General features: G+C 41.6%; 1 protein-coding gene across 1 annotated transcript; it reads right to left on the bottom strand.

The window, feature by feature from the left end:
- Positions 1 to 77,414: 77,414 nt before the first annotated feature.
- FAT4 (FAT atypical cadherin 4) lies at positions 77,415 to 216,284 on the bottom strand. The gene is made up of 17 exons (XM_082236843.1): positions 209,941 to 216,284; positions 141,549 to 141,680; positions 139,369 to 139,630; positions 137,410 to 137,760; positions 130,689 to 131,611; positions 129,675 to 129,849; positions 118,962 to 119,142; positions 114,250 to 114,500; positions 108,748 to 113,097; positions 103,403 to 103,507; positions 98,210 to 98,517; positions 95,069 to 95,154; positions 92,568 to 92,747; positions 88,225 to 88,349; positions 87,106 to 87,326; positions 84,470 to 84,731; positions 77,415 to 81,075 (listed from the first exon to the last, which is right to left on the bottom strand). The coding sequence occupies exons 1-17, from the start codon at positions 215,218 to 215,220 to the stop codon at positions 79,208 to 79,210; spliced, it is 15,060 nt and encodes a 5,019-aa protein (XP_082092969.1). The 5' UTR covers positions 215,221 to 216,284; the 3' UTR covers positions 77,415 to 79,207.
- Positions 216,285 to 288,358: the final 72,074 nt, after the last annotated feature.

Genomic DNA, 288,358 nt, shown 5'->3' with positions numbered 1-288,358 from the left:
TAGTTCTAATTATTGAATTGCATGAAGATAAATAGCAGCCTCAAAGGCGTCTTGCAATCAGCTAGCAGGAATAACTGAATAGGCACAAAGTTTTATTTATCATGAGAAGAATGATATAGCGCAAATATTTTTCAAGGGCTCCAAAAACACTGCCATGTCTCAATGGCTTGCAGAAAGGAAGAATTCGCAAAACAATCTATTCATTTTATGTTGAAACGTAAACACTTCTGTAATAAATACAGATAAGTCAGTGAGTTCATCACTTGGCAAATGCACAACTGTTCCAAGTCTATTGGAGGGAAAAGTTAAAATTTCAGCCCTGAAAATGAGCACAAGCACAATTTTGAGAAAGTCTCACACTTAAATCCCATTGACGCCAACAGTATTTAAATGCTTAACTGTACACTGAAGCCTAATTGAGTTCAATTAACATTCTTTGGATGGCAGCAGTGCTATTCAAATTACAAGTGATGCATTGGAAACAATCCAGATTATTGCAAGCAGAATAAATAAAAATTCCATGGGTATACGAGTCACACACACTACTGGTTGTAGAACAAATTCTATGGCCGTTGCTTCATTTTTCTTACATAGAGCTGCTTTGCATATGGAAGAGAATTTCTGAATTGTGATTGCCTGAGACCCTCACCTTAAGATCCATGAAAAAATGGTGAAGGGGGAAATGTCAGCAGTGCATTAAGGCATGGGGTTAAGATTCAGAGCAAGGTTGAACAGTACAAGAAAGCTGTCCATCATTATTTTAGAGCATTTGTTATGGTTCAATGTTAAGCAGTGCTTCTGAGGCAGGGGTCGCCTACAAGGCACCCTCCAAATGGTTGGACTCCAACTCCCATCATCCCTAATGATTGACCGTACTGGCTAGCGTGGGTACCTTACAGATGTTTTTGACTGCTACTCCCATCAGTCCCAGGAAGTCTGACCAAAGATCAGGGATGATGGGAGTTGGAGTCCAAAATATCTGGATGGCACTATGCTGACTATCCATATTGTAAGGAAGAATTACATACGGCATTACACATGGTGTGGTAGCTCAGGTGGTCTTTGTTGAGTGAAAACCTAGCATCAGCATCATCTAATCATCCTTAGGAGTTACAATGCAAGTGCCATTAATATAGGGACAATATATAGAGAGCAGTCACCTTAACCTGGTGCCCTCCAGTTGTTTTGGACCACAACGCCCATCAGCCATGACTTTTGGTCATGCTGGCTGGGCTGATGGGAGTTGTAATCTAAAGCATCTGCAGGACAATGGGTTAAGAAAGGCTAGTCTGGAGTATCCATACTAGAAATATAAATTATGGATCCTTTGGGGGGGGGTCTTTCCTTTTCAAATAAGCATGCAGAGACTTTGGTTCTTTAAAACAAAGTTTTATCCTTATCCTATTTTCATTTGGAAATGAACTGGCACTGAGTTGGCTTAGTTGGTAGAGCATGAGTTTCTTAATCTCAGGGTTTTTGCCCCACATTGGACAAAAAAATTCCTGCACTGCAGGGGGTGCAGATTTTGGACCAGATAATCCTTACGGTTCCTTCCAACTCTACAATGCTATGAAAACCTTTGGAACGACATGAATAATCATCCTGAAAATGAACACAGTTACCAACCACAATAATAAAAACAGTAGTCACCCATTAATGAGATGAGCAAATATTTCAATCATAGATGCTGCTAAATGGCTTTTGTTCTGAAACTGGTTGTGATTGAACACTAAAATAATGAGATTCTTTATCATTTAAAGGGCTCAATTACACCCACAGCTCTGAAGTCCAGACCTTAAATAAATTTAATCATGAGCATCACTTGTCAGGCACTTAGCAAAAGGAGAGCCATCTTTTTGGAGTATATCAGTTTTTCTTGCCTTCAGCCTGATGCTGCAATCCAGTATACACTCATGAGTTAATTCCATTGAAACTGATATGATTTATTCATTGATGAGTAAGTGTCATACTCGCAGTACTAGGGGCTGTTATGGTTTTAGGGAGAAAGAGACAAAAGGACTATAGATTAGCAGGCCAGAACAAAATCCTCAGACAAGTAATTAGCAAGGGCAAAGAGAGCCTCATTAGCAGTTCAAGCTACAACTCTGGCTTTTCTCTTCTCACTAAAAGCTTTTGAAAATGGATTGCCATATTCAAAAATAAAGAACAGAATGCTGGAACACACTTCCAACAAATGAGACACAAGTGTGAAAATATTAAAATATGGAAAAACAAGCTTCTATGCTGTACTTTATAGAGGGTGATAAATATATCTCCAAGCTAACAGAGCTAGGGGGAAATACACAAACATTTAAATTGCATATAATGTAATGTTATAGAAGAATACTAAGTAGGAGACGTAAGTCATAGAGGGGAAGAAAAACATGCACTGATTATTGAAATGTGGTAGGTCCATGTTTCTTTTTAGCAAATCCCAGTGTTTAATAATGTGACATTTCTGGGATTTTTTCAAGGATGCTAAAAATTGGGTTTAATATATAATAAAGTCTGCAGCAATTTTTCTTTCTTTCTGGAACAGGCATTGATCTGACTTGAGAAATAGCAGTTAACTAATGAGTCTTGGTCTGGTCTTGCTTTCTATTACTCTTGTCCTCATGCACAGGCCAATGGGTGTTTATATGCACGTGAGCTGTCCCAGCTCCAGAAATGCCAAGGGATGCATACCCAGGACTATCATTTTCAGTGAAATAAATGGGACTGTTCTGACTACAGGAGTGGGAAACCTATGGTCTCCAAAATTTGCTAGACTACAACTTCCCTCATCCCTGCCCATTGGCCATGCTGGCTGGGGCTGATGGGAGTTGGAATCCAACAATATCTGAGCAGGCCACAGATTCCCCAGTCCAGCCTTACTTGTTGGGCAGCTGCAAACATGTGCACAAAAGGTTACTCTTGTTTGCAGCAAATTGCAGGCCCAAGGCATGTTCTAACAGCACTATTTTAGAACCATGCAAGCTCTAAATGACTTGGAACCCAAGTTCCTAAAATACTGCCTTAACCATTTTGGGCTCTAATATGGGCAGGACTGCAAGAAGATCAAACCTGTCCATTCTTAAGGAAATCAGCCCTGAGTGCTCACTGGAAGGACAGATCCTGAAGCTGAGGTTCCAATACTTTGGCCACCTCATGAGAAGAGAAGACTCCCTGGAAAGACCCTGGTGTTGGGAAAGATGGAGGGCACAAGGAGAAGGGGACGACAGAGGACGAGATGGTTGGACAGTGTTCTCGAAGCTACCAGCATAAACAGAGTGCAACACTAAGAAGGCCCTCTCTCCACTCACCACCTGCCTCTTTGAATTCTGCTCAGAAATGGACCAGGAGATGGTAGAGGTCTTTAAATCCTGGCAGGATATGTTCCAAGCAACTGGTCCCAGTTAGGAACCTTGCCGCCGTTTTGATCATAGTTACCAAGCATATCTCAAAGGCAGCACTTCATATAATCCATTGCAGTTGCCAACTCTGGAGGTAACTAGAGCGTGCTGAAGACCATATCCAGGCTACCATCCCATTTTATCCTATCCTATCTGGTCAGGAGTAATGCCATGGGGAAATTCTCCATACCATTGCTGCAGGTACTACATGTGATCAGTTCCCCAGGCTTAATGTTCACTTACTCTTTGTTTAATGTTCACTTAAAGGTAAAAGTAAATATTCACTTACTGCTTGGCAAATGTTGCTCAGGTTTGTCATAGTGCATGACCTCAAGCCAATAACCAGGAAACAAGTCTTCATTCTAGTATCCATTAATCCCTAGATGTTGACAAGGGTGTATTAATTTATCACAAACTCGCTGTGCTTCACATTTAGGCGTCTACATTTCTGGGAGTATTGCTCTTCATAGATAAAAACAAAAGGCAAACTTAGTTAAAAACACAGTGTAATTAAGAGACTTTATGTGTCTGAAAGCATGTCAAAGTGCTAGTAGATAAGTAGGTACTGCTCCAGGGGGAAGGTAAATGGCGTTTCCATGCATTGCTCTGGTTTCGCCAGAAGTGGCTTAGTCATGCTGGCCACATGACCCAGAAAAAACTGTCTGCAGACAAACGTCTGCTCCCTTGGCCAGTAAAGCGAGATGAGCGTCACAACCCCAGAGACTTAACTGTAAGGGGTCCTTTACCTTTACCTTTTTATGTGTTTTGATATGGAACGCCAAGTTAAAAAAAGACCACAACCTCTGTATCTGTCTAAATTTTACATGAGTCAAACGATCTTGAGTAGGTTATGCCCGAGACTTCAGTTTTCAATCATTTCCAAGTATACTCAGGCTGGTGAGGAAATATATATTCTGCTTATCATAACAAAGTTATTTTAGTATTATGGCTCTTGTGCTGAAAAAAAGAAAATGGCAGACTATCATTCCACAAAGGTAATGAGACATACACTGTGCATGTACAGCTTTTTAGTTTTTCTGTTGTCATTTGTCTATTGCCTGAAACAAGACCTTCAGTAAATCATATCTGTCCTAACACTTGAACTTGCCACACAAAACTGAATCCTAATCTAACCTATCTGTGAGCCAACTTGAAGGGCCATTTTTCACCCCTCCTGTTCTTTTCAGGATGAAAAAGTCTAATATGCCATAGAATGATCCAGATGTAATATAAATGGATTCTTAAATGGTACCTCCAGCACTCTCCTCCAACTTTGCAAACCACAAGTATTTGTAATGGGCTTCAGGAGCTTATTTCTTGAGTCAAGTTCTGCTATACACTTTATGTTTAGCATTACCCTTTCCACCCCTCCCAACTCTCTCCCCCTCCTCCACCCACAACAACATCATGGAAAAATAAGCTGCTAAGCTTATGCAGGAATGTAAATTGTTGCTGGGCCATGCAAAACACTGCCCTAAAAGGTAGTTGCAGATCTCAACTGGCCAAGATAGGAGATCTTGCACTACTGTGCTTTTTATGATTCCGTTTACATTGCAATCTCCATAGGGCTATAGCTCAGTGGTAGAGCATCTGTTTTGCATACAGAAGGCCCCAAGTTCAATTCCCAGTATCTCCAGGTAGAGCTGGCATAGTACTATCTGTCTGCAATAATGGAGAACGTTATCAGTCAGCTTGAAGAACCAATGTTCTCACTCAGTATAAGGCAACTTCCTACATTTCCTGTGTTTCTTCCTAGAAATGACCTACAAATCCTAGCAGCTATGAGGCCATTGAGGTTAGGGTACAGCACAAATGTGCTGCTTCTGCCTCTCTCACAACTCTGCCCAGTTCTAGCAGGCGGTGCATTCTGGGTTGTGCAATGGCAGGGGGGTATGGAGGCTGGGGACCCACGGGAACCCACAGCAAAATAACTTGTGGGTCCCCAGGCCCTGGGAGCCCCCTGGAGATGGAACCAGTGCTTCAGACCACTGGTGGAGGAAGAGGAGGGAGGGTGAGCACACCACCCCCAGCAGCGCGATCCCGGTGGGGTGCCATCGCGGCTGCCCCCCTGCTCGTGCTGGGCGCCATGCCCTTGCAGGCAGCACGCCATGCCCCCAGGACAAATGCCATGCCCACTGCAGATGGCGTGCCATGCCCCAGAACACACATCACACTCCTGTGGGCAGTGTGCCACACCCCCAGGATGCATGCCAGCCACACCCCGCCTGCTCTCCACCCCCACCCCCCGGCGCCAGAGCATGAAGCTCCACCATTGCTTCAGACTCTCCCTAGCCAATGACTTCTTCCCACACTTCTCATTGGCCCTGCTCCACACCTTCCTTGAGTACTTTTGCCTGAGTGGAATGTGTCTTTGAATAATGATAACGCCTATTCCCTGCCTGAAGGGATGACCAAAAATATGTACATGTGTAGAAACATCTGAGAGCCCGTGTGGTGTAGTGGTTAAGAGTGGTAGACTGGTAATCTGGTGAACCGGGTTCACATCCCCGCTCCTCCACATGCAGCTGCTGGGTGACCTTGGGCTAGTCACACTTCTTTGAAGTCTCTCAGCCACACTCACCTCACAGGGTGTTTGTTGTGGGGGAGAAAGAGAAGGAGATTGTTAGCCGCTTTGAGACTTCTTTGGGTAGTGATAAAGCTATCAAATCCAAACTCTTCATCATCTTCTTCTTATCTGCGGATTGAATGTAGCCTAGTGTATGAAGTTAAGACTCACATCCATTGCTCCACCCAGTTTTGCCTCTCATCCACCAGAAGGTTCCCCACTGAAAACGTTCCCCACCCATGACACTAAGGGACTGAACTGAACTGGGGGTAGGGCCCACGGACCTCTTAAAAAGTGAAGAGGCTCTAAGCTTCCTGCTTTCCTTCAAGGAATATAGAGTCTATAGGCCTATTGTTGTGAGAGATGAAGCAAGCCTGTGAAAAAATACAATAAAGGAAGCATATATATATGTGTGTGTGTGTGTTAGATGCAGTTACAATACTTTTTAATAAAGTAGCATTGACATCAGCCTTATTCTTTCCAGAAGAACATGAACAGATCTAAGAACTTGTAGAAAGGTAAATACATATCGGAAGCCTCAGTTGAAGACTTCAAGGTTTCTATCTGGTTTCACAACACCCTAAACATCTATAGAAAGGGTCTCCTTTGAAGATTTCAGCCCCCTATTTCTTTCTCCCTTATCTGTGCAACCAACATCTTCATTCAGCTTTGGCTGGCTATTTTGTGAATTTCTAATCACAGCCTTTCTTTGTGGGCAAAGCTTAATCTTTTGAACTTGAGGAATAATTGTTATTGCAAGGAAAGTGTGTGTGGAGGTTATTGTGTGTGGCGGGGAGGGGAAAGAGTTGACCAAGGGGAAAGTAGCTACGGGGTCATTCACTGCTTCCAGTCTCTCTGGGTAGCAGAACAAGAACCTATTTGTTAGTGTTGGAATGTGGTCAATTTTACCGGAGATTGACACTCCATCTACCCAGGTTAACCATATTGCAGTGTATCATAAGAAGTGCATTAAGAAAGATTTACATCCACTGTTGCTGTTTTTAGATTCAAGGAACCCATTTTTAAATCTTCAGTGGTTATTGTCACATCACACAATTTCCTGAAAGTGTAAGTGGCATTTGCCTTTTTTAAAAATGAGGACTTTCAAGGTTGCTAACTTGCATAGGGAGTTTGAAAGAGGGGACACACACCTGACCTTTTCCTGTTCTTTTCAAACAGGGATTTGATATGCAGAAAGCATCAAGTTTCACTTGTAATCCAATTCAGTGTTGAGTTACATGATCATGCACTAATTGCTTAAATCAAACTGCTGCTAAGAGGGCGCCACGGGGCCTAATTGCCAACCCTGTGGCTTATGTGTTTTATTATTCAGCATGACAGATTGATATCAGTGAGACTTCTAGGTCTTGATGAACTGAACTCCCATGGATTTCAATGGAGTCTGCCCTAAATAGGACAAGGTCTGGATCCAACCCAATATTGTTCTGATCAAAAGCCATCATGAACTTCCTTTGGATTTGTCGTGGCAACTTATTTTATTTTAGTTATATTTATCTATATATTTATAGATTTATTTTTATCTGTCTGTCTATACTATATATATTTATATTTATCCATTCCTAGTATTTCTAAGTTGCCTTTCAGACCAAAAACCTAAGGTGCCTTACATTTAGAACTGGTGCAAGTGGCCTCTCAAAATTCTTCACCCTCTTTGTGGGCAGGAAACAGGGAGCCATGTCATCCAGTTTGCCTAGGGAGAAGAGCAATTCTCCAGCAGTTTCTTGGGAGTGGCACTCACTATTAGCTGTGGCAACAGCACATCCTCTTTTTTCATAAGTTTTTATTTCTTTCTGTTGCTGCAGCTACTGCTGTACAGGAACATTTGGGTGAGTGGGGAAGCGGGAGATTGTGGCCTTCACAAAAAAAATGGAGGGGAAGGACGAGAAAATTAAAAATAAAGAAGTCTTTGGGGCTGAGATTTTTGGCACTAGCCCTGGCAAAGCATACAAAGTGAAAACATAAAATACAAAATTAAAGCAGCAGGTTCTTTTTTAAAAAAAGAAAATAAAGCAAGAAAACTATAAAATAAAAGCTCTGACATGCTGCCTTTAACTAAATGCAGAGTGAAACAGAAGAGTTTTCAATGCCCTTGAAAAACTGATCAAGAAGAGGCAACATATATCCCTTGAGAGAGAGTTCTACAAGACTGAGGCCACCATCGAGAAGGCCCTGTTTTTAGTGCAATACAAAGCACAGTATGCAGTCTGAAGCATGATATGCTGTGCCTTTTTACAGCTGGAATTGCATGTTTTCACATAAGGTAGCATTAAAAAATGTTATGCCCTCACCTGCAGTCTCAGGTGGTACATGTAGTTTCAGCACAGCAGGACTCTAGCCTCTCATTACCACCACTGCTGTTGCCTATGTTGATCTAGTCTCAGGTGAGAATAGATGGGGATGCTTCATATAATATTGGTTGAACTGATGGAGTTTAGTTAAACTGCCCAGCAGGTTAGGCCTAATATTATCATATCATAGCTGTAAATAGCCAGCAGGGTGATAATTTTTCAGTGCACAGCAATGAAACCTAAAGAGTTTGGGGAAGTTAGAAGCTCACTGATAGGTGTAAAGCAAGATAACAGATCATGATCTTGGTAGCAAAATACTATTTTGACCATGAAGATGAACAAATCTCCACCGAGGTTCAACAAATCATGGGAACAGATAGAACTGGTGAAGTTGGGACTGCTATATCTAAAGGACAAGAGGAGGGCTTTTTTTCAGTGCTGCCTGGATTTTGAATATGTCTCTTAAAAACCATTTTTTACTGGAGCACAAAGTCACTAACATGACCGATGCCACATATGGCCTTGATTAAATTGTTTTGTTGCTGACTCACATTTTGGGCTATTATGGTGATGCATACAGATTTGCATGTCTGTAAACTTGTAAAAGTAGAACCCCAAGTCACAGGGGAGGTAAGATCCAGTGTGTGCAAAAGATAACAGTTTCTTGGCATCCCTCCCTCCTTTATTCAATCATGTGCTCATGTGCATGATTGCATCAACATTCCTTTCAGTAAGAGTGATTCATTTTACCGAACTTAACTCATGGCTGTCTTGTATGCTTTAACAAACTTCAGTTAAAACAAAAGTTCCAGCTGATCTAACAAGCACCTGACAGCTGATCCACTCCACCCATAAAATTATCCTAGCGCTTTTTCCTAGGTGGATCCCAATTAAGAGATATTTGAAATAATATATTTTATGAAGATTTGTACGCTTGAGTCCCTGAGCTGAGGAATGCCTGTTATAAACGATAAAAGTCAGTTGTATAAGCTGGGAAGGTATTAAGAGTTCTCTGACTCTGGAGGAACTATGGGAATAGCAGAGCAGCAGTCTCGTTCCTGTAGGACCCAGAGTGCCTTTTGGAGACAATAGTAATGACAATGCTAAATTTTGAAGTGTAGGAGCTCATCGTGGGCAGCTGCCACCCCCATCCCCCAGGAGAGTCCAAAAATGCAACCAGTTACGTTGATCCATATTGCACAAACCCCCGTTGAAGGATTTGTAGTGCTGCAACACAGTCCTGAATTTGCAGGAAGTTGGGGTTCGGGGGTGGGGATAGGGAAGCAAATGAGAAGGTAGCTTACACAGCAGCAGCACCCATGGTAATGACAGTGAGAATGGAGGGACACTGACAAGGGGAAAGTGGTGGTTTAAAACAACAGCAGAAGGTTTAGGTAAAAGTTAAGAGATGGAGAGAACTGAGAGGAAAATGGAGGCTTTAAACAACGACAGAGCTTTGAATAAAGCAGAGATGTAGGGACACAGAGGAAAATCATGGCTTTAATCAACATGTAACTCAGGTGTTTCCGTGCACTGCTCTGGTTCGCCAGAAGTGGCTTAGTCATGCTGGCCACATGACTCAGAAGCTGTCTGCGGACAAATGCCAGGTCCCTCGGCCTATAGAGCGAGATGAGCGCCGCAACCCCAGAGTCGTCCGCGACTGGACCTAACGGTCAGGGGTACCTTTACCTTTTTAACTCAGGAAATTGCCACTCATATATTCACTGAATATGTGAGGGGCAAGTGGAGCCACCCAACTCGCTCTTCCTCCAGTGGCGACACCTGCTGACGTCTGTATGCACATCATCAGTATGCAAGGGCCCTAGTTATGGATAGATGTACGCACATAGAGACCTTTCAGACTAATGCTGTATGCACAGCTGAGGTGCATGCAGGCTTTGTGGAGGGACATGCTTTGAGAACGTGGCTGAGCATGGTCACACCAAATGCATGAGAGAGATTCTGACTGAGGAGCCATATGCACATATCTGAAACAATCTTGAAACACAGCTGCATGGGACAGTCACATCTTCATGGACTCTTGTCTAGATCAAGATGTTGCCCTTAAGATATTGTTCAGCTCTTATTCCCATTAGCCTTTGCCAGCATGGTTCTAATGGAATCATAGAGTTTTAGGGGCCTTGTAGATAATCTAGTCCAATCCATCATTGATGCAAGAAATCTACAGCTACAGCATCAAGTGATGGCTGGCCTGTCTCTGCCTGAAGACCTCTAGCAAAAGAGGGTCCACCATTCCACTAGTTTCAGCGGATTTGGTGAAGAAATGTATTTTATTACATAGTGGCTAGCCAAATTCAGTCTTTCCCCTACCTCCCAAGATTCATATGCAGTTTGTCTTTGCACATTAAGATTTGTACTTATAATTAGGATCCAGGAAAATAAAAATATGCCTTTGTCTTTGCACATTAAGATTTGTACTTATAATTAGGATCCAGGAAAATAAAAACCCTCAGGATAGTAGTGCCCGTGCTCGCTTTTATTGCTGTTTTCATTAGAAGAATCACTCCACAGAGAAGTCATCTGTGAGAGATTTCATTGGCTCAGAGCTTCCACTGGCAGCATAATATAGCTAATGACATAGTTATTCCCTAAGATTATTCATACTGGCACACCACTTCGGCACTTTTGATCTCCGCTAAATAATTTTGCTTTCTCTTCTTTCAATTTCTTCCTAAGTGGAAAGTAGAAAGCTACTGGTGTGCCCTCGAAAAGTTAACAGCAGTTTCATTTCCTAGTTAAACTATATTATAAATATATGACAGCATGGACCAGTCTTTGTCATTCATTCTAGAACGCTTGCTTTCAGTTTTTCAGTTTTTGGAGTATAATTAAATGTGAGTCATGGGAGCACATGTGATCTAAAGAACGGAAAATAAAAATCACGCAAGCACAGGTGGCACGGGAGTAGAATTGCCGATACAGCTACAGCATCGAACTCAGTGCCAGCCAAGGTCCAAGGTTTACAAAATGTGCAGTGGCCAATTGAACAAACATTAAATAGCTAGATGAATGGTTTACTTAATGGTAGAATGGGGAAGGAACTAGTGGTCGTCAGCTGACAAAAAAAGAAAAAAGAAAATTTTCAAAGGCTGGAATCCTATTGGTGTGCTTTTAATCCAGCCAATGGAAGGGGTGAGGAGACCATTTTTAGCAGTTTGCCCTTCTTCTCCCATAAGCCACCACCACTTCACACACTGTTGAGTCTTCCAACTCTTTGGAGCCAATTGGTGAGGGGGGGCACTGAGGCTTCAGAGGTGAAAAAGAATCAGCAAATATCACTTCCTCTCTCCTTCCATTAGTGAAGGCATCTGGTGGATTAAAAGCCCTTCTTTGAGCACAAGGGCACCCAACTAGATTCCACCCAAAGACTACAAAACCTCCAAAATTTATCACTCCTAACCCTGAAGGTTTTATATAGCTTTTATGGTTTTAATCCATGTGGATCTGCATCCTTTGAGATATCCGGTATGAATCTAGCTCCTAGGCTGCCTGGCAATATAGCAAGTTCTCTCTTTCGTCTACCGTCTTCTTCCAAGACTCATCCTGCTGCCAAAGCAAATCATGTCTTCTCACCCTGTCTCATTGTCACACTGGAGTGAAGCAATCCTCTTCTCATAGAAAAAAAACTAGTAAACTAGTAAAATAGCATGATTGTTTCCTTCTTATAGCTGTTCCCATCTCGTTATATACTTTATCAAACAAGGATATTTGGATTAAAACTGATAAGATGATGAAAATAGAGGGAAAGAAAAGAAAAGGCAGCAACAAGAATTTTTGATCCATGCCTCAAATACATTTGGTTGATTTTATTGACAGCTATTCACCCCACTCCAACCATCTGCTTTAGGGGCAGAACTTACCCTTATGTGTGAGCCAATGAAACCAGACATAAAAGGAAGAAAAACAGTTTGTAGCGCAGCTATTTTGATGCAAAGTTGTTTTTATTAAATTTCTATACTGCCTTTCATCTGAACATCTCAAAGCAGCTCACAGCATAAAAAGACAAGATAGAAACACAAAATACATAATAAAAACAAGAACAGGACAAAACAATATCCCTGATCTTCCACAAATACGTTTAAAATGCTGGCCTCACACAGGGCGGCAAAGGTCCACTAGACTGAGCCTTTACAGTTAGATGCTTCTGAAAACCAGTTGCTGGATGGGAGAGAGCTCTTGTGGTCAGATTCTGCTTGCCAGTTTCTCATAGGTATCTGGCTAGCTGCTGGGAGAACAGGATGCTAAAATAGATGGACCACTGGCCTGATCCAGCAAGCTCTTCTTGTGTTCTTTAACCTGTTCCTTTCTTCTATGCAAAGATAATACCACCCTAATATTCAGAGTGAGAAACAAAGCAATGATTGCGGATTAAGCCCAGTGAACGAGGCACTGTGTTCCTGGCAGCAGTGCTGCTGGTCTGCCTCTGTAAATAATACACTGATTGTTCCTTCATAGAAATAACTTTCTTTTCCTGTTAGCCTTGCCTGTTTAAAAATAACATATCCCAGAAATGAAGGAGGGGAAACTGCAAGCAACAGGACACATGAAAAATGCCAAAGGGACTGATACTTCCTGGCATTCAAGACAGGAAGGCACAACATCAGTGGGGCTTGTAGAATATGATATACACACATTGTTTTAAAGGGTCTAAAACACAGCTGAGCTGCCAAGTTTTATATCAGGCCAAACTCATTTGATATACATAAAAAACCTAAAGCTGGACATTAGAAAAGGGTTTTGCCAAGTTACGTTGTAATTAACCTTTCTCCAGTTTTCAAAACAAAACATTAAAATTTAATTTATCCCCCCCCCCCGAAATAGTAAAGGTCTGCATGCATAGAACAGTGTCCCTATTTCCCCTGATTTTGAGAAGTCATCCTGGTTTCTGATTTGATCCTGGAATGTCACACTTTTCTTTAGGATGTCCCTATTTTCACTGGAGAAATGTTAGAGGGTATGGAGTTATCCGACCCCTAAACCATCTGAAGGCAATCCTGTATAGGGAAGGGTTTTTTTTTTAATGTTTATTGTTTTATTATTATTTTTATATATGTTGAAAGCTGCCCAGAGTGGCTGGGGCAACCCAGTAAGGTGTGTGGGGTATAAAGAGTAAAATTATCATTATGGAATGGGACGTCCCTATCTTCTTCAGAGTAATGTTGGAGGCTATGCAACCTTCTATAGGCACTATAAGCAAGGGAGGAGAATTCTTCTCCCAGTCACAAATCCCAATGGTATATGCAGTAGCAATGGAGGAGAAAAATGCTCAGTCCGTATTTTAAAGCTAAATGGCCATATTTGCAGCCATGAATTTGCAGTCATAGCAGCATGTAACAATTGGTTGTTTGTGACTATGTCATGTTCAGATTGCACGTATTGAGCCAGCTGTTCCGCTAGGAGAAGCCACGACAAGGACTCCTAGTAGCGCAAAAGAATTTTCTCCCCCCACCCTCCTTCCCCATGTGCCCCTGTACCTCCCCCAGATTTTATCTGGAGGGTCAGGAGAACCCCCGGAACAGCACATGGGGGAGGAAAGGGGTAATTGTTTCATCAGCTGAGCAGAAATGCAAGCATTGACTGTGTTCCACAGCATCTCCTTAGAGCTGTGTTGAACTCCACCCACTGAAATCAAGTAACACAACTTACTTAAGTCCATTAATTTTACTGGGTCTACTCTCAGTATGACTTAGTTCACAGGTGGCCAATCTCTGGCCCATAGGCCTAATTAGGAAACGCTGCCCAACTTTGCAAACTGAATGTGGTCGTAATGGTCATGTGATCTCACTGATGTCAGTAGGTTGCCCAGTGTCAAACTTGGCCGGTAAATGTTTGTGGAAGTAAGGGTCCAGCCCAGCAGCTGGATCCATTTCCCCACTTCTGACTTAGTTGGATCAAGCCCATTATCTTGATTTAGAAGCTTCAGGCTGCAATCCTATATACACTTAGACTATATACACTTACCTGGGAGTAAGGCCTGCTGAACTCAATAGCTGTTACTTTTAAGTAGACATGGTCGAGATTCCACTCTTACCTAGAAGTAAGCCCCATTAAATGCAGCAGGCCTTACTTCTGAGGAAGCATGCAATGAGCTTGGAGCCTCAGAGGTACAAACAAACTTGATGTTGGGATATTTAATTCAGATGGTGCTAATGAGATGTAGGAAACCCGCTTCTCATTTTGTGTAAACAAAATGGGGCTCGAACTGTATTTGTTTTGCCATTTCTTCAGATTCCTGCTGTCATTTTTAGGAAAATATTTAAACACAATATAGCATAGTAAACTCAGTTTTTCCAAGGTTATAGCTTGTTGACATTGAAACTCATGCAGTTTTACACTGTCTGCTCAGGCTGCCACAGCGCTCTTAGATCAACAGCGCCAGCTGCTCTCCTAATTCCTTTGGGAGCCAACATTTAAGTGCAGCTAAATATTAGGTCTAGGCCTAAATCTATTTTGTAAATATTGTCATTAATGGAGAGGAGATCCTTTTTAACATTTCTTGCTTTGTTGACAACTCCAGCTTTCCATATATATAACTTTTAAGGATCCCCATAAGAAGTGTTTATTTCAGCTAGTTAGGTTCCGCAATCTATTTATTTTTTTGCAATGTGTCATTTCTTCCTTCCTAGTAATAAAAGCAGTTGGTCACTTAGCAAAGAATGTCATGATGACATGATGTCAGGTCATACTGTGTATGTGCGTGGTGGGGGGACATTTCAAAGGAAAACAACAATAAAAGACTGGGCCTTAAGTCTGGAACACAGCATATGCATTTGCAACTGCATTGAATTGAACTCAACATAAAGAAATGGTCATCAGTTCTGATGTGGAAGCTTCGATGAAGAAGGTCAAGCAATGCAACATGGCTGATAAGTGTGATGCTATTTGCCTCTTTCCGCTGCCCTTTGGATATTGCTGCTGACTTGAATTCCTTGAATCTCGACCATGACTTGAAGCGGACACGGAAACATTAGGAAGAACTTCCTGACAGTAAGAGCTGTTTGACAGTGGAATTTGCTGCCAAGGAGTGTGGTGGAGTCTCCTTCTTTGGAGGTCTTTAAGCAGAGGCTTGACAACCATATGTCAGGAGTGCTCTGATGGTGTTTCCTGCTTGGCAGGGAGTTGGACTCGATGGCCCTTGTGGTCTATTCCAACTCTATGATTCTATGATTCTATTCTATGATCCTTTTAATTATTACATTTCTATCCCTCCTTTCCTCAAAGGAGCTCAAGAAGACATAAAATGGCCCCCATTTTACCCTCATAAGAACAGGGTGTGATAGGTTGAGTTGAGTGACAGTGACTGGCTCAAAGTGACCCAATGCGCCTCACAGCAGAGTGGGGACCAGAATCCCAGTCTCCCAGGTCTCGGTCCAGGTTTAATGATAATTCTGCAGAACTGTAGAGTTTCATTAAGTTTATACAGTGGTACCTCTGGATGCGAACGGGATCTGTTCCGTAGCCCCGTTTGCATCCTGAAGCGAACGTGACATGTGACTGTGCATCTGCGCATGCGCGGGTCGCGTTCCACCACTTCCGTGCATGCGCGTGACATCCTTTTGAGCGTCTGCGTATGCGTGAGCAGCGAAACCCTGAAGTAACGCATTCCATTACTTTCGGGTCGCTGCAGAGCGCAACCCGAAAACGCTGAACCTGAAGCATATTCATCCCGAGGTATGACTGTATAGGAACAGCCATTTGGATAACTAATTCCTTTGTACATTTGCTGGCATCTTCTCAATATATTTTCTTCTCTTATCATATTACATTGGAATCGTCCCATGCAACTGAGCAGAAAAAAGCTCCTGTTGCGTTGTCAACTGTTTGTCCGTCACCTGACAGGAGGCAGACTGCTTTAAGGGGTGGAGGTATTTAAACAGAGAAGGAAATATATCTGGGAAGGTACAGTTTTCTCCTGCCCTATAGATCTTGCATTCTGCAGAAGGTTGAACTAGACATTCTCTGGGATAACTTTCAAATCTATGATTCTATGAATTTACAAAAGATAAAACCCATACTGGGCATAAACTATCCATTTAAAATACGATAGGCTAACAACTCAACCTTTTTTTTAAAAAAACCCCCCACTACATTTTGCAACCCGCCTTTCCCCCAATGAGCTCATGGAGACCCCTCTCTCCATATTATTCATATTATCAACCTTGTGATTTAGATTTGACTGAGAGTTGGTGACTGACCCAAGGTTACCCAGTGTGAGCCAGTGTGGTGTAGTGGTTAAGAGCGGTAGTCTCGTAATCTGGGGAACCGGGTTTGCGTCTCTGCTCTTCCACATGCAGCTTCCACCTTGGGCTAGTCAAACTACTTTGAAGTCTCTCAGCCCCACTCACCTCACAGAGTGTTTGTTGTGGGGGAGGAAGGGAAAGGAGAATGTTAGCCGCTTTGAGACTCCTGAAGGGGAGTGATAAAACGGGATATCAAATCCAAACTCTTCTTGTTGTTGTTCTTGTTCTTGTTGTTATTCGTCTTCTTCTTTCTCCTCCTCCTCCTCCTCCTCCTCCTCCTCCTCCTCTTCTTCTTCTTCTTCTTCTTCTTCTTCTTCCCAATGAGTTTCATGGCCAAGTAGGAACTTGAACCCTGGTCTGTCAGGTCCTAGTCTGACACTTTAACAACTATACCACACTGGCTCTCATCTAAATTAAGGATAACATGTACATGAGAACATCAACAACAAATGTTTCAGTAATACTGTATGGTGACTGGTTACTGAGGACAGGGTCTGTTGAGTGGTGGTGACCCTGGCTTTGGAAATCGCTCCCCAGAGAGGCTTGCTTATTACTAAAAGGTTATCAGAGCAGGCACCACTCTCTTTTTTATCTGTTTTATTCTGGCTTGGGCATTAATTTGATGATGCTTTATTTCCCCATGCTTTTAGAGCATGTGAATGTATATATTTTACTATGTTTGACAGATTTTATATTTTGGATAACTGGTCTGGCTGGTGGTTTCAGATCTTAATAATAAATAGGGGATTGATTGACAGTGTGTTTAGTTACAGCTAGCCCTAATGAAGCTAAAGTTACCTGATGCTGAAATTACACTTTTGTAATGTTCTCCTTTGATCATGTAGTCAGCAATTTCACGGTCCATTTTATGAAGTTTTATGGAGGAGGCTGAATGGCATAGCACTGAATTAAAATGCTTTTCATTACAACACTCGTAAGCACTGAAATCTAAATCTTGTAGTTTGTATTATGCTCTATGTTTAGCGAAAGGGTATTTGGCCTTAAGCAACACTGTGCATTTTGGCCTATAGAAGATGAACTCACATTGAAACTGCTTCTGTTATTATGGTGAATTTTTTTTCAATGAAAAACGGGGGAAAGAACAGCACTTTCCAAGTCCACTTATGGTGAATATAATTTTTATATTCTTGCATAGTTTTCTGCCCGTGGAAATAATTTCCAAGTGATTTAAAAAGCTGGTTGCTCTTCACGTTTTCATTCTTTGCATTTGAATGCATCTGGCTTATCAAACTTTTCAAGGAAATGTAAGCCTCAAAGCACAGGAGCCGTACATAATTTGTCTTGTGTAGTCCCGGAGGCAGCCTCTGCATTCTTGAAACCATTTTATAGTGTTAGGGCAGATGTTTCTTTGTAGGTCAGGTCAGTTAGTGTAATGGGGAATTGAGAAATCTAGGGGAGAAATTGTATTTAATGTCACAGTAAGTCTAAAAATAATTTCTTTTACTCTAAGATTGCATTGCCTCGAGCGCAAAACAGCTCACTCCATATAGTAAGTATTAAGTATCTGACTGACTCGTATTCAGAACCGTGGCAACTGGTTTGCGGATACTCAGAACTGATCTGAATTATTGGGTCATTCCATATAAGGGGGTTTCCTGCCATTCCCCTGAAGGTTATCCAAAGCAAGTAGGTATGAATGGTAAATCTATTTGGAGAATACAGACTAAGATACTGCTGAGAAGGCATACTGATGCATCTAGCAGATGTTTGATTCAGCAAAGTGCTGCAAACCTTCCATCCTGAAAAGTCTAGTGCTTAATGGGCTGAATCTCAGTGGAGGGCTGTATGCCTAACTGATGATCTTATGACACCTGTGGTGGCATTTCTTCTTGTTGTTGCTAATGGTTCAAGAAAGGAAAATGCAGCATTTCTTGTTTCACAGTGGCTGCACATTTTGCAGCACTACAACTCTAGAAGACTCTGCATTCAACCTAAATTATGATAGCACACATAGGTAAATGACGGCTTCTTTAAGGTGTTAGAGAAATTTCCATTCCAGAAGTAGCATTTGGGATGTTTGCTTTAAAGGCTCGCTTACCAGGAGAGGCAGATGGACTTCACAAAAGTCTACCTGTCCCTACATTGTCCGTCACCTAGCAAAATGCTGAGGAATGTGGCCCAAATCCAAGGGAAGTCAGTCATTCTAAAGTCCTGTTGAAATTCACAGGGCATAAATTGGTTGCAAGAAACCTGTCCTACTGATTTCAATGGGACGTTGGGCCTATTTCTCAGGATGCAACTGGCATTTTTATGCACTTATCTGATCAAAATGATACTTGAGTGCAGAGTTCTTCACTTTTGGGCTCCATATGCTGTTGGATTCCAACTGCCATAAACCTCAGCCAGTTTCACCAATGACCAGTAGTGGTGAGAGTTGTAGTCCAACAACATCTAGACCCAAAGTTGAAGAAAGTTGCTTTAGTGTAAATGTGTACTGATAAGTAAGACCTACAGAGCTCAAAAGGCACCTGGGCATAGAATAATAATAATAATAATAATAATAATAATAATAATAATAATAATGTGATAAAACTTCAAGCACTAAAAGCTTCTCTAAACAGGGTAATAATAATAATAATAATAATAATAATAATAATCTATACCATGCCCATCTGGCTGGGATTCCCCAGCCACTCTGGGCGGCTTCCAACAAAATATTAAAATACAATAGTCCTTCAGATATTAAAAGCTTCCCTAAACAGGGCTGCCTTCAGATGTCTTCTAAAAGTCTGGTAGTTGTTTTTTCCTGTGACATCTGGCGGGAGGTTGTTCCACAGGGCGGGCGCCACTACCAAGAAGGCCCTCTGCCTGGTTCCCTGTAGCTTCACTTCTCGCAGTGAGGGAACCTCCAGAAGGCCCTCAGAGCTGGAACTCAGTGTCTGCGCTGAACAATGGGGGTGGAGATGCTCCTTCAGGTATACTGGGTCAAGGCCATTTAGGGCTTTGAAGGTCAGCGCCAACACTTTGAATTGTGCTCGGAAACGTAATTCTATGCAAGAATAATTTAGATAAACAATTGGCAAATGTTCAAATTATTCCACACCCTTCGTCAAGGAATTGCAAGGAACAAGTTAATGATATGTCCTATTTAATCACGCTTATTCTCAAACTGTTTTAAAATCATCTAAAGTGGTGACTGCTTATTTTCATTACAAGTGCGTTAGAGGCAGACTTGCTTCATACAGACATAACTCATGTTTTCTTTGCTACCTGCACATTCTGCTTCTGAACATCTGCTCTTGATCTTCTCTTATGAATACTTACACCTTGAATGTAAAATGATCCCTTCAGACTTTTTGGTAGGCCACCCTTGCTCTTATTCTTGTTTCAGAAAATGGAAAACATTCAACAACTGAAGCCACCTCTTACTTCAATTACATGGTCCCTCATAGGATCTTTGAGACTTGAAATTCTGGTGTTGTTTTGGAGATGTGGATAGCACAGCTTATTTATATTGAACCAGTATTACGGTGCACAAAACACAGCATTATTTTTAACTGCATTTTTATTCTGATATCAAGTCGATTTTTATTTTATGTTACAATATTTACTTGTGATGATAAGCTCCACAAGGCATTTAAAAGAGCACTGGCCTGCAGTCCCCAAACATTTGCTCATGAAGGGATGTGGTCCTTAGGGTGAAGGTTTTTCACCCGTAAAAGGTGCTCAAGTTCAGTATAGCAGTGTTTCTGTAAGAAGAGAAGAATACTGTAAACAATATGAACTGTTCTTCATATAAAATTGAAGGGGAGGCTTAATGATCTCCTTCTGTGATGCAGCAAAAAGAGGACTGTAAATGGCAAGGAGAGTGCATCTCATTTACAAAATTGGAAAATTACAGTTTCTTGCTAAGTTTCAACTAATATATGTGCTTTTTTATACTGTACAGCTGTTTTCATGATGGTGTTGATATCCCAGTCCAATTTCCAACCTAAAAATGTGCAGAACTAGGATTGAGTGAAACTATCAATTTTGTTTTCTCTCAGTTTCTCATTTTTTCTCATCTAAAATTCAGTTCTCCGAATTTCCACACCATTTAGTTGTTTTTTAAAAGTTTTCATGAAAATTAATCAGCATTTTGCATAAATTTCTCCAAATATAGATGCTTTACCCCAGTACATGCATTTCTGTGCACATTACTTAGCTGGAGAAATGTACTGCAAAATTCAGAGAATTGCAAATTTCAAAGGAAGGCTATGTTTGGGATTACATATTGTTTCAGAAAGTGCATATTAGGTAAGCTCATCGCTCATCTTTAACTAATAACTGTATCAAATACCTCCCACAGCCATGGTCAGAACGTATAGTCTGCTTATTTCATTTGCGCATTTTATACTGAACATACTGAATATATCTTTTTCATATTTCGTGCATGAAAGACGACAGTGCAATTTTGTAAGGATGCCACAGGAAGCACATATATAAGAAAAATCTGTGGCATTTGCCATCCTGCTTCCTGAATTACAGAAATAAATGGAGGGCGCTGGTGACATGTCCTGAGGTTTAGTAGGACTTCTCTTTACAGTTTGCTGATTCTTTTGGCACTCACAAATCAGCATGACAGCTCCACAAAGCTCCGGGTCTTCAAACTAGACACGTCAAAAGAACTATAAAGAGTAAGTTAGTGAAATGTCCAGTTCAATATCTTTTTCTTTCAGCATTTGCTATCTCCATTGTTCTGTGACATTGGGCTAAGAAATGAGTATGATTATTTCTACCATAAATCCACAATCTTTACCCAATAAATTGTGAACAACAAATGAATTCTCCCCTACCAACTCAATTTACTTAGGAGGGATACATTTATTTATTTTTAATAAACAATATTTTAATACTGCCTTTTGGTCCTAACGAGAACCCTCAAGGTGGTATACAAGAAAGGGAAATGCCAGAAAACCATAAGAGAATTAAAACAAAGTCTTAGAAAACAAGAACAAAGTTTGAATCTAAGCCACTCTATGAATTGTAGCTCTGTTAGAGGGACAGGGGTTTCCCAACAAACTCTTAGAATACTTAACAAACCCCATCTCCCAGAATTCTGTGGGGGAAGTCATGACTGTGGCCATGTTGAACCAGAAGAGACAAAGTGGTAATCAAACCCTTCTCTCATTCCCAAAACAGGATTCACACACACACACACACACACACACACACACATGCTACTTCTACTGAATTTAAACCATAATGTTTGAAAGTTTTGAAAATTATAGAAATATTATTTTAATATATGCAACACAAATGTCTGAAGCACGCAAAAAAGCTAAATGAGTAATCTTTCAACATAAATGTCAAATCAGAGCATTTTCTCTGAATCTCGATGTTTTTTACAATGGAAGATAATGCATCTCTCTCCCCCTCCCCCACTTCAGACAGACCATTAGTATATTTGCTATCAGAGCTGTTACATATTATATTCTCAATCCTGACAACAGGAAATAACTGGAAAGCAACAAGGGACAAGGTAAAATGGAGTTCAAGGACCCTTTCAGCATACTTTGAGTCTTTGAAGTTCATATGACTAACTGGGGTTGTAGACTATGCATCCACTGGATAGCAAATGACTTGCCATGGATTTATCACTATAGGAAAGCTTGTGCTTTGTTACATATTTCAAATCAAGAGACCACATTCGTTTTCATTTGTTATGTTTGTATCCCACATTTACTCTAAGGAGTGGAGAGCGTGATTTTCAAAACCTTATCTTTATTGGACTTGATGAGAGACATATCACATATAAATTACTTTGCATACAGCAGTGGCTTCTATATATTTATGTCAAGAACATAAGAAGAGCCAGCAGGATCAGGCCAAAGTCCCATCTAGTCCAGCATCCTCTTCCTATAAAGGCCAACTGGATGCTTATGGGAAGCTCAAAACCAGGACCTGAGTTCTGTTAGGATTCTTGCTCCGTGCTTGCAGTCATGGGATTGTTGTCTGTCACATGACAGTGTATGTTTTCATTCCACAGTGTGGGAAATGATGGAGACAGGGTGATGTTTGGTATTATTGTGTTTCCGTGATGTGGGACTATTGTCCTTTGTTCTTTCTCTTTGCTGTCTGATGAGAAAGAGGAAGGAGCTAAGTCAGGATGCTCCAAGTGTATTATATGTAAATAAAGTAGATCAGCCAAAATGTTGTGCTACTGAGTTCTCTTATGCAAACTGCTAACACTCTGCTGGATCCTAAGCATGCTAATGCCTTTTGGTATCAGTCGCTGTGATGTTTGGGCTGGAGAAAGCTTTTGAAGCTTCCGAACGACCAACCAGGAGGGAGAGAACATGCCAATCGGGTATGTGTCTCTGCCAGGGTTCTACATGCGAGTAGGACGATCCTAACAAGTGCAACAGAACTCTGCCCATTTGTAAATCTCAGCTACTGGCACTGGAAGTAGAACATAGCTGTCCCGACTAGTAACCATGGTATTGTGTCATGTTAACTTGATCTGAAGCTCATGCTTTAATTTGAGTAATGAATGGAACTCCCTCAGATCAGCCTTACGGAGTAGTTCAGTCTTCTTTAGAGTGACTCACAGAGTGTCCATGGTCAGTCAAATGGAATTTGGACATGGGTTTCTTATACCCAGCCTCAGATATTAGGCACCACATCCCACAGGTTAAAGGTATAATAACAATAAGTTGAATATGTGATTGTGAGGAGTATCCCAATTTTATTTAATTCTTCAAAGCTACTTTGGTTTTTCACACAGGACTTAAAAATCTGCCTCTCACTGTGACATTTTCCAACATCCTCTACAGTTGGCTAGTGAACTTTAGCACATTGGGAGTTAACAATTTATTGAAATTAATTGGACTCAGTTTCAAGAACATACACTCAGGCAAAATAAAAAAATTCCTTCCTGTAGCACCTTAAAGACCAACTAAGTTAGTTCTTGGTATAAGCTTTCGTGTGCATGCACACTTCTTCAGATACACACAGAGTATGTGTGTATCTGAAGAAGTGTGCATGCACACGAAAGCTTATACCAAGAACTAACTTAGTTGGTCTTTAAGGTGCTACAGGAAGGAATTTTTTTATTTTGACTATGGCAGACCAACACGGCTACCCATCTGTAACTGATACACTCAGGCAATTTGGGAATACAGTGGTACCTCGGGTTACACACGCTTCAGCTTACAGATGCTTCAGCTTACAGACTCCACTAACCCAGAAATAGTACCTCAGGTTAAGAACTTTGCTTCAGGGTGAGAACAGAAATCACATGGCGGTGGCAGGGAGGCAGCAGGAGGCCCCATTAGCGAAACTGGTACCTCAGGTTAAGAACATTTTCAGGTTAAGAACAGACCTCCAGAATGAAATAAGCTCTTAACCCGAGGTACCACTGTAATGGAATTAGTGCAGGTTTCTTCTTCTCCCAGAACTGGCTGTCTCACTCAATCAAACACCCTTTATTCAGTATAGTAAAACTGTACGATTGCTGCCACCCTGCCTTATGGGGTGTTTTTAATGTTTGAGGTTTTAGTATGTTTTTATATGTACTGTAGTCCACCCTACAGTATAACAATACTACTAATAATAGAAATCTCCATGATGAAACAAGGGTGATCTATTTACAGAGCTTTCTGTAAAGTCAAGTAGGAATTGTGTTTGAGCCATGGCCCCAGTCTCAAGCGCAGAGTTGGAGGAGTCCAGGGCTGCTCTACTACCAGATGGGAAACTGGGCAGGTTCCTGATGCTGATCTTGATGCTCCTGGTCAAGAACCTGTAGAACCCAAACTTTCATGGCTCCCTTTCCCTGGACACTCACTTTCAGGCCAGAGAGTTGGCTTTTCAAGCTTTCGTACTTTTCAGGCAACAGAAGTACAGTGATACCTCGGGTTAAGTACTTAATTCATTCCGGAGGTCCGTACTTAACCTGAAACTGTTCTTAACCTGAAGCACCACTTTAGTTAATGGGGCCTCCTGCTGCCGCCGCACCGCCGGAGCCCGATTTCTGTTCTTATCCTGAAGCAAAGTTCTTAACCTGAAGCACTATTTCTGGGTTAGCAGAGATTGTAACCTGAAGCGTATGTAACCTGAAGCATATGTAACCTGAAGCATATGTAACCCGAGGTACCACTGTAGTCTAGATGGAGGGACTCAAGCGGCTTTGGTTCAATTCTAGCCTTCATCAGTTCCAGTTGTCCTTTTGGAGCTGTCCATGGTGCTACAACTCCTGCCTTTCCTTGCTGCCTTGTCTCCAGGGCACCTACACTGCAGTGGACAACAGTGCTGGTCTGTGACTGTTTTCCAGTGCTCGAAGGGGAAGGCCAAGAGCACGTGCAGAAGGCCTGAGGTTCAATCCATGTCATCTCCACGTATGGCTTGGAAAAATGCCATGTCTGAAACCCCGAAGAGCAGCTTCCAGTCAGTGTAGACAATACTGGGCTAGGTGGACCAATGCCCTGACTTGGGCAGCTTTCTATGCTCCTTTACACTATACCCAGAAGTGGCATAGCATATGAAAGAGAGAGCTGCTCTGCTCTGTTAGCTTCCTGGCATGTGGCTCGCTGGGAGAGAATGGGGAGGGGCAAAAGAGCACCAAGGAAGTCAGCTCAGTGCAAATGCATGGGCAGAGCACATCCAGCGCTCCTGGTGTGGGAGTTGGTATAAAAATGCCCAGTTGTTGCTGTTGTTTAAGTTTGTTTACTGCCCTGTACCCATAGATCTCAGGGCAGTTTACAACATAATATAATATAGAAAACAGAAAACACATAATGAAAACAACCCAATAATCTCCCCTTCCACAACACATTTTAAAAGGGCATCGGATGTCAATCAGCCAAAGGCCTAAAACAGTGGTGTCCAAACTTTTTTCAAAGAGGGCAGATTTGATGAAGTGAAGGGCTGTGGGGGCCAACCAAAAGCCAACCAAAGTTGTTGACCTTTTATTAGGATTGACATTATTGAGCTTTTTTTAAGGTAGGAGTTGTTGAGGGTTTTTGGGGGGATTTTACTCTAGGAAATAAACTGCCGCAGGGGCCAGATTAAACCGACCAACAGGCCGGATTGGGCCCCCGAAACAGACTTTGGACATGCCTGGCCTAAGTAAATAAATATTCATATTGCCCTTGTTGCCCTTGTCACACTGCATCTATCAGCTTTGCGAAGTTCATTTTAACCTGTTTGTTTGTTTGTTTGTTTACCACTTAATCCCCAGATAGGCTTCCAAGCAGTTTACATAGTATATAAACCGATTGCACAAACAATAAAATATAAAACATTGATAATTAAAATGTGCAATAAGACAATCCCATAAAACAGCACAGCAATTTAAAACACAGATGTCAGACAAGTAGCAGTAGAAGCAATTAAGCCAATGCAAGACTTTTCAAGCTAAAAGTTTAGTGGGGTTTCACCTCTTTTGGAAACCTCATCAAAAATGACCTAGTTGTGGGTCTGACAACTTTTATTCTAGAAAAGAAACATATCTGTTCCTAAGAAATGTACTTGGGCTGCAACTCTATACACCCTTACCTGGAAGTAAGCCCCACTGAAAACAATGAGCAGCCATACATAGAAATACACTGTTAGTATATTGCAGTACAAAGACAGCGTTCTCTCCAAATTAAAAAACCGTTTGATAAATGTCATCTCAGCAACTTCTATAAAGGTTTCTTGTGTTATCAAAACTGGCAGACATTAAACAGAACATTTTTCAGAATAATGGCTGTGGATGAAAGAATAAGCATTTAGACTCCCAGTAGCCCAGCCACCTGTGCAAACAGCAATCCAGCTTCAGTCTGAATGGCTGGATTCTGAAAAGCAAATTATTGGAGGCTTTGTGGAGAACATACTGCAGAAAATATTATCCAGACACGTTTGGATATTCTTATTAAATGGGACTTTCACAGTGCACTTTCACAGTGCCCCACCCCCCACTCCCTGTAAAGTTACTTTTGTTTCGGTTTTGTGAGATCAGTTCTGCTGCAACTTTGGTGTATTTGCCGTCACACCTTCTAACAGACATGCCTTTCAGCAATTTAAAATAAACTGATTTTTGAGTTTACTGGCATCGTAAAAGATGGAAGCATTTTTAAAAGCGTGCCATTAATGGCTGTAGGAGCACAGGAAATGCACTTGGTCCATCTAGCTTGTTATTGTCACCACTGATTGCAAGTGGCTCTATTTAAGGCAGAAGTCTCTCATAGATACAGATAGGTAGCTGTGTTGGTCTGCCATAGTCAAAATAAAAAAATTCCTTCCAGTAGCACCTTAAAGACCAACTAAGTTAGTTCTTGGTATGAGCTTTCGTGTGCATGCACACTTCTTCAGATACCAATATTCTTCAGGTATCTGAAGAAGTGTGCATGCACACGAAAGCTCATACCAAGAACTAACTTAGTTGGTCTTTAAGGTGCTACTGGAAGGAATTTTTTTTATTTTGCACTCTTATACAAGGCAGATGCTCTAGGTAAAGGTAAAGGGACCCCTGACAATTAGGTCCAGTCGTGACCGACTCTGGTGTTGCGGCGCTCATCTCGCTTTACTGGCCGAGGGAGCCGGTGTACAGCTTCCGGGTCATGTGGCCAGCAAGACTAAGCCGCTTCTGGCAAACCAGAGCAGCTCACGGAGACGCCGTTTACCTTCCCGCCGGAGCAGTACCTATTTATCTACTTGCACTTTGACATGCTTTCGAACTGCTAGGTTGGCAGGAGCAGGGACCAAGCAATGGGAGCTCACCCCGTCGTACCACCGACCTTCTGATCGGCAAGTCCTAGGCTCCGTGGTTTAACCCACAGTGCCACCCGCGTCCCAACCACTGGCCTATAAATTCCCTCCACATGCTGAGGCAGCATGCCTCTGAATACCATTCCTGGGGAATAGCAGCAGGAGAGGGCTATATTGCCCTCCTGTCCTGCTCATGGACTTGCCTGGTGGCATGTTGATCAGAGTGAATGTCTTGGGGTGTTGTGGGTGAATGTCACCCCTGCCCCTGTCCACAGTTTGCCCTTGAGTGTTTTCTTAGAAAGGTAGATAAAAGAAAAGGTATAGAGAAAAGGACAGAGAAATATTATTTGGGAGTGTATTGTCAATACCTGGCATCCATTCAGCAGCAGCTGATCATTAAAAAGTTAGGCTGCCTTCAATCTGCTTTGAAAAAATCAATCTGAATGGGTTGCTGCCAGGTGTCACTCCAACAGCATCTCTGCTGTAGAAAGTAAGTACAGTATTCACTGATGCAGCCCAGTCAAAGTGTGTCCTTAGAATGTCAAAGCATGTGGAATCACCATCTTGCAAATCGCCTGTGCACAGTATTTAGTTTCATTGCAAATTTGTCCTTCCCCTGTTTACTAATATCTCTGCTCATAAAAAGAGGAATATTTATGTGGCTTCATGTCAGATAATGCTATCATGTTTTTTGGTGTGTCCCCCTGTTTCTTTCACCTCCCCCCCTTTTGAATTAGTAAACCAGGACCTCTGTTTCCCTTGGCCCCCTGGCAATGTGCTTAAGTGCTTTTTTATGTGTTGATATACATTGTAAACCAAACAGCGGCTGGCCAACTTTGGATTCCCATTTTCAAAACTGTATATATTTGGCTCGGAGGCTGCAAATGACATGAATGGCCTGTCACAAAATACAGCTCTAGGAAGGCTTTCATCTTGCCCTCTCCGTTCCTTTGCAGTTATGAACTGAGCAAGAATAGTTGAAGGGGGAGGCGGGGAAACAAGACAAACAGAAACTCCAAAAAATCCCACCCCTTTCCTTTCCAGCTGAAAGGCTCCAGGTTGCACACTCTTAACTGAAACAAATGCTCAAAAACGCATCATTCAATTTAGGCCACAATTTCAGCCCCTTCTTTGCTGAATGTGGGCAAATTGGCTTTTTCACCTTGAATAGCCATGGTGTCTGGGGTAGATGAGAAATGTAGTCCAAAACTTCTGGAGGGCACCCGGTTGAGGAAAACTGTTCTTGAAGGATTGAACGCTTAGGCACCTCTGGGGGGTCCATATGCCAGTGGTGTGTGTGGCCAAAAGTGTTTGTGGCCACCCCACCTCATTGCATGTGCACCTTCTCATGTACACACAGAGGACATGGCTGCTAGTCATGATGGCTTGTTCTACCTCCACTATCAAAAGTTCTATGCCTCTGAATCTCAGTTGCTGGGAATCACAAGTCGGGAGATGTCAGGGACTGGACTGGACTGGACTTAAGAAGAATAGTGGGAGCCCTCCCCTCTTTTCTGAACCTTCCCAAGAGCAGGAGGATAGTATTGATTTAGAACAGTGGTTTGCAGAGGGACATAGTCCAGAGGGGGAAATAAGGGAAATACTGAGTGAGGAACAGCTAGAAGAGGAAACACCAGGAAAGAGACAGCGGGCAGATTCACTGTCTTTAGAAAGCATTCCTGACCCCCTTCACCTAAGACTAGACGGGCTATGAGAGTGATAGAACAGAAAGCGCAGTGGCAACAAACTCAGATTACCTGACATAGGAGTAACATAGATTAATGGGGACGGAGGGGGTGAACCTTTACTGGGAGCAACACCATTTTTTAGAGAGATATGCATTCCTTTGTCACTCGCTGTGATTATTAAAGAACTTATCTGGTAAGAACGCTCCTTTCGTTGGATCTGCTTATTTACTGCCACCAGGGGAGGGATCTGATTCCACGAAACCTGACAGGAGAGTAGTGCTGGTCCTGGCTTTGGTCTTCCCACAGGCATCTGGTTGGCCACGATGAAAACAAGAGGCTGGACCAGATGGGCCATTGGCCAGATCCAGCAAGGCTCTTTTATTTTTTAGGTTCATAATGTAGCTTGTATCTTCACCGATGAATCTGAAGAGCCCTGGAGAGTGGCACAAATACTTGTTTCTTTTTTAAAGCTTTTTAAATGATTTCTTTTAAAGGAAAAAGCAGAGTTAAGAGAAAGAAAAGCAAAACATTTCTTAAAGTGAGCCACCAGTGTGTGCAAGATCTACCCCCCCCATTTTGTTTCTCTGTTCAACTTTGTTTTTATAGAGCACATTTGTTTCATTATTCGTTCAGTAATGCAAATCACATTCATTTTGTTCTTCATTTGTTGCAGTCACATTAATTTTCATTGCTCACATTTGTGGTCTGTGTGCAGCTACTGTGTTTGTGTAACGGAAGCAGAAGTCTCCTTGCCTTCCCATGGCTTCCTAGTGGGCTCCATTTTAATTACCCACCATATTATGTACTCTTTTCTATATTTCTATTTTTAAAAACCACCCATGTCTTCTGTTAGTGTTTTCTAGGCTTTCTAGCTTGCATGCTAGGCCCCTACTACTTCATTCACACATTGCGTTTGCTTCCTTCCTCGAGGAAGGGGCATAGTGTAGCTAGCCAACAGTGTAGCTAGCCACTTAGGCGCCCAGAGCGGTGCACGCATCCTGCACCTGGGAGCAGAGAGAGCGCAAAGCCTCTCCGCCGCCTCCCCCTCAACTGTAGGGCAGCTGAGGGAGAGGTGGAAGGCAGATGCAAGCCCCACGCTGCCAGGAGAGACGCTTGGCTTGGGCATGCTGCAGGCCCCACGGTAAGTGCCGGCCTCCACAGTTTATCACCCAGTGCCAGCTGCATTTCATTGTTTGTTGACTGAACTAAAAAGTTTGTGAGCCCCCCCCAATGTTTTTATTTTTTTAAAAAACCCCCTCATATTTTTGTCATTTTGTCAACCCCCTCAGTGATGACACCTGGGGCGGACCGCACTCATCGCATCCCCCTTCCTACGCCACTGAGTAGAGTGTAAGAACACAAGAAGAGCCTGCTGGTTCCCATGTAGTCCATCATCCTATTCCCACAGTAGATAACCACATGCCTGTGGGAAACCTGCAAGCAGGATCCAAGCACAAAATCACTCTCCGCTCCTGTGACTTCTAGCAACTGGTACTTACACAAGTAGCCAAAATTGTGGAAACCTTTTGGGGAAAGTGTATTTCTGAGGTTTGATGGCTCATAACACCACTTTTTTTGGAGTAATACCATAAAATTATATGATGATGGAAAGATAATCTAATGAAGAATGTAATGCAACAAAGTTTGTTCAGTTATCTATATTCTGTCAAAAGTTATAGTCAAATAACCAGATAGGTTGATATGCAGTAGCTTTGAATGTAGCCAGTGAGCATGAGTGTTTAGAGAGCCAATCAGGTGTTATGAGCCATCAGACTTTGGAAATACAGTGGTACCTCGGGTTACATACGCTTCAGGTTACAGACTCCGCTAACCCAGAAATAGTACCTCAGGTTAAATACTTTGCTTCAGGATGAGAATAGAAAATGTGAGGTGGCGGCGCAGCGGCAGCAGTGGGAGGCCCCACTAGCTAAAGTGATACCTCAGGTTAAGAAGAAGAAGAAGAAGAAGAAGAAGAAGAAGAAGAAGAGGAGTTTGGATTTGATATCCCGCCTTTCACTCCCCTTCAGGAGTCTCAAAGCGGCTAACATTCTCCTTTCCCTTCCTCCCCCTCAACAGACACTCTGTGAGGTGAGTGGGGCTGAGAGACTTCACAGAAGTGTGACTAGCCCAAGGTCACCCAGCAGCTGCATGTGGAGGAGCGGAGACACAAACCCGGTTTCCCAGATTACGTGACTACCACTCTTAACCACTACACCACACGGTTTCAGGTTAAGAATGGACCTCCGGAATGAATTAAGTTCTTAACCCGAGGTACCACTGTACACTTTTTCATAAAGGTTTCCACAATTTTGGCCGCTAGCCCAGAAGGATTACTGTCCCCAACTCTGGAGCCACGGCATAGCCGTCATGGCTAGTAGCCATTGACAACCTTAAACTCAGTTCATCTGCCCAATCCTCCTTTAAAGCCATCCGAGTTGATGGCTATCACTATTTCCTGTAGAAGTGAGTTCCACAGTTAAATATGCACTGCACAAAGAAGTACTTTCTTTTATTTGTCCTGAATCGTCCAACCTTCAGATTCCTTGGATGTCTATGAGTTGTAGAGTTCTGTGTGTGAGTGTGTGTGTGTGTGTGTGTGAGAGAGAGAGAGAGAGAGAGAGCTTTTCATTCACCTTTGCCACACCATAATGTTATCTGCTTTACATACACAGCATTTTGCTTTGCATACAGAAGGTCCCAGTCCTCAGCATCTCCAGGAAGGGCTCGAAAATACTCCCTGCTGGAAACCCTGGAGAGATGCTGCCGGTCCGTGCAGACAACATTGCACTAGAGGGAGCAGGGGTCTGACTCAATATGAAACAGCCTCCTGTGTTCCTACACTCCACAGTGCTGGCGTATTATTTTGTTATCCTGGCTGTTTTACGGCATATAAATAACATCCACTTATGACAATATTAATTCTAATAATTATACACTTATTCCCAGCTGTAATAGTGGCTTGAGACAGCTGCCTTCTGCAGACTCTACTGTGGAGTAGTGCATAAGTGGGATAACAGCCAGGGGAAAGCCTAGTAATAAAGATTAGTTACCTATAATCTTATTTTCTCCCATGAGAAGAAATAAAAGGATAGAGCTTAACAAATGGAGGGATATTCTGGCAAGGAAACTGAAAAGTACAGTAATATATAGAGAGGGGTTTTAAAAAATTAATTAAAAACATTTCATCTTCTCTGTCAGAAGTTATGTCTTCCTATCTACTGTAATAAAAAATATGCCTAAGTGATTTTTTTTTTAAAGGACTAACATTTGTTGATGGCTTTAAAAACAAAAAGAAACTCGCTTTGCAGAACTCTGTTGAAACAAAACAAAACAGACAATTACTTTCAACAAGTTTGGAGGAAGGTCATTAGCACATCAACTCAAATCTTTGTCAGCCACGGCTTCTGTGATATATAAGGATCACAAAGCAGTTTTGGAACCTCTGAGCATGGCCTCCATTTTCTCATGACTTCAAACCTATGGGCTTGTTTTCAGAATCAGTTATTCTGGGATAATGAGGAGATGGATCGATCTGTCCAATTTAAGTTTCTCACTTTTGCAACCTTAAGTTCAGCTTGGTTTTTTTCTCATTGAAAATTCATTCAAATTTCTGCTAATGTATGCATTTTTTTGGAAACAGTTTCCCCAAATTTAGCTTTGCATGTTATTCTGTCATGGGGTTCTCCAACCCCAAAAGTGTGCACACTATTGGGGTTGGAGAACGGCACCACAAAATTCAGAGAAGTGCAAATTTTGGAGGATAGCTGTGTTCTAGTTTACTTATTTGTTAGGGAAGTTCAAATTAGGTAGGTACTTATTAAAATGTGAATATGACACTTTTCTCACTCCTTAACACTTCAGCCCATGATTTCTTCATAAATCCACACAGCTGCTAACAATTTGAAGTTAACTAAAGTGGAGGAAAGCAATTCCAGTTAAAACAGGGGCTCTTCTTCACATTGAGATAAGTGATGGTGTAAAACAAGAATAGAGAAGTTACCTTGGAAATTTACAGTTAGTTGGGATGTTGAACTTCCTGAACAGTCATAAGGATTTAGGAATAACCTCGGAAAGTAAATGAGTCACAATCCTATGCAGTTTTACCTGCAGAAAAGAGAAAACCAAAATGATCAGAGAACTGAAATAACTCCCCTGCAACAAAAAGGTACAACATTTGAGGCTATTTGGTTTAGAAACAAGGCAAATAAGAGTGAACATGATGGAGGGATATAAAATAATCAATGGTGTGGAGAAGTCAATACAGAGATGTTTGTCTGCCCGTCTTGTAATACTAGAAACCTGAGGTCATCCAATGAAACTAAATGTTGGAAGATTCAAGACAGGCAAAACTAAGTACCCCCCCCCCCCAGTACATAGTTAAGCTACTGTATGTAATTTACTTCCACAAGAGGTAGTGATGACAACCAACTAAGGCAGTTTAAAAATGGGATTCAACATTTTATTTTATTTTAAAGAGAAGGCTATCAAGGGCTACTATTTGTCCCTGGCCATTGGCCATGCTGATTAAGGCTGATGAAAGTCTGGAGGGCCACAAGTTCCCCATCCCTGAACCTCAGCAACCCACAGATGGAGCTCCAAGAAAGTCAAATGCCCCCTTGACACTTTCTGTGAATTAACCGAGGTGAAATTTGAGCAGGATGCAACTTAAACAACTTGTGTCTGTCATCTGAAACAGTGGCGAAGAAAATCTTTTACTATACTTATGCACCTGATCACCAATCCAGGGAAGGTGGGAATGGTACCGCTATTTTCACCGGTTGACAGAACAGCAGTGGGCAAGTGTCCCTTGGCAAGTGTCAACATGCACATTGTGGCAAGTTACCGCTGAGTAAGTGCTCATCTGTATTCGTCCCATGCATTCCCAGTGTGCAAGTATGATTTATGTCCTTTTCCTCACTAACGTTGAGTTTCTACATTTGTTCTGTACAAATTAGTGCAGCGCAGTGTTGCCAGATGAGGTCATATTTGGCTATAGTATATTTTTGGTGACCGCTACTTGTAACCATAGCAGCTGTTTTCTCTGCTTCTTTCTCTCTAGTGCAGAGGGAGGGAACCTCACTTTTTTTTAAGCCCTCAGGCCTCATTCCCACATGGGCAACCTTCCAGGGACTACATGCCAGTGGTGGGTGGACCGTGAGGCAAAAGTGGCCAGAGTAACAGATATGACTCTTGCCTTTGTACAGTAGGCTTCATTCCAGCCATGTAAACATATATACTATGTTTGTATACAGCTCCACTTGCACATGTATTCCATTAAGGCAAGCAAGAGGCATCACCATAGCATAAGAGCCTAAGAAGAACCCTGCTAGATCAGTCAATGGCCCATTGTCTCCAGCAGACTGTTCTCATGGTGGCTAACAAAATGCCTGTGGGAAAGCCACAAAAAGGAGCTGAGCACAATAAGACTCTCCCCTCCTGTAGTTTCCAGTTACTAGTATTCAACAACATTACTGCCTCCAACCATGAAGGCAGAGTGTAGCCATCATGGCTAGTAGCTATTGGTAACTTTGTTCTCCATTAATTTGCTTAATTCTCTTTGAGAGCCATCCAAGTTAGTGTCCATCACAGCCTCCGGTGGGAGTGAGTTCATGCACTACGTAAAGAAGTATCTTGTCCTGGTCTTCCAGTATTCAGCTTCATTGGATTTCCATGCACTCTAGTGCTGTGAGACAGGGAGAAAAATCTCTATTCACATTCTCCACGACACACATCATTTTATAGACTTATATCCTGTCACAGGATGGAATGGACAGGTGGGCGGAGACACTGAGCACCTCTGGTGTGACAGCCCCACTGGCCAAGAAGAAGAAAGTCAAGGAGGCCGAGTGAGTAGGGACAGCGAGACACTAGGGGGAGCGGCTGTGCAAGCTGTCCCCCACACACACACTCTCCAGCTCTCCCCTGCTCTTTTCGCGCCGCTTTTGCGGCATTTCCTGCTTCAACCAATTTATTTATTTATTTGACACAAACACAGTCATGCATAAGTGGAAGGTGCTTAAGGGGGGCGTGTCTGTAATTTATTTATTTTAAAGCATTTTGTGCATTGGCTGGTTGGTTATAATATATGGATATAAAGTATTCAAAATGGAGGGTTTGGGAGTGATTTAAGTCCTGAGAAATGGGATCTAAGGGAGATCCTCGGAAGATATAACTGTTTGGTAGGGCCTTGGATAAACATCAAATTCTGAGGTTAGCCCACCAACCTGCTTTGAGATGTTATAACCACACTTTTGTTGTTTCTGAGACTGCAAATAATGTGAAAAGTAGGGGAAACCACCTCTAATGAAGTTCACAGCCCTTCGGCTTGAATTCAGACAGCACTAGGTATTCAGTTTTAGAAGGATGGGGAAGCTTGTTCTCAGAAAACAGAACAGACTATTCTTTATATTCCTAAAGGCATACAATGCATGTATTCTTTGCTTTTACAATAATTGCTGGTGATTTAATTGCATGGGAACTACCATATATTTACAGAGAAAATACATGGATATTTTTGTTCTCTAAATCACAGTGCAGATTATATCATACAATAATTATCCTTTGGACTCTCAATAAGCAGTCGTGAAGTTTGAGAGAACAAAAGTGCTCTAAAAAGACAAATCTTCAAGGCTGGCTGGGTGACTGAACATTTCTTCCATCTCTTCCATTAACCTGCTCAACCAGCTATAAGACCTTCCCCCCTTTTTTTCTTTTGCTCTCCAGTCTTCAGTCTTCAGTCTTCAGTCATGAACCACTGATATGGCATGTCAGTTGTATGAGGCAAAGGTGGAGGTGGGCAACCTGAATGAAGCACCCACTAACAGAGGTTATCCCAGCAACTAGGACCTAACATTTAGTTTATCACATGCCTTATGCTAGGGATGCTATGAAGGTGTCCATCTTCTACATATGGCATGCCTATTGGGTAATGTTCAGTGGCAAGCTCTTATTTATTGTATTTGCTTGCATTTTTATCTTGCCTTTCTTCCATCATGGAGCGCAAAGTGTCATGCATGTGGTTCCTAGGCAGTCACCCATCCAGACACTGACTTGAACCTCCTTAATTTGCCAGGTGGTGGCCTCATGTGTCATCAGATCATAGTCAGGGGCATGGAACCCCATAGCTCTTGTGAACACAGCATAAGGTTGAGTACAGGAGAAACGTACCAGGGAGTTATCTTTCCTTTGATAATGTGGGGTAATAGTGTAATTCCATATGCCATCTTTCCTCTTTTGTTTTCAGTTATTCAGCAGGAGGGAGTGGACTGTGGTTCTGTATAATTTTGGTAATGCAGATGGAATTTTATTTAAAGCAAAAACAATCAAACTTAAAAGTACTATTTCTTTTTTTTAAGGTGTAAGATTTGGCAGCTTGGCACTATGGAAAATGTAGAAATAGTGAAGGGACCTGGAAGGAATAGAAGCTACGTTGGTGTGTCAGTCAATCATTTAACACTTATGTCCATTCGTATTACTCATATATTATAAATGGCATAGCACTAAATAGACAGGTAGTATTATGGTGCCACTGGTACGGTTACTGCAATTGGCTTTTGCCATCTACGAACATCATATAACTGCCAAAGTTGCTGTTGCATTAAAAAAAGTGACTTGTAGGAAACTGAAGAATAATAATATTTAGCTGATTCCACTCTAAGGACAAGATTTACAGTGTTTTATTTCTCAAATTGTCAAAGAAAATGATTTAAATACACATTTAATATGCAGAACAAATATTGTAAATATTAAACCCATTGTATTTTAAGGACCTTCAGATCTCAGAGAACAGAAAATGCTTTCATTGACCACCTACCTACGTTCTGTCCTTTAGTAGTTTTGCTTCTTCAGGATGCATAACTATGAACTCAAGTATTTATTAGTTTATTTATGATGGTAATGACCACCTGTTTAAGGCAGTCTGAGATGGCTGGCTTTGAGGTTTTGACTCTAGGCTAGCCAAATCTCTATGTCTAGGAGGATTATTGAAGTGAGCTGAGTTGTTAGATACTTCTGCCATGTTTATGGTATTAACTTTATATTATACAGTGCATATTTGAGCATGTAAAACTAATTCACCAAGTGATTGTGCCATATGAAATGAACCCACTTGAGTATCCATTACCGGATTCTGGAAATTATATGTGTGCAAGAAAATGCAACTGTGGAAATATTTACACCTTATTGTTGACAATATTATAAACAATATGCCTGGATCCTCTGTTCAAGGTTCTGCTGTTGCTGATCCTTCAGCAGCACAGATATTTGCCTCCTGGAAGATATATGAAATAATAACAGTGTTATGCAATATTAAAAGCCAAACCACCATTACCCAACCATTTTTATCTTTTGAGAACCATTTCCTTTGAACTTTAGTCTCTACCCCCACCCCCACTTTGCTTTTTTATTATTGGACTGCTTTTTAATTTATTTTACTAGACTACATAGAGATGTATATTGTTATCAATAAAACATTTTTCCACCACTAGTAACAATACATAGATAGTTTTACAGATGAGAAACTAGTGTCAGGCTTTGGGGAAAATCAGCTCCCTCCCATGGGGGCAGCCTAGAATCAGAGAAACACTAACAGTTCTTACCAAGTTATTTATTCAATTATTCACAGAGAACGATGAAGGAATGCAGCCTTCCTAAAAATGGAGTTGTCCCCAATTGAGCTCTTCCCCCCTCCCTTCCTAGCAACAGCACTTACCCTTAAGGTGGCCGCCAGGGGCTAATATGTCTCTGAGTCCTTTGCTCTTCCACTTTCAATGCATGCCAGGTTCTGGGAGAAGGGGGGTCAGAAATGCTCTCCAGCGATAACGTGTCAGCTGGCTGCTCTGTCTCTGTCTCCCCCTTCTCTTCTCCCAACGCCTCCCAACTCGTCTGTTCTCCTGTCTCTGAGGTGTGACCTTCCGCAAACCACTGCTGTAATTCGATACTGCCTTCCTCTTCTCTGGGAAGTTGAGGAGGAGGTGGGACGGTCTCCACCATTCCTCAGTCTCGTTCCCCTCAGTCCAGTCCCTGGCAACTAGACACAAAGGGCCCCTTTGCATATTACATTGGCAGCAAGACATCGCAGTATGGCTTCCTGATAGCATGTGTGGCAGGAAAGCATGTATTTGATGACATTTGAAGTTCCACATCATTTCCCTGGCAGTGCAGGATGAAGCAGTGATGCTGAGAAGGGAATGAAGGGACTCTGTTGATCATCATACCCTTTCCTAGGATGTTCACATTTACAATGCCATTAATGAGCAATCTGCTTGGAAGGCTACAAACTGTACAGGTTCTCCAGTAATACTGCTCCTGGAGAAAATAGCTCTGATAAATCTAACCAAATGTAAACAAGGCACAGAATGTATGCAAAAAAAAGGGGGGGGATGTGACCTGACTCTTTTAAGTAAACACACTGCAGACCACCAGGGTGACAGTCATCAGTGTGACCACAGGACACAGTATTAAGCAATGTAATGTGTTCTTCAGTAGCTTTTACTTTTTATATTTGAAGAAAGTAAGGTTTGGTAGGCCAGAGTTTGCTGTCCCTTAGATGTTTTTTAAAAATCCACTCCATCTCTATGAGAAGTGACGCCCTTGAGTGTGAGTGTTCACAGAAGAAGATGCCTGGCATTGGATATTTTCTCTGCCTACTCTCAGACAATAAAAGATCATAAAGGGCTGAGTGTGTGGTAGCAATTCCAACACTTTATAGTACTTTATACATCACAAATGGAGCAGAAATTGTATGTTTAATTGTATAACACCTTGTTTATTTCTATTGAAACCCTATTTGGGGTAGTGTGGTAGTGATTTAGGCTTTCTCAACCTCGGCCCTCCGGATGTTTTGAGACTACAATTCCCATCATCCCTGACCACCGGTCCTGCTAGCTAGGGATCATGGGAGTTGTAGGCCAAAAACATCTGGAGGGCCAAGGTTGAGGACGCCTGTTTTATGGGCATACACATAACAAATGGAGCAGAAAGAATATATATTTAGTTTAGAACATCTTATTTATTTCTGTTCAAACCTCAGCTCAGGATAGCTTAGAAACCAGCTAATAATCTATTACAATAAAATCATAAGAATATCTACAATAAAGTCCTTGTAAAATCTATAATACATTCAAGCAGGCACCCAATTAGTCACAGTACATCAATAATCTGTTTCCACATCCTTTTGCTACTGATGTCTTCTTAGGAAATCTTTGAAACTCCTAGTTCTTCCCTAGGTATAGGAACTCCTTCCCCAGGGGGCAAACCATTAAACAGGCAGAAGATCAGAGCTCATATCTCCTATGACAGCAGTTGTGTAACATGATTGTATTTGAATGCTTCACTGGCAGATTAAAAGCACCGTGTGCTTCCATTAATGGTGCATTTTAGCGAGAATTTAGATACATATCCACAAATTAATGAAAGTAGGTTAATCCTTTCAGTTCAGATAAATCACCAGAATGCCCTGAAGTGCTAGTCATGTTCAGATACCAGTTAATATACAGGATTGGCATTTGTGTTCTCTAACCTAAAGTTGTCAGTCTTCATATCCAATCTTCTCTTAATCAACCAGGTTAACCTCAGTGCAAGTTTATTTCAGTTTTCTTTATAATTGCAGTTGGGGTTGGACAAATCTTTCAGTTTCTCACTTTTCCTGTCTTAAGTTCCTGTTACTCCATTCCTGCATCAGTTTGAAATTTTGGAGGGGGAAGAAAAGTGTGCATGAAAGTTCACACACATTGTGCTTCTCTCCTGATATACTCATTTTTTGCAAGCAATTTCTAATATAATGCATTTTATACACTTCTTCACTAATATACAATTTGTGTGTGTGCATGTTTCCCTTGCAAATGCTTTCCTGTACACTTCTTTTAAAAAGTTTCACAAAATTAAGAGAATTCTGTAAAATTCTGTTGACATTCAGCGCAAACTGAGGAAAACTATGCTCTCCCTTTTATCCTATATACTAACAATGAACTATAATGAACTCATTCTCTGTGCCTATCCTTATGTTGCCAAAATGGCACCATCAATGCACAGCAGGAAGGAACAGGAGGCATGGGGAATCTCCAAGGTTTGTGGAAGTAACCTTGTGGGGGGGGGAATCTTCATGGGAGAAAATCTCTATAAAGTGTACACTTCATGTTATAAATCAGTTGGAATGCTGAGAATGAAATCATGTTTTCCTTTAGTGATACATAACTTCTAGGAAAATACTCACACTCCATTAGAAAACCATATGTAATGTAATTAAGAGCTTACCCTATAACTTTCAAGTATATAGAAATAAAAATCTATTTAATTTTTATTTGCATTTTTATGCTTTTTTAAATAGTTTACAGTATTCATAATGACCTTTGCCTTTGACATTTCCTTAAAGTTAATGCCTTGTTAAATTAAGTATGAGCAGGTTTGCTTTCAACTTTCAGCCAGTCAACCATCCAATACCAGGAAATGCCTTCTCTATTGGTTGTTACCTCTGACTTACATTTATTAATTCTACCTTTTAAAACATAATGAGAGTGAGTGTACCCCTCATATTTTTGCTTCTCTCGTCCCCCACCCCCACTACTACGTACATAAATATGTCAAAAGACTTTCTATTATATAATCAAATTCATTTCCAAGGTTTATAAATATGAAATGAAAAAGTGATCCTCTCTGTCCTGCCATAAACATTACCAGTGTTATGCACTGACACAACTGATCATTTGTTGTGTGGAGGGCAGACAGACCCCGCAGGCCGGTAATTTATATTTGCCCTGGGCAGGGGGCCAAGCATCACCATTGGTCAGTTGGTCCCAAGCCCAGGGGAATGCCCTCTGATTCCTGCCGTCAAATCTGGGGGCAGGAGGATGATCCAGCCTGCAATAGGCCGGTTCACAGAGGAGGCCTGGGGCCTGCCCGCAAAGCCATCCACCCAAGAACGGACTTCCTGGATGAGTTCTACCACAGATTCAAAGCCTTTTGCTTCATTCAAAGTTTTGCGGAATGAGAAAGTATTGTGAACTAACATAAGAAGAGTTCTTCTGGATCACACCAAGAGTTCATGTAGTCCACCATCCTGTTTCATACCGTAGCTAACCAGGTGCCTTTGGAAAGCCCACAAATAACACAATAGCCATGTCCCATGGTTGTTCCATACCAACTGGCATTTAGTGGCATTGAAATTATTACTTCTCAGCCATTAGGATTATGTGAAGTATGTTTAGAAACTACTATTGAAAAAGCATTTCCACCAGAGACTATGGATCTGTTTTATTTCATACAATTACATCCTACCATTCTTCCATCAAGGAACTCAATGTGGCGTATGTAGAGGCACTGACCAGACCCAGACCTCCTTCACTGCAGCAAGTTGGTTGTGCAAAGTGCCCTCAGGCCATGCCCTGATGTTTGGCAAAGAAAATTAACTTGGGAGATCAAACTCTAAAGAACCTGACACGATTCCAGTTGAAGTTGATTTACAAATCTCAGCTTGACTTAAGTACGTCAGAAATGGTTCAGTATGTGCTGGAAAGCAAGCCAGGAATGCTTCTGTCTCTTCTTAAAGTTAGGCAACTCAACATTCCAGTAATGTCAGAGACACTGCTGTTGAAATCATTTGCCTCTGGAATTCAATTCCCCCTTCTCCCCAAACCCAAGAAATTGGTTCAAATGTTATAGGTCTATAGCTTCTTAAACCTGATCTGAACATTTTGAGGCCCATCCACCATGATTTCAAATGGCTTATGAGTCATACTTGCAAGAACAAGGATTATGCATTCTCACAGTGTTTCAGTTTTGTTATGCCAAGCCATCTGTTCTAGGTTTTACATTTGATTTTTTAAAAAATAATTCCTATATATCCTTAACTCATGGAATAGTATAGGACAAAAAACTCAGTGAATGAATGGGAAGGGATTCTCCAGGATCTGTGGAAAAGGTCAGGGCTATACTCTTGTAGATCTCTCATTCATTTGAATGAGGCTTGAACATCAGAACTTCCTCATAGCTTGTCCCCCATCTCTGCATGTTATCACCATCAGTCTTGCCAGAATCCTGCTTCTCAACTAATCTATTGAAATTATAGAGTGTGTTTAAAATATTTCAAGTTTGAACTTGGCTCTCTTAGGACCTAATCATGAATGCAGTTTCTTGGAGGAAATGATCATGAAAGAAAAGGGGGGGGGGCATTGTGTAAGCATGCAATCACAGTTTCCCAGAGTTACCTGTCAAGAACATGAATGAATGTATGTGTTGAAATTATGCAGGTTCTTCTTCAGTACTTGGAAACTTTTTTTTTTAATGAATGGCTGTTTCATATTATTCCTCCAGTGGCAAACACCACAATTTCTAAAAGGGAAGATGCCATGCTTGAAGCCTGACTGGATTCCACAATAACACTGCCAATCCCAAGTGTGAACCATGCTGTAAATATTTAGTGGTAAGGGAAATGCACTTTGAACAGGCCTAGGTGCTCTTTTTAACGCAGCACATGTTGCAAGATTAACAAGCTCCTGAGCTGAGCACTGGGTTATAATGAACCCCAACAAATGGCTCCCCACATCCTAGGAATGATTCCTGCTACCCCATTCAAAATATTCTACCAAATCCATACATATATTCTGTGTATAACCTTCGGAAGAAAATCTGTTTATGTGTGAAATGATTATTAGCAGGCTTTGGCTAACCTATACAGCCTATAAATAAAGGGGTAGAAAGAATCTAATTTGTGCCATTGAAAAAAAAGCCTTTCTTTTAGCCAATCTACACCTGGTGATCAGACAAATGCATGACATAGGAGAACACATAGGTAGGGATCATGCAAAAATCCAACTCCGTTTACATTCAAAGCTGAACCTACCAAATCCACATATTCCCTAATAATATACAAACTGAAATATAGTCATCCTTCTAATTTCACACCTCCAAATTGTGCAGTGTAGTTCTTTGGCAACGTGAAATGAAAGGCAAGAGTAAAGATTGCATATAAATGCTTATATTATTGGGAGCAGGAAACAAAAATGCACTATATAGTCCTCTATAGTCATATCTTGGAAGTCGAACAGCCTAGTTCTTGAATGTTTTGGCTTCTGAACGATCAAAATGCGGAAGTGACTGTTTTGGTTTTCGAACATTCTTTTGGAAGCTGAATGTCTGATTCTGCAGCTTCCGACTGGCTGCATGAGCTTCCTGCAGCCAATCAGAAGCCGTGCTTTGGTTTCCTTATGTTTTGGAAGTTGAACGGACTCCTGGAATGGATTCTTTTCAACTTCCAAGGTATGACTGTATACGGGTAAATTGTATTGGGAAAATGTGTATGTTGGACAAAACTGCAAACACAAATGTGCATACAGTGGTACCTTGGGTTACATACGCTTCAGGTTATAGGCGCTTCAGGTTACAGAATCCACTAACCCAGAAATAGTACTTCGGGTTAAGAATTTTGCTTCAGGATGAGAACAGAAATTGTGCTCCGGCGGTGCGGCAGCAGCAGGAGGCCCCATTAGCTAAAGTGGTGCTTCAGGTTAAGAACAGTTTCAGGTTAAGAATGGACCTCCGGAACGAATTAAGTACTTAACCCGAGGTACCACTGTATTAGCACACTAAAATGTTGGTGAATTTCCATGAGGATGTTATTTTAAATCTCAAGCTGATGTGGAAATGTGGAGAACTGAACTAAAGGAAAAACTTAATAGTGATGGAGCAACATGCACAGGGCCTGAATTCAGATCCCTGTGCAGCGGCTCTTCTGGAGTGGTTGAGAACGCCTCATTGCACTGTTGGAACGCCTCATCGCACTGTATCTTCCCACTGGCCCAATGGATGCTTAAAAGGGCTGGAGATCAGTACAAAGCTATATACAAAGGGGAAAGGGGAGTAAAGAAAGAACACACAAGTCAGGTACCTTTCAACAGTTGCTAAGCTACATGGACCCCAGCACCCCACAAGGGAAAAGAATGCTAAAGATTTCACACTTCCTATGAAAGCAGCAGAAAAATACACCTTGCTTTTGCAGGAGGTCAGATAATAATTTTTTTTAAGTGCTAAGAAGGGACCCAGCTAAGAGGGGACCAAGGAATTTGTGTGTGAACTAGATTCCATTTCTTTCCATTGGATTCTGAGCATGTTAAAATCTCTTGACTTTTGATGTGTGTTTTTCTGTTTTATGAACAGTTGCATAATTGGTGTATCAAAACTCCCAGGATTCTTCATGGCCCCTAAAACTCCAATTCCACTATAACAAAGAAATGAACTTGTTAAACAGTTTCCCCCTCATCAGCTTTGGTATGTGATGGGTGAAAGTCCATTAAATTAATTGGAATCAGTTGGTTGAGTTCAGTGGGCTTTGGCTCAAGCCCACTGTGAATTATATCATCAGAAAAATATTCTTGGATTTCTTGTCATGCAAAACAAATGAGCAATGAATTTATATATGGAATACTGAAGCAAGGGAAGTGTGGACTGAAGTAAGGACTACACTGGCGTGAGATTTTCAACCTCAGATAATAAGCACCATCTCAGGTGAGTGGTAATAAAACCTTTTAGGCTTTACGTCCTTACCTGGGTGTAAGCACTATTGAACTTACTGTTGCTTACTTTTGAGTAGAAGTACATTAGGTGAAGTACCTTTTAGGCCTTTATGATATGCAACATCCACTGCATAGAAAACTGTTGAGCAGTGGTACATGTTCTAGGTGAATTAAAACAAGCAATAAATAATCATCCCAATTAACCTTTCTTGCTAATAACATAGAGCAGATTTAAGCACCAGTGCAAAATATTATCTTACAGACATTTGAATCACACAAATTATAAGAAGAAAATGAAGAAGTTTTCTCTTTGCTTTTCCATGGGAGCAAAAACATGGTCTGGAAAAAGAACTTTATCCACAGTTATTCAAACAAATAACCATGATCTGATTATTTTGAAGAACTAATCATCTGTTAAAACATTTCTATTGCATACTGCCAGCTCATCAGTTTCATATGCACCTTGTATCTTCCTTTCTGATTTCTAGGAGAAATGTAAAACTCAAAAGTCATTCCTTCAACATCATTTTATGTTGACACTGCAATTTTGCCAGAAACAATCCTGCACTAAACCTACAGAGTATGAGCCTGTTTTCAATATGGCCTGTAGCTGTAGGGGAAACACTCTTCAATTACACAGGCCTTTTGGTGCTGGCAGAAATTCAGAGCAGCTGCAGAAATTACTAACATAAACTAGGACATCACTTGTGAGTTCTTCTTGTCTTCAATTTAGGGTTAAACAGCAAAATCTAGGAAACACATCTTTTATGAGCTCTTTTAAAATGATTTTTTCCTACTGTGAAATTAATTTAATCTAATGCTCTTCTAGTCTACTGGTGGCTCTTTTCAACAGAACAGTGACAGTGTCAGCTATCCATGTCCTCAATGTTGGCTCAGTCCTCCTGTCCACCTCCCCCCCCCCCATGCTTTCATATTCAGCTGAATGCATAAAAGTGGCCCTTATGTTCTGTCATTTGTTGAACTGAAAAAAATGGACATCAGGGGTGTGGTCAATGTGCTGTCATGGAGTTACAGGAGTGTGGTTAGCTGGTTTGGTTCTACTCTCTATACACATTCAGGCAACATGTGGACAGATCTTCTGAAAATGCTTTATGTTACCCTGTTATTTTGCCCAGGGGTCAACACAACCCAGTTAGCATGCTGAGAATGTGGATTTTATGAATTACACTTAAGAACATAGGTGGGAGAACTGTAAGCAGGATTCAGCACAAGATGGGGACTGCAGGGTGGGGGCCGGCCTAGTAAGGGGCACACGGCACAGGTTGATAGTGAATGTGCTTTGTCGAAGTCTTCCTTCCAACCTGGGGGATTGTGGTTGTCCTGTCACCCAGCCCTTGGGTCTCCGGCTGCTGCTGCTGACTGCCAGGTCAGCTATCAATAAGACCCCCCTCATCCATGATCTGACTGTGGATAAGGAAGCCGATCTGGTCTGTATTACTGAAACCTGTGTGGGTGAGCAGAGTGGAGTTGGTCTCACCAAGCTGTGCCCACCTGAGTACTCAGGGCAGCATCAGGGCAGACTTGAGGGTTCAGGAGGGGAGACATTGATGTAGTCTATGAGGATTTCATCTCTCTCCCCAGGCTCTCTGTCCAGTTGAGTGGGCACCCAGAGTGCTTGTTCCTGGAATTGGGCAATTGGGAGAGAGTAGGGATCCACCTGGTTTACCACTCACCTCACTGCCCAGCAGTTTCCCTGCCTAAGTTGGCATAACTGGTTTTAGGGGTGGTGTTGAGGTCTTCCAGACTGCTTGTTTTGGGGGACTTCAGCATCCATGCTGAAGCAGTTAGCTCTGGAGTGGCTCAAGGCCTTTTACAACTCTGAAGGAAGTGGCAGAACTGACAGGAGCTCACTGTGATTTGTTTGCGAAACATTTTGAGGACAAAATCGCTTGCAACCACCAGGATCTTGACTCCAGTATTACAACAGATGAATCTCAAGGAGTGTCCAGAACACTGTCTAGTCCTGTAGTGTTGGATGAGTTTCAGTTGGTAAGTCTTGAGGATGTGATCAAGGGGCTTGGATTTTTTAAAATTAGTTTTACATAAAGGTTATACACAACAAACATAACAATTCAAAAAAGAAAAGAAAAAGGTTATCTTGAATCTTTGAACCTCCCTCCCTCCATGTATTCCATTTCTACATTTTATTCTTGCATCTTTTACTGTAATCTATCTATTATAACCTAGCAGTTCAAAAGCACGTCAAAGTGCAAGTAGATAAATAGGTACCACTCTGGCGGGAAGGTAAACGGTGTTTCTGTGCGCTGCTCTGGTTTCGCCAGAAGCGGCTTAGTTATGCTGGCCACATGACCCAGAAAAACTGTCTGTGGACAAACGCCGTCTCCCTCAGCCAGTAAAGCGAGATGAGCGCTGCAACCCCAGAGTCGTTTGCAACTGGACTTAACTGTCAGGGGTCCTTTACATTTACCTTTTTATCTATTATATAACTTTACAACTGTCATTGTATTCCTGCTAACTATTTCAACTGTTTACTGTGGTCTCAGATATGTTAAGAAATTGTTCCAGGCTTTCAGACATAATTGGTTTTCCTGGTTTCTGATCTTTCCCGTCAATCTTGCCATTTCCACATATTCCATCAGCTTGGTCTGCCACTCTTCTCTGGTCAGTACTTTTTCTTCTTACCATCTCTAGCCTAAGAGCATCCTTGCTGCTGTCCTTGCAAACATAAATAGTTTTTGTTTTCTTTTGGTAGTTCCGCATCTATAATTCCTAACAAAAAAGCCTCTGTTTTTTTTTGACAAAGGTTATCTCAAACATTTTTTTAACTCATTGTATATCATTTCCCAGAATGCTTTTACCACGCCACCAAAGGGCTTTGATTGGTCAGGGTGACTGCTTGCACACTGGACCCTTGCCCCTTTTGGCTGATAAAAACAAGCAACTGATACTCAGAACCATTACTCTTGCTACTTCTCTTGCCATTGCCACCCACTCATCTGGTCCAGAGGGAGGCCACCAACAAGCAATGAGAAGGAGCAGTAGTTGCCATTGCCTGTTCAGTCATCTTTTCTTTCTATTTTGGAAGAGGTGGAGACTGGGCCTAGAAGTAGTGGAAGAGCAAGTGGGTGATTGCAGGGTGAAGAAGGGGGTCCCCAAAAGGAGCTCTTGCCTATCACTCCCTCCCCCCATATATGCACACACCAAAAACTCCTAGAGCCAACATTAGTTGAAAGGGTGAGTCTAAGGGTTTTTCCAAATGGAAATTCTGAGGATGATGTAGGCAGTAATGAAAACTATTTGGAAGGCACTGACCCACTTAATCTTACATTTTCAAAATGAGAAATTAAACAGTGAACTATAATCAAAGTGCATTTCAAAGAAACAGAATGGATATAATGGTTAAAAGAAGCAGAGAAAATTTAAAGGGATAAGGTCTGCTACACATAATATAATTCCGTTTAGATTAACGGGATGTTTCACCGTTTGGTCCTGAGAATGACTGTCATATATTTTATACAACTAATCAGTTTTGACTTGGTGAAAAAAGTTTTATTTGCAATAATGCTATTAAAGTCTTAACACTTACTGTGTTGTAATTAACGTGTGTATTTCTTTCCCTTTCACTCGGCTAGTTACAACTTCTCAATATATATATCTCTCTCTTCAGCAAGGGGCCTCTCTTGCCTTTTTTATTGCTTTATACAAGAGGGTTATTTATTTTAAAACCTAAACCAAACGTGGGATCGAAAAGCAGACATTCAGAATAAAAAAATGAACAAAAAGAAAACAAACCTTCACCTTTCATTATGCCTGTCATAAGAGTCTCCTTTATTAAATTTGCCTGATGTTTAAACCCTCTTATTTATTTATTTTAAAAAAGTCAGGTACGTTTGGTTTTTACTATTTTGAACAGGCTGTGCTGAATGTAGTGATTATTCTAAGCTAAACAAAGAAGTAATTTGCTCTTTGAAAATTAAAGAAAAATGCTTCAAGACATCTGTATGCAAAACGTGATTCATAACGTTCATATAATTTAACAGATGTCATGGCATACGTTGATTTTGCAGAACAGAAAATCTAAATGGACTTGTCCCACATAGTGATATGGGCATGCATTAAAGTTGCACTTTGACTTGTACTTTGAAATACTTGGAACGAATAAAACTCAGACCTCCTTAAGAGGCACTTTCCACACCAGAAGAGCAACTTCCTTATTTTGCAAATACACCTGTCATTGTATCACACTGCTCCTTGATTCCTCTCATCTATGTAGCTCTCAAATGAGGACTTGCCCTTAAACCAGGGTAAAGCCAGCTTTGCTTTGCTTACTGTTTCATCTAAAGCTGTTCCCACAACCAAAGTCTTTTCTGCCATGGAATCTGCTTGTCCATAACCAAAAAAGTTCTAGTTGAATTCATAGCTGTCACCTATGCATAGCACAGCTTTTGGATCCCTGCTTATATATCCTCACTGCTGAAGGGTGCTAGGGAAGTAAGGTTTTACTTAAGGAGATGGTTTTTAAATGAAAGTTGGATCAGGGCACTACACAGATTCTTTCCTTCAATTGTTTTTTTAGGCAAACAATATCACAAGCTAGTTCACAGGTGTAGCTAGGAACTAGTACAACAAAGATATCCAAGAACAATGCTCCATTGGAAGGCAAAATCAACATAGATTTTACAGGGAAGAGTCAGAACATAATCAGTCAACAATCCATCTGTTTTCAAGATGAACTTTGCAAAGCAGTGTGACATTTATTCTTTCATATTCTGGTCCATACATATTTCTCCATACATATTTCTATTTTCATATTCTGGTCCATACATATTACGTATAAGCTTGTTTAGCTTATACGTAAATCTGGCAGTGTCCCTTAGCCTGAAGTGAGATGAGCCCCGTAGTCACCTTTGATGGGGCTTAACCATCCTGGGGTCCTTTACCTTCTTCTTTTTTTAACCTACTAATGTGATGTAGGCCCAGTGTGGAGGACTGAGGGTGGATGTTAGATAAGGATAACAAACTATGGCTAACATTATTTGAAAAGTATTCTAATTCATTCACTGACAGGCTGTGGATGATCAGTCTCTACTGTTTACTTTTATGTTTCACATCTGACCCTAGAATATAGTGCTCTAAGTTTACATTTTGGCACCAGTGTGTTTTTATTGTGTTTGCATTTTTCCTCACAGTTTCTTTTGATTTTATCCTATAGAGTCATATGAGGAATTGGCACTTGGCTGCCAGACTAAGAACAGGTGCTACCCATTTTAGGGAGACCAGGAAGGATTTTGTAAATTATCTTCATATTACATATAGATGTGCAATGTCTGCATTTATTTTTTGATTTTTTTAAAGCATTTGCTAGAGTGGGGAATCACTAAAAAGACCAAAAACACTAAATAAGAATATTCAGTTTCACCCTCCAGTTTCACCCTCCAGTGCCAGATATAGGAATAAACATTATCAGATGTACCACAGAAAGCTTTTTATTGACTGCTTGTTGGGATAACACCATTTTGTTATCCCAACAAGTAGTCAATAAAAAGCTTTCTGTGGTACAGTCTTGCTCCCCTCACATTTCAGTTCCTGTGACTTTCGGCAGGAGAGTCTGATGGGTGTGAGGGGTTTTTTTTCAAATAGCCTGGCCACTTTAAAAGAAGGAAAAATACCACCATGTGGCATTATACCTACTTTGGTCTGTCCACTTCCAACATTTTGATGTGCAACTAAGTTCATCACTGAACCAATTTATAAAAGTCAAAATATCTTTACGTTTGTGCTTATTTCTCTGGCCTAAGAGAACTCCCAGATATAAAAAGCTGATGCTGATATGAGTTCCATGTTTCTGACTGAGCAGTCCATTACATACTTTAAATTAAAATGCTATATCTAAGCATCTTTTCCCGACTATTTGCTTCCCTTTATTCTTTTTTCATGATGTCAGAGAAAGTCTGTTTGTGGATTACATGAGCTTTGGGTAGTACAAGAAAGGAGAAGGGCCATTAAAACTGAAAACTACAAATTATATATGTCTAAAGAAAGAGAATAAGAATAGAGAAAGACCATTCTCGGACCTCACACACACAGCTTTCAACAATAGGAAGAAAAACTCTCGGGAATTCATACCCAAAAGTAATGGAAGAATTCTAGAATAATGACTGCTGGCTCAACACCACCACCAGACCTTGTCTGCGTGCAGCATAAACAGTCATTACATCAGCCTCTACAACTGAGAACAGACAATAAAAACTGTCAATTTCCATACTCCAGATTTCATAGCTACAGTGTTACTTTTGTGCGTGTGTAGCTAATAATTCATTTCCCTTTTTATATGGATCATAATGTCATTAGGTTGCAGTATTGGTTTTCTCTCTTCTCACGAGCTAATTCTTTCTTTATGGAAGGCCAGCGATTCATTCTGAAATATATATGTATCAGTGTTCTGTTTCCAATGAACTTACTCAAAGCATTATGCAGAAATGTGGTAAGTCCACAAAAATCCCTTTTAAAAATGATTTGATTGGCTACAGCTGAAGAGAAAATAAAGCCACAAATTATAATTTGTTTACTGGGAACCTTTCTGTTGAACTTTGGCTAGCACTGAATTGCTGGACCAATCTGTTCTTTGGAAAGTTACAAAGAAGACAATGTCCATTAGTGGACTTTAACAAGGAGCACATCAAATACAGCAGTTCTCAGCATGTTTTAACTGCATGTTTGTTTTTAAGCCACACGCTTCTTTTTGCTCAGCAAATTGTTTTCGAATAACGAAATAAAGAAGAAAATAAAGTCAACTAGCAACATAACTCCTAACTCAGTCTTGTTTACCAGTGATTGCTGGTGCCCATTGGGACTGGTAGGGCAGAAAGCACGGAGGCCAAACGGCAGGTGGAGCCAGAGCCAACGACAGACAAAACCAAGAAATTCCAGTTTTCTAACTCCCTGGGGAGTTCTACAAGGAACAACACTGAGACTAAGGAAAAGGAAGTGACTGCCCGTGTGTTCCAATGGACCACCCTCCACTGAATTTCTGTTCTGAATTGCTTGTGTGGTACTTTCTTCTTGGACTGTCGGTGCTTTAATATGCCAACATTATAACGCCAGGCCTTGGGAGTGAAAACAGATCCCAAGACTAAGCTCTGGGTGCATTATTTATATCATTAATTTTGCATCATTTACATCATCCTTTGAAGGTATTGTGAGTCCACAAAGTGCTTCCAGATAGTTACTGTGCCTAACCAACAAGTAAGACTTATGGAATAGTCATTAGCTCCATTGGCTTGAATCACTGTAAACTACCTCAGTTAAAGCAAAGTGCTCCACACACGTTTTACTGGCCTCCTTTGAGTAGGCAAGTAGCTAGTATTGGAAGAATTTGCCAGACCTGTCCCTTGCCCTGTTCAATGCCAGGGAAGTTCAACCTCCCCTTAGATATTTTTTCTGGGAGGCGAGAGATGCATCAGGATAGAGAATTATGCAACCATACCTCTCATATAGTTTATCCTCCCACGACTGCCTTTGTTTTGTTCTTCTCTGTTTGGGTGAGTAGAAAACTTCCTCCTTTCCTGTTCTCAAATGTGTGCAAGCTTACCCAAACTTTCTTTTTTTTTCATTTGCCATGGTAAGCAAAACATAATATACTGACAAACATTGAAACTATTAAATATTTTCCCTTATCTCTTCCTCATGCATATTGCATGCCCTGACTAATTGGGTTGTGGATTACAGTTACTAAGTCAGCAGTTTCACAACTAAAAAGAGCCCCTCCAGAATATTTTCTTTCCCCTAAAATGCTTACGACACTCCATTAGGATGCAAATGAATTTGAAGGGGGAGTCTATTGGCTTTTCTCTAGCATCCACTATCCCTGCACCCACAAAGGACAGTTTAAAATGTGGCTTTTGCCTGTCCAATGCAGCACTGGCCAGCCAACAGCAACCTGCCTGTGATAGCTGCCAATGAAAAGGACACTCTTTGAATTGAGGAGTCATGCTGCCTTGAAATCCTGAGGGTGCAGTACAAAACCATTTTTCAGAATCAGTGCTGCTGCACCTTTTCCAGGTTGTCAAAATTTGCTCCTTGCTGAAGAAGTGGTGCTTAAGCTGAAAAAACAAACAAACCCTAAAATAGCATTTAATAGTCAATCACACTAGGCCTGACATATTAACACGCAGCCACCTGACACAGGAAAGTGTGCTCTTTTCCCTCGAGTCAGTGAAAAGAAGAGACAGTTGTTGTAATCAGCTCTCAGTGTTTCATCCAAAACCAAAATCCTTTCAGTCTAAAAGAGCTTTTCACTGAGAGAAGATGACAGGAGTGGGGCATTCCAACAGGAGCATGCTTATCTCTAAATCTACCAGTCGGGAGCTTACGGTTCTGTTTTATGGCTTTTAATTTCTACTTGTAAGCTGCCCAGAGAACCTTTGCTACTATGAGGTATGCAAATAAGTGGAGGGTTAAAAAAATAATTAATTTAGGGTAGTGTTCCAGTATTGGAAGACCTGTGAGACAATACTCTTCAGGTGTCAGGATGCTGTCAGCAGCTCCCGGCTGGTTGCCCAGGAAAGTATAAAGACAATGAAAAGTTTCTTACAGTCCTTTTTTATTTCAAACTTTACAGAGAGAGGCCATAGAACCCTCTTGGATAATGGTGTTGTGATGAGTATGGGATAAAAGTTAAGATATAGTGTTGAGAGAGGATTTTGCCGTTTTCTATCTCTTTTTATGATTCAGTGTGGTGTAGTGGTTAAGAGCGGTAGTCACGTAATCTGGGAAACCGGGTTCGTGTCTCCGCTGCTCCACATGCAGCTGCTGGGTGACCTTGGGCCAGTCACACTTCTGTGAAGTCTCTCAGCCCCACTCACCTCACAGAGTGTTTGTTGTGGGGGAGGAAGGGAAAGGAGAATGTTAGCCGCTTTGAGACTCCTGAAGGGGAGTGAAAGGCGGGATATCAAATCCAAACTCTTCTTCTTCTTCTAGATTTGTTCATTTTTAATTATATCATGAAAAACTTAAAACTTTTCAAAAGAGAGAGAGAGAGAGAAAGACAATAAGTTGGCAAAACAACAACAACCCAAAACCCTCTGTTAAAGAAGCCAAGGTTCTAAGAACAATCGTTCCTCTAAAGAATGATAGTGATAAAGTTAAGAAGACCTTGGCTGTTTCAATATGGTTGAAGGGCCCCAAGCTCTTGCATTCTGCTTGAACCCTCTTACACTCTGGGTTGCTTTACATTTACACCTTGCCTTGCTCACTTTATCCCAATAACACCCAAACTATCAATGCAGACATTCTGGAGAACATTGGGCTGAGGGAACCTTTGCCTTGCCATGGGACATGAGTTTAATTTGAGCGGCGACACAGCAGAGCTCTTTTGAATGCCAGGGTTCACCCCTTGGGACGCACAAAGTAATAATAAAAAGGTGATGCCTATGACGTATGTTGTGCACTTTTACCACTGAATAACCACGGCCAGCTCCCAAACATCTGGGATTAGGGGAAGGGAGCCAGAAGGCAATGAGGGAAGCTTGAAATCATGACCATTTGAACACTTCCATCATGCAGTGGTTATGATAGCACTTGAACAGTACATTGTAGCTAACTGCTACTAAATACATTGAATGAGCATAGACTTGGCTGTAAGAAGGGAATTAGCAAAAGCAAAGAATAAAGAAAAAGGACATCATTGAGTTGGGGAGGGGGATGACTTGAAGCATTTTGGGGGCTGCTAACATGGTATATGGACAAATGAATTCCCAGTTTCAGATGCATTGCTCTCTGGAGACAGTAGTGTGGAATGAGAAAAAGAAACGATACAATTGTTCAGAAGCCCATGAAGTTTGCACACTTTTCCAAGAGAAAGTCTACTCCACATTGAATGAATAATGTGCTTGAGACGATGGATGCCAAACGATGATGTCAAGTAGTAGTTGCTAATACCCTTGGGCACGGGTCTCATGTCATATACTGTACTCATTCAAACATTATAGCCAATGATGTAATGAGTGTAAAAGATGCTTTGCCACGTTATTTCCTGCTGCACAGCTCTATCAAACAGACGTGGCTATGTACTCCCAAGTTAGTTTGCTGATATTCTCACTTTTCTGTATGCTGCATGATGACAACGCTCATTCAGTCTCAGGGAATAGATTGCAAGATATCCACAACAGAACATGCTACTCCCATTGAATGGAATAGGACTTACTCCCAGGCAACTAGTTATAGGATTGCAACCTTTATTGGCTTAAATCTGAGTTCTAGCTCAGATGGCTTTTAAAAGGGGATAGATCTGTTAATGATTATTGGCCATTCTGGCCACAGAGAAATATTTTTGGTCAGTGTCCTTGATGCTGCGGCATGGCACTACAAATATAGATTCTCTTAAAGACATAATGTTCTTGAGTGGTGTTTTCTGTGAGTGCTGCTGACATACCAGTATGTGCACACATGAAATCCCACTTTAAAACGCATTGCTCTTAGGATACATTTAAATGGCAGATTAAAAATATAGAATATATTAAAATAGGTATATCTTATCCATGGCCCCCAAGTGCCACATGATGATAATAAAATCCAGGAAATTAGGAAAGAATTATGACTTGAAAGAGTTTTTTAAAATAATTATTTGTTTTATTTTAATTCTTTTTCCCACTAGCCAGTTCTCTTCCTGCATGCACTGAATGCTAGAACAAATACAAGTGCAACAAAAAATTTTAAATGTTTTTTTTTTTGGGGGGGGGGGTTTCAATAAGTAAATTTAAATCATTCAAAGCATTAAATGAAGGCTAACATCACCCAGTCATGATGATGGGAGTTGTGGTCCTGGAACATCTGGAGACACACAGGTTAGCCACTACTGCATTAGATGATCAGTGGCTTATATAGGTAGGATTGCTATAATTCTAATCAATTGGAAAGTTTGGCTGTGTGTGCTAGTCATTTGTAGCCAGAAGAAGAGGGAGGGATCAGCTAGTTTGGGCAAGTTTGCAAAAATGGGGGGGGGCACCTAGAGGTTCCCTCTTCTGCAAAAATGTGTGTGATTTCATGGAGGAAGGATGAGTTTGAGGAAAAGAGCAAAATTCCAGGCTGTTCAACCAAGCCCCCTGAGTGGATTCAATCTGTAGAGATAAAGTATGTCTGTCTAATGGAGGGGAAAGAAGGAGAAAAGGAAGGACATAAAAAGAGGGCAGAAGACACCAAGGAAGCGAGGGGCTTGTGGGTGGCACAAAAACCTTGTGGAAAAGTTTTGACAATCCACTGGGGAAAATATTGAAAACTGAGTGGCGGGAGAGGAATCGCATATCCAGCTGGAGGGCAGTGATGCTGAGGAATCCCTCCTTCCTACTGGGGATTCCAAATATGCACAGCACAGAATATTCTCTTAAGTGTATATGCTGCACTTGAACTCAAAATAAGGCCAAAACAACTTGTGACTCATCGAGCTGACAGCCTACCTGCCACGTATATAGAATCATGGAATTGTAGAGTTGGAAGGGATGCCAAGGGTCTCCTAGTCCAACCTGTGACCTGCCAGGTTCTTGGCCCAACTATCCCTCTGTTACCTCCGAGGATGTGGACAGGCTGCTTGGACGAGTGAAACCAACCACCTGTCTCCTGGATCCTTGCCCATCCTGGCTTATAAAAGCTAGCCGGGAAGGACTGGGCGATGGGCTTCATGGGGTGGTGAATGCTTCCCTCCGTGAGGGAGCCTTCCCAGACCCGCTGAAAGAGGCGGTTATTAAACCGCTTCTTAAAAAAACATCTTTAGATGCGGCCACGATGGCCAATTATCGCCCAGTCTCAAATCTTCCATTCCTGGGCAAGGTGATTGAGCGAGCGGTTGCCGAACAACTCCAGGCACGCCTGGAAGAAGCGGACCATTTGGATCCCTTCCAGTCGGGATTCAGGCCTCATCATGGGACTGAAACTGCCTTGGTCGCACTGGTTGATGATCTCCGGCGGGCTAGGGACAAAGGTGAGAGCTGTTTCCTAGTTCTGCTGCATCTCTCAGTGGCGTTTGATACCATTGACCATAGCATCCTTCTGGACCGTCTTGAGGGGCTGGGAGCTGGGGGCACTGTCATACAGTGGTTCCGCTCCTTCCTCCTGGGCCGTGTTCAGAAAGTGGTGGTGGGGGATGAGTGTTCAGACCCCTGGGCTCTCACTTGTGGGGTGCCTCAGGGTTCTGTCCTCTCCCCCATGCTTTTCAACATTTACATGCAGCCGCTGGGAGAGTTCATCAGGAGGTTTGGGCTGGGTGTTCATCAGTATGCCGATGATACCCAGCTCTACCTCTCTTTTAAATCAGAACCAGTGAAGGCGGTGAAGGTCCTGCGTGAGTGTCTGGAGGCGGTTGGAGGATGGATGGCGGCTAACAGATTGAGGTTGAATCCTGACAAGACAGAAGTACTGTTTTGGGGAGACAGGAGGCGGGCAGGTGTGGAGGATTCCCTGGTCCTGAATGGGGTAACTGTGCCCCTGAAGGACCAGGTGCGCAGCCTGGGAGTCATTTTGGACTCACAGCTGTCCATGGAGGCACAGGTCAAATCTGTGTCCAGGGCAGCTGTTTACCAGCTCCATCTGGTACGTAGGCTGAGACCCTATCTGCCTGCGGACTGTCTCGCCAGAGTGGTGCATGCTCTGGTTATCTCCCGCTTGGACTACTGCAATGCACTCTACGTGGGGCTACCTTTAAAGGTGACTTGGAAACTACAACTAATCCAGAATGCGGCAGCTAGACTGGTGACTGGGGGCGGCCGCCGAGACCATATAACACCGGTCTTGAAAGACCTACATTGGCTCCCAGTACGTTTCCGAGCACAATTCAAAGTGTTGGTGCTGACCTTTAAAGCCCTAAACGGCCTCGGTCCAGTATACCTGAAGGAGCGTCTCCACCCCCATCGTTCTGCCCGGACACTGAGGTCCAGCGCCGAGGGCCTTCTGGTGGTTCCCTCATTGCGAGAAGCAAAGCTACAGGGAACCAGGCAGAGGGCCTTCTCGGTAGTGGCGCCCGCCCTGTGGAACGCCCTTCCAGCAGATGTCAAAGCGATAAACAACTACCTGACATTCAGAAGACATCTTAAGGCAGCCCTGTTCAGGGAAGTTTTTAACGTGTGATTTTACTGTATTTTTGGTTTTATGGAAGCCGCCCAGAGTGGCTGGGGAGGCCCAGCCAGATGGGCGGGGTATAAATAATAAATTATTATTATTATTATTATCCCCTTCCAGTCATTCTATGCAGGCAGCAAAAATAAGCGGTTTATTGCCATATGTGCTAAGCGGATGGTGTTTGGTCTGGTGGGTTACTTTCACAAGTCATTCAAACTTTCCTTAAATTAGTTTTTTCCCTCTTCAAATTATGCATTGAGCATTTTTCATCTTTAATATCATTCATTTACCGGTATATGACTGATTTTTTTCTCTGTCTCAAGGCACTTTTAGAGTGTTGCCATTTTGCATGAGGGATTCAATCTCAAACTGGCAAATTCGGGTTGCCCAATTAAAGTGTTTTTGTAGCCCTTGTACAAGAAACCTTTTCGGGGGGGGGGGTTTGAAATAAGGAAAATAATGGGGAAATGCACTGGGACGTGTCGGATAACATTCATAGTGTGTAATATATGATAGTGTTATATTCGTGTTTTAAATGTTTGGTGTGGATGTGGCCCAACTGAGCTTCTGCAAGCTGCCTATCTCCATCACACCAATATCAAGTCTGAAGTGCCTGAAGTGGCGGAATCTAGGAAGTCTCAGGGTGACACAACACAGGGCAATAAGCATTACATGTTTGTGATAGTCAAAATTCTATTTGCAGCTAAAGGACTACCCCTGTAGTCTCACAACTTATTGTCCATGTTCCAGCAAAATGTTACTAGCTGACATGTAAATCAATGATGTTTTGAAAACATCACTGAAGGACAGGCTTAAACTAGATGACCCAGTGTTGGTTATACTGTAAAATACTTATAAATGAATTATTGTGCAGAGGCCCAAGCTGAAGTTTTTATGTAAATACTGTGATCTTAATTTATGGTCTTCTTATTTGTGTAACATTCTAGCTATTGGCATTTGTCCTATGAATATATGGTTTTGGAAATTGTGCACCAAGGTTATAAAACACTCTTGTCCCAATTCACAGCTGTAACAGAGAAAGAAGAAAGAATCACTTCTTTCAAAAGATTTGCCTGGTAAACTGTTTTACATTGAAGAACAGCATCACAGACATACATTTGAGAGAAGTAAAAGCCTAGCCATTGGCAGGTTTAAAGTCAACAAAGGGATTCTTTTATTTTATTTTTTACATGCTGAACAATTGACCTGTGGAAATCATTGTCAAGGAATCAGCTGCCAGGAAATTTTTTGTTTTGTTTTTTTTTTTTTAAATTAGGGACATGAAAATCAGGAAAACGTTTAGGGAGCTGTCTTATGCCATGAGACCATAACATGCTATGAATATCTCTCTCCATTGCAGGCCTCCCCAGTGCAGTGATGGAAAGCTTCTCTGTTGTTGGGCTGCCACTGGTGCTGTGCTGCTGGTGGGGCCAGAAACACGACAGTGTGTGTGTGTGTGTGTGTGTGTGTGTGGTCCTTCTGACAACAAGCATCCTTACACAACTGTAACACAAATTTCTGTTACACAACCAGCAGCCAGGAAACTAGGTGCTGTTTACTTTTTGTGTACACTTTCCCCCCCTAACCACGGTATCTTAAAACCATGCATCACTATATTATTTGTGTGCCTGAATATGCATGTGAAGGTGTGTGCAATTCTACTAATTGTGTCTTTATTGGAAATCACATGAATTTCAGCTAGGCTTGAACCAGGGATTACAGCACAGTTGAGAAAGCATAGTGCAATATTAGCATCTCTTTCTGAAACAGTGACTTCAGCACTTTCCCACTCCTCTTATTCCCACTGGCTGCTCTTGTAAATGCAGCACCTTTGGATAGAGCACGTACAATCCTGAGATGCCAAAACTCCTTCCCCGCTTCTGAATCAGTTGAGAATAGGCGTGCCACTCAGTTCAGCCATGACAGCCTGGGAAAGAAAGGGGGGGAAGTGCTTTATTTGCCTGGTTTGCAGAATCTGGCTGATTAGAAAAGAGAAAGGGGAGATGACACGGTGTCAGCCATCAGGCACAGTTGGGTTTGGTTTAATTGCTCTGCCGAGCAAACTGGAGGCTGAAGTCTGAGCAATTTCAGAGCAAAATCTTTGTGACTTTCTCAGCACTCTTATGGAAATGTGTGGTATTAATGTGCAGTGAAAGTTCATTCCTGCTGGTGTTATGAAGAAAGTTCTGCTTTTTTAAAAAATGAAATTGTTATAGACAATGGGCTATAATAGATGAAGGATTCTCTTGAATTGGTATGCAAAAACAACAAAGCCTACCCCGTAACTACATGTCAGTTTCACCTGAAAAGCCTTTGCCCTAGCATCTTCTTCCATTTCTTCGGTTGGAAGAACCATAGCTTGGTGGTAGAATATATTGTTTACATACAAAAGATCCTGGGTTCAGTCCCAGCTAAATCATCAGGTAGCAGTTGATAGGAAAGAGTTCTGCCAGATTCCATGGAGAGCAGCAACCAGCCTGAGTAGACAGTAAATGGATAAATTGTCTGGCCTGGTATATAAAGGATGTTGCTTTGTTCTTCTCTTCCTTTCCCGATTTCTAAGGGTTTGAACAACTGGTAAACAGGGAGCCAGCAAGCTTTTACAATCCCTATCAAATGATTTTTAAAAAATGTTCTTACCATGGATATGAAATGCACAGGGGCTTTCATCTAGATCAGGGGTAGGGAAGCTCAGGCTTGGTGGTGGAGATGAATACTGTCCTCTAGCCTCTATCTGGCTGTTTCCAGGCATGTCAAACCTGAGGGACATTTAAGGGAGTAATTTAAGAGACATTTAAGGGGTGGGAAGAACCTAATGGGAGAAACAAACCTAGATGTTGCTGGTCAGGATCAGGAATGGTTAGGTCTTCAGATCTCACTTTTGAGAAGCTGCTGTGAAGGTGGACAAGGGGTGAAAGAAGATGTTATTCATAGAATCATAGAATCATAGAGTTGGAAGAGACCACAAGGGCCATCGAGTCCAACCCCCTGCCAAGCAGGAAACACCATCAGAGCACTCCTGACATATGGTTGTCAAGCCTCTGCTTAAAGACCTCCAAAGTAGGAGACTCCACCACACTCCTTGGCAGCAAATTCCACTGTCGAATTCCTAGGATCGCTTTTGCTTGCTTGGAATAGGAACAGAGAATACTGTTGCTTGCTGAGTTGTAACTTGTTACTGCGGTGTATGTATGTTGCATGTGCATTCTGTGCAGTCTCTGTGCATGTGAGAAGAGGAATGTGAGTTATAGCAATGGAGTGTGAATCTACATATCCAATGAGAGTAAGGGCTGCTTTCTGGCCAGTTTAAAATTTGAGTCCCCTGTTGAGAATACTTAAAGCAGAGGCCTCTGCTTTCTGTATCCCAGGTTCTGTTTATTCTTGATGATAGATGAAAAAGAGACTACTGTTAGGATAAGATAGTAGACAGCCAGGTAGTATGTAGAAATGGAATATTGTACGTGGCAATATTGTACAAGGTCAGCAATAGCTGAAGTATCTGTTGATTACACACAAAAGGAGAAAGAAACCATGGCAGGGACCCACTGTGAATCAAGTGAAGAATGAGTCAAAAATTCATCCTCAGTCACCACAGGAAAATGTGCTGAATCATCTGGTCAGCTCTGGGGGTTCCTTTGCTGGAGACAAAGGAGCATCTGTGCAGGTGGGGGAATGTCTGGCTTGGGTTACTTGTGGAATTACAGACAGCTATGGATCTTAGAGTTCTCACCAAGCATTAATGACATCATACACTTGTGTCTATAGTGCTTCGCTTAAGAGTGCAAGCGGGAACTTACATGATGGAAAAACACCTAGAAAACAACCTTCTCAAAGAAAGTTCAGACTCGATTGGTTATAGGGGTGAGAAGGAACGACCAGTTCTCCTTGAGCCCTCAACAACTCAACTGTGCCTCTCTAGCTGATTGTGGGATCAAGGATGCCCTCTCCATAGATTTGACAATGTGTGGCTCTGAGTGGAATATTTAATAAGGAATAAACTGCTAAAACCCATCCTACTATGGACATTTGTTTGTTCCATGTATTTATACATTGCTTAATATCTAGAATTTCTAATTTAACATCACCGAAAAACCTCTTCATAAATTCCCTTAACAGACCCCAGCAAACACTTCCATTTGGAAGAAGATTGGGAGCTACCAAGAGGCTCTAGCATTCCAGCTGGACAACAGCACCCAAGGACAGCACAGAGCAGGGCTGGTGAGAGGTGAAGCCGGGAGACAAGGTGACCTAGAGAAGAGAAATGGCAACCGGAGAATTCTGAGGACCAGATAGAGAAGCTGTTCCAGCACTAAGGCAATGACAGCCTCTGTCATTATCCTAACCACTCTACCTCCCCTTGATCAAAATGTTAATTTTCAGTTTCTCCTTCTCTCCTCCACATGGCTCCTACTTGACCACAGTCCACCTGCCAACTTGTGACAACAAAGAAATCCAATCAATCCAAGTCAGAAAACATGATTCCACCCCACCTCCAATAAGGACATTGGCCACAAAAACACACCAGCCTGGAGGGGTCCTTGTGCCAGCCCTGAAGTGGAATAGTTTATTATATTGTTACAAACATTGGACACACTCTCTGCCAAGCAGTAGCAAAATTTCAGGCAGGTTCAAGGCACTCACCTGGGATCTGTGTTCCTTTGAGAATCAAGTTGCAGTGGTGACTGCTATAGCTTTAAGAAATATGATTTATTCTCATATTTACACCTGAGTTTGGATGGAGGGAGTCCAGATCTTACAGCATGGTCATCACAAGAGGGTCTTGTTTCACACAGCAGTGTAATACTGGAGTCCAAGGCATCTTTTCCAACCTTCAGCCAGCTTGCCCAAGATGGATCTCTGTCTTTTTGTTCTCCCTTCTTCCCAGCACACCTTGCTAAAAACACTCTTTTCCTGTCACCTCACACCCAGTCACCCTGGCAACCTTCCATACCATCTTTTTGGTCTAAAACTGTTTCTGTGGAATTTAGGTAGATGATGCCTATTCAGCCCTCAGGATGCTGTTATGGAGGAGAAGGTCTTCTTCTTTTGTCATGCAGCAAAGGATGGCATAGCTTATCTCACATCACCTTCAAATGAATGCATTGGGAATGTGAAAAGAGTGAGCAAAGTTTTAATATTTGACCCATTGCTTTAGGAGGATTTTAAAAAATGTATTTTGAGTAAGTTTAAAAAACAAACAAAAAACTTTACAACTTTTTTGACGTTGCCAAATAGTTCTCTCTAGAAACTGTTCCAATCTATAAATGCTAAAGGTTTTATTTTACAGTAATGTTATATATGGTTCTTTTTTTAAAAAAGAAAAAAGTATCAAAAGCCAAATTCTAAATTGAAAGAAAAATCCTTTTAAGGCCTTATCCATCCCTTAAATCCCAGGGAATTGGTGATCAGTGTAAAGTACAGTTTTCATTCTTTACCAGCTACTTATTAGTTCCCTCTGTTACATAAAAACAGTATCTCTCAAAATCTCTGACACCTTTTTTTTCATTGTTTCACATTTTCTGGCAAAAGAAATCAGTGGAGATTATCTAGTTCACTTTCTCGAATCCATGCAGTTTAATCAAAGTCAGTCTGTTTGATTTAACAAACCTCCTGACCTAGTTCTATGTGCTCCTGCAGTGAAGTGATTCTTTATACATCTGGCCACTAGTACATATATTACTGTACATATAGTAATAATGCACAAGTTGCTGTATATTGCTTATTACTGCTGTGCAGACCCGTAGACCTCAGCCAAGATCTCTGAACTCTTAGGCTGTATCTTATAGAAGACTAGTAACAAAGAAGCAGCAAACAGACAAAGTTTGGGGCTTGGGCTTACATCCCTGCCTCCTACAAAATTTGTCAGTGGCCTTAGATAAGCTAGTCTCATCATCATTGTCTGGGCTTTACAGTAGGACAGGCACATCAGACATGCATCATGCTGCTTTTGGGCCAAGCAGTGAGGTGATAGACCAAATTCTCTCTTTCACTGGAAAAATGAGAAATGGAGGACCCTTTCAGTTGTACAATTTGTAACAGTATAGCTGCTGTTTTGCTTCTGCATAATGTTGTTACCATTTCATCTATATTCCGGAATACTGCAGAAATCAAACCACTTTCTTCTAGTGCAAAAAAAATTGACATTTGTGAAAGATTTGGAACAGTTCTGCAATATTTTCATTGTGTGGAAGGTGTTTTTTTACTATTTCCTGCACTTTGCATGGTGTGTGGGGTGTGTGGTTTGGCCAACGTCTATTTCGTGCTTTTAAAAACTGGAACAACAAGTGTTAAATACCACTGCCCCAAGTGAAAGAGCTTTAGAACCCCATGTGCATGCTCATAACTCCAACATTTACTGGCTGGAGGAGCAAGGGAACAGAAGGGGAGTGCCTACAGCTTTTCACAATTTGTCACAATCTAAACTCATCCGTTGTTAGTGCAGATGGGGAAAACACTCTTCCCAAAATGATACATGACTGGTGGTGTGGATGGTCCACTACAGTTCACTACAAGAAAATATTGGAACTAATGTCTGCAAAACAATACATCTGGAGTGGGCCAGAGAGCACCAGAAATGGACAGATTCAGCCATCCCTACCCCTAGATAGACCCATTGCTCAATCCCCTGGACAGACCCACTTATCTACAATCCACAATTCGTACAAGCTGGTTTGTAACCCATGCAGATTGAATCCATAATGTGTTTTTGAATCACAACCTTTAATTTTTAGTTTGAAGAGATCTGGGAGCTCTAGAGTGCCTGCTGCTTTTGTTGAACAGTAGCCTAAAATGTCATGCATCTGGTCTTTTAGCTGTTAAAAATATTTAAAAGCCTGCCCTAGGTACATTAGCCAGGCATCTGATTGCCAGTTGAAACATTTCTTGTTTGTTTTGTATGCAACTTGCTACCGCCAAATGTTCCCAAAATGAGATTAGATTAAGGTACATGCTTTCAAAGAAACATCACAGAAATTAGCCTCCAGTATATCCTTCTCATATATCCTCCCAGCCATTACGTTGCTTTCTTTACTTTCTCTCTCTTTCTCTTTCTCTCTTGCAGCAGCTTTTTCTTTCTTTTTTTAAAAAAAGAATAGTGTCTGGCATATGTGAAGAATTACTGCACGCCCCAAACCCTCTCCTTTACCAGCACTGAGCATACCAGAGAGTACTGACAGGACAGGCAATATTAGAAGGCCTGTGTGTTTCACTGAGCCTCTGAACCCAGATGAAAACCTTTCTTTATGTGAAGTTTAGATGTTCGGCTAAACCATTGCACATGTACTTTACATTACCTATTACATAGGGCAGAAAATATTTGCCTGATTTTAATTAGAGAAGCATTTCTCAAACATCGCTGGGAAACCAGGATTAGCTCAGTCTACCAAAAAGAGAAAGAAGGAGAGAGACATTTAAAGTAGCAGTGAAATGTTGCTGGGGTGTTTTTTTGGGGGGGGGGTGTGTGTGGAGAGGGCCAATGAAACTGCTTTGTGAAGTTTTAGGATTCAGCACACACAGAAACATGCCCAATTTCACCTAAGAATGACTTCTGCCAACTGGTGGCCTTACTAGGAGAGGACAGATGTGACATTCTCCTTGCTGTCTCCTAATGCTAAGCACTTAGGGGAAGTCAAGGATAGCATTAGATGGGTGAGCAAAGGATTGCCTTCGCTTAACTAGCGGCAGATGGACTGGTGAAGCTGCACTGCTCACCTGCTGACCTCCATCTGTCTGGGTCTGGGTTGCTGCAGCATACCAGAAAGAGACAGGGATGAATACAGTGGTGGTGAACTTGCTGCGGAGCAAACATGCGGTTAGAGACCTCCTAACTATCCTCAGCACCCTTCACAACCTGCAGCTCCCAGAATTCTTTGGGGGAACCCATGACTGTAAAAAAAATAACAACACATGGTGTGAATGTAGCCATAGGTTGGCTGCCCTGTTCTCAGGTTGTACTGAGGATGGAACAGAAAGGAAAAGCAATAAAGATAAGTGAGGGCAGTGCCATAATAATAATAATAATAATAATAATAATAATAATATCTGTGAGGAAATGCAGTCCTTAGCTTGAGAGACGGAACAATTTATGACCCCTCATCTGGGGGCAGATGCAGATATTCAGACATGGAAAAGAAAATGCGAGTCCAGTGGTCTCCACTTCTCAGTGGTGTTTTGTTATTGTTTCTGTGTAATGCCTGAAGTGGAAGTTCACACAATATGTCAGTGGTCCTAAACTGGGAACACATGGGTCCATTTTGGAAGTTACAAATATATACAGAATACAGGAAGTCCAAACCATGCATACTTCCTGTCCCCTGCCACCATTTAGAATTTCTGAAGCCACTCAGACCATGTGCAAGAATCCATAGACTTCAGTGAGTACAGAACCAAGCTCCTAATTCACAAATGACTGAAATGTTATAGGTGTTAATAAAACATTCTCCCTGTTCATGCTTACCCCACCAAACATTTCTTGATTGGCTGTTCTTGGGTGGATGCCTGTGACATGTTTTTGTAAAGGTAGATGAGAGTGCTGATATTAAAGCAGCAGATTGCATGTGTGTGGATGTGTATCCTACTCCAACATACATAACTACTTGTAGATCATAAGTGTATCCAATTATGAGCTATTAGAATAAAAGGAAATAAAAGAATAAAATGAAACAAAAAAATATCTTGGAAGCACCATCAATTCGATCACTAAATCTAGAATAATAATCAGGAACCTTTTGAGTTTCCTCTTTCTTTCTTTGCTTTCTTTTTTTGCTGCTTTTTTTAAAAAAGATCAAAGCCACTCTTGTTGAATGGATGTTAATGGTCCATGTGCTCATTTGCGAAAGCTCCGGGCCCCTGAAATTTGCACATTGATTGCCCCCCTCCCTGTCCATTTACAAAGAGCCCAATAGAAAGTGTATCTGACACTATTAGCAGGAATTATGCCTTCCTAACTAAACAAGCCCAATTTACCATGTGTGAAGCAGCAGCTAAACTGTGAGCCATGCAAGCTTTCATCTTCTGTAATAGAATAGGGACACTGAAAGCCTGAGCTGCTGTGGGAGGGTTAATGAGTCTCTTCCTCATGCATATGTACCTTCCTCGCATTGTTTTCACAGAGATATATGGGTGTTCAAGCGAAGGCTAACAGGCTTGGGAAAATGACTGAGGCCACTTTATTGAAATGAAGATGGTAGTATTAATCTCCTAGATCAGCCCTTACTGTTCAAATGCAATGTGTTTCTATGTTTATGTCACTGGACATGCTGCTACTCCCCCCACCATTTTCACACATGCACACTTCTGCTGCCCCATGAAAGCAGAAGGAAAGAACGACATGTTGGTCTACTACCTAAATGTTGTCACTTTATTCCCCCGATATTCTGGGTTAAGAGGGGACTCAGCTACATTGGCAAAGAAAAAGTGCTTCATTTGCGTTGTTTATGCATTCTAACACAGTGGCGCTGTGGAGTTTCGTTTTTGCCAACCTGATTTCTCATGCAAAGTTTGCATCACGTTTAACTAAAACACTTCTTTGATGTGTCGAGAGGGTTGCCAACAGATTGTTTCTGGAAGCAATTAACACAGAAATGAGAGCTAAACTTCCACTATATCTAGAAGTGGCTTTCATGTCACATGAAAGATCAAATAAAATGCAAAAATTACCAGGTGAGGAAATGGCAAGAGAACAGAATGGAACTGTCATTGGAATGCATCCAGTGTGCTCCCGATGACAGCAACCTACCTACAGGGGGTGCAGGGCAGGTTTTCTGAACCACCTACCTCTTTCCTCTGACATTTTGCAGCCGCTACATGACCCCCAGCCCCCTCTCAGTATCAGCTGCTAGAGATGAAAGGGGCAGGCCCTGCTGCCAAGTAAGCCCAGTGGAGGGCACTGAGGCAGAGTCCGTATGCTGAGGGCCCTCAACCCCTCTTTCTTAGATAATGATTTGGTTTATGATTTGGTGCAAGCAACTCTGGATGGAAAGGAAACCTGGTTTTGTGCACACTGCCTCTTGGCTGTGTAGAGCCTGTCTCTGGATTGTGATCGATGGCTGGGATCCTCTGAAAGGAAATGGATTCTAAAGTATCAGTGGGGGGGGGATAGGTGCAATCTGAAGAGTTGGAAAAGGATGTTGATTGGCATCCCATGAAAGAAAATGCACCACTAAAGAGAAGTGTTGCTGAACCAATAGGTAGCTCTGAAACGTGGCAGAGGAAATATCAAAGCTTCCTCATGTTCCATGTTAATACCTCATTGGCAAAATGAGCTTGGAAATAAGCCTGTAACTGCTTGAGAGGCGTTTTGTCCATAGAAGGTATATTGTATTGCTGTATAAATAATAGTGGCAATGCGGGATTTCATCACCGTCATAAACAATTGATCAGCAAGCTGTACTTAAGAGAGACCACATCTTGGTGCCAGCAGAGCTGCTCCTCCTAAACACAGATTAGGTCAGCTAATGAATTTTCCTTCTGTTTCTGAAAAAGACATTTTATATATCTGCTTCTGGCTGAGATGCACTCTGACTCTCGAGTTTCATACGATATTGGCCACCAGATAGTGGTAATTTTATTTTGCTGGATAAGATTATGCCAGCCTCCTTAACTATTAGCTAAGGGCTTTTGAGTCCCGTAAAGATTTTTCAGATAAGAAATGAGAGCCAATTCGCACAGTCTCACATTTGGCTTCTTTCACCATTCTCTCTCTCTCTCTCTCCTTAAAAATTAAAATCCTCATTATTAAATATGCATATGGTGGCAAACTAGTAATGTGAATAAGGTCACCATGGACCTGATGTGGTGGAGGCAATAATTCATGATACTCATCTTAGGTCCTTACCACACTGGGCCACACCTGCACCAGACCTTTAAAGCACTGTTATGCTGCTTCCTCCAAAAAAATCCTGGGAACTCTAGTTGTTAAGGTTGCTAAAAGTTGCCAGGAGACTTGCTATTCCCATCACAAGAGCTACAACTCCGAAAGGTTCCTGGGAATAAGGATTGTTAAACCACACTGGAAAGTGCACCTGTATGAAAGGAGAGGTTTCCTAACAAGCGTCAGTACCCATAATTCTTTGGGACAATCTATGACTGTTAAAGCGGTATAGCAGTGCTTTCAAGGCATGGTGTGGATGTGGCTTTTGTGTTGCATTGCATCACGAGCCCCTCCCTTTAGAAAGTAATCAGCAAAGTCTGCACTGATTGAAGAAAGAACACACACGTCACGTCACATGTGGGCCCATTCTCATGACAGTTTAAGACCCCTGTTTCCAATCGGCAGGTAGTACAGCTCTTTACTATGGGAAAATGGTATACAAATAAACTGGTGGTGTTGGCGATGATTACATCTTTCACTCTCCTACTTTTGAACAGAAAGCTAACTAGAAGTAGACGCATGGGTGTCCATGGCTGCATTCAGACAGCACTTTATTCCCTATTCTGATGTTTCTTTACCCAATAATTTCCACTTTGTATGTGATATTTCGCATGACGTAAAAGCCACTTCTAGTGGAATCTAACAGAAGTTTGGCATTCTTTTCCATGTTATTTGCTTCTGGGGGAAAAAATGTTTGCAGCTCCGTTAAGGCAGAACATTGCTGGAGTATTGCTTTGAAATTTGGGGTGGTGTTTCAGCATACAATTCTTTCCCACCATGGCAGTATATCAAGCAAAAAGCCACAATGCCATAACACGACAGGTAATGCAATATAAAATCTTGGACAGAAGCATGAGCATTATTATCAAGAAAGATTGGAGGATGGATGGAGGATCAAGAAAGGTTGGAGGATGGATGGCGGTTGGAGGATGGATGGCGGCTAATGGATTGAGGTTGAATCCTGACAAGACAGAAGTACTGTTTTTGGGGGACAGGGGGCGGGCTGGTGTGGAGGACTCCCTGGTCCTGAATAGGGTAACTGTGCCCCTGAAGGACCAGGTGCGTAGCCTGGGAGTCATTTTGGACTCACAGCTGTCCATGGAGGCGCAGGTCAATTCTGTATCCAGGGCAGCTGTCTACCAACTCCACCTGGTACGCAGGCTGAGACCCTACCTGCCCGCGGACTGTCTGGCCAGAGTGGTGCATGCTCTAGTTATCTCCCGCTTGGACTACTGCAATGCGCTCTACGTGGGGCTACCTTTGAAGGTGACTCGGAAACTACAGCTAATCCAGAATGCGGCAGCTAGACTGGTGACTGGGGGCGGCCGCCGAGACCACATAACACCGGTCTTGAAAGACCTACATTGGCTCCCAGTACGTTTCCGAGCACAATTCAAAGTGCTGGTGTTGACCTTTAAAGCCCTAAACGGCTTCGGCCCAGTATACCTGAAGGAGCGTCTCCACCCCCATCGTTCTGCCCGGACACTGAGATCCAGCGCCGAGGGCCTTCTGGCGGTTCCCTCATTACGAGAAGCGAATCTACAGGGAACCAGGCAGAGGGCCTTTTCGGTGGTGGCGCCCGCCCTGTGGAATGCCCTCCCATTGGATGTCAAGGTGATGGACAACTACCTGACATTCAGAAGACATCTTAAGGCGGCCCTATTCAGGGAAGCTTTTAATGTATGATATTTTAGTGTTTTTTGGTTTCTGTGGAAGCCGCCCAGAGTGGCTGGGGAAACCCAGCCAGATGGGCGGGGTACAAATAATAAATTATTATTATTATTATTATTATTATTATTATTATTATTATTATTAAACTTATGCAATAACCCCCACATCGGAACGCACCCTACAGGAATATTTTTTTGTGGGGTGAGGAGTAAAACACTGAAAGTGGAGGGCAATGATAATTAGGCTTGTTTATTGGGGATGGGGTTATAAAAATAGTGCCTGTACATTTTGCCTTATGGCCTTGGTTCTACAAATGCTAAAAACTTGCTCTTTTTTAAAAGAAAGAAAGAAAGAAAGAAAGAAAGAAAGAAAGAAAGAAAGAAAGAAAGAAAGAAAGAGGTATCTAGGGATTATGGTTCATCTGTGGGGGAAGCAACTGCCCCCTTTATGGATGCCCATGGTGAAGTATATCGCATCAGATTTTGAAATGCTTACCTTCCATGATGCTTCTATAGCGGGGGTGGTGTGGGAGTGTCAGTGAGAAGGGAGTTTGTAAGAGGAGACAAAATAGTCATGAAACAAGCATTCGGCCACATGTAGTTTAATGGTTTGATTTACTGAGACTTCACTCTGGAATCTGTGTGTGTGGTTCCCCCCCCCCCTCTCGCTGACTGCGTTTGCCATATCAGTTTGCAAGCCTGGCAAACACTGAGGACATTTCTCCTCTAATATAAAAGTAAATTTGCTCAGTAGGCAATTTGCATCTTGCCTCTGTCTAGTCATGAGATCATTATAATCAAAAAACAGAGTCCCTAGAAATCTAGGTCACTCAGAGGCAGGGTTTTTCTTTCTTCCCCTAGCAAAAAAAGAAGAAGAAAAGAATGGCACAGCATCTTTTATTGGAGGCTGCAGCTGTGGAAACGTGGAGCTAGCTAGCTATTCTTTCACACCCTCCATAGCCTGATGCCGCTGCGAAAGCCCCATCCACTTTGCCTCAGAGTGATCTTATGATCACAGCATTACTCAGATTAATTGCCTTGGATGTGAACAAACTTAGCCGTAAACTTGATGAGGGAATCAGGGTGTTTTCTGAAAAAGAAATTGTGTACCGATGTCAATCGCAAGCCAGCTAAAGTGGCCTGTTTGATGCTCCATTTAAACCAAAGAAAGCAGTTAGTTAATCTGGACAAAATCAGATACCATCGATTGTAATGCATGGTTTTTATTCAACTATGTTAAAAACAAAAAACGACCCCCTCCTCACTAAGTTTTACTCAGATTAGACCCACTGAAATGAACAGATCACGGGCCATTAATTGAAATGGGTCTTCTCTGAGTAAAATTTAAATACTATATTTTCTGTTTTTGTCGTGGCAAAGGACAAAAATAAATTATGGCAAAACATACCACTTTTATTTTAAAGGAAATGCAGCTGTGGGGTCCTGATCCAGAATGTGCTCCAGATTCAGATTAGGGCCCTGATTCAATTTCATGCTGAAGCTGTAATTTCCCATTGAAGGTGCTATATGTAATAAATGTCAGGGCCAAATAGCAGCTAGGAGGAAACATAGGCCCTGATCTGAATTGAGAGCACATTCCAGAGTGTGGCTCTGAAGCTGCTTTTTGTTCCGGAGTAAAAATGCCCAGTTCACTCTTGGTTTTTCAAAAACATGTTTAGCATAGACATCACATTTGGCATAAGATGTAGTTTGGCCCAAACACATGCTGCTATCCTGTATCTATTTACCAGGGAATAGGTAAGTACTCAGACTTCTTTATGAGTAGAGATGTGGGAGAAATTCAACTCAGTTCACATTTAAAGGAGAACCTACCTAATTCATACTTTCAAAAGCAGCACACAACCCCCAAACTAGCTGTTGTTGGTTTTTTTTTTTTAAAAAAAAAACCACACCAAAATCACACTTCTCCAAATTTTGCAGTACTGTCTTCCAGCCAAGGAAAGTTTACAAGCATGGATATACTGAAGTGTGCATCCAAAATGCATATGTTAGTAAAAATATATATAGAAAAAATGCATTATATTAGGAGAAACAGCTTTACAAAAATGTCTATATTAGGCTGACTTGCGAACAAACATATATATTAGGATATAGCTACACTAAAATGCTGATGAATTTTAATTAAAATATATATCTCAAAATGATGTGGAAATGTGGAGAACTGAATTTATGATGGGAGGTGGGGAATGAGAAATTGAGTGACCAAAATTGTGAGTAAACATATGTAGGCTTGCACTGATAAACTGTATTGGCTCCGGAATATATAAATATGCAGTATGCGTGTTACCCTTTTGATATGAAGTATGGGGAATGTGTGTGTTTTAAATCTTATGCTTTATTAACATCATTACAAAGCTGCCTGGTCTTGTACCACAAGATTCTGCTTCAAAGAATTTGAGGAAGGATAATGTTCAAGTTCCATCTCATGTGCATGAGAAACAGCCTTTAAAAAGAGAGAGAAGGCAAGGAGTTTTTCGGTGGGGGAGGATCTGTGCTTAAAATGGTGTGTTTTCAAAAGGGGGACAATGGATTCCCTCTTCTGTGTGTGTGTTGCATGGCATTCAGGACTGTGCTGGAGCAGTGTGAAGCTCATCAAACAACTTTTTAAACTCGAGTAAGCAGGAACAAGCAAAACAGAAAGAGGAGACAACATGAGAATTAGAACTCTGTGAGGGGATCTCTAAACAATTTCTCATTCATAAGAGTCTTTGAATCTATTACAACATTTTTTTTCTAAAGCCTTTGGAAGCGTCAATCTCCCTGCTGCTGCTTTCTGCATGTAGCGTTCAGCCGGCAGGTCATCGAAAGAAATATACACATCTCCCTGAATATAATAACCCTGTAACATTTCTCCGTTTGGAAAGCATCTGTAGTACTGAGGACTGGCTTTCCAGGCAGGTGATCCAAGCAGTCTCCCAGAGTGCTGGGCTTGTGGGGTGTTTTGACTCAACTGTTCACTCAAGAGCTGAAACAAATAGTACAAATAGTTCATCACCACTGAGCAAACAGGCGACGCTAACCTGTGAGGCCAGCACAGTGTTAGCATTTTGGGTTGTTGTTGTTTACTTGCAACAGCACATTTCAACAATTAATGTTCACTGTTTTGAATATTGTATTTTTAAATGGTTGTAATAGGGCCTCACTGTGAAGGGAGGGTAAGAAATATAAAGAATAGTAACAACAACACTGGCCTTCAACAAATGGGGGTGTGTGTGAATTATTGGGCACGACTGTCATCAGATCCTTGTGTGTAAACATACTGTCTTTTACCACAGGGATAAAGTGTGTATGTGTGTGTATTCTAGACTGCCTCTTCAGGCACCCCCAAAGCACTTTTTACAACACATTTCAAACCAGTAACGTCAGGCCGTATAAACACTGTAACTTAAAAGCACATTTGAAGTACATTCTTTTCCACAAAGAATTATGAGCAGTGTAGTTTACCCCTCACAGAGTTAGAGTTTGCAGCAATGCTTAACAAACTACAGTGCGCAGAATTCTTTGAGGGAAAGAATGCATTTCAAAGTTGCTCTAAAAGTATAGCACATACACAGCCTAAAAATTGTGAAATGGGATGGAAATACAATTAAAAACACACACAAGGTATTCAATAGTGGAATGGATGCCAAGAACGTTCTTCACCCAGCATTTAAGACAAGGGTGAACATTTTTCACCCTGAGAGCCACATTCCCTCCAGTAAAACTTTATGAGGGCCACATGCCACGGGTGAGCAGAGCTAGAAGCAAAAGTAGAAGGAGCAAAAGATAGGATTCTTTGTATAGTAGCTTACATTCTAGCTGTGTATAAGTTAGAGATTTACACCCCCTCACACCCTTCCATCCTCAGGCAAACAAGTTGGGACAATTACCATGGTTAGTTACTGGCAAAAGCACTGAAGGGCTGATGAATGGCCCAGCGCCACACAGCAAGGCCTTGATGCTTGCATTTGGCCCTCAGACCCTTGCCCCTGATCAAGTTGATCTAAGGCTGGACCTGGTACAATTCTGTGCAGTTGTATATGATTGGAGCGTGGTTTCTCTCTGCAATGCAGTCAAGGAGGTGAAGCCACCAACCTTTCCTGAGAGCAAAGTTAATTAGATGAGAAAACGTGAAGAAGGCCACCTTAAGCTGCTTAAGCTAATGACAGGTGAGTTTCATTGGAAGAAAAAGGAAACATGCAGAACATGCTGTACTAAACCTTTGAAACCCTGAGATAAATGCACGTCCTATTATGTCATGCTTGGAAATAGAAAAGACCCCGCTCTCTGATGCGCCTGCCTTTTTCTTGCTGTTTTTCTTTTGCGTATTGGATGTCACTTGAAACACAACAAATTGCCTGGTTTGTATCCTGTTACAGCTATCCTGGGAAATCACAAAGTCAAAACAGAAGCCGCTAAAATCACGAGGCAAAGGAAACGTCGATGGCACTGCAGGGGAAAAAAGAAACCCTGTCAGACTCAATTTTTCAGGGCCTTGGCCACTGTTGGGAAGGGCTCATTTCACGACAGTCTTGGCACTGCACATGAGGGGAGGAGGATGAGAGGAACAAGGCTTTCTGCTGCACAATACAAAGACATTCAAATAGGTCTTGTATATAACATAGAGTACAAAGAGACACCCAAAGGTTTTTCATATATAACCCTGACTACAAAGGGTGAAGGATTACAATTCACACAGGGTCAAAGTAGAGGTGAAATTCAATGCAACTTTGCATGTGTTGTATTAAAAAATAAAAAAAACCCTAGCTTTTCTCCCAATGTAGACAGCAGCTTCAGAGCAGCTGTTTTCCTCAAGACTGCATCAGAGTTAGAAACGAGTTGGGGACATAGGAAGTCCTTATATACTGAGTCAGATCCATTGGTTCATCTTGTTTAGTATTCCCTACGCTGACTGGCAGCAGTTTTCCATTGTTTCAGGCAGAAGTCTACCTGGAGACATCAGGGATTGAACCTAGGGCCTTCTGAATGTAATGCAGATGTTCTATCACTTAGCTATGGCCTGTCCTCAAAATGAGACAAGTCAGGCAAAAAGCAGGAGGATAGTGAGAGGGACTATGCTTCTTCTGTGGAAGGAGGGTCTTTTATCAGTTTTTGAAAATATTAGTGCTTGCAACATTTTTCAGCCCAACAGCCACATTCCCTCATGAGCAACTTCCTATTAAATATCAGACGGGTGTCAATGTTGTCTTCTCAGCACCAACTGAAGACCTGCCTCTTCTGTCAAGCCTTTTAAGTAGAGCTCATTTCCAGTCTGACATTGTTTTCAGTTGTTTCGGATGCTTTCATGGTTGTGTGTTTGCCACCCTGGACTCCATTGGAAGAGCAGGCTATACATTTAATAAAACAGCAACAGCAACAGCAACAGCAACAACCTTTTAAGGGAGCCACATGCCAATGGGGCCAGAGGCTGATGTGTGTGGAGCAACAGATATGATTCTTACCTACGTACAGTTGGCTACATTCCAGCCAACCAAATGTCTGGGGGGCTCTAAACATGCACATCTTTCCATTAGCTATCTAGGCAAGCAGGAGGCATGACCACAGTTGAAAGACACACTCTAGACAGGACAAAGCACTCAAGAGTAGATGGAACAAGGCCACTGAGGGGCATGGTCTGAGTAGAAGCTGCATCTCCTGCAGGGGAGAGTTGTGAAGGGCAGACACAGTGGCTGGAGGGCATCATCTGCTCCTGGGTTCTTCAACCTTGTTGTAGTGTTCTGAAATAGGCCAAGAACTATTCCTGGGAATAAGCTGTCTTTTGCCCAAGGACCCAGCTTCTGCTAATGGCAAATCAGGGAAAAGAGGACTTGAATGGTCAAATAGGAAGTCTGAAATGCATAGGTCATATTAGGCCCTAAAAGAGGAGTACAAACATCTATTCAGAAAGTCATTGGTACAAGATGAAATATATGTTTTGACTGAGCAAAGAGAAAGAGAAAAATGAGTGTGCTATATAAATGTGAAGGCTTAAAGGAATGTTATCAATTCAGTTTAAGCCAACACAAGGTATAATTTTCCTGTAACAATATAAACCGATAATCTTAAAACAACTTCTTTTTTTTAAAAAAAAAAACAGGCATATTGCAAGCCGTAAGAAGCCTGGTGTTAATTTCAAAAGATTTTCATCATTGAAGCCTCTAACTGGAGTTCAAATCAGAGTTTGGCTTGGGTACAATCAGTATTAAGAGGATAATATCTGACCCAAACAGACAGCTTTTTAACAGATGCTTAATTAGAGCAAGCCCTGAACCCACAGATCAGCTGTAGAGAGCCTGTTATTTCAGATGCAACTACTTAGTTGTAAATGAATACTGTTCTGGCCCACTGTCTTCTGCTCAGCACACTGACAATGGGCAACAATTTGACAACAACAGAAACTTTGCCAGAAAAGATTGGTTCAACTTCCTTGTGCAAATGCAGAAGCAGAAATTTCCAAATTTTGCTCCCTGTGAAGAATAGCTAGAGAGTCTTGCTAAGCATCGCTGCACTTGTAACTCCCATTCAATTTGAAGATTTGACTTAGCATAGTTTACTATGTTGTTTGTTACCATAAGCTAAAGTCATTGTAGTATAATAGAAACCACAATACTCACTTAAATCATTCACAGTTGAAGGAATGAGATGGAGAGAGAGGTTTGCCTGGGAGGGGTCTTGAGGACCATGTAGAGAGTTCTGGAAGGCCACATGGGGCCCACAGGATGGAGTCTATTCACTCCAGATCTAGATGAACCTGTATGGCTGGTTTGCATCTGTCTGTAGAATCACAAAGTTGGAAGACCCAAGAGCCATCTAGTCCAATCCGCTGTAATACAGGACTCTCAACACATGGTCCCCCATCCAATTTGAATATACTTGTGTGAACCTGCCTGAACACAAAGGTTAACTCTGGAGCCCCTGCTGTATATCCTTCCACCACCAAAAAGTCAGGGCCTTTTTTGTTTCTTCAATGTCCAGCCCTTAGGGGCCGGCATGCCTGTTACATATCCAGAGTCACAATGATGGCCAGTTGCATTAGCCCATGGCATGGTGGGTCTGAGCTTGTGTTAAATCCACCACTGTTTTCCCAACGTAACAGCTGGGTGACTGTATTAGCCAAAAGTCTGGATCCTTGCCCTTTGCGCCACCATTCTCTGTGTAAGCTGTAACCAATAAACCTGTGGCCATTTTTAACCTGTTCCCAGTTACAGGGTCATTCATGTTCTCTCACTCTATCCGTGCTCCAAGCTGTAGACCCAACTAAGAATATATTTTCCCTGGAGGGGGAAAACAGCAACAACCTGGCAAAATGAAGAGTGGCAGATCAAGTAGTAGTTGAGGCGTAACTCCTTGTTCCCATCACTGCACACAAGACAGTTTAAATAAATATTTTAATTCTATTATTGGCATTTACACGTAGAAAGCATACGGTATGTTACAATTTTTATCAAAATGTGAAAAATATGGGTGTTACATAAGTAACAAATGTAAAAAAAAGGGGGAGAAAAGAAGAAAAGCATTTTTCTTACTTTCCCTGAAAGTAAGAAAAGTATTCAGTATAGGAAAATATTGATACCAAAAACATAGTTTAGCTAAAACAAAAACGGGTGAGAAAGGGAGAGAAACAGCAACACCTCCCCACGCCCACAGAAAACATTTATTTTTTAATTTTTAAACAGTACTATAGGAGCTGCATGGAAACACAGGGTTTGTTTACACAAAGCAAATTCAAAATGAGGGGGATTTAGAACAGTTACCTACCATGAAATGGAGTTTTTAGGCATTTCTCAGGGTCCCTTCTTATGATACAGTTTGTACTTGGGTATGGGTAGTTGAGCACAGAACACATGCGCATTGTATCAGCAATGCATAGAGCCTGTACGCATGTTTCCTACTTTCCCCTTTAAAGTATATGCACTTGCACCAGCAGAACCCCCTCTTTGCATGCATTTGCAAAAAGAAAAGCAGACTGGTGCCATGTATAACTGATACAATGTGTGCATCTTTCATACTTAAGGACCTGTTAAATACATGCTCCTCTGATCCAAGAGTGCAATGATTTCGCCCCCAATAAATATTTTTATGTCAAACACTTCAGTCGTAGTAAACGTTGTGATGTAGGAAAAGGTCACTCCAGGATCTGGTAGGGAAGGCAGTGCTTACAATAATAGTTAGTGCTTTATGGCTTTTAAACAACGTTTTATAGGCAAGTAGTCCTCACAACGGCCCCCTGTGAGGTAGGTTTGTAATTTTTGAAAGAGCCCCCTCCCATTTTCATAGATGGCAAAAGTGAAACGCTGATATTGAATAGTTGCCAAGACCATACAGAGCTGAGATTCATTTGAAACCAGTGGAGTTCCGTCTACTAACCTCACCTCGCACTGTACCCACTCCCTCTTCTACCGATTCTATTATTTGTTCAATTTGATAACGTCAACTTGGTTTCCATACTAGCTAGAAATACTGTTGCTTGGAGGAAATAAGGACAGAAGATTCAGAAGTTCTCACACAACTTTGTCAAATATAATAATAAAAAACCCTAAAGTGCTGATGAGCTTGAGCTGGTTCTAGCACCCTTTGTATTGAGAAAGATAATATAGCCATCGCTCAAGCTTATCGTTCCTTAAAGTATCCAGATCTGAGCAACTGCGGTTTACAGGAAATAGGTTTTCTGAGAGAACCTGATAGCATTGTTCCTTCACCAGCCTTTGCAGAATTGCTTCAAATATCTCCCAACAAAAACAACATACTTGATATTCTTGCATTTCAGAACAACTTATTAAAATCGGATACAAACACGCTTTCCACAATAAACAGTCTTGGGTCCATATTTAGAACCAATCACTATTAATTTAAAAAATCACAAACCAAACATGGAATACAGAAAATTCTTTCCAAATGCTGCATGCCAGATACCTTGTTTGGAAATATAATGCATGCAGAGAAAAACAAATTCAACTGATCTCAATTAAATTAAACAAAAAAGATGTATTTGTCCTTTTCAGCAGCATAATAATGATTATTTTTTTAAAAAAATGTGTCCTAACTACTGGCCCTGGGTAAAAAAAAAATGTTGTCTTTATTAAAAAATCTGCCCTTCTCTTATCTACAACGATAGAATGGCTTGAAAGTTTCGTGCTTTTGCATTTTGACAATGTCAGTATGGAGTTCTATACATACTGTTCGGCTTCCCCATCTTTGGGTTGTGTTGTACCATTTTTGCTCTCTTCACTTACATTTGTGGTTGCCTTTTCTGGGAGAGATGCCAGATCTTTAAAAACATCCACATAATGCCCAAATCCTGGGCCCCAGTTCAAAAGGTTGTCCCAGTTGAAATTCCCTCCTTGCTGCCCAAGTCTTAAAGGTGACGTACTCTCATGAACACTGGGTGCAGTTGCTTGTGCACCCACAGGCCCACCACCCTCTCCTCTTCGGCCTGGGTATCTCCTGGGCTTCAACCTAGCCCCATAATTGTCTTCATCATCTGCATCTGACTCATTAACTTGAGATAATTTGGGCATTCTGGAGGTGTACACCATGGGCTTTTCCCTGTCATACTCCATCTCAGAACATGTAAAAGAGTCGTGGGAATCACTGTCAGATGATGATTCCGGTGCTGGAATGCCATCAGCTGGATTCCTTGTTCTGGACAGTGGCCTTCTGCAGTCCTCCTCAGAAGAAGACCTTCCATGGTCAGCGCTGCAGATGCTTGGATTTCTAGGACGCGGGGTGTTAAGCCTCTCCACCTCTTCAATGGAAAGTCCCACCGGAGGACCACTCTCCAGCGGAATCTGTCCTATGGGTTGCTTTAAGCGGCTTCCGGGCCTGGAACTATGAGTTACCATCATCTGAGGGCTCTTGCTTCTTCTCCCTAGTCGAGTGGGGTAGTTAAAAATGCCTGTCTGGCAGACATCGTTGTGCATTTCCAAAGAGCTCCCTTCTCTTATGGAAAGATGCATGTCCCTTGCAGGGCTGTTTCTGTAGAAAGTCGATGATTTGGAAAACGGAGCAGGGCTGTGACGAGAAAGGTGGTTGGGTGTCGCACATGCAGAGTGACTTAAGGAACTGGTTCTTAGGCCTTGACCGTACGAAGGCTGGTATGTTAAGCTGCTTGCCCCCAGGGGCATAGGCGACTGCCTTGCAAACCCCAAAGGACTATGCCTTTGGATTGAGAATTTCGGCGTGTGACTCCGGAACTGCTTATAGTGCTGAATGATGTCTGCATCCGAAGGAGCTATGCTGCTTGCGTTGTCAATGTCATAGTGCTCTATCTCAGGCTCAGGAGAAGCTAGAGGAGCACTGGGGATAGTCTCTGTGTTGTGCGGGATATCCGTCTCATCAAAGATGAGGTAAGGGTTTTCCCTCTCAATTATATCAGGCTTCGGGTTTCCTTCAGGCTGCTTCCTGATTGTCATATCATCGCCGTAGGGTGGGATGTTATCGGGGTCATCAAAAGCATCATTCTCACTCCCCTTCTTTTTCTTCTCCTTTGCTTTCTTCTCCTCTTTGGGTGCCTTGGCCTTCTTTCCCTTGCACTGATTGCACAGGATCAAGCTCAACACCAGCAAGGCCAGCACAGTAGCGCAGCTACCAACAATGGCAGGAACAGCCCAGAGGGGCAAGGAGAGCTCAGCTGGGTAAGTCTGTGGGACACAGACATAGGCTCCATTCGCCTCTCCCTTGCACACTTTCCCATGGGCACACATGATGCCAAGGCAAGCCACCACTGTGTCACACGTTCTCCCAGTGTAAGATTCTGGGCAGATGCAGGTAAATCCAGACCTTTCTCCAGGTTCACAGCTGCCACCATTCTGGCAGGGGTTGGAGGCGCAGGCTCCGGGCAGCACACACTTGTATGTATACCACTGGTTAATGCACATTAATTCGCCCCCGCAGGGACTGCTGGCACAGATGTTGGGCCCTCGGCAGCCAATCTTCACAGAGGGGTCCGTTTTAGAGATGGTGGTGAGACTGTGCTTTCCGGTGAAGGGAAGACTTTCGTCCCCATACTTAAAGTAGGCAATGCAGCCATCAAAATCTAGGAAAACAGAAAGAAATAATAATAAGGAAACTGAAGGAGATTAGCTTGTTTAATGGACGTTAACTTCCCCCTCCTCCTTCCCAGTTCTTTTCTTTCTTTCTTTGTGTGACATGTCCTTTTATATTATGACCATCTTAGTACTGATTTTCGAAAGCTGCTGAAGGGCAGGGTATAAATACTGTAAGCAAATAAATACTTTAATCAGAGGGAGCAAGGGAGCAATATAAACCAGGTATGAATCAATGAGTGAATACCACTTGTTCTCTACAACATAGCACCAACAAAAGTACATGGACAGTCCACCAAACATGCCTACTTTAAAGCTTTATTCATGTCAGTGGTGGTTGGGAATAGAGCCCATTGCAGTAAACCAGCAACATGGCTTTTGTAAGAAATGGGTTCATATTTTCAGGGGTTGTATTATTATTATTATTATTATTATTTTCAGTGCTTTGCATCTGCACACACTTGGAGTGTCACCATTATGTTCAAAGCAGCAGTATTCACTACTAAAATATAAGGCCAGTCTTTGCTTCCCTTTTGAGGTTTAAAATTGTCTTTCATTTGGATATGCTGGAATGGAAAGAGGAGGGGAGACTCAAGTGTTTACATGTTGCCTACTGAGTATCTGAGTCACAGCCCACTTGCTTAGAAATTGCTGATAAAATCCACAATTGCTGATAAGTTCACTTATGAAACAATTATTGGACAAAATATCACGGAATGAGAACAGTTTTAAATAAATAACAATTTAATTAGTCTAAGTAACTCTAAGCACTTTGGAAAGTCACATTAATTTCAAAGGCAGAGGTAAGCACACACATGGCTACTTGAATATAGGTTCTGTTGAGTTCAATGTGGCATATTGGGTATAGGACTGTAGCCTCCATCTCTCCCACTGAAGAATCTCCTGTTGGACTCCATCTCTCCCACTCGACTTAAAACTGATACATTTGAATGGCTCACATCTTTACTTTTGCTTTGTTGTACAGTTACACCACGATTCCCCCTTTTGCCCTCTAAAATTCCAGATAAGTTTATTTAGGATTGCATTATTGCCCAGAGTTTCTAAAACTTTTGCTACATTTTGCAACAGATCACCGAGTCTCTTCACGCACATTTTCTGTTTGATGGTTGACTGCCTTCAGAAGCCAGGAAATAAAACTGATGAAAAGAAACCCCCACGGGCTAAAAAAGGGCACTTGCAAATGGGCACATTTCTGTCAGCCAGTGACCAGATTGCATCTGAACTTTGAAATTCAACTGGAGATTTTCATGACAGTAGCCGGAGAACATGAAAATGTATTGTGACCTACCGACCATCCGATGAAATGTATTACTTCCACAACGCACTCTCTCCCCCACCCCCCATATCACTGTTTCTGTGCATAACTGGAAAACAAAGGCATCAGGACTACAGTTCTTAAACCACAAACATGGTGCTGGAGGAGACTCTTGAGAGTCCCATGGACTGCAAGAAGATCAAACCTCTCCATTCTTAAGGAAATCAGCCCTGAGTGCTCACTGGAAGGAGAGATCGTGAAGCTGAGGCTCCAATACTTTGGCCACCTCATGAGAAGAGAGGACTCCCTGGAAAAGACCCTGATGTTGGGAAAGATGGAGGGCACAAGGAGAAGGGGACGACAGAGGACGACATGGCTGGACAGTGTTCTCGAAGCTACCAGCATGAGTTTGACCAAACTGTGGGAGGTAATGGAAGACAGGAGTGCCTGGCGTGCTGTGGTCCATGGGGTCACGAAGAGTTGGACATGACTAAACGACTAAACAAAAACAAGAAGAAACAGTGCAATGCACTTTAATGAGACTGCGGTTGGGTTAATTTTGTAGCCGATGTCATCCTTCCATTGTTTTTTGATTGTCAAGGGGGTTTGTGCGGCTTTGGAGCAGTGTTTTGTATATTGTGGATAGTAGCTGAAGATTATGACACAGACTTTGTTGAATGAATTTATGTTAGAAATGACATCTTCTGCAGACATATAAAAGGGGGAGAAATCTTTCATTTGGAGTTCTTCCTTTGAAGTTGAAAAATCAAGTGTCAGTTGAATTACAAACCATTCTTTCTTTCCTTTCTATGAATAAAATGAAATATTGCATCTCTGCATTTCAGAAGGTATTTCAAATAGCTCCAGGGAGCAGCAGCTTGATATAAAAAATTGGTTACTATAGTATTATGGAGCAGGAAAAATGCCCAGGATATATTTTCATTGGATTGTGTGTTTTGCTCCATTAGTTGTACATCTCTAAAATTTGTTACATATTTATTTTTGCTTTCCTGATTCTTCAGATATCCTGAACATAGGAGTTCACACAGAGTTTTATACCTTCCTTCATAAATCTCTGGCATGTCACAAGCAGTGTAATCCAATATTAAGAAAACACTGTATGAAAAAATGGTTTTGGAGCATGCATCCCTAGTTCAGGCCAGACTCCTGTAACTTGTCAATGTCCACATCAGTCATTTTAGTTAAATGCTCCATTTCCTCCTCTCTTCCCATCACCTTTGGTCCTAGCAGACTTCCTGTCAATACACATACTATGATTTTGACTTCATAATCAATATGCAGCAATAGGTCAGGAGCAGTGAATGCCCTAACTGTGATTTCATTCACACCACATCTCATACCAAACGAGGCAATTTGGGTCTCGTTGTTTTCGTTGGATACGGTGAAAAATGTGAAGTGTGAATTTACAACAGGCAAGGTTATTCTATCTGGTGATAATCCTTTAAGTTAGATTCTTTTTTTTTTATAAAGAGCTCTCTCTGAAACATCGCTCCTTACTGCTGAACTAGTCTGGGTGTCTGTATTTAAAAATCACTTCCATTAAAAAAAGAATAAAAAAAGAATTCCAAGCATGAACACTAACACCCAAACTGCTGATTTAATCCGTAAATGTGACTGTTTCTGTTCATGTGTGGCTCTGATTTAGTTGATATGAACAACAAGAGGTTGCAATCCCTGCAGCAGAGGCCATAACATGCAAACAGCAAGTTGAGTGGAACATTGTGCTACTAGGATTTTAAGTAGGCAGCAATGCCATTACAAGAGGAGTGCCAAGACTAGTGTTATAGCAAGATGCTACCATTGCTCAGAGATTATGTGGGCACTGGGACTGATGCAACTGACCCTATGTGCTCTGGAACTACAGTTGTGCCATATGCATTGTAGAGAACAATGAAAAATTGGATCAATGATATATGGTTTAGGACACAGCTCCTGATCTAACCCTTAAATAGCCTAATCGATCCTGCAATCCTTCTGTGTTGCTAAACTCTGAAGCTTGCCCTGTTGGCTGTGTGTTACAAAATGATGCCTACCTAATGATACCCAACTATTTGTGATACTGCTCATACGTATGTGTTCCTTCTTACCTTGATTGCTGCTTCTAGGGGCATGGTTAGGTGGGATTCCGCCAAGTGAAATCATAAGGACATTTAGTCCTCCAAAATCTTGTGTAACATGCAGGACGTCTCTACTGTAGGTCTTGTCGACTGTTAATATTGTGGAGCTCCCATTCTTCTCAACGAAGAAGGTATGCCAGTGGCCATCAGAAACATAAGCTTCAGGAATGCTGCGTTCCACCTTTCCACCAACTCCAGCATCAGAGATATACTGTACTTTGCCACCTTTGATCTACAAGAAAATATATATATATAAATATATGTATTTAAAAATCACAGAATTATAGAACTGTAGTGTCTGAAGGAACCTCAAGGGTCATCTAGTCCAACCCCCTGCAATGTAGGAATTTCAGCCAAAGAAAATGCCTAAGTCACACGTCACACTAAGTCAAAGGCTTGTGTGGCTCATAGTTTGTATGGAAGGAGCTATACCACAAGGCCAGATTTGGTCAACATACTAAGCAAGCGATGGCTTAGCTTTACATGGTGCATCAGCAAAATGACCAAGAAGGAATGAGGGGGCTATCATCTCCTCCTTTGGAGGCCACATGCTTGTGCTTTTGCACCAAGCTATAGTTGGGCTTCCCGTGATGTGCAAACAAGGTCATAAAGAAATTGCATGTTTTGTGCAGCCTGATAGAAATACAACAGAAACTGCAATGATACAGGTTTAAAAGGCCCCTGTGTATTTCCTTTTATGTTGCACGTTAATCAGCTAAGAAGCACTGGCAAGAACATGCAAGATTTGATGGGATGCAGCTACTCCAACCTTCATAAAGTTTATACATATATAGGTGACAGATAAGAAGCACCCATCTCTTGGGCTGAAAGCGTGATTTCACAGCTTTCACATCCATGCTAGCAGTTTACACAGAGTCACTCTTTACAGACAGCACATGACTCTCAAAAAACTGAACCACACATTTTAAAATTGCCTTCTGTACACAAGGCAACACAAACAAAAATTGCTGAGGATGCAGGACTGTAGCCACATAGACTTTGGGGCTCTCTGGTTACAAACAGCCTGCACAACAGCCTGTGTTGATCAAAGGCTATGGCTTCTTGATGTTTGGCTGAGAGGTGCTGGGGTCCTTGCCTTGCCACCTGACTGAGTGGAAATGCATTCTGCACAGCTGTGGAATAGCAGAGCAGAACTTCATATGTGCACTGTTCCAGGTAGCCAGATAAAGGCCACTGGTGCCTGAGCTTGAATTGCTCCTCATCCACTTGTGATGTCTCCATTTTTTTGCCTCCCATGCCACACTGTGGGAAAAGGTCTGACCTCTGCCCTTGTAGGATTTCTATAGTGATGGTATCCACTGACCAAGAAAATGCAAATAAAAGACCATGTTGCCATTGTCTGCTTAAAGAAAAAAGCAGGTAATTGCAAATTATGTGATAATATCCTGATAACTTGCTAGTGCAAGCTTTTGCATTGGAAAATATGGGTACTGAGAAGCCAGATACAACTGATAAACTAATGCTGGCTGAAGCACAGAATTGTGGTCTTACGCTGGAGAGACTTATAGGCTAGGGAGAAAATGGAAATAATTAAAGGAGTCATGAAAACTTGGAACTTGTAACCATCCAAGAGGTTTGCCAGCACTACGGTTTCACTCATTTAGCGTTAGGGCTAAATTGGCAGAGTCAGCCCTAAGAATTGACTCCACTGCTTTCTCTCGTGCAAAAGATACAGCAGAATACTCTGAAATCCATTTCCCTATATCGTAATAGTGACGTTCACATGCTGCATTAAGAGAATATGCAATCTGTGTACACAAATACTTGAGCTGTACAATTAATTCACATGCACCAGTCAATGTGTGCACAGCTCTAGGCCCATGTACAAAACTGTTGCACAAGCATACACCATTTCACCCAAATACTTGCAAACATGTAGAAATATCTTGTACCTGTTCAGTGCAATGTGGGAACAAGCCCAATGATTCTTCAGCATCCTTGTGGGAGCCAGCTGTAACTGTGGCTTTAATGAAGCCAAAGTGTCTGGTACAAGTAAACGTCACTCAGTTCAATGGCGTATCTGTCAGGAGTGGGGAACCACTAGCCCTTCAAATGGTATTAGACTCCATCTTCCAATACCTCTGACCATTGGTCATGTTGGTTATGGCTAATGGACACTGGAGTCTATAACATTTGGGAGGCCACAGGTTCCTCACCTGTGATCAATAGGATTGTAGCTGGTTAAAACCAAGGACTTTGCCTTAATTGATCTGAGGACTGGGTTGTGTGTGCTACTATGCCTTTAAAAAATCCAAGAGTTCTAAATCTGAGCTTGGTGGTCACATTTTATAGGAGGTCTGAATGAGGAGGGAAAAGTTAATCGGAGAAAAGATTTCACTCTAGCGTGCAATGTTTCATTAAGAACATATGCAACAAACATTCTTCCGGCTGCCATTCAAATAGTCAGTACTTGGAGTCTAGACAAAGCTGATTAGAAGCAAAATCATTCAGCCCTTTTGATAGCTGGAGTAGTGCCCAGCACTAGTCAACACTCTGGTATTTCTAAAGTAAAAGACTGGGGCAAATTCAGGAGAAATGAAGACCACTTCATAGCAAGCTGCCCAATCAAATCCACTCGGCCTTACCTTCACAGTAGTATAATTGCTGCTTTCCTGAATGTGAATTAAAACTCCGCTTTTACTCCTTGTCCTGAATTTGACTTCTATACTCTCCATGCTACTCTGAGGCTCCAAAATGGTGTTGTCAATGCTACGTCTCATCATGTATTCCCATTTCCTTTTCTGGCTTATGTGGTAGTCAAGGCGACCTTTGCCTTCTAATGACAAGGCAGTATCAGCCGTAACATCTAGAATAAAGAAGTAAAGTGTGAAAAAATGTAATAATTCATCATTCACAATTCTGTCTCTTTGTACCACCCACCCACCACAGATAATGAATGAAGAGATCATAAATAAAAAACTAGCAGGTAATGAAGGGAAAAAAATTGTCAGTTTGGTTTCTCAGTTTCTAACTTTTCCAATCTTAAGTTCAGTTATCCAACATTTTAAAATCCCTCATAAAAACCAATTAGCAATTTTCTTCTAATTCTGCACATTTTTGTATGCAAGTTACACTATTGTCCATATTTTTTCAAAGTCCCCCCCCCCCGATATAATGCATTTTAATGCTATTTTCATGAATATATGCATTTGTATGCACACTTTTATATGCATTTTTGCACACCTTATTTGGTTGGAGAATTGCACTGCAAAATGAAGAGTAATGTGAGTTGTATTGTATTGTATTGTATTGTATTGTATTGTAAAGTATGAATTGGGAATAAGAACTGAATTGACCAGCAGACCATGTTGAAAAAATGTGTCTGGTTTTTAATTGGTTATAAAAACTAGTTTCCTTTCCAACAATTTCCCCAATTCCATTCTATTTCATACCCAACAGCCTTCAAGTGAAAACAAAAACAACCCTAGTTGCAATTAAGAATTAAAAAATATATTAAGGCAATAGAAAGTGGCTGGCTGGGTTTAATAGATGGATTCCTACTTTTTAAATGTGTTTCTGTTGCAATTTGCTGGTCCCTTGTGGAGTTGGCCAGCATGATATTTTGCTTCATAATTACTGTTATAATGAATTCAATCATTACATATTTCTTCCATGTGCAAAGCAGAAAACACAAAGATGTTTATGGGAGATGTAAATGTAGGTTAAAAGCAGAAGGGGTGGGGGCAAAGAAACACTCTGTTTACATTTTTCACAGTGTTTTCCAGTCAGTCCTTCTTTGCAGTGACACTGCTGCCAAGACCACTGATCCACACAAGTGCCACCATGTTGGCAAGGGTTAATAGCACAAGTTCCTTCCAGCCTAGGACACCTGAACAAGCAAAAATAAAATACAATAAAATAAATAACGATAGTTTCATTGCTTCCCACACCAGAGACCAAGACTCCACACGCGATCTCCCCTTTCTTTCTCCATAATAGCCCTGTGAGACCAGTGGGTCACTCAAGCTGACCCACTGAGCTTCCTTGCTGAGAAGGAGTTAGAACCAGAAATGATAAACACTTATTTTTTTCATTTCATGTGTCTAGCAGCATCAAACGTGATGAGGTAGAGCCATCCTCTCAATACTAATATCTCTGCTCCTTACCTGGACTGAGCTTGGGTGAGGCAATGGCAACGTTGGAGCTACATAGTTGTACTGTCAGGGATGTCAAATTGGCAATGTTCCTCCTGTTGGTGAAGTCCAGCTCCATTGTCACCCTACCCCATTCAGGCGAGCAGCAGAAACACTGCTGTCAGAAGAGCAGCTCCATTGCTCTATCCAACAGGTAAATGTAAGGTAAAGGACCCCTGGACGGTTAGGTCCTGTCAAAGGCAAGGGAGCTTCCAGGCCAAGGGAGCTGGTGTTTGTCCACAGAAAGTTTTCTGGGTCAAATGATGAGCATGACTAAACAGCTTCTGGCTTAACAAAACACCATGATGGAAAGCAGAATGCACAGAAACTCCATTTACCTTCCTGCCGCAACGATACCTATTTATCTACTTGAACTGGCATGCTTTCAAACTGCTAGGTTGGCAGAAGCTGGGACAGAGCTATGGGAGCTCATTCCATCACAGGGATTCAAACTACCAAGCTTCTGATCGGCAAGCCCAAGAGGCTCAGTGGTTTAGACCACAGAGCCACTCGCGTCCCACCTTTGCCAGCAGTTTTATTCCATTGACACCCAGGATGCTTCATTGATATGCCACATATCTTTTGGATGAACCTGCTGTCCCTGAGAGCAAGCTGTGCCAAGGGGAGAAGATAGCTCAGTGATGATATGCTGGAAACTGCATTAGGGGAGAGGTCTCTTGTGTTCGGATCCTGCTTGCAAGCTTCGCATAGGCAGCTGGTTGGCTGCTGTGAGAACTGGATGCTGGATTAGAGGGGCCATGGGCCTGATCCTGCAGGCTCTTATGTTTTCACACAAAGGGAGGGAGGAAGGAAGGGTAACAAAGCACCAGGGGCCAAGCACTGGGGCTGAGCAACAATGTCAGGATGTTGAGAGAGGCTGTGCCTCATGCAGTCTATTTCTGTCTTATGCCACAAGTGCATGCTCTTCATGGAGATTGTGGCGGACAGTGGCTTGTCACCTTAATGTAGGGCAAGGAAGAATGACTTCCTATTGGCCATTCTTGTGTTTTTGTCAAGTCTTTACTACTTCATTTTCTCTCTCTCTTCCAAACAAGCTGGTTAGGAATATAAGCTAGGAAGGGACGTATTTGGATTGATGCCTATATTTTAATTTGAAATTTAATTTCAGGATAAATTCATGGGTTTATAAAATGCAACCCTGCTTCAAAAACCAACTCCCCCCCCCCACATTCCTCACACCCTCAAGCAGGAATGGGCACAGCTACTTGAAGAAACATAAACCCTTTAACTCAAGTCACACCGTCTCAACCATACATCATCCCAACACCTTTCTCTGAAGTGTGAAGTTAAAATGCTGCAAAATGTTCGCTGCTTCCTGCCTTTAATATTCCAAGTATGAGGAAGGTGCTTTCCATTGAGGGATTGTTGACTTACACCCATGAGACTGGTCATTTACAGCCTCAGCGGAAGTAAGTCCCACTGTATATTCAATGAAGTGTGCGCCCAAGTGAAAAGTGCACAGAATGGTAACCTTAAATGTTATCCCTGAACAAGAGGCACTCAGAGTAAAACAGTTTCCAAGTAACTACCCTAATGCATAAAGGAAACCAGGCTAAAACTTTTCAAAATGAAAAATGTAGCCCTGTTTTTTCCTTTTTCTTAAAAAAAGATAAACTCCACTCCCGACATAACTTAATTTTAAAATAGTACTCCTTCATTTTAATGATGAAATACACATTTCATCATAGAGATTACTATATTCTACCTATGTTTTAGTGTGTAGCAGGGTAGCCACGCTAGGGCTCATCCCCTTGTTCTGTATTTTGATTATATTGTGTCTTCTCATTGTTCCACAGCTATGCCTTGTGAAACCCTGATCTTACCAGCTGAATTGGATCTTATCAGATGCTCAGAAAATCTCAACAGAGGTTTTGCTTACTGAGCTTCCAATTCAGTGGGTAAGAAGATCAGATGATCCCAAGGCACGGCCAGGGAAAAACAAGAAAAGCTCTAGAGATTGTGGGAATGAATCAGTACACAATCCAATGTAAATAGATAGCAAGCAAAAGTGTGAAGAAGCCCTTAGTGTGTTTCAGCCAAAGACTCTGATGGCACCTTATGTCATGATAAATCTGCGAGTCTTTAAAGGTGCCATGAAACTGTGTTGTTTTCAAACCAGCTTTTAGTTATTCATTAAATATCACATTTACCAACATCCACCTGGCAGGATGTGACTGTTCCTGAATGTTTCTCTTATGCTGCTTAAAATCAAGTAAAATTGCCTCATGAGAATATTATGCTTGATTATCCAGATAGACCAAATGACTGACACACACACCCCCACACCCCCCCACACACACCCCCACACATAATCTTCAGTTTTATAGCTTCATACTAGACACTGTCCACTTGTGAACCTCTGGGTCCCAGCAGCACATGTTAACACTGAGACACAAAAGAGATTCCAGAGCCATTTAGTTGCAATAACCGCATTTCACACAGCCTGAAAATATAATGCGGAAAGTAACCAGAGTGGAATAAACTTGAGCTGTCCATTGAATTTAGAGCAGTATGATTTTTACTTTACTGTTTGCCAAGTCAATCTGAAAGGAAGCCTGAAACCACTTTTCTCTGTGCAACTGTCCAAGACATTAAATAAAGAATCCTGGTGGACAAGAGATAAAAAACAACAACAATATACACATCTATCCTTCACTGGTGAAGGTCCAATGTTTGGCTGTCTGTGAAATTGTAATTGATGTTGATCTCTGTGCTGCAGAGCTTCAGGAAATCTTATGCCACAAGCTGAGACCATGAAAAGCAGAGAGATGAGCTAACCACTCAGGACATCCTCTTATTCCACCCCTAAGTTCAAACAGTGGGATGGAAGAAACAACAGGTTCAGTTAATCAATCATTTTGAAGCAGTGTTCACAGGGGGAGATGGTACGGGGAACTGCCTTGACATCTGAGAGGAAAAGTGAGATAACAGACACTTGGACCATACGGAGGGCGTTTAAGGCACTGGATATAACAATGCAGACAAATGTTAAAGAATGGTGCTTTTCTAGATCTAGAACATCTGCTGGTGGACTTTATAGCATACTGTTGCTGATACAGGTCTGTTCATAGGAAAGGTGCCTTCTTATGAGTTGTGAGAACATTAAGAAGAGTCCTGTTGGATCAGACCAAAGGCCTATCCAGTCCAGCATTTTCACAGTGACCAACTGGAGGTCTATGGGAAGCGCAGAAGCATAGAATGAACATGATAGCCCTCTCCCCAGCAAGCAGTATACAGAAGCACACCGCATGCGATGCCAGAGGAAGTGTAGCCACCATCATGACTACCCATTGATGGCCTTCTATTCAGCCCATTGGTCCACCTAGCTTAGGATTATCTGCACTGATTAGCAGTGGCTCATCAAGTTTTCATGTGGGGGCCATTTTCAGCTCTACCTAGAGGTATCAAGAATGGAACCTGGGACCTTCTGCATGCAAACATGTGCTCTGCTGCTGAGTGCACGCCCTTCAACTCTTTCACCATCTTTGTGTATGCCAGACTTCATTGACTTCTCTTCCTAGTGGTGCTTACGAACAAGCAACAACATGACGGGCCCCCTTACATCATGCATAACAATACATATAAAATCTTGGGGAGTGGCATTCGCATAAACTTTGTAATATGGGTGGAGAATTATCCATGCAGTGTGGTGCAAATAAAGAGAACCCTCAGGTTCCTCTAGTCAAATGCACATTTCAACAGAGAAGGAGCGTTTGGTCTACGACACGATTTGCAACCCAGCAAGAGAATCGGCATGTAGGCGCTGTCTCCTCGCGCACGTTTCCCTTGCTGTATCAGAGCATTCATGGGTAACGTACGTGAATTTTCAGACACGCGAGGCTCACAAAACAGAGTTAGTCAATTGTTATTCTGACATTACGTAAAACACGTACTGATCCAAGATTCCTTCCGCTGCCAAGGACTGGCTGGGTTCTAAGGGACGTCCGTTGACTGCAAATTCCATTATGCAACCCACAAAATCGTGACTTTCCAGCTGCCCCTTCCTTTGAAGTATTGGCTCCAGGGCTCTGATACCGCCAATGGTGACTCTGTTTGGCTGCACGTCTAAAGTCCTGAGGGTGGGGGAGACAAAGAACAAACAATGAACTCAGAGGGGCTTACTTAACAATAGGATCCTAGTATAAGGCTGCAATCCTCAGTTAACTCTGTGGAACTTACTTCCGAGTAGGCATGTTTTAGATAGCACAATTACTTTGTTACAATCAGAAGTCTCATTTTGACAACTCCACATGTTGTACTGCTGCAAAGCCCTTAGCATGCCTTATACAGAAAGCACCATATATGATGCACATAGAGCAGATTATTGTTCCTGAGGGTGTGGTGGGGGCAGGAAAAGACCTTGTAATGACATCTGGGTCTGGGCAATATGAACTAAGCCAGTCAAAGGCAAACTTGGCCCTCCAGATGTTTCAGGACTACAACTCCCATCATCCCTGACCACTGGTCCTGTTAGCTATGGATGATGGGAGTTGTAGTCCCGAAACATCTGGAGGGCCGAGTTTGCCTATGCCTCAGCTAAGCAATATGCAGAGTGTAACTAAACATGAGGATGCCATTGCATCCTGTTTTTTTTTATAAGATGTAGTTCCACCATAAGTGGCTATTGGCCTGACCATACTGCATGTGATGTAAAAGTCTAGTGCGGCTTATAGCTAAGTCATTGGACCTCTTTACATGTTGCTCAGAATGAAAAGGTTATGGATGGTTAAGGGGTATGGAACTGTGTGTTTTGCTCTGCTCCCCTAGTTTGTCTTAACCTGCCATGCTCACCATAATATATGTAGCAGTGGACCAATTCCACACATGGATTCCCTGGTTCTGAATGGGGTAACTGTGCCCCTGAAGGACCAGGTGCGCAGCCTGGGAGTCATTTTGGACTCACAGCTGTCCATGGAGGCGCAGGTTAATTCTGTGTCCAGGGCGGCTGTCTACCAGCTCCACCTGGTAGGCAGGTTAAGTCCCTACTTGCCTGCAGACTGTCTCACAAGAGTGGTGCATGCTCTGGTTATCTCCTGCTTGGACTACTGCAATGTGCTCTATGTGGGGCTACCTTTGAAGGTGACCCGAAAACTGCAATTAATCCAGAATGCGGCAGCTAGACTGGTGACTGGGAGTGGCCGCCAGGACCACATAACACTGGTCCTGAGAGATCTGCATTGGCTCCCAGTATGTTTCCAAGCACAATTCAAAGTGTTGGTGCTGACCTTTAAAGCCCTAAATGGCCTGTATACCTGTAGGAGCGTCTCCACCCCCATCGTTTAGCCCGGACACTGAGATCCAGCGCCGAGGGCCTTCTGGCGGTTCCTTCATTGTGAGAAGTGAGGTTACAGGGAACCAGACAGAGGGCCTTTTCGGTAGTGGCGCCCACCCTGTGGAATGCCCTCCCTTCAGATGTGAAGGAAATAAGCAGCTATCCTATCTTTAAAAGACATCTGAAGGCAGCCTGTTTAGGGAAGTTTTTAATATTTAATGCTGTATTGTTTTTAACACTCGATTAGGAGCTGCCCAGAGTGGCTGGGGAAACTCAGCCAGATGGGCGGGGTATAAATAATAAATTATTATTATTATTATTATTATTATTATTATTATTATTATTATTATTAAGGCTCCCAGAGTGATGGAGAACCCTGTTCTGAAATCATGTGGCAAGCCTTCATGGACAGAGCAGGCTCCCCGCTGCATAAGTCATGGGGGAAATGATGGGGGTGTGCCATGCAATTTAGGATTGGGGCTAAATACATTGCCCAAAAGCTCTTGTCAACACAAGTGTAGTTTCGTGAGGCTTTGCTTTTGAATGAAACCATTAACTTTTCTTCTTTTCTTTTTTACCATTTTTGGATCAGAGTCTAGTAGGGCACTGGAGGTACAGACTAATTTGACTTGATTATTTCTCATATAGGGCATTTTTGAAAACTGACAAAACCTCCATCACCAAAAGCATGAATCTCTCTTTGTTCTTAGATCAAAGTGTTCACCTGAAAGTTAGTGAGTCATACATCCATTTCATCTCTTTAATATAATGGTGTGTTTTGCTAGTAAACCTCGTAACGGCTTACTGAAATTTGATAGCTTGTTTTACATTGTCGGTAGCTGCATAACATGGATGCTGATGTCATCACAGCCAATTTCTCACTGAATGCTTCTTCTAATTATTCTCTTTTATATTCAGAAACTAGGGAGGTAGTAAAGATCGCAGTGATATCTCTTCAGTAGCTTAATTGACTCAGCTGAGGCCCAGTCTGTGAACTAAAGATACATTAAATCCCATAGAATCAATAGGCCTCCTTCTGCAGAAAGGCTTCTTTTATTCTTTGGGGGCCAGACGGTGTCTATTGAGCATAATCACCAAAGGATAAAATGAAAGGTTCTTTACCAGTCGCTAGATGAAGCCACATTGCTAACAGTGCAGTAGCCAGGTTCCTGTTCCTCTGAGCAGGAGTCCACGGTCAAGGACGCTGCCTGAAAAAATCGCACTAAGATGATCATTTACGCATACCAACCCATCAAGTTTAGATTACATGGAGTACTAAAAATATTTAGGGGTGAAACAATTATATTGTGGCTTAGGTTTCCATGTATATCTTTATGCACTGGAGGGGGACGGATACTTATAGGTAAATGAACTCTAATTGTCAGTTGCAACTTTCATATTACAGACATAAGCACAGCTTTGCTCCTAGAAAACTAAGGCAAAATTTGGAAGAAGGGGAAAACCATGGCACTTAAATCTGTGTATGTTGGCAGTATAGATACCACGGTGCTGTCAGATAAAGTTGTGCTCCTGGAGCACTGAAGTCAGTTTTGGAGGTTTGTAAGTTTTAACTCAGAAGATGTGAAAATGATGCCCATATCTTGCCCTGTCTGTGGCTAATAGTAGCTTGCTGTGGGGAGGGTGAGATTTATGTCAGGGACTTGGATTAGGTTCAGTGGTTTCATGTTCTTCCCCCACTCCATGACTGAAATGCAAAATGGATGGTTCCAGGCTCTAGTATTTTGAGAGAATGAAAAGAAACATTTCTCTCACCACTCTCTCCACAGTATGGATAATTTTACACACCTCTATCCTGTACTCACCTTTTTTCAAAATGGAAAAGCCACAGAAGTACAGGAATTTCTATCAATTTATAGATTGCTATATATTCTGAGATGGCAGAGCCATCTGAAGGAAGAGTTATTTCAAACAGTATTTTACTTGGATCTGATTTCATACAATTCAACTTTCTAATGATAGTCAAATGTTCCTGCTTGGTGACTTTAGCAGTTAATTTGCTACTGTTACCTCTTTAGTTATGAGAGTTTCTACTGTGTCACTTTGCTATATCTCAAACCTGACAAGTTAATGCTTTTACCAGCTTTCCATAAAAATTCTGAAGTCCTGTAGGAAACGACAGATTTTAAATCCAGTAGAGTTATTTTATAACCTTTTGACATGCAGAATGCTCCCCCACACCCTCCAGCAGAAATACTTCAATAAAGGTAGTTCCTCCTTCACATTTTAGGTTTGTAAACACAGGGAGAAGGAAAAGTCTAGAGATGGAATTTTTGTAGAGGCCTATTAAATAGTCCATCACGTCTTTTATGAAGTCTCCTTTGCTGATTTAAAGACATTTCAACTTGAATATTATCACAACTTTGCTTAATTGAAAAATGGATTCAATGGGCGGTGCCCAGCTGAATAGTTACATTAGTGAAATGATGTTTTGCTGCACTATGTAACTCCCACACCTTCTCCTACCCCCACCCCCTAAATCTGTTCCAGAGGTTCCATAAGCCTCTGCAGCAGATTCAGTAGGCAAATGTGCATGTATATGTGGTAAGTAGAAAGGATAGGGCAGGGAAATTTCATTGCACAGCTAGACGTTGCTGTGCTATCTAATGAATTCACCCAATGAATTCACATTTAATTAATTCCAACTGTGTGACTGTGGGAAAAGCAAATTCATTAATATTTGCCTTGATTTCCCCACCAGTAAAATAGGACAGATAGTTTCTACTAAAATACTAAAAAAAAAAAAAAAATTGTCGGCTTGTTGAGGTCTGCTTTGAATTTTCCAGATAATCTCAACAGTTATTGGCAGGTACTAACACTGCAACAGCATCCTGTACTGGAACTCATGGAGTCCTCAAAGAATCTGTTGCTGGAGAAAAATATTTCCTCCTTAGAGAACTGTTTTTCTTATGCTGCTTGACATTTAATCTCTCTACTCCTCAATCAGACCATCTGGGAGATGCTACAAATCTTTGGCGGTATGAATCACTATGCAGCATGGGAAATATATTTCAATGGGTTAAAAATAAAGCCAAAAATGTGTCTCAGTCACTGAACAGGGCATTTTTGTTGAAGATAAAAAGTACTCAGTGATTTGAAAACAGAAATGATGGTCGCTTCTTTCTTGATGACTAAATTACCAAAGGTGTTTTGTGGGAATTATACTGTATCAGCATATATAAGGTAGCATGGAGTCATTCCATTTCACAGTTCCTTTAGTGTTGTTCATACTTGCTTTCCTCTCCATCTGTCTCCTGTATTTTATATTGAAAATGTTGCTACTTAATTTAGGAAATAATACTTGTGTAGTTTGCTCTTGCCATGTGTATGAATGATGGTGCACATTGACAAACAGGCAATCTTTTTAATTTGTTCCACCCTTCATGTGTTACGGAGTGAGAAACTGCACTAACATATTTGACTGAGAGATCCTGACTTGGCTGTTTGCATTTAGCAAATCTAATTTTTCATTTGCTCCCATTCCTTCCAGTTAATGGAAAACTCTGGAATGCTTAGTTGCAAAATCACAGTGACCATTGCTTCCCTTAATTTAAAATCAGAGATCTTTCTTTCTTTCTTTTTAAAGTAAATGCATCTGCTCACAATCTTCCCCTTAATAATACATAGTAGCCCATTAAAACACAAACCTGTCCACTGGTGCTTAGCAATGGAGAGGGTAAGGTGGTGGCACCAAAAGATTTGGAGGGAGGTACATTGTCTAATATAAGGCAATTTTCTATATAGCAGAACTGGTTAGTTATCATCCACAAAGAAAACTCTGTTTCACATTTTTCAATAATTTCAGAACATTTAACAAAATTTTATCATCTCTGTTCAAAAATAACATGCATGGCAATTACATAGCCTTCAGTTACAAAGGGTTTTGTTCTTGCATCATTCCAAACATTGAATCTGCCTCTTAATTAGTCTTCAGTGCTTATTCTTCCTATAGTCTGCACCAATTAATTAGATCTGGATAGTCATTAATTCCCTTCATTAATCAACCTCACATTTAGAGAGCGTCCTTTGAAGAAGCCATTTAAAATGCTTCAGGGTAATTTTTATGGAACAAAAAAGCTTTTGTGTTTTTTAAAAAAGAAGTTTTTGCAAAAAAACCCCAAAAAACCCCAACCCCAACAACCATCCATTTGTACTTTCTTAAAAGCTGATGTGACTTGGAACTGAGTGAAGCTTTATTATTATTATTATTATTATTATTATTATTATCTGTAAAGCAATGCTTACCATTCCAGCTCTCCGGGCAATAACAGTGTGAAACTGTCCATCAGACACCTTCTTTGCTGTGGTGAGTTTGTAAGTGCCACTGCCAAGATTGTATGAGAATCTCAGCCTCTCTTCTGTTATTTCCAGGGCCAGGAATTCTGCCCGATCTCCAGTCTGGTTGTCATAATTATATAACAGAAGGGCATTGCTTTGGATGGTGGCAAACTTGATGTAGATATAATTGTTGTTCGGATCCATACTGGGGAATTCCATGTAAGACAATTCTTCAAATCCGTAGCTATTTACTTCACAATGCTTTCCGAAAACTCCTGCGAAAATAAAAATGTAACAATGATCAAGAACTGCAGAAGCACTCTAAAATATAATTCTTTTAGGGGGTGGCAATCCTGTTGCAAGATCTGTTAGGATGAAAAGCTCATGGTGCAACAGATCTTCGGTTCAACCAGCTGATTTGTGGCTCAGCCAGTGCTAAGTACACAACGCCGGTTTAGCCAGAGATATCTTCAGACTGGCTTAGCCAGGGCTCAGCCAGCTGAACTGAGGCCAGTGTAAATTCACCCAAAGGGGTGGGACAGGGTGTGGCCAGAGAAGGGGAACTTAGACTGGCTACTGTGACCAGGCAACCTGGCATAAAACATTATTTTAAAGGCTTGCTTTCCCTCTGCCCAGCTTAGGCCAAGCAGCAGAAGCAACCCCACTGCTGAGTAGGGTTTGGATCTGGTATAACTTTATGCCATCTTAATTGACACCAGCTTGCTTTTTGCCACATTCTTGTATGACTGCTCTCTTGTTGAAGAAGCTGTCAAAAATGAAGATACTGGGTACGAGCCAGCCAAGTTAGCACATTTAGATGCCATCTATTTCAATGGATAAATCATGCATTTATATATATTCTAATAGGACTAAAAGTGGCAAATTTTTGCATCATCGCCATCATTTTTAAGAGAACCACTATTTGTGTGGCATAAATATACATTGGGAGTGATCATTTATGTGTTAAAGACATGTGGTCTACATATTTTTTTACCTCCAACAATTTGATTAAGACCTGTTTACACAGACTTTTTATTAGCACTCTGGTTCACGTTAACACTAATGTATGTGTCACTTTTCTGCTTTCTTTTTTTAAAAAGTATTGTTATTTTATGGCATTTTTTTAAAAAAAGGTTTCTGTTGTTAGTAGCCTTGGGTGCTATATCTTTAGCACAGGATATAATTATTCAAATATAATGTAAAAAATAAAATTCTAAATCAAAATATTTGCAGTAGCTTCAATTGTTTTAAGCACCAATAAAATATTTTGGATTGTAGCCAATGAAGTTGTCTAGTGGGTTTAAGGATTTCAATTTGAGCATGCCAGATCTGCTGAAGAATGTTGGGGTAACCCCCAGAACAGATTTTGGGGGAAAGCAGGTGGATGAGAGGCAAATAGGAATCCTTGTGATCACGGGGTGACTTTGATGGACATAACACTTCCCTTCCAAATGTGTTAAAATATCTCTTCATGTGTTACAAAAGTGGAAATGGTCTTTGTGACCTGTACTAACACATACATAATATCATTTAGATAAACAGTACCATATTATCTTGCCCTTTGACATTCCATACGCCTATGAATTTTGCATACTACGTGTTCCATGTTATATATTATTTACTTTCAAAACCAAATTTAGTCAATCAGTCAATACATCTGAATGCATTTCCCTCCTTCTGCCTACTTTTGCTTCCTTTTTTTTATTTGTGCTGCTTCTGTTTCCCTTGTTTTAAATCATATTTCATTTCAAAACTAGCCACTAAATCCACCCCCTTTGCTATCAGCATTTTCTAGCTATGCCAAACAATATGGAATAAAAATAAAATCCAATATGGAACCAATGACAGATGCATTCCTCCTTGACTTTGGCAGCACACCATCTAGTATTCTTTAGATCAAGTCAACATACAATGCATTTTGAAGAGTACATACAGTATGTTTCTTTGTTGTTAACTGCTTTCAAACATGCAGGCGCTACATTCCATCCATATTGTATTTCTTCGAAATATGAATGCTTTTATAATAATATTTTTATAAAATACTTGCCTGCAGTCTTTTAAGAGTTTTAACATGTTATGATGTTAACTATATTTTTGTAAAATGGCAAAGACCTTTTTTGCATCCCGCTTCTGACTGGCTCATTAATTTCTGAAGTTAGAAAAGAATGTAGGCAAGTAGGAAACAAAGAAAAAGGGAAAGAACTAGATTGCAGGACAGGATGGGATTGGGTGGGATTTGAGATGGAGAGGGAGGCAGAAAGAGCAGAATTAGGATCAGGAAGAAATCAGAACTGAAGTAAGGGTTGGGAGAAGTAGAATTGGAATATAGGAATGGGTTGGATTACGGATGGTCAAATATGTCAATTTTGATTTCTCATTTTTCCAGTTTTAAATTCAGTTCTCTACATTACTTTGCAAAATTCAACATCACTATAGTGACCCCCCCAATATGCACATTTTCGTATGCAATTTTGCCTAATATACACATTTTGCAAGGCATTTCCCTAATATAATGAATGCATTTGTGAATGTTGTTTTCACCAATGTATGCATTTATGGACGTTTTTCACCTAACATATGCATTTTTGCTCATATTACTTGCAATAGTGGTGTTGATGCTTCCACTGCTGCTTCTGCTCTTCAGTACCCACTGCCTTGGCCCTCTTGGTAACTGGCAGTGGCGCTTGGCACTGGGAAGCCAGATGAGGAAAATTGCTTCATCCATGGCACATTGTTAAATGTTAGGCCGGAGGACAACATTGCAAAATTCGCAAAAGTGTGAATTTTGAAGGATTACTACATTTCAGTCCACATATTGTTTCAGGAAGTGTAGATTAGATTTATCTTGAAGGATGAACTGAACAACATTACTCCTCCATTCCTAGCTTAGGGTTGGGAGAATTGGAATTGGACATTAGAATGGAATAGGACTGAGGAGCATCAGGGTAGAAGAATGAGCTCCTTCATTGTCCCAGCTCCTTCCTGTAAAGAAGTATCACCTCTTTCTTTCCTTCCTAGAATGCTTCCTTTAGCAATGAAGAAGGGAATCCTTTGGAAGACATCATCTGTGATAACAGAATAGGTGAGTTGAACCTAATTTCCCCTTCTCCCCATAATGATTATTTGGGAGAAAGGTGATGGGAAGCTGCGCCAGCCGAAACTTACAAACAGATATAGATGCAACAGCTCTATTTTATATGATCAGTGGTAATTTAACATGGATTTTAAGTTCATGCAAGACTTGTATGTGATTGTAGCCAGATGCTGTATCTCCTCTTACATTTTCTATACACAGCAGGCTCACGGTCTAAGCTAGTGATTTCCAAGTTATTCTATAATTGCTACCATATATTGGTCCTTCAAAAAAAGAGAGAAGTCTTTCTGGCTTCATCCATAAATTTCTTGTGAATACTGCTTGGCAATGATTGCAGGAATAAGGCACAATTGCTGCAAATATAATGTAGTTTGATTTTGACATACCTTTACATATGTTTAAGAGAAGCTTTAATAATTATAACATTGTAAGTAATTGTGCTATACTGGGATGTCTGGTACTTCTGAGGCACTGGGGCATGATCTCTACCAGCTCTTTAATGTTTTGTGGTTCAAATGCCCTCACTTATCCTGTGCTTTTACAGCTGTTCCTTGTCACAGGGTTTTCAAAGTACCAAAGCCCCATTCAGGAATTACATGTGATCTGCCATGGACCAGGTGCAGATGTCAAACAAAAACACAGTGTGGAGATTTGGAGTGGGATGCAAGATTTCCTTAACCTTCACACACCCCTTCCATCCAGTGCGTGAATTTCCTTTGCCTACCTTTAATCAATTTCTGTGTTACATATGTGACCATTGATGAATAAAGCTGAAATGGAACTGTGTATGCTACTAACTTTGAGAACTCCAGTTTAACGAAGGCTCCCAAGGCTTATGGAAATTAAGAGTTTCTTCAAATCTCATCAAGATGTCTTCAGCAGATGCCCTGCTTTGATGTCTCCATCTTCAGAGGCAGGGTAGCTAATCTTATTTGTGGAACTTCTTTAGCTGTGGATCTCCCTCACCACATCTCTTCAACAGGTATCTACTCTACTGATGTTCTGTCTCCAGATAAATACTATACTTTTTGCCCAGGCTTTTAATGGTCTTCTTTGAAGACAATATTGTAGAATGGAGAAAGGTAAAGAAAAGTGCCATCTTTCTCCTTCTAGAATATTATCTTCAAACTGGGGATGAAGGGGGGTGACTTCGGGCCTAGGTGGGGGTCACCTGTCCTCACCTCCTTCAGGGACTGGTGGAGGAAGGCAAGAAATAGGAGAGATAATAGAGTTTTATAAAATTATGCATGGTGTGGACGAAATAAGGAGAGTGTAGATTATCTCTCACATTATGCAGAACCTGAGGTAACATCCCAATAAATTAAATGGTGGGAAATTCAGCAGAGACCAATGATGTACTTCTTCACTCACTAGCGGTGTGTAGGGTGTACAATGCATGAGGCTCTATGGAAGGCCACCAAGCCCAGCAGAAGCGAGAGAACCAATGGTCCTCATGTCCTATTGTAGACTTCCCATAGGTATCTGGTTGGTTACCATGAGCAACACAACATGGAACAAGATAGGTTTTCAGTCTGATTCAGTATGCATTCTTCTTATCTCTGTAATGGCAATTGACAGAAAAAGGAGGAAAAGAAACTCTAGGCCCTGCAAAATATCATTTATTGTGAGTCCAAAGGGTTTTAGAATTTTATTTTGTTATTTTTTTAAGCAACAATTCTAACACACTAATCTACAGATACTGTAATTATTTCCTGTGAATACTGCAACATCTCTGGTGTGTCAGGATTGTTGCTAAGATGCATGCCATTAATAAAATATTTGTTGCAAAACTTGTTGGGCTCACAACAGATGAAATTTTGTAGCACTTGGAGATCCTGCCTCACCTTTTTTTGACTACTCCAGTTCTTTGTTTGGCTTCCTGCCAGATGGTAACTGACCAACCAAGTCACATTGCTTTGCTTTATTCTGATTAAAACAATATTATCAAATAAAAAAAATTAAGCAGTAAGCTATAAACTCCATAGGTGGTTGGATTTGGGGGGCTAGGGTCAAAAGGATTAGGGTTCTGCAAGAGAATCTGAATAAAGTACCAAATTTCTACTCACCAAATGGACAATGACAGTAATATCCCTCCACTCCATTTTGACAGGATCCTCCATGGAAACAGGGGTTGCATTCACAGTAATTGACAGTGGAGTCACACATTTTTCCTGCAATAGTAGAAGACAGTACCATATGGAAACTGAGTTGCACTTAGGCAATTTGCATTATGAACAAAGTGGGATAATTTTCATAAATTGTAACTGGAGCCCAGAAATAATTTGTTTAATTTAAAAGTGAGTTTCATTCTCTATATTCTGGAGTGAGTTTTTATTATTATATTTTTTTAATGTAGAAACACTGAACATCATACTAATGTGGAATTAACTTGTAATACTTTCATGGAGAGTAATTGCCATGACTAGGGATGGTGCAGAAATTCGATTCAGTTTGCGTTTGAAGTAAACCTGCGCTTTCTGAAACAGCACCTGAACTGAGAAACAGCCATTCTTTAAAAATCACAATGCAGTTCTCCAGCCAAGTAATGTGTATAAAAATGCTTGTGCTGGGGTATATGCATATCTTTCTCATATGTATTGTATTAAGGGGAGATGCTTTGCAAATGTGTGTATTAGGAGAAATGTGAATTAAAATGCTGATAATTTCCATGAGGATAATTTTTATATATTTTTAAAAAACTCATACTGATGTAGATATATGGAGAACTGAATTTAAGATTGGGAAAAATGAGAAACTGGGACAAACTAAAACTGACAAACTTGTCCAGCCCTAGTCATAACTTCCTAAAATTGACGTGCAACAATAAGTTATTTCAATAAGAACTGGCCACTGTTCAGAGCATGGAAGTTCTCTACATGCTAACACAAAGAGAGTTGAGCCTCAAACTGCGTTCTAAAATGCTGCTACTTCTATTTTGAAAGAAAGGAAGCCAACTGAGATCTTGATTTGAATCCTGCACAGATTTGCCTCTGAAAATTTCCCATGGCTGCTATTTTCCCCTGAAGGTGATGTTTTCAATAGTAGTAGTAGTAGTAGTAGAAGAAGAAGAAGCTGGTAGACTGTTATTTTGTAGAGAAACCTGCATGGGACTGTATTCCAAAACAGGGCCTCGCACAGCTGCTTCAAACTGTTTTAAAAATGTGACTAACGTAATGTGTAGCTTTGCCCTAACCTTCAATCGTTGCATTCTCATTTTTTGTCACTTCATGATAGAACTTACTTGGACGCCGTTCATCACTGCAAGGGTTCGCTGCATGGTGCAAGCTGCACAGTTTTATTGCCTTTTGTAAAGATTTCTCCACTGAATTTAATTAAATTTGCAAGCCTGAAGATGGGTTGGTTTTTTAAAATACATTCCTCGGGCTATTTTTTCCCCTCCAAAACATTTCACAGCTCTATAATTAATTGCATATGGTTCAAATAATAATGTTTTGATGAGAGAAACTGGTGATTTGCTTGGGTAAATTATGCCCTGAAGTTAAACAAATCACCAAATACTGGATTCATGAACTCTGAAGGTCTACAAGAGGCTCATCTACAAGTTTCAATTTCACGGATTTTGAGCACTTTGCCCATTTTGAACCAAACTGGGCAATGACTAATTTTGATAGGTTACTAGCTATTCTGTACATGCATGCCCAAAGATAAACTGGGAGGATCTGGAATAGGAGCCACATATTGTTTATCTTTTTTAACAGGAAAACTCAGAAAGAAAAGCCCAAAGCTGCAGTTCTGTACATGTCTCCTCAGATATAAGCCCCACTGAGTTATATACAACTTACCCACAGGTATTACTATACATAGATTGAAGGCTGGGGGGAATTCAACATTGTGATAATATGATTGTTCTATCAGCACATGCACCCCCCACTTGCTCTGGTGCTTCCCCCAATCCCTAGAGATGACTGAGGAGGGTGCCCAGGGGAGCAGTGGGAAGTAGCCCCATTGCATTAACAGGACTCCTGCTAGCTCTACTGTTAAGTCAAATCTGGTTCTAAGTTAGCTTGCTTGGAAGTAAACTACTTCTGAGTTATTGGCTTGGCTCACACATCATGCTAAACCAAAACAGGGCTTAGAACAGATGCTCAAGTGTGTGGGCTTCTGGAGAAGAGATCACAGGTGTTTTGCTCCTTCCCAGGTGTCCTGTTGCTGCACTGAACTAAGCCATGGTTTGGGTAGGGGTGCCATATTTTGAAGAGCAAAAAAGAGGGCACATTTGCCGACTTCTACTTTTAACTATGGATCGCTATGATGACTCTAACCATGAAAAAGAGGGCAGTACGTTTCCGAGCACAATTCAAATTGTTGGTGCTGACCTTCAAAGCCCTAAACAGCCTCGGCCCAGTATACTTGAAGAAGCGTCTCCACCCCCATCGTTCTACCCGGACACTGAGGTCCAGTGCCGAAGGCCTTCTGGTGGGTCCCTCACTGTGAGAAGCCAAATTACAGGGAACCAGGCAGAGGGCCTTCTTCGTAGTGGCACCCACCCTGTGGAATGCCCTCCCACCAGATGTCAAAGAGAACAACTACCAGAATTTTAGGCGACATCTGAAGGCAGCCCTGTTTAGGGAAGCTTTTAATGTTTGATGCATTACTTTATTTTAATATTGTGTTGGAAGCCGTCCAGAGAGGACATATGGCAACCAGGCTCATGGTTTAGCATGCCACCAGCTGTAAACCAGAAGAAAAAAACTTGCTTACAGCTGATGGTTAGTCTGGAAAAAGATAAGCCCCAGGTTTGGACAATACACTAAGCCAACCATGGCATAGCTCAGCATAGCAGCAACAGAATGACAGGGAGGGGGAAATGGGATATGATCCTCTCTTTGGAAGCCTACATACTCTAAGCCATGATTTGGTTTAGCACGAAGAGAGAACCAGTTCTCTGCCTTCCTGGTAAATAATGACAGTTGGATAATATGCAACTGAATCTCCAGTCAGCTAGCATGTCCCAGCAAGGATGGGGAGAAATGAGCAGTTAAGTTTCTGCTTTTTTGATTCACTGGCAACAGTGTGAAAAGCCTTTTAGTTATCATTGCTTTATATGGAGTATTGGCATATAGTTGTTGGGAAGAACTGATTTAAGACAACGTTCGACTTTTTCTAAGATGGCAGTATCTTTCAGATCAACTTCTTGCTTAAAAAATTGAATTGATTCCACAAAACTCATCCTAAAAAGGTCCAGAAAAGAGGAACTGAGGGGTTCATAGAAAGGGCAGACAACACACTACTGTATGTCATCTGATATATCCCATCTTGCAACTGATTCGTTCCAAAACAAAATATGATCGTCATTAATAGACATAATTATAACAGATTGCTTAAACCTCAGTGTTACACTGATGTAATCTTTCATTATGGTTGCGCTCACTGCAATGAGCCTAATTGCTTCTATAGAGTGATGAAGTGAGATGCAGCTGGCCAAACATAATAAATCAGTGAAAAAACCTGTGTACCCCCCTCAGCAAGGTAAGGGAAGCCATTCTAGTGGTCTATAATTGATGAACTCAGACTTACAGTGAAAAGAAGGAAAGCTTGCTTTAGAAAACAACAGAAGCTACAAAGAAGAGCAGCTGCCTTGATCCAGTCAGGGATGACCCCATACATACATATAGGATGATATTCTACTAAGTCACTCAGAGTAGACCCACTGAAATTAATGAACACATAGAATCATAGAGTTGGAAGAGACCACAAGGGACATCAAGTCCAACCCCCTGCCAACACGATTAAGTGTATTTCATTAATTTCAAAAGGTCTACTCTTTTGGTTCCTAAGGATTCCCGAGCAATACTGGGAATGAGGCTGCTAGTAATATATATTTTAGTTTTTTGTTATGAACAGGATGAAAAGGTCTCTGCCTTCAGTATTCCTTTTGTATTGTTTTCATACCTACTTTGGGCTGTTTTGTGATATATTTGTAAATCGTCAATTCAATCAATGAGTTACACTGATTTTCCTCTTTTACAATTATTTCCTCCTAGGAAAAAACACTGCCACTTTACATTTCTAACATGGGTGTATTGTGTCTGCTACCATATTGCCTTTTTTATTTTTGGAGAGGGAAGGCAAGAGCATAACCCACACTATGGGAACACTTAATTCTCCCTCCTCCCCCCCTCTCTCTCACACACACACACATTACTTTTCAGATTTCTTCCATGACATATTTCTGCTTTCAGCATATGGGGGGAAAATTAATGTGTTACAATGTGGGGAAATACTGTATATGACAAGCGTCAGGCATGACAGTCACCTCAGCAAATCACTGTAGTTTCATTAACCCCAATTACAAGCTACAGGACTGATGTGACTGCATTGTGTGCTATTGTGAAAATGAGTGTTCTGCTGAGGTGTCCCAGTGAGCTGGCAAGTACATGCCTATTTAACCTCTGATGCTAATGACTTAAAAGGTTACCCGCAATTGTGGCATGGAATTGTTCTGCTACGCTGCTGGCCAAATAATTTGATGTGATGATTCACTGCAAAACACAATCTCAGATCATTAGGTTAATTAGAACAGCCATTCAATTACGAATAATTACTTGTGACCTGAGGCTCAGCAGGCTACACTGATGGAGCATACATAGAAAGATCCCATCAGTGTCTATTATGTCAAGGCGGCTCTAACAGTGAACATGTGTCAGTTGCCACATATGCTATTTAAATGGAGATGCATTTGATGGCTCTCGATACTTTCCTGGCAGAAAGCTAAGAGGCATCACTCTATATCTAACTGATATGTTTAATAGAAAGGCTGAAAATCCTGATTATGATTTTTACACAAGGCTCTATCTGGAAGATAAGTAGGATAGAACCATGCAAGCTTTGATGCTTGGCTAATTTCTGTCAAAAAGCATTAAAAAAAATTCCACTGTTTAATTTTAGACCTAGGCTACTTCCACATGTACATTTAAAGCACTATTATACCAATTTAATAGTCATGGCTTCCCCCAAAGAATTCTGGGAAAACAGTTCCCATGCTTCTTTGGTGGAGGATGCCATGACTGTTTAAAGTGGTATAATAATGTTTTGAATGCATGGTGCAAGTGGGATCCTTGTTTTCACAAACAGCAGATGATGGGATGATAAACTTGGGGCGTGAGTTAACTGAAGACACACAGTGTGATCACCTTATGGAAGCAAAGCAGATCCAGATCTGATCAGTTCCTGTAGGGATTGGGGGGGGGGGCGACTGGAAGCCCCACATAAGCCACCTTGAGTTCCATGATGGAAAAATGCAGAATACACATGCGCTAAATGAATCATACATCTGGGTTTGAATTGCCAGCAAGAACGCCTATGATTAAATGCTCCTTCATAGGTAATACCATTAGTTCATCTCTGTGTTGCATTCAGTACAATCACACACGTAGAAGAAAAAAAATACCTGTATATCCAGTTTTGCAGACACAGTTGAAGCTTCCTGGGAAGTTCTGGCAGAGAGCACCATTTTTACAAGGGCCCGAGAGGCACTCGTTGAGATCTCTCTCACAGGCCATTCCAGTAAAACCACTGGGACAACTGCAAGAGAATCCACCCACCAGGTTGTGGCAAGTCCCTCCATTGTGGCAAGGTGATGGGAGACATTCATCTATGTCTGTTTCACACAGTGTGCCATCATATCCTGGCATACACCTACATGTAAAAGGCCGGAGAGGTTCATTTGCCACAACAATGACTGGGATACTCTCGTGGCTCTGTAGCTTAGGGCTCACACCCAGTTTTTTCAAGCAGCTGCCGCCATTTTGACAAGGATTTTGTAAACACGAGTCATGATCCACAGACTCTATTCGAACTCCGCTTTGACGGAAAAGGATTTCTTTGATGCTTTCAAAGAAGGTAGTCACACCACCTGGATTCACATACTGATAGCTGTTCCGTTTCACAGCTGCCATCAAGAAAGTCCGATTGCTCTCCTGATAAGCCCCATAGAGTTGCACAGCAGTCCCTAATCCGGTTAACTGTGAATTGGCAATTCGCAGAAAATGAAGGTAGTGGTTGGTCAAAAATTCTCTCACGGATTGCACACTGAGACGAAGGAGAATGCTGTTATCAAGTGTGGCGTTACTGAATCCTGAAAAGAAAACTCGGATACTGCTAGTGACTGAGTTGTGTAGCCCATCATTGCTCAGGACTGTGAGATCAAATGTCCCATCGGTAGACCTTGCCAGGGAATTTAAATCACAAGTGCCTGCTGGAATATGGAAGAGGCTTGTAACTCCCGATGTAAGAGAGCACTGGAAACTGTCTAAAATATCTGGATCCTGAGGTTTTACATTGCCTAATGTTCCACCAGGGAACAGGTTGCCAAAATAATGGACAAAGATCTCTACTGTTCTGGGTTGTGATGGGTTATCATTTTGATCTATTACCTTTACGTGCACGGTTCCTGTGGAAGACATCTGAGGAATGCCTGAGTCTCTTGTAATCACTGACAAGTAGAAATTACAAATTTGTTCTCTGTCAATCTCTCTAGTTGTGGTCAGAACTCCAGCAGTGCTGAGACTGAAATAACTGGTTCCTGTGCCAGTACTAAGCAAGTAATAAGAAAAGGGGCCTTGATTTGGAGGAAGATCAGGATCGGACGACTGAAGATTCAACACAAGTGTCCCTGCCCGACTATTTTCCATTATCTCTCCCTCTGTGGTGGAAAGGGTGGGTCCATTGTCATTGATATCTTCCAAAGCCACCAATAAAGAGGCACTTCCTGTTGCTGACGGTGATCCTGAGTCAATGGCTAACACAGATAGGTTGTACACTGGTAAAGTTTCTCTATCCAGTTCTGCAGTCACCGTAACCTGTCCTGTCTGCGGGTTAATAGAAAAGGCACCGTTGTTGTTTCCATTGCCAATAAAATAAGAAAACCTGTTCCAGCTTGGCAGTGAGTCAGAGTCGAAGGCACTTACAAATGTCACGTGGGTCCCAACAGGAACGCCTTCACTGATTTGTACGTTGTATACCATGAAGCTGAAAACAGGGGGGTCGTTGGCATCTAATATCGTGATATTCACAACCACTTCATCAATATCTGCTCCACGAATGCTCCCGGCATTTTTTGCAAGCACTTTCAGAGAGATCCGTTCTTCCTTTTCCCTGTCGAGAGGTCCTGTGACATAAATCTGCCCGCTGCTGTCATCAATCTGGAAACCCTTTTTTCTGCTATTGCCGAAGATCAGATAGTGGACTTCTCCGTCAGTTCCCATATCGCGGTCGCTTGCAAAGACTTCTCCCACAATGGTGCCTTTAGAAGCTGCTTCGGAAACCTCAAAATAGTAAAGCTTGGACACGAATCGTGGAACATACTCGTTTGCTCCTTTTAAATGGATGTTGACATTCGCAAAGCTGCACCTTTCTTCATCGGGAACGTTAAAGGCCTTTATGGTGAGATGGTAGCTCTGCTTTGTTTCATAATCTAAAAAGCCTTGGGTGGTGATGATTCCAGTATTAGGATCAATAACAAACAGATCACTGTCTGAAGACTGAACCGCATATGCAATTACAGCATTAGATCCGGAATCAGCATCAGTTGCAGAGAGACGAATGACAGTTGTTCCACTAGGGGCATTTTCTAAAACACTCGGAAAATACTCTTCTGGGCTAAAAGCTGGAGAATTATCATTCACATCAATAACATCTATGGTAATGCTACAGTAGCCTGTTCTAGCAACCCATCCGCCATCTGCAGCACTCACAGTAATCTCATGTTTTTGGCAAAGCTCATAATCAAGGGGTTTGGCAAGCCTTAATTCACCAGTAGATGCGTTAATTGCAAACTTCCCAGCCTCATTTCCAGAAGAAATGTTGTATTTGATAAGTCCATTCATAGCTGTATCTTTGTCCCTTGCCGACACAGTCCTGAGAATAGTTCCAACAGCATTACTCTCGGGGACAGTTATACTTATATGGCTTTGAGAGAACTCTGGCGTGTGATAGTTTTCCTCTGTTACAACTATTTGCACAGACACTTCTGATGAGAGAGGAGGGTTACCTTTGTCCTTTGCTTTTACTTTGATTAGAAAGTTTTTATTCATATCATTCCTCAGTGGCGATGCTACTGAAATCCAGCCTGTGTTACTGTCCAGTTCAAATTTACCTGTTAGGTTGTCATTTGAGAGAATGTATTGCACTTCTGAATTTAGACCAAAGTCTTTCGCATCAATGGCAGTTACCTTAATTAGTTTGGTACCAACAGCTACGTTTTTAGTGACAGGTGTAAAATATTGACTGAAGAGAAACTGGGGTGCGTTGTCATTGCTATCCACGATGTTGATTGTGACTGTTGTTTCGCTCAGCAAGGGGGGGCTGCCTCGATCTGAGGAGGTAACGATGAAACTGTGCCTGTTTAGATTGACATTACTGGGGCCACTGGAGTTTTGGAACTTTAAAGGCTGCTTATTGAAAATCTCTCCCGTAGAAGCATTAATTCGGAAAAACTCTGACTGAGATTTGATGAAGTAGAAGACTTGCCCGTTGGATCCTTCATCTGGATCTGTTGCAGATATCTGGATGACTCGTGACCCAACTTCATTATGCTCAGGGCAATCCAAGTAATAGGATGGTTTTGTAAATCGTGGGGAATTGTCATTGATGTCTGTTACAAATATGGTCACATCTGTGCTTACCGTCCACCCAGAGTCATGTGCTGAAACTCGGATTCTGTAGCGATCTGTATCTTCCCTATTCAGAAGTCTGCTGATTGTTATATCTCCTGTATTGGGATTTATGACAAAGGGTATACTTGTATCCCTTATTGAATATTTACTGACAGCATTTGCTCCAATATCTTCATCTGATGTTGTGACTCGTGTTACAGTGTAACCCAAAGGTGCATTTTCAGGTACAAGAGCGCTGAATATCTGAGAAAATTTGGGTGCATTATCATTTTCATCCAACACATTAATAAGCACCCGGACGGTGGTACTCTGAACAGGTACACCTCTGTCTGAAGCTTTGATAGTAAGTGTATAATGGGCCACATTCTCCCTATCTAAAGGTCGGACACTTCTGACTTCCCCATTGGTACGATGGATACTGAAGCTGTTCTCCTTATTGCCACTGACAATTTCATAATTTAACTGTCCATTAGAGCCACTGTCCTTGTCCACAGCAGTTACAGTAATTATTTTAGAAGGTGAGAGGTTTTCTAGTACTTCAGAAATTAAAGGATCTCGTTCAAATAGTGGTGCATTATCGTTTATGTCTATCACTGTCATTTCCAATTTTACGTAAGAAGAAAATGGCGGAAAGCCCATATCTCTCGCCTCAATCCAGATGACGTATTTCTGTATTGCTTCATAGTCTAAGGGTTGGCTGATGGTGACCTGTCCTGTTAGTTGGTCGATCTGAAAGGTGTTGCCAAGATTACCGCTAGCAATGTAATAAGACAAAGAGTCGCCTCTCGATGACAATCCAGAAACTGAAGTGACAAAAGTGCCAACTGCTTGATTTTCAGGAAATGTGAAAGTGTGCTGTTCAGCCTGAACTCGAGGAAAATCTGCTCTATTTACAAATCTTACAGTCACAGTTGTAGAATCTGTCTTTGGCAACGAGCCACCATCTTTCACATTAACAGAAAATGTCATTTCAGAAGTGCCAGACAGTCGTTCGGCAGCCATAATCGCTCCTCGTGATGGATCAATGTGGAATTTTTCAGAATTCTTCCCCGACAGGGAATAGTGAAGCTCAGCATTAGGTCCTGCATCAGCATCTGTAACTGTCACCGCAAATACAAATGTACCTGCAAAGGAAGACAAAAATAAGGTAATTAATCCTGTGAAATGGAACATTAATACTCATGCAACTGTTCATAACCAGAGAATGTTAAGTTATTGGACAATATACAAAGACTGTAAATAAAACTTAAAAATAAATAAATTACAACCACTAGCAGATGTATTGTTCATACTTAGGAGGTATTTAGGATGTTATAGGCATCCTTGACCAATAGCATATTTATGCAGACAGGGATGCCAAAGCGGATTTAAATCTCACTGAAAGCAATGCAGCATGGAAAGCAACATTTTGAAATTTAGTAGTTCATACAACAGGTTATGATACCAAAACTTGCTACTGTGCTGGGATCTCATGAGTGGTAATGGGTGCTTGTCTTGTCATAATGCACTGGTCATGTCTAGCAGTAGGGTGCTAGACCAGTTGCCTCCGCAGTGGGTTGTTGTGTTCGTTCTTTCTCTGTTAATTCAGATTGAGGACAATGCAAGGGATGCATTTTCCTTTGGTCAGATTTCCACATACCCAACTGTGATGGATCCTATGACACCATGACCATAGAATGCTTGACACCATGTCTATAGGATCACATGGAGTTCAGGATCCTCAGCTGGCCAGAAGCAAGTAGGAAAGATAATAATTGACAAAAAAAATATTGAAGCAACTGTTGAGCCAGGCAGCAGGTGAAGCAGGTGAACAGGTATAGTGGTACTTTGGTTTACGAACTTAATCCATTCCAGAAGTCCATTCTTAAACCAAAGTCTTTCTTAAATTGAGGCATACTTTCCCTAATGAGGCCTCCCGCCACCGGAGCCCTTCCACCGTTCGGCTTCTGTTCATAAACCAAGGTAAAGTTTGCAAACTGAGACACTACTTCTGGTTTTGCGGAGTTCATATACCGAATAGTTCGTAAACAGGGCTGTTCTTAAACCGAGGTACCACTGTATTTAGGACAGGATTTAGTTAACATATTTTGTATGAAAAGTGTATTCCTCCAAAAAATTAGTGCAGCGCTAGTGAAAACCCTAATGAACTATAGACAACAATAACAAAATCTCAGTGGTCAGTGAGATTTAAAAGTCTCTTCCCCTCTTGTTATCTTGGATTCTTTCTGTGCTATAAAAACTGTAAGGTTGGTATCATGTTGCTGTTATCAGCTTACCTGAACTTGTTGGTGAGGGAATATGAGTGACATAAGGGTGGTGCTGAAATTTGGGAGGATTGTCATTGACATCTGCAACTGTGACAAGGACACTTGTAGAACTGGAAAGAGCCTTTGGGAAACCACCATCCTTGGCCACGACGATCAAAGTGTAGTTCTCCTTAGCCTCTCTATCCAACAGAGCACTTGTGATGATCTGCCCGGTTGAAGGGTTGATTGTGAACTGTGAGTTTCCACCACTGAGACTATAGCTGCAAAAATTACAAGGAGGGAGAGACGTTTTTCATACCCATTTTAGTATGAAATATGCTGCTTTATATGTTGACAAACTGTAAATTCTACAGGCAGGGAATCAAAGTATTTATATTTATTTAAAATATTTATATTATTCTCTTTCAGCCAAAAGGATTTACAAGGCAGATTAACATCAATATAAAACGAACGTACAAAAGCAAAGTCAAAACAATATACTGTATTTTTCGCCCCATAGGACGCACTTTTTCCCCTCCAAAAATGAAGAGGAAATGTGTGTGCGTCCTATGGGGCGAATGCAGGCTTTCGCTGAAGCCTGGAGAGTGAGAGGGGTCGGTGTGCACTGACCCCTCTCGCTCTCCAGGCTTCGCGCAGATCTCCCCATGGCTTGCGGAGAGTTGCCTGCATGCCGAAGGCTGGGTGCGCTGAGCTCAACGTGCCCAGACTTCACACAGCTCTCCGCAAGGCGCGGGAGCCCGGTGCTGGGCTCCCATGGCTTGCGGAGAGTTGCCTGTTCTGGGGGCTGGGGTCGGGGGAAGCCTGGGGGGGAAAATAATTTTTTTTCTTTATTTCCCCCCAAAAAAACTAGGTGCGCCTTATGGGACAGTGCGTCCTATAGGGCAAAAAATACGGTAATCACAGCTCCAGCAGTGACAAAATGACAGAGCTGAATATGGACATAAAAACAACAAATAGTTGCTGCTTAATGGTCTTGATTTACCATATGAAACCCTGTTAGTGCCATGATCAGATAAGCCTCCGTAAGAAAAAGCTCCGTAATCTAGGGTGCCACCACTGACAAAGCCCTGCTTCAAGTGACAAAGCACCTCTAGACTATTCATCTTTTCCTTCTGAGGGTAAGCAACCCCATCCAGAACAGATAAATTGTCCTGTCTCCTGGACATGGAAACCACCCACCCACAGGGTTTAAAAAGCTTCACACAGAAGTTAAATAGTATAGGGATCAAATAGTGCCTTGGGCCACCCCATAGTGTGTTTTACCCCTTTGCACAAGTAACACAAAAAGGACACTAATGTTGCACATATACAAAATGAGTTCTTCCACAGAGATATCCCCAACTGAAGCAGCAACAACACCGTTTTTGAATTATTCAGAAGCCTGATGTTATGATAAATAGTTAGAAATATTTTATTTGCAGTTTTCAATCAAATGCCTGAGATACTGCCTATAGACAGATGGAGTGAATATAGCAATTGGTCATAACCAGCTATTTATCCTTGGAAAATGCCCTAGGTAGCAAAATAATTGCTCAGTTATTATTTAATAGAAAAGTCATGACCGCATAATGAAGTGCTATTTGTTTATAGAGAGAGAGGAGGGAGAGAGACGGAGAGAAACTTTCCACATCACCGAGTCCCAAGAGGCAATTTTCAGATGAGTATCACATCTAGGACTGACAGAAGTATTCTGCTATCAAACTATTCCTTGGCTTTCAAAATGTGGGGATTCTGATTTAGGATGAGGATAGGGCTACTTGCTGCTGCATTACATTTTAAGCCTTGTTGCAGCTCCTAAGGTGATCTTGATTGTGATAACTTCCAGGGTGAATAACATCCCATGTGTTTTGACTCACGGAAAGACAGTTGTACATTCGGTCAATTTCATGCCCACTTGACAGAGTCCTTCGAAGTAGATAATCTGTCACACAGAACTGAATCAATTGCAACTGGAATGCAACAGTAATAACTGCTTTACTCCCGTTGAAAACTATCAAGGCTCTTATTCTTTCCTTCTTTATGGCCCTTTCTCTTTAAGAGGAACTATCTTCTGTAAAATAGGACACTTCTGTAAAGTACTACTATGAACTACTCATCGTCTTTCTGTGACTACTTGGTAAAAGGTAGTCTGCAGTGCTAAAGCGTCAAAATCCCTTCAGCCTCTAAAATGTGGTCACTGCACATTCATTGAATGACTTTCCCTTAGGTTTGCCTGCTTTGAAGCTGAAGAACAGTCATCTGTCATTAACTACCCCATGGTGATAGGAGATATGGCAGCTGTGGCTTCTGATGCCTTGGTCCTCTTGTCCGCTGTTTTCTCAACCTCATTCAACTGGCCAGGGCTTGAGGTTTATAATGCAATACACAAAGAAGAAGATGGACTATACAACAACTACCTCTTCTCCTGCTGCATTGGGAGTTTCAAAGGTATATCTGGCTGAATACTACTGAAAATAATATATCCAGTCAGTGCACAATGGGTGTAATGGGGGGCGGCGGCGGCAGGGGGACAGCTGCCCCCTAAATCAGGTAAATCAATAGAAATACTTAACTAACTGAGGTTCTTCCTCCCTCAACATGAAGCCTGCTCCTCCCCAACATAAATCCTGGCTACACCCACGCTGTTCACCATCTTCATAAGCTTCCTGCTTAAATCTCCTATTGATGGGTTTGGCTTTTTTAATGACCCGTGAAAACTTTTCTGGGTTGTGCATCTCATGGTTTATAATTCATTTAATCCATGTATAGTTTCATTCTGAATTGGAGCATATTTTCAAAAGCTAATAGGAGGTTGGTTGTTGTTGTTTGTTTGTTTTTTTAAAAAAGCTTACACACCAAGGCTGCAATCCTGATTCCATTTCCCCCATAGTAATATATCAACTCTTTTCAAGTTTCCACAATTTTTATTGTATTTTAATTTAATTTTGACAAGTGATATACCACTCAATTACAACTGGACTAAGTGGTGTACAAAAATCAATTAAAATTATCAAATCTGAAGTCAATTGAAATGCCTGCTGCAATTTTTAAAAAGGCCTTCAGAAGGCAGCAGAATTTCAACAGGGAGGGGGCGTGTCTGACCTCAGCTGGAAGTTCCATAAAATTGGGCCAACAATACTGAATGCACAGTTTCTGGTGTATATGTACTGTGCATCTGGGCCTTTTAAAAAAGTTTTGTTGCACAGAATTGTAAAACTGCATTACGACAAATCAGCATAAAGTTGATATCCACCTTCTGTGTTTTTAGGACCACAGGGTAAGAATAATAAAATAGGATTGTACAGTGAATCCCTTTATAATCCTAGGAAGTGAAAGTAACAGCCACCTCTATTTTGCGATGCCATTTCTACATGGTTATAAGACTTCTCAAAAAATTTAAATTTCCATGGGAAAAAATGACATGTAATGAAAAGCATTATTATGTCATATTTTATTAATTTTATTGGATGCTTATCAAGCACACCTGGCAGATGGCAAGGGTGGCAGAGTTCAAAAAAAGGGAAGAAAATTACAGTGTTTTGATATTTTAAAGTTCTTATTTCTCTTGTACTTTAATATCTACAAACAGTTATGATTTATATTTTGCTTATTGAAAAAAAGCTAATTTGAATTTCCAAAGAAAAGAAAAAGTGTAGTGAGTCATTTAGCTCAGTTCGTGCCTTTTATACAACAATAAACCAATATTTATACTCACTGAAACCACTTGAGAAAGGGTCTATTCTGGTTTCTTGAGTGGCAGGTAGTGATGATTGGCAACAAACATGAATCTCTCTGCATTCCATTAGGAACGCATCACTCCTCTGTGCAAATTGCTCAGGCTGTCGCTGCCACTTAACCTCTCAATTTTTTCTTGCATATAGTCAGCAATAGGATTTTCTGGTAAAACCTGGAGGTGTCAGTAGAAATGTGCAAGCCATTTTGCCATAAAGCCAATCCAGCGAATGATGACTTTTCAGAAGCTGAGTGGCGCAAAGAAATCAGTTCAATTGCCACACACAGATTCTTCCTTTTTATTCTGAACTTTGTCGGAACTGGCTCAGTAAGAGCAAGAGAAATAGATTGGCCAGCAATTCGAACGCTTTTTACTACATGAAAAGTTAGGGATCAGCTTCTAAACACTCTTGTGGCAAAGTCATTATTGGATACGACCCAGTGTTTTTTCAGCCCACCTAAGTCAAGTGGCTTAAATACAGAGCTATTTCATCTCATTCATCCCCCCCCTTATGGTTTTGATCCATGGGCTATTATTAAAATGAGGCTGCTTTTTAAATTGTATTTTTAACCTGTATTTTAAATTGGTTTCTCTCCCCCCCCCATTATGTTTTTATTATAATTTTACTGGCTCTGGCCGCGGTATAAATAATTTATTATTGTTGTTGTTGTTGTTCTCACAAACCAATCCAGGCGGCCATAAAATGGCTGCCTCAGGCAACGTATTTTTGGTGCCGTGAATTATAATTAATTATAATTTTATTGACATTTTTGTCTCAGATACTAAAGTAGATTAACTGGCTTTGGGTACTTTGCACACTTAAAGAAAGGGCATTTTTTTCTGTTTCATCTCAAGCAGCAAAAAGTCTTGGGCCAGCCCTGAAACATGTTGTATTTGTGAACAATGCAAGACAAAACCCAATATGCTCATTTCTCCTTTTTTCCCAAAGCATGAAAAGGAAACAGGACCTAAATTAAACAGCATCGGAAGCACCACAAAAGCAACATACCTTATGATAGCATTCACTGATGCATCGGAATCAGAGGCGTTTACAAGCAAAACGTCTGTCCCTGTGGGTGCGTCCTCCGGAATGGTTTTGGAATACATATTGAAGGCAAATTTGGGGACGTTATCATTGACATCATCTACTTTGACAGCAATAGTTCCAGTACCAGTAAGGGCAGGACTTCCTAGGGGGAAAAAGATATTTGAAATGCTAGAGGTTACCCAAGTTGCAATACTAATACTGGATATGCCACTCTTCATTTATTATCTCACACATGAACATGTCACAGTTCACAGAGCTAGAAAGTCAAATCCATGCAAAGAGCAAGGTCACTTTTGTTTTTAAAGAAGGTCCTCTGGAACTCTCAGAGTATGAAGTCACACAGGAAAAGCTTTGAATCTTGTATTATCAAGTAAAGGGTTTGCTGCTTGCAAAGAGAAATGAGAACAATACACAAACACTGACCTGCAGTGAACCGGATGAATTTGATGACTGAAATTGGTCATCCAGTGAGTGCCACTAAAGTGAACAAGAGCATGCCAATAGGTGTAACAAAATCTGGACTGCCACTTTTTGTTAGAGAAAAGCTAAGTATGGCTGTGACTATTCGGGGAAGAGAAGCAACAGGGGGCAAGAGGGAAGGCTTAACTCCTTCCATGCCTGCTACACAAAGGATCTGCTGTCCAGATGCGTGTCTGCCAGCTGACAGAGGACTCCTGCTCTCAGACAACCTCTGCACAGACTAGTTCATCACCCTGGAACATACATAACAATATAGCGAGTGCATTTAAGTATATGTAGAATGCTTCCCTGAATGATGATAGCTCACCCGGCACATATACCTCAATGCATATTCTGAAAATGGCTGAAAACCCCTGCTTGAAATTTCAGTGGACAGAAAAACAAAGTTTCAAGGTCACGGGGAGCAAGGTTCAGGTAAGCATGTCTCTTGCCTCCTTTGTTTTCTGGAAATATTTTAGAAAACCAGCACTTACAAAAAAAAAGTCAATATATAAGCCAAGGGTGGCTATCCCATTGCCCACGGGCCACATTTGACCCCCAAATAATTGTTGTTGTTTTTTGTCACCTTGAAATTTGTCAATTAAAAAAATACTGCTCCTGTGGTGCCATGATGCCAAAAGTGTTTTCTGCCCCTGAGCAGAAAATTGCCCATTAAAAAACCCATCTTTAAATTACAAATGTGGAAGTTTGGAATCTGTGAAAACTGGCAACACTGTACAGCAGGTCCTCCAGCTCAGCATAATAAAAAAAAAGCAGCTTTCTAGTGCTCAAAGCTCACTCACTCTTAGTCTGATCAAAAGTGGCAGGTAACCTGGTGTCCTTGGACTATATCTCCTGACCACTGATGTCCTTGGACTATATCTCCTGACCACTGATGAGTCTGGCTGGGGATGATGGGAACTGTAGTCCAATATCGAGGGACAAAGGCTATATTAGTGGCTATGATGGCTATGCTCTGCCTGCACAATGGAATGCTTCTGAATGCCAGTTGCTGGAAACCATAGGAAGGGAAAGGGCTCTGGTGCTTGGGCTTCCTTCAGGCATCTGGATGGCGATTATGAGGACAAGATGGTGAACTAGTTGGGCTCTTCTTAATCTTATCTGGAAGGTACCAGGATGTCTAACTCACACAGATCTTGCTGGCATGCCCTGATGATCCTTAATGTTCATGCAAAAATAAGTTACACAGAATTGAACGGGGTTCTCTGTCGAGTAAGTGTGCCTATGATTGCAGTCGTCGTTTTCAGGCCAGCAATATTAATGGTGAACCCTACGTACAGATATCTTCCTCAACCATAAAAACTTTTACTTGGATCTGAATCTTTTTTTTTCTTCAGTGAAGCTTACATCCATGTAAAAGTATTTAGATTGATGGGTGGTTTGTGGTTTTTTTGGAAATAATGAAGATATTACTCCCTTCAGAATCAAAGTGGCAGTTCTAAAGACTAAAATGAAATCCCAGAAAACTAATGACAAACTGTGCAGGCATCTGCTACTCCAAAAATGCACAAATAAAATAGAGAATTATGATTGCAATTTTTTGTTGGATATCATTTAAGCTGCAGATGAATGCAACTGTATGAAGCCCCATGTAAATTAATTATATCATTATCCTGATATACAAAAGCAAGTTGACAGGCTTGGAATTCCTTTTCCACTGAAACCTGTTGCTTTGCAGCAAAGCTGGAATCAAATGCTCACTGAATGGGGCCTCTGAGCAGATGTCATGTGCTATTAGAAAGTTTGAACTTTTCCATGGAATAAACCAGGTTCTCTCTCAGCAGGGAAGCCAATCTTCCAAAATGTATTACATTCCAGGCAAAGTCATGTATACTGTACATTGTTATGATTTTAAATTGGTAATAAAATAGCAAATGATTTCTTCATTGTTTAGAATTCACTCTATTTTAACCGCAACACATTGAAATGGCAAATAAGCAAATATATCTATCCTCTTTTAAAACAAATACTAAAACAGGAGAGTGATGGGGACAGAACATGGATAATTTAATGCAACTTAACTGGATTGACATCTTAATACAATTAAATAAACAAAAGTGTGATGAATAACACCAGAATGGCATGGACCTTAATTTCCTAAGTTCCTATGAATGGAATTTCACTAACAGGATACTTTTCCTGGCAGAAGGGAAAGGGGATGGATTTTCCTCCCCCAGTCTTCCTGCTCTTGTGCTGCTGGGAAATAAGCTATGATTTGTTCTTACTGTAGGTATGATCTGTCTTGCTTGGGACAAACCATGAGATGTAACCAAGGTAAACAAAGGTTTCTTCTTACCCTTTGTGATTTATCTGGAGGAGACAAACCACAAGCCCAGGTTTGAACAATGTCAAACCATGGCTTAGCAGTGGATATCATGACAGAAGGAGAACTAAGGAAGAAGTCAGCAGCCATGCCCCCCTCTTCAGAAAGCTGCACACTGGCTTGTTCATGCTAAGCAATGGTTTTCCTTAGTGACATGTGCAAACTATGGGTGGGTATTATTGCATTGTTTTCCTGGCTACAATGTTAACCATCCTGTCCTGATTTCAAGCATTCTTTTTACACTGCATCACCTGTTTTGTCATGGAACTGTGGCTTTTTGATCAATATACTGCCTTGTTGTGCTAAGTTTTCCTCACACCAGTGAACATGATGTGACACAGCAGCAGACATCTTTGGACATTTTACCACTCCCTGTGCGCATGCATGCTTCTGTTTCGTGTTCAGTTCTGAAAATGGTGGGAAAGGACCATATGCACGAATACCATCCCCAATTTTAGCGCATGATGTGATCCATGAAAAGAGCGGGAAAATTACAGTGCAAAACTCCTGTGGTTCTATGTTATAACGGGGTTATAGACTTATTTTTTTTCCCTTGGAAGCAATTGACATGGAAATGAACACTGAACTTCCACAACATTCTGCTAAATTCCCAGAGGTGACTTTTACACTGTGTGAAAGATCACATAAAATGCAGAAATGATCAAGTAAGGAAAAGTCAGCAAAACAGAATAAAGTGCTGTCTGAACACAGCCTGAGTCAGTATATGCTAAGGACCGTAATGATCTGAATGTTTTGAAACAAAGTGCTTTGAACAGTCTGTAACTAGGATACTGATTGCCAGATCCATGTGGCCATTCTGTACATGAATTGCCTGACATGTTGCACATCATATACTTGACTTTCAAGTGGCCCACATGTAACTGCAGAGTTATGTGTAAATCACACTTTACATAATGAAAACAGGAGCTGTTTTACAATTCTGCAAATCAGAATTCAAAACAGACTATTATCCAAAAAGTAAACAGTGAGGGCTTTGATCAGGCTCGTAATTATCTATGTCCTTAATCTGGAAAGCAAAACAATATTGGGCAATACAAATCCCTGGAAAGTTGGGAGCTTGAAATTCTTGCTTGGAATGGACAGGCTAGCAGATCATCTGTCTATGCAGCAAAGCTGCCATCCAAATCTATGAAGTGATAACTATGTGAAAATTATTGTTGATATGACCCATATTGCACAGTATCTGATCGTAGCCAGATGATTTTACTTTGGATGTTATATCTCCTTTCAAAATATCAAGTCAAGACAATGTGCACTTTGAAGTGATACTAAAAATATGTGTAGTGCATTTAGAAGGTCAAGTAGAGACTATAATTCATATTTGTAGTCAAAGTGGAATGTGAAACCTACATGGATGGTTTCAGCTTGGTGCAGATTTTTGATTCACCATGCTTTTCTATACTCTTTCCTATGATCCGTGGGCACAAAAAGAATACACATAAATTCTGTGAAGCATGACATCCTCTTGTTAAGTATAGGGCTTCAGGAATGTGGGTTTTGCATTGCAATTTAAAAAACAAAAGAAAACCCAAACTTTAAATATATATAAAAATCACTTAACTCTTTGGAAAAGTTATTGCTGTTGGAAGACTAGGAAATCGGGTTATTTAAGAAACCACTGACTAAGTCAGTCTTGCCCCTTAATGACTTCTGCATAACCCACAGTAAGCCTGCCTTTTCTTTGTTATTGAATTATGCTTTAAAAACACCCTGTTTGACTCTTGAAGATTAACCAACAGGATAAGTATTCCTTGCCATATGTTCAGGTTTTACTGGTCTTATCCTAGCAATTAAGTTTTCTGTAGCCTTGGAGCTGAAGAATTAACTCACAGACTTTCAATTTATAAGTTGTAGCATTCTGTTTCATCAGCAGTCCGAGACCACTGTTGCTAGGAAATTTTTGAGAAAATGTATAAGTTGGGAAATTTGCTTTGCACATCACCACGCTGCTCAACCAGCAACTGCTATTAGAGTTAAATAAAACAGCACTGAGAATGCACAATCAAGGTTCCACATTATTGAGAACCTGCATGTATAGAACAGACCCCCATCTACAGATGTCACCCCAACCAAGTGGCAGGAGGTAGGTTGACATAATGGAAAGTACAATGGTTAGAGTGTCAGACTAGGACTTGGCAGTAAAGGTAAAGGTACCCCTGACCTTTTGGTACAGTCGCGGACTACTCTGGAGTTGCGACGCTCATCTCGCTCTATAGGCCGAGGGAGCCGGCGTTTGTCCACAGACAGCTTCCGGGTCATGTGGCCAGCATGACTAAGCCGCTTCTGGTGAACCAGGGCAGTGCACGGAAACGCCGTATACCTTCCCACCAGAGTGGTACCTATTTATCTACTTGCACTTTGATGTGCTTTTGAACTGCTAGGTTGGCAGGAGCAGGGACCAAGCAACGGGAGCTCACCCCGTCGCAGGATTCGAACCACTGACCTTCTGATCAGCAAGCCCTAGGCTCTGTGGTTTAGACCACAGCACCACCCACATCCCTAGGACTTGGCAGACTAGGGTTCAAATCTCCATTCAGCCATGAAGCTCATTGGGTGACCTTTGGCTTGTTGATGCCTCTTAGTCTAACCAACCTCATGGGGTTGTTGTGAGGATAACATGGACAGGGGGGAACCTTGTATGCCACCTTGAGCTCCTTATAGGAATAAGAATAATAATACATGTTAGATATCTGCAAGGAATATATCTTACAGAGAGAGAGAAGGCCATAGTTGAGTGACATGCAGAAGGTTCTGGGTTCAATCCCTGGCATTTCCAGGTATAGCTGGGAAAGTACCCTGCCTGGAATCCTGGAGAGGTGCTGCCAGTCAGTGTAGACAATACTGAGCTCGATGGACCAAAGGCCTGACTTAATATAAGGCAAGTTCCTATGTTGCTTTTATCTGCTGGAAACAAAGGTCATAGATGTTCCTATAGTGACTCTGTTAGCGATGCTAGAAGGAGATACAAAGTAGAAACAGGACTATGATGTAGAGCAAAATAATTCTGTAGGAATATGTAAACATTAGAATTTACACAGAACGCTTTAAAAGGCAATAAGTGGCTTGAAGACCACAGCACGGAATGCAATGGGGGTGGAGTGGGGCAAAGAAAAATAGAATAGCTTTCTTGAAATATGTAATTTGCCAAACCACTTAAGGGAACAGAGCTAACTATGAGGAAAGAAGCGTAACAAATCAAGATTGTGAAGCTGCATGGTTTGGATTTATTTTAAGCCTGAAAAAAAGCATGCCAGTGAGGCAGCTACAAATGTAACCCTTCTCTAGGCATAGAAGGAAGCATGAAAGAAAGAAAACTCTTGCTAGGTTTTGCAGCGGCAAAGAGAAATACCAAACAATAAGTCTGTAAAGGTACCAAAGATCCACTCCACTTTGAAACAAAGAAAGAAAGGAACAACTAATCTGGCAAGTGCAGGCTTTTAAGGTTTGAATCAGAGCAAGTTCTTCAGGTAACAGGCCGTTCTGCCTCATAAATGTGCAGGGCGGCAGAAGGGGGGGTGGGGAGAAGGAGGAAAAACCATAGTTCACTCAGATGGCAAGCCAAGGCTGCTAGTAAGGATCCAGATGTGCTACTCTATAGTCAGGCAATTAATAACAGCAAGGATGGAAGCCAACATTTCTCCAGAAAAATGTTCAAAGATGAAAAAGTGAGGATAAAAGCTACCGCTTTCTGGGGTGGCACACTGCCATTTCGCTCATCTCTGGCTTTCAACATATGGTGGCATTATTTATTTGTTTTATTTCAAGGAAAGCTTCTTCCCCCCCATCATTTTCTCTCTCACACACACAAAGGTAGAGGTACTCAAATCTGAATATAATAAAACTGACTTATTTTACTTTGTGAAAAGACAGTAATACCTTTAGAAGGAAAATGTGCTGTTTTTCAATGGTAAGGCAAATCCATTAATTATATATTCATTAAATCTCTCTCTTCCCTTGACTTAAATAGTTGCATGCCATGTTACTAGACACTCACATCTAATAACTGCATCTTCCCTTTGTAGACTATGATAGAGGAGACTCTAGCAATGGGAAACTGCTTCTTCACCATGTTTTATGGACTGACATAAGAGTTGTGGCTGAGTGTCCAACTTCATAGGATTTCACAGTATATTTGTGCTGCTAAGGACCTCAGATGAAAGGCCGTATGAACCACCATCTCAGTAGCCTGCCTGTTCTGGTGGTGGCTCATTATCATTCCAAACATATTAGCATGGTGTGGGCTGACTTTTTTGTGCAGCTACCCTGAGCTGACCATACCATGGGAACAAATAATGTTACACAAAGGGCAGTTTTACACTAGGCCTTTAAAGCACATCCAGCACACATTTAAAACATATGGCTTCCCCCCAAATATTCTGGGTACTGTGGTTTATTAAAGATGCTAGGGATTTGTAGCACTGAGAGGGGAAACTACAGTCCCAAAGATTATTGTGGGAAGTCCTATGCCTTACATTTATGGTGTGGATATGCGCTTAGTAATATAGATAGCTAGAAGTAAAAACTGAAGGTTGGTGAGAGAAGGGGAGGGGCACTAGAGAAACGTCCATTACCTAATTTTGATTGCTATTTTGCATAGCTTATAAATTCGGGTGCCAGACGATGGCTTGACTTATCAACTAGAATAGAATAGAATAGAATAGAATAGAATAGAATAGAATCATAGAGTTGGAAGAGACCACAAGGGCCATCGAGTCCAACCCCCTGTAAATGGTAAGATATATCACCCAGGCTCCAAAAAGAACATACTATAGTGGCCACTATGTGATTGAATTCTTCAGTTATCCTCTTAATTGAATTGTGGGGAGGATGCTATCTCTGAAAGCAAGAAGGCATGCAGCCATTACCTAAGGATACCTTTGCAAAGCAGAACAGCTGGAATGCTTGAGGGACACCTGCAGGCAGTGCATTGTCTAGCTTACAAATGAGTAAGATAAAGAGAATGGAGGAAGAGAAAGGAATTCAACAAAGCATATCTCATAGTTAACACCAAAAATAATTCTGCAATCAGCCAGTAGTTGTGGCTATGTGTGCAGCTGATCTGCAAGGGCCCTTTTACACAAGCCACACTGGAATGGCAGCTGCTCCTAGAAACCATTGAGGGATAAGAATGCAGGAAAAACTCTCTTTGTATTGATATGGTTTGTGATTCGTGGATTTGTAGAAGTTTGCTAAAAGTCAGTGCCTACAAAGTTCCATGTAAGCTCTCCCCACTTCACACAGAGCTACCTAATCTGTTCGTAACTGAAGTCCATCATCAATGTGAGGGAGTGACCTCCATATCAAGGAGCCTGGTACACAGAGGTCCTCAGTTTTTCTAGACCAAACAAGTATGATGTAACATGCCAACCCCAGTAGCATCATATCTGCAAGTCTACCATAACAGAAGCAGAATGTGTGGTTAGATAGAGCTACGGAGCCACTGTCCACATAAACCTACAGTGATGGCAAACATGAAGACATATAAGATTCTTGTGGGTGGGTGTAGACAGACATTTGGATGATATAGATTTTGTTAAGTAGCATGTTTGCTGGGACATTGGTGTTACTGCTGCTGCTTATTTATTGAGTCAGGATGGTGGAGAGTTTGAGCCTTGAAGGATTTCTACCTGTCCTTTTCTATCCATCTGTCTACCTAGAGACACAAAATACATTTGCTTCCATGTCTGCCATCACACCAGGTTTCCAGTACATGTGTGGAGTATGTGTATACTACTACATTACAGGCGCAATCAGAGAAAGAAAATAATGAGGCAGCTAAGACTTTGCCCTTCCCTTCATATGGTGCTCTATTTTTGAAAAGCATACACACAACTTATAAATCTGGGTTCTATGTAAGGAAGTACATTTCTGAAAATAACCAACCAGCATTCCCCCCCACCCACCCCGGTAATAAAAACCAAACCAAGGTCCGTGAGGTAATATCTATTGCATGATTTATTTTCAGAGATTGTATGGATGAGTGTTAGTTTTTGACAAGCTGCCCTTTTTCATGGTTTTGGCACACTCGGCTTTGCTTGCTGCAAAGGAATTCTGCTGTGTTATCTCAGCTGAAAACTGTGTGAATTACACAAGCTTAAAAATAGAAGTGACACATAGAAGGCATTAAATAAATATTTTTAAGGGCTACTATGTACAATAAATGTGGGTCCTCACTGTAGCTTACACAGTTGCTTACTCAAGGGTAGTCCCTTTGTCTGTTTTGTCCTCATGAGTCTGGAAGTCAAAAACTTGGCAAAAAAAAACTCCTCAAACAATTCCAGATACAAGGTTTATAGCTTCTTCTTTTTTATTTCAGTAAGATTCGGTTCACTGGAGTATTATGTATTTTTGTGTGTGAACTGGAAACAATGTCAACCAAACCAATCACTGGGAAATGTCTATGAACACCTTCCAGTATCAGCTCATATTAGCTCACTCTACCCATTGGGATGTCTGCTCCAAACACAACCACATATATGGAGATCCATGTGGAGATTTTGAAAATGAAGACAGAGCTTTTCAACTTTTAACAGTAGAAGAGAACATTTAAGTGGATGTATCTTGTTATGTAAACTTCAGTGCCCTCTTCTACACAACTATTAAAGTTCTAAGAGCTCTGTCCTGGGGTACCTTAGATTTTTACCATGCCAGTACATTTCATTTGGGACACAGGAGGAGGTTTCTATCAACACAGCTAAATGCCACAAAAGGCTTGAGGAACCATTTGGAAACTTGGCTTCTTAGATGCAGTTCTGTTTACACAGTATGCTGCTGCTGCTATATATATTTCTATTCCAGAAAGAGGCTAAATTCACCTGGCCACTGTAAAATAGTAAATATTTTTTATATCTGTGTGGAATTGCCACAAGATGGAAGAGACCAGTTATCAACACAGCCAGATCTTTGTGTTTGTAACGATTCACCCTAGTGCAGCTCAATGGTAGAACATATGTTTTTCATGTAGAAAGTTCTAGGTTTAATTCCTGGCATTTCCAGGTAAGACTAGGAAGGACTCCTGCCTTAAATCCTGGAGAGTCACTAGACAATAATGAGCAAGAAGGACCAATGGACTTACTCAGCACAACACAGATTCCTATGTTCCAGTTCTGCGGCTCATTTGCTGCTACTCCTCTTTCCCTTTCTTTATGTGCCAGAAGCAAAAAGCTTCAGTTTTTATCCTTGTACACACTCCAGAAAACTACAGCTACCACACCATTGACAACCACATCTTTTATCTCCTGGGCTCCCCAGTGCAAAAGCTAGAAAGAAAAATCCTCTAACAGAGAGGACATAAAACGTGTAACTGATAGCAGTTGCCAGTAAAATACAGGATAACTTTCACGGTGCTTACAGGAATGCAGCATTCTATACTTAGTTTTTCTCTATCTTATTTCAACTTGCATCATTTCTGTTGTTTGGCAAATAGATCCAGCCTTGGGAAAAAACAAAAACAAATGACCAGTTCCTGCACGGGCAGAGAAGCTACTAAGTGATGGTGACAGAGGTAGCAAATCAATAAAAAAAGCACCATGGAAGTTAAAACAAGATATTAAATCCAGATTTTGAGAGCATAGATCTTTTACAGTGAAATCTAATACATGTCTACTCAGACGTAAGTACCATTAAGTTTACTGGGGCTTAGTCCCAAGTAAGGGTATAGCATTGCAGCCTTAATGTTTGTAACTGGCTTTAGTGGAATCAGGATTCCATCACAAGAGTGTTATCAATTTATGTAATTCACCATCCCCCTGAACAGTAAGGAATGTTTAGTTTTACGTTTCATCATTTCTTTAGATATAAGACTATGTCTCTTGGTACTTAAATAGGGTTGTGCAATTGACTTGGCTTACCTGAATCTGCCGCTGTGATCAGCATGTTATATTGCCCCTTTTTTTCTCGGTCCAAGCTCTGTACAAGGTGGAGCTCCCCATTGGCTGAGAGCGTAAAGGCCCCATCTTCATTTCCACCAATAAGAAGATAGGTCAATTTGCTATTTGGGCCCTGATCATCATCCCTTGCTACAACCTATAGAAGTAATGAAGCACAATATAACTGCAAATCCCTACCCAACGTCCCTTTGTTGGCCACACAATTATTTTTCATGTATCGAAGGAAAAGTGGCCTTGTGCTTGACGGAGCAGATACATCTATTAAAACTGATTAAAACAACGAAAAGATCCGGCATACCCTTAACTATTCCTTTAAAGATACCAATTATATTCCCACCCCCAGCCAGCTGCTGCTGTCAACAAAAGGTTGAATGTAGCTATTTAGAAAACAAATGGTAGACATGCATCTATATTTTTAAAAAAGATTTAATAACACTTCAGTAACTACACCAAAAAATTACTGCAAAGCAAAATATTGAGAGAGAATAAAGAAAAGTGGGTGAAAATGAGAAGCTTTTTTTTTAAAAAAAAAAAATGAGGTCAAGATTTAAAAAAAGCTATTTAGTTTCTGTTTAATGCACTATCAAGGGCTAAAGCTATCTTAGAATTATGCAAACAAGACCAAGCCATTATATAGTTAACTGTATATGGTAGTATCAAACCAAATACTTTTTCAGATGAGGCAACTTCTACTTGTGCAATAGGACTTCCCCACCTTGTCCTCCTACCTGCGTTGACCCCAAATATGCTCCCAAGTTTTGGGGGAACAGAATAGTTGGAAGTGCAAGGAGGAAAGCAGGGGGGAATCCCATTGTGCAAGTGGAAGTCATTCTCCTCATGAAAGGAGCTACTTAAAACTTGAAGCGCCTGTTCAGCGTAATACAAAATTGACGGCTGACATCCAACAACAGGTTACTCTGATTATGAAGGTGTTGCCTATTATGCACTATTTATTACTTTCTCACACATACTAACCTGGAGAATGACCTTTGGTAACGTTTCCAAGTTTTCTGGGACATTTACAGAATACGGAGAGAGTTCAAATGTAGGAATATAATCATTTACATCCTTCAGAATAATGCTGACTGTAGTGGTATCAATCCGCGGGCTACTTCCACGATCAGCTGACTGAACTGTTAATGCATAAGAAGGTGTCTTCTCTCGGTCCAAAGGTTTAGCTACAGTTATTACCCCTGTGACGGAGTCAATCCGGAAAACATTGTTAGTATTTCCACTGATGATGGAATAGCGAACTTGCCCATTGGAACCTTCGTCTCCGTCTGCAGCAACCACCTGAACCACGTCTGTCCCAGTTAGAATATTTTCCGCAATCTCAACTTTGTATAATTGTTGAGCAAAGACGGGATTGTTATCATTGATGTCAAGGACTATCACAACTACATCAGTAGATGAAGAAAGAGGTGGCTGACCTTTGTCCATGGCAACTACAGTCAAGGTGTAATTAGAAACTGTCTCTCTGTCCAGTTCTCCAGTGAGCCTTACTTCTCCATCAATCATACCAATACTGAATTTGTTTCTCAAAGGATTTAGCAGATTGTACTCAATGTAGCTGTTTGGACCACTGTCTGGGTCTGTTGCTTGGGCTTTGAAAACAATGGTGTCAATAGGGGTATTTTCTTGGATGTAGGTCAGCTTAGGAGAGATAAAACTTGGAGGGTTGTCATTCACGTCTAGCAGAATGATAGATACTTGTGCTGTGCTTGTGTATCTGGAGGCTGGAAGAGGAGCCATATCATGGACCTGAACAATAAGACTGTAGAAAGATTGGCTTTCACGGTCCAAAGGCTTCCTGATGCTTAGAATCCCATTTTTGTCAATGTTAAATTGGCTTTGGCTATCTCCAGAAGTAATGCTGTAGGACAATTGTGAGTTAGAACCTGAAAACCGAAACAAACAGAAAGAAGAGAGATTTAACCACTTTTAGTCATTAAGGACATAAAGCATGTTAGTTATCCTGAATGTTGCAGAATCAATAGCAGCCTTCAACTGTTACCACCACTTACAGAGAACACATGGAGAAATGGGCTCGTGTTTGCTGCACCATGCCAACAAGTGTGCTCAGTGCAACGTTTGAAAGCAGAGACAACATGCATACAGCTAGAAGATGATCCCTGCACTTGTCACTGGTATATTACCAGGACCATTTGGAACATGCACACGATTGCTTTAAAAGATGAGAAGTCATTGGTTTATCACTGTGACAATGCCTTTGGACAAGATTTTGTATGCCGAAAGTCAGTATCACACCACCTAACCTGGTTTTGCTCTGGAGCAGCTGGGGCTGTGATCAGGTTACCAGTTTCTATTAAAGAAGAGATGGTTAAAATTCAGCTGAAGATCAGCAAACATTGCTTTATATGGGATATATAAACTCTCCTACTTGTTAACAAATACTGATTTAGATGTAGGATTGTTGTTCAGCAGACAATAAAGAGTTTCCACAATGATAACAGATTAATCCGATGAGGTGCTGTGTTGCGATTCTCGGTCATAAGGCTGAGAGATTCTAACTTCTGTATAAAATATTAGGTTCTGATAATATTCACTGTCCATGGTGTGACACAGCATGCTACACTGGCAGCTGAATTGGTAATCCTTTTCCTGGCACTAGCAAGTTTAAGTCTATAGCTCATGAGTGAGTGATCTATTGAGAACTGCTTCTTGATTCATTGAATAGAAAGGTACAATTTGAATAGAAAGCTGAATTAAAAAAATACAATTTACATTGGGGGAGGGGTACCAGTTCCTTTTAAAAAGTTCCCATTTAGAAGAAGAACAGTTATTAGGCAGACAAGATTAGAATGGTGAGCAGAGTTTTCGTTAATGGCAACTGAGAGCAGGAAAAACCATAACTCGGTGGCAAAGCACATGCATTACAAGCAAAAAAAATTCTCAGGCTAAGAAAGACTCCTGTCAGAAGCCATGGAGAATCATTGCCAGTCAGTGCAGACCAAGGGTTGGGTACCATTTTGCCCATATATTTTTGATCCACACAGGCAAACTGTCAGATGTGTGGTCTTTTCCAGCTGTTGAAGTTTCCTAGTGGGGGAGAGACAGTGTCCAAGCAGGATTTATCTCACTGCCCATCAGCTGACAGGGACAGGGGTTAAATGCTCTCATCTGCAGGGACTGACCATGCCCAGTGAACCACCTGACATCAAGGGAGTCACCTGATTGACAGACAGGTGTAGTTTCACTAAAATAGCTCATGGACAAAATTAGAATCCTGGTGGGCCAAGGCTAGCCCAGATTCCAGAGGTCCCTTACCACTGGTACAGCTAATAAGGAGTTTTATGAACCTGCCACCTAACTCAGTATGAGACAAGTTTCCTGTGTTTCTTAGGTTTCTATATATTTCATGCACTGACAAAAATACCATGCATCCTTACTTCATTGGAATTTAAGGAGCCTAACTCAGCAAAACATTGCACCAAAAGCTGGTAAGCAGCTCTAAGCGTGCTATACACTGGGAAATATATGGTGACAGTTTAAAAACCCAAAACCTGTTCTGTTTGTATTATTCATTATAAAGTCAAACCAACATCTATCACTTTCTCATGTCTCTCCATTAATGGTTGAGACCTTACAGCGCTAAATAAATAATGTGGAAATTTTATCTGACTAATTGGTCATAAAGATTGAGGTTTGCATTTAATGGCTTTCATTTTCCATCAAGGCCTTCCTCAACAGTCTTTTTTCCACTTTTTGTAAAACTTGATATTAGTTATTGATACAGTCAATTGCTTTATTCTTTATGCTAACACTTCTCAGTAGCAATCTGAGGTTCTTAGCGGATAAATTAAGCCCTGTAATATTCAGTGAATCAATCATGGCTATTTATTATTCTAAAACTGAAAAGATGCTATTTCATTTTAGTGTTTATATATAGATGATGTATTAAATAACATTCTGCATACATTTTATGCCAGACCTAAATGAAAACTTGATCCTATATTTACCTTACACTTTAGCAGAGCTCTCTACAGGGAAAAAATGCATTGATACGGGGTGTGTGTGTGTGCATATAAGCCAGCAATTGAAGGGGAAAATACCATATTTAATAACTGGTAATTTATTAGCTGGCAGCAATTTTTCAACTGATTTAAATAGGAAACAATAAGACTACAGAAGCAAGACAACAATTTTTAAATCAATACTGAATTGGAGCCATGACACTGAAGTCTTTCACATTTATCAACTGAGCTGGTGTGATATCTTGAAATGTTTAGTTCCTCAGGGAACTTATAACAGTTTTCAATCCAGTTACTGTGAGGAAAAGGAAAGTTGTCAATTTAACTAGGATTAAAATCTTACAGAGGCAGAATATTAGGAGGAGGGCAATGCATAGAGGAACCTGAAAAAGTGGGTAGATGTAAAATGAGACTTGAATAACATAAAATATGATACTGTGGCCAGCTTCTGGCTACCATTGTAAGGAGCTCTGTTGCCACCATAGAACATAAAATTTTCTTCTACTTTTAATGTTTCTAGCCACCAATGGTAAATACAGGTCACCAATATTGGTTCCAAAAACGCCCTGAATAAACAAAACATCCCCATTTTCATCACCACCAATGAATTATTGGGGAATGGATTTCACCACAGCCCTGGCTGAAAGTAGGGATGGGGAAGGCATTCAATTTTGTTTGCACTCTATTAGAAAACAGCTAATTGGCATTACTCAAGCCAATACAAGAACAGAAATACAGCTATCCTCAGAATTTTTCACACACGCGAATTCTAAACAAGAACCTGGAAAACTCCTGCGAATCACAGCACAAAAGAATGAGCTAAATGGACTGATGGTCTCAGTATAAAACATTCATATATTTACATCAGATTGTGTTTGAAATTGGTTTGAATTTTAAAATCCAAGACAATAAGCAGCCTTCTTTCAATTATTGTCAAATTACATCTCGAAGGTTAACTGATATTATTTTCACAATAAGCATTTCCCCATATTTTGGCATCAGCTCCTGGTCATACAATAAAAGTTTGCAATACTGGGTTTTAAAGCTGCTTTGCAATTAAACTTTAAAGTGGATCAAACAATAAGAAATATAATTTATTTGTTCAGGATTTGAAAGTTATAGTTAATTTTCTTTGATGTTCATTTTGTTCATAGAGCGCCAAAAAAATCCAAAACTTAAGTTAATAACTATTGTTTTCAGAGGGTGTGTTAAACAGGAAATGACACTGGATATTTAGCATCTGAACTCTCCTTCCATCTTCATCATTGTTTATACTGTGGAAAAACAGGAAATTTGCCAGAATCCTGCCAATCTGTTGTTTCTAGATTCATTCTTGGAACATGCAGAAACAGACAATGTCTTAAGGAGAATGAAGTTTCAAAGTACAGCTGGATTATGTTTTCTAGGGTATTTGTTGAGACATGGGTAAGCTTTTGATCCATTTACAGGAAAACATTGGCATTATATTGACAAAATTAGCCATGCTTCTTCCAGTGAAATCAGTGGAAGAAGGCTATCCTTGCCTAAATTAAGTCTCAACAATTTCCATAATATATCTTCAAAATAATTATATCGATAAGATACTTTATATGAATTCTTATCAGTGTAAATACAGTGGTACCATGGGTTACAAACACCTCAGGTTACAGACTCCACTAACCTGGTAGTACCTCAGGTTAAGAACTTTACCTCAGGATGAGAACAGAAATCATGTGGCAGCGGCAGCGGGATGCCCCATTAGCTAAAGTGGTACCTCAGGTTAAGAATGGTTTCAGGTTAAGAACAGACCTCCAGAACGAATTAAGTTCGTAAACAGAGGTACCACTGCATATTGAGTACTGAAATTAGAAGGCGTTTTCAGTATTTACCCAATACAGTGGTACGTCTGGTTGCAAACGGGATCCGTTCCGGAGGCCCGTTCGCAACATGAAAAGAACGCAACCCGCAGAGCCGCGTCTGCGCATGTACGGGTTGCGATTTGCCACTTCTGTGCATGCATGTGACGTAATTATGCGCTTCTGTGCATGCGCGAGTGGCAAAACCCAGAAGTAACCCTTTCCGGTACTTCCGGGTCGCTGTGAGACGTAACCTGAAAGAACGTAACATGAAGCAGATGTATCATGAGGTATGACTGTAACCTGAAGAAAGTTGGTCACACTCAGGGCTTTTTTCCAGCAAGAATGCACCTTCCAGACCAATTCCCACACCATGCCTTTGGCTCATGAGAAGACTATCCCTGGAGCACGAAGAGGACATCCTTTAGGGGCACTGGAGAGGGTCTTTTCATGAGCCAGAGGTGCAGCGCGGCTTTAATGAGGCTCTTCAGCCTCCTGGGCTAACAGCTCTGAGAAGAAGCCTCCCTGTGTGTCAGCTCTGCAATCTGCCCTGTCTCTCAGGCTTGCGTGTGCAAGCAGAAGGGACAGGGCAGACGCATAGGGAGCTCACAGAATTCACAGAGCAGCCCTGCGTCTTTGGCTGGCGCAGAAGCAGGAAGGACAGGGCAGCATTCCTGCACCTTTTTTCTAGAAAAAAGCACTGGTCGCACTGAATATTGCATGGTCTATGCTCTGTAGTAACACCATGTATCTGCTACATGTTCTAATGGCCCACTTTAATAATATAATGCAATAATAACACATTTGAGCTGACAAAGTAAGTCTTGGTCCAGTATATCTGAAAAAGCGTCTCCACTCCCATCGTTCTGCCCGGACGCTGAGGTCCAGCGCCGAGGGCCTTCTGGCGGTTCCCTCACTGCGAGAAGCCAAGTTACAGGGAACCAGGCAGAGGGCCTTCTCGGTAGTGGCACCTGCCCTGTGGAACTCTCTCCTACCAGATGTCAAAGATAACAACAACTACTAACATAACTAATGCTGTTATGCTCAGGTCCTGCTTGCAGAATTTCTCTACACAGGTGGTTGGCCACTGTGAGTACAGGATGTGGGACCCGATGGGCCAGTGGCCTTATTCAAAAGGCGCTTCTTATGTCCTTATTTGGAATGGAAAGTGATCAGGCTAGCATTTTGAAATGAATGCTCTGATTGACATAATGGTCTAGGTGCATCTACTCAAATGTAATGAGTTCAGTGGGATTTAATCTTAGGTAAGTATGTATAGGATTGCAGACTGAATCCTCAAAAAGTTTCATCTACCCTCATTTACCATTTACTTAGTGATTGAAACAAAACTATTTGATATTTATTTCAGATGCTACTAAGGGTGATGTTGATTATAAGGTCTGTAATATATTTACTTATAACTTTATATTAATTGCTGTTCTTTGACCCCTTATGAGAGATAATACCCATATGGTAGTAAGGTACAAAATTAAATGTGAAAATTAAGGGATCAGGAAAAAAAGACAAAGGGCAAATGTGACTTAAAAAAAATAAATTAAAAAAAATACGACACCAAAATTAATCTACAAGTAGGGGCAATCCTATGAACAACAGTTAAATACAATGAGGGATAAAAAGGGAGAAAGTAGGGTGGATTATTAAACTAATATGCAGCATCATTAGGACAGCCCAGAATGCCATGGAAGGCTAGGTTGGGAGGTCAGTATAGAAGCTATGTTTGATGGTGAATTACGATGTGTAAACAGGAAAAAATGGAAAATGCATAAATAATAAATAATAATCAAAAAGAATAAATGTGCAAATATACTCCCAAATGCACACATTTTTAAAAAATGGGAAAATACATACCATCATCTGCGTCAGTAACATTGAAAATAAGGATAGTAGATCCTGGAGGTTGGTTCTCCATCAAAGATGTGCTATATGACGCCATGCTGAATACTGGTGAATTATCATTTACATCGAGTATGTTAAAATAAGCCCTCACAGTGGAGGATTGCCCACCGCCATCTTCCGCACGAACTGAAAGAATGTAATATTGCTGCACTTCATAGTCCAACATACAAGTTAAGTTAAAAACACCAGTGACTGGGTTGAGGAAAAATGTTCCATCTCCATCGTCTTCACTCACAGTGTACGTAATTTCTCCATTCACACCTGAATCTTCATCTGTCGCTAAGATAGCTGCCACTAAAGAACCTAGAGATGAATTAGGAGGGTGGAAAAACCAAAGTGGTTCATGTCAGAGAAAATACGTGTCCTGCTATCCATTATTATAAGCCAACATATCCATAAACAGTATTTAATTGATAGTTTATTTAAGAGCATTTGTATCCTACTCATCAGTCTAACAGGATTTGTAAAGAATCAAATCCATAAAGTTGGACAAATGATCACCTTATTTTTTAAAAAAAAGCCTGGGGGGGGGAAGAGAAAATATACACTTAAAATATACCCTGGCCTGGTTCATACATAACACTGAGCCATAGTTTCTTCAACAAATGGTGAGTTTGCTACAAGTTGTTCCACAAATGATCAAACAAGCCACAGTTTGTTTTTCCATAAATTTCTTTCTTTTCCAGCTGCTCTTGCCTCATAGATTTTTTTAGTTTGGTGAGCTTCTGGGCTGGGCTGGTGAAACAAACCATGGTTAAGGAACAGTGCTGATATCACACATAATGCCAAACCATGGTTTGTAGCCAACAACTAACCATTGTTTCAGTTTGTGGTTTGCTGGTAGGAAACAAATCCTTGTTAAACCACTAGGCAAGGTTCATACAGCACATTAAGCCTTGGTGTGATTTGTGAACTCTGTGCAGCAGCTTAACTATAGTTTGTTCATTGCCAGCAACCCATACTTATGTCAAAGAATCATAGAACTGTAGAGTTGGAAGGGTAATGTTTTACTAATCCATAGTTTAGTGTTATGCGAGAACAAAGCCATTGAATATATATTCAAACCAAAATTTCTGCCCAGCAAAATTTTAACTGAAGTTTAACTTTTTTTTCCTCCTTGGAAAAAAGCATGATACAGTTATGTTCTTAATGGAAAAATGGTGTTCAAGGTAAGTCCAGTAAAACTCCTTTAAGGAACGACCATGTTTCAATATGGTGTACTATCTTATTTCCTCATAGACCTCTGAGAGTATAATTTCACATTTATAACTTTTTCAAAGAGATAACGTAACCTCCTTTCGCAGCCTCTTATGCAAAGGTGTGTCAAGAGCTCCTGATATGATAAACGGTCAGCAGCTAATCACTACACTTGCTGGTTTTGAATTTCTCTTCATACTTGAAACAGAATATTATATAGTGCTTCAGATATCGCATGTGTATTCACTCCTTCTAAAATCTGTTCTTATGCCAGTCAAAGAATGATATTTTTTTAAAAGAAACAGAGAGAATCTAGTGAACTTATTCTCGCTCCTCCACCTGTACAAGCCTGGAAGAAAGAGAGCTGGGCTAGTTCAAGCTAACTTTTGGACAATAATGTGCATATATTTGCCTATCTCTTCTGAGAGTGACAACTTCAAATTGTAGTAATTGTAGTAGCAATTTAAGAGTTTTATGGGACAAGGGCAGCGAGTCCATAGTATGCAGTAAACAAAAACATAAGCAGAGAATTGATGGACAAATCAGTGAAGCCTAGATACCTGGCCCTTTTAATTTCATTCATTATTTAACTGGTATTAAATTTGCTGAATCCGCACAAGAACATAATATTTCCAAAGAAGTCTGAGTTACTACAGCTGTTAAAAGCACAAGGAAGCAGGAATGATAAGGACAGTAATGACATCTACTATTCACCTGGAGTGGTATCTTCTGGTATGTCAAAGGAATAGCAAGGTTTGGAGAACTTGGGTATATGATCATTAACATCACTAATAGTAATGTTTATTCTCATATCTGAAGACTGCAGGCCATCATCAGCACGAACTAGCAGAGAATATTTAGAACGGCGTTCTCGGTCCAAACGCTTGGTGGCTATCAACTCTCCCGATTCTGGATCGATATGGAAGCTGTCGTCTGCACCACTGATGATGGTGTAAGTTACCAGAGCATTTGCACCCTAAACAGTGACAAGAAAAGGTCAAAAAGACTTCAAAGCCATGTAGTCAAGCAGATTTGTCAATGTGATGACATCATCAAGCCTCATCAGAGTGAGATAGTGCATCTAGTTTTTACTGTGATTGACTGTGTTATGCTGACCAATGTAACTGGATGTGTGGCTAAGTAACATTTTCTACATGATCCTTGATAGGCTGCAATTCTCTCAGGAAGAAATTGGTGGTTTGTTTTTTTTTTAAAAGGCACTGTGCAGTAGTTGTGAAAAGGCAGGAGATGACACATAAAAAGGGGTTTGAGAAATCTTTGACTCTAGAAACCCTTATTTTGCCTCCACATTTCTGTGAACAAAAATTCACTGTAGTCTTACTTCCTTGCCTACTCAGGGGATACATTCCACAGTATTACTTTCATACTCAATGTCTGTGCAATGTGTAGAACACTTACCCATAAAAGTATAATTAAAATGTTTGAACAGATTCTTTCAATAATAATCTTATATTACTCAAGTGTTACATTCTTTATCATCCAAGTGTGATACTTCATTTTTACAACAATGTGCCTCAGCTATAGACTCTTCTACCATAACTGCTGCTGTGGGTAAGGAGCAAATCCTATAAATTAGGCAAGTAAGAAGAAAATCTAGAAATTTCCTGTCAACACTTTTGAAGTACAGTAGTACTGTGCTGTGAGATATCATAGCTATCATTAATATTCATCCCATGGCACTAGAGAAAATGTTACACCTTCTGTGCAGATTGCAAAATAGTGACCACCTTGATCCCATTAAGCTGAATATTAGCCAAATGCAGCAATCAAATTCTGTCATATAAAACACTCTTTTACACATTTAGGCAATGGGTTTCAAAGAAGCCTTAACCTAGTCTCGTCATTTGGCATGCACACTTTTTAAAACATGTCACTACAGATTTCATGTAGAGGTTTTTGTATGTCACGGATTTCTAACACTCTACTGAAGCTTAGAGGCTTTCTTGGAGATAGGCACAGTGACAGAAACTTCCTTCAGGCATTAATAACTGTCAAATTACCCAACTTTGGACATGCTGGCTAGCCCTGCCACTGGTGACTATGCAATTAACATAAATGACTGCTGTGACATAGCTTTCACAGATACAGCTGGATGCATGAAGATTTCCATACGATTTGGAACTCTGGGACATGTGGAAACCTTATTGCAAACGAATGTATGTGCACTATAGGTGGTCAAGCTACTGGTATGAACATCAAGATGCAGCACTCAGATCCTGTGCCAAAAAAGAACATGAGGGGACAATGTCTGAAGAGGGCAAGAGATATAAATAAATAAAATCATGCCATGCAAGGCAGACACAGAGAAAAGGAAGAAATGTGTGCAGCGGTGGATGGTGCCTTAAACCCTCCATGTGGCTCTCCAGTGCTTAGGAATCTGCCACCTCACACATTTCTGCAAAATGTCATGAATCTATTTGAGGGGGCTGTGGCAGGTGGGGTTGGTCTCTGTGCAGCCCCCAGTATGTAGAAGAAGAGTTTGGATTTGATATCCCGCTTTATCAATACCCTAAGGAGTCTCAAAGCGGCTAACATTCTCCTTTCTCTTCCTCCCCCACAGCAAACACTCTGTGAGGTGAGTGGGGCTGAGAGACTTTAAGTAAGTAATTTAAGTAAGGTCCCCACTAGGGGAGTCTCTGAGAACAAGAGACCACATGGGGTTCTGAAAAGTCCTGGAATCAGGAGCGCAGGGATAGAATGGGCAGTCTCAACCCACAGAAAAAAATTAAACACTTGCATTTTTCCCCTCCACGCCACCGTCTTCCAGGCAAAAATCAGTAGGTGGAGTAGAAACAAGGCTGGAAATCTATGCCTAACAACATTGTTGTGACAGAAGTGTCCTGCTACCCTTCAAAGAAGCAATAAGATCCTACCTCGTCAGCATCCATAGCTGTCAGCTGCATTATTTTAGAACCATCTCCGATATTTTCTTCTACAGTCAGATCAAGCATATCTGTAGGGAACACTGGCGGGTTGTCATTGACATCCTGAAGAGTTATTTCCACCTAGGAAGGAAAGGGGGAAAGCTCGTGATTCATTTATTAAATATAAGTAGTGCAAGTTGCTTAACTTTACATTGAATCAGGTAAGCAGTGCGCAATCTGATGTTTCAGGGACTTTTCTGAAAACACAAATGAGAGAAAAAGTCCCGTGATGGTTAAAATTCCACATTGTTTTGAAATCTTCCGAGAAAAAGCCTGTAACCTACATAAAGCTAATTTGACTTGTTGATAGTAACTGATTTTAAATGGTCCTAGTCTAGTTTACGTTGGACATGGTCCACTGACTGACTGTCAATGTAATCCCTAAAAGTTGGACCCTGGAGGATAGCTGCCAAGACCCGGGGCACGGGATCATTCAACCATTAAATGCTGCTTGACATAAAGATGAGGTGGTGTAAAATTCTCCCTGAAATGTTTACATATTGGCATGTCCAACAGCCAGAAAGAAAGAGTGCAACTTTTAGCATTAAAAAAGAGTTCTGATTTGCCCTTCTTTGTATGAGAGAATTAGGGTTGTTGTGTGTTTTCTTAAGTCAATATTGGAAGCAAGTTGTTGTAACATCTCTCTGGATCTCCCCCCTCTCCCTTTCCATGCTTAAACCCAAACACATTTTATTTTTCACAAGTTCTGTTTATATCTTTTACAAACACTAATGGCAGCGTCTGAAATTATTTGCCAAAGCTGTTTACTCCTTCTCCTGTGTAAGCAAGATTGTTTAGTTCTCAGGGGCTTGCCAATGCTGCGTTTAAAAAGCCAAGAGCTTAGAGTTCCACTGCTAGGTAGACACATACTAATAATCTCCCAATAAAGAAAAGACAGAGAACAGATGGTTTCTATCTATAGTGAAAGCAAAGGATTCCCAGAAGGCCTGGACCAATAAGTGGTCACCAAAACGTGAAGACCACCAAGGAGATAATGGCATAGTTGGGGGGCAGAGCTGCCTTCAGCAAACATTAGATAGCTGATTGTTTAGCAGGGCTGGAAAAGGGGGGGGGCGGGAAGAGCGAGGGGCAACTTAAAAGTCAAAAGAGATAAGCGGATTGACAGACAGAAACGTCATTGTACTTCAGCAACCCACTTCATCACTATTGACAAGAGATTTCTGGTTTCAGAAACATGGATGGAAATAATCCAAGTATAAAAACCAGCACAAATATCTTTTTGAAACTTGTGTTGTTCATCCAACAAATTTGCATATCTCCCACTCTTTGGTGGATATGACAATGCATTACAATACCCAGCTTCTTTGATCAGGAAAGCCAAAATCCAACACATTTTGGCATATATATTTTTTGAAATGGAGAATTTAAATCAAGTCTCAACCGAATGAGGGTAGTAAGAATTTAATGAATAGAAAAAAGCTCAGTGGGAAAATAAATTATGTGATGCTTGCCCGAACTCTTCTCTAATACAATGCAAACTATACAATTAAACTATACAAACTATACAATTAAAGCACTATTATGCAACTTTGAAATTTATTGCTCATGGTTTCCACAAAGAATCCTGGGAAGTTTCTTAAGGGTGCTGAGAGTTGTTAAGTGTATTCCCCTCATACATGTGACAGAGTAGTTTAATAATCAATATCTCTCCTGCCATCCAGTCACTCTATGGTGGGAATAGGGGTCTCCGAATAAATCTCAGCACCCTTAACAAACTACAGTCTCCATGGTTCTTTGGGAGAGGCCAAAACTGTTTAAAGTCATATGACGATGCTTTAAATGTATGGCATGGATGTGCTATATATCAAAATATATGAAGGCAGGAAGTAGGATTTTATAAATCCCCCACCTGTTTATGTTTTGGTTGTTTAGCTTGAATGCTTATAACCTGCTTTATAGCCCTGAGAAGCTTTCAAAGTGGCTTACAAAAGATTCACATAATAAAAATCAATAACAGAAATCATGGTGTTCCTCTGGTGCCAGGATAATTCAGGTGGCATTTCCTTTTTTCACCCTTGGTCTTCCCTGGTGTCACCCTTCAGCCTGTGCCTACAAGGCAGCAGAGTCCGCTGGATCACTTCTGAACAGGGCCAAGCAGCTTCAACTCACTCAGCTTGTGATGGAGGTAGACCTTCTCTGGTTGGCAGTTGCCAACAGCTCCCACGAAGGACCTCAGAGGTACGTGTGTGGAGCTGAGCTGCTGAAACTAACTTGGCCCATGTTGTATCTCACTCAGGTTGTACCTTCCCATGATAGAAGCTATGATACCAAATATGTATGGCCTAGATACACATGGGATGCGGGTGGTGCTGTGGGTTAAACCACAGAGCCTAAGACTTGCCTATCAGAAGGTCGGCGGTTCGAATCCCCGCGACGGGATGAGCTCCCGTTGTTCGGTCCCTGCTCCTGACAACCTAGCAGTTCGAAAGCACGTCCAAGTGCAAGTAGATAAATAGGTACCGCTCTGGCAGGAAGGTAAACGGCGTTTCCGTGTGCTGTTCTGGTTCACCAGAAGCAGCTTAGTCATGCTGGCCACATGACCTGGAAGCTGTATACTGGCTCCCTCGGCCAATAAAGAGAGATGAGCGCCACAACCCCAGAGTCAGTCACAACTGGACCTAATGGGCAGGGGTCCCTTTACCTTTACCTTTGCATACACATGTAGGGTGATACCACTGGGCATCAACTCAATTTTGAGGTACATATTAATAGACACTCCCTTATTTGTCTTATGCATATACACATTTCCTTGCACCTCTACCAACTGCTCAGTAGCAGCACTTCCTACTGGCTGTTCACATTCCTAGTTCACCTGCAGCTCAACTCTCTCCCTCTCTACCCAACCCCATCACAAAACAAAGCCTTCCAGATGCCAATTCCACGAAGGACCTTTTAATGGTATCTTCTGGGACTAATACGTTTTAGAAGAAGGCATGGAAAATCCCTTTCTCTGAGAGTAAATGAACTGAGCACGAACTAATTACAAAGATGTAAATCATGGTCTCCTCGAGTCTGTCCCTCCTATGCCAAATTTGCACCTGGAGTTTTCTGTAGCTGCATTTTAAAGCTTCTGAACATAAGAATTAGCATACACATTGCTGATACAGCATCCCAAGCACAAACTCTAGAATTAAACAGCTTAAGAGTTTAATTTTCAAAGAATTAAACCGCCCAAGAGGTTTCCTGAGGGTGGACGGGGGGTGGGGCGGGGAGAGAAGAAAAACGCTGCAGCGTTGTAATAATTAATTTTAACACATCGACAACAACCATTTTAAGGTCATTAGAAAAGCAAAGATGAATGACTGCTATATGCCACAGCTGCCAATCAAGTTTTGGCCCTTAAACGAGCACAGCTAGAGCAAGCAGTCGTGCTACCAAACCTATTACATTTCACCAGATCCTGTTTCAAGGTACTGCAGCTGCGAAGCTCTGCAGTTTATTTATTAATACCATATATATCACACACAGCTTGTGTTTCAGCTACAAGCTGACATTTTACCACCAGAACCCAAATTCACAATGTTCAACTGGCAGCTGTCCTTTGTAAACATCTATCTAGCTATTGTTTTAAGGTAGCTGTGCAACCTGCATAAGATGCTGTGTTACCAGGGAGAACAAATGCTGAAAATTCACGAAGCACACAGAGGATTAATGGAAAGAGAGGCTTTGAAACTAGCATTTGGAATGATGAAAAGGAAGGGAAGGAAGAAATAGCAAGATGGTTGTGTAAGTTATTCTGAAAACTCTGTGTACTCCATAAAATACAACCGTAATATTACATGCTGAAGTCCCAACTTAAACTCAGGAATATGGCAAGTTTATTTGAAAACAAAACAAAACAAAACAAAATTTAAAGATGTGAATGGCTTCATTTTTTGGATGTTTGTTGCAGATATTTTAGCACTCGGCATCTAACATTAAAACACTGCATAATATTAATGTGAGGGTTGTGTTACCTTCTCAGACAACACAAAGAAGCCTAAGACCCCTGAATTACAGAACATACAAAATAGTCATTAAATTTTGACGACACTAACGTAATCCATCTTTCGAGAATATAAATGGTATCCCTCAGTTTTTCCAGAAAACACACATTATTGTTTTCTTTTCCACAATGACACAACCTTTTTTCCTCCTCGGATTTACACTCCTGCACGTGCCTGTTTTAACTGTAAAGCTGTCAATTTTGGGGGCCTGTTGGCAACTAACAAAACTGCGTTGTAGTGTTTGTGGCCCTAGAAAACACACAGCAACCACACAGTGGGGAATTTAAAGGTGTGCACAGTGCGGGCAGAAGTAGGGCTCCCTGCAGCTAAGACACCCCCCCCCCATTTATTAGTGTGTATTGTTAATTGATATCTTTGGAATGGGACTTCAAATAATGAATTGCTATTATTCTTGTATTTTAGTGTGTTGAACTGCAATTGCTCTAGCATTTTAGTTTGCTGGGGGGAAAGACCAGCCAGGCCAGGTTGGTACTCAGTAATAGTCTGAGATGTGGAAGAGGAAAAATGACAGAGCCCTTGTCACATACAGCTGAAACTACTGACACCTATATCATCAACAATCAACAGCTCAGTCTGAATAATGACACTTTCCTATCCCAGGCCTTAGGTGGTAGGACTGTTCTTGCTTATTGACAACCTCCCAACCCAAAACAGCTATTGGCCAGCAACACATGGCCAAATAACAGAGATACAGACACAAAGACTAGACGCTGCAGCAAAGGCAGATGTCAACTTCTCCTCATGCCTATCCTGGCAACATTATCACAGGACCTAATACAACATATGGGGTTCATGCATTTGCCTATCTTCCAATGAGATATAAGACATTATCTGCCAGCAATGCCTTTCTACATAAGGCAAACTGGCCAATCTCCATGCAAAAGAATAAATGGACACCAATCAGACATCAGAAATGGCACTATTCAAAAAGCAGTGAGGGAACATTTCTGTCTCCCTGGCCACTCCGCGGCTGACCTTAAGGTGGCTATGCTGGAACACAGGAACCTCAAAAGGAGCCTGAAATATGTTGAATTACATCAAGAAGTTCAATGCTATCACTTACAGAACAAAGCAAGACAAAGGGTTTTATCTCACTCTGTATTTGTTTATTGACTTACCAATGCCAGGATGTCTGTGTTATCAACAACTCTATTGTGAATGACCACAGTTATCACTGCCTGTATTTTTGCTGCATTTTGTTTGCCTCTGACCTTACTGTTAGTAATTTCAACCATGTGTCTGCAATATATAAGCCTGCAATTCAGGAGAACACTTCATGCATCTCATGAGATGGTCTGCAGTCTACAAAAGGTTCTGCTGTTATTCTTTAACATGACACAAGACTCTTTGTTGTTTATGCTGCAATAGAAGAACAGGGCTACAAGAAGGCTGATCGCCGAAGAATTGATGCTTTTGAATTATGGTGCTGGAGGAGACTCTTGAAAGTCCCATGGACTGCAAGAAGATCAAACCTATCCATTCTGAAGGAAATCAGCCCTGAGTGCTCACTGGAAGGACAGATCCTGAAACTGAGACTCCAATACTTTGGCTATCTCATGAGAAGAGAAGATTCCCTGGAAAAGACTCTGATGTTGGGAAAGATGGAGGGCACAAGGAGAAGGGGACAACAGAGGACTAGATGGTTGGACAGTGTTCTCGAAGCTACCAGCATGAGTTTGACCAAACTGCGGCAGGCAGTGGAAGACAGGAGTGCCTGGTGTGCTCTGGTTCATGGGGTCATGAAGAGTCGGACATGACTAAACGACAACAACAACAATTTAAAAATGATTTATTTCTTTTCTAATTGGCAAGTATTTTAGGGTGAAAAGATCCTCTCCTTAGGAAAAAAAGCATTGTTTCTACTCTTTTCCTCCAACATCTTTTTAACTGCCTAGCAAAAGAAAGGAAACAGGCAGGCCACAAAAATGCTGAGCCAGCTTATATGTGGCAATTATAGTTTGCATTGGCAAGGCAAGCATCTATTTGATAATCCTTTCTACTAACCACTGTGTCCTTGTGCATATATCCCATCAGAGAGCTACGGAAGGAATATGATCTAAGAAGAAAGAGGCCACCAGATGCCTTATTCCATATTTATATTTATTTGCACACTACCATTTCGTTAAAAATAAAACACAGAGGAAACTAGTGTGATGGTGGGCAACTGATTTTTAGAATTCTTTTGCTCTCTTCCTCACCACGTACATTAATCTGTCACATCCCATAAGATATTCAAATAAGCTTCTCTTTTGCCCCAAAGAAACTAATCACATCTCAAGTCATTCTTTTCTCCAGCACAAACAACATCTCAACAAAGAGTATCGTGACATCTTTCAAAACTAACAAATTAGTCAACGAAAGCTGAGTCCAGCTCAATAGCTGAATGAAATGCCATCCTTAGTTTACAAGTATACGTGCATGGTTTGTTGGAAGTGAATTATAAACTGTGATCAACACACACAAAATAACAACATGCCTCTGATGAAGTGGTCACAGAAGCAAATGCCATAATTAATTCACAAAAAGGTGCCACAAGATTCTTCATTGTTGTTTTTCCTGCAACAAATTAACACTCTGGGAATGTCTATCTTCATAGTGGGGCTGCCTTTGAAAACTTCCCCAAAATTTCAGTTAGTCTAAATACAGCAGGGACCAGCCAAAGAGAATATATCTGCCATTTCTGAAACAACTGCATTGGCTGCTGGCCCATTTCCAAATTCAATTCAAAGTACTTGTGCTTATCTTAGCTCTCAATGGCTTCATGTCAAAGGACCTAGAGGGGCACCTTCTCCTACATTAGCGGTGACAAATCTTCTTAAGCCTGAGGGCCATATTCCCTTCTGGGCCACCTTCTGAGGGCCGTGTGCCAGCAGGAGGCAGGGCTAGAGGCAAAGGCGGGCCAAGCAATGAATATAACTTTTATCATTGTACAGTAGGCTATTTTCTGCACACACTCACGCAGTCTGTCTTTCATCCAGGAAAGCAAGAGGCCTAATGGGATTTCAGTGGCACATTTCTGCCAGTCAAAAACACTCACGGTAATTGGTTCTCCAGTTCTGATGTAAAACCTTAGAGCACACTTGGCCAAACTGTGACTTGTCATATCCTACCACAGTGAAAGAGCAGGAAAATGGAGTTGAAAGCAAATTCTTACAAAGTGTGCTTAGGAAGGGGCATACTAACAGTTCCACTGTTATTTGTACATGGGAATAGATGGCAGGCAAGTGATATTTTTAGTATAGACTGTAGTGTTTTATCTCCTTGCGTAAAAATCCATCACACCAAAAAAACATTCATTAACTGCTGTGGCATGGGAAACAAAATTATTAGTGGGTGAAGAAATGCATGTGCCTGATAAATTTTATCCCTTTCAAACTGCACGGAAACAGATGAATAAACATTACTGTATACATAGTCAGTCACTTAGATACCACTATTTGTACCACTTAATCCTAACACACCCTCTGTACATTTTCAGGCATGCTAAAGAGAATTCTGATACATTGTCTAATGAAATAAACACTCACTAGAGCCATGGATTGATCCAAGGCCCTCTGTCCCAATGTATACTTCCTGCCTCGAATTCCCAAAGATGCACTTTGTGTTTCCCAGCCTGGCTCCCCTGATTGAAACAAACTCATTTATAAGTCTAAATATTCTGTCAAATCAGTTTGTGCAAAGATTTATTGGGGTGTCGAGTTAAGCCACTCCAGGGCAAGCCTGGAAGGGGAAGGCAAAACATAAATCTTGAGCGCTGTCCCAGTTTCATAAGAGCCAGCAATGCAGAGAAGTTTTCCGCATACATCTTGTCTGGGGCTTCTGCATGTATAGGGCAATTGATTTTATTTCACAAATTAAGATGATTATTTCTATTAATCACTACGTATCACCTAGCAGTCAGAGGCATGTGTTCCTGGGGCCTGAGAGTACTCCTTGTCAAAGGCGAAGAAAAAAAACGCAGGATGAATGACAGACAAACTGGGCAGTCGGCCAAGAATTGCAAGAACAGCCCAGTAGTGTGGACAAGAAGTGGTTAGCTCTCCTCTTGACACAGAAATGCCTTCGAAAGCCCACTGAGTGTGTGGTGACATAATAAAGAGTCGTGCTTTGTGCGTTTGCCATGCTGCTTGAAAAGCTGGAACTGAATAAGTCATTCCCCCTTTCCAGTCACCCAAATTCAAAGGAAATCATATTGCCCTGTTTAGCATTCCTTGAAACTATTACAGCTTAAGTAATTGTTAAACTCATTTGCTGACTTTTTAAGATAGGGATAGCAACTTTTTTGATGAAGGAGAACTGAGGGCTGCAGTGACAGGCACCCTTCCAAGAGCCAAATACAGTGGTACCTCGGGTTAAGAACTTAATTCATTCTGGAGGTCCGTTCTTAACCTGAAACTGTTCTTAACCTGAAGCACCACTTTAGCTAAAGAGGCCTCCTGCTGCCGCTGCACCGGCACTGCATGATTTCTGTTTTCATCCTGAAGCAAAGTTCTTAATCCGAGGTACTATTTCTGGGTTAGCGGAGTCTGTAACCTGAAGTGTCTGTAACCTGAAGCATTTGTAACCCGAGGCACCACTGTATCAATGTGGGTGTGACTATTTACACACATTCCCTCACAAATTTACACACATGCAACCACATATGCAGGCACACAACACACTTACTCTCTCCATCCCTATCTGCACTATACATTTGAAGCAGTATCATACCACTTGAAACAGTCATAGCTTGCTCCCCCCCACAAAGCATCCTGGGAACTGTACTTTAAGTGTGCTGAGAGTTGTTGGGATACCCTTATTCTTCCTGCAGAGCTACAGTTTCCAGAGTTCCCTTGGAAGAGGGATTGACTGTAAAGCCGCCTAGAGAATCAGCAGCCTTAGCAAACTACAGTTCCCGTAATTCTCTGGGGGGAGCCATGACAGTTTTATGATGCTGCTTTAAATAAATAGTGTTGTTTCCCTTTTGGTTTGATTGGAAGGTTGGTTTTATTGTTTAAAATCTCAATAAATATTTTATATAAATAAATAGTGCAGATGAGGCCTGATTCTCTCAACCTCACAGTTGTACAAACACACAACACACTTACTCACACTCTCAAGGCATGATGAGAGCAGCTACACCTAGGACTGGAAATGCAGGATGGAAGAGGTGGAAGAATCCTGTTGAAACCTTAGGAGTGTGGAGAAAGAGAAATTGATCTCATAGTTACAGTTCAGGTGACTTTCTTCAGCCTTCAATCCATAGTGGAGATATGTGTTTGTAAATGCTAGTACAAGACCAGGAAATGATAGTGATTCTGGACTGATTTCAGAGTGATCTTGTGTCAAGTCAATTTTCCCATTCTTTCAGTGATGATTAAGGTGGGAGTAGTGATCTGTATAAGTAAAACAACTCAGACACTCCAAGCAAGTACCAGGGGTCAGCAAACTTTTTCAGCCGGGAGCCGGTCCACTGTCCCTCAGACCTTGTGGGGGGCCAAACTATATTTTTTTGGGGAAAATGAACAAATTCCTATGCCCCACAAATAACCCAGAGATGCATTTTAAATAAAAGCACACATTCTACTCATGTAAAAACACAAGGCAGACACCACAAATAACCCAGAGATGCATTTTAAATAAAAAGACACATTCTTCTCATGTAAAAAACATGCTAATTCCCAGACCATCCGCAGGCCGGATTTAGAAGGTGATTGGGCCGGATCTAGCCCCCAGGCCTTAGTTTGCCTAGCCATGAAGTAGACACTTCATATTTTACAGCATACTAGCAAATGTGGATTCTGAAGGCAATTTTCATCTTCTAGACCTCCTAGGTCGGTGCCCTCAGTTTTTGACTTGTTCTAATCTTGAGTGGTGACCCAGTCCCAACTGACAGTGGTCTGTATTTCTCTTGTAAGTCTACATTTGATGTGGTTTGCGGTGCTGCACAAAAAATAAAATAAAAATGGTTTTGTGTGCGGTGATGTCTGAGTATGACCAACTCACCCAGGGCAGAGAGCCAACATACACATCCATTTCAAGTGGCTTTCCAGTGGTCACCATTCACAGGATGTCCTTGTGAACTTGGTCTCAGACAGAGGCTTGCAGTTTCTTCCTAAGGGTAATTTTACCAAGTCGTGAAATCGGTGCTACATAGGATCTGCGTGCCTCGATGTGCCTCAGGGTGTTATATATGAATGGTTTTTGCTTCCCTACTAACTGAACACAGGACAGAATGGGGAGGAGGATCCCCATGTGAATTTTACACTTTACACCTGAATAACCCGGGCCTCAGAACTTTAGTCTTACAGACAGTGTGTCATTCCCTTCGGAAAAGTCTGGTGATTTTTCTTTAAGCCTGCATTAAACTTTCTGCAGCTAGCATTACCTTCAGTCATTAAAATCTGTTTTAGCCATCTGCCAGGCTGATACAAATGCTTGGCAAGCACCTTTTCATAGGATATGTTAAGAATAAAATACTGGAATTTTATACATTTGGGAATTATATAGTTTACAACTTTATGTTTAACTAAATGAGATGTATCACTGTTTAATAATATATGGATTTCAGAGGCATGCATATTACCATTCTGGGTGGGGGAGAAGCCAGGTTGCAGTTTAAGGGCAGAAATGTCACCAACAGTAAATTTATAAATGAGCAATTAGGTTTATAGGTGTCACTTCATACTATTGGTGCATTCAGTGGTGCCTGTTAGATTGAGACCAGAAAAGAATTTATTTTAGATTAATCTTATCAAGCTAGGTAGCTGTCAAAACCATAGGAAATGTTCCTTTTGCGTATGTATATCACTGGACTCGGTTGATAGACTATAGAGTCCACATTACACAAGATGTGAATCATCAGAACCTCTCTCTCTGTGTCCCTACCCCTCATCTTCTTACTGTAACACCTCTATAAAGAACCTTTCTCCTCTGTTATTTCCATTACACACTTCTGAAGTGCTTCCTAAAGATTTACAATAATGGATGTGAAAAGAAGCAGATGAAACAGATTGACCAGGATGACCTTTCTAGTGTTTAACAGAGATACTTTTTCAAAATGGTTTCTTGCATATTTACAGGCTTTTCCTTTTAAAGAAGCCTTCTCTTTCCATGCAGTTTTTGACTCTGCTTTCCATAGTCTGGGATATCAACAAAAAGTCCACCGAGTGACATGGATATTCCTGCTTTTCCAAAACACCTTCTGTGCACGTGGGGTTCTTGTTACACCCTCTGCCTCCCCCAAAAAGACCAGTTTCACAAACTGATGTTCATTATAGCAAGAGGCTGGGGTGGTTTGTACTGCAAAATCTGATCTGCAAGCACACATACACAGATAGGTGTCCAGAATTCATTTGAGCCGATTCTATCTCCACTCACAAGCACTCACACTGGAGAAAGGATGCAGACTATTTTCAATGATTCCTTCTTTCATTTGCACAAGCTTCTGAAAAACTGTTCCAGAAAATTGAGGAACCTTCTAGAACAATTAGAGAGATGATGCAGGGATCTGCAGGTAGAAGGGGGAATTGGCCAAAATCAGCTCTCCTTTCCAACTGTCCCTTCCACAAATGGAAGAAGCCCTTTCCTTTGCAGAAGGGACACTCTGAATACAATCCAGTGTCATCGTCCTCCTCCTTAATGCTGAACATTAGACTTTGCTCACAAACATCTTTATCTAGCTCTAGATGTATGCAGTGTTGCATGATCACTTGCACTGATTTATTTTATTCATGGAAAATACTGCTAACTCACAACAACAAAAAATACCAAAGCGGTTCACAACAACTATACAAACCATACAATAAAAACCATATAAAAAGGTTACAATAAAAACCATGTTTTAAAAAGTTTAAATAAGAAATCAGCTAATCGTTGTGGAAAGAGGTATTCTGAACTGCTCACATAAACCTGACAGAACAGAAAGGTTTTCAGCAGTTGAAACAGAAGAAGCCTACTGAATTTCTATTGGCAGAGTATTATTCCACAGGGCTGGATTGATGACATTAAAGCTCTATTACTTGCTACTGTCAAATGAGCCTCAAGCAATGGCCAGTGAGTGACATTTCTACAGATGATCTCAGTGACTGAGCTGAGATAGAAGGATTTTGGCAGTTCCTGAGATACCTTGGACCTAAGCTATTCAGGGCTTTGCAAATTAATGCAAGGGTCTTGAACCTGGCCTGGCTGTAGCAGCCAGTGCAGATGCTTTAACAACGGGGTCATGTGTTGTTATTCAGAAGCCCCCATCAGCAATTCCATGGAGAGCGATGCAGTGCTGATAGACCCAGGCATTTCAGTGTACCTTTTATACATCCTGAAGTGTCTTCAACCTGTGTTCTTCACCACTACTTTCCTTGTGTAAAATCTGTACACCCAGCAGTCAATTGTTGTTGTTTTCTCTAAAGAAGCAAGCCCAATAGAACTGGAAATAAGAAAAGGGAGTGACAAGTGCCAAAGCCAATAGAACAATAGCCACATCAGAACTCAAGAAAAGCCACTTACAGATTATTCACATTTTCAATTGCATTTTGAAAAAGAATAGGAAAAAATTATATATTTGTTCTGTTTTCCAGATATTGGAAGTAGCCTGGCTTGTCATTAACACAGAGACCCATACCAACCAAATGAACAGGGTGACCAGCAATTATCCCAGGTAGCAGCTAGCAGCAATGGGGTGCAGCACAAATTAATATCATATTTCAAACCTCTCCTACTTAGAATGACACTAACAAATACAGAGGGGAAGCCTTTTGGCAAAATGCTTGCAAATAGTCACTGAGTTACATTAAAACTCTAATGTAAACATTTAGGGGGAACATGTAATGAATTGCATTTCCTCTGCAAGCACTGGGTTTCTAAACAGATGTAAAAATAGCCCCAACAAAGAAAATTCAGTGTCCCCCCCCAACCCAGTAATAATCAGAATCCCTAGCAAAGGCCAGATATCATTGCAAGATGCAGAATGAGGCGGCTGAGTTTGCAGGATAAGTCTTTGCTGGTTACTTTATTATTGTCTTCACAACTGAAACACTATCTTCCAAATGCCAACACCTCTCTTCTCTACACCAATTACAGTAGAGGCAGTGGGTAGCTAGAGTGGCTTAGGACTGCATTTTCAACCATGGAATAAAAAGGAAGACCGCTTCCTTGATTCAAGGCTATCTCTGGGAAAGGCATCCAGACTTCCAAAGCAGTTTTGGACTTTGCAGATGAATCATTTTGGGGGGCTAACAGAAGGAAGAGAGAGATGAAAAGAGATTTCGAAAGTAGCCTAACCTCAGAGGACTGAAAAGCTCCTGTTAAAGACCATAAAAGGACAAACCTAAACCAGGTTTCTTCAACCTCTTCAAACCAAGGAGCCCCTGTTATAATAATAATATATTTTTTTATTATTTATACCCCGCCCATCCAGCTGGGTTTCCCCAGACACTATGGGTGGCTCTCAACAGATTAAAAACAAAATAAAGCAGGCATAAGCAAACTCTGGCCCTCCAGATGTTTGGGGCTGCAATTCCCATCATCCCTGACCACTGGTCCTGTTAGCTAGGGATGATGGGAATTGTAGTCTCAAACATCTAGAGGGCCTATGTCTGGAATAAAACATCAAACATTAAAAAATTCCCTAAACAGGGCTGCCTTCAGATGTCTTCTAAAAGTCAAATAGTTGTTTATTTCCTTGACATCTGATGGGAGGGCATTCCACAGGGCAGGTGCCACCACCAAGAAGGCCCTCTGCCTGGTTCCCTCTAACTTCGTTTCTCACAGTGAGGGAACCCCCAGGAGGCCCTCGGAGCTGGAATTGAGTGTCCAGGTAGAAGCACACATGCATTAGGGCACCCATTTCTTATTTTGTTTTACCACCTATATGTATAGTACTAGCACTTCTGTTGTGATCCAGCTTGAATCTGGCCACAACCCATTGGTGGATCTCAAGCCACCAGTGATCTTAAGCACTAAACCACCAATCAATTGGGGCAGGGAGAGGGAGAGAGGGAGGGAGGGAGGGAGGGGAGGGAGGGAAGGAAAGGGAGACCCAACTCCCTTGCTAGCTTAGAAGGATTTTCTTCCACCTACCCTGTGACAACACATGCTAAGAACTTTGTAACTTTGTATGGTACCTATTAATGGCAAGAAGAATGTGCCGAAAGTTCACTTACTAAGGTAGAGGCTATAAAATAGTCCGTAATAGAGCAATTAAATCATAAAGAGATATGGCTAGCATCTGAGTTAATTTATAGATTTTTATTTTTATTTTAGATTCCCATCAAAATCTCCAAATCTTCAACATTACTTAATCACTCTGGAGACCATGGCAAAACAGTGAAACTGCTTAGTTCTCCTTTTTTGCATACCATTCATTTCCAGAGCAAACTTATTATGTAAAAATGACATCCTAACAGTGAAATATAATATCCACTAATGATTTTTGCAGATATCGTCGTAGAGCAGTAACAAATTTCATCAGTGTCAACCTCTGAAGGAAAACAAGGATTGTAACCAAAGAAGAATGATGAAAAATTAATTGGTTGGATGAAGCATTTGAAGGCTGAAACAATGAAATGAGAACTAGTGAGCATGTTAAGGAGAGCATCATCCTGCGTTTCAAGTATAAACCTAGTTCAACTTCCATATCCTTTTTTATTTATTTTTTAAAAAGACAATGCAATAGATGCCTGCCTTAGAGACTGAGATACTATAAGCTTTCTGGACACCACCTGCATTTCAAGAATGAACTCCAGGAATATCTCCACAATCCATGCCAGGCTGTGATAGGCAAAGAGTGGGGAGAGGAGGATGAAATTGGGAAAGAGCTGAGACCAGGAAAGAGAGACTAGAAGAGGCAGGTACTCCCCTCTCCCATACGCCAGGAGCTCTGGATTGGGAGGCAGGAATCTGGCCTTTTCTCTTCCTTCCCAGGAACAGGAGAACATCAGTGGAGTCAAGAGTGGGCTTCAACCAACTGCTGGGGGTGGGGGACCCAGAGTCAGAAGGGGGAATAACAGCTGAGCCGCTCAGGACCAGATGGTGTTTCCACCACTGAAACAGACCCATCCTCCTTAATCTGCATACTTAACATTCCCACAAGGCACAGCAGCCTTGCAAGTAAGCTCGCCTCGCCTCACCTTTACAAGCTTGGTGAATGGGTGTGTCAACTCATTGGGAAAACTCTGTTGCTAATCTAATCTTGTTTACTCTAAACTGAAATATGTATTATAAATACATATAATATTCTTTAAGTGGGAGAAGCAACCTACAAAACTCTCCCGTTTAGTGCTTCGAAATTCTTTATAAAGTTGGCTGTGACTGATGCTAACACCTTTACTACATAGCTTCACAGTAGGAGTTCTTTGCCTTGTTAGCAAAACCAGACAAAAGCCATAGAGCGAGGGAAAAAAATGAATGAAGCCATTTGTATCTTCAAAAGACTTCAGGGTAAAAAAGAGCAGAGCACCTGCTGGTTTTTCTATCCTCAAGCATGCTTGACTGAAGCCTAAACCCATAATAATTTCTGATCTATAAAGTTCACAGTGGCAATTAAGAATGTTGCAAACTACTTGTGCTCCTGGGAGAATCCCTCTGAATTCAACAGTGTTTCTAAGTTAACATCTTTTGAACCACATCCTAGGTGCTCTAAGAAGCAGAACGGATTGACTGTGAAACCAAGGAGAATAAGGAGTGATGATCTAGCAGGAAGAGGGGAGGGACTCACCTGATCCCAATAGACAGTTTTATCCTGTTTTTAGTGATCTGTTGTGAGCTGCCCAGAGTGGCTGGGGAAACCCAGCCGGATGGGAGGGGTACAAATACTAAAATTATTATTATTATTATTATTATTATTATTATTATTATTATTATTATTAATAATAATATTTTCTGATCCTGTTGTATATGGGGCAGGCTATGTATCAGTAAGTGAGATAACCAGGAAATCTTCCTCTAATTAAATTGGCACAGTTTGCCAATATCTAGCCATCTGAAACTGCAAGTAACCAAACATTTTATTAGGCTACCAAGGAAAGCTTTAAGTGTCCAGAATTAAAGTGAAAGAATACCAGAAACAAGACCACAGCATCCCAGGACTATTTTTTTATTCAACCAGAGAAACTCCACTGAGTCTTCATGAGACATCTAATGAGCTTGCACAAATACTACATAGATGATAAAGGAAGTAAGGCTTGTGCAGTACATGAATTGGAAATGTTGAACAGGGTATGAATGTTGGCAGTGCCAAAAGAATTGAAATGAATAGCTTTGTCCACCTCAGCAGTTCTTTGTGTGATGTGATACATACCTATATTTGTGCAAGCAGTGGTTGTTAGCCATACCACATTGCATGAACTGACACCACTTCTACTTCATTTCCCTATTTTTTTTCCCCATGCACGTCAATGAAGAGGCATGAACCTTTGCATGATTACTGAAGATTGAGACTGAAGTTGTGTATCATACCGTCAATTGCCTAAAACCTTCCATTGCTACTTTTGGGAAGTGGGACTGAAACTAAACCACTGCACTAATGGCTCTAATTGGTTCTGTAGCAAACAGTGTTTTAAAAACACATAGCCAGTACAGTGGTACCTCGAGTTAAGTACTTAATTCATTCCGGAGGGCCATTCTTAACCTGAAACTGTTCTTAACCTGAAGCACCACTTTAGCTAATGGGGCCTCCTGCTGCCCCCGGAGCACGATTTCTGTTCTCATCCTGAGAGGTACCACGGTATCTTAGAACCTCCCTGACACTAAAAACTAGCTATTTCATAATACCTCTCAACAGTGGCGTAGCGTGGGTTGTCAGCACCCGGGGCAAGGCAAGTAATTTGCGCCCCCTAACCTGTGGATTTGCGCCCCCTAACCCGTGGATTTGCGCCCCTAACCCTAACCCCCAGATGTTGCGCCCGGTGCGGCCGGGCCCCCTGCACCCCCCACGCTATGCCACTGCCTCTCAAGGCCTCCATCTTCTTTTGTTGTCTACATTATACTAACTGGGAAGTGTGCAGAATTATGCAATTGGACAAATTCAGCATCTATTTAAAAACAAAACACCACAACCATGAGCGTGTAGTTCTGGCATGAGAGACTTGCAAATTTGTGGAAAATACACAAAAGAATATTTCAGAACAGTGAGAGGCTAAAAAACCTGAAATGAAATATGACTAGGATGAAACAGGAAGGAGAATGAGAACCATGCCCACGGGGGCATCAGAGAGGGGCCAAATGAAGATGTTTGTGAGCTGGAACTGCTTCAGATGCAAAGAACTGAGGGCAGGAGTCTGATGAGATTAAAATAGGAAAACAAACCCTGGAAATGCGGTTGAACTGTAACTAGAAGCAGGGTGCTGCCATTCGAAGGAAGGTCAGTATGTTTGCTGTTAGTGGCAGCTGAGAAATGTGAGCTGGGAGTGCAAGATTGGGTTTTTTGAATCGGGTTTATGGCAATGCATAGCCTATGTGCAAAGCTGAGAAACAATGCTAAGTGAAACATCATTAGAAAAATGAGGATTAGAGAGTAAGCAAACAGAAATAAATCAAGTTGTCAAGATTACTGCTGTATTGATAATTCATTGGATTATTTCTAACTGAAATGTTTTTGTTGTTTTAAGTTGCAGTTATGTCAATCAGTGCAAGAATTTCAATGTTTAATCCATTGGTGGTGTTTGGTAAAATATTCCCCAGATTTCCATCTATGAGAAAAAATGAGTATCACTGTTGCATTAATCAGTGTGCTATTTCAGACTGTGGTACAGCTCATAACCCTACATACTTAACAGTGAACTATTTTATTTTATTTTATAACCCACTCTTCCTTCCAGGACCTCAAGGTGGCATACATGGTTCTTCCCCTCCCTCACAACAACCTCATAACTTTTTGGCTACATGTAGTGGTCAGGTTGTCGGACCCGAGAGACCAGGGCTCAAATCCTTACTGACCTTGGGTCAGTCACTCTATCTCAGCCTAACCTACCCCACAGACATTTTGTGAGAATAGAATTAGGGGGACAGAGGCAGATTTAAGGCAGCATGACCGGTCCACCGCACTGGGCATCAAGCCTATGAGATGCTACAGGGTGTTGCAATTATGATGCAATGAATTGAGGAGAACGAAAGGAGGGGGGCGCCAAATTTTGGGCTCACACAGGGCACTGCTGAAATTTGAATGACCAAAGTCTACTCCTGAGGGGGAGAACCATGTACACTACTTTGACTCCCTTTGAGGAAACATGGGATACAAATGTAAATAACAATTCAGCTTGCCAAAATGTCCAACCACTGACTATTCCTAGAAACTAACCTGTAAAATAGTGTGCTTAGTATTCTAGTTCTGCATGAAGTGCTTACAGATAGGAAGTGACTTTGGTAACTTGAGAGACTAGCAAAAGCTGCAAAGAAAAGAAAAATCTGTACATTATATTAATACTGAAATATATTGTGTTAGACCATTGTAAATTCTAAATGAATCCAATTGCATCAATGGCCTTCTTCTCACATTACACAAAGTGTCTTATAAGCTCACTTTTGCTGAGCAAGACCTCCAAAGCAAAGAGGGGGGGAAAAGGTTAATCAAAACATGCGAGTGCAAAAATGCAAACTACTCAGATCTGTCAAAATTAATGATGGTGGCAAGAAGGAAACAATACAGTTCTCCTTTCTAGACTGCCAGAACCTGCATGGTCTGCATCATGTTAATAAATGTTGTAGAAAAAAAACTATGCTGTTCCTCTAGTTGTGGTATTTATGTATTTTATAGTCTATGATTTTAAATGCAAGAGGGAATACTTTATTAAACAATGGAATCTCCTGCAATCTGAATGGCCTCTTCAGGGCACAGAAAATTCTAAACATTCCCTTAGCATTCCACAGAAAATATATATGCTAAAGGCCAATTTATAAGGGGAAATTCGTACACAAAAAAAGGTAGACTGGGCATACCATTCAAAACAGGTTTACATCCGGATATCCCAAACACAGAACCAAACCACGCATTATGCTAAATGCCTAGTTTTCACTTGTATTGTTAAATCTAAAAGGTAGCGTATTCCAGAATGGAACTTGAACAGAGTGTGATTAACCTTTCACAACACACCATACAGCCACAAGTGGCACAGAGTACTTAAAAAAAACAACAACCAAGGAGGAAAATGAAAACAGTAACAATCCCCTCCTAAAGATTTTGGTGAAATTTATTCTTTGGCTCCACTCTCCATCAATCTCCCTTGTTGTTTTTTACCCACCCAATCAATTAATGTTGGCGGGGGGGGGGAGGTTTGAAATCTTCAGCACAGCTCTAGTTAAAAATAACAAATCTTCATCTGAATCTATGGCCAAATGATTTTGTTTCTACAGCATCAATTCCTGGTGCTGCATTTATAGTTACATTATCTCTGTTGAATTCAGACCTTACTTATTAGCTTACATTCCTAAGATTGTTCCTGCCTGTCTGCATCTCATATACAGCTTTACGTATCTCCAAAGACGATATTCAATATTCACTGCGTTATACAGCCAGATCTGAAACCTACTGCCAACTATAAAGATATCATACATTCAATTCTTATTTAATGAGAGTGTAGCTCATAAATTATATCAGCTTTTTTAGAGAGAGAGAGAGAGAGAGAGAGAGAAATGGAGGGGTATCAAAATGATGTGTCAACAAGTACATATTTTGTTGAAAAAATGCAAGGTCAAAGGCCCAATTAGGCCACAGCCTAAGCACATGCAGACTTGAATGCAGAGCTCTACTGAAATAAGAGACTTATTTTCAAGAACTGGCTGGAATCCAAAAAGCTACTTTAGGTGAGTACAAGACCTAGCGGGTACCCAGTGGGATTTTCAAATGTTGTTCTTTCAACAAGAGACCCCCATATCACAAGATGTTTCGAAAATTCTTTCAGTTTCAAAACTACTTTGCAATTTGGTATACGGAACCCTATCCAAAGGTCCCTTTGGCACACACAGCTAGTCGCAACCTGAGGAGAGACTCCAAAGACGACCTCAGTATGCAAGCAGGCCGGTATGGGAACAAGCATTCATTCAAGTACAGTGGTACCTTGGGTTACAAACACTTCAGGTTACAGACGCTTCAGGTTACAGACTCTGCTAACCCAGAAATAGTACCTTGGGTTAAGAACTTTGCTTCAGAATGAGAACAGAAATCATGCAGCGGCGGTGCAGTGGCAGCGGCAGGCCCTATTAGCTAAAGTGGTACCTCAGGTTAAGAACAGTTTCAGGTTAAGAGCGGACCTCCGGAACAAATTAAGTACTTAACCCGAGGTACCACTATATCTTGGTTCTAACCTTTTAATGAAATTTAACACCAGCACTTTGAATTGTGCTTGGAAATAGACCAGAAGGCAGTGCTGTTCTTGCAGTGCCTTTAAGATACGCCAGGCCCAAGCTGTGTACACACCATACATTTGGTGCACATTTAAAACACATTCCCCCGAAACCCGAGAACTACAGTTTATCCCTACCATTCCCAGCATCCTAAACAAACTAAAGTTTCCAGGATTCTTGGGGGGGAAATGGGCTTGAAATGTATACTGTGTTCACTGCCTCAACCTAGTAGATGTACTTAACTATCTGCAATTTCTTAATAGTCTTTGAAGCAGGTCCAACTGTGAGACATTGTAGTAGACTCTCCTAAATGCTACCATAGCATGGATAGCTAACTCGCTTCATTACTTTAAACTGGATTAATGTTCTTTGGATCAGGTCCACACTGTTTTGGCAACGATTCTGAATCAATGGTTACAACAATTAAATTTAGCTGTAGCGATAATAACACAGCCACTTATAGTGAAATGAGACACTGAAAATCATCATCACTCCAAATCATTTTGCTTTTATTGAAAGGGCCAAAGCTTTTAGGATGATAAAAATGAGTTCCTCTTAGTATTTACCTATAATTCTAAATCATGAGTCATTATGGCTTCAAAAATATTGAAATAATTGAAGCAAAGGAAATAAAAGGATATGCATCTTTTCTGGAACTCGAATCGTTCCCACCCACCAAAGAAGGAAAACCATGCATAGAATTCTCCTCCTAGTCTGGAAAAGATTTAAAGCTGACCACTACAATGTAGTAGCTTGTATTTCCATCCACTGTTTAATTAAAAAATGAACCTTTCCCCCATCTGTAGTTGAATGCATATAATAATTCATTTAAGACAGTAGCACTCTGTCAAAATTCACTGCTTTCTTTGTGAAGTTTGTCAGTTTACAAGACTTTCCAGACACAGCCATGAGCAAATTATGTTCATACAAATTATGCTGTGTTTCAGTATTATTTCCACGAAACAAAGCAAGTAATTAATGCACATGATTCAGAATTACATCTGAAACAAAACAGTCACAATTCTTCAGGGTACAAAAGTTCAATTCAGCCATTCAAGCATGAAGTCAAGTAACCAAATTCAGTTAAAACAGCAATTATTTAAATGTTAATTATTCAAAGTCTCATTTTGTGCAAATTCAAATAGTAGCAGTGTCATGATATATCAGCTCTCTTAAGTATCACATTTATATTAACTTCTGCTTAAAATGTGAATCTTCACCAACTCCTTCTGTTCAGTGATGTAGTTCCTATATTCAAACTGGATTGTTAACTGAGTACTTACTTGAAAAGCAGAAAGGCAAAAGCAGTCTTTCCTATCATCAAGAGGTAGATGCTTCAGATACCTGATTTGAGTGGTCATGAAAAGACAGCAAATTGTTGTTGTTTATATATTTTACTCCCAAGGAGAGGTGTTTGACGGATTTTCTAACTCAGGTGCCAAAATAAATAACTTGATCATGGGTAATATGGCCTTAACTTGCATCAGAGCATCTAGCACAGCCTTTCTCAACCTGTGGGTCCCCAGATGTTGTTGAACTACAACTCCCATCACCCCTAGCTAGCAAGGCCAGAGCTCAAGGATGATGGGAGTTGTAGTCCAACAACATCTGGGGACCCATAGGTTGAGAACCGCTGATAGCAGTTCCAACAGAAGCCCTTGCATTACAGAGATCTCCCACTGAATTTAAAGGTGGTTTTTTGTGTGTGAGAGGATGGTACACTCCACTGTTTGTTGAGCTGCCCTCTTTACACACAAAAAATTAAGACACATCTTTAAAAATTTCTTGCCAACCATTTGGGGGTGGCCAAATTAATCAATGGAAAGGCAACTCCTGAACCAAGCCAATGTCACCAGATTAAGATTGCAATCCTCGACACCTGGCTAATAGCCACTGGACACAGGAGTACAACTTAATTCCAAGTGCACACACATGAGATCATGCTTTAAGAACACTACTCTCTGCAAATGTTTAGCTTGCTGATTTTATAAATTCATGAATACTTGGGAAAAAAACCCAGGGGCTGAAGTCTAAATTAATATCTTAGTCAAATTGGTTTGAAGTAAATTATGTGAGATATCTGCAGTGAGAAATATAGCAATGCCTCTATGTCCTCTGCCTAATCTTCATCATTAAAAGTTAGATAGAGACACTTTTGAAATCCCTGGTACTATATGCTGTTGGAGGGGCAGTCGGGAACTGCTGAGAACATCGAAAAGCATATGATTTCTATTACACTTTGTGGTTAAGCCATTTTAACCTTTCCTAGTTTATTCTCGCAAGACAGATTTCACGGTATTCACCGTAGTCAGTCCAATCCCCAAAGGACGTTTTTAATGCACACGTTCCAAATTGCAAACTCTTAGCAGGGAACCCTCCATTTACCAATAAATTCCTTAACAGTGAGTTCTGTATAATTGCATTATGCTGGAAAGTGTTGAAGAACTGTTAGTACTTTGACCCAGCAAATCTATATGTATTCCAGTAGGGCAATGCAAGTTAGAAACTGCTCATGTGGGGAGCGCACTTGCATATTAATAATTCACATCCGATTTGCATCTGAGATTTGATTTTCTCTCTGCAACAGGCATAAGAATCTGTATCTGTTCCTGTATCGGTGTTTGACAAGTGATCAGATAGAGAAGAAAAGGCACACTTTGCCAACATCAGAAGATAAACACAAAAAAGTTTGGTTCCTGGTTTTGCTCTGTGCAAAAGACTGCATTATACTGAGTGAAACAGAACCTCACCCCCTTCATTAGGCATATTGCATTGTGCAGAATATAAAGGTAAAGGTAAAGGGACCCCTGACCATTAGGTCCAGTCATGACCGACTCTGGGGTTGCAGCGCTCATCTTGCTTTATTGGCCGAGGGAGCTGGCGTTTGTCTGCAGATAGCTTCCGGGTCATGTGGCCAGCATGACTAAGCCGCTTCTGGCGAACCAGAGCAGCACACGGAAACGCCGTTTACCTTCCCACTGAAGCGGTACCTATTTATCTACTTGCACTCTGACGTGCTTCTGAACTGCTAGGTTGGCAGGAGCAGGGACCGAGCAATGGGAGCTCACTCCATCGCGGGGATTCAAACCGCCGACCTTCTGATCGGCAAGTCCTAGGCTCTGTGGTTTCACCCACAGGGATGCAATTGTGAGCCTCCAAGCCTCTCTATCAGGCCCTTGGGACTTTGGCCATGTCCCTTCCCTAGACCACACCTTACACTGGCCCTGCTCTGCTCCCTCCTCGAATGCTTTTGCTTGACTGGAATATGTCCTTGAACTGAGACAATGTTTCTTGGTTGTCTGGACAGAGGTGTGTATGGATGGCTGTGCCTAGAAACTCCTAATAGAATAATAGAATTGTAGACTTGGATCCCGAGGGTCATCTAGTCCAACTCCCTGCAATGCAGGAATCTCAACTAAAGCATCCATGACAGATGGCCATCCCACCTCTGCTTAAAAAACTCAAAGGAAGGAGAGCCCATAACCTCCCTAGGAAGTCCATTCCACTGTTGAACAACTCTTACTGCCAGAAAGTTCTTCCTGATGTTTAGTCAGAATCTCCTGTTTTGTAACTTGAATCTATTGGTTTGGGTCCTACCCTCCCAGAGCATGAGAAAACAAGCTTTCTCCATCTTCCATGTGACATACCTTTAAATATTTGAATATGGCTATCGTATCTCCTCTTAGTCTCCTCTTTTCCAGGCTAAACATACACCGTTTCAACTGTTTCTCATAAGGCTGGTTTCCAGACCCTTGATTATCTTGGTTGTCCTCTGCACACATTCCAGCTTGTCAATATCCTTGTAGCACCCAGAACTGGACACAGTATTCCAGGTATGGTCTGACCAAGGTAGAATAGAGTGGTACTATTACCTCCCTTGACCTGGACACTATACTTCTGTTGATGCAACCTAGAATAGCCTCAACACTCTGTCTGTCTGTCTGTTTGTCTCTCTCTGCTGCTGCATCACACTGTTGACTCATATTAACCCTGTGGTCTACTAAGACCCCTGGATCCTTTTCACACGTACTACTGGCAAGCCAGTGGTCCGTCATCTTATATTTGTGCAGCTGCTTTTCCTAAGTGTAGAACTGAATGTAGCCTACTGTACAAAGGTAAGAGTCACATTGGTTGGTCTGGGCCTACCCACAAGGGAATACGTTCCTTGGGTTGAAAAAGATTCCCTACTCCTGATGTAAACTAGCTGGAAGTTTCACCTGAATGGAAGGAGATCTGTCAGTAGGCCTAGCCTAGCTATCACCCGTGACAGAACTATGCACAATATTTTCTGCACTGGCGCACACTGCAGTCACTGTGTGTCAGTGTGTCCCATTTCACAACTTGAGGAGAAACAAGAAGTGCCGCCCCACTCTGTTGTTATTGGGCTGCCCCTGCCAAAGCATCCCTTACCTAGGTTGCAAGCTGGTAGCACAAAGTGGTGGTGGTGAGGTTCTGGCAAAATCTCACCAAAAATTCAACAAGATCTCGTGTTCTCCGCAAGATGTCACAGGAAATGTGGCAGCAGAGGTGACAGGATGGGTAGAGCATTCATGGGGGCGCTGCTTTGGGGGCTACCACTGCCTGCAGTGACTGCATCATCTCCCCAAATAACTTTTCACAAGATTAAGACGAGTTGCTTCTGAGCGTTGCTCAGGCTAAAGTGTGGAGCTTGGAATCTCTGATGCTTAAGATATTTGGAGGCAAGGTGCTTCCTGAGTAATTTATTTTGAAAATAGGTAATTAAATATCCCACCCATCCACTGTCAAAACAGCGTTCAGGGTAGCTCACATCATTCTGGAATGAATAAGAATAAGAATATTCTGTACAAAGGTTTAGCAACAATAAAAGCTGAGGCAACTGCAGCCAACAAAACCAGCTGAAAAGCAACAGGGTGAAAAATGAAACGATGAAGCCAAGGTATGGTTTAAATCAAGACAGGTCAACTTGAAACTTCTTACAGTAAATTCCAAAAAATGTAGTAGGTGTTCTATAGCAGGCTTCCTCAACCTCGGCCCTCCAGATGTTTTTGGCCTACAACTCCCATGATCCCTAACTAGCAGGACCAGTGGTCAGGGATGATAGGAATTGTAGTCTCAAAACATCTGGAGGGCCGAGGAAGCCTGTTCTATAGGCAGCATACATTGGAGGAGAAATAGAAATAACACTTATGTGTTATTCAGGCAGTTTTTATGTACTCTAGTGCTTAGATCCTATACAATAAAGGAACCAAAGTGAGAAGAGGAATATTATGAATTTGTTAAGTGGCATGAAAAATGCCAAGCGTTTATCTAAAAAAGCTTATGTTGGATAAACTTGTTACAAACAACAAAGTGGCTAAAATTGCAGATCTTGCAGAGAGACAAAGAAGCAAATTTATTGACACACATGTAATTCACTCTTAAAAGCATTGATTCAAACAGAAACTGTATCACTGTAAATGGTAAGTGTGGAAAGGCCTCTGTCCCATTACTCTAGCCATTTTTACTGATTGTTAAAGCAAAACAATTTTTATTTATTTTTTGCAGTTACTATTTTAGTTAAACAAGTTTGCTATGTTAGTCTGTTGTGGCAGGGGCAGGAGGGTGGGAGTGGACTCAGCAAGTCTTGAGGCACTTTAAACCAAAGGCAATTTTAGGGAATAAATGTTTGTGGTCTAGAATCCACTGCATCATATTGATGCATCTGATGAAGCAGACTAACACATACGCCATAATGAATGCATTCATCTGTAAAGTGCTAGAAGAGTCACTGACAATGATGATGTTTTGGCTTTTTAAAATATTTTTTACCATTTTTTTTAAAAATAAAAAGCTGGCAAAATGTTCAAAACAGACAGACAGACAAACAGATATAGATCACAGATTAATCATAAGAATCATTTGTTTCCTCCCCCCCCATCTGTTCTTAAACCAAAGCGCACTTTCCCTAATGAGGCCTCCTGCTGCCGGTGCCCTTCCACCATTCGGTTACCATTTGTAGACTGAGGTAAAGTTTGCAAACCGGAACACTACATGCAGTTTTGCAGAGTTCCTAAACTGAATCGTTTGTAAACAGAACTGTTCTTAAACTGAGGTACCACTGTACCTGCAGACCGAGCTGGGGTTACTAGAGCTTCAATGCCTTTATATACCAATCGGGGGAAAATGGCGCAGATAAGACATTTTTCAATTATTGTTCCTTTATATAAATGTACCTTTGAAATTAACTTTTCAGATGGAGGGGGCCCAAACCAGACCCTATGGTGCAATATTCTAAAGTGGCATCTCCCACAATTAATACATTGAAATATTCAATTAATGTTTTTATTTCTAATATACGTTGTGTCCCTTTCAGGACTGCTTGATGCAAAATCAGAATCTTCTGCTTCCCCCACCTACTGCTGCCCTGCTGCTGGGGGGGGGACCTCTCTTACCTGCGTTGTGCACCTGCAAAGCACTGGCAGCGGCGCCGACTGAGAAATCTCATGTGCTCCATGAGATCTAATGAGATCTTTCCACAACAGGTGCTGCTACCAGTGCCACTTCTCTGACAATGGAGGTGGCAGGACAGGAAGAGGAGGCGGCAAGGTGGGTGCCTCCTCTTGGCCTTCTGTCACTTAAGATGGACACCTCATCCTGCCTCTTCAATGGCATGGGCCTGGTCTTGCAGATGTACAGTAATGAATAAATTGATAATGGTTCTCTTATGAGTATATCTCACTTGGATATCACCCAATAATTCTTTCATTGTCAAGCCACCATTTGCAACTTGCTGAACATTCAGATTCTGACTTGTACACCCGTCCTGCGGAACCAACTTCATATTTGGTTCAGCCAGGAAAATATTATGCTTCTTGCTAACACACCTGCCAGTAAAATGGCCGTTCTCTGGAAGCCACTAAGATCCAGCTGTGGAGCCACTGAAGAAAGATTTAAATTGAATTAGGCTATCAGAGACAACGTATTATTTCAGCTACCCTGTCAAAGCTGTTATTGATAGTGATAATAATGCAGCCATCCATCTGACCTCTCAGTGTCTTGACCATTAAACATTTACCAATTTACATCATACACATTTCCTGCTGCAGCATCCTGTCATTGCTCCCTTCAGTCCACACCTGCAGCCATGAACAACCTCTTTCCTTCGTTTATTTTGTTTGGTTAAATATTATTTATAGGCTGTGAATAAGAACTGGCTGAATCTCCTCTCCTCTGGCCTATGAAAAGTCACTCCTTCCTATTCCCCCCCCCAATGTTTTCATCTTTGGCCTGATCTGGGTTTAATTTCTTCTACTTGGAATTTCCCCCCACCCTTCATATCCTTCCTGAACCAGAAGAGTGACATTAAGGTGGATGCTGATGCATAAGGGCTGCACAGAGAGCTGTGTACTGTCACTGCATTATTACAACTTCCTATATTTTATAACTGATGCTGCCCCATTACATGCATCCAGAGTGATGAGGGACCTGGCTCTATGATGTGACCCAAAGGCTAGCAGATGCTGCAGCTGTCACAGCTGCCTTTACTTCCCTATTTTTATTTTTAGAAAAGAAATTAATATAGAGGTCCTCAGCCATTGCAAGACCATCTGAGAGAATGTCTTCACTATTACAGTGGTACCTCAGGTTATATATGCTTCAGGTTACATACGCTTCAGGTTACAGACTCCGCTAACCCAGAAATAATGCTTCAGGCTAAGAACTTTGCTTCAGGATAAGAACAGAAATCAGGCTCTGGCAGTGCGGCAGCAGCAGGAGGCCCCATTAGCTAAAGTGGTGCTTCAGGTTAAGAACAGTTTCAGGTTAAGTACAGACCTCCAGAACGAATTAAGTACTTAACCCGAGGTACCACTGTACACAAAAACTTTTGATGGCTTTAAGAAGCAGCAGATGAGTGTGTAAGTCATCACCTGCAGAAAAAGAAACATTGGTCCTGGTGCTCAGCTCAGCCTTCTGTAGAGATTTCCAAAAGAATTTAAAAGTTAGCAAAAACGTTTCCTAGCACAAAGGGCACTCTCAAGGGTGTTGACCCCTCAGGCCAAGAGACTTCAGTATAACAAATAACACAGCACCAAAAAAAGAAACCACAAAGTGGTACACAACAAGACAAGATGCATTTCTATTCTCACTGTGGGGCAGAACGGAAATGTGTGTCTTCAGTGGTCTGCAATCAGATAGATCTACAGAATGTACCCATATGTATGAACAAGAAGTGAATCTCTGCATCCCACACTTTCCAAATGCAGCAGAAGTCTGCACACACAGAACAGCTGCTCCATGCACAGATGTCCAAAGCAATTCCTAGGTCGGGGAGACCAAGGACAGTCCATATATACAATGCACATACAGACACAGTTTATAGCGCACAACATTCTTTATCCCCTTTTCACACTCTCAACGTCACCTTGAGGACCATATCCCTAATAAACGTCGAAGTCTTCATGCAAAAAACATCTGCATCTGATTTGTTCTTCCTGCTGTTGAGCTTACCACCACCACAATCACAACCAGACGGATTTGGCTGGACACACTGCCCTTTTATTACTTTATTACGCTTCACTGCCAATCCTTATGACAACATAATATGCAAAGTCATGGACTCATATTAAAAAAAATATATAGCACACAGCTCTGTTCAGGAAGATCCCATCTGCTTGTAGATATTGTAGACGTTTCCTGGAATTGTTTTTATTCTAATTTCCTTTCATACTCAATATAATCACCAGAAATGCGGTCCTGCAACAACAGTATGCTTAAAATGAATATGCTGATGGATAAATAAAGAAATAACCTTAGTTATTTCCTTTTTTTCGGCTCCCAAGTATATTTTGCGATTTTATTTAGACGGCAGTCCAATCGTGCAGAACTTGGAAATGTTGAATCCTGTGAAATTTTGCAAGTCTGGTTAATTCCAAGCTTGTGCAGAACTGAACTTCTGTTGTGCAAATGCAAATGTATACAAAGCCTCACTTGAGCTTTCTTCAAAAGTTACCCTCCACAGGCTCCATGAACATGTGCAGGGGCATGCATGTAGAACTCTTGTTCTGCCATGTTCACTGGCTCCAGATCTTTGCGCATTTGTTTGAGGGAGAAATCTATGTGCAACTGCATTCTTTTGGCATTACATGAAATTTACAAGCTAGCCTTTTATTTTATTCTTGCTTTCCTAAGGGTATTTATCTCACCCTGATTTGTATACAAGCAAATAATGAATAGACTGTAGCTACATGCCGGCTATTTTGCCCAATCTGTCAGAATATCAAATATCTTTTAAGAGAAATCCGGAACTCAGAACCAAGCTATGAAAATAACTCAAGCATTCTTGGAATCGTTTCAGTTTAAACCTATAAAGGGTTCCAAGACACAACCAGCTAACAAAGAATTAAGGGGGTGGGGGAGAGAAGCAACTCTCTTCAACTAATTCTATTACATGTATAAATCACAAAGGTTTCTCATGAAATTACTGTACGTACTGCTTTTCGTAGCAGTTTGGGCTAATCCTGCCTCTGGGGGGCATCGGTCTCCATTGTGACAGATTAAATAAGGATGGCAGAAGAGGGCAGGTCCCTAAACAAAGCTTCTTACCGGGAGAGGAGAACACTCAACAGAGACCCTTTTTCAGCCTTAAGAGCAGAATCACTCTACATTCGTTTCATATGGGGATAATTTCCACAGCAGGAGAAAAAGAAAGGCCGAAGAATGTGAGTCAATTTATGCTAAGCCTCATTCTTTGCTGGGGTCTTAACAATCAAATGGCACCTTCAAATAGATCTACATTTTAAAAATTAGATGCATCCCCTCCCCTACAACATTTGTTTCTTCTAGTTATATGAGTTTAGCATCCTAATCCCAAGATTTTATTACTGTGAGTGGGGGCATATCAACAGTTGGGCTCGTGAAGCATCACAATAGAAACTGATGCCACCCTAGGCTCTTTTGGAAGGAAGCACAAGGTATAAATTTAATTAATTACTTAATAAAGGTGTAAGGCTGGCATTGCAGGAAATGTCTGGACCTTAGTGTTGCAGGCGGTGATTCCAGTGCGTAAGTGTTAAGTGTACATGCCCATAACAGCAAAGAAACAGCAGACATGTCAGATGGGAACTATGAAGGAGGAAAAGCTCATTAACCTTATCTGCATCCATCTGAAGATGACTTGACATCGCCAACCATAAATGATACTCGCAATAACTAAAGGAAGTGTTAATATTTTCTTCCCTAGAGTTGGGCTATAACGAATCATCTCTGCACAGCTGTATATAGAATATGGTTTTATGTCTCATCCGGGACCAATTTCTTACATTCCCCTATAGTTGTTTAATTGTAAGTCACAGTAGGTAACTGCTGCCCTCCATATATAGTTACTGAAAAGGCCTTAGGTAGCCATGCCATTTGCCGCAATTATGAGAACTGATAGCGATCCTCTCCAGCAAGAAAACATGCATGCACACACAAACAACTTATTATTCATTAAATGTAAAAAAAAACCCTTGGATATGTTCCCATAATCTTTAATTTTTTATATATACACACACACATATATACACACATATATACACTACATATACATATACATACACACACACACACACACACACACACACACACACACACACATATATATATATATATATATATATATATATATATATATATTTGCTTTCGTAGATTTTCACGGGTACAGGAATGCAGGTTTTGGTGTCTTCGGGTGTCTTCCCGTGTAAGAGTCGGGGTGTCTGTGCGACGTTTCGACGAGGTCTCACTCGTCATCTTCAGGCTGGTGCTTTCGGCTTCTTGTTACTGGAACAGAGCAGAGTCTGGTGTTTGAGTTCCTATAAATACTGTTGAGGGGTGTGGTGTATAGCCTCCAACGTTCTGGGCAGAGAGGAAGTTCCTAGATTAGTGTGCCTTTTCTTCTTTTGTTCCTTAATTACTTGAGGGATATCTTGGGTGATTTCATGAGTGATATTCTGAATACCACTGGGTGGGTCATTAAGTGTAGATTAGTTGCTAAAGCTTTCGTGTCTTGACCTCTTGAGCTTGTGAAGAGTTTTTCTGAGAAGATGGCTGTGCTGCATTTAGTTGTGCTCTGGCTTGGCTTCGTGTATAGGGGCGAGCTGTGGTTTTGTGCCTTGTGCCAGCCAGATCTGTGTAGGGATTGCAGGGGGGTGCAGCATCCGGAGGTGCCACTATAGTTTGGCTACTGGATGGAGTCTGTAATATGTCTGTGGAGAGGGTCTGGGTTTGGGTCTGGTGTGGTTGATTGGTGACGGCGTTCTGTGTGCCTCTGGTTCTGGTGTCGGTTTTTGTGGGGAGGGCTAATTTCCAGATGTCTGGCAGGCGGGACGTGTCGTCACGCTTGTTCATGTTGTGAGGGTGTTTCTCTATCTCGATGGCTTCCATGATTATTCTCTTGTGGTGATGTTCCATGTTAAAGAGCAATTTGGAATCTGCAAAATTAATTTCGTGTCCTGTTTCTTTCATGTGTTGGAAAAGAGAGGAAGTTTTTTCTTCTTTTTTGACGGCATTCTTGTGTTCTGCGATACGTGCATTTATACGTCTGTTTGTTTGTCCAATGTACGTGGCTGGGCAGACTTTGCAGGGTATTTCATAGACCCCTTGGTTTTCCAGCTGGATTTTGTCTTTTGGGTTTCTGAGGATATTGGCTATTTTTTGGTTGGTGCAGAAGGCTGTTTTGATATTGTGTTTATGGAGGATTTTGCTGATTTTGTCTGTAGTGCCCTTGATATAAGGAAGGAGGGCCATGCCATTGTTTTCTTCTGTGTCTTGGTTTTTGGGGGGTGTTTCTTTTTGGATTAGCTTCGTAACCCTGTTTTTCTGGTATCCATTGGCGATTAACACATTTGAGAGATTCTGTAACTCAGTTGTCAAGTGGTCTTTGTCAGCCAGGCGTTTGGTTCTGGAGATGAGAGTCTTGGCTACGGAGTTTATTTGTGCAGGGTGGTGGTGTGATTGAGCATGTAAGTAGCGGTTGGTGTGTGTTTTTTTCCGGTAGATAGTGTGTCCTAGGGAGCCATCAGGTTTTTTGTAGATTAGGACGTCAAGAAAGGGGAGTTGGTTGTTGTCTTCTATTTCCATAGTGAATTGTATTTTGGGGTGTAGGCTGTTGAGATGTGTGAGGAAGCTATCTAGTTTTTCTTTCCCGTGTGGCCAAATTACAAAGGTGTCGTCAACATATCTGAGCCAAAGTTTGGGTTTGTGTTCTGACTTGTCTAAAGCATTGGTTTCAAAGTGTTCCATGTACAAATTTGCGATGACCGGTGAGAGGGGTGATCCCATAGGTGCTCCTTCTATCTGTTTGTATTTTTGTCCATTGTGGATGAAGTACGTGTTGGTTAGGCAGTGGTTGGTCAGGTCCAGGATGTATTTGGGGGGGTTGTATTTGTTTTGAATGGCTGTCAAGGCTTCATTAATGGGCACTTGAGTGAAGAGAGATACAACATCGAAGCTCACAAGTAGGTCATCGGGATGTAGGTATTGTTTCTTTATTGTTTCTATGAACTGGAAGGAGTTAGTAACGTGTGAAGCGATGGATTCTGCATAGGGCTGAAGTTACACAAGATAGACAAAGAAGGAACACCACTCAGACCAATAGTCAGCTCCATAGGCTCACCTCTACAAAATCTCGCTAAATTTCTCGCTAAGCAACTTCAGCCCTATGCAGAATCCATCGCTTCACACGTTACTAACTCCTTCCAGTTCATAGAAACAATAAAGAAACAATACCTACATCCCGATGACCTACTTGTGAGCTTCGATGTTGTATCTCTCTTCACTCAAGTGCCCATTAATGAAGCCTTGACAGCCATTCAAAACAAATACAACCCCCCCAAATACATCCTGGACCTGACCAACCACTGCCTAACCAACACGTACTTCATCCACAATGGACAAAGATACAAACAGATAGAAGGAGCACCTATGGGATCACCCCTCTCACCGGTCATCGCAAATTTGTACATGGAACACTTTGAAACCAATGCTTTAGACAAGTCAGAACACAAACCCAAACTTTGGCTCAGATATGTTGACGACACCTTTGTAATTTGGCCACACGGGAAAGAAAAACTAGATAGCTTCCTCACACATCTCAACAGCCTACACCCCAAAATACAATTCACTATGGAAATAGAAGACAACAACCAACTCCCCTTTCTTGACGTCCTAATCTACAAAAAACCTGATGGCTCCCTAGGACACACTATCTACCGGAAAAAAAAACACACCAACCGCTACTTACATGCTCAATCACACCACCACCCTGCACAAATAAACTCCGTAGCCAAGACTCTCATCTCCAGAACCAAACGCCTGGCTGACAAAGACCACTTGACAACTGAGTTACAGAATCTCTCAAATGTGTTAATCGCCAATGGATACCAGAAAAACAGGGTTACGAAGCTAATCCAAAAAGAAACACCCCCCAAAAACCAAGACACAGAAGAAAACAATGGCATGGCCCTCCTTCCTTATATCAAGGGCACTACAGACAAAATCAGCAAAATCCTCCATAAACACAATATCAAAACAGCCTTCTGCACCAACCAAAAAATAGCCAATATCCTCAGAAACCCAAAAGACAAAATCCAGCTGGAAAACCAAGGGGTCTATGAAATACCCTGCAAAGTCTGCCCAGCCACGTACATTGGACAAACAAACAGACGTATAAATGCACGTATCGCAGAACACAAGAATGCCGTCAAAAAAGAAGAAAAAACTTCCTCTCTTTTCCAACACATGAAAGAAACAGGACACGAAATTAATTTTGCAGATTCCAAATTGCTCTTTAACATGGAACATCACCACAAGAGAATAATCATGGAAGCCATCGAGATAGAGAAACACCCTCACAACATGAACAAGCGTGACGACACGTCCCGCCTGCCAGACATCTGGAAATTAGCCCTCCCCACAAAAACCGACACCAGAACCAGAGGCACACAGAACGCCGTCACCAATCAACCACACCAGACCCAAACCCAGACCCTCTCCACAGACATATTACAGACTCCATCCAGTAGCCAAACTATAGTGGCACCTCCGGATGCTGCACCCCCCTGCAATCCCTACACAGATCTGGCTGGCACAAGGCACAAAACCACAGCTCGCCCCTATACACGAAGCCAAGCCAGAGCACAACTAAATGCAGCACAGCCATCTTCTCAGAAAAACTCTTCACAAGCTCAAGAGGTCAAGACACGAAAGCTTTAGCAACTAATCTACACTTAATGACCCACCCAGTGGTATTCAGAATATCACTCATGAAATCACCCAAGATATCCCTCAAGTAATTAAGGAACAAAAGAAGAAAAGGCACACTAATCTAGGAACTTCCTCTCTGCCCAGAACGTTGGAGGCTATACACCACACCCCTCAACAGTATTTATAGGAACTCAAACACCAGACTCTGCTCTGTTCCAGTAACAAGAAGCCGAAAGCACCAGCCTGAAGATGACGAGTGAGACCTCATCGAAACGTCGCACAGACACCCCGACTCTTACACGGGAAGACACCCGAAGACACCAAAACCTGCATATATATATATATATATATATAATTGGACACAACATAAATCTGTTACTCTGAGTTCTTTAATAGAGCTCCACAAAGACTTTTAAAACTAATAGCTGCATTTAGGAGGGGAAAGTTTTTGTACTGCATCCAAAGCAAGAGTAGCTGTAATCTTCAAGCGATTTACTTTGGAGTAGGTCTATTAGTGTCATTTGTGTGGCTGCAGCGAATGATTTTTGGATTGCAGCCAACTTTTCTCACTTTTATTAGGATGAAGATCATCCTTGATCCTCATTCTGCTTCTTTATTGTCTTCTGCTAGAGAGAGATTATTAGTCAAAAATCATGAATAACGTATTAAATAGCTATCTATTCTGATGCAAATCCCTGTATAATGGGTTTAGATTTTAAAAAGCAACTGTCAAGCTCTGTAGTTTACAACAATCTTTATTACTTCCATGAGATCATTCCAGAGAAAACCTTGAGATTTTCAATATAGGTTTCCTGAAGCGTAGATCTAAAAATAGAATTAATAAATGCTTAAGTATGATGATATTCTGCATTGCAAGATGGTTATTTTGACAAGCTGATGAAGCTAATTGGGACTGGACTGGGCAATCTAGGGCCTTTATATATGACTTGTAGTCTGACTACACATTATTAATCATATTTAAGACATCATTTGAGGAGGCAAAATTCCAGAAGGGCAACTACATTAATCTATTACACAGAGAGTGAAAAAGTCTTGTGACATTTTAAAGACTAAAGCTGCAAATTCTAACCTCACTTACCTGGGAGTAAGCCCCATTGTATTCAAGAAGACTTGCTTCTAAATAGACATGGTTAAACTTATTGGCTCAGTCCTCATACATGAACAAGCTTGCTTGAGCTCTGCCAATACCTCCCCTGCCCTTCTCTTGGATCTCAGGAACCATCATGCACAATATAATTACAATATACTCAGAGGAGTCCAAATGTATAGCAAACATACCACTTTCCAAACTATATAATATAGGTGTGTGGGCCTCAACAATATGACACATATACTAGACATGGAACTTCCTAAGGAGGGAAGGAACATCTTCAGAATCCATAGTGTAACATTACAGAACATCAAAGAGAGGAAATGCTTACTCTAGCCACTGATTGAACTATGGTGTGATGGAATGCTTACTAACATTCTGACTACTAAGTGAAGTATAAAGGGCCAATTAGGCCAATTCTAGACATAGAACAAATTAACAGATTGGAATAAGGTGGTAGAATCTAATAATAAATGACAGAATGCACTGAACCATTTCAGACCACGTGCAGGAAATCCACAATGCTGCTCTGCATTATAACAAACAAACAAAAAACTCCCTGCAATTTGATAACCAGCAGACCAGGGTGAAAACTAAACTACAATATCAGTGAGTTACCGTATTTTTCGCACCATAGGACGCACCAGACAATAGGACCCGCCTTGTTTTAGAGGGGGGAGAACAAGAAAAAATAATTATCCCCCTCTCTGCCCAGCGCCCCTTCAGCGAAGCGGCAGGAGGCGCTGCGCAGAGAGGGGGAGAATTCCCCCCTCTTGTTTCCCCCCTCTAAAACAAGGTGCCGTTTAAGGTCTGTTCAGTCGCCTTCAGGCGGCTACCTTGGAAGCCTGGAGAGCGAGAGGGGTCGGTGCACACCGACCCCTCTCACCCTCCAGACTTCAGGTTCCTTTCGACCTGCTCTTTGGGGCTGGCGGGGGGGAGCCCACCACCAGCCCCAAAGAGCAGATCGGGGAGCAGTGTAGAGGCTGCTGCCATAGTCGCGCGTCACCTCTCCAGCTGGGAGAGGGTCGCGGGCCTATGGCGTCTTCACTCCATAGGACGCACACACATTTCCCCTTCATTTTTGAAGGTGAAAAAGTACGTCCTATAGAGCGAAAAATACGATAGCTTCCAACTATCATTGAAGGAATGCAAGAAGGGAAGAAACTGTAGTAGAACAGTAGTGATTAACTACTAGGTTGAGCACATTAATGTCCAATCATTACCTACCATATTCCGTCATAATTTGTTTCCATTGAACCTGACCCATACCATTTCAAATGCAGATGGATATAATCTCTCTCTGTCTCTCTCTGGCACCCTTCTCCCGCACTGCCAACACACACATTTGTGAATATTTCTAAACCAAAGAAAAAAATAAAATCAGCAATGGGTTTCCTAATTTATTTATTTAATTAAATGTAGTGCTTTTTATAAAACACACCTCTCTTCATGGGTACAGAGTTGTTGGTAAAATGAATCTTAAAAATCAACTTGGAAGCTGCCGACATTATTTATTTACACACCCTGTGGCCCTTGTAAATGATATGCCTACTTTCCCTTGGGTTACATGCTGTGCTGCATGAATATTTTAGCGGCCTCTGGTGTGTCAGGTACATGTCTTGAGAGGCTCTGATATAAGCTGCGACAAGACTTTAACTGCAGTTCTGTAGAGACGTACATCTTCGAAATCAGTAGGATTTGGGGATGCACAGCTAAGAACCGTACAGAAGAAACTGAAACGCTAACAAAAATTACTAAAAAATATAATGACTTGCCATTATATAGCAAATGATTAACGCTTGGTTGTGGAAGTCTTGCTTTGTGGCAATCTCTTTACACACACAAATACCCCCCAAATCCCTCAACTTTCCGTAAGAGGTACTTTTTGTGCCCTAGCTGATGACACCTGTTGGAGGTTTCTCCTTCCCATTAATGGTGCAAGTTTAAGTACATAGATAGTTTTCCTTTTGAAAACAAAAAAGAGACCGGGGAAAAGAGATATATCCAGAAATCTATTTATTTTTTGCCATTATGGTCCTTTTTTTTTTTTTTGTCCCGGACAACATTAATACATTGGAATTTTATAAAAATCCCATGGCTTTTTCACAGAAAAACTGATCCAGGAAAGTAGATTTATGTATCTTCTTCTGACCCAACACACATGGCTTTGTTTTGGGATATTTTACTATGCCAAGATACATTGGAGTTCACTCCGAGGTGGGGAAATGTCCCAAAAAAAACCATTCATGTTATGTTTTTCAGAAGTCTAGGACAATATAAATAAATAGTACACAACCATTACAAAGCAAAATCGGGGGGGGGGCAGGGTGACGGAATTTTGTAGACTTTAGCAGCTTTGTGGCTTCCTCTCTATACAGACATGCACCACAAGATGTGATGCTCAATGCGGTTAGACAACACGTAGGACACAATGGCTGAAATTGAGTTTGAAAGCCAACTTCCTCATTATTTACACTGTGTGTGAGAGACGGGAGGCGAGAGGTTTTGGGTGCTACATTTAAGAAGAAAGTAAGCCAGCACCATTGCGGGCACCATTTTGTTTCACTTGGACCAGTTTCAATCTTTTACTACCTCGGTTATTGACAGACTGCTGAAACGAGTGTGAGTGACAACATATGAACAGTTTTGATCATTGTGGCTGGCCAGGACCCGCAAGAAGAGGTTGGTTCTGTTTTCAGTCAGCACCACATGTTTGAGGAAGGGTAGCTGTGATGTCAGCTGCCTTGCAGGAGGTGGGGGCTATGTCTCTCCTTATCATGGTTAGGCTGTGAGGATATTAACAGCTACAAAACCATTTCTTAGACTTCCTTTTTAGTGTATAGCTGCAACACATACACAAACACTGAACACCACGATAAAAAATACCTGGTACGGGAACATCTACCTACTTTAAATGAATTCAGATTTCCAACACATGAAAAGCTATATCCAAGGAACTTGTGAAAGTAATCTCAGAGCCTCTGTCTATAATCTTTGATCCCCAGCTGGGACAGCTGCATATTCCTGCATTGCAAGAGGAGGTCAGACTAGATGACCCTTGGGATTTCTTCCAACTCTATAATTCTGTATTCTATATTTTGAGTGGCGCAGTATTTTTTAATTGTAGATTTGTATGATTTGGTGATGGCCATTAGCTAAGTAATAAAAATTTGAAATTCTATTGCATCCTATTTGCTTTCTGCTGTTTACAAATAGTTGTTTTGGATATTTTTTTCACCTGTAGAAATGTGGATAGTAATATCCGCCAACAGAATCTATCGGAGAAACACCTATTCACATTTATTTTTGTAACCTTCAAGCCAAATGTAAGCCCCTCTGGACAAGTGGGCATAGGAGACATACACAGTGCCTTCTGTTTCAGTGAAACTTTAGCAAACTCTTCAGTAGAAACAATGGGTAGTAGCGGGTTTCCTTGCAAGCCCTTTGGGAGCCATATGTTATGATAAATCAAGAAATAATTGAAATAATTGAAACTTAAACTCATACTATGATCTCTGTGTAGTTCCTTCATCTATGACAATGTTTTAGATGATAGCAAAACTATTCACGCAATATATGCCTTTTATCGAGTCAGACTATGTATTTGTTTTAATGTAATACATTAAAACAATGTATTAAAATGTAATGTATTAAAATGTAGTGTAATACATTAAAATGTAATACATTTTAGTGTACCTTTGGTCTCTGTGGAAGCCGCCCAGAGTGGCTGGGGAAACCCAGCCAGATGGGCGGGGTACAAATAATTAATAATAATAATAATAATAATAATAATAATAATAATAATAATAATAAATTTGTTGGACCACAAAAACCCTTGACCACTGGCTGTGTTTGCTGGGGCTGATGGGACTTGTAGTTTGGAGGGCACCAGGTTAGGGACAGCTGTTCTCCAACTGATAAGCTACAGCTCTCCAGGGTTTCAGACTGAGATTTGACATATTACAGCTAAGCTATGGCCCTACCCCATGAAGATACAACATGCTTCACAAACCTGGCAGCTTCCAGATGTGTTTGACTATTTGTGAACCAAAACATTCTTTTTTCTTTTCCTTTGTTTTCTTTGGATTGTTGTTGGACGTCACCCAGAGTGACTGGGGCAACGCAGAGTGACTGAGGCAGGGTATAAGAAGTTGTTTGTTCTTATTCTTATTCATAAAAGCACCAGGTTGGCAAAGGCTGACATATAATGTCTGGTCAAGCTGCCATATCTTTAATATGTCATAAAGAAACTAGTATTCCAAGATAAAATTAAAATCACTTAAATAGGCAGAATCCAGGGTTGTTGTTGAGAAAATGAAGGGCGAAGAGGCACTCAGAAATAAAACTGTACTATAGGCTTATTGTTTCCTATGAAAAGGTCTTCCTTCCTCTGGTGATTATTTTAACACTAAAAGAGTTTGTGCCTATGGGTGACTGTGTTTTTAAAAAGGGATTCAGAACCCCGGGCTTGTAGCAACAGAACCATGTGTGTTTCAATAACCTTCAGTTCATACAATGACCAGTCAGCAATGAGAAGATATGCTATTGGCATTTAGGTAAATTCCTAAAGCTTTCCTTTTGGCATCTGGCAAGCCTTCTGCAAACACATCTGTGACCCATTTGGGGCGGCGCTTCAGGAACCATAAGCTAACCCTTGAACATTAATGCCCCCCCCCAAACTATGAAACACAAACTCACTGCCTTGGGCTTAAGACCCAAACATTCGAGATTACAGCTATATCTTCATTTCACTGTACTGCTTGCCATCATTCTTACTGCACATTTACAGCCACTGGTCACAACTACACATTAGATGCTAGGCTGGCAGAAGGGGGAGAGAGGCAGAGAACTAGTGTACACACAATCCCTTTAAAACACATTCCCCCCTCAAAGAATTCTAGGACCATAGTTTGTTAAGAGTTCCTAGGGACTGAACCTCTGTGATGTATAAATTGCAGTGCCCAGAATTATTTGAGGGAAAGAATGTGATTTAAAGGTATAGTGTGTGTGTATAGTGTCAAAGGCTACACCAGGCATAGGCAAACTCGGCCCTCCAGATGTTTTGAGACTACAATTCCATCATCCCTGACCACTGGTCCTGTTAGATAGGGATGATGGGAGTTGTAGTCCCAAAACATCTGGGGGGCCGAGTTTGCCTTTGCCTGGGTTACACTTTGCTTCTGATGATTTAGCAATAAACTGTGAGGATAAGAGGTAAGCAGTATGGGCCTAGCCATGCCTACTCAGAAGCAAGCCCTACTGAGCTGCATATTTATATTTATTCAATTTGTACCCTGCCTTTCCTCCTAAAGGAGCCCAGGATGGCAAACACATCAATTATAATCCAAGACTCCTGCTACTGTGGCCTGCACTGTGCTGAGCTCCCTGTGCCTTCCCTACCCCCAGGAACTGGCAACAACACTTGATGTACAAAAGGCTGGTGTGTAATGCTGCTCTGCTTGCACTGCCCCACAGACTAATGTAATGAACTCAATGCAATAACCACAGTTTATTTCCTCTCCAATCCCTATTTTCTTTCTCTTGCATACCTTAATGCAAGGGACATCTGGGCTTTATTAAAGCACAGTTTCCCATTACATCTGAACCAACAAACTGTGGTTTAAATTCTTACAATCCAGGCTTGCAACCCAGGATCAAATAACTATAGTTTAAGAAAGCATTGAAGTATTGCATTAAATAACATGGGAAAAAGGAAGGAGGGAAGGAGGAAGCATGGTTTATCATGGAGCTGTAGAGTTGGAAGGAACTGTGAGGGTCATCTAAACCAGGCTTCCTCAGCCTCGGCCCTCCAGATGTTTTTGGCCTACAACTCCCATGATCCCTAGCTAGCAGGACCAGTGGTCAGGGATGATGGGAATTGTAGTCTCAAAACATCTGGAGGGCCGAGTTTGAGGAAGCCTGGTCTAGACCAATTCCCTGCAATGCATGAATCTTTTGCCCAACATGGGGTTCGAAACAAAAACCATGAGATTAAGAGTCTTGTGCTCTATTGACTGAGCTATAAACCTGGTTCAAGATTGAGATCATTACATATGAACGAGCTCTGAATCTCAGTAGGTAAAGAAACCTCTACGTACAAGCATGTATTCACAAAGGTGGCTTCAAACATATTATTTCACAGAGAATGAGTTTGTCTCTCACATAGTAAAGTAATTTTAATTAGCCCTGTGAATAAATGTGTGACAACAGAAATTTAGGGCTGCAGTTTTATACATTCCTTTTGTTTGCTTACTGAGAAATGTGCAGCTTCTCCAAGAAGCAGTCAGTGAACGAATTCTCAAACACTCAAGAGTCTCTGAGTAAGTGGATTTAAAACCAGACATGCCACAGCTGTGGGTGGATTACCTTCCCTTACGGCTTTCTCATAAGAAGGGGTGAAAAGCAGACACAGCTCTCATTGGCACTAAATGAACCTAATTTCCCAGTCACTAATCTATAGCTTCCTGGAACTCATTAATTAAGTGAGCATTCCTTCATCATTCGTAGCGGTTGGTTCCTATTGTTTAATGTTCACAGCTTCCACATCAGATGATGGGGCATAATTTCCAAGAAAATGTGTGCACTTGTAAATATTACGTAAAAATAATATTGTCAACATGAGTGCTTAAATAGTTATCAGTGATGTGTTTAACTGAGAACTGATAAAAAGATTCTCAGTGATAATTTCTGACTTCCCCTGAGAATCTGAACTACAGTACTACCATTAATAGCTTTTAGTCATTTTTTTATCCAAAAAATGGTAGAAGAGAAAGCTATATTGTGAAGCGTCAGAGTGACATGTCCGAAAACCACACTTATGGCTCCCCTAACTAGATTCTAACATATGTAATTCTATAATTTAAATAACAATTATTTATATTAGTATTGATTGATTTTTAATCATTTTTTACATGGGTCTCAAGAAGATTTACAAACATACCCTATGCACAGCTACAGATACTTTTAAAAGCAGTATAAAGAACCTACTTTAAGTTTTTGTTTTGTATTGTTCTTAAACCTTTTACATCCGGATGGAAATATTTATTGAAGAATCCACCTGCCCATCTCTGAATCTCCACATATTTACTTATATGGTACTATGATAAAATATATTATTAATAATAATATTGCACCATCGGTGCATTAGAGCAATTTTACAGAGAATAAGACGGAAGTTAGCTAAGTTAGCTAGCCTACTTATGTAGTTCACACCATGATGGATTCTTCTGTCCTCCAAGACTCTTAGGATAGTAGATTATTTGTTAGGTCTCACAAGTCGAACCTGCAACAAAATGTTGCACTGTATCCCCAGCTCCTGTTCAGGGCTAGTCAGTTATGCTCTTTTCCACAACGATAAATCATCCGATTCCCTGTTTCATTTCCTAACTGATGTGTAACATTCATTGGCTACTGAACATGCTTGGTCTTCATTTGGCTATTGTTTTCTTTTTGGATAGGTGGAATTTTATATGGTTTCATACAGGTTTTTAGACTAACATGCTTAGTTGGACAGATGGTTTTTACTGTACTGTATTGTTATCTTCTCTGATTTTATGTTAACTATGTAAAATTCTGTCACATTAAGATAGCTTTTGTTCGAAGCCAAACTTCATTGGAATGGAAAAAGCACTACACCTGAAGAACACAGGTTGGAATGGAAATTGATGCTTTCTTACATCTGTAGTAGTGTTAGTAGTAATAATTCTGCAGACCTCAGGATTCCCCAAACATGTAGATATCTCCCTCCTGTTACTCAGTGGCCTTGTTTTGGCTCCATTTCTGTCAGGACTCTCCATCTGAGTTTGCTATTAAAGGGAGTGCTGAGTAGATCATAATAACGATATCCAACCTTAAAATATCAAGCATAAATGAATCCTTCTCCAGGTGGTTATATCCCTTTGAACTCACAATAAGTTTATTTTCCCCCTGCTGTTAATATGGTCAAATTCAATCAAAATGAAAAACTTTGTAGAATAGAAATGGTGATTTAGAAAAAGAATAGCCTTTAAAGATTAATCTATGAAATAGTGCATTTTAAATAGACTGTAGCCAATGATATTAATACTCACAGAAGACCCTTTGAAATTAATAGGCATTACTGAGGCTGAAATCCTGCCTCTACATACCTAGGAGTAAGCTCCAATAGGTTTAACAGAAGTTACTTCAGAGTAGTCATAGTTAGGATTGAGCCGTAACTTAGATCCATTAATTTCAAGGGGTCTACCCTGAATGGAATCAAGTTAGATGCAGCCCACAATTATTTTACGTAGCCTGGCCCTGAAATTCAAAGTAATTTATTTATGTAAGGCAAAGATGATGAACTACTCTAATCTTACAGAAGAAGAAACCTCATCTATCTACTAAGGATTCATGGTGTCAGGTATATGCCAGAACAGGAAATGTGCCTTTTTGAACCCAGAGACTTGGGTAGTTACATATCATACTAAAATAAATACTGGTAACGTTACCAATAACATTATCTTGAGATATTTATCAGCACCTTACAAACAATCTCTTGGTAATATACTATCCCTGCCTATATTTTTAAAAGAGGCCTAATTCTCACAGCAGCTTTCCAATAGGCTACAACAGTTGCAGATGCATAAATATGGCTTGCGTTACAGACAGACAGACATCAACATTGCCAAAGCGGGGATATTGACTGGCACATGCTAAATTTGGGCATCATTAATACAATTTAAAGAGAAACACACATCTCACACAGTGGACAAAACTGTGATGAGCTGAATGTGAGCAGCTCAGTCTGTTGTTCAGGTGTGAGCTTTCAATGAGCAATTTCAAGGCCCCTTTTTATTCTTATGGGTTTTTAAATCTTTAAACCAGACTTGGACTAGTCAGCCCTTCAAATACAGAACTACCTACCCTCTGACAGCTCTTTACACCAAAGGCTGTCCTCTGCAAAGCCACCCCCCAAATCAACACTATTCTTTTGCCTACGTCAAAGAATAGAATACAGTGGTACCTCGGGTTAAGAACTTAATTTGTTCTGGAGGTCCGTTCTTAACCTGAAACTGTTCTTAAGCTGAGGTACCACTTTAGCTGATGGGGCCTCCCGCTGCCACTGAGCGATTTCTGTTCTCATCCTGAAGTAAAGTTCTTAACCCGAGGTACTATTTCTGGGTTAGCAGAGTCTGTAACCTGAAGTGTCTGTAACCTGAAGCATCTGTAACACGAGGTACCACTGTACATTCCTGTTTGCTGAAAGTAATGGTGCCTTTCATTACTTACAGTAAATACAGAATTCTGGCCAAATTTTGAATGCTCTACACCTGAAATTTACTGCCCAGTTGTTAATTCACTGTAGTTATTTCAAAGAATTATACAGTAGGAAGGGATCCCAAGGGTCATTTAGTCCAACCCCCTGAAATGCAGGAATCACAGCTAAAGAACCCCTGCTTTAAAACTTCTCACGAAGGAGAGTCCACCACCTCCCGAGGGGATCTGTTCCACTACCAGAAAGCTCTTACAATTACAAAATTCCTCCTAATGCCTGGTCAGGATCTCGTTTCCTATAATTTGAATCCATTGGTTCGGGTCCTAGCTACTGGAGGGTTTTAAACCTAACAAATTTTATATCATTTTAATCAACTTCCAAGTGGTTTAGTATAAAGCAATATAAACGATTCATTTAAAATGCCAGTAAGATGAAATATTAAAAACAATTTTTATTCAAGTACTGTTAGGAATAGCAGGACTAGATTAACCATTGTTCACGGAGCATTACAGACGACAGCCTCAATAAAAATGGGACCCTGCTGTTCTCCATTGACAGTACCTCTCTGTGACCTCAGACCATCTCTGGTGCTGGATTCATTTGACACACCTCTCCCTTCCCCTTCCCAACCCAAACAAGATGAGCAAAAGCAGCCTTCCTCCAATTTGTGAGAAATTTAATATGTGATAGCAATAACCTTGCTGCACAAGAATCTGAAAGATAAAGATCAATGTATCACTGCGGGTTTCAAATTGGGGAATATGAGCTAGGCTCATTTGCGTGAGAGGTCCAGAGCTGCAGGCCATATTTGATGCCATTTAATTTAGCCCCTCTGGTTACAGTTGGGGATTTTGAGGAAAGGAGGAAATATTGTTTTCCAATTGAAAGAAATGGCTTCTCCTGAGGGGAAAGGGAAGATTAAGGCTAATCTTTGACTTCAATTTTTCATTGGCCTTCTAAAGTTCTACAGAAATATAATACTCTCTCTCTCTGTAAAATAGCTTTAGAAAACCTTCTAAAGCTCAATAGGAGGAAGGAAGTCTATCATTTGGTATAGTAACAAGAACATCAAAAAGAGGGTGTGGGATGCTTTCTTTCTTGATAACGTTTCCTCATATGTTGGCAATTTTTCCTGTTTTCTCTCTAATAACAGAAATTCAATAGTTTAGTAAACAATATTTTACTTTCTCCAGGGGTGAAACCCCACAAATATCGAATCATTTGGGAAAATATATATAGAGAGAGGCGTTTTAATTAAGTCACTCTATAATCAACGTCTGTAGAAAGATTTTTTTTTTTATGCAAAGCATAGTGACTGTTACAAGGATTCTGTGAGAAAAAAGTGGCCTTTTGCATCACTTTTGAGTTTTTCCCCACAGAAGCTTGCCTGGTGCCACTATTGCAAGCTTTCTGTGCCAGGCAAATATTTATTCTCTGAAGCATTTAGTCAACAATAACGGTTCTATTTTTAGTGGCTATATTTTGGTATTCATCCAGCTGGGGGTGGGTATCTCTGTTTAAGTGATTTTGTGGATGAAGCCTTTTACATCACAGAGTCCTTCAGATCACTGCTCTTTTGCAAGAAGGATTCAGTGCCATACCAGCAAATTTGGGTTTCTGCAGTTAAAGTGGATTCAAGTGCTCCAGCATAATAAACTGCTTTTGCAGCAAGGAATGCAATGGAAAACCGCACTAGAAAGTGTGGGATTGACAAGACGTTGTATGTAACCTTTGCACAAATAAATCAGGAACAATGCTCAATAAAAAAATGAGCATCTTTTTGTGTGCAAACAAATCAGGATGAATGCTAAAAAAGGAGATGGTCTGGAGGTGTCAATTTGGACTGTTTTAATGAGTATATCCTATAGTCTGTATTTTGAGATATATATATATTGTACATCAGTTTGGGATTTCCTTTGGCTGTGGGAAGCGATGAATAAATCTAATAAACTAAACTTAATAAATGAAACTGTACTGTGGAGATTGAAGACAGATGGGAATACAGAAGACTAAACTGCTTAAGAGGAAAAATCTTATGATATGTAGTATTATCATTTTTATGCTTAGACTTTGAATTAGAGTTTCTGGCGAGTTCTGCAACATGCCAAGCAGAACAGAATGAGATGGAGACTCCAGTAAAAATATGCTGATAAAGGTGATACAACAGACACTACAGGATTTCCATTGTGCACACACACACATATGATTAAGACGCAAGAACTATAGAAGATGAGCATTTACACAGCAGCCTCTGCAAGCAGAACCAGTTCCTTCACTCACTTACATACAATAGTTTGGTAAAACCACAGATGGGAACTGACTACTTTCCTCTGACTTACCTTGCTTAACATATGCTTTTTTCCAACTTATCAAGTTTGACTATTGTTTTTATTGGCTGCTCATATAAAGGACTGAACTGCAAAGATAAGGAATCAAAATGAAAATAAAGCATGTTAAAAACAAGGATGTCAGACATCCGACATTACTTTTTTCCAGCCCAGCACAAGGGAATTTCACAGCTGGTCTCCGTGCCATTTCCCAGTCCTTTCACTTTCATCTGCTTCCCCTCTTCCATGCAGCATAACACACCTGCAGCCCAAGAAAACCCATGCAAAACTATTGGGGAAGCCTAGCAAAGTTCCCCTTCAAAAGCTTTCTGCAGTGACTCAAAAAAGGTTTGAGGAATGCCAAAAATCACAAGCTAAACAAACAGTTCAAATGTATGAAAGCATAACAGGAGACATTACAAGGTATGCAATAAAGATCTATTCAGTTGAAACCAACTCGCTGAGAATTCTTACAACTTACTGCGGATTTTTCCTTTGTTGTAGTCTACTTTTTCTGATCTCTTCCAGGGTCTGCTTTGATGACCTACAATGCTTTGAGATCTTGCCTAGTGCAAAATCTCTTATTATTTAGAAATTAGTAGTTCTGCTCAGGGGTCCTTATGCACAATCCTGGTTAATGGAAGAGCTAAATCTCCCACTGCTCAATGGGGCTCACTCCCAGGAAAATGTACTTAGGAGCATCTTCCACCACTCTCCAAACTGTCTGTGCCTATGCAACCTGAAGCAAACTCAAGCATAATCATAGCCACTTGATATCACAATCCAGGTTATGTTCATATCAGCATTCAAAATTCACCAAGCACCAGGCACATTTTGTACCTATCAGCCACTTGCAAGCAAGTGAAGTTGCCGGCCTGATGTCTCCACCATCTGGTGGCGCATGCCTAGGGATCCTTGGATCTTGACTGTTTTCACACACTAGCAACACATCCTGTGGAATTCTATCTGTTATATTTTAGCTGCACAATCAGAATGAATTTCAGGAACCAAAAAGTTGCTTTGAAAAATATGAGTCTCAAACTGTCTGACCCCAAAATGGCAACTAGGCATTCTGTTTGGGCAACTGTAACCCTGGTTTAAGGAGCCATTTGGCACCTAGCTTATTACCTGAGTTTTTAACACTGGTTCATATAAGACTGATAGGTACTCAAACTAAACAAGATGGATGATATCTAACTAAGTCTCACACAAGACCCTTTGAAGTCCATAAGGCTACCTAAATCCATTGACTGCAGCAAGTCTGCTCTGAGTCTGACTCATGTCATATATCATCCTAAGGATGATATCCAGTTAAAACACACCCAATGAAATAAATGGATTTTAAGTTGCTGTCATTTTCAATAAATTTTGATTGAAGTTTTAATTGGTTTTGCAGTTTTCTCAATCTGAATCTTATTGGGACTCGTGAACTTTGCTATTTGTTTTTTTAATATTTATCCAGCTGCATCACTTCTTTCCCTTTTTTTAAGGCTGGGTAGGAAGAGTGAAGGAGCTGTGAAGTTTGCAATGGGATACAAACCCTTTCAACTTGAGGTCAACATTTCAGATCCAGCTCAGGTCATCACTCACATAAGGCTGTTACAGCCTGACAACAGAGAGCATGTGGAACTGACAACTGGAAGTATCACCCACGTTGTTTGTAAAAATGCTTGGTTCAGCTGAATAAAGTATCTCACAAAGGAACACAGCAAAAAATCAATGACTGAAGCAAGCAACTTCCACTTCTTAAAAAAGAACATTTCATTAAAGATAGGAATGCCACCAAAGCAAAAGAAGTATTTTGAACGAACCTTAAGATTGCTTTCGGTCACAAGAAAAATGCAACATGAGGTTCTATAATCAATAAGAGATAGCACAGACACTCTACAGCCAGCAACAATAGTGACAGTAATGTATTGTCTTTAAGATAACTGGCACATAGACAAAGAGTAACGATTATAGAGCAGTGACCTTTCATTTCAAATCTCTCTCTTAATTTGGCATTAGAAGGCAGGGTTGTTTTCTCCAGTCGCAGTACTGATATTTTGGTTAATTTTTTTTGCTAGATGTTATTAATGAGGAAAAACAGTTTCACTCTTACTTTGAAATGTAACTTGACTACACGCTTAAAGTTTAATTCTTCAAATACCATCACAATTGCAAACACACTGCTGAAAAAAACCATTTTTATTACAATGAAACAAAATTTCATGTACATCAAACTTTCTGAGTGCTGTTTCACCAATGCGTTCCCTGAAAGGAAAACACTGGCAAAGCTGACCCCTCCCACCCCATCCCTGTGGGTCAACTTTGACAGATAGGACCAGTCACCTGACATCACCAGGATATCAGATGACTGATAGGTGTGTGGTCCTGCCCACCTCTGAGAGTTGGCCTGTGGGGCAGGAAGAGTGAATGATATTGCCTGCCAAGACAAAAAGGTTCCCCACCCCATCAGTGGAAGCTTAGGCTGATTTGGACAACACTTTATTCCATCTTCCCAACATTTTCTTACCTGTTAATTTTTGTATTTTAAATGATCTTTCACACAATGTGAAATCCACTTCTGGAAATCTTGGGCAAGTTTCCATGTTAATTGTTTCCATAAATAAACCCACCTGCAACCCTATTAACTTGGGAAATTGCAGCTTTGCAATGTAATTCATTCATGTCGTGAACGTTTAAGTTTAGTATAATGCAGTGATATAGTGATGAAAAAACCATAGTCCCACAATGCGATAGGTGCAAAAGGAACATTAGAAACCAGGAGAGGAGTACTAACATTGTAACCACAACAATAAACCTCACATCTGAACGCAGCCTCAAGTACACTGGTGATGCACACTTTTGGAAAGAATAAGGATCTCTTCATCTTCTCTGGTATGATTTTAAATGGTGCACATGTTCCCTTCTGTGAAGAGGCAGGAAGATGGGACAAGGAAAACCACAGTCCTTTTGCCCTGGTTTTTAAGAAGTGAGTGTCAGTGGATTTATACAGTCCAGAGAGCACAAAAGGGTGGAATTGTGCTCACTCAGCTTCATTATCTTTGTCATTAATACCACAAAAAAACAATGTCACTGTTGAGAATACCTTTAAATATGATGCCTCCATTGCCACCCTGGTAAATGCTCCCCAAACCCTTCAAAGGGGTTATATAAAGAGCCATTAAAACATCCAGCAGTTCATTATTTGCAGCCGCTGCCGGATAAAAGGAATTGGTGGTTGAACTAAATAATGACATGCACCACTTTGCTGGGAACAAATTATTAGGTTGCGCAAAAATGAGGCCACCCTGGCTGTCCATGTGAGCAATAAGGCAGCTGCCACCTTGTCCTCTGAAATAATTCAAAGAGAGTTACAATGACAAGGCAGCTTTTATCAGCTCTGTGCTTGTGCCCACTGAAGAAAATACTGCTGATATACCGCTGACAAATGCGTGTGTGCGCGCACACACACACACACACACACACGGTCAAAACAGCAGGACCTCTACTTTGAGGGAATTAAGGTGTCAATCAGGGGATGCAGCTGTGGGACAGACAACTTTGCAGCATGTCTTTGGTATGCCAGTCTTTGTCAGGTTCACCTTTTAGCCACCGTGCTGAAGTGACAGGAAGCCAGGAAGCCTTTTTGGCTTCCAAGAAATATTTCAATTCACTCAGATTCATCAGTCTGCAAATGAACAGACAGGTCAAATTTTCACTGCATGACTGCTCTGCTTCTTTCCCAGTGCAAAGGGCATAAACAAAGGGGCAAGCCTTGGCTTCTCATTACGTTGGAACCAGGGACTGTGGTTTGTTGTATCCGAACAAGCCATGACTGCTAGTCAACTTTAAGCCATTGTGTATTGACGTCCTGCTTCTTAAGGAGCAGCAAACCATGAACTTGCGCACTCCAGGGAGCCAAGTGGGAGTGGGCCGTGGGCTCTAGGATGCTGCTCATTCACACTAAGCCAGAATGTTTGACTTATTGTTATGTACAAACACAGCCACCAAGTCAATGTAGCACCAAGGAGAACTTCCATCAGCATGAGGATTCATCCCTGCACAGCAATATTTTCTTGCTCTCTCCTCCCCCACGGACCCTAAATCTGTTCTGGGTTATCCCTCCAACCCTCCAGAGCCGATTTGGGGTGCACAGGCAGAGGGGGAAAGTCCCTTTGTGCCAGTGCTAATCCTTGCACCAGTGTAACTATTTACCGTAGTTGAATGCAGACCATAACAGCTGCTAGTTTGTAAAGAATTTATATAAATACTGCACATGGCTTTGTGTTTCTCCTTGATTCCATCATGCAGTTATCACTTGTGAAATTATCTCTTGTGAACCATCAGCACCATTTAACACATAAAGACACACAATGGCCCAGTCCATGCTATGGAACTGAGCTGTGGCTGGCCATGCTCAAAGAGTGCAGCACCTCACATGCTACCTTCTGCATTGGCCTCTGACCAAAAGCTTTATGTGCCAAGTACATTTTCAGTCATGGATTTTAACTAAGTGATCTTAATTAGTTAATATGATTAAGGGAGGCAATCTTGCACCCACCTTACCATATGGAAATCACACTGGTTGCAATCGTATCCTTGTGTTTCTAGCAGAGAGCAGGAACTGCGGCCTTTAGTTAATATTTAAGTCATGAAAAAGCAAAAGCAAAAAAAGCAGGCTAATATCAATGTATATCTATCAACAAACCTGGTGGTGGTTATAAAAGAACATGATTTTTGTGCTATGAGAAGTATGTGTAAATCTTTGCTTTCTTGCAGTCTACACACAACTTTTAATTTCATGACAGGTTATTAGACCACCTGGAAGTTCAGCTCCTGTTAAATACTACATGGCACCCAAAGCAACCAGCAAATGATTATATTTTATACCAATAAGGAATGATTGGCTATCTTTGGACAGTGCTGGCCTTTTGTTCTGTGGTTCTATTTGGGCCTTGGAATGTTGTGTCATGTTCATTTGGCTGCTAGAAGGAAGAGAAGGCACACAAAAAATGTTCATTGGAAATGGAATCAGAATTGTAGATGACATTTTTCCTTCTCAGGATTAACAAATTGTCACCCTGCAAATCAGATAAAGACAGATAATCTCTTAGGCAGAGTGTCAAGATTACTGATCAAACCAATTCCGTTTTGCAGTGCTTTCTTGTGACAAATTGACTCAGACATTTCAGAGCAGCGACAAGCACACAGGCTGATCTCCTATGCACTTCACAGGCTGATGAGTTATATACTTTGCAATTTTTACACAGAGGATATCTGTATTCAGAACTTTGTATAAACTAGATAGAAAGATGTGGCATCAAACAGGAGCAAGAAAAAAGACTTTATACTGATAGGACTATTGACACTCATGGGAATTTACCAACACGTCATAGGCATGACCAATATAATAATCTGGTAGGGCAAATATATCGATGAGTATTCACCAGTCAGATAGAAATACAGACTTACTTCCAGCATCCCCTACACTTGCAGATCTGAACTGTGAAAAGTAAAAAGGGTATAAGATCCATTGATGTTGTTTGAATGTCAAGGCAGGCGCATTCTCTAAGAGAAATGATAAATATCTAAAGTGGCTCATAAGTGCTGAAAGATGAACATTTAGTTAAGAATGAAGATCAAGGAAGGCGACTTGGGCCTATAAATATCACATTTTCAGGCATGAGGAAGAAAATAAACAACATAAGAGTGTTAGAGGTGTGTGTGAGAAAACCCAGATATGTTTATGGGTGGATGAAAGTCACACACAGAAAAATTACAAGGCTACAAATGCGTTCACTAATATTTAACAGTACGATTCTAACTTTGTTTACTCATAAGTAAGCCCTATGGAACTTTGTGGGGCTTGTCCCCAGGTAAGTATTTTTAAAATAGAAAATGTTGGCTCAAATCATTTTTCATTCACTATACATTCAGCACTTATTTTGTTAAAAAACAACAACCCAAAAAACACCTAATTACGGTTTCTGCCCTGTGCATAGGAAAAAAGAGTAACTCCTCCTTGATTTTGTTTCCAAATAGAGTATACGGAGAACACTTTGTATTTTCTCCCCTTCCATTTAATTAAGTGGCATTTGTCACTTTAATGATAAATATTTCTCCTGTCACAATGCTAAATGACATTTTCAATAGGAAAGCCTCTAATAAGAAGCAGCCAGTCGGCGGCTCCCGGACACTAGAACTACTGTTCTCTTTCAGTGCTTTCTTTTAAATCTTGCCTTGTTTTGCCTCAACAACCCAATGTACAAAGCTGTTGCAGGCTGCCCTCCCCACAGCCACAGCTGTCAATATCAGGTTGTTTAGCCCCGGAGTCTGCGAGCAGGCGAGAGTCAGTCTTCCCATGAAAATCGAGTCAATGACCTGCATCCCTTGCTCCTGTGAACCAAGAGATGGCTATAATTTTTCTTCCCCCTCAGTTTTCACATGTTGTAAATGTTCACTCAAGTCATTAGCCAATACAAAAATGCATCAGTTCCTACAAAGTTAAAGTCTCCTTGAATGGTCGTATTGTGGCTGATTAGGCACAGTTTTCTTCTTTGTCAATTTTCAGTGGTGGTGGGGGGAAATAGAGAGAAAATAAAAGAAGGGAAAATCAGGGGGTGTTAAGGTATTTTTTTTACTCGCAGGCTGTGTTTGCCTTACTACCTAATCAAGTGGAAAGAGCCTTTCTCTGCCATGTTCCATTGTAGAAAATTGCGGCAATAAAAAAGGCTAAAGATTTCCCCAAACTTTGGTCATTTAAAAGGCACACGTTTAGTCAATTGCTGTCACATCAAAATGGAAAAAGTGAACCAAAAAGGAATAATTATAAGGGGGGGGGGAGAACCTGCTTCTGTAGCCATTTGAAACTGCAGCCAATGAAGAACCATATACACCCAGGAATCCTTTTACTTTTCAAAGGCGTGCACTTGAAAAAAGATGGTACAGCGGCTTGAATGGGGAGTTGCTTCTTGGTGACCATAGAAACATTAGAAATGGTCGAAGATGCAGTCCACTGAACTTCAAATGACTTTATTAAAGCGTCACTAATCAGAATCCAGGGTTTCAGCAATGGGGAGTCTGAATAGACTTCTAAAGTCAAATGACCGTCTAAGAGCATCATTTTGACGACGACAATTTTTTAAAAAATCTTTTGTCGAAACGTTTACAATAATTAATCTCCACAAGATCACATACACCCAAATGAAGCATGACGGTTACCATATACCATGCTGAGGCTCAAGATGGGGTCAGAGCAGATAATGGTGAGCGAGGGGAGAGGAGAGTAAGCGATCAGCATTTCTGTCTATTAAATAAATTAACCATCTTGTAATCTCTGGTGCAGTAACATCTGAAAACAATGCAAGCGTGATCCATTCGAAGTGAGGTCTTCTTTTCTTTTCTTGTTTTTGGCCCCATTGATTTGATCCCACAGGTTTCAATGGACAAGAGAGAAGCGTGTGCTTAACTCTCTCAAAATTACATAAATGTACTTATCACTGGGCTGTGTGGTAGCCTATCAACTAAAAACTTTCAGTTGCGCATCAGTGGTGAGTCGCTTGCAGGTCTTCGCACGGCAGTTATTATAAGGGCATACCTGAATATCACACAAATGGAAAGAGAAATATTTACGTACTGCAAATTAAATGGTCTGCTCCCAATTTATCAAAACAAGTCAGGGAGCTTGTAAAGGTAGGAGTAATTTATGGAAATAAACACTCTTATCAGATCCATGTGTTGACCTAGCACAGTATGAATGCTCCTGCAAGGGCTTGATCCTCCTTCTAGCCTTTTTAAATGGAATACCTCAGAGAGGTATTCTCTTTCCTTCAATACTGCAAAGCATCTTACTTATTTCTCTACAATTCAGCAGATCAGTCTTCATAAAATATTAACAAAATGCTATTATTATCTTCATATTATCCATCTGTATAAACAGCCATAAGCCATACCAGAGTTTTCTAGTGCTAGACCTACAAGCTGCAGCCATTTTTCTTAACGAAAACTGATATAGTCTCACTTCATATACTGAAATTCCACATCTCTTTCTGCTCTCTTATAAACTCCCTCGCGCACACTGGAGCCTAAAATCAGAGGGAAATGATGCATCCTCCTTTCTGGATTTTGCCAGCCAGATAAATAACATCACTTTTTTATATATTTTACAGATAACAACAGTAAACAAAAAAACAAAGCCCAGCATACAAACACGGAAAGTCAATATTGAGATGTCCATAATATACAGGACTGCTCCATTTTGACTCTTTATGCTTATATCAACCATTTCTAATATGAAAATACAAAGTCGTTTACACAAGTTTGTTACATGCTATGATAAGTATTATTATTTTAAGAAAAAATGGATTGCTTTCAAAGTTTAGGTGGCCAATCTGCAGCATGGGTGTCACAGACCGTATTTGTATTATATGGACACTATTTATTATGGATAAATCACTGTGTGTTAGTTTCTGAACTGTTAAAAAAAACAAAAACAAAAACATGTAGGGACTCTTAAGTGATGAATACGGGAGGCCAAAGTTAAATACATTAAATGGGAGAGGTTCACAGCTCAATGGTAGAGCATCTTCTTTGCAAGCTAAAGGTTCAGTCCCAGATATCACCTGGTACGGCTGGGAAAGAATACTGTCTGACACATAGGAGACCTGCTACCAATCAGTGCAGATAATACTGAGCTAGGTGGGCCAATGGGCTGACTCGGTATAAGGCAGCTTTGAATGTTCCTAACATTTAGCATCATGCATGACAACAATTCCTTTACTTCAGTTGTCCAAATTGTTGGACACTTGTTGCTCTGATATATTTTGTATTTTTATTTCAGCCTATTTTCTGAAATGTGTTCAGTGGCACTACTTTTGGACTCAGGGTAATAGGACTTGAATAGTTCCGACAAATGTTATCATTTGCTGCCTTAATAATAATAATTTAAAGTTAGAAGGGAATGCAATTAAGCACAGCTATTTACAAAACAGAATCATGCTATAGTTTATCCTTTTATATTTTATTTTTAAAATTGCTTAAGGCAAAATGCACAGGACTGGGAAAGTGGGTCTGAAGGTCTTTTGAGCAGCCAAGTACGTTCCTTTTTCCTTTTGTTTTAAGGGTTCTTTATCTCAGCTGGACTACATAGAGTTCTGTCCCAGTCGCTTCAAAACCTGAACCAAATAGTTATAAATGGACCATATAATGGGATAACAGCTAACGCACATAATCCACTAGTAACAAAACAGGCGGAGTAAAGAAGAGATTTCTGTTAGGAACCCCGGGGATGCCTCACACTGATTGCCTACTAAGAGTATCTCTGAGCATTCAATGAAGAGACTCCAGCTATAATCTTTTTTCTTGCTGTTAGAAAACTTCTTTGTTTCTTGAAAGGTTGTACTACTTCAGTAGTAAACTCACAATGAAAAGAGAGCACTAATTTGCATTGGCTTTAAGTATGTGCTTTTCTGATGCCACAAAGCTGATGCCTAATAAAGCCCAGCTATACATAATGGTGGTGCAAATGGAAAGTGCTGGCAGCAAGACATGTGCATCTGAATTACTCTCTGATGGCCATGGAGAATTTGGAATATGCCCTACTGTACTACGGGGGAAATAAGGGAAGTTCCAGCTGTGGAATGTGCCCTCAGTGGATGGCCCTTCCTGTGGGGTGTCCTCTTCCTCCACATCACCAACACTGTTGCCCATTGGCTTTTCTCCTAGGTCCAATCCGCACAATCACAGAGTATTAAGCAAACAGAGAGTGCTGTTCCTCCTTTCCTTTGCCCTATCACTCAGTGAGGGCAGGTAAACAGGTGTCAGCAGCAATAAAAATCAGGTAGAATCACAGAATTGTAGAGTTGGAAGGGACCCTGTGTGATGCAGAAATCTTTCACCCAATGTGGGGCTCAAACCTACAACCCTGAGATTAAGAATCTCATGTTCTGCTAACTGAGCTATCCGTCAGGTGGCTTGGGCTCAGCAATGTGTGCTCCGCTGGACAGCAGATCTGGGCAAGTGCCCGATGATGCCGACCATTGGGGCAAGTTTGGGACCCTGCCAATGTCTGCACTTACTGTTAAGAGTTTTTTTCTTAAGTGTCTCATGGGATGAACTGCATGCAAGGGGCTGGTGCAGAAGGAAAACAGTGCCATCTCTAAGCCTTGCTTAAGAGATCAGAATCACCCACGTGTTTGTGTGCTTCCCTACGCTCCCTCCTATTTCCTGGAGAGTTTCTTGGCAGTTCATGTGAGTTTGGAAGTGTTCTGTTAACTGCTACGAAGGAGGACACTATTGCTTCACTGAAATTACTTGCATAAAATGCGCTTTCCAGTAGGATGTCACACACAATCTGCTCTTGTGAAGAATGTATCGCGATGTTGCTCTTTTAGCCGTTCTGGGCACACGATGCCCAAAAAGGCGGCCTATAATGTTGTAAATAAATGAAATCTGGAAATTGTTGCTAGGGAATGTACACACAGCATCCCAACAATGACTTTGCAGCATATGTAACCACTCACGAACAAGTGAAAGGGGAAAAAAGCCAACTAAAGCCAAGTCACCACGCTCCAGGCTATGCTGCAACTTTCGCACTACACTATGTAAACAAAATATCTGTCAGCATTTCTACAAGTTCTTCAATGGAGCAGATAAAAAAGTACGGAGAAGACAGAATTCCCCGGTACTAGTCTGAATCGCTAATTAGAGTTGATGTGAAAGGAAATTACTCTTTCACAGTATGTAACTGAGAATCATCTGTAGATGGCAGATCTATCTGATAAGAGATCAGGTTCTTAAATTTGTTAATACTTAAGGCTAGACCAGGGATGGGGAACCTGCCGCCCTCCAGATGTTGCTGGAATGCAACTTCCATCAGCCCCAACCAGCATGGCTGATGATGAGGGATGCTGAGAGTTGTAGTTCAACCACATCTGGAGAGTCAGAAGTTCTGCATCCCTGGGCTGGATCACACATGTGGAAAAGCGTTTCCTGTCTGCGCCACTTCAGGCTGGAGACCTTCACAGAGGAACTCTGCACCTCCTAGCAAATATTTGGCTAATCTGATCTCTGTAACTCTATTATTCCCATACAGAGTTTTTGATGTAGGGGAGCAGTGGTACTAGGTGGTACTGTATAGGAAAAATTTCAGCACATGATTCTGCTGGTTGTATAAAATGACTCTCTGCATCCCTAAAACCAGCAGAGGAGACCCCACTGTTCCAAGACCCCTTGAGCTTCCATGACGGTAGCTCCCCTTTCCCAAACCCCTTATTCTATCAGAATCGGCCCATTCAGTAGGCCAAGAACCAAGGTTCACCAATCCAGACTCCCCTATGAGCATAAAGAAAGGGGTTTTAATCAGTTTTTCACCCATTTCTCACCAGTTCGGAAGAAGTTAGAAAATATTTGAAAATGAAAAATAAAAAAACTTAATAATTTCAATAGTTAATAATGCTATCTTGACACTTTCAGGTCTATACATGAACTGACAGCCAGCTGAAGAGTTTCAAAAGCATACAAACACACAAACTCTCTCTCTCTCACCCACACCCACTGCAACTCCTCAGTATATGCCTCCTTTTTAGAGCACCATTTTTTCATTTGCCACAGTTCTTGGCGGTGTAAGCAAAACCCGATTCCTTTGTATTCTCTCAAAGGAAAATGAGCAGACTTTCTTTAGTTGTCTTAAAATTATATCCCCAAAGAAGCAAAAAACAACAACCCAAAATTCTTCAAAAATGCCTGCTTATTAAGAGACATATACAATAAACACTGCTTTGGATGGAGTCTAATTGACTCCCTGACAGAGGTTTCTATAGAAGGGTTCTCTATTAAGTTGCACTGTTGTCCTCCTAGTACTTGAATTTATCGCTAACCCCATTCAAGTGGGTACTGTGTTAACAATATTGCCTCACAACTCTCATTAATGAATTCTGCCCATGCAGACTGTTTTATTATAGGGTAAAGAATACCTTGATTGCCAAACGATTAATGCCGATAACACAAACTGTGTTTCTCCTTTGACAATTTCACCATAAAAGATTTGTCACTGAGGCTGGGTTTTTTTTTTTCCATCCCACAGCGAACTTAGGCATTTGCAGATATTCTGTGTGTGAACCGATAACATGCAGGAGGGGAGGAGGGGAACTTAGGGTCGCAATTAATGGTCCCAAACTTTCATGCACCCAACCCCTGCTTATGAAGTTCTGTCAGAAGAAGGTTTTATATACATACACCCTCAACATTTCTAGGCTCCAGACTCATAATTTACACTCTTGACAAAATAGGAGCTACATATGGTACATGTAGGGTCCTTTAAAGGCAGAAGTTCAAATACAAAGAAGTTAGATGTATTCACAGAATGTTTACATAGGATTATTTTCTTGGAATCCAGACAGAAGTTGGCAGAATCCCACATTAAATATATTGCCTCAATAAGACGATTTTAACAGCTTGAGATGTGCACCAGTCCTATTCAGGATCCTAACCCAACTCCCTTTTTTAGGTTTATCATACCATGGAATTAGACCAAGGTGATAGGACTTGCTGGCAATTAACACTTAACATTCCTATAATACTGTAAAACATTTATAATATTTTATATACATTATTTGAATAATCCTTACAATCACAGTTTTAGTTTTCTCATGTTTTGTTTCAGCTATCCTGTCAAGTAAGTTATTGCTATTCATTTATTTATCTATTTATAGGTTAGACCAGACATTTCAAACACTACAAACTGTTATGAAAGCCACCATGAGCTAGCACGGCCATACTAAAAACAAAAACAAAAAAACAATTAATTAATTGTTTAATTAAAAAAATTTCGAGGAGCAGAAAAACCTATAGGAAGATCAATACTATTAGAAATTATCAGCTGTTCATCAGGGACAGTGTTACCAGAGAAATGAGAGACACTGTGAATTACTGCTCTGCAAACAAATGTTGAAAATTGGTTTAAGAGAGCAATAACTCCTGCTGGAGAAGGTCTGTTTAACTGCCTCTAAAAAGAAAAAGAAAAAGCTTCTCAGGGGGCAGACCTGAGCCTCAGCAGGCTCACCTTCCTTTGGCTATTAAGAAAAACAAAGAATGGATTTTTCATGAGTTATTTATTGCTCATTTGTAACACCCACTATGGGAGCTTTCGGAAAACGACTGTTTCTTGCTGCAGTGCTGATGACCTAATATAATGGACATCATCTCAATCCTACTGAAGTAAATGGCCAGGATACAATTCAATGTTCCAGATCAAAACACAACTTACCCTTTCCCGCTGTGATTTTGGGCCTCCCCCGCCCCCCAGCTTCAAATGCATCAAACTTCTTTTGAAACTCCTCACATGTGATTTGTTATGCCACACAGAGAGTTGCAGCAGGGAACATCGTAGCATTGTTCCCTGTGGCCAGGAACACAACTGGAATGAGGAGAATTATATGGCTCATTCGCCCTGTTTGGTATGGATCCTTTTGGAGTTCTTCACAATCTCTTTTACGTACAGTGGTACTTCGGGTTAAGAATTTAATTCGTTCTGCAGGTCCATTCTTATCCTGAAACTGTTCTTAACCTGAGGTACCACTTTAGCTAATAGGGCCTCCTGCCGCCGCTGTGCCGCCGCCGCACGATTTCTGTTCTCATCCGGAAGCAAAGTTATTAACCCAAGATACTATATCTGGGTTAGCAGAGTCTGTAACCTGAAGCGTCTGTAACCCGAGGTACCACTGTATTTTAACCACACTGAACAACAGCAAACTTGACCACCTCACACTCGCGCCTAACTCTAGCCCATCTGCATCCATGCTGAGACGTTTTCCTCAGGCTGCCTTCATAGGGCTCCTTGTATCTGTCCAAGGTCCTGGATGCCCTCTGCTTCGCCTGGCCTTTAACTCTATATTGCCAGCTTTCCCTGAAAGCCACAGACCTGGACACAAAGCGTCATTCAGAAGCTCAGCCTGGAGATACCAGGAGTAAAACCCATAACCACCTACATGAAAGACATGTGCTCTATCACCCAGCGATAGCTTTCCCTTCTATGGTCCATACAGAATAAACAGACCATTCGCTGATCACTAAACAATGCCAGCACACCAACCATTGATGCCCCAACTAACCACAGCCCCACTTGTGGGGCAAAAATATCCTGAACGTGTTACAACTCCAAGGTTTTCTTAGCACACATGGACTGGTTTATAGAACAAGGAGACAGACTTGTTGGCATCCATCTGTCTCGAGAGACAATGGAGGGTGCCTCCAGGGATGAAGTTAAACTGCTGCGTTAACAGCACTGAAGTGACCTCCCCAAGGCACAAGGCCCAGATGACAAGACTCCCTCTAGGCCTTGTTTATGAGGTCCAAAGGAAAGGAAAGCAATACATTTGGCACCAGTTGGCTGAAGGAGTTGCCGGAAGGAGGCACAAGGGACCATCCAACCATCTTAGGGACTCCACTCCAGATTTGGGTTTATTTCTTAGCCTTTTCTTCTTCTAAAGATATCCCACAAGGCAGTGGAGGTTTAGGATCAGAGTCTTCCTTCACCTAGATGGGTTACCATCCCAGGTTGTGGAGCCCCATCTGTCCCTAATTTCCTTCTACATCACATGCAGAAACTGCCTTTTTGACTGTTGCACCCATTATTGGTCTTGTCCGCTCAAACCCCCAGATCCTGTCTTCACATGCAGGGGAAAACAGTCCTAGAGTACTGATTATTATCTTTCCTGTAGTATAAATATCAAATAAACAGTCTTGGTTCTGTGCTGTCCCTTACATTCGACTTACAGTGCCCCACCACTGAAGAAAGTTGCAGCACAACAACGAACTCTCAACATTTATTTCAGCCTTTTAAATTGCTGCTCTTACTATCTTACAATCCTATATTTCATACACAAAGCGCTGATCAGAAAAAATAACAATAGACATATTTATCAGTCACAGCCATCTGTGTCCCTTTTGCTTGAGCCAAGTATTTTGGCAGGCATGTGTATTTCTGTTTCTTACCCAATAGGATCTCGCCTTGCAAGGAAAGTATTTACTCCCAATTCCGTCTTTCTCTATCAGTGCAAAGGTCATGTACTGCTTTAAATCTGTCAAGAATTGGATTTAAAATAATATGGTACCGTTCCCTGTGATTAATTAAGCACGAGCTCAATTTGATGGCTGAAACCGAGTCTCCCCACCACTGAGAGAGAACATGCCACCAAACTACATGTTACATGCCGGTTGTGTGTTTTCATGCCCAACTTTTTTTTAAAAAAAGAAAAGCAATATTGGAGGCTGTAATTGAAAGCTCCTTTTTGAATGATGAAAATTGCCCTCCCCAAACTGCTTTTATACCTATGTGAGGAGGTGTGGTGGGTAGGTTAGAGAGTAAGATGCTGTTATATTTTTCCTGCTCCCTGACCAGCACAAGGAAGCTTGGTTAATGTGTCCCTGTAAGTTCACAGAAGTAATTATCCTGGCCATAAATATCAGCTTCAAGTTATACAACTACCTTTCTACTCTTAAAAGCTTTCATTCTGCCCATCACAGATTTGATTTTCTTTTGTAAAAAATAAATAAATCACAGGGCAGATTTTATACATTCCTCATTTTCTTCTTCTCCATTTTCATTAGGAAAGCAGGTGTGACCCCTAGGCAAATATACTACGAAAAATATCAGTGTCCTGTTGCATTTAAAAGGCATTTTTTCTAGTAATTTCACATCTCGCTATGTGGATCAACATGGCAGAAACACCCTAAATCATGATAGTTATATCTATACATACAATCCAGAGATAAAGTGAGTCAAACTAAGTTAGTCAAACAGTCAGTCAAGCTGTTGAGTGGGTGAATTTGGAGTTAAGGCAATTCAGAACACAAAGTCCCCCCATTCAGAACCCAAGGCAAGCCTATTCCCTTCCAAACGCAGGACTGGGCTTGTATTGGTATGTCTAGCTTCCCTGTTGCTAGCTCACCCCTTTTCTCCTCCCTTTCTTTTCACATGGGTGAGGAACAGAAACAGCAATGCTTCCCTCACCTCCTTCCATCTGCCACAGCACCTAGAACACCCCAACAGTAGCATCCCAGATGCAAGGGGCTCTGGGAAACATAATTCACCATGTCTCCTAAGTCTAAACTGTAAGGACACGCTCTAGAGAACTATCTTTTCCTAAGCACTTTGTTTCTGGGACACTGCTTTCTCAGTACTCCAGGTGCCACACCAGAGCGAAGAAAGCTTACCATTCCCCATTCAGGAGCATGGCAAGGTTCCCAACTCAGAATTGGCTGGCAGAGGAGGCATAATTCAAGGTTCCTAAATTTGGAGAAACAGCTGAGGCTACAGAGCCCAAACCCAGAACAAATCCAGGAGATTACACCCCTCTCTAGAAATGAATGGAACAAGTTTGTCCAAACTAATGGTTCAATCAGGAACTGTATTTGTACAATGTACTATATTTAGGCTGCAATCCTGTAAACACACTTAGTGGAGAATAAGTGACTGAACTTAACAGGCCTTAAATTTGTGTAGATATATATTGGACTGCACTGTTATTAGTACTTAGTCAGTATACTAATCATGAGTATATTGTGTTTTTGCCATTAAACAAAGATCAGTCGGAAGGGGGAAAATCTACATTTAATTGCTAGATCCTTGAAACGCTGCAAAATAGCAACCATGCTCCTGCTGTGTTCTTACGCAGAAGACTTCAGACCTGATAAAAAACCTATTCACAACAAACAAAGCAAAAGAAGCTCAAACAATTAAAAAGCTGAAACAATCCCTGCCTCTTTTAGTGGCAATATTTCTTTATCATTCGGACAGCATGAGGCTTCATGATGGATTACAAAAACAACAGTGGCGGAAGGGGAGGTTGGGGAGGGGGAAGAAACACCAGGGAGCCTAAATAGTTATATGAAAACTCCTAGGAAAACATCAATCTTTAGTTGTGCAGAGGTATTATATATTTTTAAAAATCTAGACATCTTAATCATGCTTCCAACAGATTCCTTAAGAAATCGCCTGACTTCTCACACAGAACCAAATGGAGGCAACAAGCTCTATAAACGTAAGTTTCAAATACATTTGTAAGAGTAAGTCACCCCCCAAAATTGCATTACACAGCATGATTGCCCCAAGTTTAGGTCCCTTTCCCTCTCTTCATCAGAGCAGCCTTTGGTGCTCCAGATGTGGCACATGATTGCAATCCTGTGCACAGTTACTTATGCTTAAATCCCTTTGAAATCAATGGTACTTCATAGGACTGCAGGCTGAATGTGTATAGGCTAGAAATGTATGAGGTTCGCTGCACTGCGATAAAAGGCAGGATATATCCCCCATCATGGCATGTTTAGCACAACCAATACCACTCTGGTTAGAAGCACTCAAAGTTAACAGTTGAAACCTGGTATATTCAAGTAAAAATACACCCCGCCCCACAATATTCCTCCCCAACTTCAACAACACCTGGATTCCATAAGAAAGTAACATCTCAAATAATCTATAATTCAACAGGCCGTCATATGAGCAATACAATACAGGTGGGTGTGGTTATGCAAATTATTTTGAAGCACCCCCCCCCCGCTTCCATGGCAGTGAGGTACCAGTGACTGGAGTGTCTTGGATTATTTTACTTCCAGTGTTTTTATTTGTTTGAACACAAGGGGGATTGCTTACACCTTTGGCATACATAGCGCAACTCCTATTAAATCACATAAAAATCAGTCCTTGATCATAAAGGAACGAAATTCCACTCTGTCTGAGGATGCAGCTATACAGCTGCAAATAAAACATTCTAAGTGTGTTTTGACGTGGGTGGTGCTATGGTCTAAACCACAGAGCCTAGGGATCAGATCAGAAGATCGGTGGTTCAAATCCCCGTGAAGGGGTGAGCTCCCGTTGTTCAGTCCCAGCTCCTGCCCACCTAGCAGTTTGAAGTGCAAGTAGATAAATAGGTACTGTTCTGGCGGGACGGTAAACAGCGTTTCCATGCGCTGCTCTAGTTCGCCAGAAGCAGCTTAGTCATGCTGGCCACATGACCCGGAAAAGCTGTCTGCGGACAAACGCCAGCTTCCTTGGCCTATAGAACAAGATGAGCGCGCAACCCCAGACTCATCCATGACTGGACCTAACGTTCAGGGGTACATTTACCTTTAAGTGTGTTTTAAGTGCAATAAACAATGTGGCACTAGATGGCGATGGTGAGCCTTATAGAAAATTCAATGCATTTTTTAAAAAACCGCTTTAAAGAAAATCATTTTCAGAACTTTTTTTATGTGTGTAGATTCCACCTGAATTGTCACTGTGTGTAAATTGTGAGGATATTTGTAGCATGTCATCATACAATATGAAAAGGAGAACATGCCAATCAAGCAGTTATTCAGAATCTTGTCTCCTGTTCAAAATACTTGCTCAGCACAGGGCAGGAAAGCCCTGTTATAGAACTTAAATAAGCAGTGCAGAGAGCATGAAGTTATGTCTATCTTGCCCTTCCTCCCCAAAAATAATAAAATCATGAAGTTGGAGGGGACCCTGAGGGTTATCTAGTCCAACCCCCTGCAATGCAGGAATTCTGGCTAAGAGTCAGACGCCATGACCCACTGCACCACCCAGGGCAGCAATGAGTTGTTACTTTTAAAGGATGCTGCTATTTTAAAGGGGGACGTGGATTATTATTCTGCTTTTTTTGGGAAATTATAACATTGGGGTTTTAATCCTATGCAGACTTCTCACCACCGACATGACTGGTTTCAGTAACAGACTGTGTGGTGAAAATGGAGGCACTTGCCTAACCTCCCAGCAGGTAAGTCGCTGCTCTTTACCAAGAGGAAGAGGGGGAGAAGAGAGGAGTTGCAAACACACCACCAGGAATGGTGTATTGGCTCTGCCAGCGCCTTTGCACCAAGCTGAACTTGCCACCACCTTCCCCGTCCGCTCCTCATGATAAACTTCTGTTACTCACCTGCCGTTAGGTCAGGTAAGCATCTCTGCCCCACTATGCTGTCCACTACTGAATGGTTTTATCAAGCTGATGTTTAACCAATATAAAGCCTCCTGAAAGCTCCTGGTGGAACATTTATTTGAAAATCAGCTCTCTTAGCATGGTGACGCCATGGATCCAGCCTCCCAGTAGCAGCGTCCTACAGGACAGGGACAGGGCAGAGGTAGCTCAGGGCATGTGCAGGCCTTCTAAGTAATCACCTGTTCCTTCCACAGACACCCTATTATTTGCATGAATAGGTATTGAACCTTCAATTAAGTGCATGCAAGTAAGAGATTGCAAGCTTAGACTTAACTTTCCCATAACCGGATACTATATATTAACACCCCAATTCATAACATCTTTAAATTCAAATTTGAATCTTGTTTTGGCTTAGTTCCTTTGGTTTAACTGAGCTGAACTCATAGTTGGAGCTGAAAACCTGTTGATAACATTATTTCTTCCGTAATAAAGCACATTTAGATTCCTTCTAGTAATATGAATCGTTCATTATAACATAGCAACAGAGCTGAAATCTATAATACGGTCAAATTCCTTATTGATCTTTCTAATGAAGCCCTAAGAAATCATGTAACAACACATTATGCTCTTTTACACGTTTTCAGCCACTTTCTGCCTTTAAAACTTATTGTGAAAAACAAATGCAAACGGCGTTTTTGCAATCACTGCTGTCCACAAACTCAGTTCCTCTCAAAGGCATAATTCCAGAGTAAACTGATGCAAGTACAGTTTATGGACGAAACAAGAAAATTTGGAGTTTTACAGCGCAATCTTATGCAAGTTTACTCAGAAGTATGTCCCAGTGAATTAAACAGGGCTTAAAGGTAAAGGTAAATGGATGCAGGATTAAAGCTTGCAATCTTTTCCAACTCCCAAGTAAACCTGCAGAGGGTTGCAGTGTGGATTAGCATATTGACGTCAGTCTTTGGAATATGCAGTTGTGTTCAGTTTCGGAACTAAAAGGCTTAAGACCATGAGGGAAATGTTTGACTCATTCTACACTTCCGGCATCCCCTGCTGGTTGAGTATAGAAGAGGTTCTGCTCCGAACTGCCAGTGCACAAAAATGCTGTGACTCAGAGTGCAGTACAGGAGTCAGAGGCCTGAACAATGTCAAAATGGGGAAAAAAATAAAAGCCCCGCCTTGTTGGCTGAGAAGTTTCCAAATTTATCTCTCTGGAAGACAATACCCATTCTAGCCACATGAAAGATTATACAAATATGCTTGCTTAACAGCAAAACACCTTCAGCAGAAACAGACACTTGGCAGAACATTAAGATATCATAACTAATGTTTTGGAATCCGTTCACTCTAAATCACCAATCAGGTTACTAACAGAGTCTTTTTAACATTCACCATTTGGCTTCTGTAACAACCTAAGGGTATCAGCAAGTCTTTAGACACAATCCTGAATATTGGCAAGACCAGAGGAATAGAAGCTGTGTTCAGAGGTGAAGGGAAACTCATTTGGAAGGGGAGTCAAAATTTTCCTGGGCCTTGTCCAAATGCTCTAGCATTGAACAATGATCAGTAAGAAAACAGTCCACTCTCTCGTAGAAGCAGCTAAAAACTCAAAAGTCTACTTAGCAAGTGAAGATAAACTGAAGTGATCAGCAAGAGGCCTAAGAGAAAGCCCCGTACCCTGCAGCATTTTTCATACATGGGGAAAATGTCACAGCCCACAGTTAAAGCCAAATAGTTAATACCGAGTGTTGGCTTGTGAGTTAGAACGAAAAGTCACTTATGCAGAATGCTAATCAGCTCACGGATGTCAAAGAAAACAAAAACTCTGCTTTGCTCCAACACAATCTGTTGAGTGGATATTAATGCTGAAGAAAACAACATGCAATTTCAAAGGTTTCTTTTATACAGCAAAGAAAAAAATTCCAACAATGAAAAACCTTGGTACCTGTAAAACAGCTGACTTCTGTAAGACAAAGACTGCAAATCTATACATGTTTTCCTGGAAGTAAGTCCCTCTGAACTCAGTGGGACTTACCGTACTTCTGAGAAGTCTATGCAAGTCTACTCTGAAGTAAATTCCTCTGGAAGCAAAGGGACTGGATACAAAAATATGTATAGGATAACAGCATAAATGAACTGAGCTGACAGGACCAAAAACAAAACAGCTATTTACTTTTCAAATGAATTAATAAAATAGATGTTACCTCTGCTCTCTGAGTTCGTGGCAAAGCAGCAGATTTTTCGATGGCATAAACGTCCACCAGATACAGGCGAGCTCCTTGTTCCCGGTCCAAAATGGCCGCAGTCTGGATCACCCCGGTGTGGCGCCCAATGGTAAAGAGTCGGCCAAACATTTTGTCTTCACAACGCACCGAGACTATGAAATACTCCACTAGAGCTTCAGTGCCCCTGGGACTAGCTGCCTCAATGGATATCACATCTGTCCCAATAGGCTCACCTTCTTTTAAAATGGTGATGTATTTTGGCTGAGTAAAAACAGGCCCATCAAGTCCTTGCAGAATTACAGTCATCTCGGTGGTGGATTTCCTTCTCTCTGGGCCAAGATCTGTGGCTGCAACGATGAAGCTGTACATAAGCTGAGATGGCACTAAGGTTGTTGACACTCTCAGGTCCCCACTGTATCGATCCACGATAAAGGTGTCTGTGTCCCCGTTAATTATTTCATACTCCACCTCCCCATTTGCTCCTTCATCAGGATCCGCAGCAACAATCGTGGTCAGAACTGTGCCAATCACAACAGAGGGGTCTGCAGCAAGGGCATTTTGTGAAACAAAAGTAGGAATGTTGTCATTCTGGTCAGTTACCAAAATGGTCACATTCTTCAAAGCAAACTTTCTAGATTCTACAGGGACAGCCTGGTCAGTTGCTTTCACTGTTAGCTCAAAGAGGTTAGCAAACTCACGATCTATTTCGGCACTGGTATATATTGTTCCTTTGACTTCGTCGATACGGAAGTGGTTCCCTCTTGGCATCTGCTGAATGATTGTATAGGTCAGCTGCCCATTAATATCTGCATCTGGGTCATGGGCAGTTACAGCAATGACTGAAGTGCCAATGGCAATGTTCTCAACAACAGACTTAAATATATCTCCAGGTGGGAATTTGGGTGAGTTGTCATTATAATCCCTGACATATATTACAACAGACATGGTAGAGGATTGAGGAGGCCTTCCTTTGTCTTTTGCGGTGATGTTTAGTTTATACATGGACTGGGTTTCAAAATCCAACTTTTTGGCCAGGAAAATGCTGCCAGTGTTGGGACTGATGCTAAACGTCCCGTGGTTATTTGTTCCTGTAATGCTATAATGAAGGTCAGCATTGTCCCCCGAGTCAGAATCAGTGGCAGTAACAGAAGACACAAGTTCCCCAATCCTCATGTTTTCCAAGACATCAACAAACAAAGTTGACTTGGGAAAGGAAGGGCTGTTGTCATTTTCATCCAGTATGTCAATGTTCAATGTACAAACAGAGCTTAGGGGAACCACCCCAGAATCTACTGCTTGGATGGTAAGTGAGTAAGCTGCAGTAGCTTCATGGTCCAGTTTGCCAATTAAAGTCACCTGGCCAGTGCCACTGTCTATTGTAAACTGGTTTTCTTCGTTGCCCTTAATGACAGAATAGTGGATCAGTCCATTATTGCTTTCATCAACATCGGAGGCAGACACCCTTAAAACGTGTGTCAGGTTTGCAGCTAGTTCTGATATTGTAGCTTGGTAAAGTTCTTTTAGAAACTTGGGTGCATTATCATTGATATCCTTCAAGTAAACCTGCACAGTTGCCTGGTCCCTTAAAGGCTTTGGCAACCCCTGATCCATTGCAATGACTGTAAGCGTAAACACAGCTGCTCCCCTCTGCCTCATAAGGGATTCCCTGTCCAACTGATGAGTGCTTGTAATTTCCCCACTCATGGCATTCAACTCAAAATCAGGCTGCATGTGTTCAAATGAGTATCTGACTTCACCGTTCGACCCAGAGTCTTTGTCAACAGCACTGATTTTACCTACAAAGGACCCACCATTCTGCTCCTCCTCATAATAAAAAACATAATTGGTACTGTTAAACAATGGCCTGTTATCATTGACATCTTCTAGAATGACAGTGACATTTACAGTGGCACTGAGCGGTTCCACAGCTCTATCAGAAGCCTCCACCAGTAGCGTGTATCTTTCCTGAAGTTCACGATCCAGCTCACACTTTATATACAGCTGCCCATCTGGAAATATGCCAAAGGCATCTCCAGTATTTCCTTCTATTATGGCGTAAGCTATTTCTCCATTTACCCCTGAATCTCGGTCAGAAGCATGCACGCTAAAGAACCTGGAGTTCACAGGCTCCAGCTCAGAGATGGTGACTTCGTAGGAGAGCTGATCAAACACAGGTGGGTTGTCATTTACATCATGGACAGAGACGGTCAAAATGAAACTAGAGGAATGCTGAGGGACCCCCAAATCTGTGGCCATAATCTCCACTTGATAAGACCCAGCATTTATGTCCAGTGGCCCTGTCAAGCTTACAGCACCACTCTGCTCATCGACATTAAATAGGTCCTTGGGATTTTGCTTAAGGCTGTAGAGGACCTTGCCATTCACCCCTTCATCAGGGTCAACCGCTTTGGCTTGGAAGATGGTATGCCCAGTACTCCAGTTCTCAACCACATTCACACTTTCCACTGCATGCAGGAAGTGGGGGGAATTGTCATTTAAATCTCTGACAGTTATATTGACCAAAGCATCCCCCGTTATTGTTCCACCACTCGCCACCACTTTGAGCTGGTAAAAGGCCTGCTCTTCCCTGTCTATGACGCTGGCGGTGGTGATCAGGCCTGTCATCTTGTGAATCTCAAAGATACCCCTCTGATCGCCTGTGGTGATCAGGTAAGTGATGTTGGTGCTCAGGTCCATAGAGGAAGCGGAAACACGGCCTACGTGGTAACCCAAGGCCACATTTTCAAACACCACAAAGCTGTAGATATCCTGGCCAAACACCGGGGGATTATCCTGGGTGTCTAAGACAGTGACAGTAACGATTGCCTGGTTCTGGGACTGGAGGTTGCCGCCATCACTGGCCACTACCTGCAGCTGGTAAGCAGTCTTTTCCTCTCTATCCAGGACTGTTTTGGTGGTGATAACCCCCGTTAGGCTATGAATCTGAAACCTGGAGGTGTCTCCTACTGAGATGCTGTACCTGATGGTCCCATTCAGCCCAAGGTCAGGGTCACTGGCAGACACAGTGGCTACATAACTGCCTGCAGGCTCATTTTCTTGGATGTGGGCAAAGTACTGGACAGGGTAGAACAGGGGGCTGTTATCATTCACATCAAGCAAGCTGACGTTAACCTGAGCCACTGAGGAGAGGGGAGGAGAGCCCAGGTCAGTGGCTAGGACCTGCAGGGTGTATTGCCCCTGTTCTTCCCGATCTAGCTGTGAGATTGTGCTGAGCCTGCCTGATATAGGATCCAAGCGGAAAAATCCCCACGGAGCAACCGACAGACCACCCGCCACCCCTCCTGGCTCAGACTCTTGCAAGGAGAAGCGCACTGTGCCATTATCTCCCAAGTCACCATCGGCAGCAGTGACGACTAGCAGCTCAGTTCCTGAAGGGGAATTCTCTGCCACAGACACATGATAACCATCTGGCTGGCCAAACCGGGGCCTCTCATCATTAACATCCAGGATATTCACGACCAGCTGGGCATAGGAAACTTTGGGCTGCACACCTTGGTCACGAGCGCTGACGTTCAGCACTACCTGGGAAGCTATCTCCCGGTCTAGCCCACCAGAAGCTGCTGTGCTTGGGCCAGAAACCCCCAGGAGAGGCCTAGCCATGATGGTGTCAAGGCTCTTGGTGGTGACTAGGCCACTGTGCTCACTAATACAGAACCAGCCCAGCTCATTGCCAGAAACAATACTATACTTGAGGTTGGCATTAAGACCAGAGTCACGATCCGTAGCACTCAGGCCTTGCACATAGCTCCCGGGTGGCACCTCTTCGCTGATATTCACTTGGTACACCGACTGCCCAAAGACAGGCGGGTGGTCGTTGATGTCGTTCACAAAGATCACCAGGCTAGCCACGGAGGAACGGCTCACCGGGGCAGGAGCAGCTCCTTCGGGGCTCAGGGCAGAGGGGAGGGCACTGGGGGATGGTGGGGGAGCCCCAAAGTTGTCCATCACAGCCACGGTGAGGTTATAGGTGGGTATGCGCTCCCGATCGAGAGCAGCGGCCACTTTGATAAGGCTCAGGTTGGGGACTTTGCTGCTCTGCACCTCAAAGTGGCGCTGCTCATTCCCACCCAAGATGGACACCGAGATATTCCCATTGGCCACTGGCGAGTCGGCATCACTCACAGTCAACAGCGCCACCACTGTGCCAGGTGCCGCATTCTCATCCACAGAGGCAAAGCGGGAGGTGGCCGGGAAATAGCGGAATTTGACCCGTGGCTCGTTATCATTCACGTCAAGCAGGCGGATCAGAGCCTCGGCGCGGCCACTTAAAGCAGGCACCCCGCGGTCTGTAGCCTGGACGGTGAGGGAGTACTGCCGCCGGGACTCGTAGTCCAGCACCTCCCGGATCCGGATGACCCCGCTTTCCGGGTCCACCTCAAAAGGAAGTGCCCCTGTTCCATCTCCAGCAGCACTTTCTGTCCCCTCCAGGCGGTAGCGGATGTCAGCATTGGTGCCCTCATCAGCATCCGCCGCCGTCACCTGCAGGACACTGGCCCCAACAGGTGCATCCTCAGGCACACGAGCTTGGTAGAGGGTCTGGCTAAAGACTGGCGGGTTGTCATTTATATCCTGCACCGTGACGTTGACTTGTAAGTATCCACGCCTCCGCGGCTCCCCTTTGTCCTCCACCTGCACCAGCAGTTGGTAGGCCGGGGTGGCCTCCCGATCCAGCCCGCCACGAGAGACCAAGTGCAGGAAGGCCCCTTCCCCACTGGGGTTGAGCGTGATGTTGAGCCGGAAGCGGCCCTCTTCGTTGCCACCCACGATGCAGTAAGAGCTGTGGTCTACGCCATTGGTCCCGCTGTCTGCATCGGTAGCCGTGTCCAGGATAAGCTGCCGGCCGCTCCCCGTGTCCTCCTTGAAGGTCACCACAATGGAAGGGTCCGGGAAGACGGGAGCATTGTCATTCAGGTCCAGCACCACCACACGCACCTCGCTGGGGTAGGTCGGTTGGCTGGAGAGCACCACAAGATCCATCACATCGCTGGCCAGGCTCTCGCGGTCGATGGTGGCACGGGTGTGGAGGTCTCCTGAAGTGGCATTGATGGAGAACAGGGCGTGGTGCTCACTCAGGCGATAGGTGAAGCCCGGTCGGGTGGCAATAGTGCCCACCCAGGTGCCCGGAGGTTGCTCCTCCAGCACCTGGAACAGCTGCCGGGGCTCAGCTGAGGCATGGAGTGGAGGCAGCAGCAGGAAGGAGGCGAAGTAGAGGAGAAGAGGCCAGGTGGAAGAGCCCATGGTGCAAGCCAGGATGTCGAGCGGGGCGGGGCAAAAATCCTCCCTCACAGCCAAAGGCCAACCGAGCAGGCAAGCCAAGACAATCCAGAGATGCCCAAAGTCCGTGGAGAGTCGGGCGGGCAGCGCCAATCCACATCACCAGCGGAGCCCAGGTGAGGAAGCGCGGGTTGTCATGGCCTCCGCAGCCGCGGGCATCTCTTCTCGCGTGTGGGGCGAAACAAGCCGTCGGTCCGAGAGCCGTCGCTGCCTCCCACCAAGGCGCAGCCTTCTCTTGTTCTGTTGCCCCTTCCCCTCCCTTCAAGCGACTTGTGCGGGCTGGGGGACCAGCGTTTGCCTGGCCAAAATGAACCCCCCGCGGCTCCGGGCTGGTTGCTCACGGAGAGCGAGAAAAGTCCGTCCAGTCCTTTCAGCAAAACTCGCGCCGAGAGCCGACGGGACGCGCGACGGAGGAACTTGGCGTGAAAAGTGCCAGCGCTCCCCTCTCGCCAGCGCTCTTTGCTCGCTACAACCCAGCGTCCTTTCTTCGCAGGGAAAAGATGCAGCCGATTCCTCCTCCTCCTCCTTCTCAGCTTCTTCCGAGCGTCTTTTCTCCGCCGTCTTGTCCCACCTTTAGCCGTCGCCACCGCTGCTTGGAGCCTTTCTGGACGTGCGCGCAGCTCGGAGCGCTCCTGGGCATTGTGCGAAAAAGTTCTCTTCGGCTAAGAGCGGCCGCCCTGGCTCGCCTCTCTTTTGTACATCCCTGCTAGCATCAGCTCCGCCGCGGGCTGGGCATCCGGCGGCGCGCACAGCACCCACAAGGCGCGCAGAGACACCTCGCCGGAGATCAGGGGTGCAAAACGAAAAGGGGAGACGCGGGGCGAGGAGACGCCTTTTTTTATTATTCTGCCGAGACGAGCAGGAACTTTTTGGGTTGCAGCGTCTCCCCTGCAAGGCTCGGAGCACCGCTCAGCTGGGCGCGAGTTCGGGTCCCCGCTTCGCCTCCATCAGCTGCTCGGCTCGCCCAGCCGGACGGCAGAGAGGAGAGCGCGCTCGCGCGAGGGAGCCTCCTGCCCGCACCCACCGCGCAGCAGCGAGCCCGGCAGAAACTTTGCACGCCCCTCCTGGCGCTCTCGGCTCTTCACTCGCCGGCGCGACGCCCTCCTGCTCGGCCCCTCCCGCCCGGGCTCGGCGAGCCCGCCCTGTGCCCGCCTCCCATTGGCCAGCCGCCTCCCGGCCCGCCCACGCGCCTCCCCGTCGAGTCCCAGCTCCGCCCCCAGCCCCTCGTCCTCCTCCCCGCGCGGAGAGCCGGGGTCGCTTCGGCCCGCGCGCCACTGGCTCCTCGGCGCGTCAGTCAACAGGAGCGAGAGGAGCCGCCGCTCGTCGGAGGGGTCGGCCAGAGCAGCTCCGTCGGGCGGCCGCTAAGGAGCGTGGAGAGAGACGCTGCTGGTTACTCCGCAGAGAGCGGGGCGGAGGGGGGGGGGGAGGCGACGGGCCACTCGCCGCCGTCAACAATAAGTCCGAAAGGGGATTAAGCAAAGCATGTCTGGGAAGGCGCGACGCGGATTTGGCTTTAACCGCTTCGCCGCCGTCGGATGCGGGCGATTCGCTTTCCGTCCCCCGCTGCGGGACCCGGGAGCGTCGGCGCGGTTGGCTGCCGGGGCTTAGCGCAGGCAAGAGGCGGAGGTCCGCTTTGCCTCTAGATAAGGGTCGAGGCTTTAGACAAGGGGGGAGGGAAGACGTCGACATTCTATTCTCGGGGACCCCCATTGGGGACCCCCACCACCTTTCCTCGCCCGCCCCGAAAGTAGCGGTTCTTATGGGATTTCCGCATCCCCAGCAGCAAACGGGCAGTTCTCCCTCTCTCTGTGTGTGCGCGCGCTCCCAGGCGCTTACTTAGTTTGCAAACGGGTCACAGAGGTCTTTTTTTTTTTTTTGGATGATGATAATAAATCTTTTTTTTTTTTTAACCCACCCAAAGGGGTAAACTGACAAGTATGGGAGGGCAGCCGTGGCTGCTGCAGGAAACTTGGGTGCGTCTCATGCCTGCTTCTCACAAATAAGCATGTCTCTTGCACGCCAGTATGGCCAGTCCCTTTGGGTGATTCTAGGCTGCCACTATTTCCAGGTGGAATTGAATCACAATCCAGGTTGCACAATTAATGGTGATTTAATTCATGGGGAAATGCACCAGAAAGTGTGGGGTAACACTTGCCTGACACAATATATGTACCTGTATAACCTCGCCACAAATCAGAATGACCACAACCATGTGACTCAGACACTGCTGCCATTTCTCAACCGAACCTCCCTCACAGGGTTCTTGTGGAGGTAAAATGGATTGGTAGAGAACCATGCATGTATTTTTAAGCTCCTTGGAAGAAAAGTAGAATATACTTATGTAATAATACATAAAATACATCTTGTCCTTTGTCTTACCTAGCAGAGTGTCTAGAGCTGGCCTGACCCTGATTCCAGCAAGCAACCAATGAGCAAATAGAGCGGTACCTCTGGTTAAGTACTTAATTTGTTCCTGAGGTCCGCTCTTAACCTGAAACTGTTCTTAACCCGAAGCACCACTTTAGCTAATGGAGCCTCCTGCTGCTACCGTGCCGCCAGAGCACGGTTTCTGTTCTCATCCTGAAGCAAAGTTCTTAACCCAAGGTACTATTTCTGGGTTAGTGGCGTCTGTAACCTGAAGCGTATGTAACCCGAGGTACCACTGTACTAGAAATCGACACCGCCATTGCCTCTGTCTCTCTGGAGCTGACTGGATGAAACCACCCCACTTTTCCCTACCATGCTGCTTGGAGAAAGAGTGACCGATTTCCTTATTGGAGTAGGCAATTTATAGGCAGGAATTGCTTCAGGGTCAAAGCCACTGCACTGCCTTCTCTCTCTGGGCAGTGTGGTGGACGGAACTGGATCCATTGCACCACCCAAAGGGCAAGGTGGCAACTGCTGATTGCTGTCATTACTTGTTTTCCCACCTAAAGAGCATTTTTGTGCCCTTCACCTGCTTACTCTCTGGGCGGCAGCCTGATCTCCATCAGCATCCACGGGCAGGCAGAAGTTGCATGAATTGGCCTGCTTGGGGGAAAGGGAGTGGGGAAGGGTGCTGCCGAAGGCTGCTTCTTAAAGGCAGCTAGTCAAGGATACTGCATTTAATTCCACTGATTTCTACAAGAGACATTTAAGCCAATGCTCTTTCTTTGCTATTATATCTAGTTATAAATCCAAACCTGAACCCAGTCGAAAACAGGTGCCCCAGCTGTGCCCCAGGGATTCCTAGTTCAAATAAAACTCCTTTAATCACATTGATTTCTTGCAAGGGCATCAGTTAGTGCATTCAAGGTGTTGTGTTCAGAAAAAGCAGGGGGAAGAGTTAAGCAGTTGGTGTTTGTATAAAGTGGATTGCTTCTTAAGTGGGACTTCAAAATCTCTCACACATCATATATCATTTCCCAATTTTCCAGATTGTTAGTTTTGTAATTATTCAAACAAGTATCCTGATAACATGTTCCTGACAGTAAATATAATTTTATTTAAAAGCAAAGCACACAAGCTGTCACTCATGGTTCTATTAAGAAAGTAGTTTGCTTTGGGGGGGAGGGGAAGAGATGAATACAGACTAAATAAAATGTCTATTTTGCTTTATATGCAAAAAAGGGAGGGGAACTTATCTACCTTCAGATGTTGATGAGCTAAAACTTTTGTTAGCATAGCCAGTGATCAGAGATGGTGGAGACTGTAGTCACACAAGATTTCGTGGGCACCAAATTCCCCAACCCTGATTTGAAGGAAACCTTTATTAAACACAAGAAGAACCATGTTGCAGAGAAGATACCGTTAGGAGAATAAGCTTTGCACTGAAGAATCACACATTTGGCCTTTCCAGAAATGCAACCAGTGTTGCACTTTTTTTTAAAAAAAAAAAATCACAATCATTCTGCAAGTGAACAAGTGTTACGGCTATATCTCACAGTGGAGCCATGATGCCACTTGTAGTGATGAGTGACATAAAGGACTTGCACTAATTTGGGAAGGTTTCCTTTAAGCCCCACTCATGGGTTATGTATATATATAGGGTGTGAAATATAAAAATATGTATAAACAGCAGCCGTGCAATGCCCATTTCAAGATGATGCTTTTTTTCTTCTGGGTGCATGCAAGAGAGCTATTTGTAAGGCATGCAGTGATTTCTGGCTTTTTCAGACACATTGCAAAGGTACAGTGCCCCAGTGCTGGTATTATGCTCTATATGAGGTTAAGGCAAGAATTTCAGCTCTCTTCTCCTGACCTTTCTCCAAGTGCCAGGATCAACCTCATTCAGACATGCAGCTCAGTTTTATTCTTAGAACAAGTAAATCCCATTGTGTCCAAATGGACTTGCTCTCTTATTAAATGGACTTTGGATGGCAACCTAACTCTGCTGCCACTTTCAAGCAATGGAAGGGGTGCTATTTTCCTAAACATTTCCCACGAGTAAGCCCCACTCAAACAGAAGACTTCTTCCAGCGAAACAAGCATTCTGTTCTATGCCATGGATAGGAATGGAAGCTTTTTTTCACTCACACATATGGTAGTTTGCTGAGTCCCTTCTGGGACTAGTGGCAGAATCCACTTAAAAGAAACAAAAACTGAACCCAGTGTGCACACTCTATATATACATAACTACACCTGTTCCCACTCAGGAAAGCTGAGAAAGGCTATATTCCTTCCATACATCACAGGGAGAAGGGATATTTTGTTGCTGGCTCCCATAGGAATGAGCATAAGTGTGACGCTAAAAAGAAAACCTTTTCGAAAAACGCCTGGGCAGACCCTTTGTTTATGAAAGCACGCTGTGAATTTGCCATTGTAAGCCTGGTGTAAATACTTAAATGTCAATCTCCTAATGTGTTTCCAGTCTCATCTGCGGATTACTGTCTGCTTTGCCAGTGCAGTGCAATTCAACGGCAGGTCAAGAGTGCCCCCTGGTGTTCTTATGCTATTAAACGTTGCTGGTTGTGTGTGTGTTTTTATTCGACTGTCCCATTTAATTTTATTAGTAGAATAGAGGTCTCTGATTACAGCGCTATTTCCTCTTTGTCACCTTGGGACAGTAGCAGGGGGGACAGAAAGATTTGTCGGAATCTCTGAATAGCACCTTTGGGGGAGAAGGTATAATTTCTGCTCAACAATAACTTCAAATTGCATCCAACCACCAGTTGTTTCCGGACAAAGAAACTTCCTGGCAATTCCAGATTCTCCAACTGCCAAAAACTAAATAGCATATTATGGAAATCAGGGGATGGCAGAGCACCAAACCTTTCAATAAACGCATATCTGGATGCAAGCGAAAGAGCTATTCGTAAGACGTTTGGTGCTTTATGGCTTTTTCGCACACGCTGCAAAGGGACAGTGTCCCAGAGCCAGTATATGCCGCATGAGAGATCAGGGAAGGAACTTCAACCCATTTCCCACAAATTCCAGGACCAGCCCCAGCCAAACTTCAACATAAATTCCACTGAGTCCCATAGGATTTAACCACCTTAGGAAATCGACATAGGATTACAGCCGTACTCTGCTGCCACTTTCAAGCCTTGCAGGGTAAGCTGAAAAATTAAACTTAAATAATAATTTCAGTTTCCAGTTTTTTTAAAAGAATATTTCAACAGCAATACAAATCCAATATTACAATAAACAATTTTTTTGGACTTTCCCCACCCCTTTTGCAGTTTCTAATTTTATTTTAAATAATAACTGCGTTTTCTTCATTAATCCAATTATTAATTACTCAGTTGTTTCCTTTTAAGTTATATTTTAACTGTTTGGTTTCAGTTAGTCCTGCTAATGAACTAATATGTGTACAATAACATTTCAAAGAATCTACAAATGTTCTTCAGTCTCCCTAACAAAGTTTTTTCTCTTCTTGGTTCCTTATTGCTCCCGTTAATTTTGCCGTTTCGGCATAGTCCATAAGTTTGTTTTGCCACTCCTCTTTGGTTGGTACAGAATCTTCTTTCCATCTCTGAGCGTAAAGCATCCTGGCCCGAAAAATTAAACTTTGAGGCTATGTTCCTAAGCACACCGGGAGTAAGCCCCACTGAACGCAGTACTATTTACTTCTTGCATGGAAACATGCATCAGATGCACTGCACATCTCTATGAAACAGAAATGGCAGGCTACAGGGACCACATGTCAATGTTGGTTGGCACCAGAAGCAACATAACGGAGGACCACAGCTTCCGTTGCTTGGTCCACTTTTGCTTCTGGCCACAACTTCCCCTTCCATTCATTACAAATATGCCTGGTGATTGTCTGGTGATTAAAGAATTTGATCTGCCTATTCATTCAAGGAAAATGTATGTTGCTTCATTTATACGCCACCTTTCTGCCAAGCTAGCATAAATGCCCCCCCCACCCCATTTTTATCCTCACAATGATTCTGTGAGGTAGGTTTGGTTAGGAGAGATTGCCTGCCTCAAAGTCATTTATTGCCCAAAATGGCATTACATGTTATCGCTGCAGACCAGTTTGAGAAGATGGTACAAAACCTAATTTTAGCATCTGCTTGTGACTAAAAAGGAAAGATCCAAGAACCTATTTTGCCCTTTGTTTTATGCGAGAAGACTCAGGAAAAGTAACAAGGAAAGGCAGAATAACTCTGAAAATCAGCAGACATAGACAAAGCAAAGATCAAGGAATTCTCAGTGACAATGAGGTGCCACCATGCTAGAGGTTTACCCCCTCCCTCTCCTGTTGTGATGCTTTCTTGTGGCTGAAATGAAAGAAGAGGATCAAATCTAAATATTACTAGGAGCCTTGGCTGGAGTTCATTACTAAAGAGATGTTTGGGCTGATTCCTGGATGACTTTGCTCTCTAAAACAAAGAGATATCACAGGTCATTAATTCTTGCAAGTCTCCTTTCTTTTATATGAGTAATTTGGCATCTGGCATAAATATGGGAGAGCAGCAGCGATTTGGTTATGGTCTTTGCAGATTAAAATCTTTCAGAATAAGAGAGAAATAAATACAGATGGCAATGCAGAAAGGCTTTGATGTGCATCTGATTATCACATTTAGTTGCATCCTGTTGTCTGGCTACTACTGATTCCTTGGCTACTTTTGCCTGTAACTGCCTGAACAAATAAGCAGCACTCTTTACTGCCTCTGTCCCTCACAAGCGACGGCTCTTCCAGACTCTGGTGCAGGACTCCCCCAGATGACCAGTTCATTCATCAGTCATCCTGATTTGTTTGCACAAAGTTTATCTGGTGGTTGGACAATGCCCAGTCTCCATTCTGCCGTGTTTTGTTTATGGAGCAGTGATTCACCAATAAGCATTCAACCTGCATCCATTCTGATTTACTTGAAGGGAGTTTCCACTTCCTCCTATTAACTGTTCCTTCATTCCACACTTTTCAGTGCATTTCCCTGACACCACAAAACTTTATTTATTTGTTTTTATTTAAAGTGGATTTCTTGTGCTAGGGCAACAGAGCAATTTAATGCACGTCAGTTGTGCAAACCTTGAAAACTTCCCACAAAATAAAGGAAGTCAGGTAAATGCTGGCTGCAGACCTTTGTACTCAGTGGGACTTACTTTTGAGTAAATGTATACAAGATTGAGCTGAATGGCATAAATGCAAATAGTTTCCATTTCACTTGGTGTGTGTGGGCGAAATAGGGTAACATTGTCCCTTTCTACACATAATGGAAGAACTTCCAGCTATTTTCAGAAAATTCTAATGAGGTAAAGGTAAAGGTAAAGGTACACCTGACCATTAGGCCCAGTCGCGGACAACTCTGGGGTTGCATGCTCATCTTGCTCTATAGGACGAGGGAGCTGGTGTTTGTCCACAGACAACTTCTGGGTCATGTGGCCAGCATGACTAAGCCGCTTCTGGTGAACCAGAGCAGTGCACGGAAATGCCGTTTACCTTCCCACCAGAGCGGTACCTATTTATCTACTTGCACTTGACGTGCTTTTGAACTGCTAAGTGGGTAGGAGCTGGGACCGAACAACGGGAGCTCACCCCTTTGCAGGGATTAGAACCACCGACCTTCCGATCGGCAAGCCCTAGGCTCTGTGGTTTAGACCACAGCGCCACCTGTGTCTGTAGTGAGCTAAAACTACCCCCAATAAAAAGACATCAGTGTTGTTGTACACCTAAGGAAAGGTTGGGGCTCATTTACATATCTGGATATAGTGCATATTTGGACTTTGTGGGTACCAGATTCCCCTAAATTCCTGGGTCTAGTAGGGGTCATAATTTAATCAATACAAATGTTATAATAATAATAATAATAATAATAATAATAATAATAATAATAATTTTTATTTATACCCCGCCCTCCCCAGCCAAGGCAGGGCTCAGGGCAGCTAACAAGCAATAATAAAAACAAGTTGAATGAATACAACTTAAAAACAAGATTAAACTACAACAATTAAAATATTGAAACATTAAAATATTTCAGCCTCATCACAGGAGGAGAAAGGAATATTTGCAGCCTCATCACAGGAGGAGAAAGGAAAAAGAAAAAAGAAAGAGGGGGAGGGAATCAAATTGGCTCCAAGCCAAAGGCCAGGTGTAACAATTCTGTCTTACAGGCCCTGCGGAAAGAAATCAGATCCTGCAGGGCCCTGGTCTCATGAGGCAGAGCGTTCCACCAGGCCGGAGCCAGAGTTGAAAAGCCAGGTCAGTTTCCTGATCAAGTAATCGCTTGGGAGACGAGCCATTTAGAGAACATAGGGAAGGCAATAAGCCGTTAGAAAAGCCAAAGTGGGGTGCCTGTGCGATACGGCAAATGGGAAGGGCCCCTCCCTCAACTCAAAGTTAGTTAGTAGACAAAGGCACAGTTTTAAGTAGAGTTCAAAGTTGAGGGTTGGCTATGGTGTGACCTAGAGGAGAAGAAACAGTTGCAGGCTGTTAAAAACAGCTAAAGCTGCAGAGGGAGTCAGGCTGATTTCTGTTTGAATTTACAGCTCAGGTTGAATCCATCATGGACTTGGGTTGTATATATGTGTAAATAAACCATACATCATAAAGACACCACAGTCTCTGCTATGCCTCATTTCCAAAAGGAAACATGGTCCCTGGGTAAGCCGCCTGGAACCCCTGGCATCCCACACTGCTTGGAGATTGGGGTCATGTGGAACAATATTTCACCAATTGGTGTTTGCGTTAACCATGGTTGCACATGGTTCTTATTTTTTGCAAAAGTTAGGGAACATCCCTTTTCTCTCCCCCCCCCCCACCCTCTTTTCCTCTCCCTTTCTGGGTCAGTTCATATGGTCCTTGAGGTATTGCGCTCCTGAGCCATTTAAGGCTTTTTAGGTCAAAACCAGCACTTTGAATTGGGCCTGGAAACTAATCGGCAGGCAGTGCAGTCGGGCCAGGATCAGTGTAATATGCACAGATGGTCTTGCCCCCGTGAGCAACCTGGCTCCCCAATTCTACACCAGCTAAAGTTTCTGAACCATCTTCAGAGGCAGCCCTACGTATAACATGTTGCTGGGTCAGAATGAGACCCAGTCTTTTCCAGCTTGCTGGCCTAGCCAGGATGGCACTCATAAGCATAGCCTGAAGGCACCAGGTCTTCCCTGTTGTATGTCACCAGGTATTTAGTAGTATGCTGTTAGCAGGCTCACAAAACTGGCCAGCCTGTTGAAACTGAATTTGCCTGCTGGGAAAAGGATTGGCAGAGGAGGAATGGAGAGCCAAAGCTGGCAACAGCACTTAGCATGTTTGGGCAGCTGCCAGAACCCCAGTGCCATGGAAGTGTTCACCACCGATACCTTCCCTGGCCCTGTTTTATTTACTCATTTGGCCTGGTTCTCTATGCTGGGTGCCTGGATCTAACTATCATTTCAATTTCCCACAGTGCCCCATTTAGTGTTGCTGTTGGGCCTTGTGAAAAATTAATATGGTGACCCCACTTGTACCTGATTCTGATGCCAAGCAAATCTGCTAGGACCCACTGACAAAGAGCACTTACCTGGCAGTATTGAGCACCTTGAAGCAGCTGTGCTCAAAGAGATCTAATGGACATTTTAAAAATGACAATCAGGATTAGAATCTGTTGTTACAAATCTAGAGTAAGTGTAAGCTCCGGAGATATTTTTTTAAAAAACCACACACATTAAAACTGATATTCTGGCATCAGCAACTCATTTCTAAAGAAGAACATGTAGGATGGCTCATTAATTATATTTGGTTACAACTACTTTAATAGGGATATATTTTCCTGTGGTTTTCATTTTTTAATTGTGTGTTTTACTTATTCTTTAAAAGAAAACTTCTACCCAGATTTTGTCAGGAAAAAGCACCAATGCAAGAGTGAGCTGCAAGTGTCTGGAATGCAAAACAGGATGTTGATGTTTGGGACTGTACTATTGGAACAAAGGGGCAGTCTATTCACTGTACTGAGCACCGGATGTTAGCTCAGAGTGTCATCTGACCTGTACTGGAAGTACAGGAAGTACAGGGGTGGAGTTTTCTCTCTCTACTGTTGGAGTCTGGAGAGTGCAGACACGTTTCTCTGTACTTCTGGAATGACAGAAATAAAGACATGTAAATAGATTTCTGTCTGCTCTTTCCCCTCCCTGGGGAGGCAGGGAGGAGGGGTGTGTCCCTCTCACGTTGAGTGGGATCGCCGATAGAGACCTTGCCTGTATCCTGTCGGGAGACGCAGACGGGGAGGTCAACTAGGATCTCAAGCCGAATGCCTGGAGAATGGCCAGTTACCTCTGACTGCGGCTGAGAATCCGACAGATTTATCCACTGTCAGGGGCTGGACTGAGAAGGAATGGTGGGAGCCGCCGCCATCTCTCTCTGCACCTTCCTGGGAAAAGGAGGACAGTGTAGATTTAGAACTGTGGTTTGCTGAAGGGCGTAGTTCAGAGGCTGTTGAGGGGAAAATCCGGGTTATATTGGAGCAGGAGGGTGGAGAAGCATCGGGGGAGAGGCAGTTAACAGACTCGGTATCTCTTGAAAGCATTCCTGACCCTCCTTCTGCCAAAACTAGACGAGCTCTGCGTGTAGCAGAACAGAAATCTCAAAGGCACTGACCAACCTGTGCAGGAGTGACATAGATTAAGGGGGACTGAAGGGGTGGGACTTTACTTGGAGCAACGCCATCATTAGAGAGACAGTGTTCTTTGTCACTCTCTGTGAATACTGAATCAATTCCATGGTAAGAACTCCTTTCGTTTATCTGCCTTTTGATTGCCACTGGGGAAGGGGTCCTAATTCGCTGAAGCCTTGCCAGAGCCCTGACATCACCCCACCCCCCGCAAAAGAACTCAGAGTGGAGAACAAAGCAAATCATCATCATCATCCAGGGTGATATCTAATGGTGGCTTCCCACAGACAAGTAGGACTTACCCTAACTCCACTCTGCAGTCACTATGCTCTCCCAAATCTGCTATGGAGGGTTGTAGTTTGCAGGGAGGGGAGTAGGGAGAATGGATTGAAGGGACACTGGATATTCCCCACAGTATTTAAAAGTGATATATCATATCCAGTGGTAGACCTGCATTTTTTGGCCCTTGAAACTTGCACTGTTATGGAGGCTCATTTGCAACCAGCAACAAGGTGGGGTTCTGCGACAGAGTACCACAATTTTTGAAAAAGAGTTAACTACTCCATTTCAGATTTTGATTAAAATTGCTATACTGGATTGTCCCATGTTACATGAACCACATTTTACAAACTACTATTTTTTCTGGTTTTTCTAGCAACATATTCATGTGCAGTTTCGTCATATGAGACCTTCCTTGCAATGTCATTTTCTAGAGTCAACATGTATACAGACTTTAAGTGCTCTTCAGCAGAACAGCCAATTTACGGTGACACTCCACCGTTACAACATCTATGTTACTCATTCTCAAACTTTGGGATTGAAATATATGCAACAAAAAATTAATCAAAATGAGTTGTGTGCTACTGTGGCACTACTGTGCAACAAAATCACTTGCCGAAAAGGGGGGGGGGGCTTTCTGCAGCAAGGAAAATGATGGGGAAAAGCCTTGGAAAGTGTAGGATAACAATTGCTTGACATGGCACTATATAACCTACCCGCAAACAATTCAAAATCAACAGCCAGTATTGAATAGCCACCTTGCAAATTTTGTGCAAACAAATCAGGATGAATGCTCAATAAACAGCACCCTCAGTTTATGGGAACAGCAGTCAAAACAGGAACAGCATTAAGAAAAATACACCTTGAAAGGGAAACATTCTATCCATTGCTGTCAACTTTTCCCTTTTCTTGTGAGGAATCCTATTCAGAATAAGGGAATTTCCCTTTAAAAAGGGAAATCATTGTCAGCTATGATGCCCAAAAGCCTTTCTGAAGAGTCACGTTTTGTCCACTTCATAACAAAATAAATGCAGGGCCCTGGTGAATATCAATTACAGGTTTTTAAACAGTAAAACACTCACATAGACTCACAAACATACGGGTACGTACATGCATACATATTAATCCAAGTACTTTGAAACTAAAATCCTGAAATTGCTATCTGCAAAAAAAACCACAAGGTGGCAGAATACACTTTGACACGTTATTCCACTGAATGTGTATTGTGAAAACATTATGAACGGTTGTTTTTGAAATTTATAATTTGATGCATTAGATTAGACCATACAAAAATGAATTGCTAATGTATTATCTGCAGATCATCAACTATTGACTGGATAAATTGATTGGTGACTGTAAGCAAGAACCAAAAGTGAACTATTTTGTAATTAACATCCAAGCTCATTATTCAGACCTGAAAATTAGAATAACCACCCAGCAATCATGATGCCCCATGCTTCCCATTGCATTGCAGAGTTTTGTGCAAAGCTGTTTTAAGAGAAAGCTCAACTTTGCATTGTGATCTAGTATAGCTGGGGGAAGGCTCAAAAAGCTAAAGAGTGACATAGGAGCAGGGGGTTGATAATCATTAGGATCGCTTCCAACTCTACAATTCTATGATTCTAGTGAACACACTGATGCCCTGCACAATCACACACATTTCTACACCACTCCACAAATGCAAGCTCTAGGAATTCTTTCAATATCCTCTCTACAAGCTTTGTTCCGATTATAGGTCTCCAGTCATTTAAGTTTTACGATCAAACATAAATATGAATAAATATATTTAACAACAATTTTTAGTTCAATTACTGTGACAACAACTTGTTGGTTGTTTGCCAAAAGCAGGCATAGCCCATGTGATGCCCTCCAGATTTGGCTGGACTACAAGTCCCATCAGTTCCTGGCAGATCTATTAGTCATGAGTGATGGGAGTTGTAATCCACTATATGCAGAGGGCACCACATTGGTTTCTCCTGGTTTAAAGCATATAAGCATTTTCCTGCACTTTTTCTTAACTGTATCTAAAAGTACAGACTAGGCCCAGAGTTTTCTACACAGTACAAAGGAAGCCAAAGGCAATCGCTTCTGTAAATGTGGTTTTTACAGATGACTATCACAAAAATAACTAATAGAAATCTAGCAGTAAAAGCATGGCATGCTTCTACCTCCTGAAACACTTCTATTCATAACATTCACCAGCTCGGTGGTCCCACACCAAGGGCACAACCAATTACACTGTGGCCAACACTATTTAACATTTTTATTACTGCAATTACATACTTGCACAGAAAGTGTCAGAATGGCTTCCACTTACTTCCTAAAGAAAGTTAACCACCTGCCCATTTAAACTGCAAGCAGCCCTTTGGAGAGCTAGAATGATTTAATTCCTAAAGCTTTCATTGCTATAGAAGGCATACAGGAGTTGTGTTGCTATATCAAGTTCCTGCATTGAACTCCCATAATGCTATGACTGCAATCTTACTTACCTGGAAACAAGCTCCACTGAATATTGTTGCTGCTGTTAATCATTCACATTTATATCCCTTTTCCAAGCTGGCTCTCCCCCTCTCCATATTCACAATAGCCCTGTGAGGAAGGTTAGGCTGAGAGACAGTGGCTGGCCTAAAGTCACATAGTGAGATTCATGGTTTAGTAGGGATTTGAACCCTGCAATCCCAGGTCCTCTCTCAACACTCAGAACCACTATACCACAGTGACTCTGCTATGGTTCTTACCTCTTAAGTGAGCACACACAGGATTGCATTGTAAGGCTGAAATTCTATGCATATTTGCCAAGGAGTTATACTCATTGATCACAGGGCCGCCTATAGCATATGCACCGCCAGGGAGCAAAGATCTGTCCAGCACCCCCCAATTTAGTTTAGCCACCCCCAATTTTTTTTTGGGGGGGGCCAACCAGCTTTTTTGTGGCAGGAAAATCACTCACCTGTAACAATGACACCGTGGAAATAACTGCTTTTGTTTCCTGACTCGTCGGGAATATTTGAGGCTACGGAGTAACAGAGCGACGGAGGAGGGGAGCAGGGACTTTTGCTCCATTACTTTTCACTGCCACCAATCGAGAGGGTCCATTATACAGTAGGTATACATTTGGCGCCCCCCCCCCCCCGAATTTGGTGCCTGGGTGCCCTGCACCCCTTGCACTACCGGGGAAAGACGGTCCTGTTTGATCATAATAGGCCTTCTTCCTGACTAAACATTAGCACTGTGCACTACATACAGGACAATTACGATTTTCCAGGACAGTTGATGGGTATGGCCTGTCTGGGCCTGGTTGCGTATCCCCCAGGTCAGCATGGATCAGGTCAGGAAAACTGCTTTGCAAGAAATGTGCAACAATTAGACAAGATGGCATACAAACGTCTATACGAGGAGATTTTGGCACTAAAATGCTGAGCAATTTTCACGAGGACTTTAAAAAGGAAAACAAACAAGCAAACATGTGGAAATGTGGAATACTGAACCAAAATTAGAGAAATGAGAAAGAGAGAGAAACAAAAATGGCCAGATTCCCCAATTCCTACTAAGTGTATCCTTGTTTCCTGCATCCCACAAAGGCAAAATGGTCTCTCTGTGGTTTCCTGCCAGTTGCACTGCCTGGAATGCCTTGGGACTGGTGCCATGTCATAGCAACAGTCCCAAGGCATTCTGGGAAGTGCAGCCACTGAAAAGCTTTCCACTGGCCGCACTTCCCAGGAAGCATTGGGCACAGGCACAGATCATTCTATGTAGCATCAAATCATTCCGTGAAGTGTGGCTAGCGGGAAGCTATGGAGAAGCCTTGTACCTCTTTGAACAATTTGGGATTTCTTAGGATAAAAAAGCAAGGAAAAATGGAAATCCTCTGGCCACCTCCAAAATTAAGCTAAGCTAAGTTGTTACCACACACACAGAGAGAGTAGAAAGCTGTTTTCACAGGCACATTTTTGGTAAATTGCAGGATGGTGAAGAAATTTCAGTCCAGTCTTAGTAAGGACAACTGAAGCAGTCCCTGTGTGCAGGTAGCCTCTAGTTATAGGTAAAAAGGTAAAAGATAAAGGATCCCTGGACGGTTAAGTCCAGTCAAAGGAGACTATGGGGTTGTGGGGCTCATCTCACTTCAGGCCAAGGGAGCCAGCGTTTGTCCACAGACAGCTTTCCGGGTCATGTGCCAGCATGACTAAACCACTTCTGGTGCAACAGAACACGGTGACAGAAACTAGAGCACATGGAAACACCATTTACCTTCCTGCTACAACGGTACCTATTTATCTACTTGCACTGGCATGCTTTCGAACTGCTAGGTTGGTAGGAGCTGGGACAGAGCAACGGGAGCTCACCCCATCATGGGGATTCAAACCGCCGACCTTCTGATCAGCAAGTCCTAGGCTCAGTGGTTTAGACCACAGCACCACCCGCATCCCAGCCTCTAGTTATACAGCTGAGCCTTCAGGAAAACTCTGGTCTTTTCCTCTACTTTCTTGCAGCCTCTGCAGAGCGCACATTAATTCTTCTTAATTAACCTTTAATTTGCCTTTGGTAAATCATATGGAAAGCTGATTGGAGCACAATATTTGATTCATCTACATGTTGATGTGAAAATGCAAAGTCTTTAATTGCTTCTTTTTGTCCCTTAGGGCTTTGGATCACATTTCCGGAGCATCTATGAAGAGACATGTAACACTAGAGGCCGCTAGTGTCATTTAGGTTTTCCACAGTGTAGCTTATGCAAACAACTATTTGATCTGAAAACGTGGGTGGTTGTGTTTTTATTTATTTATTTATTTAAGGGGAGAAATGATTTGCATATTCATCACTGTGTTCTGTAGTGCTTTAAATATATATTCTTTTTAAAAAAGAAAATCTTTTGAAGCCTTACCCCTGGCATGCCTGCAGTTGCTTTTAAATTTAAATAACGGTACGGTTCTAATGAATAACTTCAATTACAAAAACTTCAAGGAATCACCACAAAAAAGATCATCTCTCTTTGTTGGAAGTAAATGATATATTGTTAATTACAGCAGCCATTTCAACAAGCCGTATGTCCTAGACATTTGTCTGAAAGATTATATAAATTTATATCACACACACACACATACATATGAATGAGGCTGGCTAAAATTTTCAAACAAGACTGAAAAATTAGTGAAGACGGTTCTAAAGAAAATAAAATCTATTTTAAAAATATTATTTATTCTTATTATCCAGTACACTGTATTTTATCCATATCATGTTTACAATTTTTATATTCTTTGTCTCACACGCCTCCCCTTTCAGAATAGAGTCATCCTTAGAGGCTCTTAGGGTAGAAACTGCTTCCATTATCCAATCTTCCATTATGCAGATTGGTTCTGGAGCTCTCATTCTACTGGGCTAATCAAGGTTGCTCTGTGTAGCTAGTAGCTGCATAACTATCTTTTCCTGCTCAACGCTGAGCAGCCTTTGCCCATCTGCTGCCCATCCCTAAAGACAGACACACAAAAGCCTAACACTAACCCAGTTTTGCCAAGTAAAGTCCTTTAATATGTATGAAACCAGCAGCATGGGCATTACCTCTCGGGTTGAAAAGCAGCCTCATGAAATACACATTGTGTGCACTTGAAGGAAGTTTCTTAAAACAAAATTAGGAGAAAGATATAGAGAATGCTAAAACAGTACATTTTAAAAACACAATTGTGCCATATTCAGCCATCCAGGTGCATTGTATTAGCACGTGTATCAGTTTGCCCCTGAGGGAATATCTCCCTTGAGAGAAAAGCATTGTGCACCCTTAAGAAAAGTCTTATAAACAGAAGTGAGTAACCCATGGACCAGGTGTTGGACTCCATGATGGGAATTGTAGTACATCAACCATTTCCCCACGTCTGGTTTAGATATTATAGAGCATGCAGAGTATGAACCAACCTATTGCCATGTAATTGATTAATTGATTTATATACATCAAATATAGAAGCTGACTGAGTTTATTTTCTTGGGTTAGTTTATTCTTGGTTTCAGGTGGTGACATTCTTAATCATCATCCAAATACAAAGCTCACACTGAAGACCACGGTGAGTTTAGCTTTGGAAGCAGCAACACACAACCATTCCTTGGTGCACTTCATTCCTAGCACACAATGGTTTTTGCCAAGCAGCAGCTACATCTTTTATGTACATACAGTACAGCTAATCTTTTCCTAAGAAAATAAAATGGTTGCCAAAAGCAGTCCTGTCTTTAATAAAAACTAATGAAGTCTGGGGCTGTATAAATGCCTCTTCTGCGTGCTCTGCCATGCTTACGTTCACAGATGTCAGGCTAAATCATTGCTGATGGCCAATCAGAACAGAGCTCCTTTTATGTGTGCAAGTTATGTTTCTTATTTTACAGAATATTTAAGGGGATTACAAACTCAACTTTTGCCCGTTTCCTTCGCTGAGATCAATGGAACGTATGTTGTGAATAGGGCCTAATGGATGTACTACTACACCTAATGGGAAATGACCCCACCTAACACAAGAAGCAAGGCTTTTGAGCAAAACAAGTTTAGCATTCAACTGCCAGGCTTCAACGGAATGATTCTTCATGTCTACCAGTGTCAAATCTGGCGCAATATAATCAAGGGCAGAAAGGTTTATGGATGGAAATTCATTCTTGTGGTTATTATGATCTCTAAAGTTAATCATTTAGGAGTCCTACGGCGTTGCTTGTCCTATTTCATTGTTAGCAGCAATATGAGGTTACCGTTGAGCTTCAGGTACTAGATGCATATAAGGAAGGGTACCCTGGTGTTTCCACATCTCTTTTGTAATTGGTCTCTGTGTGGAAACAACAACAGCAACCAAAGTCTCTAATTAGGGATCAATATTGACCAGTACTGAATTGTAACCTGTGACCCAGAGGTCAGGCAGGCTATATCCCACCATCACATCAATGTGGCATTTGTCATTATAGATTAAGTCAGCAGTTCATCATATTTTCTTGCTAATATAATTTATGTCCATAATAGCCATTCCATTTCTAAGCCATGGGAAAGTGAAAAGGGGAGGAGGGGGAGAGAGAGAGGGAACATACAATTTATTTAGGTCAATGAAATTTGTTCTGTATATAAGGAAGATATTAATGAAGGCTAAGGTGGCAATATCCCTGGCTCCTACAATGCCCTTGTGATAACACAGCTGTGTCCCAGGGGACATTGATCTAGATAAACTTCATTATGAGTCCAGTTCCCCTGAAACCAAGAGGACAAATTAGCCACAAATAACTTTAGATTTATTGCAATGGGGGCTTCAATCTGAAACCCAGTTACCTCAGTGTAAGCCCCATTGAATTCAATAGGCCTTTCTTCTGAGTGACATGATTAGGGTTTTGAAGTTAATCACAGCTATCTTGAGCTGGCTTAGAGGTTTTAATTTGCACAAAAGGGCCTCGGACCCTGTACTATTTCCTAAGCTATTCTGCCCCTGGTCAGCACATACCAGGGATAGGTAGCCTGAAGCTTTCCAGATGGACTACAGCCCTCACCACCCCGACTAATGGCCATTCTCAATGGGGCTGATGTGTATTTGCGTCCAACACCATTCAGAGAGTCACAGGTTCCCCATCCCTAGTATACACAGGCCATTTGCGAAAAATAAAACCTATAACCTGGCTAAAGTGTTGGGCCACCTTCAGGGTTAGTGAAGAGATGGCATTTTGGGTGTCTCTATAACCTTTGTTTCTGCAGGATATGTTTTTTACAAAAAATAAATAAATTATAGAACCATCTAGTTCTTCACAGTCAGTCAACATTTAGCTGCATTGCCTAAAATAAATGCTTTCCAATTAAACCCAAAACGTATATAAGAATGAACCTGTTTTAGGAGCCACGGGGCTTCTGTTTTTATTCCCACACACCAAGCAAGAACATATCACACTAACATTAACTGTAAAATCCATCCTTATTTCATCTAAACAGAAGGTAGCCTTCCCTGATTTATATCTTCCCTCACAGTTAAGGAAGAAGCGCTAACAGACTCCAAAGGGATTAAAACACACACAAACTAAGTGGTGTTTGAGATGTGCTTATCATTATGCCATGTTTTTAAGAAGTTCGCTTATTAAATAACTTAATGCTAACATTTTTTCTTCTCTTGCTCTCTCCCTCCCCCCTGCACCGCCCCCCCGCTCTCTGTCTCACATACACACCAAACAAAGGTCTTCTTGTGTGTGTCGGCTGTGAATTCCTGCACCATAGGGTATTTTACCTTTATAGGAAACTGCTTTCAGTCATCTTTCACGTTAATGAAAAACCTTTATTTCACAGCCACTGTAATCGGGCTGTTGGGTTTTAAGAGCTATACAATGATGGCAGTGTAACGGTGTATTGATGTTGAACTTTTAGGCTCTTTATCAGTTGTCAACTTTAGGATATTCAGCCAAGTACAAGCATTTTCAAAGGGCCTGGCTTACAAGCAAGCCTGCCCTGCATTGCTCAGAACAGAGGTGGGCAGAATGCAGATCAAGATCTATTGGCAGATTTCTGTGTGATTTGCAATAGATCCTGGAGCGTTTCCGACTCCCAGTCATTTAACTCCAAGAATCCCATTTTCTTTCCTTCTAAGTTAGGCTACTGAAATGAATAACGTTTTTGTTGGAACCAGGAGTGAGTTTTTGTGTGACAGGTCTGTCACCTGGGGGACTGGAAACAAAATGGCCAGTGGCACCCAGTTCCTTCATCCCTTCATGTTCTACATATACAGAGACTAAGCCACTATTTTATACTTAACTCTGATTGGTGGGCCTAGGAATTCTAACAAAAAACAAAGCATATTCTGTAATCCGGAAGTCTGCCCACTCCTGGCTTAGAATGTCAGGCATTATAAAGACAATAGCTGTGTTCAATTTGGCTAAGCAGGGAAATGTCCAGGATACCTCCCAGATGCCTGAGTCCTTGTATGCCAGCTTGATGACTGACATCAACACCCTGCCAATAGAGATTCAGTGAGCGCCTTCTGTGCCAACTTTAAAATTCCTGCTGAGAGCTTTTCTATTCCACCAGACCTATCCAGGAACTTAAGAGGACATAATGGCCTAGAGATGTTCATTATTGATTTGTTTTTGCTTTTAACTGGTTTTATCTATTTACGATTTTATTGTTTGGTTTTATGGTTTTATATTGTTGTAAACTGCTGTGTTGTTGTTGTTTTTAATGATGCAGTGGTATATAAATATTTTTTATAACTAACTAACTAACTAACTAACTAACTAACGCTATATTCCAAGAACACTTACTATCTCACATTAGGATGAGGCTTGAGGAAGCATTCACGAAGATGTTATAAAAGTTCACGAGGTTCACCTCTCTATCTTGTGCTCCTTTTTTGGCACCCAAAAAACATTTCAGCACAAAACAAATCAGGCTGGCATTGGGCCCATTCTATAAACACACATTCACACTACAATCCTCTCTTTTTCAGTGTTCAGTTATAAGATAACAGTAAGGAGTAATGGGCATTCATTCAAATATTTCCTGCTTGTCCTTATCAGAACAGTTTTATTCAAATTGTCAATCATAGTGAAGATTAGAGGCTATTTTATAATTTTGCAGGCTGTAATCCTCACCGTACCTGCTAACGAATTAGTCCCATTTGACTAAGAAAACATACTTTCTAAATAAGCAGTGCTAGAATTACTGTATCAGTTTTGCTCTTAATATTGAAAAGTGTTTGGTAGATCACTGAAGAGTGGCTGGGGAAACCCAGCCAGAGGCGTGGGGTATAAATAAATAAATAATAATAATAATAATAATAATAATAATAATTAGTAGTAGTAGTAGTAGTAGTAGTAGTTATATTACTAAAAAAAATCCAGTCCCTTCTCTCAGTCAATGGAAACTTCTAGCCTCATGATATATTATTTTAAATTAGAACATACACCTCATTTTTCATTCATTTTTAAAAAGAAACACACAGAATAGACCCACCCTCTAGGTTCTGCTATGCCAGGCAGTATTCATTCCCCTCAGTTCAATTTGGAGTCATACAACTATTCATAAAACAGAGGAGTTAAGTTGAACTGATGGCCATTTCCTGTGCTAGGTGACAAAGTCCACCAATGACAGGACCCCCCAAATGTTAACAGTGGGCTCTAAACCTTATAAGGTTTAGGGCAGCAATCCTGATTGAATTCTGTACAAGACTGTAGTCTTCACCTACTTAAACAGGTTGCCTATGGAGGAAATGGTCTGAGGAATGCTCCTGTAAGATGGAGATATGCTGTGCCTGCCAGCCAGTTGACACAGGCATTTGCTGGCATTGCATGTGGTGTGTGTGCATGCAAACACATGCCCTGTTGGAAGCTCAAGTGCTGTGGGCTTTTAAACATTACTCTAGTCCCAGTTCCCCCACCCCAGTTGTGAACAATAATGCCTTATACAGGGTCCTGACACATGACACTCTGAGCTGAGCCAGCAGAGGAGAGCAGCTGCTTTGCAAGCTCTGCATCTGAATTTCCTCCTTTCTCCACATCGTCACAGCAGAGCCAAGCAATTCCTTTCAGGAAAGGCAACTACCATCCCTGGAGTCTTCTGCAAATGTGGCTGGAGAGGAAATAGGCCACTTGGTTTGTGCTAACGCCAAAAGGCAGCTTCTATCTTCCAGCAAGCAGCCTTGTGAGGGCTTTGTTCAACACCCTCTCTAAAACCATTAGGAGAAGAATGCATTCTGTAAAGTTCTGTTTTTAGGATCCTTCATGATGCATATTATTATTAAAGGTAAAGGTACCCCTGCCCGTACGGGCCAGTCTTGACAGACTCTAGGGTTGTGCGCCCATCTCACTTAAGAGGCCGGGAGCCAGCGCTGTCCGCAGACACTTCCGGGTCACGTGGCCAGTGTGACGAAGCTGCTCTGGCACCAGCGCAGCACATGGAAACGCCGTTTACCTTCCCGCTAGTAAGCGGTCCCTATTTATCTACTTGCACTTAAGGGTGCTTTCGAACTGCTAGGTGGGCAGGAGCTGGGACCGAACGGCGGGAGCTCACCCCGCCGCAGGGATTCGAACCGCCAACCATGCGATCGGCAAGCCCTGGGCACTGAGGTTTTATCCACAGCGCCACCCGCGTCTATTATTATTATTATTATTATTATTATTATTATTATTATTATTAGCATATTTGCTATAAGGATCAAGAACTCCAGATGGTATATGTTTACTTTCACCCTTCCACCTACTTGTGTTAATATAATCTCAATAATCTGCAACTGAAACAATTACTAAATGGATACTACTGATGGATGCTATAAATGGATACTAAAATGGAAACTAAAAAATGGAAATTAAAAATCCATCAGTGGATTTTTTCCAAAATGAATGTTTTACAAGCAGTTGTTACAGGGACTGAAGCTCTTCTGAACTGCCATACCCATTGGACCACACACAATTTGACAAGACCCATTAATGGTAGAACAGTCTCATCGATTAGATAAATTTGTCTTGATACCCAACTGTTAATTAGAAGCATAATCCTATCCATGTCTACTAAAAAGTTGAGTTCAGTAGGGCACTTTGAGAGAAGTAGGTATAGGATTGCAATCTAAGTTTGCCACTTGGTCCTTGCATACCTTTGTCTTCTGCTGCTTCAGCCAGAGGCACACCTGTCAGACTTTGGACAGGTGGGGAAGAAAAACGGTCACAGTTAGTGGTAGAACACATGTTTTGCATGCAAAAGGTTTCAGGTTAAATTCGTGGCATTTCTAGGTAGGGTTGGAGAAAACTCCTCCATGAGACCAAGAAAACCACTGCCAGTCACTGCTGACAAAGCTAGATGGACGAGTGGTCTGATTTACTATAAATTAGCTTTCTATGGAGAAGAAACTTTACTGTATCAGCTAGGGGTGAACAGATCAGCCTGTTTCCTTTCCATGTCAGCTTCGCATGTGTTTCATGCTGTCTTGTGGATGAAAGAAAAAGGCAGAGCAAATCCAGTGCTTTTGCTACTGCATCCATGCCACCCTGAGCTTGCCACTGTCCTGCCTCATCCCAATAAGTGGCAGCAATGCCACTGCCTGGAGGCTGGTCCCAGCACCCCAGCTGGCCACTCCTGCCAGAAAAGAGGGTGCAGGCCTAGAATAAAATCCTTCCAGAAGTGGCCTGAGGCTAATGCTGGGCCTGACTGAAGGATGTAGGTGAGCATGCATAAGAGCAAACTAGGAAGATTCTCAAGATCTTCCCCAGCCATAGTCCACATCAGCATAGAGGTACGTGTAATGACACAGAGGCAAGCTTTGTACTGATATGTATCACAGCACAGACAGTTCTGGCTGAGTGGGGAGTTGGCCAGAAATACAGGTGCTGAGGAATGGAAACCTGAGGATATGTATCTGCAGGAGGACTATGCTTGGAAAGCATTGGCCCTCAGACACTTCTGTGCCAAAGAGTGATGGTAAAAGCAATCTGCTTGTATCGGAGTGATAGTCACTTCCAGCCTTCCTTTAGCCACAATATTTATGTAGGCACAATGATTTCACATTTGCTATAACCTGAAGTACTTTGTGGTTGTTGCCAAAAAGACTTGAGTGTAATCTTTTCCTTGTGCACTGACTGATAGTTCTACAGACCAATACAATGAGCCATGTATCTCTTTGGGGATTTATGCATAGTTTATTTCTTTAAATATCTAAGAGATTATTATCTCAAATCATGAACGCCAATATACAGCTTGCTCTGGATTCTTCAACCTAATCTGTTGCATCTGTGTTTATGTCACACAGTGCCAATAAGCCTGCACTGACAATTAACAAATCGTTTTGGAAGCTCTGAGCTTTGGCTGGTTTATAGTTTTTTTCTACTGTATGCATAAATCAGTAGCTGAATTTTCTATGTATACAAGCAATTCATAAACTGTTTTGATGGTTCTTTAGGCTTATTTTTATGGATGGTTACCAATGTAATTTATTGTTACTATTAAACCACTCCGACTAAGAAACATGTTTTAATCTCGCCAAGTAGAAGTCTTCTAGCAAAAGGCAATCCACCCTCAGTCTTAATCAATATAGTGGAAGTAAAAGCATTAGGAGGGGGTTCTAGAGATGGTACAGTGGTGCCTGTGTTTATCAGAGTTAGATGAATCACAAGGTGAAGTGGGAAGTCTCAGGGGTATTTAGGTCTTGTCAGAAGTGGGGCAGGACCTCTAGGAGGTGGTACAAATCAAAGCAGGGACTTGTTAATCATTTTGTGACATCTCAGTGATTCAGACAACAGCATCATGCTGCAGACAGGTATTTGTGGGAAGTGAAAGTAATGTCTTGAGTATACCTTAATGCCTTAAAACCAGGGTGGGATGATGAAGGAAAGAGAATGGGATGAGGACACAGAGAAGGAGCTCAGCTGGGATTAGCAGCTTGTAATCAGAGGGAATGATTTTATAAGCACTTTCAAATTCAGTGCTCTCAAATCCAGGTGTTTCTTCCCACACCCAAATCAACTTTAAAGGTACCTGGTACAGAAGCCCATGGATTTATTTGCCTGCAGTTTGGTATTTTTCTTCCTAGAGATGCCTCTCTGATTTTTACAACTTTCAGTCATATTGCCCACAAAACATTAGGGGCAACTGATTCCCTTTTCACTTGGCCCCAAACTGTAATGACTGTCCTTGCACTTATTATACTTGGAATGGGTAGGGAAGAAACCAGAAATTATTATCTGGCTTGGATTTAGGGGGCTTGGAAAACACACCTCCGGTTTGTGGTAGGTTTCTGTGAACTTCTGAAATTCATTTCCAATCCTGCAATAAGATAACTTTCCCTGCACCTCTTCCAGGCACTTTTCTGTGAACTATTAGGCTTCACTTTCTGACAGAGACAAAAAATGAGAATCCAATCTCTTATAGTTTTACCACTAAAACTTCAAAGACTGCCATCAAACATATATTTTGCACCTGCAGATCTATTTGAGGCTTGAATAGGGGTTTGCCATTTCAAATCGATTTATAGTTGCTCTGTGAATGATATCTTAGGGAAAAGATTAGATAAGCTTGCTTATATATAGGAGTGAAAGTGTATTGAAATCTATGCTGGAACAGAAGATTCTTGTCAGTGTGGGATGTTTGGCTGGCTTCTAATTTTTGTTCTTTATTACAGTGAATGTGCATTGATGATGGTATGAAATAATCCGCCATATGTTGGGATGCGATACAATGAGGCATTATTGCTTTTGTGTATGACATCTGGGGTTACAGTAAACAATGCTGATGGTGAAGTTAATGGCTTGATTAATTTACTTTGCAACAATAAATGTAACAAGGTTGTTGCAGCTGCCTATGAACAATCATTTTATGAGTTAAGCTCCTTAGTTTGAATTTAAATTGTTAGTTCTGCTCCCCTTTGTGGAGCAGAATCTTGCTTCGTCTTCCATGTGACAGCTCTGCAGATAGTTGAAGATGGCTACCATGTCTCCCCTCAGTCTCCATTTCTCCAGGCTAAATATATCCAGCTCCCTCAACAATTTTTCATAAGGCTTGGTTTCCAGACCATTTATCACCCTGGTCACTCTCCTTTGCACATTTCCCAGCTTGTAAAAGTCAGGTATTTGTTTGGTCCTAGGCAGATCCTCTTTAGCATCATGTATTGCCAAAATGCTGTTTTTATTTGGGGTGCGGGGTTGGTGGTTTTTGGACCTTAGTAAAGTTTTAGCCACCTCCAAGAGCATCTCTTTCTCCATAGCAATCCTACTCCAATATTTCAGGGGGAGGGGCGGACATTTTGAAGTTCGTGGACTTTCTTTCCAGAAACAATAAGAGGCTAAATTCCTTGAGCTGACATATGCTGTTTTTCATTGAGAATCTTGTCATTTGTAATCCATACCAAAGAATATGTTTTTCCTCCCCTTCTGTGCATTTGTTTCTGTTTCAGAGCCAAACACATACACTGGAATTTTGCCAGTCTAAGAATAGGAAGACAGCATCTTTTGGAAGAGAAAAGGAGAGGGGAGCCTGCATAATCTGTAACCCTGTGGGATGAGAACCTCTCGTGGATACAGTGTTAAACTCGCCTACTGCTCTCACGTGCCTATTTAAGCAGAAATGAAATGGTCTAATTTTAGTTCATAACTGACCTATTTAATTTAACAAATAAATCAACAAATCCTTACATCCCCCCACTAACCCCCCCACACACTCTTTCAGTTTTGTGCTTATGCACAACTCTAAACTGAATGCTTTTCCTTTCCCTTTTCTATACAGTTTACTTAATAAATCCCAGTGTGTTGTAATTTGCAGCCTTGTTAAATGTGTTTTCCACTGTTTTGAACACTGTGCAGTGTTCCTTTCAGTAGAAGAAGCAGATGGAAATCTGGAAATCAAATATATATTCTAACAAAAGCAGTTCAGCCTTCTAAAGATGAATAAATAAGGTGCTCGTGTTATGTGCGTGTGTGGCTAAAGCATAAAACAAATGTGCTGATTATATAAATATGCAAAGTGCTTGATTCTCAAAATAAAAAGAACAAGCAATCCTCTCTTCCAGACAAAGGAGCCAAAACTGAGGTGAAAGAGTTCATTTTTCAAATTACCAGCCTAACAACATCCCCAATGGGTTTAGTGTGCTAGGAAGACTTTTTAAAGCTAAATAGTGACTGAAAATGAGCAACCCTTTCTGATATCCTTAAATAAACGGAGGAACAATTTTATGTCCCTGGTTTTGGTGTATTTTGGTCCTCAATGAAGAAGTATGAGCAAAACGCGCAAACCATTTAAAAATTATTCCTTTCAAGAGATGAGACAATTCTGAATACCTGGGAATGATGTTTAAATAATTAAATAATTATTTGATGAGGGAAGTGAAAAGTTGTGTACTAAACTAAAATATGCTCTTTTCTCTGTAAGTCATAAGCACACTTATTGAACTTAAGTACATCTGAAAATGGTGAGGATTGCAGCTAAGTAAATGTGCTTAGCACAAAAGTAACTCAGTGCAGTTCAATAGATTTATTTTGGTTTATATCTATGCATTTTTCCTTTCCTTTTTTGACGTATGAATTAGGACAGCTTTTCATATACTGCAAAGTATGATGGGCAGAAGATAATTTGGAAGAAGAAAAATGGGAGATCTTTGATGCATACAGAAATAGATTCCCTCTGCTGCCTTCCCACAACAACTGATTTTCTGAAGATGGGGAGTGGGATCACCATTGATAGAGCTGCCCTCCATGAATTTGTCAAATCCATTTTAGTAAAGAATAGAGTCCGAGGTTTGGATGACTGATAACATCTGAAGACTCAGTAAGTCAAAATTAGCTTAACTATAATAACATTCAATACTGTGAAAGAGAAATTCATTCTTTTCTTTCTTTCTTTCTATTTTGTTCAGTGAAATCCAGCAGGCACACAAATATCTATCATGGATAAGTTCTCTTGATCTTCTCTGTGCTGGGGAGAAGGAGGAGGAGATGGTGGTGGTGGAGGAAGAGAAGAAGATGAAGAAGGCAGGACAGATTTTATGTTAGCTCAGGGATTAAAGGTAAAGACCAAGAAGATTCTAAAGCTCTTTAAAGACAACCACTAGTTATTTTATGCTACCTGACAATAATGAAGAAAGAAAGTTTGACATAAAATAAATTAGAAAAAAATGGGCTGTGCTGAAAAGCTAATTATTAACAATGTAAACTGACAGACTGAAGAGCATCACAGTTTCACAGTTAATGAACAATACTGCAGAGCTTGAATTAAAATCCTTTTCTAAAGATGCAAAGACAATTTGACATATTCAGGAGCCCCCCTGGTATCTACGTTTACTTTATTTTATTTCCTTTGGTGACTAATCCACCACCACCTCCACAACAATGATTAGTTCATTAATTACATCTCTTGTTTTGTTTTCCTTATTTAAATAATACTGGCAGTTCTTTCAGGGCCAAACTAAGCATGACAGTGGAGATGAGTAAATGCATCTCTGCTCCCTTTAAATCAGAGACCCAATGGCTGCATTCATCTTTGGCCAACCCTACAGTGGCCGCATGCTGCCAGTGGGTATGGTCAACCCACCCTTTTTCACAGTCCCTCACCTACACATGGACAGTGGTACCTCGGGTTACATACACTTCAGGTTACATACACTTCAGGTTACAGACTCTAACCCAGAAATAGTACCTCAGGCTAAGAACTTTGCTTCAGGATGAGAATAGAAATCGTGCTCCAGCAGCGCGACAGCAGCAGGAGGCCCCATTAGCTAAAGTGGTGCTTCAGGTTAAGAACAGTTTCAGGTTAAGAATGGACCTCCGGAACGAATTAAGTATTTAACCCGAGGTACCACTGTAAGTCCCATTACAGTGAGGATGACATCGGAACAGATGTGTATTGGATCGTTTTGTACTTAACCTGAGGTACCACTGTACACACAAACCACACAGGCACAGACCTCCCCCTTCCTCAGCTGACTCATGCAGATATGCTGAGGATAAAGGCTATTGCTCCCTTCCCCTCATCAAATGATCCGACTGATGAGTTGAGAGGGCATGATTTGCATCTCCATCAGGGCTCCAGCTCTGCCCACCCCCAGCACTGTGCCTACTTTGTTTTATTTTCTACAGTCACTGCCAAAATTGGTGGGATCTTGCATGGCCTTTGAACTAGGTTTAGCCACCCCTGTTTTAAATGTTTGCAAATAGCAATCAGGGGAGAGGGAAGATCCACAACAGGATCATAAGAAGGAGGAAGTTACCTCTTTCACACTGTGCAATTTTCTTAGGGAAAAGTCCTCCCTCCCAAAGCTGCTATTTGCCCTAATTATATTCTTCCCCTTCAGAGGATTAAGCTTGGGATTCAACATGGGAGAGGGAATTTCCCTCAGAGCCAGCCCCACGTATATATATTCAATTAGAAGCACTTGCACTAGAGGAAATCACTGTGCCATTGCCTGGTCTGAGGAAACTGCATTGTCTTCGTCTGATTCAGATGACTCCAGCTCAGAAGCCCTAGTGGAACCGCAGTTTCCTCACTTCATCGGAGTCAATGACAGATGAAACAGGCTGGGTCCCTTTAAATTATGAGACTCCTCTCACTGAAGATGGAGCTAATAACTGAGAAAGAGCTGCAACTTACATTTAAGACTCAGTTCTGAGGATAATTGCTGCTGAAGCAACATCTGAATTCTGATCTTATACATTCTCCAGCCTGAGCGCTGAATGGAGCTGTCCAAGGTACCACTGAAGCCCCACCTCTGTACTGCTGAGACCATTGCTCAAAACACAGCAGTCTCATTCGAAAAAATATGTCTGCATGCAAAATGATGTGCATGAAGAAAATAGCAGCTCAGGGGGCGGGGCAGGGAGTTATCAGGATAGAGACGGGGAGGAAAAAAATTGGCATCCCCTTCTTTCCAATCCTTTCCAATCTGAATAATCATATTTCTCTTCAGATCATAAAGCAAGTTTCAATAATATTGAGATGTACCCATCATCACATTTAGTTGGCCTTTCAATCTTGGGTTGCTTTTGGTCCTGATTGCGAGAAGGGCAGGACATTAAATCTATCAATCTATCAATCAAATATAAAATAAAGGACTACTCAAATCAGGAGATTAAGAATAAGAAACTCAAATCCCACTCAGTTATTGTGACAATAGCAAGATGTTCTGTCTTACACAATATGAGGTGACAACTGAAGACTGAAATCATTGATACAGCATGCCTGCTCCAACAGGTAATTTGCTTTGCAAAATCTGTCATAAGATGTGCGTGTTTTGAAGAAACTAAAAAGCACTATTCCTAAAAGAGCTAAAGTGGGATTCTGTGTTGATATTTTCACCTCCAAATCTATTTGTACCAGACAAAGTAATAAGGGGTGTCCCCTCTGCTGTCTTAAAGCAATACTCTTGACAACATAATGAAACTGATACCTGGAAACATGTCAAAAGAGTGTTCATTACTGTGTCTCTAGAGATCAATTCGTCTTCCATGCTTTGCAGGCTACGGTTTCAAAGAGAGAGAGCTGCAATTCTTGGGCCACTACTTCTGGACTAATTAGGTTCCACACACACACACACACACACACACACACACTTTTCAAAAGGTTATTAGATAAATCCATGGAGAGTTTGGGGGCTGCCTATCATGACAGCTATATTACCTCCAGTATCAGAGGCAGTAGACCTGTGAACACCATTTACTGCAGGTCGCAATTGGGGAGAATGCTGTTGCATTCAGGTCCTGCCTGTAGGTTTCCATATGCAGCTGCTCAGCCACAGGACACTGGAATATATAGGCCTTTATTATTTTATTTATTTATTTATTTATTTATATCCCACCTTTTTCTCTAAAGAACTCAGTATGGTGTACATTTTTCTCCTCCTCCTCAATCCGCACAACAACCCTGTGAGGTAAATTAGACTGAGAGGCAGCGACTGGTCCAAGGTCACTCAGTGGCCAAGTAAGGATTTCAACCCTGGTCTCCCATCCCAACTGCCAACTCAGTCTGCCTGGTGATAAGAGTGGCCCTGCCTTGATTGTTGTAACACCAATGGATGAACTGCATGTGAAAATCAGCCATCACAGAATGAATCCCATAGACATGTAGCTTTAATCACCACCTGGAATCCAGTGCTTCAGTGGAGGAAATATGTGGAGTCATCTCCCAGTCATTAACTAAGCTCTGAGAAACCCAATTATGTGCACACATGTATGCACCTAGTTAAATTGTAGTTTATTTTTATACTTCTTTTCAGCTGAAACAGCCCTTGAAATGGCTCACAAAGTTAAAAAGTAAACCAAGAAAATATAAATTGCAAATGAACTGAATCCAAAACAGTAGCATCAGATAACATAAGATATGAAAAATCACAGGGCCAAACAATGATTCAATTTCCATTAAAAATATTGTTGAAAGAGAACAATAACTCCTTATTCAACAGAAGAGGAGAAAATCCTTAGCATGATTTCCAAGAGTCCCAAAGACAGGGTACTATTCTAGAGAAAGCCTACTCCTGCATATCTACCAGCTTAACCTCAAACTATGATGGGATGTACAGATCAGAGACCCTTAAGAAGATTTCAACTGGTGTCAATATTGTATGGAAACAGAGACCTGGGGCCTAAGATAAGGCATTCTTAGTGGAGGCACCCCAGCTGCAGAACTCTCTCCCAAGGGAAACCAGATGGTTCTCATCTTTTCCTTTACTCAAGAAACACATAAAGACTTTTTATTTTATTCAGAGTTTTGGCCAGTGGTTTTATGGCTTGTTTGTAGTCCTAGTTTTAACTGTTGCCCTCAATATGTTGTTTTAATGTAATTTTTATTGCTGTGAACCAATCTGGGTCATGTTGGGGAGGCAGGACAGGTTATAAAAATTTGAAATAAATTAATAAACATCACCATGTGTACAGCCGAGCTTTGCACAGGATATCACAGATGTGAATCACCAACTTGAGCCCTAGACTCTTGCATTTCGACTTCCGGGTTAGCGTCTCCAGCAATGGCGGATTTCCTCTGACCGGGAGGAATCCGCTCCGTGGAAACCAGGGTCTGACCCCCACGGCGAGGCGGAGACCCACCAAAAACCACAGGCGGGAGAAGCCTGTGGATGTGGGATTCGGCTGGCACCTTTTGCGCCTCCCCTACTCACGGGGAAACCTGGTTTCGGGGTTCCGGAGCGACGTGGGGTGAGTGGCGCGGTGCTTTGAATCAACTACTTTTTTCACGGAGTGAAGCCGCATTGCTGTTGCCGGAGAGCGCTGACTTTTTCCTGTGGACAATTGGATTTTAAACAACTACCCGTGAGTAAAACGTAAAATTGGATTTTTAAACATCGTAATTTGGCATCGAAACGGGAAGGTTTCAAACAGGAAGTCCGCCTTCCCCTTTTGTAAATAGATTAAAGCAAAGACGTTGCAAACCAAAGCCTGGAAAGCCTTTTGTAAAGGATTAAATCTCCATCGGTTAAAACTACTAAACCCCCCTTGGAAGCAGGAGAAGAGGGGGAAAATTCTATCGTTTAAGCCTGCAGGAGAGAGAGGGAAGAAAGATAAATTACCACTGCCTTGAACCTGGGAATGGGCTGTCAGTAAGATCGATCATTGACTGTGAATAACATATGCTGACAGATAGCTAAATAAGAAGAAGAAGAAGAGTTTGGATTTGATATCCCGCCTTTCACTCCCTTTTAAGGAGTCTCAAAGCGGCTAACATTCTCCTTTCCCTTCCTCCCCCACAACAAACACTCTGTGAGGTGAGTGGGGCTGAGAGACTTCAAAGAAGTGTGACTGGCCCAAGGTCACCCAGCAGCTGCATGTGGAGGAGCGGAGACACGAACCCGGTTCCCCAGATTACGAGACTACCGCTCTTAACCACTACACCACACTGGCTGGAAATATATTGTTTCCATTGTTTCCTTTTGCACTTGAAAGGAAGCAAATGTAACTGAAAATTGATCCAACTTTGTTGCTGGATCTTTGCTTAAAAGGATGGATACAAACAGAAATTGTTTCCTCTAGCGGGAGTTTTTGAAACTGTTGCAGGAGTGGATCTGGGGAATTTTCCAGCTGTAGAGATTAAAGACCGTGGGAAATTGAGATTGACCTTTGACAAGAATGTTGACAGAAGAAGCCCTAGTGATTGCATTTTGCAAGACAAGTGCTTTATTGGAGCAGCTTCATAAGAAGACGGATGTGATGATTATTAAAATTGACAATATGGGACAAAAAATGACTGAGCTGGGACTAAAAGTGAATACCTATACAGAAATAACTCAGGATTTGATTCAGGAATCTGTTTTGACATTGCAAGCTGCGGAGAAGAAGGAGAAAATTGTTGTTGAACCTCAAGTAATTCAAGTGGATAGAGCCCTGGCCTTACAGAGGCAATTTGACGAGCATAAGCTGTTGCCATTTACGATTGAATCCAGAGAAAGCCAGATCTGGAGGGATGGGGTCACATTTGGATTGGAGGAGGAAAGTTGGATAGATTCCCTTATGCAGGTTTGGGATCTGGATTTGGGTCAGGGGGAGATTGGAGTTGTGGGGGCCTTTAGCTTTGGAGGAACTTTGAAACACACTCTGAAATATCGTTTGGACTTTAGTTCGGATTATGGAGAATGGGCTGACCTGTCGAGAAGGAATAATGATATTGTTAGGTTTTCCCCGAGACCCACTCCTCAGTGCCAAAGGAAGGAAACTAAGAATAAGATCAGCAGAAGACAAAGTGAAGCTCATGCATAGATATGAAGAAGACCTGCAGAAGGGACATGGAAGAGAGTTAAGAGCCTCGGATAGAAGACCACCAGGTTGATGGATCATATGGAATTGATAGAAAGGACTGACATAATCCGAGTCCAGGGAGAAGAGACGGTGGAAGAAGATTGGGAAAAAGTTTTTTAAATTTATTTAGAGAAATATTGTTAAATTAAGGAGTGTTAGAAAAATTGTTGGAATGAAAGTATACGGCTTTAGTAGAAATGTTATAAGGAGTTAAGTAAATATAAGTTTTAGGATTTTAATGGTAAGATAAGGTTAAAATAAATTAAGACAATTAAATGACAGATAATAGTGAAAGATGGAAAGGATTTGATGGTTTCAGCAGAAATGTTATAAAAAACTAAGTAAAAATAGATTGTTAATGGATCAAAGTGGAAAATTTAAGGTTAGACTGTCTTAAGTTAAATTTTAGAACGAAAATTGAGAAAGATGGAAAGGACTTGCTGAAATAGCTAATTCAACTAGAATACAAAGAAGGGAGGTTTGAGGAGGTCGATGAAACAAGTATATGAAAGGTAAAGACATGGAAAGGTTGGATGTGTTTTTAAATGTTTTTGTTCTTTTTTATCGTTGTTTTATTGCATTGTTTTTTCCCTTTTTCTTTTTTCCTTTTTTGATGTATTGTAAGGTATTGTTTTGTTTTGTTTAATTTTTTATTGTTCTTTTTCTTTTTCTGTAACTTTCAAACTCTTAATAAATATCATTTTTTAAAAAATAGACTCTTGCATTTCATGCCTTTTGTACTCAAGTGTCCATTATTTTTCTCTCTATAGACCCATGTTATATCTTTATTCATACATCTGCCAACTAGATATATAGCCCGGGTTTCCTCAACTTCGGCCCTCCAGATTTTCCCATCATCCCTGACCACTAGTCCTGCTAGCTAAGGATCATGGGAGTTGTAGGCCAAAAACATCTGGAGGGTTGAGGTTGAGGAAGCCTGACATAGCCCATCATGCATCTGATGGAGAAGGACTATAGTCCACACATTTTTATACCTTGATAAATCTGCTAAATTTCAGGGCAGCCTTCCCAAACCTGCTATCCTCCTGATGTTTTAGACCACAACTCTCCTCATCTTGGATCATTGGCTGTGCTGCCTAGGGTTGATGGGAACTGTAATCCAAAACATCTGGAAGGCACAAAGATAGGGGGAAAAATGCTTTACGATATGACAAGACTCTTCTTTGTAAGCTTGCTGCTCTTTCCTTAGACTGCACTCCTAAACACACATCATAAAGGCTAAGCCCAACTGGAACTCTCTTCTAAGTAAACATACCTAGGAGGATGCTATCAATTACATTACTTAGTGTCTAAGGGACTTATCTAGAGCCTCAGCAGAAGGAGGCTCATTCCTTTTGAACAGTGTCAAAGCCTTCATTGGGACTGCCAAACTAACACCCTCCATCAGTGAAGGGTGATTAGTTGGTAGAGAGCAGCTGCCATATTACTTAAATGATGGAAGCATTGCTGGAGGAAATTAGTGTGATCTTGGATTCTTCTGACAGTTTGGGATTCAGTATTAATATTTGTCATTTGAAGTTCTCTTGAACATGTTGTACTAAGCTGTAAAAGCAGCCTTGAATACTCATATTTATATTTGGCATGCCAAAAGCTTAAGTTAGTGAGCAGATTTTGAAATGACAAAGAGCAATAAAAGATTACAGCAGTGATGGCAAGACAAAACAGGAGATAACAGAGAGAGCAAAAATCTAATCCCTATCTTGTTCCAAAATAGCGGCTAAGGATTTTTTCAGAAGGTGTAATAGGAATTTGGTAATGTTACCAGGATTTCCATCAATGTGAAAAAGCTGCATTTTTTTAATACCTCAAAACCGGAAGTAGGTGTTCCAGTTAGCAAACTTTATCTTGGTCTATGAATGGAAGTCGAACAGTGGAAGGGCACCGGCGGCGGGGGCCTCATTAGGGAAAGTGCATCTCGTTTTAAGAATGGCTTTGGTTTAAGAATGGACTTCCGGAATGGATTAAGTTCGTAAACTGAGGTACCACTGTATTTTTGAAAATCGATCCCAGAACTAGACACAATTCCAAGTGAGGCGTCACTCGTATCTTGCATAATGTTATTAATTCTGTCTCATTGCTACTGAAAATGGCAAGCTTAATACATCTAAGAATTGCATTTGGCAATCTAGTGGTGTGACTCGTATATATCATTTAAAATATCTGCCCTGTTTGGGCATGGGATTATTTTCAGTGCAGACTCTCCTCATCTTGGATCATACACACCATACATTTAAAGCACAAAGGTATCACATTAGGAAGTCACAGCTTCCACCCAATATATGAAACCGGGAGCCTCCCATACCTATTTTTAAACCCTGATTTTCCATGGTTCTGAAATATATGTAAAGGAGGCTCCTCTTCATGGATTCTTCTATAATACATGGAGGCAATTGGAACAATGATGGGTGGAGGAAAGAGGTAACTGTTTGCTTGTTGCTCACATATTGACCTAAACCTAGTGCAGAATTCCTGAAGAGGGCTACCGTTATACAAACACACTTCACAGCGCATCACTCTCTGTGTGTGGTTTTTTAAATATTTTAAAATACATGGAATAAGGGCAGACTTTAACTAGGCAGCATCTGCACTACACATTTAAAGCAGTATCATCTGACCCCAAACAGGCATGGCTTTCCCCAAAGCATCCTGGGAACTGTAGTTTGTTAAGGGTGCTGAGAGTTGTTAGGAGAGCACTATTCCCTTCAGAGAGCTACAATTCTCGGAGTGGTTTAATGATCAAATCCATCTTCACGGGGAACTCTCAAGTTTTATTCAAGTTATAACAAAGATCATATTCTATTGGGTCCAATTCGGACTCGCAAAGGACTCATGGGGTGACACTTATCATGGCCTATACTATACCAATTCAGGCTGTGTGTGCATGTTGTGGAAAAGAGGATGTTTCATGTCTGAATGGGCCCTGAAGGAAGTTGCTTGTAGAAAAATTGCAGCCTAAGAGACCAGGCTAGCTTGCCCTTGAGGTGCTGGTAGTCTCTATGTACACTGAGAATTTCATTTTTCATGGGGAGACATTCAGTCTTGCCACCTGCCCATGCTTGCAGCTTGAAGTTTTGTAGCCTAGAAAACATTTTGCCACTTCATGATACCAATTCAATAAACTGTTCCTTAGTGCCCATTATGGAAGGTATTATAAGAGGTATTAAATTTTAGTGTAATAGCAAAGCAGCTTGAAGCACCCTTTTATCTGTTACAGTTTGTGCCTGCTGTACATAGTTATATCCTCAATAAATATATGACAGGACAATCTATTTAAATGAGAAGGAACAAGGGGCATAGAGGTTCAAATCTCAGATTCATTCTGGAGAATCTTTATGTTGCTCCATTACAAAAACAGAGACTGGAGTTTAAAAACAGGATGTTGGTTAATCTCAGCTCTGGGAAACCAGGCAGCTGATTTTCTCAGTTTCAACAAGCAGGTGTTGACTTTGCAGCAGGAATACACAGAACAATATGCAGTCTAGGAATTCAGGGGGATATAGTCTGATGAGTTCAATATGCCTCAGGAACAGCAAAAGGCACAGCGGCAAAATGCAAACGTGACAAAAATATGCACTTGTGTATAGCATATGCAAATAGCCAAGTCCTCTCCCACACATCTATTTGCATTCCAAGAGGCTTTTTACACATGCAAATATCCGTGAAGTCATACAGCTTGTCTGCTGATATAAGATAAGAGTTTGATTTAAACTCTGTTAAGTGTGGACCTTCCTGTAAAAATCTACTAAATCTACACACAGTATCTGGAAAACACAATCACTCTGGGATTAATTCAGGCTAGATTTCTTGCACAAAGGAATATATTCATTGAAAGTGACAAGAACATAATGAGACACCCCTCCCCCTTAAACATGTGCACAGGGGGCTGATCGCCTTTCAGGGCTTTTGTTTTTAGTGAAAATACCCACATTCCTCTCAGCCTGGTGCTGCTATTGGTGAAATAGCCATCTCTCCCCCCCCCCCTTCTTTTTCTGAGAAATAAAATTCAGGGAATTGTTTATTTATTTAAATGTTGACACACCACACTTTGATGAAAAAGACAACACAATGGCATGCCTAAGAACGCAACACCAAAATAAGATCAGTAGAAGCATAAATCAAATGTTGCCTGGGAATAGAAATTCACATCTCAAATGCCTTTCTGAATACAAGAAGGCAGGGATGATTCCGACTGAACCTCTACTGGTTCCATAGGGCAGGGTCATTCATGCTAAGCAGAGGCCAACCAAATTTCAGGGGTGTGCAGAACCACAAGAAAACCTCCATCAGAGGACCTCAGTGATAGTGGTGTAACATAAGGTCAATGTATTAACTGATCAAACTGTGATCAACTACAAGCATTGCCCCACTTTAATAAGGAGGGCATGTGAGGGGTGGGGAGAGAGAGAGACTCACATGCACTGCTGGGGCTGCTGCCTGGAAGTAGCTCATGGCTTTATCACTCATAACTTGATATTCTCCCAAATATGGAACTTGGCCCTTGCAAATGGGCCAAGTCTAGACTGCTATAATTTATTACTAATGCAGTTAATGATGAAAGGGGCTAGAGACAACCATTTACTAACTGGAAACCACCCCAGTGTGCATGTAACTACTAGATAAACTGGTTGAGTCCACACAGATGACCAAACCAGGGTAGCTTGGTTAATCTATATCATCCTGTGAAATGTGAAAAAGAATTAACAAGGTACAGATGTACAGTAAAATGCTTGGTTAAAAAGCCATCTGTGTGCATCTGAAATATTCTGGGATCCTAGCTTAGTACATAACAGCATCCTTAATTTTAAAAGAGGAAATTTTTATTTCATTACCAGAACACCAAACCTCCTGTTACTAATTGTAGCAAGCCATGAAGTTCCATAGGAATGTGTAGGGGTGGGAGGGAGGAATTTCTCAATTTGTATTTATTGTGGTCTCCTCCTGCTTTCAGTTTGAGGTCCCATCTGTGCCAGACATTTAAAGCACCATCATAGCACTTTAAACAGCCACTGCTTCCCCCAAAGAATCCTGGGAACTGTAGTTTGTTAAGGCTACTGAAAATTTTGAGGATGCTCATATTCCCCTCTCATCATGCCCCCCGGTGCCCATTCCTTTTACATCATTTGTGAAGACAGGCTACAAATGCATGGGTCAATGTGTGTAAAACTCATCTATGTACAGCAGGTCCCTTTCACACTAACATTAAATGAACAAACATTTGGGATGTGAACTGTGTGCACGGTCCCAGTCCTCTGTGTATACAATGTGTGTGTGTGCGCGCGTGCGTGTGTGTGTGTGTGTGTGAACATACCTGTAAACAAACAAGTAAATACAGAGCAATCTGAGGAAGGAAAAATCTAGGCTCATACTGCATTGCAGTTGAAGTGCCAAGAACATCATTTCTAATGAGAAGTTTGGGAAGTGTATTCAATTGAAACAATATTAGCAATGGATTATATTACCCAGCCTTTAATTATTGCTCATGTGCAAAATATTTCAGGGCTTATGAATGTCACCTGTTTTTATTATTATTTTCATCCCCAGGACAAAGAGAGCTCAGCTCTCTTATCTACAAACACACACTCATACCTACATACATGCACATGCATGAACACAAGGAGGGAAGAAAGGGGGGAAGGGAAGGAAATGCTATCATTTGCTGCATCTTCCAGCATTGGCTTGATTAAATGCTTTCAAAGCATAATTGCCATATTCTGGGTTTGGCAGGAAAATAGCTCTGGGCAGGTGTAAAGGAAGCTTGGAAAGGGTCACGAGGACTAAGGCCAGGAAAGGAAATGAGTTCAGTCTGGGAAGGAGATTAGAAAAAGGCAGCAAGAGCAGCGGGGACCAAAGCAGAGCTGACTGACCTAGAAAACAAACAACCCTGGAAATGTACAAAGGATGCAGCAAAGGGGTTGTTAAGGACGGGGAAGTGGGAGGAGGATGCAGAGACACACAGATGGGGAATCCATAGGAAATATTAGCTGGGGTAAAGAATACGAGCCAAAACTGAGCTTGTACATTATGGGTTCAATCCACTGGGAAGTTATTGCTGTGTAAGCCCCGCCAAAGTGAATATGCGTTGTGCAACTGCTTCCATTCCTCTTCATGGGACCTGAGATGAACAAGAGATTCTCAGAAGGTTGTGCCCTGCCTGTCATTCTCATTGCAAGATGTTAGGAATCTGCCTAACACAAAATCAGATCACTGGTCCATCTAGCCTACCACTGTCTACACTGACTGGCAGTGACAGGAAACATTCCCAGCCCAGCCTTGAGAAGATGGGCAGGGGTGGGGATTTAATCTGGAGCCTTCTGGTTGCAAAACTTCTGCTCTACCACTGAGCGATGGCCCTATCTGCAAAGCTGTTCACTGAGAGTTTCTAGAAAATAATATGTTCCTGCTATGAATTGCACATAATTTTAGAAAGAGAAACCCACTGCAATAATAGTACCCCCCATTTTAACCTAGTGTTCATAAAAGGTGGTTAGATTTAGCCTGCTACTTTCCCAGCATTGGCATGGCATCAATCAAATAGTTTTATAAATATAAAGGTCGTTCTACCTATGGGAATCACAAGTGTGAGTTTCTTCCCCAGAAATTTCCTGCACCAGAGCTGTGGTATCTCCAACCCATTGGTCCTTCCTGGACCATAGTAAATAATAAGGAGTGTTGCTTAGTTGGGAGGAGTGCTAGGTCAATGGCACAGCAGTTGATGCTTTGCACACCAGTTAAATCCCCAACATTTGCAATTGAAGAAATCTCTGTTTGGAACTAGACATTAGGGGGAAATGGGACTCCCACTGAATACTGATGCCAGTACAACATTCTCCACTCTTGTTTTTTTTAAATAATATTTATAAATTTTAAAGGGTTACAAAAAGAAAAAATTAAAAAAGCAGCATATTAAAAAGATACAAAACATCACATCGCAACAATAAAAAAGAAAAAAGAGAAAGAAGAAAATAAAAAACAAAAAAATAAAAATGAAATACAAAGAATCTTCCCATAACTTATCTTTCATTTGCTTATTTCCTTGACCTCCTCACACCTCCCTTTTTTGTATTCTAGTTCAGTTAGCTATTTCAGCAAGTCCTTTCCATCTTTTCCAATTTTTGTCCTCTATTTTATCTTAATATAATGTAAATTTACTTTCCCTCCTTCACCATTTAGCAATCTATTTTTTCTTAATCCTTTATAGCATTTCTGCTAAAACCACATTATTTCATTCCAACATCCTTCTAACATTCCTTAATTTTACAATGTTTCTGTAAATAAGCTTTAAATTTCTTCCAATCTTCTTCCACCAACTCTTCTCCCTGGTCTCGGATTCTGCCAGTCATTTCCGCCAGTTCCATGTAGTCCATCACCTTCATCTGCCATTCTTCCAAAGTGGGTAGATCTTGTGTCTTCCACAACATTCTCCACTCTTGTTACTACTATCCCCTCAGAAGTTCAGCTTATCCTACATCCTGAATCCATGACATTCTGCATTCCCTTGTCCCACTCCACATCACTAGCTGCTACATCATTGGTAGAGATGCAGAAACCTGATTATTTCACTGTGTAAATATTACTACATTGCAGAAGGAGAGAGGGAGAACTCAGCACAGAGGCATTTCTTTTAATGGCAGTGCATGATTTTTATAACGTCTTGTTCTGCCTCCAGAGAGATGAAAAAGACCGCTCTCTGAAGACAAAACCTGGATATTAATTACATGAAAGTGCTATTCATGCAAATAGCAGCCACAGGGAATCCAGAGCCACCTTAGGATGCAATAAAATAATAATAATAATAATAATAATAATAATAATAATAATAATAATAATACTCTCTTAAGAAGCTATATGGATGGCAAGGGGGCTTCTTCCGGTGGCATGGGATCTCATAGGTGTCATAGAATTGGAAGGGACTCCTGAGGATCATGAGACTAGACACCCTGCAATGCAGAAATATGCAGCTGTCCTATACAGGGATCAAACCTGTGACCTTGGCGTTATCAGTACCATGCTATAACCAACTGAGCTATCAGGCCCATCTTCCCTTGAAATGTAAATAGCAGCTTTGAAAGGGAATAGTTGTAGAATGTGGCAAATAAATAATAATACTATGGAATCAGAAGATGGGGTAAGCATTACTGTACTGTGGCTAGGTTAAGATTCATCCTCCAACCTTGCACACTGATGATGGCTCCTCCACATTTCTGCTTGTCTTGCGTCTAGAAAGCACGGGTCCAAGCAGTTTTCCACGTGTTCTGCGCCTTTCTAGGCAGGGGAGCGAGTGGTTTTGCCTTTGCCCTACTACTTTCCCCTGGAAAACCTGCTCTTTGGTGCTAAATTGGAGCAAACGTCAGTCTGGAGAAAACCTGACTGATGTTTGCTCAGATTCATCAGTAAACAGGGGTTTTTCCTGAGGGCAAGCAGCATGGAAGGCAGAAATGTGGATGAGCCCTAAGCCGACTGCTCTGTCTTCCCCTCAACTGCTATTTACATAACAAAGACTGTGCACGTTAGCTGCATTTTCAAGCCATCACTTCCTATCTGAGTAGACTGTGCTTAGCTAGATGGACCCATGACCTGTGTCATTATGAGGCAGCCTCATATATTCATGAGCAATGCAATCCAGAGAGCAGCCTTCCCACAGCTTAGGGATCTTGCTTATTAGGTGGTATATACATATTAATAAAGAATCAATAAATATGGAAATGTTTTGGGGGAAAGGCTACTTGTTTTTTTCTGTGTGCAAAAATGGTCTACTGAGAGCCTTACATTGCTATTGCCCTGTTTAAGTAGGTTGTGACAGCCCTTTCTTATGAACGGAGTCACCACAATTTCAAGAGCTCTATAGGAAAAATAATAATCAGGAAAACATTTTTTTCGAGTACAAAGTTGCATTAATGATGGAAAGCTACAGATGTTGATATTCAGCCTCTCATACAAAGCTCCTTTGTATAAAAAAGATGGTAATCCTAGATATGCAAAAGTCCTTCTGAAAAATGCTGCTGATCACAATGAAAAATACACATCCTTCAAAATGTCTAACTTTTTTTCCCCCAGGCAAGACTGTAGATTCACCTCAAAATCCTCTTTAGATGAAATCTGGTATCAGCTTTAATTCAAATGTACTATTCCTTTTTGTCCTTTATATAACACGACAAGCCTTCATTTGTATGTGGCTGACAAACAATGGACATCTCAAATCTCCAGATTACTGTATGATCCAGTCATTTTATAGAACATTATAGGAGTTGAGATTTCAATATATGCATTCAGCTATGAAAATGGCTGTTAACACACATTCATGTTACAATGTGTTTACATATTTTTGTCTATCTGCAGAGACGTTAACCTACAATTATGTACCAGACAACCAGTTGTATGAGAGACTTACACACACATGACAAGCCTAGCTAATCAGATATTTCTTTTGACTTCTGGGTCCCTTGCAGTTTTTGCCATTGCATTTTGCCACATATGTTTTTCAAGCATCTATAGCCATAAGACTGAGGATTCTTCCGACATTAAAACTGGAAAATTGAAACACATTATTTCATAATGCTACAAAGAATATGTGTGCCCACACAAGGACTACAGGCAGCGCGTGTAAACTAGTCATTTTCTGTCTCATTGGGATAGTTGGTCTTTGGAGTAATTTTTGAATGGGCTTCTGTTATGATAAATATCTGAAAAATATACACCACTGGAAATGTCTCAGTATAAATGTGTGCCATTATAAACTGTGAAAATTAACCAAACTACAGAGTAGAGTAATAATCATGATCACGTACTTGCTCATTTACTAATTGATATATCTTCATAGACAGTTGCAATTTATGACTTCATTGGAGAATGTCAAAGAGGTCCTCAAATGCCTGAACCTACATCTATAGAGAACTAATAACAGTGATCTCTGTGGTCCCTCAGTCATAGAGTACAATAGGCATTCTGTGTGAGCAATACCGCAGTGTTATTTTAGGAATAAAACTATAGCATGGCTTCTTCCTTTTTGATTACAGAGGAAATACAGATATTTGAAGTCAGAATATGATTTGGCAGTTTGGAATCTGGCCAAGCCACAGGGGTTACCAACCCATCGCCATGCAGAAAGCTTGCTCAGCTCCTAATAGCACAACTTCTACAGCTTTGATGATAGCAAGTCATAAGTACTGTTGTCTGAAAACAAAAGGCATTCAAGCCTATGTCCTTTAAGGCACAAATAACATCATGGTTTGCTTATCTATTTTTCTGTATGAATTATGCGGTATATTTCGCAGGTTTTCTAGCATTAAGTGCATAGCTGTCAACGTTTCCCTTTTTTAAAGGGAAATTCCCTTATTCCAAATAGGATTCCTCACAGGAAAAGGGAAAAGTTGACAGTTATGATTAAGCGTCTTTGCACTGTGGGAGTGACTTTACAAATAAAGAAAATAAAAAAGATATTAAGAATCATCCCAAGCATAGCTGTCAACTTACAGATTTGAAAATAAGGGACCAACAGCCTTGAAAATAAGGGACCAGCAGCCAAAATAAGGGACCTGCAGCCTCACCTGTTCCAGACACTCCAGTTTTCCTGTCCTCCTGCAGTCTGGTCAAACTCATGCTGGTAGCTTCGAGAACACTGTCCAACCAACTTTGTAACCAGAGGTTCAACTGAATAGAATCTGAATCACATGCACCACAAGGCCTAGGCAGCCTCAACTTAAGATGGCTCCCCGGCCTGGCTTTGCATTGCAAAGTTTGCAGCAGCACGTGCAACAAAATGGCGTCCAGCATTTAAAAAACCCCTCAGCTTGCATTAACTAGCCACACACAAGGCATGCAAGCTCCACCCCCCAGTCATTCTTAGACTTCTTATTGGGTGAGCAACACAGCCAAGCAACACAGTTGGAACCTCCCTCCTCCCTGGCCGGCAGGGAGGGAGGGAGAGGAGCTGCTTCCTTTGAAATTTAAGGGACATCATTTAAGGGGCATATATCAATAAGGGACAGCAGCGGGACATGGCACTGGAATAAGGGACTGTCCCTTCAAATAAGGGACACTTGACAGCTATGGTCCCAAGGCATATTTACAGAGCCAATTATGCACAAATAACCCAGTGCATCACAAAAGGAAAGGCTGTTATCACACTCAGCTCCTCTACTGCAAACAAAAACAATCTGACATTGTATCAGTCTCAGTGAATTTATGCAGGATCCAAAAATCATGCCCTCGGAGTACATATAAGAACATTAAGAGAACCTGCTGTATCAGGCCAATGTCCTATCTAGTCCAGCATCTTGTTCTCACAGTGGCCACCCTGTTGGAAAGTGACCCTTTCTCCTCACTGATTTTCAGCAAGACCACTCCCCTTCCCCGGGGGATGGAGTTGCAGCAGGGCATCCAGGACCTCCCAGTGACCCGGCAGCGGGTGGAGAGATGCTGCCTGCATCATTGGGACTCCCAGCCACGTCACACCCCCAGCTGACCAATCTAGTTAGTTGGGGGCGTGGCCACTGCTGTTTAAATTGTGGCACGGCTGGGGGGTAGTGGTCTCCTTTTTGCCTCCTCGTTGGATCAGGACAGAGCTGGAGTTCAGAAGTATTGCTTCCCCTGACCAAGTAACCATGCTTTCTTTAAGTGCATGAACAAGGGCATCTTAATGTAGAAGTTATGTGAATTATTGGTGGTACATACTTGCGAAAAGACTAGGGCCAATATGAGTGGAGTGTGATGAGCTAAGCATGTTGATAAATTAAGTCATTAACTGCAGCTTTTAAAGGGATTTAAATGAGATTGTTCATGGGGGAACAGTGCTCAGTGTCAACCGCATTATTCAAATAGCCCCGTGTATATCTCTTGAATCTAGCAAGGTATTTATGATGACTCTCCTCCCTTGTCCCAGGCTTATTTTTAATGCCAGATAAATGATTACCGTCATTAAATATTATCAAAATATATTCAGTGCCGTAACTCAGCAGTATTTATTTTGTGGCACAATAGTGCATATGTCTACAATGAAGTAAGTTCCATTGAGTTGCATAGAACTGACTCCTAGGTATATGTGAGAAAGCACCATGCAACTCTCTGACACTTCCTCATAAGTAAATGTATAGAGGATGTGCACTCTTAATTATTTAATTCCTTAGTTTCCAAAGGAAGGACGTGAAGGCACACACACAAAATATTTCAGGAGTACACAAACAGGACAGTTTTGACAAAATTTACCCAATACAAAAATGTGACACCCCATAATAATGTCATGGAGGGGGGTTCTTTACACCTCCTTCACAAAGAAAGGTGGCTCCTTGCCAGGATTTAGCAGCTGGGTATGAGGAGGAGGAAATCCAGTGTCATGCAGATTTAGTGCCTGGGAAAGCGGCTGTGGTGCTGCAGAGGTAACAGCTGCTGTGCCAGCCCAAAGGATGAAAGAACAGAGGCAAAGTGGCTTTGCTGAGCCCTACAGCCACCCTCAATAGCTTTGTATCCACCCACATTGAGCCAATTATCCTGCATAATATACAATGTATTTTTAAGGTAGTGCAAAGCATGTGTTGTTCCTTGTAATGTGTGGGTTATTAGGAGCAGTGATAGAGTAATAGGCACGGGACCATGAAAAGAAGACAGAAGCATTTGTAGCCATTAGGACTTAATTTGAGCGTCAGCTAAACTGGGATTAGCCCAAATTAGATTCCCAAATTGCACGCCGCCAGACAACAGTATGCTTTGAAAAACTTAAGGCACCTTGTTGAATACATCCATCACAATACGTCGATCAGATTTTGCAGGTCCTGTGCAGCACTGATAGCTGCTCTGTTGGTCAACACGAGTAGTAACAACAGTGGAGGGGATTGAAATAATGTGTGAGGGGGTCACAGGGGTCGTGTGATTAGCCCTGCCTCCATGGCTGTCATGTGCAGTGCCCCACCACATGCTAAATCAGATTGTGAAGGGACTATACCTGAAGGAACACTTTCAATACATTGGTTTAATGCTTTGAGTCCCATTGACATCATTTGAAGGAAGGGAATCAGGATGCACTGGTGTCTATTGATACACCATGCGCTTCAACTGACACAGGGCAAGGTTCAAAGCTTCACTGGCACTCCCCACCTCATCCCCCAGTACTGTTTTGGAATCTGCGTTTCAGATTTTAATTCCCCTGGAATCAGCAAGCATCCCAACTAGCACGGTGTCACAAAGCCACAGCCCACAATTTGCTCAACCCTGTCATCAGGGGTGCCAACTTGAATAAAATATTGTGGGGGCCCCGGTAAACCCTGCTCCGCATAATCAATCACATGATGCAGTGCACACACACCAATTGAACAGGAATGCCGATCAACTCTGTGAGGTCCTGGCTCCCTCAAATATTTCATTGTGGGCCCCTAGGAGTTAGCTCCTATGCCCACTGTTCTATCTATGCTCCCACTATGACTAATCCCCACTCCACAAGTGTATGCAGCTTCAAAATGAAATAATGAGATTCAACTAAAAAAACCCCACCAGCCATTGTGCAACAGAGCTTCCCCACCACTCCTTCCTCTATGTCCCCTAAAATTGGCTCTGTGGGGGAACAGGAGAATCTCCAAACCAGTGTTCAGGGAGAATCGTTCTGTCTGGCAAGCTGATATGCTCGGGCAGATGGAACGTCTGTGATAGACTGATGTTGAATTCCACCCAATGTCAATAGTAATGACAGCGTGAGGTTTTCTTTTTATTTATAGTCATGGAAATCTGTGTAGCAAAACCCTTGCTCCAGCAAATGGAATTTCTGTTTCTTTCATTCTTCTAGTCTACAGCAACAACCAAAAGCTGAATTTCCATTTGAAAACAAAAGACGTTTGCTTTATAGTACATAGGCATACCACAGCAAGGCTTTGTGGAGGGTTTTGTCCTTATATAGTTCATAATTGGAACTGGTTGTTTCAAAAACCCATTGAAAATCATTAACAGGAATACCAAGGGAGCAGGCCATTTCTTGTAATTGAAATGGATTGGTGATTAACATTTGAAAAGCAGCAACTGCATATGTGGAATCATTTCTGACATCTTTTAAAAATACATTAAGTTGTGCTGTCTCTCCCCTTGGGGGTGGGGAGGCATAGTAATTTAAAGAACTGCAACTCCCAGGTGTACATCCAAGCTAATAGAGACTGATGAGGGAGTGTCATCTTCCAAACATTCACCACTGATTTGTCTTTCCTCGAAGATTATTAAAAATGAAGTGACGCATTACTTTTTAAATAGATTTTAGTAATGCTAATATAAAGGACTTTTAATTATTTCAAGCTGCAGCATATCCACTACTTCATTTGAAAGAATATGACATTACAACTAATGACATAAGAACATTAAAAGATACCCATCTTGTTCAGCATTCTGTTGTCACAGTGACAAACCTGATGCCTATGGGATGTCTGCAAACAGGAGTGAAGTAGACCAGCAACTGTTACAGTATTAAGAGGCACAGCACTTCTGCAGCTGGACATAGTACACAGCTGTCATGGTTGGTAACCACTAATTGGTCTAATCTGAAATTTGTCTAAACCACTGGCTCCCAATGGGCAGTCCATGGACACCAGGGAGTCCATGTAAGAAGAAGAAGAAGAGTTTGGATTTGATATCCCGCTTTATCGCTACCGAAGGAGTCTCAAAGTGGCTAACATTCTCCTTTCCCTTCCTCCCCCACAACAAATACTCTGTGAGGTGAGTGGGGCTGAGAGACTTCAAAGAAGTGTGACTGGCCCAAGGTCACCCAGCAGCTGCATGTGGAGGAGCGGAGATGCAAACCCGGTTCCCCAGATTACGAGTCTACCGTTCTTAACCACTACACCACGCTGGCTCTCTAGGGGGTCAGTGGCACCATTCACATACCATAGAGCTATCTAAATTTTCAAAAGTAGGGGGTCCATGGCTTGGCTTTTGAAAAAAATAATTCCTTTGGTTATCTGTTGAGGGATAACTTGGCGAGTAGCTAGCTGAAGAGATGCAAACATGTGGGGCATAAGGAACTAAGGAAAGGTTGGTATGTTTCAGGAACTCCTTGTGTACATTATAAAAAATAACTCCCAGATATCTTTCTTATTCAGACTTTTAAAATGCATATCATAGGTGACCCAGATCAAAGGTTTAAAACCTCTCTATCGCTGCACCAGGATTCAAATTCTGCATTGAAGGCTTCAAACTACACCTTGTGCCTTGTATTCGCTTTTTAAAAAGCTATTTGATCAATTGCTAATTCTGTAAATGACACCTCAAGGCTCCTTTACATTTTTACATTTCTATGAAAGCTGTGCTGCCCTCATACTACCAGTGAAACTTGACAGCAGGGGAAAGAATTCAGGCATGAGGCAACTGCCTGGTCAACAAAGAGAAGCAAGTGGCCAGTCACTTCTCTTAATTTATGTGCTGCTTCTCTTAAGCATGGGACATTATGGGTATAGCGCATTAACATCAGCCTTGTGTGTGTCCTCTAAACCCAACTGTTCTTTCCAAATAATGCTTTAGGGTGCAAGCAGGACCCACCAATCACAGTTTAAAGGACTGTGGGGTTGTCACATTCATGGGCTCCAGGGACTCAACTGCTCCCTAGCTCTTCATACTGACCTGCTTCACAAGAACTTCTGAGCAAGAGAAAAGAGGGGACCCTAAACCCTTCCCAACTGAAAATACCATGTTACTGGGGGATCTTAGGTGCATCACACATTCTCCAAGTCCAAATCTTCCATGACAATTAGAAACTGTGCATCTCAGTGCAGATTGTCTATCCATCTTGCATTGCTTTTGATGGAATGTGGACTCAGACGTACATTCAAGTGCTCTGAGTCCACTGAAAGTAATGCAGATAAACCATCCTCACACAGGTGCTTATTTGCATCCACATCTCACTGCATATTCAGTACTACTATCTATCTGAATTACACTTGAATCTATAGTCCACTGACAGCAACACAATGCGACTGTATTACATGCAACAGGATATATATATAAATGGATGCAAGCAGATATTTTAGTCCTACATATGTCTTCTTACTAACCTGCATGGTATCCAAAGGATGCCAAGGAATTTCCCCCCCAATACTTTTTATTGCTTTTTTGTAACAACAACAAATAAAATAAATACTCCTACATTCAAAAATTTGTATGTCTTCTTATTTACCCTGTGCCTTATTGCGCCCAGACTTCCTTCTATCCCTTCAACGGTTTTCATGTCTCAAATATTTTCTTACAGTTTCTTATTTACACTCCATGCCAAGGAATTAAGGGTGCTGAATTTTATACTATGTTCCATGTGGATTCTAACTCCTCATGCAGAGTAGTGAAGAAGTTAAGATCACTTACAGAAGCTTTGGCATCCATTTTCTGTGGCTTCTTTTTGAAGCAATTCCTGGACTCTGAGGACAAAAGGTTCAAGAGAGACTTCATCACTTTCATATTAATGACAGTTTTTGCTACCCTATGCACTTAATATTGTAATTAATTTGAGGAGAAAGTTTTCCCTCTGCATACGTCAGGAAAATTTGACTCTCAGTGCTCGTCTTTTGGCTGTTCACCTTGGTTGGCAGCCAACTGTTGATAAATGGGTGCAATTCACCTGCTGTAGATTCCATTTCAATATGTCAGGAATTATGGATAGATTTTTTTTTAAAAAAAATCTAATAGTCTGGACACATCAGAAATAATGGATTTAACCTCTCTCCTCCAATTGCAAAAAAGGTGCCATGTCACATTTCTCTGAGTAGTAATTTGAAAGAGATTTAAAACTAATCCCCACTTCTTGACTCATTTTAGATGATTTAAATTTTTATTTTTCTAGGTAAGATTTTACAGAGTACAGCTTCTTTTCCAGAAGCAGCACTGGATATCTTGCTAGAGGGATGCTGAAGCTGTCTATTGCTTTTCAGTATATTAGCTAAATCATTCCACCTCCATCACCAGCAATAAAATGGCAGGTTAGTCACATTTAATCTATGAAGCATTACTCTCTAATAAGTATCCCTATATAATACAGGCCCATGATCAAATCAATTACAATGCAGTGATTTTCATCATTGCAAATGAGGTGTTTTAAATCTACTTAATACTGACATACAAAATGTCACATTCCATATCTGAATGGAAAAGATCTCATATGACCTATTCCAGGCAATTTTGGTTTCCATTCAGAATGTAACCATTTAAACAGAGATAGCAACCATTTGCTGGAAGCAGCTAAGACATCAGTTCTGTGAGAATCATAGAATCATAGAGTTGGAATAGACCACAAGGGCCACCGAGTCCAACCCCCTGCCAAGCAGGAAACACCATGTAGAATCATAGAATCATAGTGAGCCCTTAACCAGTTTGCTCTCTTTTTATCTGAAACTACAGGGTCAACCAGATTCAGGAATGAGAATCAGAGCGCCTTGCAAAACACTATTCTGAGTAACACTTTGCAAGGGGTTGGGTAAAATGGGACAATCCGCTGATTGTTGGGTCTTTCTGAGATCCTTGCAAAGTGGTCCTCAAGGTAATGCTTTGCAAGGGACTATTGGGACATGTGGGTTTGGCTTGGCCAAAATGGGCTTGCAGGCTGAATGGAAATCCTTCATGGGTGCAGTTAGGCTCTTGGGATGGAAGTTCCCCACCACTGGTAAATAACATACAGTCTTGAGTTATTTGCATTGAATTGCACATACCCAAGGGCACTGTGATGATAACTAAACTTGTGACGCCAATCTTACAGCTTCTAACTCTTGGAAGATAAAATTTTGGAACTTGAGTGAGCCAGACAAAACTGGCAGGACTGGGCTGAAACCCTGAGGATCTGGGATTAGGAACACAGCACAGCAGAGGCAGTGGTGCAACCCAGTGGGAATTGGTAGACCCCAAACACATAACAGCAGAGTTTTGCAGGCAACAGCGGAGCATGTGCCCACGCTGCCCAGGGCGGGTGCGCTCCCAAGGGGTGTGTGGCATGGAGGGTGCCCTCCCAGGCACGGGATAGCCACTTGGGTGCCTGGATCAGCGTGCGTGCCCTGCAGCCGGGGCAGAGCGAGCCATCCATGGGGGCAGAGTGAGCCACCTATGGTGGACATTCGGTGCGCCGTTCGCCCGCAACTCCCAAGCCTCCCCCAAGCTGTCAAAATGAAGGGGGAGGAGGGAATGCCACCAGCAAAGCGGCACAGCTCTTCCCTTACCCCAACGGCTTGGGGTAGGCTTGGGAGAATGTCACCCCCCTCAGTGAGGGCACCTGGGGCGGACTGCCCCCAATGCCCCTCCTCCCTACATCCCTGCTTGCAGGATCAGGAGATGATCAGCAATGAAGGAGTGCAGTCATAGTGGCCAACCAGATATCCACAAAAAAGCATGTGCTCTCCTACTGAACTGTGGCCCTATGGCCAGCATATGATGAATAGAGATATTATTGGAGATAAAGAAAGGGACAACATTGCTCTTGTCCCTAAAGAGTACACAGATCCATAAGTTTATACCCTTGAATTAAGTCCTGTATATTTCAGTGGCTTTAGCTTGTCATTGAAGTGTCGAGGTTTGCAGTTTCAGACACAACCTCAAAACCTACATCAAAGAAAACGGTGGAGTCTTTAGCAAGGTCCATTAATAGCTAAAGTCCATGAATTAGTGTTCAGTCTTCTTCATGTATTTCTTTCGATGTCTTGTTCAAGGCAAGCAGGTGCGATGTACAAAGTGGCAAAATGATATAAAATTACTCATAATGCAATCTAATGTTCTGGAGGAAGAGTGCTTCCATTCAGGTCGGGATTATGAGGATTTATGCCCACCGAGGCCTCCCATCCTCTCGTAATAAATGTTCTAGGACTTTCACAGGTGGTCATACATCGAACCCTGTCAGGTTCTTTTTCCATTTCTTGGTGTAAGATTAAGTTCCATAGGCCAAGGGGTAGTGGAGGAGAAAAGCATCTGACTGGAATATAAATCAGGAGCTCGAATAGAAATTCCCCTCTGCTTTTCCTCTATTCGCTCCCTTGAAGCAATTCCATGCTGGTGCAAACTAATCTGTATACTGAGAATTATGCCACTGGTGTGCAGGAGGGTTTCTTTCAAAAGAAAGGGGTGCTCTAATTTATTTGGAAGGCTTGAAATTATTATCCAAGTTTTGATTCAGGTGAAAACTTAAAGGATTCCATCTTTTAGCAGCATGGCCAGCTGAATATGTTTTGCTACCTGGGGAGAAAGACAAGATGGCACCTCTCCTCACAGCCACCACCATTCCATGTACAAAAGCCAACCAGACTGGCAGTTGTATCTTACCTCAGTATTGGCAATGGGATGTGTCTTCCACCATACCTGAAGGCAGCAGACTAGCTTAGGGGGCACAGGACAGGCTATATAGCATTATATAGACTATATTTCTATTTTGTAGTTTCTTGAGAAAGCGTGTTCTCCTTCATGGAGAGCACGTGTTGCAGTGGGGGCCGACAGGACACTCCAAAGTTGTGGGGTGGGCTAATTGATCGTTGGCCACTGATGTGATTGGGCTTCCCTTGTTGCTGGAAAGAAGTTAATGTTGCCATTTGTTGAAATACGAAAACTCCCTGCACGAGGCGTAGAACTTCCTCTTTTCACCTCGTGCATCGGATTACCCGTCCCACGCTCCCTATATTTAGGGTTGTTCGCTTTGACCTTGCTATGCCTGTCATGGGGTCGTCTGCTCTTGGGGCAGGGGCCCGGTAGGAATTTTGTCCATCTGGCTGATTGGCTTGGGCCATTTGGTTTTTGCCTACTGCGTAGCAAATCGTCACAACTTGTAAGGTTGCGGTTAGGCATTGGTTTATGGTTTGGTTGGTTGAGGGGCATAGATTGGCTGTGCCTGCCCCTCTAATGCTGCTGCTGCAAGGGATTCCGTTAAAGGAATCAGGGGCTAACAATTGCTTGTCTACCCTGTCAGGGGGTCTTGGGCCACTGCAAGAGCTCCTGGTTGCATTTGGGAAGGGCTGAGGGCAGGATCCCTGCTCCGTCGCTACCCCCAAGTGTATTCCCCTTTTCTGACTTTCGCAGGCGTGCGGACTGTCAGTCTGTCCCCCATGGCGGGGGCAGATAGTCGCAACCAATGCCTAAGCAACCACTCACATTTTTGTAGTTTAATAAAGTTGTGGCCAAAATTATGCCAAAAACCTTAAACAAAATTTCTGTGTGAGTTATTGGGGTGGCCCTGGGGACCTCGACACGCAAACACTGCTGTTTGATACGTTTCCCCTCAAACTGGTTTCCATCTGATTTGAAAACATAAGCTACATTCACTTTGCAGTTGAGCTGAGGTGTGTACATTTGAGACAGCCATTGCACATAGGAGTTCCAAGGTTTGCAGGGGTGAGGAAACCAAAAATATAACGCATACTGAAGACGTTCCTGCTCCCTTTCTGGTGTGTACAGCAACATGCACATGTGACTTGAAACACAATAGAGGAAATGTCCTTGCTGTGTTTTAAGCCGCTAATGTGAACATAACCCTAATTAACTATCTACCAGGCCTAATTCTAATCAATGGCACTTCAGAAGCTCTTGCCATGGTCTATGTTTTATCTCCTCCTCCTTCGAAGCCCAGCAAAGCCACTTTAGGGAGGTTGATAGATTTCTTAAGCTAGGATTATCTAGCTTTATGCATTATTTATTTCCATCTGAATCATATATGACAATCTGACTGAAGTATATCAGAGATATTTGTATAAAGCAATGGGAAATTTTCTGTTTGTCAGATTAAGGGGAAAGCAGCCACCATGCTGAAGAGTTTCTGCATATTTCACACGGATAATTGCTTCACCCTCCATCTCTTTAAATTCTTTATGATTGGCACTAAAGAGATTTGCTCTGTATTAATGCTGACTAATTTTATGCACTGGGAGGGGAGAATCAATTTTATTTTTCAATATATATGTGGATTTAGAATTTCAATATCACAGACACAATAGAGTATCAATAATATGGATAGGCTCGGTGAATTATTCATGTAGCTATATCTGAAATATGTGATTCATAAAACATTTACAATGGTGTTCTTACACTTAAAATGGCCCAATGTCTGACAAATCAGTGGTATGTGTATTTTAGTCAAGCTATGTACTACTATTAATAGTAATAGTCTCTCTACTGAAGTCAGAGGAGCTATTTATATTCCTAATGTTTAATTACGAGAGATATTGTACTTGGTTGTATAACAATAGGCTGGGATCCAGAAATATTTTAAGACACGTACAACCAAATTGGGCATTGCTTCTTCTTTTCTGGGCCATTTAAATGAAACTGCCTCATTTTTTTTTCATGCATTCTTCTCCCTTAATAGTTCTCTTTAGAAATGGTCCTCCTTTCCAGTTCGGCTTTCTCTCCCAGCACCACTGATTCTGAAAGTTCATATACCTCCCCCATGCCTCCTTGGAAAGAGTTTTAAATCACACAGTTCCCTGAGACTGAAAGCCATCAGCTGTGCAAATTACAACAGGATCAAGTGGTAGCAGGAAGCTACAGCATGAAGTTGCTTAGCAACATGGTTATTTCTCCCCTCCCCTCCATTATCTAGGATTATACTTTTCCCTCACATAAGCAGCCAAGCAAAGATAGAGGCACGGTTTTAAGTGACAATTCTGCAAATAAATGAATCGGCAGGTCCTCCCTTTCAGGGCTAGAAATCTCTTAAAATATACAAGAATCATCCCTTTCCTTCATGTATTCTTCTAGGGTTATTTAGAACTGAATAGAAAAAGACTCATACATTATTATTATTATACCTTCAGATGAAAATAGTCCAAGAGTCTTTACCCCCACTGCTTAAACTTTGGAATGAAACAGATAAATTCATCCACAACTTGTATATCCTCTTGCTGTTATTAAACAGATGCTATCAGACTCTCTTGGGTACAATTGTCAATAAGTTCAGGAAACTGAATGAGGGCACATTCATGACCATGATAAAGTGGGCTTGTGAAAGGACTTCTGTATATTGCTAATTGCCTTCCCTTGAAATCTGCTAGACAACAAGCATTTTCCAGGGCATGGTAACTCAGGATCTTAAGTCATGACTGACCTTTCAGAAGATCGTTTCTCTCACTCAATAATGAAGCAAAATTTGAGCTGCCAGCAAATTGTTAAAAGCTGGGATTTTAGACTGAGTGCTGCAATTTCCTCACTTTTGAATCCTAATTAGGGACAGAGGGAAAACTGGTTCGGTTGTCATTTTAATGTGCATTTCCTGAACCAATACACAAACCAAAACACAGCTTATTTATCACAACTTATTTTACAAAACTCGTGTACAAAAATGTATTGATGATGATGATGTATTTATTCATGTATACCCCACCCTTTCCCCAGAACTGGGACTCAAGGAAGCTTACAAAAATTAAAACAAACACGGCTAAAACACAGAAAACTAAAGATGTATAAAAGATAATAGTTAAGAGGGAATTAAGCTACAATGAAATTAAAACAATCAAGATATATTAAGATGCATATAGTAAAAACACCAAACACAGCGCAACACTATGTAAAAGTCCTTTCCTTCAAAGCAGTCAGTTCCCAAAGGCCTGCCAGAATAAAACAGTCTTCACCTGCCAGTGGAAGAACAAGGAGGGAGCCAAAGCCTCACGTGGATGGGAGTTCCAAAGTGTGGGAGCAGCCACAGAGAAGGCCCTGTCCTGCATCCCCACCAAACATGCCTGGGGGGGTGGCGGGACTGACAGAGGAATCTCCCTTGAAGATCTCAGAGCCCAGGCAGCTTCATATGGGAGCATACAATAGCCTGGGCCTAAGCCTGGGACACTGAAGAATAGCCATAAGAGCTGTTGTAAAAAGGGAGTCCTATGCTCCCTATAACCAGCGCTGGGCAACAGTTGCCTGCAGCACTTTGGGCTAGTCAAAGTTTCTGAGCACTTTTCAAAGGTGGCATCAGAGAAAACTGATTGCAAAAATATCCATATTAAGCAACATTGTGAATAAGAAAAAACAGCAGAAATGCACACACAAATGATACAATGTTTGTACTGAATAATAATAATAATAATAGAATTGCAGAGTTAGAAGGGACCCCAAGGTCCATCTAGTCCAATTAATTATCTGCAATGCAGGAATCTCCGCTAAAGCGCAATAATAATAATAAATTGCACCCTGGTGCAGAAATTGGGCAGCCTGAGTTTAAGATGGAAAAAGAAAACTGAGAGACTGAAGACAGATTCACCCATCCCTAGTTCTGATATGAAAATGTTGGCAACCATTGGGAAATCTGCAATGCTTTTGATGACTCTGCTATGGCTCATGCTTGCTACACATTATATCCTCTCATGATATTTGCAGTCTGTGTTGTTGCTATGCCAGCATCATCCATCTATTATTGAGAAATCGCTAGTTAGCCTCCATTTCATATGAGCTGCTGACATCACTTTAAAGATGGAACAAAGCAGAGCAGATTCTTTTTTCTATAGCCTATATTTTTTGGCAGGTTTCTGCTTCATTTTGCCCCCAACCCCAGTTGTTTTTGATGCTTTTGTTTTGCATTATAGGTTTCCAGACAGCATGCATTAGATTATAGAATCATAGAGTTGGAATAGACCACAAGGGCCATCGAGTCCAACCCCCTGCCAAGCAGGAAACACCATCAGAGCACTCCTGACATATTGTTGTCAAGCCTCTGCTTAAAGACCTCCAAAGAAGGAGACCCTACCACACTCCTTGGCAGCAAATTCCACTGTCGAACAGCTCTTACTGTCAGGAAGTTCTTCCTAATGTTTAGGTGGAATCTTCTTTCTTGTAGTTTGGATCCACTGCTCCATGTCCGCTTCTCTGGAGCAGCAGAAAACAACCTTTCTCCCTCCTCTATGTGACATCCTTTTATATATTTGAAGATGGCTATCATATCACCCCTTAACCTCCTCTTCTCCAGGCTAAACATGCCCAGCTCCCTTAGCCGTTCCTCATTAAGAACATTCTGAATCCTCCTTTGTGATTTTCTTCTGCAGTTGCAGCCACAGAGGAACTGTAGTTCTCAGAAATCAGATAAGGCCAGAATGGGTGTTCAGCTAACAGAATGCCAGGAAGAGAGTGAAAACAAATATAAGTGCCAGGGGAAAAACATTTTCCAGTCTCTTTCAAAACTCATGGTCAATATTTCCAACGTTAGCCTGCATTTACATGACACTGCAGATGGTTCACATGTTTTAAATTTAATTACTGCATTCATGATGCAAAACTACCAGAACTTCAGTGAGGTCTTGGCGTGTTTGTGATCATGATTATTCTAGTACAAATGTGGCTTTAATACAAGGGCACTCATTCCTCATTCATAATCAAAAGCCTTTTAAATTATCTGAATATTTGGGGTCAGAAGAGGACTTGCCTTTTATGCATGGTCAAGTATTTCTTTTGTACAACAAACTGGCATTATTTCCGCTTCAACATTTAGCTATGACAGAAGCCATTCCTTTGCTCAGTATTCTAAGGGCATTTTCTCAAGTGAGATTAAGCACAGTTTTGGGTCCGGAATGTCATTTGTGGGTTTTGTTAATGTGACACAGAAGGAAGGTAGTGTATTAAAAATGAAATTCATGATTCTCTTCAATGCCATTCCTGATCTCAGTTTGCAGGCGCCAGAAATGTAGGGCAAAATACCTGCAGATACCATTTTCATACCCTACAAGTGTCCCAGTTTTACAGAGACAGTCCAGAAATTATGAAAGCCATCCCAGCTTCTGATTGAATCCCGGAATGTCCCTATGTCCCCCCACCAGTGCTGCTGCTGCTGAGCTCGGGGCGGAGGATCAGCCAGTGTTTATCCCAAGTGACAATTGTGGCTACAGTTACAGCTTGCCTCTCCATGGCCACTACTGCCATCCCCACCCCCCTGCCCCGGGCAACTAGCAGTGGCTGCTGGAGAGAGGGTTAAGAACCATTTCAGGTTAAGAACAGACCTCTAGAACAAACTAAATTCTTAACCCGAGGTACCACTGTAGCTCACATTGTTTTCATTGGAAAACTACCGAATTCCACTGAATCCTACCAAAATTGTAGCAAACCTCAGTGTAAGAAATGTAAGAAGTTGACAGTCTTCTATGTTGATGGATTAAAAGAAGACAGAGCTCAATATGAAGAAAACCTTCCATTTCTAATACTATTATCATTTTAGTTGGTCAGTTAGATTATGTTGTTTAGTCATTTAGTCGTGTCCAACTCTTCGTGACCCCATGGACCAGAGCACGCCAGGCACGCCTGTCTTAGATTATATGTATTGTTTATAAAGCCAAGGAACAGGGTTCCTGTAGTGTGGTCCCTGTGAACACTTGGGGAGGTGTTTCTTTTAGGGCTGCATGCCCCAGAGGTCCACTCTATAGATACAGGGGGCAAGACTTTGAGTGTACCAACCCCATTAGGAGATGACTATGATGACATGAGAATGACTGTGTTAAGGCATGCTTCCCTCTTGGTGTGTGCATCACAAATTGGCTGTGGGGGATCAGCTTCCTGGCACAACTATCAAGAGCAAAAATTAACTGGCTTCTCCATTATCATCATGATACAAAAAACATCACTGTTCACAAGTTGGGACCTTTGTGTGAAAATGTGGGAGTTGAACCTTGCTAAATTAAGGATGAGAACCAGCCTCCTTCCAGCCCAAGATTACATGAAGCACATCCTTGCACCTCAGAACAAAATTGTGCAGTACAAAGTCTCAAACTTGCATGAAACAATCACCTCCAGTCTTGTGACCACTTAAACCACGTGGGCATAGCGTTCATTTGCAGATGTCAGCCACATAGTGAAGTAAATACTTCTATACCCCTCTTCGCCCCTGAATTTCCAAGTAATTTCAGAAGCAAGAGGCTAGGATTAACCAGGTCTCTCGGCAGCTACAACCACAACAAGGTGAGATTTTAATTGGCTGCCATGCTGCAAATGAATCACTCGATACAACATCAATGAGGTGCTTCTGTGGCCGGGAAGCCTGCTACACAAGGTATGCAACAGCTGTGTGCTGAGCAATTGCAATAAAGAATTTAGCTGTGCGTATTAAAGAGTGATAACAACATATCTGTTGTATGACGGCTGCCACAGTGTGTGTGCGTGTTTGTGTGCATGTGTATCAGTCCTGGGACCAATATGCAGGAAATAGGAAAGAGGGGGCTAAAGGTTAATGAGGATAGAGTAAAGGGGCTGTTTTTAGTCATGAATGCATTTGCTGTCTGGAATTATGCTGGAACTCAAATCCAACCATTTGGAATCTCTTCAGAGAAAAGGAAGCATTATAATAGTATAAGAGCAATCTCTGATAATGTTCAAAGGAAGGGAAATCAAATAATTATTTCCTAAATATAAATAGATTACAGTTTAAAATATTTTTCAGACCAGAAAAAGGGATTCCAAGATCTGCATTCCGTATCTGCGTTCTAAATATAAATCCAAACAGCAAAAAGAATATTTAGATAAAGAACTACAATTCATGAATGCTGAAGAAGACACTTAGTGCTGTTCTTCCTTCTAATTTATATGACATTGAGTTTCACAGTGATTTCAGTGTTTGCTAGAAAGGAGCTTAATTGCATGCACATACCCACACCCATTTTGTACCCTTTTCTCAATCATACCATAGTCTATAATTGTAATACCAGTCTATTACTTGTGAATTTCCATATGAGCACTGTTTTAGGACACCCCCCCCAAAAAAATGTAGCACATTCTAAATGAACAGGGGGACACCCTATATAAGCAGAAACACATAATTCTGTGAATTGAAAGAAAATGGCATTTTAAAACAACCCTTCACTGCATGACAGGAACCTGTGAGCTTACAGAATGTTGGTTGAAACTGAGCCCACAGAGAGAGGGGAGAAGGGTCCAAAAGAGGGATGGAAAGGCTTTAGTCTAGTGGGATCTACTTTGTTTTTCTGCTCTTACAAGAACATGAGAAAAGCCTTCAATTTGATGAAGGCCCATCAAGTCCACCATTCTGTTCTGGTATTCAGAGACGTACTGCTTCTGATACCCATATGCAGGCATCATGGCTAGTAGACATTGGCAACCTTATTTTCCATGAATTCACCCCTTTTAAAGGTGGCAGCTCTTACGACATGTTGTGGCAGTGAATTCCATAGCATGAATAAGTATTTCCATTTCTCTGTCCTGAATTCTTCAATATTCAGCTTCATTTGATGTCCCTGGGTTTGTATTGTGAAAGAAGAACACTCCTCTTCTCTTTTTCCACTTTATCTACACAATGCATAATTTTATACCCCTTTACCATGTCTCCTCTTTTGATCCTTTTTCTAAACTAACTTCTCCCCCCAAATCTTTTTTTAAAAAAATCATAGGGCAATTGTTCCATTCCCTTGATCATTTTGATTTTTCTTTTCTGAATCTTTTCCAATTCTACAATATCCTTTTTGAGGTGAGGCAAGCACAGTATTCCAAGTGCGGTCACACCATAATTTGTATAACAGCATTATGATACTGGCAGTTTTATTCTCAATCCCTTTCCTCATTATCCCTAGCATGGAATTTGGCATTTTCACAGCTGCTATACACTGGGTTGACATTTTCATTGAATTATCCAGCATGACTCCAAGATTTCTTTCCTGGCCAGTTGTTGCCAGTTCCAACCCCATTAATATATATGCACATTTAAGATTTTCTGCCACAGCAAAAAGATTTTTTTGCCACTGGCATGCTAAAAAAAGAAGTCAAACGTGTGCCACTTACTGTAGCAACTTTGTGGTTAAACCTCTCTCAGAATTGCAGCTCTGTGAGGGGAATAGTGGTCTCCTAACTCTCAGCACCCTTAACAAACTATAGATCCCAGAATGCTTTGAAGGAAGCAGGATAATACTGCTTTCAATGTATAGTGCAGATGGAGTCTGTTGTTAATGTCTGCACTTACACAATACATTCAAACACACACACACACACACCACTCACAAGGCTATGTTCTGATGAAGTGTGTTTGTGTAACAATAGCCCTCTTCAGAGCAATATGGTTAGGAAAATACATGAACGGCAAGTAAACAGTCTGCCCCCTGTCCCACATGCATTGTTGTTCCAATCACCTCCATGTATTTAAGGAAGAATCCATGAAGGAGAGCCTCTTATACAAGTGTTTCAGAACCATGAAAAATCAGGGTTTTAAAATGAGTAAGGGTCCCAGCTTCATGCATGCTCCCCTAACCCATGGAGGTTCATTGGAATGATAGTGGGAGGCAAATCTAGTGTCTTTGCTGCCGTTCCTGTATGTTTACTAAACCTTCAGAATGCAGTCTCAAACAAATAAGAACTGATATGTGAATATAACTAATCAGTGTTCAATAAATAACAGTCAGCGTGGACTTATGGGATATGGATTATTTCCTGACAGTTCTTAGCCTTCTCTGAGATCACAGAATAGGGAGTGGCAAGCGCAGGGGTAGCCAACATGGTCCCCTCCAAATACTGTTGGGCTCCCATCTGCCCCAGCCAGCAGACAGAGATGATGCACGTCACTGGCACCATATCCAGGTGGTTGAGGGAGCTGAAGCTCCCAAAGTCAATGAGAAAAGTTTAAGCCTCTCTCTCTGGCCTTACCTTCTGGTGGCTGGCTGGGCCTTTCTATCTCTCTCTTCTCTATCACAGAGGAGAGCAAGATAGCGAGGCAGTTCTGCTTCCCAGAAGGTAGGGCCAGTGAGAGAGAGAGAGAGAGAGATGCAACCAGTAGACAGCTGTATTTAATGCTTCAGCATTCCTTGACTTATCACTATCCTTTCAGGCCACACCAGTTAGCTTTCTTCATTTCAGCCTGCACTGGCTGGGAAAAGCCATTGGGATGACCGAATGTGTCAAATGAGCCCTTTGGTGTGTGTGTGTGTGTGTGTTTATTAAAAAAATATAAATAATATTATATATTTTCTTGGACAAAAATAAAAAATACGTGATTTGTCTCTATTTTCAGGCCGCAGAGTCTTTTCTGCAAATCAGTCATGTTTGATGTGAGACATTCATGCTGTACACAATACAAGGTTGGGGGAGAAGAGGGGAGAGACAGTAAACTTACATTCTTTTACTTAGTGTATGTTGAGGTGTTTGTGTCAGCATCACTTGGGTAGGAAGAAAAGGAAGGAAGGAAATGGGGGAGAAAAGGAGGAGGGAGAATTGAGGGAGGGGAGCACAGTCGCGGCAGAGGCAGATCGCTACTGCAGGGTTGGAACAGCTGGAGAAGCGCCACACCAGGAAAAAGGGTAAGGAAGGACGATTGGGAGAGAGGGGATCATGGTACTCTGGTGCCACAGCAACGACCGGACCAGGGCCTGCGCCTCCACTGCAAGGCCCCACATCAGAGGCATAGGTCCTTGCCCCACCCCACGCTACACCATCATGATGTGACATCATGACATTGCGGTGCTGGGTGGAGCATGCTGGGCACCCACAGGGTGGGGCCCAAGTCAGCGGCTGAGTTGTAATCCATAAACCTCTTGAGGGCACCATGTTGAGGGCCCTCTAAGATGGAGTGAAAGTTGAAGAGCAGCTTTGTGGCATTGCAAGTAATCTGCTCACTTTTTCCAAAGGGAAGTTCTCTTTAATGAAATAATATGTATAGGTATACTATTACATTTTAAATTGCATCTATATCCCACCAATCGTCCAAGAAAGAGCAAAAAGGCATACATGGTATTTATCTCCCTTAGTCTTACAACAAGCGTGTGAGATAGGCCAGGCTGAGAGACAGCAACCAGCTAAGATAATATACTTAGTCCTAAATCCTACTAAGTTTAACGAGGCTTACTACTTAATAAGTGTGTTTAGGATTACATCACCAGTTAACTTCAAGGCCAAGCAGAAACCACCAAATCCCATTTTTAATTCTACCAAATAGTTTTGTGGAGGGTGGAAAACAGCTGAATCAGAAAAAAAATCAAAGCAAACATTTGGGTATCAAATTCTTGCACGTGTGTATTGTTTTTGCTAGACTTGAAAGTAACATTGGTTCTTTGTCTCTAAAAGGGAGAATTGTGTGTAATTTGTTGTTTATCATATTAATTTTCCAATTTTTCTTTGCAGCATTCTTACATTACTCTTTTTTATTGTATGATAGCTGTAGTCAAAGTCATTAAAGCCACTTGTTTATTTAAAATAATTTTTTGGCTGCAAGAGATCGTTAACACAATGAGCATGCATTACTGCTGCTTGGCAGAATCAATTTCTAAGAAGATGAGGAAAATTAGCAGTGTAGTATTCTAAATGATTTTTTTCCTGCTTGCTAGGGAAGTGTGTAATTTGTGATTGGGGGGTGGCATTCTTCTTTATGAGCTTCATGCAAATAGATTTAGCAGTTATATGAAAGTTTTTGGTGAATCTGTTCAGTGAAAGATTTACTAAACAATTTGAAACAGATCACTGCTGATCTGTCAAGGAAAATGACCCCATATTTTTAGGTGTTGTTTTTGAGTTTTTGATGTTGCATATTTACCCTTCATTGTAGTGAATTATTGTAGTGATTTATTGCAGATTGGTGTGCTAAATTATGTTTCCATATTAACTGGTTTAAATCAGTACCCTGTCTATATTAAATTTCATGTGTTAGGCATGAAATGTGCCTTTTGTTATTTCCATGCTTGATGGTTGGCTTAGATGTTGCAATTTGGAAAAAGAAGAAGTCAGAATTGATTCTGCCTTTCATGCTCACAAGCTATGATATTTTCTGAAAACAAATATATAATTATATGAATATTTATGACTTTTATTTTTTTAAGCAAACAAAGGAACTTAGAAAACTGCCTTACAGCAAGTGAGATTGCTGGTCCATCTAACTCAGTATTGTTGACATTGACCTACAGTGACCCTTGAGGGTTTCAGCTTGCACACTTTTTTAGCAGTACCTGGAGATGTTAGGGAATGAACCCGGGATCTTCTGCTCAGAAAGCATGTGCTCTTCCACCAAGTTATGGACAACTACTACAAACTTTGTATTATATTATATTGTGCTGCAGACTGAATATGGATTCTAATAGCTTGAATTAAAACAACAGCCACAAAATTTCTGTTGCAAGCTCACAGCATGTGTTTTCTCTCCCATAATTTCATATCCATGCAGTCCTAATGAGGTGAGTTTAGCCAAAATGTTCTTATGCTACAGTATTTTAATGCCACTGGCTGGGGAACTTGATTTCTTTAGTGTGTAGAATAAAGATTTAAATCTGTTTTGGCCCTCTGCTGCAAGATCCAAACATCTACTCCCATCCCATTTAGAGATTCTAAATTTCTAGCTCTTTGAGAAATAGCCAATAGAAGGCAGCTGGTTCTTTCAACATGCTGCTAAGGAAGCAGTGGCAAAAGCAATCTGTCACCAGAGCATAGCTGTCAATGTTTCCTTTTTTAAACGGAAATTCCCTTATTCCGAATAGGATTCCTTGCAAGAAAAGGGAAAAGTTAACAGCTATGCACCAGAGACCCCTATAAATGTGGGGCATATGTAACAGAAGCGCTACCCCAACATTACTATTACAGTGGTACCTCGGGTTACATACGCTTCAGGTTACAGACGCTTCAGGTTACAGACTCCACTAATCCAGAAATATTACCTCGGGTTAAGAACTTTGCTTGAGGATGAGAACAGAAATCATGCTCCGGCAGCAGCAGGAGGCCCCATTAGCTAAAGTGGTGCTTCAGGTTAAGAACAGTTTCAGGTTAAGAATGGACCTCTGGAACGAATTAAGTACTTAACCCGAGGTACCACTGTATTATACAAAGTCTTGCACCCCAAATTTAAGAGGCACAATATAGAAGACAAACTTGGATCAGTAATAAATTAAGTGGTGAAAGGGACTCTAGTACTTGTAACAATAAATGTGGGTGATATATGCTGAAAAGCTATACTTGTCTGTGTCTCGTCACTAAATAAAATTCAACTCATCCCTGAAGTGCTAGGGGAAAGCATCCAGAATGTAATGAAAAGCTTAGGTGCAAACACAATCTCCATGTCATTTGCTATCTAATCAGTGCAGCTTAGTTTTCAAGTAGTCTAGGCCAGATGGCTTGGACTGAAGTGATATAGTAGGACTTTCATGGATGAAGGGAGAGACACTGCAATTATGAAAAGAAATGCCCTCTTCAATCAGACTGCAAGGGACTAGAACATGAATGACCATAGGCATGCAAGGGGGAATAAGTAAATCAGATCAGTTCAGAGCAAATGGAAAATAGGTTTGCGGAAAGTTATTCTGGCTAGGCTAAGCCGATTGGCTTCAAAAGAGCTCAACTGAAGAAAAATATGGAACTAAAAATGCTATTAAAAAGGATGCTATATAGAAGAAAAATCCCTCTTCTTAGGGCTGTCCAAGATACTATTCCAAGTTCTTGTCTCCATTGCTCCAAGTTAAATATGTTCAGAATAATCTGCCAACCTAATGGGGGCCTCCTGCTGCTGCCGCGCCGCCGGAGCACAATTTCTGTTCTCATCCTGAAGCAAAGTTCTTAACCTGAAGCACTATTTCTGGGTTAGCGGAGTCTGTAACCTGAAGCGTATGTAACCTGAAGCGTATGCAACCCGAGGTACCACTGTACTCCCATGGGATTTACTCCCCAAAGAGTGTTATCGTTTGAAATTTATGTTCATATGTGTGCTTCACACCTTTTGTCAATTTGCAACTTACATTGACAAAATACTGCAAAAACAATCTTGATGTGATTTTAACAGGGTTATAGCAAGATTCTTTGTGCTGATGCGCATTTGATTTAAAAAAATGAAACCATGCGTATAGCTCTCAATAATCTTTTTGCCTTTTGGTGTTTGACAAAATCTAGGATTTTAATGGCACACTAAACCGTGGTTCAATGAAATCAGAAGCAAAAGCTTCCAAACTATGCCTTGCACCTGCATAAGGGATGTGGAGAATTACAGAGCCTGAGGCTCACTGCTACTCATTCTTGTCAAACTAAACTGCGCTTTCGTATGGCCCAATGGCTCCATTCTGACAGACTGTGTTGATAGCAGCCAGGGCCTGAGATATAGTTAATGAAAGCTTGTTTTGAAGGAGGAAGGGCCAGTGGAGGCCGGGAGGAAAGAGCCAGAGTTGTTTGAAAATCCAGACCTTCTTCCTGAACAGATCAACATTGGGATTTCATTGGGCCAGCTGCCCATGGGTGCCTAGATTGGCCTAGATTTTACATCTTGCATTTGTGCCAATGGTTATCCAGAGAAATTAATGAAAGTAGATTGTGGGCAGGAGATGGGTGGCACAAGGGAGGAAATATGCATTCTTTATCAATATGAATTTTGAGAGAAATGTGTTGGAAATACATATTTACCTAAAATATAAATGCACATTTTCATAGAACTATTTTTTTAATGCACATTCATATCAAAATGGGATGGAATGAGTGCTAGGTGAATGTATGCAAAAGTAACATAGGCCAGAAATAGATTCATGCACTGATCCCCAGAGAGTAACTCCACTTCTCTCCCATTTCCTGATTCCTTCCACCATTTGCTGTTCTGAAATACTATCTCTCCAGTAGTGGGTTTCTGGAGTTGCTACAGCCTTAAGTCCAAAAATGAGGCGAAACCATCAATTCCACTTATTTCTGCCTTGAAACAATAGCAGAACCGCAGAGATAGAGTTGGGAAAAGTCAAGAAAGTGTCAATTTCACTTTTAAAAATGAAACTATGCAGCATTGTTCCATTAAGCATGTTTACATTGATCAAAATAGCAACAAATTAAAAGGAGAATTCAAGACAGCACCGTGATGTAACACAACGCCAATGCCAGTGCTAAAAAGACACTAGTGAGAGACACAATTTACAACTTCTAAATGAGAACACACTAGCAACAGAAAACTGATCCATACCAATGATAGCTCCAGCTGCCAGGAGTCTCAATCATGACACCGGCAGTTCTCCCAGCTATGCGATGCATCTTTCCTTTGAAGGCTTGGTTTCTTTATTAATATATAATATTACAGTTTATTGGATTATTACCACTGTGTTGAAGCCGAGGCTGTGTTCTAAAAACAATCAATGTTTTATTGGCTTCTTATTGGAGCGGGGGGGGGGTCATCACAAACTTACACGAATTTTTAATACCACTTTAACAGCCATGGTTTTTCCCAAAGAACCTGGCAACTGCAGTTTGGTGAGAGTGCTAAACAGAAGCACCAACTTGCACAGAACATTGAGGGGATCAGTGCATGAATCAGTGCATGATGTGAGTAGGACATCGGGAGGAGCCAGGGCAGAGCCAAATGCAGCAAATGTGGCTTCAATAGCCAGTGGCTCCTCCTCTCTCACACTTGGCCTCCTCCTCCTGCTGCCTCCACTGGCTGGGAGCTGCTTCCCCTATCCTTCCCTTACGTAGCTGATCATTGAAGCTCCACTGTGCTTGGCTCCATGACTGGCCTCCTCTTCCTCCTCCTGCAACTAACACCAGCTGGGGGCTGCTTCTCCCCTTCTTTCCCTCCATGGCAGGAGGAGGAGGAGGAGCTGCTCAATGGTCACAGATGATGGGAATTGTAGTCCAACAACTTCTGGTGGACCACAACTTCCCTATCCCCATCAAAAAGCTTCCTCCATCAGATGAGGTTCAAGACTGCTGAAATAGCATTTCCCCCCCACTTTGTCCTGCATGTCAAACTAGTGTCCTCAGCTAGAAAGGGACAGCACTTTTAAGCAACACTAATTTTGCTGCTTTGGGGGATAGCAGAAAAATCCTTTGGGCCTATGGCCAAGCAGTGGTGGATTTGCATTCTGCAGATTTGTTTTTCTTAGAGTGACTCTGAAGCTTTCACTGTGATCATTCACAGAGACAAAGGAAGCACACTTCAGAGCCCCAGAAGGACACATTAACCTCCTCTGCTCATCTTAACAAGACCCTTTCTATGTTCTGCTAATAGACACATTGGAGTGCAATGTGAACAAAAGGGGGAAAATGGCAAAAATGGCCTTTTTTAGCCACTTCCCTGACATGTTTTAGAAACGCAGCTTTGTGTGCCTGTCAGTCATGCACAAAGACGATGAAACATAGATATTGTAAATCAAGCACCATTAACGCTACAGTTCCAAGTGAGGTTTTAGCATGGGGGTTGGTACTCACTGGGAGGCATTTTTATCACTGCCCATCCCAATTTTTACCACTGCTCATCCCCATAATTAACCACAGCTAATTATCCAGAGTTGCCTCAATACTATAGGCAGCTGCCTTCGGCAGCCTAATTAAAGGGGCACCTGCCTGCCTATTCCTTCCAGGTGCCTGGCTTCCCTGTGAGGGAAACCACTGCTCCTTTAAGAAGGACTTGTCTTTGAGAGTAACCTGATCACATACTGTGCTTTTCTCACCCTCGCCTCCAAAGGGTAGCAGATCTTAGTTTAAAGACTGTCTTTAAACAGCCTCACTTCTTGCAAAGCCCATGGATCTAGAGTAGAGAAACAGAGACACAGAAAAATATAGAGATATAATTTCAGAAAAGTAGAGAGTACAGAACAAAAAGACAACAGAGGCTTCCGGGGGCAGGGGACCTGACCAAATTTTAAAAAGTTTGTTGACGACGTGGTTTGACTTGGAAGGGGTAAAATCACCCACTGACTATTTGGCCTCAACACTAATAATTTTACCAGTGACTATCTACAGGCTTCAAACCTACCTTGAAATTATATCCTCTTACCAGAAAGCTCTATAGTTTGTGCATTTGTAAAGTGCTAAGGCACTTCATTCATGCTGAATATTAGTTATTACGGTAAATTTCAGAACTGAGACCTGCCATTTATAATGTTTGTGGTAGATGTAGAGCCAGGGAATTTTTTTTCAGAATACCTTGGGCTAAGCACAGACAGTGCCAACTGTAGGACTTGCACTTGACTGGCAGAGGAAGGGGAATTCAAGGATTGTCCTGTATGCAGAGACAGAACTATAAAATAAGACTCTACATCTATTAAACTTAGAATGGGTCCAGATTCTTATTTCCCAGCCAATTAAACCCAACACCATGCAAATAGCTTTTAGTGATGAACTGCATTATGAGCCCGATGCAGAACATGTATTTCTACTTGTCTATCTCTAATTAACCTGATGGGCAGTTGCATCAGTCTGTCTAGCAGAGAGTTTTGTTGCATCTTGATGACTAGAAGGTTTATTGTAGCATAAGATCTAGGAGTGCCCCCTAATCTAAGAACAGCTGCTCCTAAGGGGAAAAAAACAATACGGCAGTAGCCTACCAGAGACATGAACCAACAGAATAGGCTCTACAAGAAACTCAGACACCAAATCTTGCTATAAATATTCACATAGGCAACATTAGTACAGGACCTAATAACATAAGGAGATCGTTCAATTCCTCTTTTGCCAATGTGGCGTATGACATAATCTGCCAACAATGCCCTTCAACTGTTCCTTCCAGTTTTCTTTTAAAAAAGAAAAGCAGTATCACATAGATCATTTATAAGTATTCAGTACTTGTGTTGTTTATTCACATTCATGTTTCATGCATGGTACATTACAAATGCCTGTGATTAATGTGGCTTTCAGCGGTTGAAAACAATCCCAGACCACGCATATTGCTCTTTATCAACCATTTTAATTACCTGCAACTTTTCAAGGAATACAAATCAAGAAGTGCTAAAAGACTCTATTTCAAATAGTCTCCATAGGTGGGGAATTAAATTATTAGTTAAGAACCTCACAAAGACTCACACTTTATTTATAAAGAGGATGTCCTGCAAAGTACATAGTTTTAATCACACATGCATTTAATCACCCAATTGTACACCCACTGGCTAAGGTGATTCAGCTGGTGCAGCAGAGCTGGAAAACTAACAACTGAAAACTAACCATAAGCTAAGGCTGATGCGAGTTGGAGTCCAACAGCATCTAGGAAGTCACAGGTCCCCCATCCCTGAATTCGAAGATGGGCCTTGCACATGGATCAAGCAGTGCCCAAAAAAATTCCTTCTCTATGAACCTGTCTGGGTATTAAGAATTTGTTCTGGGTGAATCTGTCCATTTCAGTCCCCCAGTTTCTCCTTTTCCCGATCTTCAGTTCTCCACATTTTCACATCAGTCTGTGTGTTTTTTAAAAGTTCCCATGGAAATTTATTCACATTTCAGTGCAAATTTCACTGAAATTGGCTGGCATCCATCTGTCTTGGGAGACAATGGAGGAGTATGCCTTTGGGGGTCAAGTCAAACTATTGGAAGGCTACAGTGTCTACATATATACATCCTTCTGTGAAATTTTGCCTAAGATACAAATTTTGGCAAAGCAGGTTTGTATGTCCAGCCAATGTTTTAATATGCAAGCAGTGCAACGCTAGGCCTTGGGAATGAAAGTAGTTTCCAAGGTTGAGCTCCAGTAAGCCCCTTCTCTTGTTAAGCCCTGGCAGCATCTTGCCCTAGATGAGAACCAGAGGATGAATCTATAAAAATGGTTAAGGGATGCATGCTTAAATAAGTGGCTCTTGGCAAGAAAAATGCCAAGACTATAGTCGTGTCCTGGCCAAAGCGATTTATGACACACAGGAGTGGCAAGGGATACATATATGACACTTGATAGGAGGGGAAATCACACTGAAGGGCAATATTTAAACAGCCATGAAAAGTGAGCCACTGGGGAATAGAGATTAGAATTAAATCATGGTCAGGAGATTTATTTGCAAAGGCCAAAGGCTCGTACATCAGGGAATGCGAGTGCTTGTGATTTAATTAGGCAAACATCGTTGGGTGTTGAAGGAGCAGCAAAGCTGTTTCAAGATAGATTTGGATGCGACTGAGCAAGAATTTCAAGTATTCTTCTTTCATTTTGCCAAAAAAAACCCCAAAAAACGGAAAGAGAAAGGGGTTTATAGTGGGTGTGGATGCCTGTGAAGGGCCATTCATATTATTTCACTACACTGGCTAGAAGTTTTGCAGCTGCAGTGACAACATTCTTTTTTATTTTTTGTTTTACTACTGTGTGAAAACACCAACTATCTGCAGAATTCTTCACAGCAGGAAACTCTTTTAAGTGGTGCTTCTTTTTGGTTTCTTAATTATAGGGCAGGGTAAGAACATTACCATTCCATTAACTGAGCATATGCTTGTTTTTCATGCAAAGGCAGAGAAAATATTTGCCACATTCTGTTAAGAATGTGCATAAAGAGGACAGTATGGGTTGAGCATCTGCAAAATGTTGTGTGAGAGTAATTCATTCACTGGAATCTTTTTGGACTATTGGTTTTTTAAAAGATATCTCAGCATTAGGTTTCTTGTCTAAAGTAAACAGCTGATGATCTCCAGAAGTGGGGCAAATGCTAAGGCCTACCAGGGCCACTAGCCTTGCTGCCTTACAAAAAAAGGGAGTTATTTTAAAAAAGAAAGACTGAGAGATGTCTGTCTTCACTTCTGTCCACCCCCTGGTAAGATGGGAGAATATCATGGAAGCATGGCCAAAGCATAGGACATATTGTCCAGCACCGGTGCCCTGGAGGCTCAGGCACCCACAAAAAATTTGTTGTGGGTGCTCGGCACTTGCACCACGGAGCCTCCAATGTGACTTCTGGGTCCTTGCAAAGCATTGGAAGTTGCGTCCAAGGCCTCACAGGGCCTTGGAGGTGGCATCTGTGGCCTTGCAAGGCCTTGGTGGTGGTGCCTGAGGCCTCACGGAGCCTTCAACACAACTTCTGGCGGTCCCAGGTGCCACTGTGGCACATGTGACATAATGTGATGTCATGACATCATGCTGTGCGGCTGGGCACCCATAATCTGGGGCCCACGTCAGCACCCCTGTCGCCCAGGAACCTCTGGAATCAGGCAGCCCTGACAACCTCCCATGTAGTTGATGTAGTTTTGCAATGTGATAGGACCTGATTCTCCTTTTTGTGATATTGATACCAGGAATAAATGATTTCAAGCCTATTTTAAAAATTTAATCAAATGTTAAAAGGTGAGAGGTGTCTCATGATCACTGCCATTATCATGTCACAAGCACTAGCCAATAGGTGCCCATGCACTGTTGTGACCATATTCAGTGTACCATTCCAAACAGTATTCATTGGGTGGCAAAACAATTCCCATCAGTGAAACATTAAAGTTTGAGTTTAATGGAAAATATATTTTTCCTCGCAGCAGATGTGCTAGCTTAACAAATATATTTGGATTCTTTGCGACAACTGACAACTGCGTATTTATTGTGAAATAACATGATCATCTGCGAGGACCCTTACCAGTTTTCTTATTTCATCATATGACAAATTGAGAAGGCTTTAATTTTAATTTAAACTCATTGAAATAAAAAATAAATGAGTAATCCTTTGGGCTGATAATGAACGATTCTCTCATAACAAGAGGTGATTTGTCAAAGCTGGAATTTGATTGTACAGCCATTTAAGTCTTCCAAATGATGAAGTCATTTTCCTATTTCTGGCAAAACTGCATGTTTAAAATATTACACATACTAGATATCAAGTGACAGAGGAGATTAAGAGAACTTGCTATAATATAATTGTGCAGCTATTAACCTTGATCTTGATGCAACATGTGTCATATAGTGCTCCTTCCAATGCCCAAGCCTTTTCTTCATCTTTTAATCCTGATGGCTCCAGGAGACTCAGGTACTCTATGTTCTTCTCTGTGGCCTATAGAAGGCCTTGATGAATGCCCAAACAAATGGTGGGGAAGATCTGGCCCCT

The sequence above is a fragment of the Podarcis vaucheri genome (genome assembly GCF_965113315.1).
Source record: "Podarcis vaucheri genome assembly, chromosome: 9".
NCBI lineage: Eukaryota > Metazoa > Chordata > Lepidosauria > Squamata > Lacertidae > Podarcis > Podarcis vaucheri.
This window is presented reverse-complemented; position numbering and strand designations above follow the sequence as displayed.

Excerpts from the sequence above, each read along its gene's own strand:
- FAT4 (XM_082236843.1), bottom strand. The coding sequence starts at position 215,220 with ATGGGCTCTTCCACCTGGCCTCTTCTCCTCTACTTCGCCTCCTTCCTG. Across the intron at positions 119,143-129,674 it reads GATCACAGCGGCAGATTCAG|GAAGTCCTGCCCTTACTGGT; the intron begins GTAAGCCAAGTC and ends TTTTCCCCCTAG. Across the intron at positions 92,748-95,068 it reads GTGGCTTCATCTAGCGACTG|GACTTTAGACGTGCAGCCAA; the intron begins GTAAAGAACCTT and ends CCCCACCCTCAG.